This window comes from Solea senegalensis, linkage group LG6, assembly GCF_019176455.1.
Source record: "Solea senegalensis isolate Sse05_10M linkage group LG6, IFAPA_SoseM_1, whole genome shotgun sequence".
In the NCBI taxonomy this organism is placed as follows: domain Eukaryota; kingdom Metazoa; phylum Chordata; class Actinopteri; order Pleuronectiformes; family Soleidae; genus Solea; species Solea senegalensis.
Genome location: NC_058026.1, coordinates 26,605,009 through 26,866,643, shown reverse-complemented (window position 1 = coordinate 26,866,643; position 261,635 = coordinate 26,605,009). Strand labels below are relative to the sequence as shown.

At 40.1% G+C, this 261,635-nt stretch overlaps 1 protein-coding gene across 1 annotated transcript; it reads left to right on the top strand.

Moving 5' to 3' along the window:
• The first annotated feature begins 30,655 nt into the window (after positions 1–30,655).
• On the top strand, positions 30,656–217,295 carry LOC122771694 (VPS10 domain-containing receptor SorCS1-like). The gene is made up of 27 exons (XM_044029405.1): positions 30,656–31,429; positions 117,673–117,740; positions 135,213–135,312; positions 160,023–160,181; positions 166,340–166,413; positions 171,204–171,268; positions 172,694–172,812; positions 173,204–173,293; positions 175,526–175,705; positions 179,855–180,001; positions 181,638–181,740; positions 183,822–183,898; positions 185,649–185,740; positions 186,090–186,197; positions 189,856–189,973; positions 191,329–191,462; positions 193,445–193,558; positions 197,061–197,232; positions 198,527–198,713; positions 199,330–199,463; positions 202,671–202,794; positions 203,968–204,080; positions 206,004–206,138; positions 208,798–208,897; positions 211,291–211,396; positions 213,235–213,392; positions 217,015–217,295. Exons 1-27 carry the CDS (start codon positions 30,764–30,766, stop codon positions 217,074–217,076), a joined length of 3,705 nt encoding a protein of 1,234 aa, XP_043885340.1. The 5' UTR covers positions 30,656–30,763; the 3' UTR covers positions 217,077–217,295.
• The last annotated feature ends 44,340 nt before the right edge of the window (positions 217,296–261,635 follow it).

Genomic DNA, 261,635 nt, shown 5'->3' with positions numbered 1-261,635 from the left:
TGCTAAAACTTTTTCTGGATTTGAAGCGAGTGCTGTGGAGTGTCAGCACTGGTGCCACACAGCAAGACAAATGTAGGTTTGAATACCCGTGTCTGTGTGGAGTTTGTATGTTTGCAACCATTTTGGCTCATATACAGTATCTCCCAAAAAAGGAATCAATCACAAATGGGTTATTTCCCCCGACATCCAGCAGCTTTTGTGTCAACCGTCTCTTTTGTGTACATACCACACATCTTTTGATTTATGAGCGAATACTACAAGTGACCAACTACAACAAGCACATGTGTTGATGCTACTACTGGAACAAAATTCTACTGCCACGTTTTACAGATGCTAAACACATTTAATCCAGCTGCTCAACTTTTAACAAATACTGATTATAAGGTGACACCAGCCCATTATTTATCTTTCAGTTTGCTGATCACCTTTAAAACACTCCATTATTTAGCTCAGGAGTCTCTGCTATAATGTTCTCGTTTTAGTCCTTGGTGTTTTTGTACTTTTCTATTGGCCCTTTTTTTCTCTCTTGTTATCTCAGTATTAAACTGTGTTATTAGTGGATCAGCTATCTAATGACTCACTTGTCCTATAAATGCAATTCAATTTCCTGTAGTATTATTATAAACATACAGTATAATGGAACGCCCGGCAATGTGTCAACAATGTTTAATAAACCCAATGTGTTCAGCATTAGATTCTGTCTCACTAATGAGCGCTTCATTTGAGAGCCTATTTGAACAGAACATTAACACATATGTATACATGTGTATATATATATATATATATATATGTGTGTGTTTATATCCACATGTGTGTATATATATATATAGTCTGTGCTACAAGTATGAACAATCCAAGCAAAACAAGGCAAGACAAACTGGCAGAGAAGGAAAGGAGCACAGAGACGTTATACTGTGAGGGGAGGCAATTAGAAACAGGGGTGAGGCAGGAAGTGAAGACCCTAATCAGAGACATGAAGATACATCTTGAGAAACAGACTTACTGTTGACTTAAGTGGGCATAGATTTTATTTGGTATAACCTTTTGTTAAGTGGCTAAAATCAGTTTTTCCTTGTGTCTCTGCCGGAAGCCACGTTTTCACTGTGTCAGTAGCTCATAGGCTACATCCACACTCTCACATAATTCATAATTAAATAATTCAGCTGTACGTGAAATCAGTATCTGGCTTCAGCGAATCTGTGAATATCTGTTCCTTGTGAACAATTTTAAAGTATAAGATTCAGTAAATCTGTACTACTTTTTATATATTATAGCAGATGAAAGTCACATTAAAGACATGTCCCTAACACCTAGTGGCAAGGATGGATTACTGAATTGACCTACTGGGCCCCCTGAAGCCCAAGCCTCTGTATTTTAATGGGGCCCCTAAATCCAAATAACACTGGTTATCGTATGCAGGGCCCTTTTATCAGCCTAAGGGCCCCACTGGATCATAATCAGTTCCAGTCTGGTGGTGATCCTGTTTGGCAACCAATGGTTGATGTGGTGTGGAGAACCTTAAGTCACATTCACAACTATGATCTAAAGAAGTCATAAATACATAGCCATACCTGAGTGAAACCAGGAGAAGAAATTGCATAGTTTAAGTCATTTCCAAACCATCAGCCTGAGGACCCCCTGTGCACTGTTTAAAATGATGGACTGCAATGTTGTCCTCCATTATTCATGAAGGAATGGCTTGACTATCTTTTTTTTTCCTGCTCCATGCGCCTCCCCAAAGGTTATGACCCTCATTACAAGATGCAACAGAAGACATTTTCAGATACCTTACACTGAATTTTAATATGTTGTTTTTAACACTTTTCTTTTAACATGCTGGGAAAGTCGTCCATACTGACTTTGCCTCAGTGCGGCTAAATCTGTGCAGATAGAGCTTCTTGTTTTACCCATAGCACCAATTCACTATGTAATCACCCAGCTCATGAAAATTGCAGAGGTGGTGAATAATTTAAAGTGGCTGCATTAAAAATGATGTGTTGCACATTGTCATAACGATGGTGGTCCAGATGCATGAGATAGGTAGATGGTGAAGTAGATTAAAAAAGAGAAATCACAGTGAAACATTTTTCTTTGTCATGCATTTATGGGGTCCACATTACATATTCCTCCGTTTCCAATATTTCTTTATTGTTGCCTGGGGGCATGCTTAAATTGAGATGAGGACTGACTCGGTTGTTTCACTGTGGGAACATAAGATCCATTTAAATCTTGTGTATCTGAGCCCTTCTTCTCCACCAGGAATAAAATGCTAAACATAGTGTGGTTGACTCAAAGTGCAATAAACAGCGCGAGGTCAAAACATTTGGCCTCGCAAGCCGCACGAAAACCTCCGAACAACAGACATGATCCTAAAGTAAGCTGTTCAGCCACATGGGAACATGATGTTGATGTGACGTTGTTTAATCAAATACAACCATGAAAGCCGGCAGAGTGTGCTCCAATCAAACCTTTCATGAGAAAAATACTATGTATTAAACACACATTGCTTTAATCGAGGGGAGAATAGAGTTATTTGTGATGATGTGTTTTTGTCTGGATGTTGCTTTGCATGTTAACTGGGTGAATAATGAATGATTTTACAGCAGCTTATGTAATGACCACAATGAGCAGCGAGGCATCCAGACATTATGGGCTGATTAAAGGAAAATATATCTGTAGTGAGCCTGAGCAACATGGGTCAAAAATGACTCTGGCTTGTATCGTCTTTATACAGTCTGATGGGCCTGAAATGTTCTACTGAATCAAAATGTAAACCCATTAAAAAAATATGACTCTTCTATTGCCTGTGTAATGCTGCACATTATGTGCTTATGCATCATGTGGAAGTGGTTTTCTTTGCAGAAATCTTCTGCTAAATAAACTTCATAAAACAAGCATATGACAATGCAGGCGGACCACCTGGTATTTGATCACTTGCATTATGTGTATATACTGTATTTATTGTATTTATTTCCCTGTTTATTATCTAACCAGTGAAGCACCACCACTCAGTCATCACACTGCACATGACTGTTAGGATTTGTGTTTACCCACAATGCCCTGCGCTGTTCACTTGAACGCCTTTGATTTGTTGTTTCCCACCCTTGCTGTTGGTTTTTTTGTGGACTGACTCCTTAATTTTACTTTTTGAAACCGGAGGTTTTTTGATTGTTTTGTTCTTGTGTCTGCATTTGGGTTTCTGCTAACACCTAGCGGCGGCTCAACAGGCTTTATCTGTCATCGTTCTTTTAACCGTGTTTCCTATCTTTACTCTTTTTATTGTGTGACTTTGAAAGTGTCTGGAGAGTGTTGAATGTGTTGGATTTTATTGCTGCAGCCGTGTTAAAGAAAACATTTCTGTTAATTTATTTTGTGTGTTTGTCTGCTGCCCTATACAGTATACACCAAATCGATACCATTTATTGCTTTTTACAGATATAAAATGTATATTAAGTTGTATATAATAATTAATTAATAATATAATAGACTTCTGTTTCTCATATGGCGGTTTAGAGCTCTAAACTAACACACATGTTAGTTTAAGTAATTAACTTAACGTGCATTTACATGTTTATAGAATTCAACAAAGCCTGTTATTATTGTTAGTCAAGTCAAATGTTATTTATAGTGCACATTAGGACTGCACATTGTCTTGTTAAATAACAAGACGAATATTCATCCTCATGCAGTCGCATCATGTTTGGTTAGTTTTCAATAGATGTTTTGCAAAATACAGTTATGACGTTTTAGGTGTGGTGCATTGCAGTAGACCTTTGAAGGTAAACCTACAAATGATCCATTTTAATCCTGTACTGTATGGATGATAGAACTACAGTACATGCAGTGTTAAGGGACAGACCAAATAGAAAGAAGAAAGCTTAGTTCGCACAGGGACTTTTTAACATTTCTGGGTAGACGTACAACCAGTCAGACCAATGGATGACGTTTGCAGAGCGAAGGAAAATGTGCTTGTTGTAGTTTTCTAGGAGCAATGGCTATCTCTTAATGGCGTCTAATGACTTTGGCCCGGGGGGAGCTCTGTGGATCAAATCACTTACAATGGCAGCAACAGCCAAATCAAAAGACAGCTGCTCTTCAGTGGTTGTTGCTTCTCTGTCCTCATTGCGTTAAGCCCGCCTGTAGCACCAGGGAGATTCTATATTTTATCTAGTAAATCTAGTAAAAATAAATGTATTAAAGTTTTACTTTAATACTAAAGTTTAACTTTAATGAAATAAATATGCAGGTTATATATGCAGGTTATATGAAGGCAACTAACTTAGTATTTCTAACTGTAGTGTTTTCTTAAGTTGGTCTGTCTGTCTCTCTGATCTGAAATAACCCTTGAATAGTTCCAATTTGAGTCAAAGTGACACATTTTTGACAAATGCATAGATTTTTCGTTAAAATGTCCCTAGAATGTTACATTTGCTTTGGACTTTGACCTGTGACCATTGTACTCTCTCAATTCATGGATACATTTTCATTTGCAGGTTGTTAAAAATACATTTTGAGAGTGAATATGTGTCTCTCTGTGGCCTTGTGATGGACTAACAAGCTGTCCAGCGTGTACCCTGCCTTTCACCCTATGTTGCTGAGTCATCTGATGAACATATTTTTTTTTTTTTTTGTGCATCGTAGGAAGTTGTTGCTTTGGTAAGTCGCTTTGGGGAAAAGCCTCTGCTAAATGCTTAAATGTAAATGTTAAATGCGAATGTTGCTGGAGTTGCAGTCTTTCGGGACGTAAATGCAGAGTAGGTGTAGTAGAACAGCCAATAATATGCTCTCTGAACTGTCCTTTGAGACTGAATGCATGAATATTAAAACTACAAAGAAAATGATTCATTGCTTTATAGATGTAAAAAGATGTTGAATCATGTTTGTTCACAAAACACTGCAGGAAATGCAGGTTCCTGTGGTAAATGTGCTGCATTTATATTGCACTTTTCTAGTCTTGATGACCACTCAAAGTGCTTTGCCACTTCACCCCTTTCATGCTACTGTATATGGAGTCTTTTTTCATTCTTGCATTTACCCATTCACACGTTGCTGGCACAGCCATTGGGAATAACTTGGGTTGAGGTGTCTTGTCCATGATTAGTCTAGCTGGGGATTGAGCCCCAACCCCAACCTATTGTATTGAATGAAGCTGTGATCCCAGTGTATTATACAGTATATTGTATCCTTTGCACAGATAATATAATAAAATCAAAACTCACTAGTAGCGGTAACACTAGGCACATTTCCACCAGGAGAAACTGAATAAAATTTCACCTGGAGAATCAATCAAGACAGCGCCACTATTCCACAGAAAGAGCTGTGGTGTGTTTCAGCAAACTTACTGCTCCAGTGAAACTGCTCCGAGGCAGATAAAGCTGCAGATGAGGCAGTGGGCAGGCTCGTGTAGAAGTGTACTACTGTGTAGAATTAAATGTGAAAGCACAGCACTGCAAACAGAATACAGTCAGCAAAGAGTTTGACCAAACAAAACCTCAACGTCTTCTTTTAAGGGGTAGTTCTGGTTCTTTTCAAGTGTGGTTGTATGAGGTACTGACACATATTATGGGATATCCGAAACAGGAATATCCGAACAGGGTGTTCCTGAACTCGGATTACCAACGCGGAGCAACCTCACCAACTTTGACTTGGAATTCCAAGTTTGTTACACAGTAAATCAGTCGTACACATAGCAACTGCAGACATGTTGCTGCGCTGTGTGGGAAAAATACCAAATAGAGCATTGTTACCGAATGGAATTGCTAACAATGGCGAGCCCGAGATATTATATTATCTACTATATGATCAAAAGTATTTGGCCACGCCTGTTAAGTATTGAATTCAGGCTTTGGGCTCTAGGCCCCTTATTTTCAATGAAGGGCAATCTTACTTTGAATACAATGTTATGTCCCAGTGCACAAAGCAAGGACTATAAAGACATGGTTTGACAAGATTGGTGTGGAAGAGCTTGACTGGCCCAGAGCCCTGACCTCAACCCCATCAAGCACCTTTGGGAAGAACTGGATTGTGAGCCACATAATGAATAAGCACAACTTCCCATAGAAACAATTCAAAATCATGAGGAAAGTATTGTATATGTCATGGGGTCAGTTCCTGTCTTTTATTTTGTTAAATTCTTGATTTCCTGTGTTTTTCTGTTTCTGGGGGCTGGCTGGTTGGCGGGGCGGAGCTTCTGAGCCACTCAGCTGCAACTCATCTCCTCGTTTACTTCTGCTATTTAGACGCTAGTTTCTGGATCCACAGTCGCCTGTGCCAATAAAAAGCACTTTGTCTGCCACCTCACAGACTTTTACGACTGCTCCACTGAACTTCTGCCCGCTGCTACTCTTCCCACTCACAAACTGTACAATATCTCCCATCCCGAGAGAGAGGCCATGCAAAAATATCTTCCCATTTTTTCTTCCCAAACTCCCCTTTGCACTCTAAACAGCAGACCTCCTTACTACTCACATGTTCGGGTTGCATGGGATGCCAGAAGACATTGTCCCCGACAGAGGTCCACAGTTCTCCTCCCAGGTCTGGCAGGCATTTTGCAAGGCAGTCGGCGTAACTCCCAGTCTCACCTCTGCGTAGGGTTAGGAACCAGCGTCTGGCCGATAGACATCACTCTCCAGCCCAGACTTATCAGCCTAGATACAAGGTTTGGTTATCCTCCTGCGACCTCCCTCTCCAGGTGGATCCCTGGAAGCTGGCACCACGTTACATTGGCCCCTTTGAGGTGGATTGGGTCATTAACCCCGTGGCTGTGCAACTCAAGCTCCCTCCTTCCCTCAACACCCATCCCACTTTCCACGTCTCCCTCCAGAAACCAGTCACTACCAGCGAGCCTTTCTTTTGTGCAGCGACTAACCTGAGGACTTTAAACAATTAAAAGACTAATATCCAGTCATTATCTGGACCGTTTCACTGTCTCCTGCTATGTTGTGTTTTCCACACCACCGTGTCATTGAGAGGCTTAGCCAGAAACTTTAGCAGACACTATGCTTCTCGCACTGATCCAGTCACTGAGCCAGGAGTTGTAAATGCCATCACATTAATGATGCCCCCAGGGTAGAGACAGTCCACCACATCTCTGTGCAGCATGTTTGTTAAACACAGGATGGTCACAACAGAGCTGGCGCGGCCTCCTCGCTGCCCTCGCTGTGTCATATTCAGGCTGTTTAATGGCCTCATAGCCACAATATCACTTTAATTACTTTGCTGTATAATGAGTTCAACGAATGACTCCTCTTTATCAATTCACCTCCAAAGAAATCCTGCTTAGATGGTGGATTTTTCAGCACAGCGGCACACTGTGATTAATATGACTTTTATGGCCGCAAGACACCTGAGATATTGTATGTGACATATTCTATTTAAACAATGTCTCTTTTGTGATATATGACCCCTAATTTTTTTACGACACTCCCTTTCACATTGAATAAGGAGTGTGCGCGTGTGTGATGTTTTATCCAGTTTTAATACGTGTCATTGTAACTTTTCACTCCCAAATCAATTCAGAAATATATGAACCTGCAATGAAAACATGATATATGCAAATAGGGCTCAGTTGCCTGTATTTAACATTCCAATCCACAAAATATCAACATTATGTGGCAAACATCAATATGGAAGGTCTGCCAGCAATCTTTGTGAGAAAGCAACATTTTTTACACATTTACTTTTGTTTGTTTTTTTTGTTGTTTTTTTTACCCAAGGTCAATTATTTGTCTTAAGGTTTTAAAATATTAACGGTCTTGTTTAATGTTCCCTCCCCATCTGTCCTCTAGCATTCACATTCATCATCATACTGTACGTCAGCTCAAAAGGAACATTTTATGTATTACGTTTAGTTTAGTACAATGACAAATAAAATTGTTTATAAAATGTGTTGATAAAATATGGAAAATGTGAAACCATCATTTTATTAAATAAAATACTGCGAGCACTCGTGTGTCTTGGTTGAAGCTCAGTGAGAAATATTTACTGCACTCATCAACGGAGCATCTATCCATTTAACTGAAAATAATGATTAATTAATAATGATCACATTAATCAGTGGTGAAAGTACTCATTAGCTGTATCCCCTTGATTTTTATTGACTCATTTAAAATACTTGTGCAGTGTGAAATGAACTGAGCCTACAGTATGTGACTGAGCCTTCTTCAGCTGTTGTTTTAGTTTTCCAGCACATAAACTCTCGTTAAAAGTCAAGTCTTACCTCCATAATCTTGCCCTGATTATTATATGGGTTATGTATTGTATGTACAGTTTGGCTAAACGAGGAAAGTCTTTCTGGTTGCGGGCCCACCGCGGCAGCAGATTCTCCATCGCAGGAAATTGAGGTGTGCGATATGCACGGAGCTCAGCAGCTGGAGCGGAGTGAGCCTCTTTTCGCCAGCTCTCATCACCGGCTCAGCTCCCTCAGCAGCAGCTTGGGCATCATCTTCATTATTTTCAACTGCATGGAAAATCAGTAACGCGCACTTTTAAACAGCTGACTAATTCGACTAGTTTGTCCATTTGGGCTGCTGTAGAAGCACTGTGGCTCAAAATAGCAGAATCCAAAGTCAAGTCCCTATTATTTATATAGCCCATCATCACACACAATTTGCCTTGAAGGGCTTTACTGTCTATACAGCAAGTGACACCCTCTATCGAGTGAGGAAAAACATCCTTGTCTTATACATATGAAAGGCTTATTTAAAAACAAATAATTACTTTATTATTAAAATGATGAAAATTATCAAACATGGGGCAAAACCATCTGTTATTGTCTTCTTGGTGAGAACAAGCCTCTGTCTCAGTGCAGGGGTGCACGCACAGCACAGTCAGTGCTGACTATCATTAGCTCACACAACCACACTTCAAAAAAAACCTTTCTTCCAACACCAGAGTCAATACATGCTGTTTGGTGGCCTGAAAACCTCAAAATGATTGTTTCAATGCTGAATATTTATACTGTGTCTTTTCAGAACGTTGAAGTATTTTTATCAATGGACACTCCCTCAGCTCAGCTTCATTCTCAGTGTGACATTTGTTTTTTTTGAGCCCTTTCCCACAGAAACATGACATGTTGACCACACAGCCAGCCTGCTGATACCTCCTGCTCTAATAAGGATGACAGGTTTGACTGATTTGCTTGCTAAAGCCCTTTTATAAAGCCATAGATTGCCGTGCAGAGCCACCGTCGAAACCACAATTCTCCCCTATAAATCCAGGGGCCGACTGGGCGTCTATTCAGTCATAAATATGCATGGAGGACTCAATTACTCAGTGTGTTGCATGTACGGCCGTCCGGGCCATAGTTTACTGTGGACCCCTTTCAGAAACAACCCCGTTATTTATTTGACTCAGGTGAAGGAATCCGAACCACAAGGGTAATTGCTACCAGTTTTGATTTGTGTTTTCACAGTACAACATGCGACACAATGTGCGAAACAATGTGCACTTTCATTGTGTCTTGCTCCTGTTCTTTTCTTACTCCTTTTTCTCGATTAGTTAATCGAGAAAGGAACGCTGGTATAGAAATCAACTGAGCCTTGACAGAACAGATGTGTCCTAATATCCAGTCCAGCATGCTTCCAGTAATTATGGGCCATATATTTAACATAACTAATGTGGATAATGGAGAAGATATTTTTTCTGTCTTATCTTTCTGAGAAAATGTGGGGGCAGCCCATGGCCTAGTGGAAAGGGAAGTTTCCTGATTGCCATTACTCCCCATTGATTGGGTTGATTGGACACTCTAAATTGACCCCAGCTTCATCCAATGTACTCCTAGTGCTGGTCCCAAGCCAGGATAAATGGGAGGGTTGCATCAGGAAGGGCATCTGGTGTAAAAAAAATATATATATATATATATATATATATATATATATATATATATATATATATATATATATATCTACATCCCTGCCAAATCAAATATGAAGCAATCCCTGGAGAGGGGGAAGTCAAAAGAAAAAAGTTTCAAAAATGGTGGAATGGAGTGCTGCTGGTATCACGGTGTTCTTGGTGTTCTTGGAAGGGATACATTCTCTTAAACACTACATAAACACTTCATAAATAGCAAAACATTTTTCCTTTTTGCCGTTTCAGAAAACTTTTTTTTTTTCTGAGAAAATTTATTTTTAATTATGAACCAGGGAGTAAGATTTCAGATATGTAGCCAGTTTTTTTTAAAAATGTTCAAATACACTTGGACAATACTGTAACACGCACCTACTAATTTTAAAGGTGCCTTGCAGTTCAATGCTAGGATAGGAAACTTTCTGATACAGCTCAGCATTCCCCTCAAGGTCATGTCTCATGTTTCCTGTTTTATTGTGAAACTTACCTCTCCTCTCGTTGCAGATTGCTTCACTTCCTGTCCCTGTGTGTTTTCCCTCCAGTCTTGATTGTCTGCCCCGCCCTCATTAGATTCACCTGTGTCTCGTTGTCTCCCTCCCCCTCATGTGTATATAAGCTGTGTTCCCTTTCCCCTCTGTGCCAGTTGGTCTTTGTACCGCTGTGTCAAACGGTCCAGCTTTCTTGCTATTCATTGGGATTTTCCTGTTTTTTTGGACTATCGCCTGTTTACTGACTTCCGCTTTTGCCTTGCCCTTTTTGGATTAGTTTGCCTGAACTGATTGATCTTTGTCTACCAAGCCAGCCTTTTCAGGTAAGTAAAGTGATTTTGCTTTGAAATCGGAACTGTTTTTGGAGTCGTGCTTTTGTGGAGTACCACTCTTAACAATTTCCACTGCAGGGACATGTGTGCTCAACTTGTTATAAGAGCATCCTCTCTCGCTCTGTGAACTGCCCTGTGATTGGTCAGTTTCTCCCACAAGGCTTGAAAAAGAGGAGGTACAAAAGTCTTGTACTCTCTCCAAACATTTGATTTAAAAAACAGGCTGAAAGGGAAAAGCTGGCTACTGTCATTTTAATGTTACTGAGAGAATTATGTTGGTACTTGTTTAGTTTAGAACAATTATTTGTATCTACTTGCTAATTGACTATATGCACGGAGCATCAATTACAACTTCTGCTAAAATTGAAGCCAGCTCCTTAACTTGCAGTCAGTTAGCCCTGAGGGATTCAAAATGACCTACAATGAGAAAAGGTTTCAAATTCAGCGTTGTTATGGGACAACACAGTGCTGCTACTTCCCTCTGTGCACACTGCTAAATACCGACTGTTGAACTGTTGATCAAACCAGAAATAGTTGGGCTGGCTTATTGAAAACCTGCATATAGTCAATTCCCATCTGTATTGTATGCAGGCAGGTGAATTATCAAGTACCAATTTTTACTAAATCAGTCAGCACCAAATTTGGGTCCGTGAAGGTGCATGTGAAGAGAATATAGTGAACTTTGTGAACTGAGCACGAGAGAGCTGCTGTGGGTTCATGCACAACAAAGAATTGTGAACTGCTTTGCCTCTGACTGTGAGTTTGGGCAATTATAGAAAAGAACCGTGCGTAAAAAAGAATGCAGAAAAGGTGGGGTAAAGCCAGAGCAGGTTGCCGGTCCATCACAGGGCCAGCACACAAATATTCACACCTACCGTCAATTCAGAGTGTCCACTTGGTACATCCACCAAATCTGCATAGTTTTGAACTGTGTGATGAAAAGGGAGTACCTCGCAGACCCACAATGCATTTCAGTGATGCTTGAGATCACTCAAAGTGCATGAAAGACCATTTCAGTTAAAGCCTCCACTACCTATGTGTGAATCAGCCGTAAGGGGCCCAAACACACGCCTCACCTCAGCTGTGAAAATCTGACTGTGAAGAATACGGAACCAAAAAAAAAAATATATATAATATTGCTCAATATCACCAAATATAATGCTGCATAATTCAGATCATCATCATCATCATCTCAATTTTCCTAGAACACCATACATACAGCAGTTCATAAACGCAGTGTGTTTCTGCCGCCTCTCCTTGTCATTACTCAGCGATATCTCACATCAGGGAACAGATGCTAATAACGGTTGAGAAATACAGCAGACTGCTGTTGTACTGCTTATTAAGCATGCTCCAACTCAACCCAGAAACCACCCACTGTCCGGCAATTCTTCTGCGGCCTCTGCCTCAACTTATAGCTTAATTGAAGTTTTCACAGTCAAACATTGCAAACTATTCCTCAAGCCAAAGTTGACTGGGTGGTGAAGGGCACTGAAATTTACAGACATCATTAGCACGACTCTCCCATCATCACCTTCTATCATCTTATATTCAAACTTTTTTTTTTTTTGCCGGAGGTCCAGTGTTCATAACATCACATCACGAGTCATCATAGACTTTTTATTAGGTGGCTAAAATGTGATGTGAGTGATGTGACCTGGGAATTTCTTTGCACAAAAGCGAAACTTGGCTGCATACAGTGCAGATTATGAATTCCCTGCGACTTTCAATCGGATCTCTTGCACGTCATCACGACTGTACTCGATCCTCATCATAAAGATCATTACTTGGATGTGGGGATAAAGCAGTGTGTAGAGAAATGATCCAGGCTGCATGGATACAGAGAGCTCAATGGCACAGTATTGGCAGATTCATTTCTTGCGGTATTTCAGTTTTTGGCCAAGTATTACCTGGTTTGCGTCCACTCTTATTGATTTGCTGCACGCTCTGCATCTGGACAAGGGATTGTTGTTGAGATCAGTCTTTAATTTTCTTTGGTGAGACACAGATCCTGGAGTTTACATTTCCCAGGCATCGTTTCATTTGCTCTCGCTATCTTAATATCACTCACTCATTGCATGAATTATATCAAGCAATGCAGGACCCATGAAACAGTAGGTGGTGTTGTAAGAAACAAGGGGACATGGGCAGCCAGAGACATTTACCTAAATAGCTACTTTTTATTTCACAAAATTCAAGCCCTTTCAATGACAGTCTATTTACTTTCAAGAGCCTTGATTTTTTTTTTTTTCAAATTCATATTTAACAGCAAAGTCACAAAAGACTCTTGCCAGAGTTATCCGATCTCTCTCTGATTTAACACCCACTACAATCAGCAGCTCACTCCTGCCACCTCCAAGCTGTGATGTTGCATAATCTGTTACCAAGAGACCAACAATTACTCTTTTAAATTGGTTCTTGTTTTATATACAATCAATCCAAATATGACAACAGCTACTGTTTTGTGACTCTAAATATAGTCACAATACTGCTAATTGTTTGGCTTTGACTTCTTTGGGTTTCAGTGTGACACCTTGTATTTTCAAATAATATTTAGTACCTGTATTTCTGTCAGGTAATTGTGTTGTTTGGTCTATGTAGGATGAGCTGTATCATTTTATTGTTTTGCCCATTCAACAATGACAACTCGTATGTCACTGCATATCTGTGCTCTCATATTTGTCATATTAGGTGTAGATATTTTACAAATCTAACGTTCTCCTTATAGTTACAGTACACCTGTTTATTAGCTGTGGGTGCTGATTTGGCATTTCCAATTATTGTGGATTCTTTTATTTGGTATTATTATATTTCTATTCTGTTTTATTCCTTCCTTGTGTTACACCTGTACTCATAAATAGGCAACTGGAACATCACAATTTCACCCAGATGGATAATCTCACCCTTTGTACTGTAGAGCTGTACATAAACACGTATCACTGTATATAATATGACAAAAGTTGACAAACACAAAACAGATAGAAGTCATACTAACAAAGACAAGTTTTACCTCAGGGGCATCCCAATAGCAGGAAAGAGTCTGGGGAGTGACTGTTAAAGTCAGTGTACAGCAATGACGAAAAGAGGAAGTAAAAACAAACTGTGAAGTTAGAAACCCTCTAACAAGGTCCATGTCGATTACCTTGCTGGTAGGTTATACCAAGGGTTTCATTCGTACCAGGTTACAAATTTCAATTCTTGATTTGCTCTTATGGTTTTCTGGGGGGTTCTTGTTTGATGTAGGCAACTCAAAGTCCCTTGAAACTCCTCCAGTGAACTGACAGTGTTTTCTGTCAATTAAATATTTAACCCACAGATAAATGTTTCTTTTGTCTTCGATCCAGAACAGCAAAACCAATCTTCAGCTATCTGACCTTTAATATAATTATCAACATTGTTCAGTTTGATTGTACTTTAAATGTTGCTCTCAGTGTTTCACTGCAGGCGGCATGATTAATGATGCTTTACTGCCGCCTTCTTCCCTTCCCTTTGCCTCTTTGTTTTCTCGTGTTCATTTTCAGAGATAATCGTTTTGGTCTTCAGGTTAAAAATAGCTGCACGTTGTCTTAAAGAGCACTGAGAGTGAACTGCATGAAGTTGATGGGGATGGGGAGCCTGATTAAATAATAATAATCATTCAAACATAGAGATGTGGCACATTCACATCACACACTTGATATTGTCAATATAATATGTGCCCAGCCATTGGAAAACCGGGAACAAGTCTCCCGAAGGGGCATTATGAGTGTGATCGAACAGAAGTCTCGATGTGCATATCATTTGCATTTTGAAACAACAATACTGAGCTAGCTAATAACAATGTAGCCACATAACGTTCTGAAACGCACAGTGGATTATTAAAAGACGGCGTCCAGCATGAAAAAAATTTTTTTAATGCCTGTACGTGACTTTGAATTAACACTAACATAACGTTAATGAAAACTCACCCCATAAGAAGAAGATAGGAGGTTAATAAGAGGTTTGGGGTGCTTTATTTTCATCGCTGACGTCATGTCGTCATCATCTCAGACGTAACTACTGTACATCTGTTCACCTCAAGCTGTCCACTTGTTCTCATGTCCTGCCACTCTCTTTCGGCCACTAAAGAATCCATCTGTTTGTTGTGTATTGCGTTGTGTATACAGTTTGCTACACGTTGTGGCTTCTTCTTCCATAGCATCTCCTTAGCATGGCAGAAGTGAGATCGGCGTCAGAATGACCAGTAGCACCTGTCTTCATTCAGAAGTACAGCCACGGATTTGCGCTGTAACAGCCACGATTTAGTTCTTCTGCAATGCATTTTAACTCAACGGTGAAAACACACGCAGCTTCTCGAAGCAGCAGCCATGCGCTTCCTGCGTGCTGATTGGCTGGAAAAACAACAAAAGCACTGGAATGTGATATCACCACACCCTAACTAGAAATCGATTCACAGTGATCAAACAACCCGAACGGAAATACAAAGTCCCATAATACTGTGATTTGAAGCATGGAGGGGCTTCTTCAAAATTTCAGCTTGCATATTCTGTAAAGAACAAAAATCCACTCAGCAAACCACTGACACAAGGATAGATGAGAAACTGGCAAAGACAAAGACAGAGGGAGAAGCAGGTGTGATACATTAAGGCAGGTGCAGATAACCAAAGAGGCAGTAAACACAGGAGGGTATGAAGATGCAACTTTCAAAATAAAACAGGAAACACAAGAGTGAGCAAGTACTATAGGAAATAAAGGGGGAATACAACTAAATTGGTTTGCGACAAGTCCAACAAAGCCCTGGCAGCACATCACCCCCACACTCATCCATCTTCATTGGCTTCCAGTCAAGCTCCACATCACATACAAAATCCTTAGCCTGGCTCACGCCAGACTGCATCTCACTCTCATTTGAGTATGAGCCTGGAAAGGGTGTGGTCACCTCCCACTTTCAGGAGTTGTGACCAATGGACATAGATGTGCAACTGGATAAACCAATCAGACCAATGATTGGTTGATCGGTTGATGTCTGCAAAGCAACGGAAAAGGTGTGGGGACTCCATGGAGCAAGTCACTTAAAATGTAAGACAGCAGCTCTTGTAGCGACATACAGCGGGGCCTCAACCCAACAAGTACTATCCAGCCAGGCAAGATTAAAACTCTTGGGAAGGTCGTCAGTGTCTGTATCCATAGTCATACATGATACACATTCGCATATCTGCACACAGAGAAACACAGCAGTGTGAGAGACCTAAAGGCTGCACTATTTTGAGTTCTCCAAGCCTTGATAAAGGTGGTTCTCTGGCTAGATCACCACGGTAACTGAGACTGTGAATATTATGTTCAAAGCTTCAGCTTGAAATCGGCTATAAAAAGTGTGAGAACCAGTGGATTTACGTGTAGAAACGCCATCAGAGATACAAGGATGTGCATTTATCAACCACCTGAGCTGATCAGACCCACTTCTCCCTGACAGTGCATAAAAGTACACCAATATAGACCATCATCAACACATTTTTCATGTACATTAGGGTAACATTAATCAGTGACACTTCATCAAATTAAAATGATGAATTGCCCCCTTTTTCTCTGTACGAACTTGACCTGATGCTGAATGGATCCAACATGTCCTCTGTGGAGGTCCCAATGTTACAGCCGCATATTTGTATCGTAACAGCACTCCATGTGAGACTGTGCACTCCTGTCTCATCATCATCAACTTGGAACTTGTTCTTAACTGCCAAGCAGTTCTTTAAACAAGTTGCAGAATTTGGGATCATCTCTGATGAGTTTTTAAGCCTTTTTCATGTTTCTACTTTGAAGTAAAAGAGATGTTAAACCTTTCAGTCTGTAATGTTGATTATTCCTTGATTCACTCATCTCTCATGAGTCGTCTGTCAGACAGAACATTATGAATGCAATCAATTTAATTATAATGAATTGAAATAGGGTTGTAGTGCTCTGCTGATAATAACCTGAAGTAGGCAGCACGCGATCTGTCAGTTGTGTGCGGATATACTGTTGAGTCGTCACACAACTAAAGCAAAAGCATTTTGGCAGGAGGTTCTGGTCACACTCATGTCTGAAGATATGGCCATTATAAACGGCAGACCTTTGGTCCCTGTGTCTTCTGATCCAGAAGCGCACGCTGTCCTGTCACCTGCTGTGCTCTTGACACAGAAAATTGAGCCAGCGTCGCCACCACCAGGAGAGTATGACCTCAAAGACCTCTACAGCAAGCAGTGGAAGCAAGGCCAGACTATGACTTGTGCATTCTGAAACGTCAAGAGTTTTTGGTGTCAACCGAGGTGAAAGTGGCTTCTTAAAGATGCACAAGTCGAGTGAAATGAGTGGCTTGTTGGAGTGGTGGTGAACACGGTAGTAGTGTTATAACACATTATAACAGGCAGGGAGTCTGATGTTCAGTTTTTAGTTTAGTGCAGAGATTTTCTTGCAGACAGACAGACAGCAGGAAGAGTTAATCACACACTTTGGCCAGAAAATGTTTGCCTTTGAATAATGTTAATATTCAGAAGTTGTAATATTGCACACAGAGAATGTTTTGTTTAGTAATAGAGTTTAGTTGTACAGCATATCTATCTATTTATCATATCATATCTATGGACATTCCCATATAAATTAGCATTAAGCTAGATGACTAATTTTTATTGGTTTAAATGTTATATTTATGTTTGTATGTAAATGTATTTGGTTAAAAAGGAATGATAAGATAAATAACACATTTTGCGTGTCGGTTTAGTTTTACTGTGATTCCTAAGTGAAGATTTGAAAAGAACTTAAGCTTCTTTTTTGGGAAACTGTTTGCTATCTGGTGAGCTGTCGTAGCAGGCTAGACCAAACCCCCCATACACACACACAAGCGGGGTCAGAATATTAAATCTCTCTTAAATGGCCCCTTACCTGCTGACTAGTAAGCTATGAATCTGGATGCCTAATCCAGCCTCATTACAGATTCAAACACAAATTAGCATCAATATCTTGTTGAGTTTATGTGATTTCATTGTGATGTGTAAGTGTTCTCTGGAGTAGAATGGGGGACAGTTTGAAGATGTAATGCTGCAGGTCTGGAATAATGTCCACTCTGGTCGTTTTCATACTCGTGTAAAGCACACGGGATCAGTTTTGTATGGATCAGATACTATAAATTCAGTCTGTCAGCTTCTGTGATATACAACTCTGTAGATTTCAAGTGCACAGTGAACTCTGGAACTTGAAACTGACATTGATGCCATTCATTTTACTGAAGCCTTTCCTGCCAACATGGTGCTGTGAGCAAACTGAGACACGTGACATCTAGAGCTTTTAAAGAAAGTCTCACTTGACAAAGCAGCACTCATTATCACCGACTGAGCCTTTATGCTTTTGTCGAGCCACTCAAAGACAGCATGGCCCTGTTGAACACGCTCTCAGTCCAAGGTTTTGGAAGAAAGAACACTTACACACATCTGCATGCAATCAACCACCACAATGTGAATGCAATGTGAAGTTTTACTCTCTCTCTCCCTCCCACACACACACACACATTCACACAATCCTCCTGGTCTTCATCTTCTCTCTCTCTTTATAAATATGATATTTTGTTTGTAATCTGCTGAGCATGTTTCTGTACATGTGACACCTAAAGCATGTCTGTCCGACCTGGGAGAGGAAGCAATCCTCTGTGGCTCTTCCTCCCATTTTCCCCCTGTAGAAGGGTTTCTTCACTCGATGTGAAGGTCTAAGGACAGAGGGTCTAAGAACAGAGGGTGTCACTTGCTGTACAGACTGTAAAGCTCTTTGAGGCAAATTGTGTTTGTGATGTCGGGATGTATAAATAAAATTGACTTGGCTCCTACTGTTGTGTTCCGGTCCTTTATGGGGGGGTTTTCAACTCCTGTAAAGTGGCCTTGTATGCCTTTAAGTCTACATAAGTCTAAATTGTTATAATTACTATTAATATTATGATTATTATTACTATTATTATTATAGTAGTAGTAATAGAATCATAAATGTACATTTCACTTTCATCCACAGTGGTCACTGATGTGTAACAGCTTTACTATACAACAGAGGAACTGCTGTACTTGTGATATGTGTAACTTATGCCTAAAATAAAATACTGGTGCAGTTTTATAGCATTTGCTGTATGCTGCTTTTCATCTTCAAGGACCTCACATTTCATCAAAGACAGAGAAAGTGATGACAGGCTGTTACATGTTATGTCCTTGCCTGAGGCACTGATGGGTAAAAAAAAAAGAGCCTGATCAATCTATTGTTTTAAACTCATTGAGCTTTCTAGATTGATGGGGTTTTCCACATGTAAAGTAATCCAGAGCCCAAATCACCGAGATTAACAGATCAGCACAATGAGATCACACTGCAATTAGATAATTGTATCAGGTTGTATCTGCTGACTCTTGCTAAAATGCAACACTGGGTGGTTCTCAAAGTCAAAGAAGGATCCTCAAAGGAGATCCTCTGAGATCCTAAATTCCTTTCTGGAACCACATGACATTTGTCTGCTGGGAAAAGCTATCTAATGCTGCCAGGAATCAATGTGTTTGCTGCACTTGTAAATTCTGGTGGCCTACATACACTATATGGACAAACTATTGAATTCAGGTGTTTCAGTCAGGCTTTGGGCTAAGATTCTTATCTCCAGTGAAGGGCAATCTTATTGATCAGCATAACAAGACATTTTGGACAATGCTCCCAACTTTCTGGCAACAGTTTGAGGAAGGACCTTTTCTATTCCAGCATGATTGTGTCCCAGTGCACAAAGCAAGGTCTATAAAGACATGATTTGATGAGTTTGTGTGGAAGAACTTCCACACACAGAGCCCTGATCTCAACCCCATCAAGCACCATTGGGATAAGATTGCGAGCCAGGCCTTCTAGTCCAACATCAGTGTACACATTGTGTGACACACAACCACCTGCCAAAGAGGTGGTCCGGGGTCGAAAGAGAGCCTTGGATGGGGCTGCCTCAACTCACCCTCTCCCACCGTTTCGAGGCACTGTCTGTCACAAACACCGCTAGTGTGGACACTGCAGCTTTCTCTCTACCTGTGGGCAATGATGATACTTCCCACTCTGAAGTTATTACGGCTCTGTCTCATATGAGGGGCAGTGGTGCCAGGAGCTGCTCCAAGAGGTCAGATTGTCATCTGTCATCCACATAGCATCACAAGTTTCTAAAGGATGCTGGGTTCACATGCCGCCATTTCTTTGAAACAACCCAAAACCCCCTAACACCACTGCCTTGCAGCAACACTCACCTTTGGCAAGGTTCTTTAAAAACACACATTTTTATGTCAGAAGAGATACTTTTCATCACTTCACATGGACATTTTGTCGGCTATGTGTTGTGTAATGTTCATTTGCACACTCGTGTTTTGCCAGGCAGAACCTTCTCATGCCTGCATGTTCCCAGAATGCTCCTGGAGGAAGCATTACCTTGTCTTCTTAGGACTCGAATTGGAAGGACCCTCTCTACCAAGGAAGGATCCTTTACTATGAGAAAAAACAACTGTGATTTCCTTTCCCTTTGAAGGTTGAGGGCACAACATCCAGCACAGTCTGAAAATATTTATTAATAGTAATTGTTGCCTCAGTCCGAGGATACATTTTCCTGAGCAGCAAATGTTAATATTTCAGCCCTGGTGTGAAGGCTTTTCAAGCAGTCACTCATCTGGCCCTTCAAATAGATTAATATGAATCATGATCAGACTCTTACCTGCCTTTTCAAAACTCCCCCAATCCCCATTTATCTCCCTAAGCTCATGTGGTTCATGTTGATATGAGGACTCAAGAAGCGGCTTCTCAGAAAAAAAAAAAAGAATATATCAACAACTCTGAAGTTGAACCGAAGTTCAACAGAATCAAATGTTTTAATGTTACATTTTTGGCTAATTGTTTCATACTTTATGAGTCATATGGGCATTTCTAAAGTGACTCAGTTTTAGAAGTAGTGGAAGTATTAGAAGTAATATTCTCACCTGGAGCTGGACGGAGTGACCGAGATGAGAAAAGATGCAAGACATTTGCCAAGCAGAAGACCTCAGTCTCACGTCAACATGTCTGCATAACACCAAACTTCAAAAGCTGCATCTCCATGAGGATTTAAAGCAAAATTTACACCTGGAGGAAGTCTGCCTGGTCGAAACAAGGAATATCCTGGGTCATTTACCACAGTTTGCCCAGGGTTGACACCAAGACACCAAACATTCCAAGATTTGTCTTCACGAGCATTCAAAGCAAAATGCTCACCTGGAGGAGGGGATGGTTGAGGTGTGAAAAATTGTGTGACATCAACCAAGCAGTGGAAGAGAGTTTGAGACCAAGGTGGGCACATAATACCGACCGGTGTTATGCCCAAAACCTCATTCATAAAGTATATAATTTTGACGTGGACGAATAATAATAACATTGTAATGTTTCAGCATAATTTGAAGACACTGCTGTAACTCCTGGATGTCTCAGAATGTTATTTATTCAATTATGAATTTTATCATCAGGAAACGCCACGCAGACTGCAAGAGAACTCCTCTACTGGTTATGATGTTTTCAAAACTAGGAGCTCTTCATCCAGCTCGTCCAGCTCTGGTTTATATTAGTCACATACTTTTCAACTTTACATTTTCTGATTGCTGGGACAAATAGATGGAGCTCTGCTAGTTACTCCCAAACCTTAGTATGGGGTCAAAAAGAGAGCTCCGACACTCTGAATGATATGCATCCCTTCAGTACGTACGTAATTAACTCATAACAAATTAAACTCCACAGATGCACAGAGAAAATTATAGAACATTGTTAGAGTAGAAGAATGGACATCTGCATTAAAATGTATGAAACAAAACAAATGATGGGAAGTTCAAAACAAGATATTTTAAAACACCAGTCATTCAAAAAGTAAATACTGTATAATAATCAAATCACAGTAAGATGTACAAAATTAGTATTGGTCCAGAGTAAAGGAGATAACACTTCTTCTTGGATTACCCTGTCATTTACTATCCCTCTTAGCAAAGCATCTCTAGAGAATTTTGAGAATGACAGCAACCATTAAAATGGTTTGAAACTAATAGCACCTCATATGAAATCAATGAAATAGAACAATCACACAGGATAGGAAATCCAAATTATATTTTTGAGTTCAGAACAGGATCATGAACACTAAAATAAAGGAAAATCAGTAAAAAGATTAAAAAAAGATGAAAATTCTAAACAAGTTAAAACTTGTTTAAAAGAACCGAAATATAATTTGAGTTAATAAGCGGAGGCCAGACACTCTGGAACTCTCTTAGACAAAACCATTTCCATAGCTTCTTTTAAATCATGTCTTTAAACCTTATTGGTTTTATTCATATATATTCTTTTTTTTAATATTAGTGTTCCTTTTAGTCTGAAAAAAAAAACTGACCAATCACAGAGAGCACAGAGAGCAAGAGAGTGATCCTATTGGCTGTTCTACCAAGCAGATCCATCTCTACACTGAGATAGCTGAATAAAAACCAGGGACTAAACAGCAGGTGGACTGTTTCTGAGGATAATGTAAATAAAGTCATCAGCACTTGAAGAGTCGTTCTCTCCCGGCAGAAATTTCGAAGAAAAGCTGAACTCATGTGAGAAGAATCTGAAGGCTGCAGGTCAAAAAGAGGGCTTTGTGTGTAAAATATGCACATTCCCTTCACTGAATGAATGAAGTCACTGTGTGTTGTGACATGCTCCCTTCCAAGAGACACAGAAATCATTCCTTCTTCCTGTGTTGTACGCTGACAAACACAAGTTGCTTCATTGAGCTGTGTGTTCGGTAATATTGGAAGAAAATGTCAATTTGTGGCTTTTGCACTTCTTCTAGGTGAATTGAGAACAGTGTCACTGAGCTCTGGCTGAAAAAGTGCCATCAGAGACTGGACAGTGTGACACAAACTGCTCCAAGATAAAGTCCATGTGAGGGGAATACATAAGAGAACGTTTATTCTCTACACACAATACCAGTGAAACCTTGGAAGTAAGCGATGCAGTGGCATTTTCCCACCCAGTTTGAATTAAAACTACTACTTACTTAAGAAAGCCCTTATTGTAACGGAAAGGGATGCAAACCTACACACTTTTTACATTTTTTTTCCCCACAAAATTTTCAAGGAAGTCAGAAAGAACCTGTGTCCTTTTCATCTGTTCCAACATTAATGGGAAAAAACAGTGAAAAAAGTGAAACATGAAAAGTGTCTGACTTGCTGTGTTTACACTGGACGTGGCGGGTTTACATACAAAGTCAATGCACAGATGCAAATGTAGTAATGTTTATGTATTAGTTCATATCTGCTCTGTAAATATAAATGTACCCTCTTAATAGCTTATGTTATTCATTTATTGAAAAAGGCTTTCAAATAGGTATGTTTGCTATATGTTCTGGCTATTAAAAAAACTCTCTATAATATCTCTCTATCAGTGACAAGGCATCAATTACACTTCTCATGCTGCTGTCACACAATTCACTAGTTGAATGTTGTAATGTATTGCAAAGTGGGCTGAAGAAAAAGCACATTAATGTGTATTTCCATTGACTGCTATTCAGCAAATATTGGGGGGTTAGCTCAGAAAGAGTGGCACTAGGTGGCGCAAAACTCACAGAAGTCACCACAGAATAAGGATAAGAAGTAAAGTTAAAAGTTAAAAAGTAAACTTTTTTTCCAGCACAGTGAAGTCTGCGTCAGTTGGTTTAGTTTATGTGTATTCCTGGTTTTATTTTGGTGAAAGGTTCAAGGGTCTTCCTGTCTGCACTTCATCTGTCTTGTCTGGTCTCGTTGATTGCCTGATTGTCTGCACCTGGTGTTAATCGGTTTATGCTGCTTTAAATACGCCCTCCTCCCTTTGTCTCGTGCCAGTGTGTCTTGTGTGTATCCTCGTCCTGCACCTTTCCCTTTGGGCTCACCACGTCACATGTTTTCTTTGACCCGTCTTGTTCCCTGTGCCTGTCTCACCCTCGCCTGACCCTGTTGTGAAATGACTACCTAAACGAGAGTAAGACTTTGCTTTGTTTAAATAAACTCTTTTTTTTACGGCCTTGGCACATGCTCCTGTTTCATTAACTTTATATATTTTTAAACTTTTCCAACTACCAAAAGTCTAAAAAACACTTTCCTGCTTTTACTTTACTGAATTTATTGTGTTTTCATCCAGGAAATGTGTATTCAATAAACTGCAACGTGCAACTGGTTTGACATACCTGTAGCTCACAGTGAGTTTCTGAGTGTAAACTCCTCACTCACAGAACAAGTACACTGACGCTTACGTCAAACTTTAACCTGCAAGTGAGCATTTATCCACAAGGGGCGTCAAGTATCTTGCAAATGTGAATGATAATCAACCCTTCAGTCAAGACGACATTTCACTCTGAGCCACATACTATAGGTCAGCCTCATGGTTTTGATCGAGGGAAGTCAGAGTATCACCACAGTTAATAGGATTCACCCTCTGAGCAGCATGAGGGTCAGTTTAAAATGCTGTGGCAATCCATCAAAACAGACCATAACACTCATCGACATGCATGGCAAAACCCACTAGGTCACTTATTAACTAAAGGTGTTTCTGTGCCCACTAAAGACTTTCCCCTAATTCCCTCATTTTAACAAATTCTACACCTGCTTAAAATGACAACAGTAAAATGATTTTTCTTTACTGTGGAAGCAACAGACGGACAGAACAAGGACGGAGCAACGCAAACGGATTTGGTAGAAGATGACACTTGGACAGAAGTGGTGAGTGTCACTTCTAATGCCACGATGGAGACGCTTCCCGCCAGATATGAATTGAGCGGACACTTGGAAATCCTATCTGAGCGACCGAGACATTCAGATTGAAATGTAAATCCGATCAGAACGCCATTCGAAACCACCTTTGTATGTGGTTTGAATCAGCTATGGAGAAACTGGATCTATGTCTGTGTTTTTTAGCAGTCCAGACTGAAGTGTCACTGCCTCATACAACCACTTAAAATAGAATAGGATAGAATAGAATAGTCTTTATTACTGTCGAGATGATGAAAATGGCATACTTGAAAGATTAGCTCTGATTCATACGGTAGTTAGTATCTAACACAAGCCTCATATTGTTCTGGGGTGATGGTTTTGCAATTAATGGCAGACCGAGACACAAACATGCCGAAAAGAGTTGGAAATTAAAAGATGCTGATCCCAGATTTTGAACCTACTTTCATGAGCCCAAGGCAAACTGATTGCTCCTGACCTTATGTCTGCTCTCTGCTGTGAATGAATACAAATAAAGTCTAACATAAGGGAAACTTTTTTTTTTTTATCTGGAGTAACTTTTCATCTGAGAAGAACATTGGAATTTAAATAAAGCCATTGACTTAATCAACCTCCCCTTTTCCTTTGCTCTGGCGTTCTCTTTTCACCTCCTGCGTGTTCACATAGAACCCTTTTATGAGAAACTAGAACGTTTCAGCGCCGTACAAAAGTCTGTCACAGAGTCCAGACCCTGTTTGTGTTTGTGCTCTAAAGCTTTTACTGGACCAAGGGTAACCCTGGGACATGAGGAAAGGGACGGGGAAAAATGTTGTAAAAGTACATTTTTATGAGTCACAGGCCTGCTTTGATCCAAAGAATGAACTAATATAAGTGGGTGGCTTTGATAGAAAAACCACAAGGTCACACAAGGGTATTTTTTGCATACTGTTAATCCAAATAACTATAAACACACAGTAATGGCAGTGTCAATAAAAATGTGAACTAAAAGCCTTGTATTTATGCAGCATTCCATTTACATCAGAGCTCGAGTTCACAAACATATCTCGAGCTGGCCATTGTTTCCAATACCAGTTGATAACAACGCTCTACGTAGCATTTTGTACACAAACCGTGAAAAAAAAATTAAACCGTACTATATTTACAGCTGAATCCCATTTGTGGACGAGTTGATGAGTTTTTCCGAGTTGGAAATCGGCGTTGCGACTACAAATGGACTGTACCATGATATGCATTCTGAGTGATCTGATTAAAGTGATCAGCTCAAAATTCCGGTTTGAACGCAGCACAAATGAAGCCCTGTGTCTTAGCGAAGAGCTCACCTAGCTCCCCACTGTCAGGGGAGATTTGGGATTATCAGGTGACACGACCAATGATGGAACCTCCGGAGTCAGTGATGAGTGAAGTTTAAATATTTCACTGAAGACAGCTCAGTTCTGAGGAGGCATGTGAACATTTAGGCAAGCAGACCTGGCACGCTTATGACTTGAGATAGTGTATCTGGTCCAGATGCCTGGTTGCTTGGTATCTAGGGAGGGAACCTCGAAAAACCATCTAGTTCGTGTTTATAGTTGTTAATATTGAACACCAGGTCTGGTGAGTAATTAAACTTAAGCTATCCTGGTTGTGAGAGAACATTTTAATCTTCAACCATCTTTAAGAATAAGTTTAACCCTGAATTTCACCATTAGAAAGTCTTTTTCCCCCCCGTTCCACTCTCATCACCAATCATCACCAATCAGCCTCTTAAGTATAAACCTCGTCAGCCAAGTCATTCATTTCCAGATTGTTCACTGTCTATTGTCTCAGTCCTACTTGTTCCTGGGGCTGCTCAACGTGCTCTTGTCTTTGACTTAAATTCAGATTCAGAGAACTTTATTTATACCAGAGGGGCAATTCAAGGGCAAAGATCAGTACATTGATTGACACAAGGGCTGGTTTACCTGCCTGTTAGTGTGGGCTGACATATTCACCTGCTCGCTGTGTTGTTCTCTTCGGCCTAACCCTGCAGGAGGCCTATGAGACTCTGAACCTGTTTAGAGAAATTAAATTTGAGTCATTATCCTGGAGTCGCGTTAACTGAGAATTCTCCATCATTGACAGATTTTATTTCCCATCATGACGGGAAAATCTGAAGGCTATCCGTGATTTTCATAGACTGAAAACTGAGAGAGATCGACCATAACTTGCTAATTCGTATGAATATATGACACATATATGCACGTATTTTCTCTGCAAACAGATTTAAAGTTGCCTCTTTAAATTATCGTTGCCATTTCCAGCAGCAGATTCTAGTACACAAACCCTTAAACTACACACAGCAGCCAAACACAGAAGCCCCTCGAGGTGGTACACGGTTCCATCCACATTCAGTACAATGCCACTTATTAATACATTACTGCATAAGATCTAAGTAGACATTACTATAATAATTCAATAATTCTTACATTATTACTGAGGACATAAAAGTAATTAATCATTATTGCGTAAAAATTAGTAATCCATTCTACATGAATACTTAAAAACTTAAGTCATTAATACATTATTGCATAATAATGAGTTCATGCAGCATGCATAATAATGCATAATGGCAGCATGCACCGATGTATGGCACAAATACACTTGCTGTTAGAGCCATTTGTGCATCACTGCACAGCACTGATTACTATATTGTTACAACTGTGTAAACGTTTGGAACTGTATCGTAATCAGTGATGATGCAGCAACTGACAATAGACTCAACACTAGTGTGACGTAGTTCACTGCTACTGCTAGGTGTCACACACACACACACAGTGTAAACAATAGAGGGAGAACGCATGTGGTCAAATGAGCAGTGCTGGGCTACAAACACCACACAGATGGGTCATTATGAGTGTTTCTACACACTTGTTCGGACACACAATACACAGGAGCGGAAACAGAAAACCTTTTTGCTGGTATTTTAACACTAATTCCACTGTATACACCTTTACTCTTCGATCCTAATTTGTTGTTGCCTGTAATGTGAATCAGCCATAAGGCACAATCTGCCCATTGTATTCCCTCATGGCTGCATCCTCTGCTGTGAACTAGAAAGCAGCCAGCTGCTGTAGTAGTCTGTGACCATTTATCCATCCCTTTGTGCTGCTGAGAGCTCATCAGCAATCACCACATCCTCTGGTCATTACACTCGCAGAGTTGCAGGGCCAATATCAAAGAGAGTCACTTCCAGATCTGTTGTTTTTCACACTTATTCTTGTTATCAGAATCACTGAGACAAAATTATATGATTTCACTTTGAAATATGTATATTACGTGTGATACACGCATGCTACTGTGTCCCATTGTAGGTGATCCTTCTGCTCACCCTCAGTGGGTTTGGTGATGCAACCAATTCTCCTGGATCACCTGCTGCAAAAGATGTCACACAACCCAGGAAGCGTTTTCTGGCAGGAAACAACGCTGTTCACCTCTGTGGACGTATATACAACACATGTTCATACAAGACAACACATGTATATACAAGACAGCACATAAACCAGGCAACTTGTCTCTTCTCTGACTGTTTTTATCATAAAAGTGAAACCGTTGGAGACAGGGGAGCAGAACATTTTACTGGATCCCCACAGATCCAGGGAGACGGTGGATCGTGAATCACTGCGATGAAACGTGCTCACAGCGAGCAGAAGAAGATGGAGCGATGGAAACGAACACATGCAACAGATTTTGTGGTTAACTTTCGGTAAATCATGGACTCAGACTAGATTTATCAAGAGCTAATCTGCACAGCAACGTTAACACAGCATTACACTGCCCATTGCTAATGCTAATGTTGTGCTTACACACTTATTAACCTTCCAGTGACAACAACACTGTCTTTAGACCCCAAAGTTGTTTGTCACAAAGTCAGATTGTTTTTTTTGATTCATTTCGCATTGAATTTGTGAAATTTGGAAATATGTCACAGTTCAATGTTCACTTGGCTCATTTTTATGAACAAGAAGAAAAGAAAAAAGCTTGTTTTATAGTTTTCACTCTGCACAGTTATTGCTTTTTATTACGACTAAAAATGTGATATAAAATGAATCATAACTGACTCACCAACACAAAAGAACACAAAGAAAACATGAGCACTATCGGTTTAAGTAATTAGGAAATGGTGATGAAAACAAAGCATTGCATTGTTCATGGAATAGTTTGCTGGATAAAATCTACACTCGATATAGATATTTTAAGAACAATTTAAAAAAATGTTTGCTTTTCAAAGCCCTCTCCTGGACCAAAATCATCAGAGCAGCACAGAGGAGTGACTGATCCATCATCAAGTCTGAGTGTTTTTACTTTTATTTTATTTATATTGTAGCCTTAATCAAGCCTCTGTGTCTCAAGCTGCTTCTCAATTCCTCATCCAACAGCAGTAAAACACGCCGTGTGACAGTGATTAAACACATTAGGTGGACATGATAATCATTATGTTACTCACTGCCACCACTAACTCCACCACCTCCAAGTAACACTTTGTGTCTAAAATACAATTGCATCAGTATGCAACTGTTGACATGAACATGAAAAAACAACAACAAAAAAAGGTTAAGTGTTAATCCTGTACAGAATGTGCAAATGTAACATTTCTCACAGTTTGCAGAAATGTAAAATAGAGACATGGCATCATCATATCATTCTGCAGAGACGTGACATCAGCTGTGAAGTGAATGCAGATGAGGATGTGTTCAAATCTCATGTTCCCACGCAGGCTGATGAATTCTTTATTGCTCTTTAATAAGTTATAGAATCTGCTTTTTCCTGACACTGCACTAAATAGGAAACCTATACAGGACTGAAAGAGGTGAATGTAAATAGGTTCGCGATGGCCAGAGTATTTTAATAATCCAATTAATCCAATATGGATTTTTCTTTGACCGATGCCAATACTGATTTTTTTTTTCTCCATCTGATAAAATATAAAAGCTTATTCATTACAAATGAGAAACAAAGTCACTTAAATTAACATTTATTGATCCAAAAATGGTCAGTCTCAGTGGTTTCCAAAGACTGGGGCGGGACCCACACATGGGTCACCGGAGATTTTATTTGGGTCCCCAAACAAATTAGCAGAAATTTTCCAACCTTTTATTTGAGATTTATGTTTTCAACAGGATACATAAAATTATGTTTCAATTCTTTTTGGAAATCATTTCTTATCAAAATGATATAAAGCCGTTACAAAGCTACAAATGTAGCTGTAAACTCTTCACAGCGTTGTGAACAGATTTGCCCTCGTGATTTGAGTTGCGGCTGTTTGTTAAAAAAAACACTGGGTAACTGTTCCATCCTATAATAAATTGACAGCTTTGCTCTGTAATGTCACACTTATATCATGCATAAGATAAATACTGTCTTTTACTGTGTCTTCACACCAGAGGAATGCACTATAAATATGGAGTCATATATGGTCAGTCCTATTAAATGTCTGGTTCACAGAACCGGCACTTTTATTTGCATATCTGTCTGACTCATCGTTATAATCATTTATAATTATCCCAGATAGTCTAGTGTTTGTTGTCTAGAGTTTTTGTTTTTATTGATAAAGAAGAACAATATCTATTACACACATGTTCACTAATGTTTAGTTATGTTTACTTACAATTTGCCACATTTCTGTCCTGGAGGAAAATTTAAGGATAATCTAAATATACAAGCTGGCAAAATGTGTAAAATAAGTCCAGTTTTTTTGTTATTTTAATATGGACTAAATATTGAAATAAATACTCGTGAACACATACCAATATTTATATTGTAATATATTTTATTTACTGACTGATTTCATCATTTTGTGTTTAATGATTTAGTAATACAGTGCTGGCGCTTTTTTATTCCCACTTCACACACATTAAAACACACCAACATGCTTAACAATTAAAGTGAAACCGTGCGTGGACAGCGCAGCAGGAATAGTTGTGGCACGAGGAGAGAAAAAAAAAACACAGTTGAATTAAATTAAACAATATTTGTTTCCGTAAGTCCGTATCACGCTTATATTATGAGCAACAATATGGTGTAAATGGAGGAAAAAGAGTCGCAACATTATCCTCCATCCATCCCTCAGTCTGCAGCTCCTCCCCTCATCATGCGCGCGGGGCTTCATTTGATCAAATCCTTCAACTTGGACCACTTATGCTCAGCTGCACTTTTTTACAACACTGCATTTGGGCAACGCCACAACTTGCGCAGCAGTTACTCTTCCACAGCCCAGCGACAATTAAGATCCAGGACAAGCAGAGGAAGACGAGGACTGAAAACTAAAAAACAACAAGGCTTTCTTCTTGTTGTTGCCTCCGCAGCATCCTTTCCTTCTCCGCCGCCAGCGATGAAGACGCGCGTCACATTTTGCCCAAAGTGGCACCGCGCGCTTTGGGTTTGGCTCTTCACGATGTTCTGTGTTATCCACGCAGCCAAAGCTGAGATAACTTGCAGGTCGTGTCAGCCTGGAAATGCGTGGCGGACACAGGAATTACTGCTGAAATTTGACACGAGTGGATCCTCGGCAGGACAGAAAGGAGGAGAAGTTTTCAGCTGCGGTGACGGGGCAGGGAGAGCCGGGGCTGCAGGTGGCGAGGGTCGGCGGCTGCGCTGCGCGGGTGGTTCCCGTGATGCTGCACCTTCTGCTGCTGCTGCTCCAGATGAGGCGGAATACACGAAGGAGTCTTGGGTGGAAGGGAATACGCGCAGTAAGCCGCGCGCTCAAGGTGACATCGGTGAAAGCGAGTTAACAAAGGAAAAAGTTTCATGCAGTAGTCACAGATGTGACACCAGATACAAAAGGCGCACCAGGAGGAGCAGTGGAGTCCGCAGTCCGAAGCCGGGAGAGGGCGCAGGCTCCGCGGCTGAACGCAGAGTGACGCGCTCTGAAGTGCGCTCATGGAGCGGAGCTCCGAGGCAGGAGGAGCTAAAAGTCAACAGTTCCACGTTCGCTTTGACCGGGGATTCGTCTCACAACCAGGCTATGGTGCACTGGTCCGGCCAGAACAGCAGTGTGAGTCATTGATTATGTCCACTTTAATATTAGTATTATACTATATTATACATATATATTGTATGTGCTAACACACTCCGGACACATGGACACCACACAGGGGGGAGAGTTGCGCCTACACGCGGGGTCCTTCATGACAACCACAGATGTGTGTGTGTGTGTGTGTGCGCGCACAATCTACCACTTGTTTCATTTAATTAATTCCAAGCAGGGGCGTTTCAAGGGGCATGCAGAGGGTTCACGTGGGCCCCAAGATTGAACTGTTCTGTTTGACTCTTCATATCATATATATTCCATCAGTCTGGAAGAAGAGTCACAGAAATAATATCGGTAATAATAAAATCCCTTTTCCTTTTTTCTCTCTTTTTTTTCTATTTGGTTGCATTATAAAATAATACATTTCTATCTTAATTGGTTCATGAATTTGCAAAGAAAAAGTCACATTGCTAAGTAATTGTTTTATATTTTAATGGGCAATAACAATGGCATCAATTAATCAATAGCATTATTAATTATTTTATTAAACAATAATAATAATGGTGATAACAATAACAACGATAATAATAATAATAATAATGATGATAGAGAGATTGTTTGGAAACAATATGAGCAATAAAAAAGGGATATATAAAACATAACAACATGGGTTATTATGTAAGAATAAATCACAGTTTAATGTTCCTACATATCAAAAACAAAGGTTAAATATAGAATGTATACATTATTATAGTAAGAAATATGTTATTTAATTATTGTTTTTAAAACTCAGACATAAATGTTGGCCACAGTGTCCTGCCCTGAAGCAAATATATAATTAACATAACTATTTAAATAAATTGCTTTGTTTTTAGGGCCGCACTCTTCTGCTGATCATGTGTATTGTGTGTGTATTTAGACAAAAAGTTTCAGTTTCTATTTAAATAAAGGTGATTTAAGATGAAGCACTGAGATTATCTCAGATACATTTAATACATATGCAATGCATGGTTGGAGGTGTTTTAGATTTGTTGGATTTGTCTTCAGTCTTCATGTCGAGCTAAAGTGTTTCTGACCTTAACTGCTGCAGGTGAAGCAATTTCAGCTCTCCACCGCCCTTTCTGTGAAGCCATAATGCCCACAATGCATCCGCTAACTTTGGATCTGAATAGCCCTCTCTCTCTCTCTCTCTCTCTCTCCCTCTCTCCCCCTTTTCTCCCTCTCTTTCTCATGGTGTTTGTGTTGAGTTCAACAGGAGAGTGAATCACTGATGAGCAGCAGTTGCGGCAGCTTGGCTCTTTCACTCACGCTACACAAGACGTTTAATGTCTTTTAATGACTTTTAAAATGTGACAAATTGAAAAAGGTGTTTCAAAAATAACAACATGCTTCCATGTTACTCGAGGAAAGAACACATTTGCAAGTGACACACTGAAAAACAGAAATATTGAAGAAAGGATCAAATCATTACTTTTATGAAGCATTTTTTTTCTGTGATGCGATTGCTGATATTTATTATATGAACTAATTACATATGTACATAGGTGTATACGTACTGTATGTGCGTATACACCTATGCACATACAGCACGTGAACACATTCACTTACTCAAAATGACTGTATGTCATAAAATAGTGTAATTTTAAAGGATTTTTCATCCTTTTTTTTTACTGTAATGGACAGGGATCGCAAAATAAACCCTGGCTAGAAATCTTCTGTGCATTGCATTCGTTTCATGACACAATCTGTATTTGTTTGTTTGAACTGTTTCTGAATAACAGCTTAATATTCAAAAACATGTATCGTTTGTATGGTAGAATTTACTGGAACACACAAACACACACGTTCCGTTCTATGACGCATCGTTCATTTGTCAGAATAATGAGAATAAACACAGACACAGTGTTCCCGTGTGCACACATGCATTTTTCCACAATCCCTCCCTCGTAGTGTTTCGGCGTTATTACTCGATGCAGCTGTCCAGATGATGATGATGATGATGATGTCAAATGTGTCCTTCACCTGAGTTGAGCTCTGATGGACACTTTGTGAAAGAGAAATACGTTTGGTGTCCGTGTGACTTTGGGATTGCAGGAGTGGGGATTCGTTTCCCTTTAATTGTTGCAGAACTCTCTGGAAGTGGAAAACCCTGCAAAGCATATGCTCAACAACTGTGGTGATACTTTAGCAGTAAGTCATTCATCCAAATTTGCATGATTTCAAAAAATGGCTAAGAAAGAATTGTATTAAAAAGAACAGAATTCTTTGCTCTGTAATGCTGCGGACATGTCCACTGAAGGCTCTTGGACGTCTTTTAAACCTGCTGTTGTGTTTTATTGGGGGGACGTTTATCAGGACATTGATGTAATACTGCTGGTCTGGAATCATGCTCTTTCCATAAATGCAGTTATCAGATAGACTGTAGATATATTCAGTCTGTCAAGTTCTGCTGTATATCGCTCGATCTCTGTGGATTTAAAATGCATGAGTGGACTCTTAAAGCTTAAAACCGGCACTGGTGCCATTCATTTTTCAGAAGCTTTGCCAGAACAACATGGCACTGTGAGCAAAGTCAGTCACATGACGTCCAGATCTCTGTCGTTTAGCTTTGGTCGTAACGTCACACAGCAGCACACTGTGGACTGAAGCTAACCTGGTTCTGTCCACGTTTTATCAAAAAATACTAGCTTTATCTCATAAGCATGGAACAAATCTTAAATACACTTTCACCTGCGTATGTCACAGTAATCCAGCAAACCTAAATAAAAACGCCTTCACTGTGCACAAGCTAACGGTTTGGGAATGAAGACTGCTTGAGATTCATGCTAACAACATGCTACATGCTAACAACACAAGCTGTAGACCCCATTTTTGGTGAAAAGTCGACATCGCCACAGTGATCTATGTGCCACAACACAAGTGAAAACAAAGAATCAAGACACCACAGTTACATGCTTGGTGTCCAATGTGAACACCCATACTGTGACTCCCTAGTTTACAGTCTTTTCACAAATTTTCCCGAAATGTTTTAAGGTTTTGAAGCAAATCTCTGACTTTACATTTTCCTTGCTTAAGTAGACATGGCCACAGAGTTGTAGTGTCATCTACTGTAGCGAGTGCTCAAGTTCAGTCTTTACAAAAAAAGCCACTCGCTCAACACAGCATGGGTTGCCAGGCCAGCAGCACAATTGCCTACATAAACAGAGGACATGTGATCATAACTACCTTTCTAATGAAAATGATTGATATGTCCAACTTTTATTCATTAAAACAAATCCTGGTGCTTTTAGTGGGTATATTCCATTGCACATAATTGACTAAACCATTGGTCTGCCATCATGTTTATGGAAGACATGATCTCGAAGGTTGAATCGAGGATTTAACCGCTCCCCCAGTGTGATGTCACGTTAGCTCCTCCCGCTAACCTGAAACTGCTTTTTACACTTAGTTTTCAATTGACTGATTATTGTGACATTCATATAGTTAATGAGTTAGTTACATCTGAAAATGAGGCCTTTGTGTGTTACTTTGCAAATGAATGATGGACATGCTATCAGTCATGACACCATGTAGACAAAATCGAAATGGGAATCAAAAAATGATTGACATAAAACCAATGATCCTAGAATAAATTAGACAAGTCTAAAAATGTCAGTCCCATCTGCCGTAAAAAAACATTGACAATCAAATCGTGACCTGAAAATCTAATCGTGAGAATCGTGACAACCGTTTTTCCGTCTTCGAGGAATAACGAAACGTCCTGTTTTTAAATTTGAAGAAGCCATCAAAGCGTTTGTGAAAATAAATCATCATCATGACCAGAGGAGTGTCTATGAAACACCGTTAAAATCTCAGGCGATGTCAGCAGCCGCAGGTAAAACCACCAGCTAATCATGATGAAGTGTTGTTAGTGCTCTGGTGTCCCAAGTAATTGTGTAATTAAAACTGGGTTATATGACTTTTTATAAATTCATTATTTCCTTTTCAAACACAGGAACGTCTGCACCTTGTCCATAGACCACAGCCATGTTTGCTCGCTGTAAAGCTCTCGCTGCTTTTTAAAAATGCCAGCTTTGATTCTTGTGTTGGACATCGCGCTCATGACTCATCAGTGGCCGGCAGCCTGTTGACGTCGCATTTTAGGTTAAATTGCTTCTTGTCCAGTGTGAACACAAATCCTATAACTCCATAGTTTTTAAAGTTTTGAAGCAAGTCTCTGACTTTACATTTTGCCTGCTTATGCTGAATGTGAGCATGAAAGGAACAGCAAGTGAGGGTGAAAGCCTCTATATTCTTGTTTTAAACTTGAATTAACACTGAAAGGAGAAGCTTAACCAAAACAAACTCTTGCGAAACGGCTGCTGCTGCTTCTTCTTCGTCATAGCTGAAATGTGATTAGCAAGGACTGAGAATTGAAGACAATGGGAAAAAAAAAAAATGAACTGAGTTTGTCCACAGTCTGTGAGTGACTGTGTTACATCTGCCCCACTCAGCTCCATCTGTAACAAGCATGTGTCCTGTGCTGTGGATGTGATGAACGACTGTAACTCATGACCTAAAGTGACCAAAACAGAGGCTCATTCCTATTTATCAGCCCTGTTTCATTTTGCATAGGAAATACATTTTCCTTGTTCATCGTTTCATAAGGAAAACTTGTTTTGATTTTGGTTTCTCCCCCTCTGGGGGTCGCCACAGCAAACCCCTCGCTAGTTATCCACACATTTGATTTAGCAGAGATTTTTTATGCTGTAAACTTCTCCTCCCATTTATTCGGGCTTGGGACCGACACTTGGAGTACACTGAGGCCACGGCTTGGGTCAATTAAGTGTGTCCAATTAACCCTGGGGAGCAATGCGTATTGGGGACCTTGCTCTGGGGGACCCCAGCTCTTTTGTTTTAAGCCAAGTTCCCCCGGAGCTCCCACAAGGTCATGAGCTTGTTTAACTGTGATATAATGTGTCCATATTCTCTCAGCTGACACCCACAACCTATGTGAGTCATGTGAGAATAGAGGTTAAATATTAAATATTAAATATGTATCATTGCTGCTATAAGTGGGGACAGACGTCTTAGGTTTGGAACAGTCTTAGCTGCTGTATAAATAAGCACATGCATAAACAACATGGCATGGAGCTAAAGTGACAGAGGGTACAGATAAAGGCTGTGCTAATATTGAGCCTTTAGGGCATTTTACAAAGCTTGTCTTTCAAATCGTCACACAGAGCTGGAAGCCTGAATGTCAGTTTGGATTTGAGGTTATAATTAGGAGTCATGAAGCCTTGTAGGATGACATGCGTCATGGGTAAAAATATACACATGTGCCATTCAGTACTCAGTTTGTTAAGCTGACTGTAGATTTTATTAAAATAAAAAGCCGTCACAGTGAATTCATCGTGTTGAATCCTTTAACTTTGCTTCTTTAACTTTGCTGTCCACCTGACCACCTGTTTGTGAGGTGGACAGCTTAATGACTTAATGACTATTTGTTACACGTCGGCACAATTGTTAGTTGTGTTTGTTTTCGTTTTTGTCATTTCCTGTTTTATTTAGGGTTTAGGGTTTCCTGTTGGTCTGCACTCTGTCTACCTTGTCCTTGTCTTGTCTGATTACCTTGAGTGTTTGCACCTGGTGTCATTCCCTGATTGTCAGCACCTGGTCCCCTTTCCCCTTCTTAAGTCACTCATTTCCCTTTGTCCGTGCGTTTTTAGTCTCCATGTTCATCGTTACAATCAAAGTGGATCTAGTTTACGTTTTCTGGTCTTGCCATTCTTTTTTCTACATGTTTTTGAGAGAGCAATAAAGCCTGATTTTTGATTTCACGTATCGGACTCAGTCTCCATATGCATATTGGATACAGGCTCTGTGGTACGAACTGTGACACTATTGTGCCACCAGGGGGAGCTGGCATCGTTCAGTCATTCCAGTGAGTTTAAAACATGTTTCAACACTAATCATAATAAAATGTAACTGATGTATCGCAAACTTAGCCATCTGGTTTTTCTCAACCTTAGTAACAGGTATTTGTAATGTGTAAGTGATTTTTTTTTACATTAGTTAACTTGTTGCGAGAGTCCTTTTTACAAATGTAAAAAGTAACTTCTGTACTTCTTTCTTACCAAAATGGACCGTAATGAAATTGTGATTGGTTGTGTTGTAGAGACGTTTTAAGAGTTCAAAGCAGATTTTGAATTATTTTTGGGTAAGGGTTAGGGCTAATGTGCTGCTTTTATCAACTTCCTTTTAATAAAACCCTCACAGAGCAGAACTGAATATGAAATCAACCACACAGCCAGTTACACTCAAATAAGATTAGAATCTATATAATAAAATGCTTGCTCATGGAAATAAAGCAAAGTAAAATCTATTCACACGAGTTTTCACTCACAGCTGTTGGGGAGCCTCGTGTGACAGCATTTTTTATTGTAGTAAGCGCATTATTATGTATACATTATTATGCACTGATAAATGCAAAGTCAAGAACAATGATCATGCAGAGGAAGTCCACGATCTTTGAGGTTGTTTAGCTGTTTGACCTGAGCTCACAACTGACCACATGGCCCACAGATGATTGACAGACCGCGAGCATCACTGACCATCAAGATTCATTCACGAAACGTCATTAACTTCACCAAACGTCATTCTTACTTTGCTAAATGCCCCATCCTATAGTTTCAGTTGTAGGTGGATGTGCAGTTGATGAGCTCTTAGTCAGGCTCCACCCCTGTTCTTCCATATATCGTCATGTGGTTTAAAAAAACAGCATGGAAGTGGTCAGAAAGACCTAATTGTTCTCCACATGATTTTCCCACAGTCTAAGAAGGAACCTCTGACAGATCTGAGAGTCGTGTTGAACTTGTCGCGATAGATTGAAGCGAAGGAAAGAATGTGTCCTTCTGCAGTGGGTTAGGGTTCATTGTCTGAATGGCCACCTTTATTCATAATATACAATAGTCTCATTCTATTCCCAATGCACAGGCATGCTTTTATCATTCCTCAGTCATTTCTGGCAGGCTGCTGTTATAATTATAAATGTGTAATTTGGTCAGTCTATTGAATAATCTGTAATGATGTGTTTACTGACATTATTGATACAATTAAAAAGTATTTAATATATTTAATACATAATTCTTTTCAGCATTAATAATACTTCATAATACATAATTCTGCATTATTACAGTAATGCAATCCTTTCAACTTTGCAGAATATATAGAATAGCAATACAATTCTAATAATACATTTAAATGTAGGATAAAGTTTAAAAAAAAAAATGACTGAGCTGTTTTCTTTTTTTTATAGGGTTCTGGAAATGTTTAAGAGCAAAGTTTTGGGTTGAGCTACACGTGACTGTATTGATATCTTTCTGATTGCTAATTTTACATGTTTTAATAATCATTCAAGAGAGAATTACTATGCGACTAGGGAAAAACATCTGAGTCCACATGACAACATTTGATTTCATCTGTTTTCCATCACTGTGTCACAGGTTCTCATGACAACTGTTACCAGCCAACTCCCTTCTAGAATCATGGAAGCAGAGAAAGAGTGAAGTGAGCAAACAAGCACCTGCAGAGACTTTGGTGCTGGCAGAGCAGAGGAGCATTGAGATTCTGTGAAAAAGGTTAGATGCAAAGAGAAGCCTCTCTGTGGGACCTGTGGTATATCACACAGATGGATGTAAAACATGCACCGGGTCATCGTTATTTACATTTTCAAATGTCAGGCATTAAGTACTTTGGTCTGTCAGACCAAACGTTTCAGTTTCCAAAGTCGTATTGTCCTGCCAATGGAAAACGTCCAACAGACACAGAAGAAGGTATAAGACAGTAGTTTTCCTGTGCTGTATAAAATAAGTATTATATGAGGATGAAGGAAACCTGCTCAAAGATATGCTAGCTTAAAAGATAGCACAGCTGAGTCTGGTCATTGTGGATGCAAAACAGGGGCAGCTATCAGTAATGCATGGACTTTATATTGAAGTGGCAGCATGGCGTCACAAACATCTGACAAACACTGTAGGATTGTCACTTTTAACCCCAAACCTGGGACTTTCAAACTTGTCAGGCAACCTTTTTTTAATATCTCGATATTTTAATATATATCAATATATTTCTAAATGAGATATAACATGGGACAATGTCACTTGTATCGATATAGTTCATTTTGTGTTAAAATGACAATACATGGGCCGCAAGTTCGCACCTATTTCTACTCTCCTCCTCCCTGTGTCCCTACACACACACACACACAAACTTTCTGCTCCGCCTCCCTCACTCTGTGACAACAAGCCCTCCCCCTCCTCTCTCACCTACTCTCAGCGACAACATGGAGACAGAGTGCGCCGCAGAAGATGAGTTGGTCAGTAAACGAAAGAACAATGGCTCGATAATTTGGAGATGGTTTGGTTTTAAAGTGTGAGAAGACCAGCAGCAAACTGTTCTGTGTAAAGAATGTTGAAAACCTGTTGCAACTAAAGGTTCAAGCACGACAAATCTCTTCAACCACTGTATAAATATATGTATAAAAAATAATCTAATATGCCATATTGCTTTGGGGGAAACTCCAATTACTTCACAGAAAAAATATTGACATAAATATCAAGTATCACCATTCAGCTAAATAATATTGAGATATGACTTTTAGTCCATATCGCCCAGCCCTAACGTTTTTCATAATCGATTAATCTGTCGATCTTTTTTCCTCACTTCATTTATTATTTGTTTGGTCCATAGAACATTTAGAAACAGAATTTGTACAAAATTGTACAAAGTAACTAACCCAGTGCAACATAATTTCAATCTAAAAACCAATTTGAGTTCAAAATATACAGTCTACATGCACAGCAGACTGTCTGAATTAGTTACCATATGGCATAGTCCTGTTGGAGGTGCTGTGAGCTCAGCTTGACCTCAAAAAAGGAAGTTACCAAAGCGCCTGGAAAACAGAAGGAATCCAAAGCAATGAACGCATGTGCAGACTCATCAGTTAGCTTCGCTGTTAGGAATCGCAGACAGAGTTCAGCCTAACATGACTCTTGAGAGTGATATTCAGTCATTGTTGTGTTTGTTGGGCAGTCGGAATATCTTCAAAGGCGTAACGTGTCATGTAATATTCATTTGAACATCATTTCGGGAAAAAGTGACAGCTGGCCCACGTTGTCTCGCGCTTCCTCTCCGGGTGTTGGGGGGAATCTATTTCAGTTCATGCATGTGCTCCCATAGCCATAGCAACACCCTATTTACCAGCAGTCACATCTCTGCTGTGCACTGACATCTCCTCCACGCCGTGGATCCCTCATAAATTGTGGACATTTGAGGGCTGTTGTTTCCTTGTCTCCAACTTCATGCAGTGTGAACTCAATGACTGCACAGCGATCCTTCAAATGATTAGTGGTTAATTTCAGTCTCTAGTTTGACCAGTCACGTATGAGTAGGCTTTGGTCACTGGCAGGTAAACAGTCTTTGTGAAGAGCATAAGAGGTGTGCAACACATTTATCAAATCACAGCACTACCATGGCAGGAAAGGATGCCACAAAAAATAATGAGGCTGCTGCTGAATTCAACTGTCAGAGTTCACTGCACACTTCAAATGAACAGAGATTGACCGACATATTAGAAAACTTGATAGACTTCATATATCTCATCCTTATAATGCCCCTGGTGTGCTTTCTATGCATTTGGAAACAGCCTGAGATGACATTATTTCAGACCTACAGTTTTCTGACGTCTTTAACTTCCTGATTAACTTCCCTTCATGTTACTCCAGAGAGTCACTGAGAGTTTACAAGAGCCTGGAGGGAAACAGATGGACACAATCTGGCTTTGTGACAAATATTAAACTCTGGAGTCTCCCGGCTAAAGATAGCGCTGTTGTCACTGGAAGGCTAAGTGTCACATTAGCATAATGTAGCATAGATTTGGCATTAGCAATGGGCAGTATAATGTAAATAATTTCCGATTTAACGTTGCTGTGCAGACTTGTATGTCCATGCGTTACCAAGCACTAACCACGAAAACCCATTGCTTGTGCTCGGTCTTCTGATCTATAGGCCTTAAGTCTGACGAACACCACTTGCGATCGATTAATTATGCCTCGTTCTCAGCTGAACTGACACAAGAGTCGAGAAGCCGTGTTTGTTTACCTTTACCACACCGCAGTGAGCCATGGTTGCTGCGTGATTACTGCACATGGTACTGACGGCCTCTGTGCGAAGGTCCATGAAGACACATACAAACATTTGTTTTCAGTTTCTCTAAGAACTAAATCTTAAAAGACAGTTCTGAAATTGCTATTACAACCATAACTCCTGCACTTTGTTTATTTACTTGCACTTTTTGTATTTCAATGTATGTTTTGTAACTGTTATCTCCCTGGTTTTCATTAACTATGACGTGTGTTGCTGCCTTTCCTGGCCAGGTCACCCTTCTGAAAGAGGTCTTGATCTCAATGGGTCTTTTATCTGGTTCAATAAAGGTTAAATAAAGAATAAAATGAATACAATCAGTAGTGTCGTGTTGTGCATACGCCGCCACGCGTTGTTCATCACAGAGATGAAGTAATATGTTCCTGTGTAAAGCAGGTGATGAATAGAGACATGAGGACACGGCTCCTTCAATAAACATCAAGCATTATAACGGTCACAAAAGCACAACATATATCCTTTTATCCCATCAATTTCAAATCAATACTTCAGTCTCAACGATCGTCTCATCCTTTTGTTCTAATCCACACATACTCTTCATAATGTATGGCAATGAAAAAAAACAGAAAGAGCATGTAAACAAGGTGGAGAGAGGAAGCAGGGGCACAGTCTGGTGCTTGTTAAACCTGGGAACCAATGGTCAGCTCAACTGTGTATGTAACAGCTACTGTCCAAGGTACTTTACGCTCATAATGCTGCCTTTTATTCATGTTTGGGGTTGGTTTGCGACGTCCAGGAGAGATCATTGCCTGTGGTCATATGCTGCCTATGTGTGATTTATTTACATGTATTTATCAGAGACAGTCAACATGCATTTAACTTAGAGGAAAACAAGGAAAATCATTTACAGAAGAACAACAAAAGAAAGAAACATTTTTCTATAGCTTTACAAAACACCTCCTGGAAGGATTTCACAGTGCACCACCTCTAAATAAATAAATGAAATGATTTTTCATTTATGTGTGTGTGTGCTTTACACTAAGAAAAAAATGAGTAGAGTGGGAAAAATCAATAATGTATGTGTTTCTTTTGAAAGTGAAACGATCTTAAAAATATAAGAGTCTGCTGTAAACCCCACTGTGCTTCCAGCAAACACAGCAAACTTCACAATGTGGATGATGGGTTTTATTGCTAATTCATTTTGGTAAAGCTAAGTGTTGTTGAAACACATTTATACTTCTGAACATTATTAAAAAAATTTAATGCACCATACCGTCCAAAAAAGAAGAAACCATTTGGTGCCTTCGGTGTTGGCTATAGTGTTTGATGATTTTATGTTAATAATAAAGAATTCCACTAAACAAAATAAATAGTTTTATTTTTGCCTTTCACAACCAAAAAGGCCATTTTTGCAGTGGAAACCTAAATACCCAGGTTTTGGAATGGCTGCGTCGCGTCCCCAATCGGAGCTGATACACATCCGTTCTAGTCCATGTGTCAAAGTTCACTGGTTGTGAACGTCTCCCTCAAGGCTCCATGTTGGGTCCGTGTAGCATAAATTCAACAGGATTCAGCTTGAGCGGGAGAGAAAGTAGGACAATAAAACATCCAGTTTACTTTACAGAATAAAAGATACTGTTGACACCACACAGTATTTCACTGAACTACATCACCGAAAGAATCCTTGCAAGCTTAGCGAGCTCCTATTTATTCGGTCGGTGGAAATACTGCTCTACAGTGTTTATGTGTGAGAAGGAACGTGAGAAAACCTAGTCTCGTGACTCCAGTTGTGCAGCCATGTGCAAACACCAGCAGTGTGAGTTGTGCGAATCAGAGTGCAGCGCGTCCATTCTGCAACCAGTGTATTTACCCGGCAACAATAAATACTATTTTCTGATTGGCTGATAGGTTGCTAATTTAAGACAGCTGTATCTACTACGCAGAATCTGCCTTCGCGTCATCGATATATAGATAACTAATTCATGTGCGGTGACTTTTATCACTTATCATCAGCGTGAGAAATGTCATAAGGTAGTATTTAACAGGACTTGCTTATACATTGCACTTATGACTAGCACTTTATAGTTTGGCTTACTTGAAGCTCTTACTTACTTCTAGCTCAAATGTTTAAATGCACTTATTGTAATCAGCTTTGGATCAAAGCGTCTGCTAAATGACATGTAATGTAATGTAATGATGGTCTGATAAAAACCAATTCTCTGAGAGAAACTATTGTGTCATTAATACAGACATATGCACAGATTGTTTCTTTAATGTTTGCCGGTGGACGTTCCTGATGCTTGATTTTTGAGGTGGCTATAGTTAGTTAGCAGAGCCGTGTCTTCGTACCAAGAACTGCTCATGTCACCAAATTTATGCAGATTCTCATTTTTTAAATGTATATAAGTGCATATAGTGTGGAAATGCATACAACATGAATCTTTTGTTTAAACTTTGGGGCTACACAATAGTATTGGATCTGAAATATGCTTCTTTTGAGTTCATTGCACATGAATTCTTTGATTACACTTTTAAAGCTTCATTATCATACGTGCCGATATTAAGATGATCGATGTGCTCAAGCAGAATTAATCACAGCTGCCACTTCACATTTGAACGACGACTGTCGAATCCCAGGTTCAGTGCCGCGCGTTAGCAGTGATGCATGTGGTTGCACTGCTATAAGTATCAAATTGAATGTATGTTCCTTTGTGTTTAATAATTCTGTTGTGTCCTTGTTTTTATATAAATGTACGTCACTATGGTTGTTGTACAAATAAAGTTGGATTAGATAAATGGATCTTGCGTCTGGCAAAGAAACTGTACTGACTGATGAGTTGCTTGATGATTTGACTTTATTGTTACGTTTTATAGCAGCAGTCATAATTATTTGTATTATATTTGCACAGAGTTTTTGTCCACACGCACCTTGCGTCTTGCCCCCACAATGCCGCTCTCACAGTGTGTGTGTGTGTGTCTCCACGTCAGGTTGCACACAATCCCAATACAATGCAAGCAGAGTCTAATCTGTGTGTTTTCAGACCCGTTACTTACAGCACATTCTGCTGAGAGCAGAGAATCTGAAGACACATTGGAGCCACTGTGTGGGCTAAGCGATCCTCCGGGTTTGTGCCTGGGAGTGATCAGGCAGGAGGACGCTGTCACGCTCCACCGAGCAGCATTTTACTCGCCATCAGGCTGCATATACCCATAAACAAACTGTACTTTCCCAGCCCCTCTCCTCCATTTCTCTTTCATAAACACAAATCCCGTGTGAAACACTCACAAATAAGTCATCATTTCCTTTAGTTGGAAGTTATTGCCGTAAAACTCTCTCCAGAGCAGTCGTTCTTCCTGTGGGCAGACACAAAATATATACACTTGGTGGTTAATATGTTGGGGTTTCACAGTCCAACCTGTGAGGACTCAGGAATGCACTTTATTTCAGTCAGAACCCTCAGGTGCTCTGAGAATTTCATTTCGGTTGCTACCACTTTTTGGTTTCTCTCTCTTCAATTTCTTCTCAGTCATGCAATGTCATTGTGTCCTCTGGTGTTTTTACAGTCCACTCAATATCCACCTGCAAACCGTGCCTGCACTTGTGGAGTGGTGAATGTTTTTTTAGTTCTGCTGAAGGACCAGTCGAGTTTTATCTCAATATATTATGGCGATGGTTACACGTCTTATTGAATCACATCAACAGTTAAAAACTGTAAAAACATGTTTCAACCATCAAGGCCTTCATCTGTTGCTGCTGTTTTATACCTTGTGGTCATCACAGTGACAGTCACATGACCACTACAGCATGTTCAATACGAAAACTAAAACACTGAACCCTTCAGAAGCCCAAAGTAGAAAAAACAACGTTGTTGTTGATGGAGGCCTCTGACGCAGAGATGATTTTTACAGACTCTTCTACAGACTCTATGCCAGATTATTTTAGTGTATAGAATTGATAATCTGGTAGATATACTGCAGGTGCGTGTGTTGTTGATTGGCAATGACTGGCATCGTTTACTTCAAAGGATTAATAATCAGTCGTCCATTAATCAATAGCACTGAATTATAGAAACACACATAATTGTTTTCACTTTAAATTGACTTTTATAAAATAAAAGTAAGATGGGCTCTTCGTTGAAAAACTACCCATGTAGATTTTTTTTATGGTCAAAATTGTAAAAATACAAACAAAAAAAACATCAGACAGAGTTTCATACAAATCTGATCCAGGATTTAGCTGCAGTTTTAAATGAACATGGTTCAGATGTGTATACCTAAGTGACATGTTTATGTAAGAGGGTAACAGTTTCAGGTGTGCCAGTACATACAACACATCAGCCCAACTTCCCTGTGATAGTGATATGTTGAACAATGGCAATCAAGCTTATTGTTGTGTTGTAAAGAGAAGAAAGAGCGCCACTCACTGTTAAGGGAGTGAGTGAAACGTACTCAAGGTGGACCTCTCTCAGACCAGATTGCTCTGTGTTTGTGACAGTGAGAGAAGCAAATGTCATTTACACACAGAGGAGTTTAAAGTGACTTTGTATTATCGGGAAAAAGTCAGTTCATGGAGATACATCTGATGACCTCTTCTCGTTCTATAGTCTCAGTAAAAGGAGTTTACAATGAGTGGTCATGAAGGTTAGGGATGAAACAACCTTCATGAGTCTGATCAGGTGCCTCTGACCTGTTTGAATGTTGTATAACATTATACAAAAACTGTGTCACAAATATTCTGCTCCCCTAAAGAAGAACATAAAGTGTCACTACAAAAAATTGTTTTTCAAGTACAAAAAAAAAGCCTTGTTTCTGGGAAATAAGAAGTAATCTTTTGGCAAGCATATAAGAATATCTCACTTATATTGCAGGTCACTTGAAGCTTAAACAATGGTTTATATGAAATCCTAACTGCTCCTGCTCCTGATTAGAGTGTTCATTATGTATGTGTCATTTCTGATTTTAAGGACGTGCTTTGAAATCCACTGTTGCCGACTGGTGTGTGTTCAAATGTAAGACCAGGTTTACACGTTTAAAATCAGCTTAATCAATAAGGGAAGACTTGTGTATAAAAAAGAGTTTTAATACACATTCCACTCTGAAACTGCCAGTAATTTTACATTTTCTAGACAAACAAAATCTGCTAACCCCACAGGCAGATTCTTTTTCTTAAAACAAAAATAGATTTGTCTCATTTCTGTCAGGGCTGTTTTTGCAGTGGAGACAATAATAGATTATGTTTTTATGTAAGAATATACATGTTGTTATTGGAAAATTGATAAATGCTTTAGTCACAAAATCACCATTAAACCATTAAATCTAAAAGTTTATCTGACAAAGTTAAGTTTATGATGACCAGTTTCTTTAATATTTACAGTATATTTAGATTAAACATTATCTTAAGTGCAGATACACATAAGTGTTGTTCAGTGATTATTTATTCAAGTTAAGGTATTTTGTGCATCATTTATCATTATAAAAGCCTTTTTTCCCCATCCAGTGCTTTTGACCAGTCTTAGACTGATACCGAGGCAGATGAGACGAGATATACTCGTCAACGACTAATACGCGGCGGTGACAAGACTGAACCAACGTCCTGAAACACTCACTAAGACTATATTAACATGCGTTGTTGTTGCTGAAGAAAGACTAAAATCTTTTTGCAGTATGCTGCAGGTTTTTTGGCCCGAGGAAAGAAGGGTTTTAAGTTCATTTTGTAGCCACAAGGTGGTGCTCATTCTGTTTGTGTGTTATTGCCCCGGGTGTCCTGTGGGCGACCAACTTGTTTTTCCCTGACACTTTGATAGAGAGCACACGGGTGGCAAAGGCATCTACAGCCATCCTCTGTTGGACTTACTTTAAGAAGCATCGTCTGTAAGTACAGTGTTGATAAGATGCCTATGTTTGCTTTGGCGTTTGTATTTTGTGTATATACATATATATATATATATATATATATATATATATATATATATATATATATATATGTATATATATATATATATATATGTGTGTATATATATATATATATATATGTATATATATATATATATATATACATATATACATACATACACAGCCAAGCAAGTGACTTCACATGCTAATGGCTTTTCAGCTAGCTAAATGATTACGTAGAAATGGAGTTTATGAAGTCCAAGATTGAAAAACGTATATAATGAGCTTAATATGCTCAACATTGCTTTTATTTATTTCTTCATTTCAGTTTCAGTTGACTACAGTATGTGGAAGGAAGTTAAGGAGGGCAGAATAGTCTTTGACGAGGGCAGAATAGTAGGCCTTTTTGTGGGAAAACTTGAACTGCTTTAGTTCTGCTCAGAAGAGAATGAAATAATACAAATAAACAAATAAGTCAGAACATTGTTCATCACTTAAATCAGCAAATCAGATATTTTTGTAACAGTCTGGTAACTGTTCATCAATATTTGAGATGAAACTAATGTAATGTTTATTGTCTAACTAAGACTAATTAAGAATTATTTGAACTAATACACTAGAGGCCGCTCACAGCCTTGTGGAAAACTTAGGTTCTCACTTCCTTGGGTTAATTGGACACTGTACTGTATTGTACTGCACTGTCAGGAAGGAAATCCAGCGTAAAAAAAAATCTCTCAAAACATCACAAAATCTCTGCCAAATCAAATATGCAGCGAGCCCTGAAGAGAGAGAAGCTGAAAGGCAAAAAGAACTGACCAACACTCATCCCTGATGGCTTTTACATATGATCTGCTTCGTTTGAAACCTCTTTTCGTCTCAGAGCAATTCAGATTGACAAGGATGGTTCTCACAGCCAGTCTTCCTCTCTGGAGGCAGCGAGTCCCATCTGTGGTACATTCCTGTGGCACAAATTGAATCACTGGCAATCTGTAAAGCACAGGAACGTGTCCGTGAGTGAAGATGTGAGAGAAACTGTGTTTTTCATGAGCCGTGCACGTTTACCAAGAGCAGCAGATGAGATGGATCGTCAAGTTAATTGAGCGGGTCTGATACAACATGGATAAAACATGGATACTTAGAGTGGTGGAAATAGCTGAGAAAGATCCTGAATAACAGTCTTTCTTTTCAGCTCTTACTGTTTTGTTGCTTTTGATAGCAGTGAGTGTGTATTTTATTTTACCTTGTTGCTGAAGCTCTTGAAATGGACATGTGAGTGACACTTAAACACAAATAAACCCAATTAAACAAACCTGCTCACAATGCGTTTGATGACCCGGTTTCACAGCTCCAGTCATGATAATCAGTCTGTTTTATTTATATTTAGAAAAGCTGCTTTAATTCCGACTTTTCTTTTCTCTTGCAGTGTGTGTTTATATAAACACTGGCATGTCAGTGTCCCATTAGTCCTCATGGAGACCGAAACCTGGTCCTAAAGTGGCATAACCATATTTCTTAGGAACGTGTTTATGAGTTGTGGTTATGGTTAGGGTAAGACATTAACGATATGGTTAATGCTGTTGAAATGAATGGTAGTCAATGCAGCGTGTGTGTGTGTGTGTGTACCTGCCATCAGCCAAACACTTAACAATATTGTTCTCTTTTAGTAATCATTCATAGCTTGTATTATCACAATTGGAATGGGTACAAATAACTGGCTGCTTCAGAGTCTTTATGGTCGCTTGTAATTAAGCGTCGATGAGGGATGACTTTCATTAAGCATGAAGCATTTATTTTTAGTGTGCAACTATTACCTGATGAACACTTAGTGCACGGTGTCCCCGACGTCAGTGCTGCAAAACACCACAGTGGATTTGAACTGGACACAAAAGTCACGGAGGCGGTACCAGCATTTCCAGACACTTAAAGCGTGTTTGTTAATGGATGATGTGTTAAAGATAACGTGTGAAAGATAATCCCAGCAGACTGCAGAGATGCAAACATAGCTCCACCGCTCTGACGGTGCGTGGCTGTTTGATGGACAGTTAATCTGAAACAACTCTCTGATGATTAATGTGCAGCAGGAGTCACTAACACGCGGACAGCAGTTCAGAGCCGGACCCAAGACACCGTTTTATCTGGACCCACACCGATATCCACAGAGTGATGGTAGCTCAGTGGTTGAGTGAGTCCTCGTCTATCAACTGTGGGTTGTGGGTTCAATTCCCGGCTCTATTTGTCTACATATCTCTACGGGATGCTGCGTGAACGGGTGAATGGCAAAACTGTAGTGTTTAGCAGCTTTGAGCTCCACGTGAGGGTCAATCCCAGGTGACGTAGGGCAAAGGGGGGGGTACAGTACCGTGGACAGGTCACCAGTCCTTCACCTCAAGTCAGTTTAGTGGCCTATTATCCGTTGCATATTTTTGGACCACGCCCAAAGAACCAGGAGTCAAATCTATCTATCTATCTATCTATCTATCTATCTATCTATCTATCTATCTATCTATCTATCTATCTATCTATCTATCTATCTACCTACCTACCTACCTACCTACCTACCTACCTACCTACCTACCTACCTATCTATCTATCTATCTATCTATCTATCCATCATCCTGGGCACTTGGCCGTGTTTTCAGTCTTTCTGAATTAGATTGCCTACCTTGGCTTTGAGCCTTGGGAACATTTTTCTCTGTCTTAACTGTAGTTTGTAGATGAATCCTCCGACATTAACACCATCACTATTGCAAGTGCTGGTAAAACTAATGACGGTGAGCTGCCCGTGAGGTTTCCCGCTGCACGCTCTGCTTTTAGATAAGTGACGAGGACTGATTGACCAACGCGGGAGACGACAGGGAGGATTTATGAAGCAGGAACGTGTTCAACTGCTGCTGCAGTTCTGACCGAATGGAAACCATTTTTAATAAATGGTTCACACATAAAGGAAGACAGATGTGAATCCATACATTAGACACTATTACACTGCACGCACGGGGAAATCACACTCGCTCACCTACATCCTTGTAGACTTCTGTAGTGGTGAGCTTGAATTACATGAGAATAAAAAAAATGAAGAACACAGTATTACAGAGGTTCCTAAAGACTGGGTTGGGACCTATAGATGGGTCATGAGAGATTTTTTTTGGGTCCCCAAACAAATTTGCAGAATTGTTCTGACTTTCATTGTGTTTAAGTTTTAAATGAAATGCATAAAGTTTTAATTCATAATCAAAACAAGTCATTTGTTATTAAATATATTTAAAGCTGCAGTGCGGTGATTTTTGGTTATTATTCTGCCTCCATTTGGTCTTTGTGAATCTGGAAATGGGCTCTGTTATGCAACACTCAGACCTGATTGAGGGAGTGTTTGTGTGTATGCAGCGCAGGGTTGGGTGGGGACATCGGATCATTCAAACTGCTGAATGATCCGATTTTTGAGCTGTAGAATTGGCTTGTGGGCGCTTCTTTGTGTTGAGTCAAATCATAACCTGCCATCTCTCTTTGCTGTTGCCTCTGTTTGTGCAGCTCAGGAAATCCACAGGTGACGCGACAGTTGAATAATGAGAAGGAAAGAGACTACAGTTACTTCTGTAAGTGTTGTTTGTCTTTTACTGTAGTACAACTGTGCGCCTTTCTTGGCGTTTCCATCCATAGTGCTGCTGTAAGCAATAGTTTTGCTTTACTTGCGCTGTGTGCTACTTCTGTCTTACCTTCCACAAACATAAAAATGTGGAGTTGGACTCATTTGACAATGATTTGAATACAAGAGATTTGTTTTTTATTTATTAACAGTTACAAATACCTGTATTTCTGTAGGTCAAAACTATACTATCTGTAGGTATAAAATTATAAAGTCTAACACCAACATTGGAAATATTTCTTGTAAATATCCTTATTCATCACTGCATCTCACCTGTTTGTGATACCAGTTATAAATACATCGGTTCCAAAAATACTGGCAGCAACTTTGTTTTTCACTGCCATTAGAAATGTCGGCGTGTTTGAAGCAGCAAGGGTGTGAGTCCTTACGTCTCTGCAGACGCCATCTGTGAACAGAGTCATCCTTGAAAAGGCACACATGGGGACAGATGAAGACATATGGCGATACAGTAGCTGCCACATCTGCTCACGTCTAAACACATTTACCTCAACCCTGTCTGAACCACGTGAATTACCATGTAGCCCTGGCATGAAGCTTTTGATTGTTGTGTCTAAGCTCTTGATGCCAGCATTCAGCCATTAGACCACAGCTGACGCGAGCGGCTACAGAACCACGGCTGCTTGAGCTGCCCACAAACACTGACATTATGTGCAGCAGATTTTAGTTAGACTATCATTTTAGCTTTTGTTCATCCATCATCCACTGCAAGTGACATTGACGAGAATACAGTCGTTATTGTAGGTTGTAAATGGAATGTAAAGCAGTGGACTACAGATGATAGACTGGGTAAGTGAGTCTGACGACAGCGAGTGTCTCATTAGTAATTCAGCTCCTCCTGTTGGACATCGGCAGTACAAGGATCTAATGAATTCATCCACTCTGCACTCACTCACTGCAGGACTTTATAAAGAGGAAGTCGACGGTAGCTCAGTGGTGGAACGAGTCGTCTTTCAACTCAAAGTTTGTGGGTTAGATTCCTGGCTCTGGTAGTAGGTACATGCCGACGTGTCCTTGGGCAAGACACTGACAACTGTGCTGGCAGCTTTTGTGAATGGGTATGAAAAATGAGTGATAGATAGATGTGCTGTATGAAAGTGTAAGTGAATGGATGTATAGAATATAGAATATATACTGCATATATATATACATATATATGTATATATATATACACACACATATATTCATGTGTATATCTATATACATATCTGTATACATATATATATAGATATATATACATATACATATATATAGATATATATACCCACAAATCAGTTTACTCCAGGTTTTTTTTTTTATGTTTACAAAAAATGACTACACCCATTTCATTTTATTTATATTGACCTTTGTTCCATCCATCTATTAATGAAAGTTAATAATGAACTTTGTGACTATTACTCTAAATCTTCAACCTACAAACTAACTAAAAATTTATATTCACACTTTTTTTTAAGAAGAAAGGCAGTTGCTGCTGTAAACGCCACCACCAACCAGTCTAAAAAAAAGTCTAAAATAGCGTGGTTTTTGCTCCCAATTAAGCTCTATTATGCAAAAGCCCTCTCGCAGTGGAGGGAGTGCAAAGAGAGTCGAAGCAAAGCTTGAGTTCACTTGTGTGAAACAGTTGAATACAGTGTGAGCTTCACTTTGGACACTTCACTTCCTTGACTCACCACTTGCCTGAGTGGTGGAGGTGTGTGACAGTGGGAGGCAGGAGGAGGAGGAGTGCAACATTCAGGAAAAGCTATGGATTTAAAGGGCAAATGTTCCAATATAAAATTAATAAAAAGAAGTCGCAATTGTGTTGATTTAAAAGCTTAGATGTACTCTTATTTTAAGTCCTATACTCGTTTCTATGTTTGCACCATAGGGTAACAGTTTTATTTAAAGACAATTCTGATTTTGTAATGGTGACAAAACATATCCCAATCCGTGTTTATATAGCATTATTACTTTTCTACAGAATATTATCAGATAATCCTCAAAAGACTTTCGAACTGGGTTTTGTTGGTGATTTTGAAGTCCCCATTTCCTTCATGTGAGGAAGTTTCAGGCTGTTTGTGTGTGTGTGAGTGTGAGAAGCATGTGGAAGCTCCAGCAGAGCTGACTCTTGAACTTCCTCTGCTCCATTTGCTAACCTTCCAGCCAGAGAACCACCACGCCGAGTGGATCCACATCCAAATCAAAGCGGTATCTTTCCATACTTGGCAGACTGCCGAGGCCCTGCGTTGCCAGCTTTACCATGTGCCTGTGGCCCTGGTGTCAGAGCTGGAGTCAGGTAGTGCTCTTCAGACCAGATGGCTCTTCCATGGGGCTACATCACATAGCCTCCTCCCCCCCCTGAACCCATCAGCAGAACACTGGCCATGAAAAGTCATTTCTATAAAGGCAGACGTATAATACTGTAGCTGTACCTCTCTTACCATGCAACATTGACATCAGGTACATTGCTCGTCTGTAAAAATGGAAAATCAATATCAGATATATGGGAGTTTTCTGAACATATGCCCTTCTTTCAACCATATTTTAGGCCTGCAATAAAATGACAGCACTTCTACACACAGTATGCCTAATCAGGAGTCCATCAATGCACTCGACAGAGGCAGTGACCGTGCAGCAATCCACACCACCCTTCTCTGCCTGTGCTTGATTGCTGTAAACCAAAAAAAAGGGCTGATCAATGGTGAAATGACAGGCTGCACTGTAGCATGCTGAGGGAAGTTGGCACTTAAAGTGATGTGGTCACTCTGCCCAGCCACATGATACACTCTCCCCTGCAGGTCTGCACAAGGTCAAGGTTGTGTGTGTGTGTGTGTGTGTGTGTGTGAGAGAGAGAGAGAGCAGTCAGAGTACTGGTTCCTAGAGTGTCGCCAAGAACTGCGCTACGCACACATGAAAGTGAGGGATTCACCTAACAAGGAGGATCATTGACATCATTGACTCATCCATGATTATTAAAAAATAAACACTATTTATGTTTTACTATTCGAATATAAATGAATGTCAGTTACGTTCATGCTGATGAAGCTTATCCGCTCCACATGACTCCCTCTCTGTGTTTCTCTATAGTGGGGTTTTGTTTTCATGTCTGTGGAGACAGAGCGATTCACTTTACATCATGAGGCGGCTGCAAACTTTAGGTGAAGGAATTAACACCAGTTCTGTGAAACGTAAGTGAGGCAGAAAGAATGTTGAAAGAGAACTTTAGGCTAAGGAATCAACACTGGTTCTGTGACACATGAGACCAGCCTATCTATCTTATCCAAAGTGTTGTTTGACTTTTATTGTCTGACGTTACGCCTTCACCAAACCTGTGTGATGATACACAGTTGCATTATCATGAGCTGATATACATCTTTTTCACCTTGTAGTCACCTTGTAGACATTCATGTACAGTAGTAGATCATGGTGTCTCAGCATGAGCTAATAAAACACATGATTCAACTTAAGCCAGAACTGTTGTTTCCTCACATATAAGCAGTTAACGCACCAACTACAAAATGCTGGTGCCTTAATTAGAAGCCACAACATGGCACCATCACATCTCTCAGTGGCAGACGAGACAGCAGGAACACTCTTTGCTTTGTGTGTGGGGGTTCTCCTCACATCTCGCTCCCTCTCTTCGCTCCATAGGCTCTCTTTTTACCATCTCACTCTCCACTGTCAGATGTTGACTGAATCAGGTTAGAAATGGGAGGTGCAGCAACGGAAGCGTTGCTGATGAAATTGACAATTTATCCTCACACTGTTTGAATAGTGAAATGCACAAACTTGCCGTTGTCGCCAGGAGAAAACTAATCTTATGTAACCGGGGGGAGATGGGGGGGACCTGACAACATTTTGCAGGTGCAAGTTAATAAACTCACAAGAATCAACTGCTAAAATATTCACAAGAATTCTAAGTTAAATGTTTTCTGATTCTCAGGCAACACAAATGCAAACTGTCAAAAAAAAAGTAATAAAGTTCTTTGCAGATGGCAGCGTGTTGACGGAATGCTCAGCAGGATTATTGGATGCAACTGTGACATTTACTCATTTGTTATTCAAATAAAGTCCAACACAATGAACACAGATAGTCTTGACATCAAGGAGCTCCCTCTCTTTTGTGGCGTTGCCACAGCTGCACCCGCGTCTATTTCCTCATGGTGCGCTTGTTCTGCAGTGCACTGCTGATGTTATGAATGTCAATAGAATGCAAGTTATTTTTCAACTAAATTGGAATGAATCTATTGAAGCCGATCACATCCACCTTCTCCAGGTTCAAAATTGTGTGCAGAAATAATCCAGTGTAAATTGCTGTCAATTGAATCAGCTTTTTCACAATTAAAAAGCTTTTTTTTTATCACTCACACATGAAAGTAACTGATCCATAAACGCAATCAAAAGATCAATAACAAGAAATCTGAAAATGAAGTTACAGTACAGAAGGGCATTTCTTTTCAGCACCAAAAAAGTTGAACCTGGCCTAACTGAGGCTTCCATTTGCTGCAGCAGAGCGTTGACTCATCACAAGAGTACCTCCCTCTGCACGCAACCGAACAAAGTCTAGACGTGTTTTTTTGAAGCTATCTATTTTCATCTCAGGGAGCCGTTTTTTCCCCCCTTTTATCTTTGGGATTCAGTTTTTTTTCCCCGTGTGCCTCATATGTAAAAGAGCTTCCATTTTTCCCACCTGGGAATCCAAAGTATTGCTGGTTCAAGCACTTTTGCTTCCATCTCATGGCGGGAAATTTGCAGCCCGAGCTGGAAGTGTGTGTTTTGATGCCACCGAGGCACATTGAATCATGCAGACGGGATGTCTTTGTTTCTCCTGGTTGCTTCTTTCTTTTTTTTCCTCACTGTCCTTATACTTGACTGCTGGGATTCTGTAAGATCCCCATCGTGAAGGGGCAGTCGTGTTGCTAATGAGATTCCCCTGTACTTCTCCCCTCGCCTGGGGGCTTCCACAGCCTTGTTTAGTTCAAGTGAAGGTCTTATTACCGTATTCCTCAAATGGAGGACTCCTTCAGATTCACACCTCTAGCAAATTCCAGCCTGTTTGATCCATCTGCACTGCAATGACGAGTGGATCTGAGAGGGGGAAACTTTTTTTTAAGACTTATCTCTGATGATGAGAGAAGGAGACATGCTGTGTCTACCAGTGCTGTGCATGCTTTAATTGGTGGTGGAATCAAGGATGAGGTCGGAATGATGCAGGCATTGTGTCATTAGATGCCGTAAAGGATTTTCTGTCTTGTCGACAAGAATCCGTATGGAAATGATAATTACTGCAGCCTTAATTGGAATATCTCTCAGTGACAGATGGCAGCGTCTTGCTACGTTGATGACATCTAAAACTGTCTTTTTAGCTGTCCCCCAGTATTGGGTCTAATCTGACCGAGTTTAAAACTTTCCCTAAGTATAGATATTGTGTTTCTCATCTTATTGCCTCAAGAACTCATAATTTCTTTCAGTTCCATCCTCTTTTACTTGAAGGTCAGGGTGGCTTTTAGCACGATCCTCTTCCATTCCCTCCTATTCCCAGCTCTACGTGTGCATTCTGTTGTCCCATGGAATTTTTTTGATTGTCGTCCCCCGACCACCCACGTGGTTTACCACGGCTCCTTCTACCTCTAATGGTCCCTTGCAGGAAGTGTGTGAAAATGTCCCCTACCACAGTACTTGTCCACAGTACCCTCCTTTTTAGAACACTGACAATTATTCATTCTGCTTGAGGTAGCTTGCTGTAACAGTTCATCTGGAGGGCCTGAATCGTCTTGATGTCGCTGCCGTGAAGTTGTATACTTGGTGGTTTTCTTTAGGGTTAGGTTTCGCGAGACTCAAGCAATCCGCTGCCATGATAAATGTTTGGACTGTACGTCGTCAACAACACTCGTTCTGATTGGTTAGCTGTGAATCCGTCGACTGTACGTATCAACAACACTCTGATCGTGACATTAAAGAAAACAAGAATCGACAATAGGAACTCTTTTTTTAGGTCTAATCTCCTCCACATGGCCAATTATGCAAATTAGGTGATGACATCATTTACTAGCTGTAGACTTTAAGACTATATGAGGATTTATATTTATAAATGTATATTGCAGATAAAAAAACAATGCCATACTCGCATACACTCACTCATACAATATCTTTTCAGCTTATCTTTTATCTACAGTAGGTGCTTTATATCTTCCTGCAGATCACACGTGTACAAACAGTCAAATGAGACTGCACACACTGAGATAAGGGAGGATTCAGGGAATGTGAGAGAGACGTTAAAGCTTTCTACTTAACCTTCTCTGTTCCCTTTGTTGTGGAATAAAGTCTTGTTTGGTTTTCTGTCCTTGTCGCTGTGGGGATGTTTTCTCTGTTTTGCTGACATTATGCTGTTTACACATCTGCCCTGTAAATATTACCAAGTATAATTTGAGCTACAGTGAGATGATATGCTAATAACAACAGATATCGGCAGATATTGACTAATGGGATTCACAGGGATGGAATATTTATTATTATCAATGACAAAATTGTTAATTTCAGTTTATGGTTCCAACCAAGCAGTGAAACAGCAACAAGAAATGAAGGCTGTTTTTTCCCCACATTTGATTAATGAAGCTGAAATGAATGTGAAGGCTTAATTACCAGGAAGAGATTAAAGACTTAGTGACAAATAGAAAATAAATGTCACTATAAAAACAAAGGCCATTGTGTAGAATTTCCGGGGGATCTGTAACAATATATTGAATACAGTAAAAGTTTCCATTTATTTACTATCATCAGATCATTTTCATTTCATCACCTTCGTGTAAGACGGGAATTCTCCGGATTCTTCGGCTTCCTCCCACTGTTTGAAAACACAACTGTCTGTCTGTGTGTGCGTGCGTGTGTGTGTGTCTGTCTGTAATAACAAGCAATCCCGCTTTAAACTTGTTAAATGAAATGCAGCACCTCCTCAGAGAAGCACAGACGTGTGATTTGCGGCAACATTTTTGCGAGTGTGGGATAAATAAAGAAACTGGATGAAATGGAGCGCGGACTGTTTGCAGTTTAGTGGAAAGTGGACAGACATCTGTTTTCTTTCATATTGCACTGTTGCTGTGTGGGGGTGATAATCAGGCTCTCGGCTGTCATTTGAATAACACGTCTGCACGGATCCCTGCGGTGTGTGACTGTGTGATGCTTCTCTCTGATGTTCTCGTCAGAGAACGACAACTCTGTTCTGTCAGGGGCATTTTTTTTCATCCTGACTGTAGCCTGGCAGAGCCCAGAGGTGAGGACAGGTTGTGTATGTCCATCAGTCATTGTGCCGAGTCATCATATGTAGCAGGTGTTAAACAAGTAGGAGTTCCAGTACTCCTTTTCCACTATGGTCCCAGCTCAACTCACCTCGTCTTGCCACAGCACGGCACAGTTTAGGTTGTATTTCCGCTATAAAAATATTACCTACTCAAGGTGGGCGGAGTCATCACCTCACAGCTGCACGAAGCTGCGGTGACTTTGTTTTACACACACACACAAACGAGTGGCTAGTGACTTGTAAAGCAGTTGTTTTCTAACTGAATCATTAGAATCATTATCCGTCTGACACAGTCACTTGACTGAAATACAGCAGCCAGAATCCCCTGTTAAATATTGAGATTTTAGACATTTCCCTGGTAATTGTTGGAGATTAACCCCATGTTTTTAGGATTGTTAAGTCTTTTTAATTGATTTACAGTTCTGCACTGTTCGGCTTGATTCTTGTGCCTGACGTCTCTCTGGCCAGCAGTCTGTCAACGTCATGTATAGTATCACTTCAGCTTGCTTGGAACCTCGCCAGAGCAGGGACTAAAAAAGTTGCTGGTACTACTAACAAAAACTAAATATCATCCATTAACCAAATCCAATGGGGATGTGGCCATTTTGCATTTTTTTTCCATCTTACTGTAGCTTTTCCTTGTATGGAGTAAAACGAAATGCACCCTCAGTTTAAAACTTTTATTTTGTCACTGCAGAATGAGGAGTATCTTCATTAGAATTTTAAAAAAGCACATTTACTACATGTACTAGTCGTCACGGTCTGATACAGTTTCCTCAAGGCGTCTCTGGCTGTGAAATATTCAATTCAATATTCAATTCAATTATTGTTTTATTTGAAGTCGCGATAAAATTAAAGCTGTTTCAGTGATTCACTGCCGTCGAGATTTTTTTTTACGAGGAAACACTGTGCTAAAGCAGAATGTGATACTCTGGGTTCGGGAAGAGAAGGCAGTGTGATTCTTCTACAGGGCTTCACAGCATCTTAAGCATCTCGTTTCACACAGTTTACACCTCATTATGACATAAAAGTTACTCAGGCGTGTCTTTTTTAAGGCAGTGGGTGATGACAGCTCACACACACAACCGAGGAAATACACAGAGTCTGTATAGTTCAGGTTTTTTGGTCGTATGGAGCATTAAAATCTTTAGTGCTGACTGTGCTGTGAGGCCCCTTCGTATCCTCTGTTCTCACTCTCAATAAAACACGGCTGCCAACGAGGACGCAAGGAAAAACACATTTTTAGCCACTTAATAAAAAGCTTGCCTAATAAAATCCACACCTGCTTAAGTCTCCAATATCTCATGAATATGTTCACAGCTTTATCTCAGGCTTCTCTGTCTAGAGACTGACATTTGTAAACTGCTCACTTCCTGCACCAAAGTCCATCGAGAAAATCAGTTTATTTTATACCAGGGCTTGAGTTGTTGATCCAAAGCTGCATTCATCACAAGGTTCACATGTGTCATTGTGCATCTTTGGTGTTTGAAAGTCTCTGTTCATGTTTACTTCAGTCACCACAGGCTAAAAATGAGAGTGAGCACATTTCTTGTTGTAAAAGCTGGTCTTAAGATATCATAGTAAGTCTATGATGAAATGATGACATTTTTAGTCATTTTTGCACCTTTACACTTGAAGACAGTATATGCAGAGAGTCACTGTGACTTATTGCGACAGCACGAGGGGCAGAAAGCTCCACAAATCTGATGTAGCCAGATATTTGTTAGGGTCGGTGTTCATGCTGCTACATAAAATCCCTTATATAGATGTATGTGCAGTGTTTCTGATTCTGCAAACACTATTAATTCAAGCTTAACCACTGATCTGACTTCCACGAGGAACAGCTGACAAGACTTAGAAGCATGGGATTAAAGAAAAGCATGTTTATTATTTAATTGATAAAATTCAGGTTCACGTGTAATTCAAAATAGTTATAGTAATCACGAGTAATTTAAAATATTTAAAAAATGGAAACATTTTTAATTGGAGGGAGAAAAAACAGTCAGAATTTAACAATATTTGACTTTATTAGAAACTGGATAACTGTTGAACTGAACATCTAAATTAAAGAAACAACTTCATAATCAAACAATAAAGCTGTAACATAACATTAATACATATATTCATAAATCATAAGTCACAAGAAAAATGTCAGAAAAATAACTATTTAAATAAATATTTGTGACATTAATGAGAGGATAAAGATGACAGTAATTGAACATTCTAACCGATTTAAGAAGAAAGGCTTTGCTACATAAAGTGCAACTTCTTATGCGCTGTACGTGCTTGTTGAATAAGTGGAGTTAAAAATGGCTCATTGTCCACTGACTCATGAAGGTTTTAATAAACTTAGCGCTGAATATGCCTGAAAAACCCTCAATGATTATGTTCACTCAAGCTGGGTTGAGAACGCAGCACCTGCTCGACAAGGAGGATCCCAATGTCTAAGTCTGCATTACCAGAGGCCTACAACAATAAAAGAAAAGAAAAACAGGTGACATTACTCATAAATAAGTGGCAATAATTTAGCCAAGTAATGGAAGACCCAGACACACAATCAATGCTGTCATTGAATTCCTGCTTGAGGTTTTGCCCACAGTTCTGTTAAACTCCATGTACAATGACAGAAATGCTCCAGTATCACAACACCTGTGTTTTAGTGTTATTGTGAGACACAGTAAGCGTCATCATTAATGCAAGTTTACACTAAATATACATTTGATATACGATAAAGGGGTCACCTATAGCTCGTTAGCCACAGCATGATAACACCACTATCGATAAACTGACCCTTCGGTCTGTATACCTTCTGGTGACCGTTACCAGAAAAACACAGTTCACATTCGCCAGACCCTTGGGTTTAATTCATACAAAGCAGCTTAATGTGACGCTATAAACAGTAAACCGAGAAAAATACACTATGCTAATACTGTGCTAATACAGCAAACATGAATGCTCATGCTAGCTTTGCCCGACTTATAAACGAGCCCCGTTTTTTCCAGTTATAAAGTGTTTTATCAATAACCTGGTGTTATATATAAGAGTTTTTTGTTTTTTTTACTTTAGGACAGTGAGATATGAGACTTTCTGCTCACTCATTGAGCAAAAGCCTGACAGAACATGCTGTCGCTCTCCTCCATTTGATTTAGTAATGACAGTCGCTTCATAAAACACACAGGGTTAATTCATTCACTTAAAAAGTTCAATAGAACAAAATCAATCTGGGTTTAGAGTGTCGCGTAAATACAGACCATTTACCATTTATTGACTTTGTTAACAAGACAATCCTCATCTGAGAGATCAACACTGATCCGGACCAACACTCGTGATTGAGGTCGAGTCCGTTATTTGTTGACATCTTCGTTACATCCAGAAAGTCATCACTACATAAAGCTCATGAAGGAAACCAAGGGAATTATGCTGAGCAGCGTACATGAACAATACAGAATGGAGAATGTATATAATGACCCGAGAGCTGACAAGAAACAGGTGTAGCCAACACCACATAACACAGGTGAAGGTAATCTGATAAGGTAAACCTGATTTTACCTCATTTAAATATTATTGTTATTATTATTATATGACATTAAATACACATCCATTTATAGATACAAAAATGTATATACGCGAAATTAGAGCTGCAACTATTGTCATCAACTATTGTGATAATTGATTCATTTTTTATTTTCAGTTAATGTTTACATGAAATACCAAAGGCGTGAGGTCATTAACACACATCCACTCTATGATATTTATATGATCTTTGTGTGAGTGTTGCTCATTGTCTCAGTGACACATTTTAAATTCTCTCCATATACTTTTTGAGAGAGATCAACTCTTCAGTGAGAGCTTGTTATCCTGGTTAAACAGCTGGCTGACACACACACACACACACACACAGACAGACAGACAGACAGACAGACAGACGGCCTGCTGCTGCTGAACTGAGCCTCATTCTGCTCTGAGTTTGTTTTCCCCCCACTATCAAAAGGCTGCAGAGAATAGAGCTTCATAAGCGAATCACATTACTCTGCATAATTACAGCACATTATGCACCATCATTTGTCATCCCGTGCTAAAAAGCTCATCAGACAAATGTTTGCTCTCTCAGATGTTCCTTTATTTGTAATCACATCGAGTTGCTTTTCAGACGAGCAATAACGTCTGTCGAGTCATTTGTGACGATTTCGGTTGTGTTCACACAAAGAGAATGTTTCAAAAGTTGGAGCTACAGTAGGTTGGATTACTATTAGAACTGCACTGCAAGTGTTGGAATAGTGACCTTTCCACCAAAGCAAAGAGAACTTACAGCTACTTCACAGCCCTTTCACTCTGAACTGCCTTATGATTGGTCGCAGTTCAGATGATCAGAGAGTTCTTTCAACTTTTCCCTCTCTACATATTTGATGCAGCAGATCATTTTTTTGTTTTGCCTGGTGCAGATCCATATTTATGGATTAAAAATAACATACTTTATTTGTTAACTTCTATTTAATCAAGTAAATCATTGAGATTAAAAGTGTCAGTAATGGCGTATTTCCACTGGCATGATCACCGTAGCACAGATACAAAGACAGCAGCAACAAGTCGCATACGGATTTATAGACTTTATAAATATGGATATATAGACTAAATAAATATGGCTATATAGACTTTATAAATATGGATTTGTAGACTATATAAACATGGATTTATAGAGTATATACACATGAATATATAGACTATATAAATGTGGATTTATAGACTATATAAATGTGGACATATAGACTGTATAGATATGGATTTATAGACTATATAAAATAACAGTATCATGAGTATGTGATTTGCATGGATAACCAGGACTCCACAGTTTGGATTCATGTGGTTCCTCACATTTCCCCAGTGAGTGTGGGTGCAGCTAAATACAGCAGGAGTAGCTTTGGCTGCCATTGTTAAATGTGTTACTGTGTGCCCAGGAGAGGCAGCACTACAGGCCTCACTCTGTACAACTGAGGGCAAGTGGGAACAGAGAGTGACTCAACCAGGACTTTTCACATGGACTTTTCATAGCACAAACTACTTCACATGATTTATGTGGATTTTTCTTTCTGCATGTGTGAATAAAAACCAGTAACTCTTCCACACCAAACCAGCTATTTAACAACACAGCACACAGGAGTTGTTGATCCACTGTTGCCTCCATCACTGAAAACAAAGATTTTAACGTAACAAGTTCCCAAGTTGGACATTGAAGTTAAGCGGATAGAAGCATTGCCCTGTGACCTAGGAAATTCCAAGGTGCCACTCTAAATGGAATTCATCACAGTGTTGTGATTTCTGCACATTGCACTTGCACAAAATCATGCAATATGGGAGGAATGGTTCACAAAATATCCGGTTCAGTTCACATCACGGTTTTGGGGTCATGTTTTATTTATTCAATGTTTTTTACATTGTAGAAATACCATACATCAGCATCGGCTCTATAGCTTAATTATCCTCCATATATTCTAAAGGACAAAAACTGAAAGAATGGGTCAGCTTGATAAGGCACATCAAAGAATAGAAAGAAGGGAGACATTGTTGCATTTAAACATGCTTTTCATTTATTTGGCAACAACTGTTTTGCCTTCTAGGTAAGAATATAAACTCTTGGTTCTGTCAAATCTTAAAAGAATAGGGTTTTTGTTGCACAGTGCTTGCTTACAGTTGCTGTTTTATCCACTGTTTTCTTTTTACCACCATTATTATAGGTGTGGCCCTTGTTTAAAAAAATGTGAAGACCACTAAACTGAACATAACCGAGTGGGTAAAGAAATGCCTGTAACTGAAATACGTGGACAATCTGGTTATAATATAAGAGTAGTCATAAATAAAAATACATTTTCAAAAAGGTTTAGGGTATAAAGAAAAGGGAAATATGCCTTTAATCTTTGATATTGAGTTGCATTGGTTACCTGAGGTGTCAATCACAATCCCCTGAAGTAATTGGTTGCAAAAATGGAGGAGACCAGCAGAGGGCGGGCTTGGATAAGGAGAGACAAGAGAGAGAGAAAGAAAAAAGTGCGTAGTTTACGTGAAGTGAGACACAGGTGGATAAGTGGTAACGAATCTGCTACTTGTGAAAGAGTTTAAAGAAACGGGACAAGTTTATTTTTGTACCTGAGCACACAGTGTGAATGTAAAAAAGTTAGTGAGTGACGTGTGTCTGCGCTGAGGTGAAGTCCACGAAGAGCTGCTGACTGCCAGGAGGACGCTGTCGCTAAGCTAAGTGAGCTAGCATGGAGGGTGGACTGTTGGAGTTTTCTGGACGTTGCTTTCCTGCTGTCATCGTTTGGACCACCCGCTGTTGGGATCGAGACTGGAAGCTGTAAGTTAAACTGTCAATTTGCTGTTGGAGTTGAGTAGAAAGAAGAGTTTATCCTCTGCAACGCGAAAGGTTACTGTTAGCAATGTGAGGGGGATAGGATAGAATCGTACTATTTGTGTTTTGTTGTATTTAATGATAACCGTACAAGAACTGTTTTTGTTTAGGACAACCTAACTCTATATTTAAAACTGGGGCCGCACGATTCTGGAAAAAATGTGAATCATCTGGCAAGTTTTTTTTCACAAATCGAAATTTTTATTGCATTCATGAACAAAAGATTAGGCATTCAATTAAAGTGCCTGAACATGGCCCTGCATAATGGGCTTATTATTATTATTGTTGTTATTATTATTGTAGTGGCTTAAGTGACATGGCATTTCCACTTGTGACGGCATAACCAGGGAAAGTTGGTGATGTTGTCAGACTGCCCTGCACTGATTGGTCAGGGTGTCATCACAGGAAGAGGCGCAAGAATCAAAGCGAACAATGCTGAACTGTAGATCAGTTAAAAAGATTTAACAATCCTGAAAACAAGGGTTAATCTCCAACATGTGGCAAGGATATGTCTATAATCTCATCATTTAACTGAGTAGTCTGGTGTATTTAGAGACAGCACTGCTGAAAGCCTGCGATCGAGAGCGGTGAGCTGAATGCAAACCACCCGGGTTTTCATCAGCATCCATTTTGTATTTATTTCTCCTTAGCACACACTTTCTCCTATGTGCTGTGCTGCACTCTCTCAGCGCCGCTTGCTTGTAAACTCGGGCTTCACCTCCACTGAACCACATGATGTAAAGACTTCCATGTGCTGAGAGAGAAGGCAGCGACAAGGCTGCGTTTGGAGTGAGGAAAATTGAATCATTTATTTGTGATGCAGCTCATGAAATTAATCGTGATTTAGAACAGATCATATATGAATGTCTTTTCAAAGAAATCAAACGTCACTTTGTGCTGCTGTGATTGAACTAATTACGTTATAAATTGATGTAGAATAAGTGGTGGAAAAACTGGCCCAAAGCCTCATCCATGAAGTATTTAGCTAACACCCAGATCGCAAGCCGTACATTTTTCAGCAGCACTAATGACCACAGTTGCCTCCCTCCTCCCGTTCAGCTGTTGTCTTACCTGTAATAATGGATTGATTTGTGACTTTGAGGCAAAGCAACCATGTGTGAATGAGGGAAAGTTTGCATTAAACTCATTAAAGTTTGTATAATCCACTGTTTGGCACACTGATTATAGCAAAAGGAGCCATCTGCTTGTGGGATGTTGGCTCCCATCACAGCTCTGAGTAATTTACCAAACCAAGTTTGTCTCCCCCATTTAAAAAATCAGCGATCCGGAGGAGCAGAGCTAAGGTCTGCGTCACTCAGTGATCTAGAAAGTGTAGGTGTGTCTCTAGTGAATGAAAATTATGTAGAGGGTGTTTTCACAGGCTGCTCCGTACTGCTCTCCATATCAGTCAATTAATGGAGTTAGATATTAATCAGTTCTTTGAAATTGGATTGGCTTACCAAGAAATGAGATTGGCTTGTTGGCTCATTATAAGGGAATATTGTAGGCTTTGCTGGAGGTCAGTCCTTTGGACGATATTAGCATATTCCTCTTCGAACCCTGTTAGCAAGTGTACAGAATGCTAACAGGCTTGAAGAGTGTCCCCCATGTCTGCTGTATGATTAATAGATAATTGTCTACATTTACAGTAATTCATTTTCTCATGAAAACAAAAACAATCTGCAACGATCTTCTGTGTCAGAAATGTTCTCTGTAAATGTTATCACACCTACAAACGCGTATTACATGGTCATCCAGGTTGTAAATGCTGATGTAAACACTTATAGGAAATAGTAGGTGTGTTCCCAAAGTCTCAAAGTAGAGATGAAGTACTGAACTGATGAAATCATTTTATTGATTTATTTTTATCTTAGGCAAAATTTAGTACCTCAATCAAACTTTTTTGTTTTTTTGCCAGTGGGGTGCCACCATCTATAACTGATGATGTCACAGGAAAGGCTCTGTTGTTTCTTTGTTGGCAGGAAGAAGTTGCTGATGTAACTTTGTTGTGTGTGAGTAGAGAAAAGGCGACAAAGACAGTGAAGGAACCTGCTGAGTGTCCTTCTCGATTTCTCTCTGTTTAGGTGAGAAGTGACAATGTCACAGTATCTTGTCAGGCAGGGCTCCAGAGTGCACCAAATATTTTTTCTAGGTCGCACTGGTGCACCTGACGCTGTCCAGATGAAAATGTAAATTTCTTTTGTTGGCGCATCTTCTCTCTGTGTTCTTCTGGGACCAAACTCACACTCATGGTAGGATCATATTGTGGTCTAAACCAATAAGAGACAGAGCTAGGGCGGGTCTTTGCCTCTGATTGGCTGTGGTACTGTTCACTGCTCTAAGTTGTGTGTGTTTAAAAATTGGGAGCGAAACCAGTATTGCCAACTTGGTGACTTTGTCGCTAAATCTGGTGATTTTCCAAGTCCTCCTAGCGACTTTTCTCTGTCAAAAGCGACTTTTCTCTGTCAAAAGTGACTAGTGACTCATTTGCCAAGTTTTTTTGGTGTTTGGAGACTCTCACGTAGCAGTTACTGTGCTCAACAAGCAGTGGGCACTGCCGGGATCCCCTCCCAAAGCACTCATAGGCGGTCATTCTCACAGTAGCTTCCACCGCAGTCCCAACCTGCAGTCAGAGACCCTCATCACTCCGTGCCCAGGCTGCTAATGAATCGCGCATATATTATATGCGAATAAGCAGCTTAATAGGGCATTTGTCAGCAGGTCAACAACGTTTCGATTCGAAACTTTAAAAAAACACAACATGTCTACAAAACACACTATATGTTGACTTCGCTGATTTGTAAAAAGAACAGAGTTTGAGTGGAAGTCTATAGGGAAATGATCCAACTTGACACGACATGAGCAAAAAAAAAAAGCCTGTGTCCTCTTTGCACATCAGACGAAGACAACAGTGACATTTTGCTGTGACAATAGTGAACACAAACTCTCTCTGACCAGTCAGTGGCCAACAGTCTGTTGACGTCACATTTTAGTGTCGGCTCAGCTCACCTGGAACCTCGTCAGAACAGGTATAAAAAAAAAGGATTAATGATGAAACTGAGCTCAGTTTTTTACTTTACTCTGTGAAGTGAAGCCACTGTTGGTCTTAGATCACCCTGTTTTTGAGGCGTTGTGCATGAGCTGCACAGGGTAACACAATCATTGTTCACCTGCATGTCCAGATTTCTGGCAACAGGCTATAAAGACATTTCATTGTATTTCCAGCCATCTAAATTTATTTAGAAGTCAATTTTAGTGTCTGATTTAAGTGCCTGCTCTATTTGCTTCGGCTACTAATAGCCTGCAACTTCATGGGGGATAAAAAATGTTCATTACCTTTCAAAGTTCACTGTTTTTTTTTCTGTCCTGTTAAGAGGGTTTTAAGTGCCTTGTTAAGTTGCCCATTAATTCAGGCCATATTGATCTGACTTGGCTGCTGGAGGGCTGGTCTAACATAATATTTCTGAAAACTTCCTCTTGACTCTGAAAAATGCTTACATGCTAATTATTTTTGAAATGTTGAACCCTTCTGCACCTCCCCTAACCATAAGTGATCAATAGTGTTTGATATTACTCTGCATGTGATCATTATTTGTGTCACTGCTGCAATTACTGCATGGTGGGTATAGATGCAGAGCTTCCTCTTGTCTCTGGGGTTTTTACATTGTGTTAGTAAAACTTGTGGCAGAAGATTTAGCCCTCATCCTCTGCTAATTGTGCAAGTTTTCAGCAGCTCAACACTCTCCTTGCTCTCTTCATCTTGGATTTTTTTGGTCAATAGTTTGCTCTGGCAGGATTGGATCTTGCTATTCAGTGATTTTCTGTCGCCTGTGTCCACCCACAGCAGTGTAACAATCCAGGAAATGACTTAGAGCAGTGTGAGAGTTGTGTGCGAGACAAAACTTTTCCCATAGTACCCATGACAAGTCAGAGCAGATCTACACAGGCACAGCAGATTCACAAATAGTTTCTCTCCCTGTCTTCGTCACAAACAAGTTTTAGACACTTTTACAAATGCTGCAACTTTTTTCCTCCGTCTCCTCGTGCCTCGTTCTCACACATCAAAGTTTTACTCTTCCTCATCTTCCCCCTTCTTCTCCTCCATGTTTGCTGTCACATCACTGACCTGCCATAAATATACATATCTTTAGTATTTTCTCATGCTATTTGCAGTCAGCCCTATATATCCCTTTGCTTTGCTGTTGGACAATGTATTCAGAAATATTCACTCGGTTTTTCACACCCAATGATATAAAAGCATGTAGATAGCAACAGCATCAATATAATTGTCTTAGTGTATACATAACAAGTGAGTCTTTACTGTCAAAATAATAGTTATGGCTTAAATCTATCTTAGAGGTGTAAAGATGTATAGTCCTCATTATTAAATTAATGGTGATATTGTGATAGTATTCAACGTAAATGATATGATTATCATGTCATTGCTCAACCCTCATGGGTTTACAAAACACCAAGAGTGAAGTTACAGTGGTCCATCGACAAAACATCGCATTGCATCCTATTGATGAAATCATAAAAACAGTAATTAAACAGATAAATCAAAATAATGTATGCAGCCCTGGCAAATTAGGTCTGCTACAATGAAGCTTCCTTTACTAAAGCACTACTCTAATTTTTCATCCAACCAAAGGAATTCACCAAATTCAGTTCATATTATTTTAATGTTTGTGTACTTTTAGACACATAATTGTTAAATAAATGTTTTGCTTCAGATTTTGTTAATGTTTAACAAGCGTTATTGGTTTTTTTTCTGTCCCTAAAGATTTTATTTTTAAGAAGTAACTGTCAGGAGCACATTTTACTAATCATCAATATTGACTGGATGAATGAATTTGTGATCATATTTTTGGCCACATGGCTCAGCCCAAATTGAAGGTCTGTGTCACCTTTAGCTTTTGTGTCCTTGAAGCTAGCTTAGTATTGTATAATAGTGGCAATAGTGTTGTGACACTGTTATCAAAATATAGTGACTTCCTTTTGTGAGAAATGTTGTGTGACCATCTCTGAGTTGCCATCCATGCCAACACAAAACTATTACAGTCCAGACTGTCGTGTTTGTGGTTCTCTGATGATGGAAGAAGCTGCTCAGAGGAGGGACGTCCTCCTTAATCTTCTAGAACCTCTTCAAGACTCATCTGTTCTGAGAGCGGCTCCTCTAACACTGCTAACATTCTTACACGACTATGCAGCACTTCCTGAGCGATCCTTTACCTGATCCCTCTCACTTTGTCTCATTAAAATAGGCTAAGTATGAAGTAGAAGTTCTGAGCCTTTAATGCTGTCCCTTAAATGTAGAACTAAGCAGACAGCACAACTTTAACAATGCTGGCCACTGTCCCACTGTGTGCTCTCTGATTGTTATGACCAGCTCAGTGTCATTTTGTTTAGAGCTAAAAAAAAAACAACAACACATATCCAAACAATATATTGGAATAATGGAAGAGGGTAGGCTGTACTATTATAACTAATTGTTTTCTTGCTTCTCATTTGGTCTTATATTGACTTAAATCAGCCTTTACGTCAACATATAAACTTAGAGGCTGCATTGGTGACTGAGTCATATGTCAATGTTGCCGTCTTATTGGTCCAGAAAAAAACAGAATAGAATATTCAAATGATTCACTGGAATTATTTGAGAAATGTAAACATGATTGTGGTTTTCATCAAGAAAGAAAATGTGCCTCCCACATTTCTGTGTATTTGATTTTGTTCAGTACCATATAGCAGCAACAATAGGCCAGTGTGGCAACTATGTGTACAGTATATATTCTGTATGTTAACATTAGAGGATTGCTTCCTTTCTTTATTGATTGATGGCTACCAGTTATTCAGCTGTTATCTTCATGGTTTAACAACAGACTGTGATTTTTGTATGTACACTATCTTATTATTATTATTATTAGTATTATTACCATCATTATTATTATTATTGTTGTCATTAATCAAAATAATAATAGTAACAAAACAATTGTATTCATCCTCTGAATGTGTGTTGGATCTCAATCAAAAATCAGCACGTGGCAATTTAAGTTATAAAAAGAAGAAAAACATAATTTGCACGGCTGTATTTGTTCTCTGACACACGTGGGCTTCTAGTCTTAAATGTTATTTTTTTTACTAACAAATCAACTCAAGAGCTTCATGATTAAACCAGAGGAAGTGCAGCCACGGCCAGTGGCCAAGACTCCTGCCTGAAGCATGCGCCTTCCTCACTTTAGGGAGAGACCTCTGTCCTCTCAGAAGCCCCAAGAAGAACAATGACCTGTCCACAGTGACTGATCTCCCTCAACTGGCAGCTGGACAACATATTTCTAACCCCCCTCCTCCTGCTCTAGCCGAGTGCGCCGGGAGACTGGTGAAGGTCAGGCTGGCAGACATCATTCATGAGAGGCTGCCATGTGTATTCCACACACACACACAACTGTTAGCAACGTTTTTAGCTGTTATTGATGAGCAGCTATGTGTGTGTGTGTGTGTGTGTGTGTGTAGGATTCAATTGACTCAGAGTTCAGTCAGGACCACTGCACTTGAAATATGATTTATTTTAACATTCGCAATAAGTCATGTTTGTTGGCATGGCTCTGTTCTGGTAACACTTTGCCTTTATGTGTATACATGGATAGATTTTGTCCCATTTTGAAATATGCCAGGAAGTGGGCTGAGAGTTGAGTGACAGGGAAGGATGTGGGTCATGTAAATGTACTGAATGTCACAGTCTGGCTGCTCATTGGGCCAGTGGAATAATGTATTTATTACTGCAGTGTTTCCCAAAGTTTTGAGCCAGGGACCCATATTTCAAAGATGGCAACATTCGTGACCCAAATCACAATATAAATTGTGACGAGAGCAAATTGTACATAATGTGGCGACTAATTTACAGCCATATCTGTAACACCTAACAGAATTGGAATAGATAAACAGACATGTTTGGCAGAAGAATTACAGTTTCATTTTCTGCATATTATTGAAAGCGTATATCATAACATGATTTTAGTTGGAATGACTCAATTTTTTGTTAGTTATGTATGTGGTTATGTAAATGAACTTTGTTTGTCTTAGTCCGGCTGCTTATTGGGCTTGTGGAATATGGGATAGGTGGAATGATCATTCTCTTGTGTTCATGAATTGTTCATTGTATTCATAAGGGGGGTTAAAATGAGAGCCTTGCACTGCAGGTTAATAATTTTAGCACAAAAAACTTGCATAAATGCCACAAGGCTTTGAATGGAAAAAGAAAATGGAAAAACTTTAAAAATGTTTCTTCTTCTTGCCAGAAAAACATGCAGCAGCTGCCTCCAGACCTGTGAGGCTCATGGAGGAGAGAATGGCATTGATGCATCGTCTTCCCTTGGTGGAAATGATTGATACCACACATTGGAAGGACTAAATTGCCACAATTTGTTTAGATCCTTGGCAGAGAATATTTTGCATTAATAAAACATTATCAATCATTAGTATGAAAGTGTTTGCGACTCTCCCATTTTAGCTTGATATGATGCGAGATGTGCCTCTTTCTCAAAAACCAAAACACATATGTCTTGTCATTTGCGATCCGCCCAAGTCTGGAAATTTGAATAAGCCTAATAAAACATGTTGGTGTGTGTGAGGCTGAGTGCTCATCATGTTTGTGTGTGCTGACAGCGTGGTTAAACAAACTGTGACTGTCCTTGTTTTTCCACATTGTCTGTGATGAGACTGTTGAGTGATGAGGCTTCTGTGTGACTGTGTTATGACATATCAAAATTATTATTTTCTTTTTTTAAATCTAGTGACTCAGCTGCCAGGCTTTTAACTAGAACTATGAAATGTAATGACATAACTCTAATTTTGATTTATTTTTTTTAAAGCTTAAATAGTCACTTCTGTCATTACACCTTTAATAGTGATTGCACAGTGTAATGGGAATAGAAAAATGACACCACCATGTAGGGATGTCCTGATACAACTTTTTCACTTCCGATAGGATACCGATATTGCAGCCTTGAGTATTGGCCGATATCAGCATGAATCATACATATTTTAATTACTTATTTTGTTGTGTGGAATTTTAGAATAGGTTTGATCAAGGGATATTACTTAAACAGAGAACAATAGTCAGCAACAGTAGGTATGAGAAAAACTGACCCATTTATTATTATCCAATGGGTTACATAAATTTTAACCTTCAACATAAGAATATAAGAATTTTGCCATGTTAATTTCATATACTCTATGCTGAATATCATCAGGAGGAAAGTACCAAGTGCTAATGGGGGTGTTTTCAGGCAACCGTGTTTCACATGTAACACCACACAGGGTGAGTGACTCGTCCCGCAGGTAAACCTGGAGCCCGGGGACCGGCCCCGCAGACGTACTTAGCTCCGTGTGTGGAGCCTCAGGACACATTTAAAACACAGAAAGCTCTTGGCATGGCTGGTTTTTGCGGTATAATTAACAAATAGGGGCTGTTGAAAGTCAACAGGTGACGCTGGTTTATGAAATAATGTTGTTTTAGAAGCTCGCCTCAGGATGAGCTAGTGTGGTGCTAACGGCTAGCTCGCGCTTGCTGAGCATCTTCGTAGCCTCTGATGTCAGAAGTTAAAGAAAAATGTTTAACCTCTGAAATCGCAGTAGCACACACATGCTGTTGTGATCATGTGGGCTCTACATGCATCCAACACGCAGAGCCCACGTGATCACAACAGGCGCTGCTGGATAGAAGTGCTGGAGCGGAATGGGCTGCTTGTATCGGAGCGCTTATATCGGAGATTGTAGAGGCAGTCCGATATAATCCGATACTTGTTTTTTGGCTGATATTGGACAGATATCAATATCGGATCGGGACATCCCTACCACCATGTATATTATTTGTAAACTTTTGGCCACTGGAATTGAGTTTTTGAAGAAATACAGCAAATTGATTTATGTTAACATGGATTAACATCATTTGATATTTAAAACACTGGAGGAAATGACTTTCACCCACTTTCTATCAGCACACAGGAATGTTTATTATGAGACCGCAAAATATGAGGTTTGAGGAAAATGATCATGACCAAACACGAACTACTACAGGGGCAGCAAAGTTGTCTATTGCCACTTAAATTTCTGGTTCACTCTTTGTCTAATGCTTTATCCTCCGCATGAGGGTCAAGGGGCTGGAACCAATCCCAGCTGACATACAGTGAACGGTGGGGAAACACCCTGGACACGTCTCTACTCCATTGCACTTTCATTCTCACATTCACACCTACAGTCAGTTTAGAGTGTCCAGTAAACCTAATCTGTAATCAAACCAGGATTCAGACCGGAGATCTATTTGCTGTGAGACAACAGTGCTAGCCACTGTTCCACCATGAGATCGATTGTGTTTGAATTCTTGAACATTCATCTGTGAATTTTTGTATTTCTCTTTTGAGAATTTTCTGACTTGAGTTTTATTTTTTCTCTGCCCTGTAATCCACTGCTTGGGATATACTGTATGTGTGTTTCAGCTGCACGAAAAATAAACAAAACAAGATGCTGGCTAGTTTTTGTTTGGAACCAAAAGCATCCTTGCATGCACAGGGGTTGTATTTTATTATTCAGTGTTGGATTTCACCTGCTTGGTCTCTTCAAAAACTCGTAAAGTCTAACATTAGAAATCCAGTAGTTGATGCGTTTTGACTTTGTTACTAGAGCTAGTCTCTTTACATCTGCAGCACTGGAATCTCTTCATGATTACTGTTGCTGTCAGATTTATTGTGTGTTGTTGTTATTGTTTTTGTTCTTCCCTGTTTATGACCACTACTGCTGTGTTTCACTGTTTCATAGTGATCTGATCTGATCTGTTTTCATACCTACAAATAGTTTCATTACTTTAAGAAGTCTCTCTTAGCTCTGCTGTTAGCTGTTAAGAGGACAATGCAGTGATGACTCCGCCCACATTAAGTAGGTACTATTTTGTAGTCGCAAACCAAACTAAACTGTGCTGTGCTGAGGCGAGGCAAGGTGAGCTGGGACCATAGGTGGAAAAGGGGGTTTAGAAGTTCCTGGAACTATATGATGTAAATGCGCCTTTGTATTCAATTCAATACGCCAGAGTAAAGATAAACACACTGTAACTGGGTTACAAATTATTAAAAAGATTAAGATAAACTTAAACATTTCGTATAAATGACAAATGATGACTTAAATAATTTTACCATTTCCATAATTGTTCCTATATAATAGTGTAGTGCATTTGCTAATTTTTTTTTGTTATGTTGGCATCAAGAAATATAAATAAATGAAACTTTTAAGACCTAAAAACGGTGATCATGTAATTTTACACATTCATAGTGATGTGAAATCAATTTACGCAGAATAATCGCGATAATCGTAATATCGTGATTAATTGTCTGACAATAATCATACCAAGAATATATATAATCGTGATTATTTGATACAACAAAGCATCTATCGCTTCGTGTCAAACCCTTGACTGGGACTAGCTATTCAATCATCTGCATTATAATTGGATTTAACTAAATCTAATTTAACATTAGATAATTAACATTAGTTTATTAGCATCTCTATATAAACATCTCTTTCGACTCTACCTCAACTAAGACAACGACGACGATAAAAAACAAACACTTGTACATCGCACTTATGACCAGCACTTTATACCATGGCTTACTTGAAGCACTTACTTACTTCTAGCGCTTGTTTGTACCCAAATGTTGGAATGCACTGTAAGTCGCTTTGGATAAAAGTGTCTGCTAAATGACTTGTAATGTAATGTAATGTGTCTGTGGTTCTGCCTGATGCCATGATGCATCACTGACTTTGCACTTAATTTGTTTGGTCAATAATTTTGAATCATGTTCTGTGTCAATGCACAATAAGGCTACGGAACTTAAAGTGAACTCAGAAAATGCTCAAAGGGAAGATATGTAGAAATGTGAAAAAAAAGTGCTATGGATGTCTTACATTTTCCATGGACTGCCCCTCATATCCATAGTCCACTGATCCAATATACTGCCATTTTCACTCCTACATGCTGTAAAATAATTTTTCTAAATGGCCAGACATTTTTCTGTTCATTCTTGCTTCAAAGCTTGAATAATTCCTCCACCTACTGTTCTGCCCGATACTGTATCCTTTTATCATTTATTGATAATTGTATGGGTAGCGGAGCTCCCTTTGAAAACCATTGCATTTAACTATGCAGGATCCTAGAGCTGTAAAATAAATAGGCTGTTCTTTATGAATGGGTGATGCTGTTATTCACCGCTGCCTCCCTAGAAATTCGCATTATTCTCCCATCACACTCCAGCCAGCATGAGGAACGCTGCTGTCTGAGACCTGGCACTCACTGTGGTTCTGTCGCTTCCCACATGCAAATTTAACAGATAGCATGACATTTAAGTAAGTGAAATGCCTTTGCCTTTGACTTTACTCTCCCAAAGTCTCTCACGCTGTCTTATCATTGAGAACTGATGCATGCAGTCCTCACTATGATGGCTTTGGCAGTGGATCCTGCAGAGGAACACTCTGTACTGTTCACTTATGGTGACATGCCAGAATGGCAGAATATCCTGAAATTTGACCGGGTGTCAAAGAGAGATGGTCATGTCTGGTCAAAATTACTGGAAAAAGGGTTTCTTCCTGTGGTAAATCACCAGGTCTCTTGTTGTCTCTTTGAGTTTTGGGGGCTTTCAGATATAGATCCTGCTGAGTGGAAATGCTTCTGCACAATCTGTGGTCACAGGCGACTGAACCAAAGGCAGGCCCAGCCCCTGCACTGGGCACAATGGCTACACCAAGAACAAACTTGCTCTCACTGCAAATATGGGACACAATGGAAAAACAGATTCACAAAAGGCTCACCCGATAAAGCCAGCATATTTCTACAATATTATCAAATATCAATAATATAAGAGTATTCACAGACTTTTCTGTGGACAGACTTTTCTGACAATAAACTGACTTACTTTTGGGTTGTTTTGTAAACTGCTAACTCCCTCCACCAAAGTCATAGGGAAAATTTGTTGTTTATTATCACTGCTCACTGATGCCTGCATCACTCAGCTGTGTGTTATTCTGTGAGTTTGGTGTTTGAAATCTTTTGTGAGGATTTGCCTCACAGACCCAGTTTCTATTGCCTTTGGTGCAGAAGAGAGAGCAGTCAGAAAATGCTGTCTAATGGATAACGTGGCAAACATATTCTTTAATATGATAGTCTGTTGTCAGTTATGTTTGTTTTCTATGTGTCACCAAAAATGATGTGGTACACAAGCATTGAGGCAGACATTAAGCAAGCAGCAAGCATAATTAGAAAGACATTCCGGTAAATTTCACTGGGGTCTGCCAAGCCAGCAGACCATAATAGTTGGGGGGCATATGATATTTCCTAGCTCTAACTTGGTGCTTTTTGTGTGTAACCAACCCTAATTTCATCAAAATGCCACAAGCACCACAAATAAAGAAGTCCATAATGTAGGTCCAGAAAATATGTCCCACATGAAAAGTAATTGAGAATGCAGCTTTGTTGTGTGGAAATGTAATTTTCAGGAGAGACAAGCTTGCTCCACAATAACGCAGAGAACAGAAAGTGTGTTATATTGCTTCACTTTTTACATCATTTCTTTCGGCATCATTCTATATTTATAGAATTTGAGTCCTGTTCTTTTTGAAGGCAGGTTCACTGCAGCTTATTAAAAAATGTACAAGCCCCAACAGTGTAATCCGGCCTCACGTTGAGCGACCCACGGTCCTATCAGCTCCAGAGAGGCTTGTCTTATTGGAGCGCTACTGACAGCTTCCCACAAACTAGGACCTCCATTCACTTCACAGTATTTAAGATAAGGGCTGGATGAGATGGAGGGAGAGGGAGAGACCGACAAAACATTTTCTTTTGTTATCAACCCTGCCCTGTGGCTGTATTAGATTTCCCATGAGGCCCGGAGTGCAAACAAACCTTATGCTGAAGTGAGTGAACCAAACTCCTGCAGAACTAGTGGGGCGACTGGGCTCGGTATCATGGGACTTCAAACCAAACCTCGCCTGGACGTTGCTAGGCTAATCAGACCCTTGGAGAGCTTAATTCAATCGGCACATGTGGAGCATCCTCCTTTTTTAGAGCTCCATGGTGTTACATCTTGACTGAAGGATTTTTATTTGTGCATCATTTCCCTCAGGACCTCATCATCGCTTTAAAATCAAATCATCACGACAACCCAAATCCCTTGCTACAATGTGCTCAACGCACTTTCCAAACAGGATCAGAGATTCCAGTCATTCGTCGTGGTTCGGTGAGTCCTTGGCATATTGGAGACGGCCTAAACACACAGGTTACAGTTAAGACCTTGTCAGCAGTAAAGGATTCCTTTTAATCTATTTGATTTCATTAAAATGCTCTGCAGCATGCAGTCGTGCTTTAACCTGTGCTCTCTACATGATGTATCTGGTGCATGCGTACACCAGATTTTGAGTGAAGGGATACATTACATTTCAGTAGAAAAGTAAAAAGACCGTAGAAGTAGTAGAAGAAAAAAAGTTTGACTTCAGGAAGAGTGCTTTGTCATTGACTGGCCCTCGGTCATACCAGGATTCCAACTGGTGACCTTCTTGCTGTGGGGCAACAGTGCCAGCCACAACCTGGCATTGTGGCCTCACATCAGTCAATAACACATTATTTATTCAAATGTGGTGATATTGAAGGATTAAAGTGGTGACAGTAGGAGTGTCTTTCTTCTGTATTTTCTGGCTATTGTCACAAAAGAATAACAATGTCATTTATAATATCAGTGACTGTGGCCACTGCCTAATGTACAGTAACTCTCCAGACCTGTAGTAATGGTGGCTCTGGTAGATGGTAGAACACAGGAACTTCACACTGGAAGTCAAGATTTCACAAATTAGGAGGTTTCCATGCCTAATTGGCCACTGGTCCTTTGCCTGCCACCATAATGGTTCTCCAGGCCTGATGAGACGTCCCTAATTTAAGGTTTGTCCCTTCTTAGATTACTTTAAATGTGTTTTTGATTGATGTACTGTACATTTATGGCCCTTTTCCACTATGGTCCCAGCCCGCCTCGGCTCACCTCGCCACGGTACGGTTTAAGTTCAGTGTAACTGAATCATTAGAATTCGTTAATTAAAACTATTTGTTCAGTACATCCTCCATGACCGGAGCACAGATTCTGTCTGACACAGTCACTGGACTGAAATACAGCGGCAGGGTTTGTGATGCTGCTCGCCACTCTCGTATATACCAGACTCCTGTTAAATATTCAGATTTTAGGCATTTCCCTGGTAATTGTTGGAGATTAACCCAACAATTACCCCCCTTAGTGTAAGCATAGGCGATAAAACACTCGATGTTGAATTCCCTCCGCTTTTGACGGCAGCATGCGCATTTCACCGCGAGAGCTCCACCTTAGCTCCACCTTGTCCCTGCGAGAGTGCAGGCGAGGGAGGAAGAGCGGTGTTATGTCAACGTGGAGGGATAAGCGTGCTGTTCGTGGCTGCACAGTGGAGCACAGTGTTTTACACAAACTTCCAGCCTCAGAGGATTTTATATATGAAGCTAATGTGCCGGATAAAGTCAGCAAATGTGTGTTCGTGTGTTCGCACCACTTCACATCAGACTGCGGCAAGCGGTCGCCATATTTAGTCAGCGAACGTATTTCACCGACGTACAAACACACACATTGTTAAGAAAAGGTCACATAGAGCTCATAACTGACCATTCTGACACATCCTAATTAAAAATATTTGTTCAGTACGTCCTCCATGACCGGAGCACAGACTCAGTCTGATACAGTCACATACATCGGCAGTTTAGTCAGCTCGCCGCACAGCGCTGGCGATCAGTGGTGGCGACCAGCGGTGGCGATCAGCGGCGCTGTCCCCAAGTGTTTTTAACTGATTTACAGTTCGGCACTGTTTGGCTCGATCCTTATGTAGGACGTCTCTTCCTGTGACGGCACTCTCGTTGTTTTCGCACGTTGCCATGTTGATATTGTCAGAGAACTAGTGGAGGGAGGGGGAGAGGTATGGAGTGGAGAGAACAGAAGCTGAGCGAGTGAGCGCTGTAAAGAGGACAAATCAGAAACCCCCTGGAAGAAGTGGGTGTGTGTTTGCCTGTGTCTCATTTGCATATAAAGGGACCATGCACGGAAACCGAGCGTTCTGAAAGGGGTGGGTTTAGGAGGGTTATTGAACTGCTATGATGCTTCATCCTTATGGTATTTTGACCAAAGCATGTCACTGACATGTTCATTAGGACACCAGGGAACTATTTTAATGGGGGAAATAGGGTATAATATGTCCCCTTTAAGTCTTTAACTGATCTACATTTCGGCATTGTTCGGCTTGATTCTTGTGTCGGACGTCTCTTCCTGTGACAACACTCTGACCATACAGTGGCCGGCAGTCTGGCGACGTCACACGTAGTATCCCCAGTATCATCCTGCCAGTAGACCGCCTTCTTTGACTTTGTAAACTGAACACGATCCTGCAACAACTTCCATTCAGGACTTGCTGCTGCCTCATTTGCTAAGTTTGTGTCACTCAATTGAATCTGTACTAAGAATTCCAGGCAACACATTTAAAGGTAAAACATATTTGAACTTACTGATGGAGGCAACAGGGGATTAACAACTCCTGTTTGGTCTTTGGTGTGGGGAGTAAGCGATTTACAAAAGACCGTATCTAAACTATAATAGAGTGGAAGAGAGAGTTGTCTGGTTTGGTTTCCTGGCTGTGCAAGACGCTTAACCATAAGGTGCAGGTATACAGTACAGTACCTGCCCATCCTCCCACCCATATTCAGCCATATTCATTTTTTCTCTCCAACATCCAACTCACTGACAGCGAGACCTGTTCACTTGGCGTGTAATCTATATTGCAGACCTTGATGTGTATCCAAGATAATCAGTCTGTTAGAGGTCGTAATGTCTCGGCTCATTGGTTGTACATAGATAAGTGGCTTCCGTCTCGCCTTGCATGGCTGAAACCAGGAGTGAGGATGTGAAGTATCTTTAAGAGAGTATTCTAATAAAAATGTCCTTCAGGTAAGTTGCAGAGACAGCAGCTCGGTGCCTGTGTGAGAAAAAAAGAATGACTTTGGTGTCTGGCAGAAGTCCCGTCCCTACTCCCTCACCCCCAGTGGGACAGGACAGAATTTACATAACTAACATCTTGATTTGCTGTAAAGTGAAATTAGGGCCTGTGTAATGTTCAATTAACTCCACAGAGGTTCTTGTAATTAAAACTCAGCTATCCCCCACTGTTCAATAACACTGTGCCAGGAGAGAAAGAGAGACACAGAGAGAGAGAGAGGTAGATAGCTAAAAAGGCGAGAGAGGGACAGAAGGAGAGAAAGACGTGGAGAGATAAAGTGCTGCTTCATCATGTTTTCATCAGATATGACCTTGGCAGTCATACTGGCGGGGCAGGAGATATCACTGGAGAAGAGCCACACCATCCATAAGTTGAAAGTTAATGTGAGGAGCATCAGCCGTGGTGGCCTCTTTATCGTGCCCCTGCCAGCTGTTGTATGGAGATCAGCGGCTGTGTTTCTTGCCCCTAATGAGATGTTTTTTCCTTAAATTGATTACAAAGGGGAGGGATTTTGGTCTGCTGTATAATGCTAAGTACTTCGGCTTTTAGGCTAACTATTTGCCATTCCTTTACAAGTCCCTTGCTCTTTGGTAATTGCAGTTGCAGCATTAAAGAGGATGTGAGACCAAATACTTTTTTCGTTATTTCTTGTCCCTGAGGAAGGATTACAGAGACCGAGTACACTATTTCCACAATAATCACCTCTTTATCACCTCTTTAATTGCTGCTTTTGGATTGTCGGGGAGGATTTTCAGAATATTTTGTGGAAATTATGTAACAACACAAATGTTGAAATTAGATGACTAAGTAAGATTAGACTTTATTAATCCCACACCAGGAAAATTCACTCCTTAAAGCAGCAAAAGGGTTCAGAGGTAAGTGACAAATACAAAATATCAATAGCATAAGCAATACAGGAACCTTAAAAAAGTAAGAATACATAAATATAATTACAGGGAATAAATAAACAATTAAATTAGATTAAACTAAGAACCTGAAAATACAGTGTGAAAGAAAATATTGGTAACACTTCACAGTTCAATAAGAATACAGTATATGGTAATAGACTAATAGCCTCTGGGAAAACCTGATTGCAGTCTAAATGTGGTGACCCCGTCTTCCCAACTCCTCCCCCACAACAAAAAACATTTAACAAAGGATTTTATAGGTTTGTTAAAACAAGAATGAGATGTCTGCTGGCGGTCTGGCTGTAAGTGGTTCAAGGGAAGACCACTGCAGCTGGAATGATCAGGCTTCTCACACAGTCTGTGCTGGAACAGCCAGTGCCCAGGATTCACCTAAACTCCTCATAACATTAATCATAATCACCATCTTAATGGAACTGTTGAAGGGCTCTTAGGTGTCTGCTGTAGGTGGTCCATGACTCCGTTCCATACAGCAGGGTGGCAAGCACCCCAGCTTTGTTTGAGCCCTCAGACCTTGGTCATCAAAGACTATTTCCTGAGTTTGTCATAGGCTCCACTGGCAAAACTCAAGCAATGGTTTACTTCACCGTCTATGTCAGCTTTGAGTGGGCAGGGGAAATTGACCATGTTTTTCAGAGTGCTATTGTCCACTTTAATGGTGGGCAGTGATGTTTGTTTGGGCGGTGGTTGGTAAAGAACTGGAGCGTTTGCACATTCACCCACACCTGCAATTGTGCACCTATTGCGCAATAGCGCAGTCACACATTGTCCCAATGTCATTATGGTCTGTTTGACTCTAATGATTTACAAAATGAACATCATGTTCTACTGAAGAGGATCAGAAACCAGTGACTGAGACCATTAAAATGTTTTCTGTCGTTATAAATCAAGTGAGAGGTGGAAGCTTAATTTTCTCATCAACTTAAACAAACCAGTGGTTTCACTGTGTCAATTTTGCTTTTTCAGAGGTCAGACCAATGCAAAACAAATGTATGAATTACTTTGTTTTAACAATTTAGCAGTTTTAAAGAGGTTGAATGTTAATGACTGGCACAGGGATGTGGTAAATGTGTAAATCCACCGACAGCAAAGTATAAACCCTGGGTCATGTATACTGCACATCCTAAATTGCAGCCTTTGCGATTTGCTAATTGCGTTGTTTGAAATTGCGATTTTGATTTGAAAATGATTAATTGTCCAGCCCTATTGGAGAGTCATTATGAAGCATCGGGTCTAAGTGCTGCGGCGCAGGCTTGCGGCTGTGCTGCAATTTAGTGCCCACAGATAATAACACTTGTGTCATTATGATATGTTGTGATTCTAAAACTTGTATTTAAGCGCTCGTGCTTTTCTTTTATGTGAGACATTAATCTTTCTTATGCGTTTACCTGCAAATTGCAAAGTGACAGGAAGGCACCGTCTGCGGAGCCTCTCGTTTTGCCCATAGAGTGAATGTAAAGTGGCTGCTTTATGGGATCGGTTAGAGAATCTTAACTAAGCCATAATCCCTAAATTGATAAAATTACCTCCAAATGTATTGCAATGTTTAATTCATGAGAAATAATATGTAGGTAATAAATCTGAATATAAGAGGAAAAAAGGCCCAGCAACACAACACTGCCTGATTTGTACGACTGTTGATTATTATTCATGCCTGAAAATTATAATTTTTTTTTTAAATAAACTATTACTAAACTAACCTCAGTTAAGTGAACTGTATCACATTGCTGGAAACAAAACTAAAATCTGCTGTGGATCATGCAATTGAATGCATGTATGTTTCGTTCTCTTTATAGTTATTTTCCCTATAAGTTCATGAACTTATTGAATAAAGTGGAGGGAAATCTTGGCTGATTAGTACGGAGCTTAAAACCAGCTTGGCTGTGTTGAGTTTGTGCATTTTTCTGCTTACATGTGCAATTTCTGATCCAAGCCATTACCTAAAATCCCAGGCTCACAATAAAATGAGCATCATAAGGTGTCCTTTCTCTGAATTTCTATGTATAAAAATGCACACACAACTGATTGCTGTAAATATTTGATGTTTTAAAGTCCACCTGCAAATTGTGGTTGATATTATGTTTTATTTGATTGATGACAGTTTCAGGTTACTGATGTGTAACAGATGATAGATAGAGAAACCGTCAAAAGCTGTGGAAGCATGAGCAGCGGTGTTGCACCATCCGGACACTGAGGACTGTCAGTGTAAGCGGAGGCCTGCTGCGAGCGAAGCTCCGCTCATGGCTGTTATAGATTTGCTGACAGTAATAGGGCTGTGGGTGGTGGTGGTGGTGGGAGGGGAGGGGGAGGGCGACGATGACAAAATACAAAAAAAGAAGAAGAAGCCCTGTGATGCCTGCACTGAGAAAAGAAAGATTTTTTCTCTTAATCATGAAAAAAACTGAATCCCCAATTAATGCAAATGTAAAGCAGTTGCTTTCCTCTTCTGGCCACGGCACGCACAGACCGACAAAAAACAATTAGTTTTGTTTTTCATTTTTAACTCCCCCTGAAATGGTGGGATGGTGCAGCTATTAATGCCCCACATTTTCTGTAAATGGAGGCTGGTGAAGGCTATTAAGGCTGTGTTTTGTCTGCTACAGTAATGGAAGCACCCAGTGTGTGTGTGTGTGTGTGTGTGTGGGGGGGTGTAATATGGTCCTTTATTATTTTTTTCTCCCTGCATTTATATCCATTATTTTTTTTCACGCTTCCCAACGTGTTGCAGACATGCATATCAGTGTCATAGCGCTTTACTCGTCAACATACTGTAGGTATGTACAGGTTAAAAAGCACATTCATATTTAGGTTACAATACATTGCTCAAATGAATTAAAAATGTTTGTGGAGAAGGTCTGCAAAGTTAAAATGTCTCCACTTATAATCATTGCTTACTAGAGCTGAAACAATTACTCGAAACTAGTTGCCTATTTTGATAATCGATTTAAAGCTTTTTTCATATTATTTCAATTGTGGGGAATTTGCATCAAATATTTGAGAACTACATCAATTTACAGATGTGAATATATGTATGAAACAGCTTACTAAATCATCAGCTTCAAACTTTTTTCCCTCTATGTGGTTTCCCAAATGTGATGTTTCCCATAGTGTGCAGCAAATATAGCACTGTTCTTCTAGGAGACCAGCCTGGTATATATATTATTGAGGGGTTAACAATACATATTGGTATCAAGTGCATGAATTGAAAGGCTCTACTCGTCTCTTTTATTCCCTTTTATGTCTTAAAACGAGAGTTGTGCTTTGTTGTTGTTGTTGTAGCCACATTTTGTTGTGCTGACTTCTAAGTCATGAAAATGCACTGCAGCTTGTTATGGTAATTCTTTGTCAGCCAGCGTGTCAGACTTCGATAAGGAAAGTCAGGACGTGGTTCACTCTTGACTCTTTATGGCTCTCACTATAAGCAACTCTATTTACAGCAACAAAAGACCGGACATGAAAGGGAGCTGTGGTATAATGGGCATCATTAATTAAAGATGTATTTACTATACACTGCAGCTTAAACTCTCATATGTTTCATACATGGAGACCAATTTCAGTGTCAAATTAATAAATGAGCCCATTTCTCTGTTTGTTATGTGACTGGAAGCTAGAAAAGGGTTTAAATATAGGTTTAGCTGGGGTTCTCACTCTTTTTGGGGCCAGGGAGGAGGGTCCTCGTAATCCTCTATGGACACTGATTAAGCATTTGCTTGTGCTGCCATGAAAATATCCTCATTAGAGATCGGGAACATCATAATTTCTAATAGGTGCAATATATATTTACACTTTTGTATCAGTGCTTTTGTGCAGTTAATAACTGACTTTCATATAAAATAGATTATAATGAAATCACGTTTTTTGCCCCTTTGAGACTACGAATAATCACTATGATTAAAGAAAAACAACACAAAAAGTTATTTTCTCATGTCAGGTGAAACAGGCCAACATAACAAAAACATTGAAAAAACAAATTACTTTCGATGCACATTGGTTGAATCCTAATCTTGCAGGGCTGAAATTTAGAGAATTATATAAAAACAGGAAATGAATTAAGTTAATTAAAATACACAAATGAAGTTAACCTTTTATCATTTTATCAACCAAATGCTCTTATTTTGATGTGAAGTTACTTTTTCTGATTATCATGTTGTTCTCCCTTCTCTCATCTCTGCCTGCAAGCTAATACAAGCTAGCTCCTTTATTTCTGGTCAATTATCATTAATAGGGAACTAGTAGTTGTAGAGAAGTGTTGTGTAACAGCCCTATTCAATTGTGTACAGAGTCATTTTGATCTACACCTGGTCACACCTCTTGAAAGTGGGAGGTGACTCCACCCTTTCCAGAATCATATTCAATCTCAAATGAGACTCAAATGCAGTCTGTTGGCTATGAAAACATGGCAGTTATCAATAATTCATGGGAATAGGTCCAAGTGTGGATTCAGAAAGCAGTCTGCCTATTAGTGACCTCTTTCCTAGATGCTGAAAAAAACTGCACTGTCATGTTTTCCCTCTCGTTCATTTTAAAATGTCCCTCTGCATTACTCAAACGCTGCAAAACTTAACTACAAGAAAGTCATCAAACTTCAGAGTGATACAGCAGGGCCTCATGTCCAGCATCATCCGTCTGGAAAGTCTTTCCAAACAAACATGATTACAGTGTCCTTGACTTCAGTCACAGCTGTGCTGCAAACATAGTGAAGATTTGGTTTTCGGAGAATGACTGCTATAAGCTGCCAAATTTACATTCTGTCCCAGTGTCTGCCTACAAGAGTGGTGATTCATTTGTATCATGTGAACGCTCCTGGTTTTGACCACTATAAATCATGTCTGCTGCAGCTCCAAGAGAGGCTCAAAGCTAATACAGACCCCGCCCCCTCCCTCCCTGACACTGTCCTAATCAGATTCGCCACCTGTTTGTCTCGCTGCCGGGACATTTTTCACCGCAGAGACACCTAATCATGTGTCATCTGGCACTACTTTTTCTGACAACATTATGGAAATTGTTGGAGAGGCTTCAGGATTTGCATTAGATTTGGGGATGTGTGTGTGTGTGTGTCGCCGCTTGTGTGCTCACAGAATAATTCACTTCATTTGGACACAATGGACAGTTGTGTTTCTTATGCCACTGGACATGTTTAACCCTTTAAAGCGCCACTCTAAAAACCAAATGTTTGCACTTATGCTGGGTCTTGTAGGCCTGCACATATTATTAGGAGAAAATATTAAAACAACAAAACAAAACAATCTCACCACGTAAAAAGCTAACATTATTGGCAATTCAAAAGTCTTTGTGATATGTATTCTTCTTTTGCCATATAAGTCCTGCGCATGTTGATTTTGTTGATATTACTGACAATAATGTTTTGATAACTGTACAACCCTAAAAGCATGTGGCTGAAGTGTGCTGCACACTGGGGGGAAATTAGTCCTGGTCACCTGTGAAAACACAAACATACAAGTATTCTTGATGTTTTCCCTCAAAGCATTATAACATTAGATTATTTTTTTTCCAGAGGCAAACCCTTAAAAAAAAATAAACAAACAGTCCGTTTATAAGTTTAAGCCACATGTCAAATGTCACACAGGCACCTTTATTAACAGAGGTCACTGAAATAAAGTGACATACAGAATACATAAACAACACTGTTACCATGCCTATAACTGACACACATATACGTACACACGCACACGCACACATACACACATACACACAGTGTTTTACTGAGCATTTTGCCTGTCTTATTTCCATCAATTAATTCAATATTGCACTCACCAATGGCCAGATGAAGTCTGTGAACAAAACATTGCATCCTTGGCCACTTCAGTCAGTCGCAGCGCTTTGACAACATTACTCCCGTTGTCTGTCGGGTTGAGATTCCAGTTTTTTTGGGCCTCCTGCAGGGCTTTGGGTAATATGCTCCCCTATATAATCGTGCGGAAAGTAGCAGGTCTAAAGACAGGCACTTTTCATCGCCCAGTCCTCCACGAAGTGCACGGTTTCACTCATGTAAGTTACACAGGTCCTGCTGGACCACATGTCGGTGGTCAGCGCGTAGTGAGACACCTGGTATCGCTAATAATGGCTAGCACGAGATATATTTGTGTTTCCAACCTCTCAACAGGAACGTAGTCACTCCCACCTCAGGTCAGATGAAAAAGGAACGCAGCTTTCGTTTGACAGTAGTGGAGTCAAGTGAGTGAGAAACAGAATTTTGATAAATGCTGCAAAGTCACAAACTGTATTGTTTGATTCAAAAGTTTCATCCAAGGTTTTCTGAATACCGGTTTCATTAATCTAATATTTATTTATTGCACCTTGCTGTAGGCGACAGATTAGGTGCAGACCACTGTTATGTGGTGCCGTTCAACAAATGTTTAATTAACATGTTAAATGTGTTATATTTGTTTCAGATTGATGGAAAAAAAAAAGAATTGGCCAAACTATTAAGCATCATATATCGGGTATAGGCTGCACTGAATTGTAAAGATTGCCACTGGCTGTAGAAATACCCATATATTCTAATTGAAGATGGTCAGTCTATAAATGTATGTATTTCCACATACATTCAGCAAGGTGGGGGTAGAGGATGGTCTGGTTAAGGAGTGGGAAGAAGTTCCTTTCTCTTTAGATTTCCATTATTTATATATTTTGATTTGTAGTTGTTTGTCTCTCTCTTTCTGTAACTGTGTATTTACAATGTCTACGTCACCAAGGTGTTGCCAAAAGGACATCAGTTAAGAAAGCGGGTCACAAAATACTCTCCAGTTTCACTAAACGTCAGTATAAAAGCATTTCATTTTCCAAAAACGATCCTCCTGAAAAATGACATGCAATAATGAAAAATAGTGTTTGTAAAGATAAGATGTTTCGTTTAATAAATGTGAACATTAAGTCAGAAGTGAAGTCACATTTGATATCTCATATAAATATTTCACTTTAACGTGTTCAATGCTTTTGAGCTGCGGAGTCCTTGTCAATCCCAGGTGTGTCAGTCAAATCATGGAGGTGGAGAGAAAAGACAAGCAGGTTATAAATTGTTTTGGAAAAACAGCCTGTGAAATGCTTTGTCAGTGCCAGACCCGGGTGAAAATTGAGGCAGAGAGTGAATGTGTCTGACGTTAGACAGATGAGATATCAAATTGGCGGGCAGGAGTGTGATAATCAGGGAATTGGAGAGGGAAAATTGCATCAGAAGGGAATCATAAGCCTGGCCAGAAGTGAGGATTTGCTGATCCCTGACCCTCTGTTTCAGAGCTGAGGATTTTAAGTAATGAGATCTATGCAGTGAAACAACCTGGCGATCAGAGCAGGAAGACTCCGACACGCTGGGAGGAGGAGAAAGTGTCTGCCGCCACACAAAGCACAGCCAATGCATTTAAACACGTTTAGAAATTTGCCACAGCCGCAATGAAAAATACTCCGGCTTAAGCAGAAAGAGGAAAAAAGGTAAATTACATTTTATCGCAGTAAATAGACCTTGCATAAAGATGTGCTGCGTCAAGTAGGAGATCATTTTCCCATTGACTGTCATTCAAACTGACTTATTTTTGCAAACAGAGTTGCCCCCTGGTGGCTAGTCAATATATTGTTACTTCAGGGTTGGCATCGGGGAAGAAACTGGACATACGTAGATAGATTTTTTTTCTATGAATTGCAATGAAACTGCTCCGCCTTTTCTTCCAGAAAACAAGTTGGTTTACTTTTTTGTAAACCAGGGGAAACATTGAAACTGCATATTCAGGAGAGAAAAATAAGAAACCGAGACTGATTGCAGAGTGTCTGAACCTGCATATATATATACCAGATTTGGTTTTTGTTTACAGTTTTGCCCCTTATAGGAATTTAAATCATCTACATTACAACAATTCATATTGATCTGCCAAAAGCTGTAGACAGGAAGTTGCTAACAGAAGGACAAACTTACAGATGAACTCACGCCGAAGAAAAACATAATCTCCCTGCTGGAGCTAATAACCAATTAGTATTATGAGACCTTTCTCACTTATGTGTAATGGACTTTCTTTTATCCACTTTAACTGCATACATTGGCAAAAAGTGTATAAAGTCTATAGAGACCAATGCTGGATTCAACCTGAACGACGCACTTTAAGCTTGACCAACTTATCGCAAAACTTGACCGTGACATGAACTTAAAACAAACCCCCAAAAGCAGAAAACACAACGGTATTAACTGCTACAGACAAGGTAGATACATGCTGTCAAACAAGGATTGTCACTAATTGGACTTTTAACTGAGATAATGTTGTGTTTTCCTATTTGTTTTGGTGATGTGCACTTCAGGGCCACCATAATAATCAGCCGGTTGTGTGGTTTCATGTGAACTCCGCCTTCTTTTACCTTTTCGTTATGTCTCGTTTTATGGAAATTAAAAGGAGCTTAGCAACAACAACACACACATTATTGTGATAATACTCCAACTCTCAACCTCAAAGTTCACTCTAAAAAAAGTTCACACTAAAAAAAACAACAACTTTATTTAATATTATTATTCATTATTTAATAGTAAAAAGATATATCAGTGACATTGTGAGGATTGTTGCTTGTGATCGTCAGTCTGGAGCAAGTCAGAGACAACATTGTTTATTTAACCCAGGTCATTAATCCAACTAATTAACCTAGTTTGACTAATTTGGTTCATTATCTGTCGCTTGCACATTGTTTGTTGCTCAGTGGCACATGTTTTGACAGGCTTCTAACTGGTTCAAAGGTTTATTTAGACCCAATTTAACCACATAATAAAATGTGGATTCTTATATCTAAGCTTAATTCATACGGTACATTGATTTAATGATGTCTCATGATGATTTTATTGTAATCACAATTAAATATTATGTTTAATGACTCTAACTGGTTGCTTTAAAACCATTGACTATTATACGAATCACTGAGGAATGATACAGTTCTATATTTTAAATACAAAATCATATTGATGATCATATTTTAGTGTTATTTGCCCTGATATATTACACAACTTTTTGTTTGTATTCATATATTTATTTTGTAAACAATATTATATTATTATTTTCTTTTTAATTTGTTCTATTTTAATGTAATCATTTGTTCTAATTCTGATATTTTTGAGGTAATTCATTAAATCTAAGGTAAAACTTCAACTCATCAATCATCCTCATTCACTGATGCAGTCTGTTACATTTTCAGGCCTCTAGTGTAGTTTTTAGGCATTTGTAAACTCAATATATGTCTCTCTGCTTTGATCAAATGTTGTGCGCAAGCAGGAGGATGAAGATGATGTGTAATATTTAACACTATTGCACTCAAGTTTGTGTTTGTCATTTGTGCTTGCAGCTTTGTCGTGCATCTCTGCAAACAACGCGGCTTTTGAATTATTTAAGAAAGGAAATCAGCATTAAAATAACAGAAAAATAAATAAAATGTCATCTATGCTTGCAAGTACAAGCATTCGCACTTGGAATATGAGAAAGCACAGCAGCAGCTGGAGCCTGAAGGTTTTTTCCAGTGTTTGTGAGACACTTGTGACCCTCATTAAATAACAGACACAGACCTGCAGGTGATTAATACCCATCTGGTGTCAAACATAAACCAATTAAAGAGCATTTAAGACATTAAAAGAAATGTGGCACATTGTATAATTTCCACAGAGAGGATGTTGAACTGTAAGACATTGTGTCGGCACCGATTTAAACATCGTTATTATTGAGAAAAGACTGGCTATGCATCATCTTGTTCAGTGTTTATAGTCTTATTGTACACCTAATGTGCACAGTCATCTTAATGTGTTAATGTTGTGTTTTCTCAAAGATATCATTTAGGCTGGATTTTATTGGAATCAATTTAGGTTGATGGTCACGTTTACCTTGACACTCTACTAGTAATCAAGAGGTGTCCAGTGTTTAGTAATTCTTTATATGTACTGTTCTCAACTGCGTTTCACTTTAATTAGACAGTCCTGACAAGTGTTTCCTTACTGAACAGTCTGATGATTGTCAACTCCAAGATCATACTTGTGATCATATGTTGACATGATCCTGTTAACTTCATAAAGAAGTAGAAAGTTTGCTAATAAGATGCTGACACTACTCTACAGAGAAGTAAATGGTAAAATGTAAAAACTGATGATTTTCTAGTCTTGATGACCACCCAAAACTGCTTTAAACCACAGTTTTGCCATTCACAGCCATTCATACAGCACGTGATGCAGTGCATTTTCTGTCACACATCTTTCATACCCATCCACAGGCTGATGGCACAGCCGTCAGGAGCATCGTGGGGTTAAGTGTCTTTGCCCAAGGGCACCACCAATACCGATATCTGGTGGTTTAGAATAGGCCGATCCCGATCCGATACAGAAAAACATCGTGGAATTTTGATAACAGACGGAATGTCTCATTGTTTGGAAAAGACTGGGATCATTCTTTTGTGCAAGGCAACATCAGACTGGACTTGAACATTTATTTCCTGTTTAAAAAAAAACAGAAACAGAAATTTATGAAATGAATAATTTATTTATTTAATAAATGTGCACCAGTACAGCACATCTTAAATAAACCAAATAGATTCACAAGCTTGATAGACATTGAAAATTAACAGTCAGTTCTTTGTTAATGGTTTAGTTTAGTACTAAAATGATTTTAACATCCAACACAAAAGCAGCTGAATAAACCAATAGCTTCTAGATTGAAGTCCCTCATTCACAACGAGATGCATTATATGTGCAATACATCTCTGGATGTAACTCTCATCCAGCCAGCTGTTAAACTTAAAAGTGACATGGGGGCAACATCAGCACTCCAGATATCTAGTGAAATATCTAGTGAAACTCAGAGCTTTGACATCTTTTATCTTCTCTAATATGTGATTGTACACTTTACCATGCAGTACAGTACTTATCATGTCGTACCGTGGCTCCACCAGCAGTCAGAATCCCTAGTCCCCAACAACCGCCAGCGGTTGCACATCCATAATAATAGACTGCACCTCGGAACATTTACTGTGCAGGTTTTGCAAGTAGCTGTCGAGTTTGTTGGCTGAAGTCGTGTGAAAAAGTTTCAGATAATTGATCCTTTCACTTTCTTCATTTTGAAAACAATGTAGGCTTCCGCATGGCGTGTTGCTTGACGTCACTCACATGCGCAGCATAGAATTAGACTGAATAGATCGGCCGCTATGGATCGGCCCATTGTCACCGATACACGGTCTAGAATTTTCTTCAATGTCGGGACCGATACCTGATACAAATATCGGATCGGTACATCCCTAGACCAAACATCCACTTATGCTGCAAATAAATCTTCCAAATCTAAAAGGAAAAAGAGAGCTGTGTTGATATCAGCAAAGAATTTAAGAGATGGAGAGAAAGTCCTGAGTCATCTATTGCATATAAAATGAAACAAATCTGTCTATTCATCTGATGAAAGAAGCTGTGATCCCAAAACATGAGCATTTATATTAGCCTTGAGTGGAAACTCACCAAGGAAGTTAAGATTTTAAAATTCTCCATATGCAAAAAGGAAACGACACTTGCTTAACAAAAATCATTTCACAAATCTGAGGTAACACGTGTTACATACATATACATATATTCATAAACATCCGTTTGTTAATCGCATCACTCCAATTGTTTGCTCGACAGGCTTTAAACTTGGCCGGTGAATTACCAAGAGTACCAGTGTGAATTGTTGCCTGTTACTGTTCATATACCAGAAGAGCAAGTCAAGTCCTTTATAGCACCTTAAAGGCGACATAGACCGGAAGCTCCAATTAACGCTGCGTTTGTGTGTGTGTATCTGAGTCATTACCTCGTTTATGAAACCCTAAAGTTTCAGAACAAACAGTTCAGCCACTGCTGAGAAAATAGTGTTGTATTGTTTTCCTGGGCTCTGCGAAGCGGATCGGCACTTCCGTAGGTTGATGTCGTCATCAGTATACCTCACCACTCCTCTCACCAACGTAGCGCCTCTTGGTGCGGGCATTAGTCCTGGCACATCCGGTTGCGTACATTCAACCGCAGAAGAAGAAGAAGAAGAACTACTCTCGTTGTAGCTGCTGAGATGCAGAGCATCCACCGTGCCAGAGGGGGAGCTGTGTATCTGAGAGCTGGCCTACCAATTACGTCACTTCCAGGTACCTGGCCAATCACAACACAGTCCACGTTCTGGGGGTGTGATTTTGGTCTGAAACAGCGCGGCTGACGAGAGCGTCAGTGAGGAGATATTTTAATCGGCTCGTTTGCAGCGACTAGTAGGTTTATAACCATGAAAACAAGTTAATATATGTAAGTAGACCTCCATAACTAACATATATGTGCGGTACAAGCACTCAATGTCACTTTTAAAGCTGTGACAAATAACATATATTATACCTCAAATTCTTATTCCACTTTAAGTTGCAATCGGGGTGCTCTCCCCATGTGTGTGTGTGGGGGGGTTTTCCTTAGGTACTCATTTGACTGCTTATTTGCAGTGCCGCATCTAATAAGCAAATGACTGTGTCACATTAGGTATGTGATTATGAAAGGAATAATATTAGAATCTCAAGCATTTTCGAGGAATTCATCAAAAATCCAAGCACTTTTCAAACCTCGAAAACAAAACATTGTAATTTAAGCATTTTCTAGAATTTCAAGCACCTGTGGCAACCCGGTATGATGAGCATTAATAATAGCTGTTCATATTCATCATAATATACAAGCTCCTAGGATGAATCCGAGGCTCTTTTGAGACGTTTCCTCTCTTTGTCTCCTCCTGTGGCCTCACTGCCTCTTTTCCTAGCTACAAACATCGAGTTAAGTTTCTATCTCCAGGTTTCTTCTCATGTTACTCTTAATGCCAGCGAACCTTAATCTCACTCTCCTCTTCTGATAAGACTATCAATATAATAAAAACATAAAGGCCATTTAGGTGGGATTACTTTTTCTCTGTGTGAGGTGAAGTGATACTTTCCACTCTGATCATCGCACTGCAACTCGCAATTTGAAGAAGAAAACTCACTACAGGGAAGAAAGCAGAGAAAATGTTTTAAGTCTTTTACAAAGAGCTGCCTTTATAAGTCTGTCCCTCAAATGAAGTGATGGCTTTAGTGAGCTTCTCTGTCAGTCTTTCTCCGAGCAGTACTTTCTTTCGCTGTTGAAACTTTAGTCTGAGGCAAGTATAAAGTGATACTTCAGAGGTTTTTTCTTCTGTTTTTTGGATGAGTGGTTGGTGCTGTCGTCGGCTTGAGGCACAGAGGCTCCCTCAATGAAATTAAGGACACACAGAATAAACAGATTTTGGCCACTCAGTGGAAGGTTCACCCAGTAAAATCAATGCCTGCTTAAGTCTACCATAGCCTAAGCATGTGTTTGCTTATCTGGCAAAAGCGCTACACATAACAATGACTTCATTTTAGAACTAACCCAGTAGCCAGACATCCTCATCGATTTCCAGCCATGCTCTCACCGTCTTCACTTTGTCTGGTGGGAAAGTGCTGGTGTCGTACAGCTCAGGGCGTCTGCACACAGTGACAGTCAGGTTGTCCTCCATCTTCAGCAGCGTCTGGTCATCAGACAAGGATGTGACATCAACCAGAGAATGTTAACGCAGTGGTTTAAATCCTTAATTTGGATTTACTGAACAAACAGAAACCTGTTCTCCACGTATGTGCTAACTGTTCTACCTGAGTTATTCAAATTCTACCCACCTGCCAATCAATGCCAGTTGGAGAGGTGACTTGAAGAACCAGCTGATCTTCCAGAGCGCATTGGTGGGAGCAAGGAGGATTATAAAAGATGGCTGGTTTCGCTGGGCAGAAAGCTGCTCTGGAATTATGTGGATCGTGAGAGTTAACTTTATCTGTTTGGTAAGAGGCAGTCTTCTTCCCATTATAGTTCCAAAAACTAACCTCTTTCACCTGCACTTATTAGAGTTTTTGACGTCTAAACAGACAAGGCTTAGGAGTGCTTTTTTTGTATTTTTGGTATTGCATGCTGTGTAGAATAGTGAGGCTCTTCTTTCTCATTCTCTTTTAATCTGGTAGTATATGTTTTTGTTTGTAGAGACTTTTTGTATTTCATCGATTTGACTGCACCGCTGATCGCCAGCGGCGCGCTGCGAGCTGCATAACCTACACATTTTTTAACTGATTTTCACAGAGAGTGCAGCACCGCTGATCGCCAGCGGCGAGCTGCATAAACTGCCGCTCGCCGCTGTATATGTGACTGTATCAGACTGAGTCTGTGCTCCGGTCATGGAGGACGTACTGAACAAATATTTTTAATTAGGACGTGTCAGAATGGTCAGTTATGAGCTCCATGTGACCTTTTCTTAACAATGTGTGTGTTTGCACGTCGGTGAAATACGTTCGCTGACTAAATACGGCGACCGCTGGCCGCAGTCTGATGTGAAGTGGTGCGAACACACGAACACACGTTTGCTGACTTTATCCGGCACATTAGCTTCATATATAAAATCCTCTGTAAAACACTGTGCTCCACTGTGCAGCCACCAACAGCACACTTGTCCCTCCGTGTTGACATAATACCGCTCTTCCTCCCTCGCCTGCACTCTCGCAGGGACAAGGTGGTGCTAAGGTGGAGCTCTCGAAGTAAACTTACTGGTGGGCGGTAACATTCGCGGTGAAATGCGCATGCTGCCGTCATAAGCGCAGGGAATTCAACATCGAGTGTTTTATCGCCTATACTTACACTAAGCGGGACCACGAAAACATGACTGAGTATTCTTTTTCCACACTTTGACGACTGGCAGGGCCTCCAGAGTCCCAAATATAAGTATTAAAATGGTTAAAAAGTTGATTTTGCATAATATGTCCCCTTTAAGGGGTTTCTGAGAGTGAGCCTATGGCCCCCATTACACCTTTTTTCTGTGATCAGATTGTAATCAGACAGTGCCAGACCACTACGGATTGTTATCCGATCTGCCAAACCACTTTGGGAGGTGGTTGGAGACGCGTTGTGATCACATTGAACCGAAGTGTAAATGCAATGCATCTCCAGCACGTCTCTGCTCCACCCGCAACAACTACGTGAACAGATATAAATTGGTGTCTCCGAGCACAGCTAACTGCGCAGTCTCGTCTGCTTTCGTCTGTTTTACGCTTTTTGAAGACAACTTCTTCCCCTGCTTCGAAAAAGCAAAGAGGAGTCCATGTGTGAATGCATGTGGTGAAGCACTATCCGATCACTGTCCTATCTGATCACAGAAAACACATTCTTATGCCAGGTGAAAAGGTGGCCACATTGTCTCAAACTGGTTATTAGTGTGGGGTGCATTCACAATGCAGCCAGTGCCTCATACAACCATCAAACTATCCATTTAATGAAGATAGGTTTTCCTGTCTATCTCTTACATAGGGACAATAGTCTGCAATGAGTGAGATTTGATTTTTCTCCCACACGTGAACAGACTGATAATCTACTTGTCTCTGTTGTAAAAGTGCGCACACTCAAGATTCTCCTCAGTTGTTTACAATTCGTCACAAGGACGAGTAGAGTACAAAGAGCAAGTCATTGATTTGTATCGACACCACAAAAGAGAATAAAACAGAGTAAAACATTTTCCCATTGAGACTCGCTCAACAGAAGGCCCCCATTGTTCTTCCGGATTCAAGTGGTAATGCAAAGCCCTAAGGTATTGACGATTGGGTTTGTCCACCTGAAATTCCAATAGTACACAAAAACAAGTGTCATACATTTCATTACAGATTCACTTTGTTACAAAATAACACAGCTGAACTTCATAGAGGCCGCAGTAGATCAGCAACTCCTTAGTGCCATGATGTAAAGTAACTGATTTTCACTATGGACTTTGGTGAAAGACAGTGAGTGGTTTAGAGAGTAACGGAAATGTCAACGTTAAGTTGGACAAGGCTTTTAATGGTGAAGAAAACCAACAACAAACACATGCTGAAGATATCATGGACTAAAGCAGGTGTAGGTTTTATTAGGTGAGCCTTTAGTGAAGTGGCTAAAATCAGTTTTTCCTTGTGTCCCTGCTCGTACGCATACAATCACTCATCAAAATCCTCAACTATCCTTCGAATTGATTTTTCTTTTGTTTTGTTATAAAGTTATTAAAGTAACTGGTAGCAAAATTAAAAAGGAGCCTGCTTCTAAATCCATCAGATATGAAGCACATTTTCATTCATTTTGACTCCTGGCCATCTGATAAATGTCTAATGAAAGAGATAAGAAGATAACAGAAACATAACAATCAGTCACCTTTAGCTCATAAGAGAACGAAAAGTGTTTTTTTTTAAGGTGTACTTCCCCTGACACAGTTTTCAGTCAATGACAAATTTGTCATGCTGCCAACAAAAGCTTTTGAACGGCATTAATTCATGATTAATGAAGCGCTCAGACTCATTCCTCTGACACTGACTGATACAACATCAGCCAATCGGAGAGCAGGACCAAGTAACATCAAATGAACCCCAAACCAAACAGGGAAGAAACAAAGTTCAGCGGTTGGCCTAGGGATAAAAAATATCATAGCATGATAAACGGCTACAAAATGCATTCATGGAACCTTGCGATTTTCATTTTCTATGCACTCCACTAACCAGCTGCTTACTGCTGCTGGCACCTTTTGCTCATTGGATAATTATTGAAGTAGTAAATTTTTTATGAGTGTAAAGCTATGCTCAGTTTTATGTCTTTTTAATATTGTCATGAAAATCGATACTGTAAATTTCCATTTTATACCATGACAATGACTGACATTTTTTTTTTTTTTTACTTATGATGCCGCTTAATGAGTTACAGGCTTTTTCTTGTTATTATCTATCATTTTTCTATTTAAAAATCTACTATCTGTGGACCTCTTGTTAAAACTGCAGCCTCGCCTGAGATAGTGTTGACAGGCAGAATGTGCTTTCCTTCTCAGATACACAGTCAAGAGATAAGAAGGGGGGAGTGGCATAAGAGGAACATGGGAAGAGAGTGACTAATTACTGTATGTAATGATTTGATTTGAAGTGGAAATTCCCTGCCTCTTATTCATGTTATTCACATATTTTAATTGCATATGACAAACTTGTGAAGGAGTTGCTTTTAGGGTTAAGAGGATTTTCACCCTGAGCGTCTCCTGATCACTGCGTTGTAATTTTTTTCCGGAAAGTGGCAGCTCCATGGTGGATAAAGGAAGGCCCACACAAATTGGGTTGCAGAATGGGCTTCAAAATAAATTCATAGTGTGTGCAATATCTGCAAACTGGCAGAGTTGCTTTTTCCTCTGCACTTTTCAACATATCTGCCTCCACATAGATAGCGTGTCAATGTGAGCCCCACAAGGGTTATGTTCAGGCTGGCAATATGAGTCCATGGTTTCCATGTTGGGCTTTCCATCTGGGGCCCATGTAAGCTAAACCATATAGGACCTGCAATATTTGCCCACTTCAAGCTCATGCATGTTGTCTTGTTGTCTGTGTCGCGTTCAATGTCATTGTTTGTTGTCAGCAACACCGGTACACTGTCACGCTACATATCATGCTGACGCAAACATTGGGCACAGTGCCTGATATGTACAGGCAGTGTTTAAGTGAACCCAAGTCAGTGTCTAGAGAGCAAGCCTGGACAGACATATGGATATCTTGTGGCTTGAGGTCCTTAAAACAATCACACTGTGCCTTGTTGACATGCTCTGCTCTGCATGCTCCGGTGCACCCTTCCATGCCTCCAGCTGACCACAGAAGTCTGTCTTATTCCTAGCATTAGTTTCCAGAAACTGCTTAAAGAGATGGGTGTGATTGGATGGTGGAAGATGGTGGGATCTGTCCAAAACAACCAGATGGAGAACCGCTACCTTAAATGAAATTGGATGGGGAGAGAGAGAGAGAGCACGCAGCAACATGCTGTGAAGATTGACTGCAGATTGCAGAGCAGAGTGTGGACATGTTAGGAAGACGAGCTAAATGTGAACTACACACTGGCTAAAGTCACTATGGAGGATAGACCGCTATATGTTGCTTTGCACAACGGTGTTAAATTTCTGTTTGTTGCCAGAAAGCTAATGTAATTTATGTCGCTGATATGTGATACACATTTTCCATTACTTTATTTTCTGTTAATTCTCTAGTGAATGGGCTGTTTTTAGATTAATGCCACTTAATGTTTTCAGTTGAACACTCTGGACAGACATGGTGAGTGGAAGTAGTAGATGGAGTCATCTTTCAACTGGAAGGTAGAGGGTTTAATTCCCAGCTCTGCTCGTCTACATGCTAATGTGTCCTTGGGCAAGACAGTTAACCCCACACTGCTTCTGATGTCTGTGTCAGCAGTGTGTGACTGGGTATAGAAGATGTGTGATAGACTGAAGTGCTGTACATAGATGCATTTAGTGAATGGGTGTGAATGGAAAAACTGTAGTTTGAAGTTAGCACAAAAAGTAAGGAAATTTGTGTTTGGTTAATTTCTTTGTTGTAACAAGGTTTGTAGGCAATAAATCGTATACCCTTGGAAAGCCTGTTCATCACTTCACCCCACAGAGTGTGTGTGTGTCTGTGTTTCTGCACTTGATTGCAATATGAGCAACAGAGGTCGAAGAATTTTGGCCCTGACAGGATTTGAACACGCAATCTTCTAATTAACATTAAGTTAATAGTCAACTATTTTGATAATTGGTTTGGGTTTTTTTTTCATTATTAAAACAAGACTTCTGATTGTGTTTAGCTTCTTAAATGTGAATATTTTCTTCATTTATTAAAACTGAATAATTTTTGTTTGTGGACAAAATGAGACATTCAACTACATCACCATTTCACTGATGAATATTTTTCTACATTTTCTGACATTTTATGGACCAGATGATTACTTGATTAATCGAGAAAATACTCGACTGATTAATCGAGCATTCCAGAGTGTAGTTGATCCTTATTTGCATTGGTGTTAAACAGACTATTTCAGTGTTACTGTAAAATGTACTGTGAACTGTGCCTGCTGATTTCTTTCACAGAGGCAGTTGTTCTTTTACCCTGGCCAGTCAGCAGTGTCTAAAATATATGTCCAGTCTACGTTACCTTAATTTGACACAGATGGGAGTCGCTGATGAAATATGTTTGAAAAAGAACATGTAGCCGCATCGATCTCCATATTTATGGCCGTCTTTCAGATTGTGGCACAGGAGGATGATGATGATGATGTACCCATCCTTAACCTTCCCAACAGCGTTTGACTTAACCTTTTTCCCAGCAGTCACTGAAAACACAGCAGTTTGTTCCTATTCTGCAGGAACAGGTGGTTTAGCTTGTGTGGAGGGTACCTGTGGTGTGGAAGACAATTTGATGAAGATTGACATTGTCTACCTTTTGCCGTGGGGCACTGTCTGTGTACCATGTCAGGTTCATGACAAAACGTCCTCTTTCTGGCAGTTTCTTCAAGAATTCTGGACATTCCCTGCAGACACTGAAGCTATTACAAAATAAAAGCCTGAAGATTGAATGTTCAACAACCGCCTTCTGCAGGATGGTGCCAGTTTTTACCTATGAAGGTAAATTTGCAGACAGAAAACTGATCAGTCAAATTACATGAAAGGCAAATTTGGACAGAAAAGGAAAGTAGTAGAATAGAGTCATGCTCCCTCCTCCCTGTACTTGTTCACTCTGAGCGGATTACAACGTCTCCTGAATACACAACAGCAATTAGATTTGACTGAATACACACGGCATTCGAATTTCCTCAGCCACACAGAACCTTTGAACACGCTCTCAGCAGAAATATGTAGCTTAACAGAGGAGCGTGAAACTCCTGAATATATACGCGTGAATATATATATATATATATATATATATATATATATATATATAATTAATACAGTCGAGATTAACGCGATCAAATAATTTTAAAGCAGTTGATGCAAGTTTGTTTACTTCTGGTGTGCACTGACCTCTGACATGAAAGCAGTGAATTATCCGTGTGCAGTCAGTCAGATAGAGAGACAGAGATAGTAGCTGAAGATGGATAGAGGTGAGGGATTGTTGTGTGTAAGGTTTCATTTTAAGCAGCTGAGCGACGGAACCATCGATAAAACTGAAGTTACCTCGGTGTCACGGCACAGTTTGTTGACAATGAGTGGAAGTTCTGATCCTTTTGCCTTGACTGTCAAATTGTTGAGACCTGAGCAGAGGAATTTGAACACCTACTGACTCTCTCTCACATTATCATGACAAATGTGAATGTGTGAGTTAGGACAATCTAAGGGCATTCTCAGGTGGATTGCTTTTGTGGTGTTCTGTGTTTAAAAAGAAAGATACAATCAAATTGTATTGCACACTGTCTGATTACTCATTCATTTAGTCATTAGATTAACACATTTCAAAATGTGGGATAATAATTTTTGTTTAATCTATTGATAGCCCTAATATATATATATATATATTTTTAATGTTCATGTTAAATGCACTTTGACCTTCCGACTACAAATGTAGTGCAGCATTAATATAGTCAGGTTTTTTTGTTTTTTTTTGATAACCAGCATCAGCTGATTATTTAAATCATAATCTCATTGATGGGTTTTTGAATGACCTGTAACATGTATTTAATAGTGACTTCATGCATCATTTTCTATTTCAAATATATCATTCACAACATATACGGGGAGGGTTAGGAGGCAATGCAGGAAAAATGCAGAGTGAAGGGCCAGACCATGAGTTTTTTTTTCTTTCAACTTTTCCCTGTTTGGGCGTCGCCACAGTGGACAAACCACAGATTTAATTTGGCAGGGATTTTTACACTGTCCTTACTGATGCAATCCTCTGTCGCCTCTGGGCTTGGGGCCCGGCACCAGGTGTACATTTGATGTAGAGTGTCCAATTAACAATAAGATGAGTAATGTGATTGGGTACCTTCCTCCTTATCTATCTCTGGCTTCCGCCTGCTGCTTTTAGTTAGCTGACCAGACACCCACTGTCCTCATTTCACTAGAGAGTGGACATGAGCTGCGCTCTTGTTTTGTGGCCACAGGAAGCAACAGTGAGCCATCAGTACACTTACTGTATACACCATTGGAAGTAAGAATTAAGATGGACAAAATGTCAACAAGCAACAGTGCACAACATGTCTAACTGCCTGAGTAATGTTATGGTGAATTGTAATTAATATTTTAATATTTGTTTCATGCCTTTGTGTGTTCAAGAGCTGAGTTTCATATCAAAGAAAGAAGGAGATTAAGGGATTGTAAATATGATTTTAATAATATAATATAATAATATCATTTATATTGATGCTTTATATGTACTTGAACCGATGTGCTTAATTTTAATTTAGTGTGTTGTCCGTTTTCTTCTTTTTTTTATCAATTTCTTCTTCAATTTATTTATTCTGTTATGTTTTAAATAAAAAAAAATCATTAGAATATACAGAGGATACTTCATTTGTGATTTTGTCATATAATAATGCCACAATGATTTTTTGAAACCTATACCAAAATGGACATTGAATTGAATATTGACCTTTTAAAAAAAATGGCTCTGCAGATCAACTTGCAGAAAACTGTAGACTGGACTGCAGTCGCTAATCCTCCCAATTTAGGAAGTTATGTTTTCAGCGTGGCATGGGTTCATCTGTAAATACTTTCTTCTGTTAGAAACTTGCTCTCACCCGAGGACGGACTGTTATCCGATCTGTGAAACCACTTTAAGAGGTGGTTTGGAATGTAATGTTGGTGTATAAAACACAGGAGTATCTGTGCTCTCTGAGTGCTCTTGGTCTTCTCTGGTATACAGTGACCACATAATGGAAGGTTTACCAACATTCACCCCTGCAGTGTCAAGGCTGTAAATCCTTGTCTCTGCTCTCTATGCACTGCTTTGGTCTTCTATGGTCTCCACAGCCCCCTCCCAGTCAGCCACTTATTTATGTATGCATTAACTCAGGTCCATTTTGAAGTTTCCAAAGGCAACAGTTGTTGTGTGAGCTCAAATGTTACCACGGAGCGTAATTGGACAATTTTAGGAATACCATCAAAACCTGAGAAGCTGTTAGCAGAAGCAGGTCAACAATAAATCACTCCTGAACCCTGTCTCTGAACGTATCTTCCTGCACCAGAGACAGCCAATTACAAGCCCTGTTACATGTTGGTCAAACAGCATGATTATTGGCTCACCGACACTGATGAAAGTAACTCCTTAGGCACTGAAATTTGTAGAATGACAACATGTTTTTAACACTAAGAGAAACATTAACCCCTCAACTAATGATCAACCATGCTGCTATGTTGATTCAGTCATGACCACAATAGAGTCAAGTATCTATAAATAAGGGAATAACTGTTTTTCTACATTGGTATTTCCCAAACACATATGGATACCCACTTTTTAAAGATTACAAACTAGAGGAAAATGTTGTACCTGTAGCTGAGTTACCTGGTAACGACCACTGCTCTCTGAACAGCAGTTGCATTAATTGAAAATGACACATGTAGAAGCTGGTGGGGATGGCATACACTCCATGGAGAGCTGCTCTGTCACAAATGCAGCAGCAAAAGAACAAGAGTGACTTCATATGTATACATTAGAGTCAAAGAAACCTCAGGCTTTAGGGGATCACTGCTGACAGCTGTCATCTCTGTCACATCTTCACCTCATCATCCCACCTTTGAGATGTCTTCATCATTCCTTGTCACTTTGTTATTATATTATCCCACACTGAAGCTAACTTAGCTGTCTTTCATGTTACATGACATGCATTATATGCGTGCATTGGCTCTTGTCTTCCAGGTTCTTCTTAGTTTCATACCAGAAAATGAAGTTAAAGGTGTAAAAACTGTGAGTTATTGTGCAAATGACTGCTTGTGCTGGAAATTACCAGCCGCAAAAATAGGATGACAATAAGATTTACCACTATTAATATTGGCAGCTGAGGTGGAGTGTAAATGAGTAAAGTTCCTCAGCCATACTCATGGGTGTTCACATTGTTTAAACTAGCAGAAAGGCATTGATCATGTCTTCTACGTGAACCTGCTGCTCAAGGCTTGAACCAGTGGATGCACTGCAAATGGATTCTGTGGCTACACTGAGCTTCTTTCAAATGATACTTAGAAAGAGAAATGACTCAATTCCTGTGGTTTACATTCTTCCTCTTCACACTTGCTCCTCTGCCAGGAGTGCTCATTTGCTCACGATACAGCCAAGGCTGAGGTTGGCTCGACATCCTGGCCTTGAATGACTTCCTGTGTGGGTTGAATTCTTGGTCAGGGCTGCTGATATCATGAGGTGAGCTGGATCAAGTGCCAACAGTGACTCTACCCAAGTAAAGTCTAACAGTTTGGTGGGGGTCAACTCTTATTATGAGAAAATACACTGGTCTCTCCTCTCATGACCCTACTGTAGGGCTAATGTGTGTACCTGTCATTCAAGGTGTGTATGAGAATGCTGTCCGCCCATCACAACCACGTTCAACCCTCAGCTTCATGTTAAGCAAACATTAGCTTGAATTAATACAGCATGTTGGAACACAGGGAAAAACTGAGTGAAGCCAATTAACAAATAGCTCACCTTTTTTGTTAGGTCAGTTAAATGTTAAGAATAAGTTTGTTGATTTATTTGCTCTAAGACAGCCTTTTATGTCTGGGAACTGAAATGTGTAAACCACTGATTCTGACACACCGACATCTATAGATAGACAAAGAGCTGCAACTAACGATTATTTTTTAGAATCTAGTAATCTGTCGATTATTTTCTTGATTAATCAAGTTTCTGAAAAATCAGAAAGCTTGTATTAATTGTAATAAAAACCCTCCAAATCTGATTAATCGACTATCAAAATAGTTGACGAGTGATTTAGTCTTCGATTAACCATCGAATAATCGCGGCAGTCCTAGAGAGAAGAGTGTTTTTACCTCTTGGGGACACAGGAGCTGCTGGTCTACTGCTGCGTTGTTTTGTCAATTTGTGTCAGTTTGGTAATTTCATACAAAGCATCTCAAATACAGAAATGACAAAATAATCCTTTTTAACTTCCTGAGACTGAGACGGTGGTGCTTCAACAACTCCTTTATGATGTGATGTGAACATTTTCTCTGTGGGCTAATCGTAAAAGTACAATATCATACGTCTAAAAGGGGGAGGGGCATTCAAATGTCCTCATCTTGTAAAAACAGCCACGTGCAATACGGCAGGCAGCGAAGTCAACTCTGTGTCATTAGCTCGAGGAAAGAGTGGAGGCATAATATGTATTTAAAAATATGTCTTCTTCGAGTGGACATTGTAGTTACTCCGTATCACCTCCTGTGGTACAAACTGGTATTACCTTTGCAAATTCATCAAAACTTTTATTCCCTCAGATTCTTGCTCCATTTTTAGTTCTGTGTGCTACAACAATTCCATTTCCCTGTTTTTAGTGATAAAGACTCAATTAACTGACTAATCTCTTGAAATGAACAGCTGCAGTCACGCACATTGTGTGATCTGTTGATTACTTCGTGGGCAGCATACAGTCTGTCAGTGACGCGTCTGTCTATGCCTCCATGATCCCAGAGGGATCTTAGCCCTTGATCGTCTCATTATTGTGGTGTTGAGACAAAGTCATGACCTGCATGATTACTATTTGCATTCCCGTGTTCCGCCTCCACCTTCGCCGACACATTAACTCTCCCATCTGAAAAGTCTCTCTGTCTTTTGTTTCATCACCCATCTAATTTTCAATTTTCACTTTGAACGCTGTCAGTGTGTTCTCATGTAGTGAAAAAAAGGGCATTCACATCAATGAATAATGCAAGAGAAATGTGGAAAAGGAGAAGTAGTCACGTAACAAAAGAGGGTCAGTCTCAGCTCTGCATCTCTGTCTGTGTTGATTCTTCCCTTTTTCTCCCCAATCCTGTCTCATCTAACCTTTTAATCAAACGTTTGTCTTGAAATTATGAAATGAAAGAAAGCTGGGATAAACCCGTATCTTTGTATACATGAAGCTTAGTGTTAATAACTCTCATTAGAGTTCTCAACGGGCCTGAAAATGACAACCCGACCGACCTGGCCTGCGTGTATTTAAGCCCCCAAACCAGACGCAGCCCGACACACCAGCATGAATTGTCCGCCTGTATCAGCTCTGCCTTTCTGTCTGTGGTGATCAAGTTGTAGCAGAGGTTATGTGAAGCTCTGGCCAGTTTCTTTCTTTGTTTTTTTCCTGACCCTGGTTCATCTAATCGCCTTTAATCAAATGCAAATGATGAGGATAGGGAATCTTTAACTCCGAATAATAGGAACAAAGGGAGAGAAGGGAGGAAGCATAAGCACCGCTTGTTAGTTACCACCATCAGTTTGCTCTCCTGGCAGGTCCTGGGAGAACTTCTTTTAATCTAGCTCCATTTAAGGTGGCAGATACCCAATCCCCAAACATCTGAACTGCATGAAACTAAGCAAAAATCAATCAGGCGTGATTCTCTTTTGAGAAAGTTGACAAATTATTCCCACTGTTCCCACTCCATATTGCCTGGGGATGCAGCAATTGTAAATTACTTTATAGGCCTATTACACAATTACCCAACCACTGGTGCTCCTGACAATCCCAACATGAATAATTAATCTATATTGGTAGCCAGGTTCCTCCTGTTCAGTTCACTGTAATCCATCTGCATACATGGAGAGTTCATGAAGGAGGTCTTCCTGCTTTCCTGAACTCATTCTATACATCGCCACTGCCTCTTCACAGCATGTACGCTCACTTCAACTTAATCCAAACCCCTGATTCGACGTTATCCCAGGGATTATGGGGTCAAATGCATCTGTCACTGGGGTGGAGCACAGCAGACGTTCCCACAAACCTCAGGAAAGTTGATGGCACATGAATCTGTGATGGTCGTTGTTAACACTGGGAATGTACATGTGATTAAAATCCACATAGTCTACCAGTTTATCATTTACATGAGAGTCATTTGACGCAAGGTGAAAGGTGTTGTACACCCTGGACAACATACAGCGATGAACAGCCATTCAACCATTCACTTATTACACATTCACACCTCTCACTATGTTTTTGGAAACCCATGTGCACAAGAGGAGAACATGAGAAATCCATGCAGTTAGTCCAAGATGTTAGGAATAAGATGTTTCTGTGTAACATGAATAACTTTTACTCAGTGAATAACCTAGTTAACAATAACAAGGTTGTTGTTCAGCTTCTTATTCAGCATACCGAGTGCATCACACACTCAGAGTGATCTGAGTGTTATCTGAGGCACAGGTTGAGTGTTTATGCATTTCTTTTAAATAATTTTGCAAAGTTATCTCCCTTTCATGACAACGTGCTAGACAGTGATGAATTATTTGTACTTATATCACTCCTTAAAGTTTTGCAAGTTTACTGCAAGGGTGACTTTTGGATGTAGTTCATGTACCAAGTACACACACAAGTAGAGACATGAAATATGACTTTTTGTCTCTCTTTTTCAAAAAATTTATTATTATTTTAGTCTGACTAAAATCTTTTCAGGCTGAATCTATCCTTAATGGAATTTCCCAAAGTCGGATTATTAGCATCTGCAACTGTATCGAGATCAGCTCTGGCTTATCTGAGAGGATAGTATGAAATGAAGGCAGGTCAATGACTGTGTTCTTAACAAGACCTTCTTCGTAAAAGAAGGCCTTGTTGTTCCTGCAGGCTGGTGTGGTCTGTTTTTACAAGCAGAAGTAGAAGTGAAGTAAAAATAATATTTTTTTATTTCAGGTTTTTGGAAGTGTCTCAAGCTCACTTAAACTTTTCTTTTCCCCCATTGACTTTCAGCTGTGGCTATAAGGAGGTATAGATCAGGTTGTCTCCCTGCTCTAGCCAAAACGATTGATGATCGATCTTGCTGAACTGTGCCTGGCCAAGACACTGACCCTCAGAATTGCACCTGATGACTGTGCCAGCACTGTGAATGATACGTGATAGAAATAAAATGCTGTGTGAATGTAACTTGGAAGTGTGAAGTGGTTGGAATGACCACTAAGACACGAAAAGCACTGTTTAAATGTGCCCCATTTACGATTTTACACCCTTTCATCAGCTGTAGTATACCTCTTATCGCTTTAGGGGGAGAGGTGTGTGTGTTTGTGCGTGTGTGTGTGTGCTCACAACTTCAGGGAATGTGATGTCACCAGCTCACATAAACCCATAAACCTGTCCTTCAAAACCACGTTCAGATTCTAATGTGTGATGTCACAACTGGTTACCACTAATACAATAGGAGACTTCTATCTCATCAAATAATCTGTGAATTATTTTCATTGTCATTATTTTCATTTCATTATACACACACATATATATATAAAACATTTGAAAACTAACACTATTTAAAAAATATACAATTTGGTAAATATAAATCTGCGTAGGTCTTCATTCAGCCTTTCATATCTTGAAATGCATTAGTAGCTCCACACATAAAGATCACCTCCTTAATTGCCATAATTCTCACACACGCGCCATCCAAAATGTATGAGCAGCAAAGTGGGTTTCGAGCTGCAACAGACTTCAGTTCAATGAAATACTTGCTTTAAATTCTACCACCACCATCATCATCATCATCATCATCGTCATCATGGAGTAAAACAAACAAGACAAAGGTGACAGGTCTGTGTGGATCAAACAGCAAAAACAAGAAGAAGCAGGGAGTCAGTGTTCCCTGTTAAAAATAGATGTTTTGATGTAAAAACAGTCTCTCCACATTCAGAATTTAGTTTAAATGAGGCTGAATGAGGCCACAGAAGACTGATTATCTGCTGACGATTAGCAGCCCTCGTCTTTCAAGAACATAAGTGAGTCAGTAGATTTGTTGGTTTTCTTGCCAGCTATGGTGAAAAACCCAAAATACTTCCACACGCCATTGTCTAGATGCTCTGGTGTCGTGATTGTTGATAGAATTTGTTAGCATTTCCAAAGCAGAACAACATAACATCAACGTCTCATTTGGCATTTAAAGTGGATCTAAAGCCAAGTTGCGCTCAGAGCGCCCTCTGCTGAAACACACAGCAATGACTTTAGACGGTCTGAAGCTTTTCTAGGCTGTATATTTGGAACTCAAACAGGTTTGAGTTTGAATGGATATCTGAATTGCGGTTTAAAGATCGACTATGTTCAACCTCCCAGCGCATGATGCACCTGACAGAGCCTGATTAATTCTGATCCAGATGAAGATATATTATTTTTAGCTGAACAGCCAGCATCTCTGCCGTGTTTCACTTTTATATCAGCGATAGCTACAAGTGGTGAATCTTTCAAAGGAAGATGTGACAGCTTCACTCCGGAGAGGTGGAGCGTTCCTTGCTCAGTGATCTCTCCCACGAGCCACAGACACTGGGGGCTCTTTTGGAAATGTTGGCAGGTGAAGCCTATTTACATCCTCACACAATTGTGTGTGTGTTGTACTTGCCTCACTCTCTGACTCTTCATTACACAGTGAATTCATTGATTAACAGGAAACTGCAAAAGCAGTTTCATTTAATGCATCTGTGCACCAAGCAAGCACCTCTGTTCTTTCTTTTTTTTAGAATCTGCATTGTCTCTCTCTCTCTCCCCCTTCCCCTCCCTCTTTCTTTTTCTCCAGTAATAAAACAGTGCATAACAGACTTATCCCCCTAGAGAAATCTGGTCTCACATGATTACAAAAATGAGATGTGAGGAAAACAAATAGTTCAAAATGCCCTGCAGAACATCAACCTCACACTTTCCCCTGTTTTGGGAGCTTCAGAGTGTTTGCTAATATACTACTTGTTTATTCTGCCTTCTTCTGCCCCAGGGGATGGTAATTGTTGTTTGTCTATGCGTGTTTGGGAATGAAGATGATATTTTCTGTCCTCCATCCAAGGACAATTACAAAACGGTACAGGAGATAAGAGTGTGTGCTGGCAGCAAAGGCATATGTGTGACTGAGTGAGATAGTTTTAATGAAAAGCTATTGCTTTGTAATGACACAGTTATCCCTTTTCCTCACTCGCTGCTAAGGCTTCTCTAATAACACTGAATATTAGCTTGATACATTTACAAAACCTCCCGAGACACATCCATGTTTTTTTTCTTTGAACTCCTCTGCTCTGAAAGTTCTTCATCAGAAGTTGAGCATGAAGCAGAGCTTGTTGGTTTGATCATAGTCGGGAAAGTGAAAGGTAAAAGAACGTATGTCATGAGTAGAAACAGGGACTTCAAGGGGAAAAATATCACAGACACAAATTCCCAAGCATGCCAAGACGAACAACAGAAACCAAAAACTGTACCCACTGTTGAAACTGTGTGTCACTTTGCAAACCACCAACTCTAATGCACCAAATTCCATGCTTAAAGGCCGACATTGGCCCAAATCCATCCATCCATTATCTACTTGGGGAAGGGGGGTTAGGCGATAGGCAGGGTCACACCCTGGAAAGTGTGTTACAAACACACGGAGAGAACATGCAGAAAGGCCCTTCTACCAACTGGGTCTCAAACCCGGGTCTTCTTGCTGCGTAGGCAAGAGTGCTAACCAATACACCAACCGTGTGGCCTATTGGCCCAAATAATGAATGCAATGAAAGTGCTGAATACAGGCTGTCCCGCTGCAACCAGAAACCTAAAAAAACCCACAGGTTTTGAGAATGTTCACATAAGTAATAACAATAAAACAGAGCTGGGAATCCAAGCCACAACCCTTCAGTTGAAAGGTTACTTGCTCTGCCACTGAGCCACTGTCACTGGTTTTGTCTGTCTGTCTGTAAACAGCAAAAAAAGTGATGAATGGATTTATATGAAATGTTCTGGGGATGTAGGTTATGGCCCAAGAAACAAATTATAAGATTTTTGATCCACAGTTGAGTGACACTATGGCAAACTACGCAGCCTTGGCGGAGGTCCACACTGTTGAGGTCTTTCTCTACCTCTCAAATTTTAGTCAGAGAAACTCTGGTCATAATTCTAACACTTATTAACTAATGGAAATGCAGGTTAGACTCGGTGCTGATGGCTCCGCATGGCAATGACAATGACAATGAGCAGGAAACGCATGTTTATTATATATTATCACTTTTACTTCCTCCCAGAATCATTTTACACTACCACACATACTCTCTAAAAAAATCCTGCTGGGTTAAAAAGAAAAGTCCCAGGGGTGAGTGCAGCCACACACACACACAGGGAGATGAGAGAAATGTGCATCTTGTGTTTCCTGCAGACTTCACTTCAATTGTCATCAACACTTCAGTTTTCCCTAAATTTAATCTATTAAAAAAACATTTTTCTATTCCCTAAATTTGGGTTTGAGGGGTAAAGACACTCGATTGCCCCCTGTGAGTATTTGCCAATAGTATTCTGTCATATGTTAAATGCTACATCTCTCTTCTAAAACTGTCACACAAAACGACGAATGACAGTTGCTGCTCCTAACTGTCACGTGTGAGCATGCGCGTGTCTGAGCAGAGGTCATCTTTGGACAGGAAGCTGACCTCATGGCAGTGTTTACAGTAACAGAAGCCTACAGGCGTGATTGGCACCGTCAGTGGTGCAGCATATGCACTTTGCAGTGGGGGCCACTCACTGATGACTGCACGCATCTTCTCCATATGTGGCAGACAGAAGGGCTCCTGCACTCACACTGGCCTTCATCTAATCAAGCCAAGTCACGTGGCCTTTTACAAGACTTTATCCACATTGTGGAGCCAGGGAACTCCCACATGATTATATACACAGGCTGTATCAGGACAGTGACACACACACTCACTGTGTTATTAATAATATTATAATGTGTACATATATATATACAGCTTTAAGTGCTTTGACAGGAAAAAGAAGATAATCACTCAACAAAAATATGAATGAAAGCAAAAGAGAAATAAAACCTGTTAAAGTCAGTGACATTAAGCCTTAAATAACTCTAAATGTCTTTCATCATTGAAATGTAGTTTCCCATAACCGACACTTCATTTATGTATGATAGCACTAAATAATCATGACTTAACTATACCTTAACTTTACCAATATTAATGTTACCAATATTAATGTTTGTTAGTCTTATTGCATTGCTTAGCTATAAATAAGCATTTATTAAGATTATTGTAAAGTGGGTAAATGTTTAGTATCTGAGTGGTTGAATGTCAGGCTTATGTAACGTGCTCTGTGTGTTATTAAAGGTGACATAGAATGCTTTTCATGATTAAAAACCTCCTATTCACTGCAAACGAGCCGATCAAAACATCTCCTCACTGACGCTCTCGTCAGCCGCACTGTTTCAGACCAAAACCACACCCCCAGAATGTGGACTGTGTTGTGATTGGCCAGCCAACGAGAGCTTTCCCACTGTCCTGTGATTGGCCAGGTACCTGGAAGTGATGTAATTGGTAGGCCAGCTCTCAGATACACAGCTCCCCCTCTGGCACGGTGGATGCTCTGCATCTCAGCAGCTACAACGAGAGTAGTTCTTATTCTTCTGCGGTTGAATGTACGCAACCGGATGTGCCCGGACTAGTGCCCGCACCGGGAGGCGCTACGGTGGTGAGAGGAGTGGTGAGGATTTTTGATGACGACATCAAATTAAGGAAGTGCCGATCCACTTCGCAGAGTCCAGGAAAACAATACAACACTATTTTCTCAGCAGTGGCTGAACTGTTGTTCTGAAACTTTAGGGTTTCATAAACGAGGTTATGACGCAGATACACACACACAAACGCAGCGTTAATTGGAGCTTCCGGTCTATGTGGGCTTTAAGACTTGTGTATGTATATATGTTTTTTAATACTTTTTAATACTTTTTATGTAGACCTACTAGGGTAAATGTAGGAGAAATACAGCAGTATCAGTGTTTCTACATTGAAATATAGTTTTATTAATTTATCTTTCAACTCTCCTCTTTTATCATGGGTGAAATTGTCTGTCGATAAAATGTTTGTATGTATTCTGTGTGTCACAAAACCTAAAAAAAAGTTCTAAGAAAAGTTCACCTTTTTCTCATACGTGATGAGACAGAAAGAGGAAAAACAGCGACAGAGAGAAGCAGCATGGTGCAAGTGTGAAGCCTGCAGCTGGGCGGCTAAATGGACTTGGTCAGTCATTAGCATGCAAAGGTCCAGTCCGGACATTTAAGGTTATTCATTCCCTGGGTGAATTCTCCCCATGCTGGAAAATGCCCTGCCATCTCCTGAATCACTGCATTTTCAGCAGTTTGTTTAATTTTTCCACAACACGTCGTCAACAAAACTAGAGTGTGTCGTACGGTGTTCAGGGAGCTGCAGATGTTAGCGCATACTTAATAAGTCTGATCACAGGAGCCCCGACTTCACCACAGGTGCAGCTGTTCTACCTGTAATCACAGTAACCTCACGCTGGAGGAACTGTTTCACAAAGTCACACAAGTCGTACAGTGACACCACCGCTGCTTCACTGACAGTGGACACACCAAGTGTCACTGATGGGTTTCTTGACTCAGGGGAAACTGAGGTTGGGAAGCACATTTTTTCAAAACTACTAACCCTATTCTAGTAATACAAAGCTAAGTGCAAATTGGTGACGTATTCCTTTAACTAGACATTTTAACTGAAGTACTTTTAATTTCCAGTGTGTAAACCTTAGTTCAAACTAATTTGACTTTTGAGTTGTGATGCTAACTGAAGGCTACATAGGTTCTCCAACACACGTGGAAGTAAAGAGTCAGATGAGGGATAATAAACTGCAATCCCTTGTGGCACTTCTGGTGGAAACAACCTTTTCCAGGTTATGAATGTGATCCGGTTTAGGCACAGTTAGGTTAAAGTTCATCGAGAAAAAGACCATTCTTCCCCTCATGGTGTAATAGACATAGGCAAGAATCAACCATTCTGACAGTTTTAGGTTTTGCTCATAACTTTTGCCTTTTGTTCTGTTAGTGGCAATAACTGTTTACGAAGAATATTAAAGTTGCAGTAGGCAGGCTTGCTATTGGAACAACAGCTCTCTGTCCTGAGCTCCTCTCATCAGAAAAGAATAGACACAAACACACACTTGACCCAAGGCAATGTTTTCGAGGCAAGTTCCCTGTGTGATATTGACACATATTATTGTGTTTATTTTTTTAGGGGGGGGGGCCATGTAAAGAAAAAACAACACATAGCTAAATTGAGTCACTTCAAAAGCGTCAGGACAAAGGACAGCGACAGGCAGCTGTTATTCAGCAGCAGCAGTAATGAACAGTGACCGGTTCACTGCATCAGTACCACGTCTTACAGGGAAGGAATTAAATAGAGAATAGACACAGCAGTATCCGTTACAGCCACAAGGTAGACAACTAACATAAAGCACTCCTGTTTGTCATCACCAGCGACAGTTTAAGTACAAAAAGGTTCATTATGGACTCACTGATTGTTGTCCGTGCTCAGTCTGCAGTGCAATCTTCTCCAACATATGTACAAATGTTCCCATGGTTTGCAGAAGAGTAAAACAGCAACTTCTTTTTCAAAGAGCAAATACTCGGGTATTGACTTGACTTGACATCATATGGAGTGATGGCACTGGGAGAGGTCTGAGTGCAAAGCAATATTTCCCCTGGAGCAAAGTTAGAATTAAGGATGCACCAGCACATCAGAGGACATTATGTGAGTGAACATTTTATACATTGGCAGCATTTCTTGGCCCACGCCATGTCACCCAACCATTGTGCTGCAGAACGTACGGGGCCATAAGATACACTAACTGTCAACACTTCATTAAAGGAGAAAACTCTGGGGATTTTCACTCAGCATTATCAAAATGAAACACAACAAATGAGCAACTAAAGCAAGAGTTGACACTTTATGAAAGTGAAACGGCAGCACTCTCTGTGAAGACTTTCTTTCTTCAGAAATTCATCCATTTCAAATAAACCTCCAGTCGCAGAGTAAATAGATTGCGAGTTTCCGTGCTGCTTTGCTTCTTTTATGCTCGGAGCGAAATGTGATGTTTCTGCCTCTGCCTTTGTCCCCGAAGACTTTGGCTGACCCAATTTCCGTCATCCTGTGCACCTTGAGGGTGTTAACGGAACAGAGGATATTTACAGTGCTGTGTTTAGAATCAATCTGGTATGATTAAGTAATGAGTGTGGAATAATTACAGAGCCTCGCATTAAGTAATCCCAATGTGTGTGTGTGTGTCTGTGTGAGTATTCTTTATGTTGTGGGGACCTGAATTTGTTTACATAGTCATATAGTTATGAGGACTTGTCTTCCTTATGGGGACTAAAGTCAAGTCCCCAATAATGTGAATGACTACATTTTTAACATGTTTAAGAAATGTTTTAAAGTAAGGCTGAGTCAGGGTTAAATCAGGCTCAGGGTTCGGATTAGGTCAGTAGTAATTATGGTTAAGGATGTAAGTCAATTTAATGTCCTCTGAAGTTATGGAAACCTATATGTGTGTGTATGTGTGTGTGTGTGTGTGTATGTGTGCGCACAGATGAAACCTTGTTACAGCCTTCAGAAACTCACAGTATGGTATTGGTATATTTTGCTGGTGTTAAAATGAGCTGACTTTCATTTTGGTTGAGATACATCTCCATTTGAAAATGTTAAAATCTTGATCATTTGCAGCACAGGTGTCAAACTGTGCTGCACATCCGGCCCACCATGCAATATATTCGGCCCACATATATTCCCACACTTACCAACTTACTTCGCCAGTAAAATAAATAAACATATTAAATGTGGACTTTGAAAACACAGAGCCAGAGAGGGCGCACAGCAACTCATTTGTATTTGGCTCCTTCTCTTTTAGCTTTATACACATTCTAAATACAGCAGTGGAGATCAGGCGAGACAGATGGAAATGGACAAAATCATCTGTTGTGAAACTTTTGTTGACCTCATCTGGCCCTCGACTTAGACACAGTTTTTATGTATGACACCCCTGATTTACAGTCACCAGTGTTGGTACAGTACAGCCTCTGCGTGTTTGTGGACTATGGGAGAAACCCCATGCAAACTCTACAAAGAAAGGCTCCCGAAGCAACAATGCTAGCCTCTTCACCACCGGGTATTTCTATAATGCCAAAAATCACATTATTTCAAAGCACTTATAGTTGCCATCTTACAATATTATCCCAGAATATTGCATTAAATGCAAATGCACATTATTTCATTTTTTTTTTTCAAAAACATTAGTATCTCTGAAATACACATCCTGACTGTTTGCAAGACCAACGTTCTGTTTTTTACTGACTGTACAAATGTGTCCTGTGTCAGTCAGTGTATGAGAGAGGAAGTGAAATGCAATGGATGAGATTAGCTTGAGAGAATCAAAGGCTGACTCACACTGCTCTATGATGAAGTAAGTTGTAACCATCAGAAAAGAAAAAAGCAGTGGCTGCAAATAAATAGCTCATTAGTGTTAGAAAAAAAGAAAATGTGAAACAGCTGTGGATAACACAACATCAGCTCAGGAGACTGAATCTCTAACCCATGCTGAGGACAGACTAACACTTTCTCTGAATGTGGTTTCTCTGTGATCAGATCTGACACATTCAGGAAGGATTAGGGTGACGGTGGCTGAGCGGTACAGTGAGCCGTCGAGGGTTCAATTCCTGGCTCATAACCCCACGTTGGTCCTAATGGCTGTGCTGGCAGCGTGTGAATGTGTGAGTGAATGGGTGTGAATATTTACCAGTGGGAGCGTTTGGACCTGGACTTAGCACAACTGGGATTGCTAAGGACGGATGATAATACCAGGTTGGAATGGGGTCTTATTCAATTTGACTGTTGTCCTGCATCACGTCCCACATACTGTCGTGACTATAACATACACGTATGATTCCTGTAATCTGGTTTTATGTGACACACACTGTGTGGGATGAGTTTTTCCAAAGCTTCCACTTCACCTTTTTTCTTTCTTTCTCAGATGACAAACAAATATTTGACTCCGCCTGATTTAGCATTCATAGCGCTCACCTTGCTCAGCAGACATTTGATCAATAGGCCAGTGTATTGATCACAATGCTTGTTTTTGTTCTGCAGGTAATTCTGATGCTGACCAAACTGTTTGACTTCAACCTCAACAGTGTGACTGAGAGTTCATTATGGAGGTAAGCTTATCACACGGCATTAGCATTGGTCCAAAAGCCTGGAGCAGCTATGAGCATGTCACACTAAATTGGTCAGAGGGGATTGCTGGACTTACTTCTATACATTTCGGATGCTTTTAATCCTGTGGTTTGAAATGCTGTCAGATCTTCACTTAGGTCCAAAGAATACCAACACTCAACAAGACTTAATCACACAAATAAATCAAATATTCAAAGACTTGAAAAAGATATCAATCTCTCAAATGACACCCTAGAACTGACCTTGAATGTTTTTAATGTGTGGGCACCAACAAATCCTTCACATCAAAGTGTTTCAACAGCACCAGTGGAGCTGGAACAGTGTTGGAACGGTGTTATCCTGCACATTACCTTGACCAGCCTCAAATACAGTGCAACTTCGAGTGTTAGCCTTGTTTTTAAGACTCAGATGTGATGTCATTTTTGGTTGTTGTTGCCTGCCAGGAAGGAATTTGGCTCAGAAAGACGGAGAAAAATCAGCAAAACAAAGTCTATGTCTTATTATTACTACTGCCAATGAAACACAGCACCACAGGCATGAGCAGCTCTATCTAGTGAAAGGGCTCAGGGGGAAGATGGAGGATTTAAGAGATTAGTTGTGTAACAATAGTAAATGGAATGATGAGCTTAAGCTGAAAAGATGATTGTTGTTAGTCACGAAGGCCTGTGTAGATTTGACTTGCTGACTTACTTACTGCTTTACCCTCCTCATGAGGGTCACAGAGGAGCTGGAGCAATCCCAGCTGCCCGAGGGTGAAAGCCGGGGTCACACCAGGTCATCAAACAAATAAGAACAACCATTCCCTCGCACATTCACATCTATGGTCAATTTACAGTGTTCAGTTAACCTCATCTGCATGTTATTGGACTGTTGAAGGAGTCCCAGCGTTCACACAGGAGACCATGCAGAAAGGCCCTTGGTCAAAGTGGAATTTGAACTAGTAACCTTCTTGCTGTATGACAACATTGTTAGCCACTAAGTAGCCACTAACTGTGACCCCACAGATATTATCTCACTGTAACAAATGAGATAATTCTACAGCCTTTTCTAGATTTAAACACATTTCTGGCATGTTTGGTGGTTGAGTAATCAGCATGAATAATTGATTTTAATTACAAAAACCTTAAGATGTAGTTTAGGTTTTTTCAAGTGTGGTTGTATGAGGCATGGACACATTTTTATAAAATCTACACCTGCTTTAGACTGGAAACTGAACAAACTTAGTTTGTGTCACTTTGTAAACGGTTGATCCCCTACTGCCTCCTTCAGTTAGTTCAAATGTGAGGTTTGAAATCCTTTAATCAGATTTAGCTCAGGTTTTTATCAGGTTATCTTTGGTGCTGCAGTGTGAATGTATAGAGTTCTGTATTAGGACTAGGTTTTATAATCCCTTCCACTCCTAAGGTGTGAGGTGGGTTGGAGCAGGCATCCAAGGGGTTTCCGGGTAGGAGTCATTGTACTATTTATGGGACAGAAGGGTTCAGGGTCTTATGGGGGTGGGCACGCTACTTCTCTTGTGTTTCGATGACAGGCCCACGACACCTCCAGAGGGCTCATCAGCAACACCTGGTGTCCCAGATGTGCCCCCCTTTGTGCCACAGATGCTATTTTGGAGCCCAGGTGGCATCGCTCCTCTTCATCCAGAGCCATCGGCTCACCTGTTCAGCTGCATTTGAGAGGGCTTTGATGGCTTGGTGTTATGCTTGGCCTCAACTTTCCAAGTCCTTTAGCAGCCTGGTGTTTGTCCCACAAAGCCTCTGCAGCTGACTTCCACTGGGCAAACCATGGTTTTCCAGCCACGTTGCTCAGCATCCGCTGCCAGCTTGGCCTCCTCAATAGCATCCTCCCAGCTGACCAAGGTGCAATGTTGGCCTGGTCTTGATCTTGGTCGGATTTGCGTCCTCACAGACAAATTGCCTTGTTGGTGTAGGATGAGATGATGGAGGTAGGAGTTTGATGGTTGTTTGTCTGTTCTCCAGCGTAGCTGCAAGACACTTTAGCCCTTGGTTGTGCCGCCAGGTGTGACGACCTTGAGTCAGGCTGGTCTTGCAGCCCACCAACATGTGCTTGAGGTTTGCTGGAGATGGACGGAGTCAACATGTTATGTCTTCGCCGTACCATTGTTTAAGGTTACTCGGAGCTGTGAAATGTGTCTCTGACATTGATGAGCACATCAACAAGTTTACCATCTCTTTTCTATGACTTCTGCATCAATAGACACACACCTCTGCTCTCAATATGCCTGATATTTGCCCTGCGCTATATAACAGTAGTTAACGTCATGAAAATGATTTAGATTGTGGTACTGAGGAGTAACAACACACACACACACACACACACACAGAGCAGAAGGGCTGGTCAGGTGGTTAACAGCACCTGTGTAGCTGGAGGTGCTAGCTTGAGGCAGTTTTGCAGCCTCAGTAGAAAAATGATGACATCTTGTCCACACAGAATTTTCACTGCTTTCAGGCTTTGTAGGATCCTTGGGCATGCCTTTGGCATCTGGATTAAAACCTATAATATTCACAAACAGGAGTTGTAAGCACGCTAGCGTGATAGCATTATAGTTTGACAGAGTAGTTTGAGTTTGCTGGTTTATATTTAAACATCTTACATTTACTTACTCGTGTTTATAATGTGTCAGAACATGCAATTTCATCTTGGTAAGTTTAACTTTTGTTCTGCATTGTAGTTTTAACAATGAGTAAAGGCTGCTTTGAGCTAGCCATTGTTAGCAATAACAGTGGATATCAATGCTCTACATGGTATTCTGTGCACACACACAGTGTAGTAACAGATACAAAGTAAACAATACTGTGTGTATGAGTGTTTTATTGTGAAACAAATACAACACAAGTGCTGTTAACAGTACAATAAGCAGTTTTTGTATTGTGGCAGCCATCTTGGAATCCTTACTTCCATTTCATTACTATAAGCCTTCTGGCCATAATATCAACTCTAGTCAGCACTATGACCAAAAGGTTGACCTGGTGGTCAAGTGACAAGACACTATTCTTTACTACATATTTAGTGAAGTGATTACTGAGGATGTTCATTTATTCAGATTATGTGCTAAGTTTTTTTAAGAAGCAAAGGTGGCTCAGTGGAAGAGCAAGTCATTTTTCAATGAGAAGTTTGTGGGATTGATTCCCATCTCCACGATGGTCCTGATGGCTGTCCCGGCAGTGTGTGGATAGGTATGAAAGATGAGTGATAGAATAAATGCACTGCACATAATGTGCCATAAGAAAGTGTGAGTGAATGGGTGAATAGCAGAAACTGCAGCGTAAAGCAGCTTTGAGATATAAATACAGACCATTTATCTCTTTTTAAGTCAAGCGTCAATTCAGTATTTAATATTTTATACTATAGATTTAAAAGAAGATGAAGCATTCTTATATTCTTCCTTAGGCCCTTCACCCTTTACAAAGCATAGGTCATCAGCGGCACTGTTACGTCCCACCTGATTCTGGGCTATGTTGCCTTCCTCTGTGCAGCTGGTTCTCTGTCTTTTCTGCCTCAGTGTCTCATCTCCAGCTGTTCCTGGCTCAGTTCCCATGTGGGTTCCAGGTCAGAGCGTGGCAGGTGATGTTGGATGCTGGTTTCCTTAGGGTGTGTCCACTCCAGTCCCAATTTCCTCCTCAGGATCTGCTTGCCATCTGTCTCTTGTCTCACCCTCTGCCGCAGCTCAATGCTAGTGTTTTTGTCCAGTACCTGAATGTTTTGCAGTCACTGCTGTCGGTCAATTGTGTCGATTCCAATTGCAATTTTGATCTGAAAACAATCACTTGTTTATCCCCAACAAGAATACAAACATTACATATTACAAATAAAACAGAAGTAGATAATAGAAAGTAATTCAATCATTTGAAAAGAGCAACTGCTGTAAGTGGAACTAAACCCCCTTTTCTGAGGCTAAATGTGCACAATGCCTGATTTTGGAAAATACCAAGAAGTGGGCTCAGAGGGAGTGAGGGAGAGTGGGGAGCAGTGCTTGGGGCGTGATCTGGCAGTGAAATCTGACACAGAATTCATATCAAGTCAGTATAATTCATCATCATGAGGCTGTTAGTAAGTAGGGTTTAGTCTTTCAATTTTAGGAAGTTACCACAATTAGAACTGGAATAAACTTACAATGAGTCCAGAAGACCTGCTGTAGAAGGCCCAACAACATCACAACAATGGGGAAGTATTTAATTATAAATAGAGGCTCATCATCCCTTTGTTGAACAGATACACGGGCAGTTAAATCAAGTGGGCTATGTTGCGACAAGAAATGATTGTATCTAAATTGAATATGAAAAAATATTGTAGCATATTTCACAAAGTGCAATAACCTAGTGAAAATAAATTAAAACACCAAAACTCAACAAAGTTTCTTTAACTGCCAAGAAAACTTAATCATCAAATAAATGATTGACTTCAAATAAATGATTGGACTTTGGTTGGGATGCTTGATTTGTTGAATCACTTGAACCTCAATTTTACAGGTATAAGTACTACAAAAAAAAAAAGAATTGAGGTGTTTTCACTGATAATTCTTATTACATTGCTGCAACACATTCAGACAAATGGGACAAACAGGCATACAATTCTATAAGCCAAACATGAACTGTCCATGTGTGATGGTATGGGGCAGCATGAGTGGCAAAGGCATAGGTTACCTGCTTCCATCTGAAGGTACTATTGATGCATAAGCTCATATTGGTATTTTAGACAGACATGTGCTGCTGTCAAGACAGGAATTCTGCACAAGTTACAATAGTGTTGCTTCATAGTGGTAGAGAGTGTGTGCTGGACTGGCCCGTCTGCAGTCTAGATCTGTGAAAATGTGTGGTTCATAATGAAGAGGAGATTCACACAACAGATTTTAATGTGGAGACAGACAGTTTTCCGCAATAAAGTTGAACCCTCACCAGGATGGCAGGATCAGCCTTTAATATGTGGCATTGTAGTCTACTACTTTTAAATATACATGTGCCATATTTGTACATAGTTGCTTGGTGATGCAGTGCAGTCATTGTCACTGCATTCATGATGTTTCTTTCAGTTTATTTTTCACTGGTAAATAAGGGATGGGCAATATGACAATATTAGATCACGAAGGACTAGAATGTTTTGACAATCTGCCTAGGCAGAGAGATCGTGGTATTGTCTATAGGGACATTCATTGCTTTTCTATCTTTTTTTTCTCCTCCAAATGACACTATTTTAACTTCATGCCAGCTCTAGAGAAACAGTGATCGACCAGTCATAGCGAACTACAGGCAGTGCTGTTGGTTTCTTATTCACCACCCTGTTTGATTCAGAGTGTAGGAAACAAAAGTAAAAAAAACTCTGCCATTATGGAAGGGACAAGGGATTAAGCTATGTCAGTTATCCTGGCTTATTTTAGACTCAAGTCGGTTACACGACAGCAGTGGTGCATGAGTTACCATGGCATTTATTCTGTGTAGCTAGCCTGCAGAACAGGCTAAACACCAATGGTTTCTTAATCCTGTTGCTGAATCAGTCAGCTGATCAGAAATAAACATTATTGTATTACACGTTTGGGTACAAGCTTTGTACCCAAATGTTTAAATGCACTTTTGTAAGTCGCTTTGGATAAAAGCATCTCCTAAATGACATGTAATGTAATTTATAGCGATGCACCAAAAATTCGGCCACCGAAACATTTTGGCTTCCAGGCGAAAGACTTTTATCACCGAAACAAACCGTCTATTTCCGCTTTGAGTCTGTCCAAGATCAGTTTGGCACACCAATAAAAGTGTTCCAACGAGATGTGAGTACACGGCGGAATAGAATCCATTAAATGCTGGAAAGGCTCTTTGCACAAAAGCAAAACTTGGTGGCATACAGCGCAGATTATGAACTCCCCTCGACGTTCAGGCTGGTCTGTCTGCATCAGATGAAGGGCATGCGCCCGCGTTGTCTGATATGTTGGATGAGAGCCTCCTAAATATTTTCATAGATTCAAGGATGAACCAGACTTGTGCAAGTCCACAATTCTCTTCCTGATATCTTGGCTGATTTCTTTTGACTTTCCCATGATGCTACACAAAGAAGCAGTGTGTTTCAGGTGTGCCTTAAAATACATCCACAGGTGTGTCTCTAATTAACTCAAATGTCAATAAACCTATCAGAAGCTTCCAAAGACATGACATCTTCATTTGGGCTTTCCCAAATTGTTTAAAGGCATAATAATCTTAGTGTATATACACTTCTGACTTTGAAGAAAGTAATACAAAATTGTCTAAACAAACCCTTCTCTCATTATTCTGGCATTTAGCAAATAGAAATAATTTTGGTAATCCTAACAGACCTAAAACAGGAAAAGTGATTGTCTGATTTCATGTCATACAGTGAGAAAAAAAGCATATGTGTCTTTTTATATAGTGTATGTAAACTTCTGGTTTCAACTGTATTTTACCTCGGTTTTATTAAGTCCTAAGCCTATTTTGTAGGTCTCTGCTCATAATGAAATGAGTATATATCTGCAACCACAATGCCAATAGTAAAGGGAACACTTGTAAGATTTGTTAAGAAGTAAATGTCAGTATATGTGTTACTGGTGAAGAGTAAATGAAGTTGGCACACAACAAAAAAGCACTTTCAGGATGAGTATCTGTTGTTTGGAATGATGCAGCCGCAGCTCTGTTCTTCAAACTTTGCAAAGTTTGACTTTGATCAAGTGAAGAAAAACAAAATTAGAGAGGTTTTAGTGCAGAAAGTACAGGCAAGGTCTCATGTGGCACATTTTGGCACCATCTGTGCCATTTGTATTTTCTCATGTATAAAACTATTTATTTCATTTTTGTATCACTATTATGTATTATTAATTCAATCAGACTTCTGTATATTTCCCATTACACAAATTAACACCAGATGGCTCGATCCCAGTACCGAGGGTCTGGATCTCTGCGATGGATTAGGTTGATCTGAGTGAATGACACCTCATTTGATTTATTAGATTCAATAGAATGACGCTATCATCGCCATGAGATTGACAACACTGTCAGCCAATCAGAATCAGCAGAACACTGGCATGTGACACGGACATTCTGCTGCATATGGCGGTTGTAATGTTTCCCCCAGTGTCTTAATGTCCGTTAGAGACACCCGGAACGATTTAAGTGTAACAAATGATGTCTATCTGGTAGCATATAGCGTTGTTTTATCACAAAGAAACGTAAAAGGTAGGAGAAATTTTACAGCAGTCGCTTGGTGAAGTGATTTATGTTGTCTTTATTCTTTGGGGAGTGGATTGACACAGCGGTGCCGTACAGAGTTTGATGTACAGTAATTATTTTAGTTGTTATTTGAGCTGTGTTTAACATTCAAAAGGGGTTTATACAGTGTTTTATCCCAGATTCTGCTGTTTAATGTGGTGTGAAACATCACTATATTCTTTCATGTTTACTGCAGTGTTCTACTATTATTCACTAAGTGCTTCTCTGGGTTTGAAGGGTTAATCTGCATTTGAATATTACAGTCATTACATGTGGTTCAATGTTACTTTAATACTCATTATCTTATATGGATTGCATGGAGACTGCTATTGGATCAGAGAAGCTCTGATACTTTGACGAGCTTTCTGATGGGACAGGAGTGTTTCAGGACAAGTACCTGCATGAGATTATTAATCATCCGGTGATTGTATCCAAAATTTTAGGAATACTCTGTTTTATTAAACGGAATTCTGATGTAGTCAAAGGTAGAACAGTATAAATAGTATAACAGTATAAAAAAGCATGTATTTTGCTCAAATAAGCTCTGTAAGTATTTATACTAAGCTACTTATACATTTAGTCCGTCCACAGTTCAGCCAGGCTTTTTCTCTGATCTTATTAAAGGTGACTGTGTCGTCTTTTTTTCCATTATAAGCTGTTGTTCACTTGATGACACACGTCTTCTCCATTTCTGCATCAGTAAATCTGCGATCGACCTCACGGTCTACTTCAAAGAGACGTGAGCGCGCACTTACCAGGATTAATTACACCTGACTTGACCAAGCCACGTCTTCTCATCCTGGTTTACGGACTAAGAGTTGTATTTAATAGAGCTCCGTTATCTCTGATGGCTCTTCTTCTCCGCTCTTGAAACAGTTGCGCTGTGCTGTTTTAGAGGTGTGAAGAAGAACTGATCACCCGACACCTGTAGACAAGGAGCTAACGTTAGCTCATCATGTCGGCGGTTTGGCAGTATTTACCAGTTAGCTCCGTTAGCGTTGTTAGCTGCGCTAGCTCCGTTATTAAACGAAAATAGCAGCACTACAGCTAACCAGCGTACCTGTGTCCTGCGTATGTATGCCTCTGTTTTTAAAGTGTAGCATTACTTCAGAGACTCATTTTAACAATCTGGAGTCAAGTAAAAATGATGTCACGCGCGTCCTTTCCCGGTCAGTCGTCATGGAAACATGAAGCTCTGCCAGTGCCGCAGTGTTTGGACCAGAGTGAAAACAACCTGTCCCCATTACCCACAGAATACATATTTTCATCATACAATACATAATTTTTCTTTTTATTATGACATTTTGACAAAAACATGTTTCAGCATCAGGTAGCACTCAGAGATGCAGTCTAGCTCTAGACAGTCAATCAGACTCCATGTATGTCAGCTGTTGTTTGGTTACATTTGCTTCCACTGCCATATCCACATGGTGTCTACAGATTTCTGTCTCTGACCTTTGTCATACTTTCCTCCTGGGTCATTCTGTATCGATTAATGGTCATCTCTACATACTTCTTTTTAAATACACTCCGTTTTGCTGATGTTTTCATCTCCTCATCCAGATTATACCACTGTCTGACACCCGTGACTGATACGGTAAAGGATTTGGTGATGATAATATCACAGTCATTCAGGCGTAGTATGATATATATTTGATACTGGTATCGGTATCGGTTCTCGGTATTGGCCGTTACCCACAGCCCAAGTATCAGAATCGGTATCGGGAGGGAAAAAATTGTATCGGAACATCTCTAATAGCATACATTTAAGGGGAATTCCAGTATTTTTTCGACCTGGGCTGTTTTTAAATATTTACCGAAAGTTTAATAGATCACCTTGGGGCGGCGGCTGCGACACCGTGACAATAGCAATTCAGACTCAAGGGAAGTGTGGAAGTGGTCAAAGTGTAGAAGACCATTTTGACAGGTTCTTCCACCAGGCGTTCCCACCTGACCCTCACATGTTTGGGCCTACCAGAAGTCCTTTAGTTAGGGTTCAGATCAGGCAGTCCTCCAGTAGGACTATAGATACCCCAGCACCTGTCCCAGGGCCTCCAAAAAGGGTGGGTGGAGGTCGGGTGGCTGGAGCCAGTCCCAGCTGACACAGGGTGAAAACACCCTTGAGCCATATTTTAAGCCACGCCTAATAAAATTAGTTGCACTAGCTCTCATGTCCAAAAGAGTTGCTGCAGCAACCCTACTTTGGACAACCTGTCCTGCTCTGGGATAGGTTGTTTTGTGGCAGCTTCCTGGAGGCTACTTCCTGTAACTGTTCAGTCCGAGAATGCATGTAGAGGAAGACGGCAGCAGGTTCATAGAGCAAACAACACATGGGTATTACATTTAGGCTTCCTCACAGCTGTGGCAAATGTACCATTATATGACTGCATTTACCTCAGAGAGAATCTTGTGAGCCTTTTACCGTGTGTGTCTCTGATGGCACTGCATTACCTTTCTAATGGTGTATCGACCACTGACATGTTTTAAGTCTGATGCCAGAAGAAAACAGAGCTATACTAATCTCTTTCTAATGGATGGATGATTAAAAGGTGTTCGTGGATATCCAGACAGACTGACAGTAAGACGGATGAATGAACAGATGATAAGCATTTTTAGAGAGCAGAGGGGATAATGAGCGTGGAGAACATTAGTGGGGGATTTACAGCCGGGGAGATGGACAGAGCAGCAAAGTGACAGATGACTGTGTTTAAGACAGCCAGAGTCGCAGCACTCATCTGGCAGGGGAAGCAGGTAAACTGGCAACAAATACAAGCATGAGGTAACTTCTTGAAACTTTTATACAAACGGTTTATACCATATGACCCACATGAATCTGTCAACCGAATTCAAGCTCTGCACTGCTGACAGATTGATGCAAGCACTAATCTGCTTCAAACTGTCACTTTTCATTCCAAGTTTCATACACAAACTTATTATCATCTGAAAATTAGGAAAAGCTTCACTGATCAATGGCTCTATTCACTTCATGTGAGTCAGGACAGTGTTTCAGTCAAACAATCAATCAGACTTTATTTATATGGCACTTTTCATACAAATAAAAATTATAGCACAAAGTGCTTTACATAGGTAAAAGGAAATAATTTAAATAAGAAGGCCCAAGATAATTAAGAGCTTTAAAAAAACTGTAAAATTGACTCTGAAGCTCACAGGGAGCCAATGCAGACACGCTGTGACATGTGCTGACTTCCTGACTCCGCCCATGTTGAGTAGGTACTATTTTGTAGTGGAAAACCAACCTAAACTGTGCCGAGTCGAGGTGAGCTGGGACCCTAGGTGGAAGAGGGGCTTATGTGTCCCTGTGATGGACTGGTGATCTGTCCAATAAGTGACCCCGCCTTTCACCCTATGACAGCTGAGATTGGTACAGCACCACTGCTGAAATCCTATATTGTATTGCTTTAAAGGTATTGTAGATTTAAGCATGCATAGATTTTATTGCTTGAACCTTTTGTTGAGCTGCTAAATTATTATTTTTGTCCTTGTGTCTCAGCAAACAGCCACTTTTCTAATGAGAGTGATGTCTCAGGCATGTCTCAGACTTGTTCCCTGCACAGGCCATGCACACAGAGCACATTATGTGTCAGTACCTCAAACACTTCAAAAAACACGGACTTTCCCTTTAAGAAGGGAAGTTTGCCACAAAAGCTGTCTGGAATAAATTGATGGAAAGGGATTGTGGATATGGAGGGTGAGGGATGGAGGGAGCGAGGGTGGGGTGGGCATGATTTGGCCTGCATGCTATCAGAAGATATACGGTCAGAGAGAGTGAGCTGATGGATTCATACACTAAATTCATTATCCAATACATTTTGCAGTGTTTCAAGCAGTGCCGCTGGTGCGCTCTGTGTTAACTATCACAACGAGGCACACAGCCTCTCATCCTTCAAACTGCCATTAATCAGACTCAACTGCAATAATGTAAGACTTTGTAGTCGCTGCCTTTTAATATATGGGAACCTCTGGAAATGATAATTGAAACGCAATCTAAAAAAGAAGTTCAGACATTATTTAAGGCATTTCAGAAAGAGTAAAAAGGAATACGAGGCTATTGGTTGATTTGTGTGTGTGTGTGTGTGTGTGTGCGCGCGTTACCTTTTTAGGACATTTTCTGGCATAAACACTGACCTTGTCAGGACCAATTGTCCTCATGGAGAACAAATCTTTGTCCTGATGAGGCAGAACCTCATTTCTGTGGAACTGGTTACGTTTCGGATTAATTTTTAAATTGTGGTTAGGTTGTTAGGGTTATGCATTAACTGCTTAAAGTTAGTTAGGGATAACCAGGGGTTATCATTGCTAGACTTAGAGCTTTACTGGGTCACAGGAACCCACGACAACTCACATTAGTTTCTGGAAAGCCTGCTGCATGCAAACACAATATACTATACAAGCTATCATTATTTATGATATTTAACTTCATCATACTGTATATGAACACTTGACATGACATGATTTACAGCCCAAACACATAGACTGCTTATGCAAATGATACCTTTGAAAACGTCCTTATATTTGCATTCTAAAAAAAAAGGTGGTCCATCGCAGGGACAATTTAGAGTGACCAATTTACCTAATCCCATATTGCATGTTTTTGGACTGGACAAACTCCATGCAGAAAGACCCTTGTTCCAACTCGAATCCGGGTCTTCTTGCTTCAACGGCCAGAGTGCTAACCACTACACCAACCGTGTGGCCAATATTATAACCGTCTAAAGAGGTGTCAAACTCAATAACAGAGGGGGCTGATTTCCTCTTTAGTAGAACAGCACAAACAGTCCTGTAGTCACATCTATCTTAGCCAATAATTTGCTGCGCTCAATTTTTACTAGATGTATAAAGCTAAAAGAGAGGAAGCCAAATACACAATAACCCCCCTCTGGTTCTGGCTCTGTGTTTTCAAAGTCCACATTTAATTTGTTTATTTATTTTACTGGCAAGGTAACCTGGTACGAATCATTGAGTCAGTGGAAAAAAAACTGGAAATACGTAGCATTATTATCTCACAGGCCGAATACAATTGCATGGGGGGCCAGATTTGGCCCGTGGGCCTCGAGTTTTTGCAAACATCCCAACCATAATGTCCAAACTACATAAATACAGAATATTCTACAGTATAATGAAACAAAACAAAAACAACAATATAAGTCAACAGTGTATTATGATATTAATATCAATTCTCCAACAAAACTTCAGAGACAAGGACATCTTCAAGAAACCAAATAAAGCAGCACAAATGTATTTATTCTTTTTTCCCACCTGACATCAAAAAGTGTATAAAAAATAATCAGAGAACTTTGCCTGTAGAGAGTAGAAATGCTTTTTTCACTTTGAAATACTCAAATGTGAATTAATTAATAAATATCCAGAAAATATATCATGCTTTAAAACAAAACAACATGTGTTTGCTGTCTTTTTAATTGTATATTTGTACTATATTGTGTACTCAGGTTATTAATATATTCAATCATGAATCTTGAAGTTAATTAATTATATGTATTACATCATTTTTTTCATGTCATAAGATCAGGTCATGGTTAGTAATGTATGTACCTTTATAGTTTAGATTTTTAATTTGTAATGACAGGTTTTTAATGATCAAAAGGGGGTGGGAACTACATTTGTTTAATCGGCTCATTTATCAAGTCTTACCCGTGCGTGCGTGCGTGCGTGTGTGTATGTGATAAAAACCATGACCATGTCACGATCATTAGTACTCATGTGGTCCCAATGAAGCAGGACCTCAGTAATTAATGTTAGAGGTAAGATGCGAATTGTGGTCCAGTTAAGGTTAGGGTAAGGCATTAACTGGTTATGGCTAAGGTTATGCATAGTGATTTGTTTAGGCTGCCCAAATGTCTGCTGCACAAAGCTATGTTTGTGTGTAAGTGAACACGAGAATATCCACAATCAGTTTTCCCCATTTATCCATGTCGGTGAAATCGTAATGATATCATCCCCTGTGCTGTGAACATCCACATAACTGTTGAAATAACTGCAACGTGGTCCGAGTCACATTTTACTCTCACACATAATCACTGAATATATATATATATATATATATATATATATATATATGTATACACATATATATCTATATATATGTGTATGTATATATATATGTATATATATATATATATATATATACACTGGGATGTCCATTAAGAAACGCTTCCTCCTCCCTGTGAGTGAGCAACAGAAACGTCTGACTTAATCTTTGAGATTTATCTTTATGTGACTGTTGTGTGACATCATTTCTACCTTATCTACTGCTTTACTTTATTTGGAATGATTTGGCTGAAGCACTTAAGAAGAAAATGTGTGTTTTATTTTGATATTACATTACTTAATTAGCTTGCTCACTGATCTGACACAGAACTGTGTCCAAAATTATTTTTTTTGTACTACCGTACTTTCTTCTTTCTTTGGCTTTAATTTACACCATTAGTGACATTGCAATGTTGGGCTAAGAAAAAGTTAACCCTTCATATGTTCACATGTCATACATGTAGTGACATGTGTCAAATCCATACATAATAGACCTCAGGTTGTTTGTCTCACTGCCTAAATAAACACAATGCCAGGATCACCTGTCCCGTCTATCCAATCCAATCCAACTTAATTTATGAAGCACTTTAAAAACAACAGCTGAAACAAAGTGCTGTATATCAGAGATAAATAAAACAAATACAATATAGAAACATAAGACCTAAGAACAAACAATAAAACAATAAAATACTGTAGAAAGTATATCATCAACCCAAATAAACAAGTCATCTAATAAAACTAAAAAAAGATAAAAGCTGTGTAAAAGAAATAAAATAAAACCTAAAATCTTTAGCAACAACCATCTTTAGCATTTGCCAGAAAGAACAAGTTCCACTTAAACCTGATATTACATGGTGACCATGCACAAAGACACTGAGATCTGTTTCTTCTGTTTTACTGCTATAAACATTCAAATTGAAAGTGCAAGTGTATCTGCTGAGAACGATCACGTGACAGTAAAAACACTATAAATCTCACATATTCACATATAAAGTGAAAGAAAGAGAGCCGGTGTGGTCTGTCAGCAGATGTCTCTCCACTTTCAGTCATCTATATTTGAATGCATCTCCACTGCGGATGCTTGTTTTTCTTCAGTCTGCAAAAGATGTAGTCACCTCCCACTTTCAACAGACAGATGAAAATGCCTCTGTGTGCAATGTGGTTTGCCCACACCAGATGCATAATCATATTGTTCCATAATAAAAAAGGTGCTATGGTATGAATGGTATCATAGTCCATGTATCAGGGTTTATGGAATTGTCCTCCAAGTGAGACATGCACAGCCCCTAAGTGCAATGTTTCCCGTGCTTTACACAGAAGCAGAACACTAGGCTTGATTCTGAAGGACAAAGCTGCAAAATGACCATGAGTTTTTATGTAGTTTTTGTGGAAACTCACAACAAGTCTGGATTTAACAGCTACATTTGAAGAAGGTGGAGAGAGAGAGAACATTAAGTGAAGACAGTCTGCGGTGTCCTTGCTGAATTTTTAACATTTACACCGTTCCTCTCTGTTTGTGTTAAATTACTGTATAAGTTCCTTGATTGCGCATCAAAGCAAAGTTATCCTAACCTTTAGTAAAACAGTCTGAAAAGCTAGATTTCAGCACGACACAAATTTCACGAACGTTTGAATATTTCAACAGTCCTTTTCAATCAGTCTTTCAAATACAGTAGGCAGTCACTAACTGTAGCCTGGTTGAACCCAGTCAAGTCTGCCAGTGAAGTCTGGCTCTGCAGACACGTCTGACCAACTTCAGAATTTTCTAAAATAAAAGAAAACCAATCATAGAGAGATGGCGACAACATGGTGGCCACCGAAGAGACTAACAACTCGCCATTTAAAACTGGTCTTTTTGTAGTTGACTTTCTACCATTAGCCAGCACTGTATGTTCATGACTTGTTGCTTCGAAGAGGTTTACAGCTGCCAAAGCTCGGGTTTCTGTTTACTGCTTTATTGTTGTTTACATTTCATTTCAAACCAGCCATACAGAGCAGGAAGGGATAGAGGTTGTTTATAATGTTGTTCTGAAGCTTAAGTTTAAAAGCTAAATGCCTGGAAGCAATTTAAGATTTCACAGTTATTTCAATGTTTTTGTGGTGGACTGTAATCGTGTTAAATCAAGTAGATAATGGGATGAAATGAAAATGTAAAATGATATGACAATGTAAAAACACATTTTAGCTTTAAGCTGTTAAAATGTCCCTAAAACACAGTGAAATCTCGTTACATTGACATTTGAAACAATCATAGGTTGGATATGGATGTTTAAAAGTGACAAACATTTATCTTAATTGGGTTCATTATAAATCACAAGGTCATGGAATGACTGGCAAGGTGCAGGCACCCCCTTGCAGGCACATGGGATATTAAAAAATGTCCCCATTCATGATTATATTGATAATGGACATGAAGTGATTGTAAAATAAATGTGATAAAATCAAAAATTGTCCCATTTCTAGTTATGACCCTAATGGACACTAAGTTAATGCCAAGAACACTCTTGTATTACCTACCAGGGCTGTGATTGGTATTATTAAGAGCTCTGGACCTGACGTCACACAACATAACAGTGGCAGTTGCTGGTATTTGGTACTGGGGAAGCTCATTTCAAGCCATAAATTCTAGACAAGGAAATGCAATAATTATGTAAAACTGAAATGCTATAATAGTGTTTTTATTTACAGTGTATATGTGAAAATGAAAGTGGTCTATATCACCGACCAAATAACACACAATGAACAGCTACAGAGTTCATGTTTTTATGCGGAGGCTGCTACTGGAATATGAAAATCACGTAAAACAATCTGTCATCTGTGATAAACAGCTGATTCTGAACAAACTAGTGACACGTTCTAGTGCACGGTAAATGTTGAAATGTAAATAAAACAGTACATATTTGACGAGATTTTAGAGGAAGCTGAACTTCCCTTTGCTGTCTTAGAGCATTCGCCATGGCAACCAATGTAACACTGTTCACCTACAGATGTTTAAACTAGACAACACATAAAACACAATTTGTCAGACAACTTGTCTCTTTGCTGGCTGTTTTCGTCATAAAAAAGTGAAGATGGTGGATAGATGTTGTGTCTTGGGACGCCAAAACAGACGGCGACAGGCTACTGGGAGAACATTTTACTGGATCCCCACAGATCCAGAGAGATGGTCGAGATGAATCACTGCTATGAAACGTGCGCAGAAGACAGCAGTGGGAACAAACACAAGCAACAGATTTTGTGGTTAGCTTTTGGTAAATCATGGACTCTAGACTAGATTTACCAAGAGCTTGTCTGCACTGCAACAACTGTCCATCCATCTTGTACCACTTTATTCTTCACATGGGGTGGGGGTGGTGGCTGTGTCAGTCTCAGCTGACATAGGGCGATGGGCGGAGTCACACCCTGGACAGGTCGCCAGACACAGCAACATTAACACAATTATTTGCATTTCAGTGTCTGTTGCTATTACTAATATTATGCTACATTTAGCCTTCCAGGGACAACAACTGTATCTTTAGCCAGTAGATTCTGGAGTTAAATGTTTGTCTCATAGCCAGATTGTGTCCATTTGTTTCCCTCCAGGCTCTTGTAAACTTTCAGTGACTCTCTGGAGTGAAATGAAGGGAAGTTAATCAGAAATTTGAAGATGTCAGGATATTGCATGTCTGGAATAATATCCTCTCCACCTTTTTACAAACTCGTAAAAAGCATGCGGGGGCATCATAAGGATCAGATATATTCAGTTTCAAGTTTTTGCAATATTTTGGTTGATCTCTGTGGATTTACAGTGTGTAGTGAATTCAGCACTGGTCCTCTTAAGTTGCCATGAGGGTGGTTCATAGAAATCAAGTCATGTGACGTCTGGAGCTCTAGTGGACGTAAAAAAAAAGTGGTATAGACTAATATTTATATTAGTGCCCTTGCATGCAGGTGTGTGTAGCTGAAAGTAAACTTCTCTGTGACACCTGATATGTTAAGATGTAATGTGAAGCAGCCACACACACAAACACACACAGGTGACTGATGACATGGCCCCTATGCTTTGTTTTGCTTGGACTTAATTACATCAAAACTTTGTCTGAAACCCTCGAGGGGGGAGTTTTAATTATAATAACAACTTTGTCAAGCGTTCATCATACCTCTCTGATTACGTTTCAGGTCAACCGACTACGGAGCAACGTACCAGAAGCTGAACGACAAAGTCGGTGCAAAGACGATTCTCAGTTACTTGTATGTGAGCCCTAACAACAAGAGAAAGGTAAGCTTTCTCTTTTCCTTCAGATTTGATGATTGTCTTGAATGTGTGAGCTGCTATTGATACCGATTCTGCACTGCTGGTGTGATGCACAGTGTGCAAAGTGGAATGCAGACAGACATACTGATGCTGTCTGCCTCACTCTGTTCCCTGTTTGATTCCTGCCTCTGCCTCATTCTCCAATGTCAGCTAGGTGCATAGAAAACTAGTTTTTGCTGGCAGTAAACAAAACATCCTCCAGGGCCTGCAATGAATAGCTGGGCTAAAGTTTCTTTTTATTCAGTTCTGTTTTTCCAAAACTATATCAAATATGATGAGCAGTCCAAAGGAAAGAATGGCTTTATACCTCAAGCCCTTATTACAGATATTGTCTTTTTGTTTCAGCTAACAGGTTATAACTGTCTGTGTCCCTCTCTTTATGAACATGACTCCAATCACAATGTTTCTTTTTATCCTGGTTATTTCTTGAGTTGCTCTCCAAAGTGAAGAAGTTAGAGTATCTCAGGGTCTTGTTCACAAATGATGGGATGAGTGTAAGCAGTACTGCCGACATTGTACTGGTAGGGTTGTGTACCTGGAATTCGGTACCGGTACCAAACGGTACCTTAATTTGGTACTTTAAAATATTTTTCAGTTGTAAATCAAAGTCTACATTTCTCAGTTTTTTATTCAACGCTTCAGGGGTGTTGCTACTAGCAGGGCTAATAGTAGCACTGCTAGCGTTGGTAGGTGATGCAGCATATTCTTCAGCTTTTAAATAAATCCCGTGTCTGACCAGGTGCTTCATCAGGTTTGAGGTGTTTCCCTGGCCCGCCTTGCATTTCGTGTTGCAAATATTACATTGAGTGCTGTCTGCGTCTAATTGTGTGAAATGCAGCCACACTTTCGACCGCTTTCGGCTCGCCATTATTGCTGTCGTGCTCTCCTAGTCGTCGCAACGCGGCGTTGCTCTCACATTCTTGTGCACTCTCCCAGACATTTGCCGAAATTTGGCACCGATTCATTAAAAGTGAACCAATACGTGAATCTGTACCAAGTACAAAAAGTACCGGCTTTCGGTACCCAACCCTGTGTACTGGTCTGTTGTGGTAAAGGAGGAGCTGAGCTTGAAGTAGTCCATGTTCCAACCCTCACCTGTGGCCATGACAGAAATAATGCATTGCAGCTTCCTCTGTAGCAGGGATGTTAATGATTAACAGTTAGATTGAACTGATTAAGAATTCATGAGTTAATTAACCATAGATTTATACCAGCAGGAGGCAAATATTCACCAAAGCACATAATTAGCAGAAGAAGACGTTATAGGACACAGAAGCAAATATGGAGAGGTTTCTGTATGTCTGGGTCTGGCTAAAAAATTCAATTCAAATGCAAGTAAACAAGTTATTATTTTTATCTTTATTTACTATTTCAATGAAGCCTAGCAGATGTGTGAGGTGTGTGGAAAGAACATCAAGTTCATTTTAGAAATGTCAAGAGTCCACAAAGGAGGGATCACTTTTCAAGGACTGACAAATGGGCAATAGACAGTGTGTACAAAGCAAATCAACAAGAAAACACATTATTAACAATTCTGAAAAAAAGGAAAAGAAAAGATAAACACATTTCACTAAATTAAACTGCTGAAGATTTGCTTTGGTTCAACTAAAAAAGTCAATTTATTTTTTTCAGATGAAATACTGACTAACTCATGACATTTAGTTGACATTTCATAAATTGTTCTTTCATGTTGATGTAAATACGACAATGACTTCTTCATTTGGTACAGTGTATATAAGCTTTACGCTGTATCTACCACTGACAGTGCAAAGGGTTAGGTTAAGGTTTGGGTTTGGTCCTGGAGATCTGTTTAAAAGTGTTTCCTCACTCTAAGTCAGCTCTGCTTGTCCTCCACCCTTGTTTGTCTGCATAATTTCACTTTGCAACCTTTCCAACCAAAGTAGGCATATGCAGGTTTCAATCACTTCCTGTGTGCAGTACAGGAATGTCACTGGGGATCTAAACACCACTATACTATAAAACACATTTTGTTGACTGCCTCACGCTGTGAAGAACAGCTTGAATGCTCTTTAGAGATCCTGAGAGTGGAACAAGAAGAGGTCTTGTGAACCAGGTAATGGATGTTTTAAATGTAGTGATTAGGAAGCACTTATCTCTTAATCAGAGGTTATTCTCAGCTGGTTTGGAGCTGGATGAGGTTGGGAAGGCAAAGCTTGCGGGCTAAACACCAATTAAAAACAACACATCAGCAAATGGTGAGTGTTGATTTCCTGCACTCATGTCCATTTGGATCAGTTTGTTCATGTTCCATTAAAACTCAGGTCCATTAGGGACTCTGCAGTTTGTTTGGAAGTGTTTTTTTTCCTCTGTAAATTTCATGTATGGTCCAAATATTTTTGGATTTATTGTAGACTTTTGAAAAGTTGACACATTTGCATGCATTTCAAGTCCTGACTGGTTGTTAGTGGCCACACCTTTAGAATCAGCTGTGAACAAAAAGCCACTTCGTTTCAGGAAGACACATTTTTTATCGCGTGAACTCATTTGACGATGGTTTGAATGTAACAGAAATTAGTTTCTGCGCGACTGTTTAAATGTTTTCATGCCAATTGCATCTTTGAACACCAACTGAAGCATATGAATGGGCCTCAATAAAACTGGATTGAGTATAGTGTGGATACAGTCAAAGTAACATTTGGATTTTCCCTTTTTAGATTTCACAATTGAATTATTTAGCAGACACTTGGTTAAATCGTGTACAGTGTGATCTGTTCATAGTTTTGATTAACCAGCCATCTTATTTTTCAGGTTTACCCCAGGGGCGTATTATGCTTCTGCTGATTATCATGGAGCCTCTATTATGTTCTAATAAGTAGCTGCCAGTGAAGTGAATTACAGTGAGAAGGAGGCAGACTGAGGTACAAATGAACTTCTTAGCCACTGCATGTAGATGGGATTAACAGTGAATGTTCTGTGAGACCTTGGCAAAGCCCATGAAGAGATTCTGAGGTTTTTCTAATGAGGCAGCCCGGCATACAGGACAATAGGGAAGAGCATTAGCATTTGAGTGCAGGAGAAGCAGTTCACTGGAAAACACCGTGTCTCTGTTAAAGAGAGGAACACTTTAAAGCTACAGTGTAGTTCACAAGTCCCACAAGCAGCGTTTAATCACCTGAACACGTGATTAGCAGTGGGCAGTCCCTAAGTATGAAATATTTAAGGATGCAGCCTGTGAAGACCCGCCAGTGTCTCCCTGACACAGCAGAAACCCCAGTCTCATTTCCAACATGGCAGAAATCATAGTGGTTCATCAGAGAGAAGACTGAAAGGAAAAAGATAAATATATTGGTTTGTTGACGTGTGTGTGTGTGTGATAGAGCTGGGAAAAGTCGCGAGATGTATGTTGGAAGAACTCGGTATGAACTATTTTGAATATTTGAGATGTCATCACGTTGTAGGAATAGGATGACGTCACCGTCCCAGCTCTCTCTCTCTTTCTGCTGTCATTCAGTGTCTTGTGTTTGACAGTTTCACAAACTACTCTCAATGAAAAGTAACTAAAGTCAGTGTGAAAAGACGCTAGCTATCACTAGAACACGTCCTGTCTTTAGAGATTTCACACACGGGGCTGAAAAAAGTGTTGAATCATAAAATAAACAGAGGAGAAAACAAAACTTATTTTTACCTGAATAAACAAAAGAGATCAGTGATTGTTCCACAAAGAGTCCGCTGCACTGAACATCCACAGCTGTGTGTGTGTGTGTGTCAGTAAATACAGTTAGATGGATCTCACTCGTACGGCAGAATTGTGCATTCTCGTCAGGTATTTATGTATATGACAGATAGTCGTTTTTCAGAAATGTTTTAAAAAGTCACCATGGGTCTGTAAAGTCGCTAAATATTCACACTGAAACGGCACAAAACGTAAACAAACAGCCATTATTTCCCTTTCTTTCCTCTGGCTCGGTTCAGTCTCCATTTCTGTTATTAAATCTAATGTTTACTACGCCTTCTTCTATGTTTTTCTTCTCTGACAGCGCCACCTACAGTGCTGTCATATGCACTACAGCGTTTTGAGTCGTTTCACGGTGGTTCTGTGTGGACAGAGGTAATGGCAAAGAAAAAGATTGTTTATGTTTTTTGCAGTTTCCATGTAGATGTGGCCTTAGATGGTACCTTTCAATTTTATTCCAGTTTGCCAGATGAGTACATCCTGGACATAAGAATAATGTTGAACAGCCACCAGGGACTGAGTCCACTGGTGATTTTTAATGGAAGGCTGTGATAAAGTTTGTTTTTTTCGCTCATTTTCTACAAACATTTTCCTGAGGAGTTAAGGCTCCTGTGTTGACAGCTGGGATCGTCCAATAGGAGCCTGGTTGCAGGTGACTCTGTGTCCCTTTTGTGACTCGCAAAGCTATAAAATGGGAGTTCAGGTTTGTATGGGGCTCCACCCAGAAAAAGGGGAAGTCATTGTCTGTAGTGAAGCAATGAATTCTAGCTAGACTTTCTCTGCCATTGTTGGCATTGACTTCCATTCATATGGGCAACTTAATCCAGACTTCATCTCTAACCTTAACGATTGAATGTCTTAACTTAACCTAACCACAATTTAAATCATATATTTAAAGTTAGAAATTCAGTTCTGGCTCATTAGGACTAGGTTTTGGACTCACATACACATAATGTCTACCGGTGTCTTTCTCCTCTTTCTCTTCCTCTTGTCTATTTCACTAACACTTACACACAGGCTTGCATGCTAATTATCTCTGTCTCACACATATTCACAGCCTCTGTGGGCTTTTATTTCTCACTCAGACTCATGGTATCCTCTGGTGGCAAAACATGACATTTGTAATGATATAGACCATATGAGCAACCACCCCAGCAGCCCCTGAGCTTATATTAATCACAAAGAAGGAACAAAGAAGTAGAGACACAACATTTCTAGGTCATTATCAGATTCTGATGAAGTCTGTGAAGCTGAGTCCGATACTGTTTGGTTTTCAGAGTATGCAGTAATGGGATGTTAGAGTCTGGTCCTGTCACAGATTTCTTCCTGTTAATGGGGAATGGTTTTGTTTTTTTTCTCTCCACTGATGCCTGGTGCTTGCTCATTGTGTGAACTGTTGGATTTCTCCTCTCTATATAATATTGTAAGGTTTCTGACTTACTCTGCCCTGAGATAATGGATGGTGTGATTGGGTGAGTTATTGTAGGCTAATTGCCAGTTCCTGGTTTATACTCAAATAACTTAAATATGAATAGCTGTTTCCAGTTTTTATATTATTATTATTATTATTATATTATTATTGTTATTATCATCATCATCATTATTATTATCATAACACATATCAGTCAGTCATCAGTAGTAGTTTTGGAAATGGAGTAAATAGTGGAAATGGAGTAAATAGTGACCTGTCCAGGGTTTTCCCCCACCCTGTGACCCACATGTGGAGGATATATATCATTGATCCATCCATACATACATATAAACTAGTAATAACCAGCTGCCTCGTGCCAATATTTACTTACTTACCTGAAGAGAGAAGTTGAAAACACGAGAAATTATGTAAATATTTAAAAGAAAATCAAGCCAACAGAACACCTAGTGGCCAAGTCAGTCCACTCAACACAAAAAAGATGACATGAGAAGTAACACATATTTCTAAAAACACTCAACAGACAGCAATTTAAAATGTACATGGTGCTTGTTTTTCTTTTCTAAAAAATATGTAAAATTCTTATGAATGGACCATACAAGGGAATTAGTCAGATATTACACATTCCATATTATGTTACATTTTGCACAGTGGTAACAGCGGCATAGCACAGATGCCTCTCACAGATATTGCACATTTCTTGCGCCCACTGTGCAGGATGTAGTTTTGGGTCACCATGGAGTTTATGGTTATCCCAGAGATGTGTGTAAATTGAAACTTAAATGTTATGTTTTGAAGAATTGTTGCATTCTAAAGGCCATTTCATGATCATACATTTCTAGAGCAAAAATCCCAGACTGCTCCTTTGATTGCACACCACATGAGGCCGTCTCCAATTAACAACAATGGCAAATAACACACCATGCGAGGGACATCACAAATGAACAAATGCTGTTAACTGGCAGCATCACAAATAACGCAGCTATACCACAAAAACATCACTACATGTAGAAATATGTAGGGAGAAGAAATTACAAATTAGAGTCAGTTAATACAGACAATGGAGCAGTTAAAGCAGTTGTCACTGGAAGGGAAAGTGTTGCAATAGCATAACGTTAGGAATCGCAATAGGCAGTGGAATGTAAATAATTGCTGTGCTAACTCTTGGTAAATCTATTCTGAGTCCATGATTTACCAAGAGTGAACCACAAAAGCCATTGTTTGTAGGTTCCCATGGCTCCATCTTCCTCTGCTCACTTTGAGCATGTTTCGTAGAAGTGACTCACCTTCACAATCTCTCTGGATCTGTGGGAATCCACTATCTTCTTTATGATCTTTAATTATAAAAAAACAGCCGGCATAGATGTAAACAGCGTCATCTACCAGAGCTCTATGGAGAGAGGGAGGGAGCATTGCAGGGGTGGACTGGGACATGAATCATTATCCAGTAAACCTTGTCGAAGTTTTTGTTTGAGCAGTAGAATTCTTTTTATGGGCAACTCTTTGTATTTTCAGTCAGACTCGCTGTCTCAGTGTGTGTGTGTGGCAGGGAGGTTGGAGTGAAAGATGTGTGTCAGCCATCAGCAGATGGATCTGCCCAACTCTAACCTCTAACATTAATGGATGCTTAATAAGCATCCATTAATGTTTACAGTGTATGGAATGTTCAGTGCAAATTGAGAGCAAACCCTTGCAGAAGCTGTTTTTTTAAGCGTCTCAAGTGTAAGACGGACAGATGGCTACACAGGCCTCGCCGTCCATCCTGTTAACGTAGCTAAAATTAAATACAAGAATATGAAACACACAATAACACATTTTGGACACCAAAAGATGAAACACTTTCTCAAACTCCATTGTTGCTTCCCACGTGCAGTTATTTCCAGACACACTCTCACACACGGACCAGCAGAGACTGCATGTTCTGCTCTGACTTCAGCCAGCATGGTGCCATGTGACCACTGCTGGTCGCAGACAAAATACCCTCTCTTCACACACTGCTCGTCACTGCCTCTGTGGCTGTGGGGGTGAGAATGAGTGAAACACGAACAGAGCAGAGACAAAACAAGATAAATTGTACGGGAAATATTAGAGGGGGAGGGAATGGTAGAGTAGAGTGGTACATTAAAGGAAAAAATGGAAAGATGACCCCTGGTAGTCACCTATGGAGAAAGCTGAGTGACAACATAGCAATTACATCCATTTTCATATTTTGGCTCCATACTCAGCCTGTACATGAGAGAGTAAATAGAGTTTACATTAGGTTTTAAAATTGAGTTTAGGTTTTAGCTGGAGATTTAGTGTGAATGCACATTATTACAGTAAATAAATAAAAAAAACAGGCCTCACAGATTGATGTCTGGTACAAATCATTACTCTCTGTAATGGGTTGAAAAAAAAACAGAGGAATTTTCCAGAGGAATGTCTGAAGTGAACGTTGGATCCAGCCTGTGCTGCTTAATACTCTCAGTCTTTGACTTCACACAAAGGTATTGACTAAAGCAACAATCACAGGCTCAAGTGTTTTCACTGCGAAGGCCTCAATTGTGCTTGTGTGTGTGCCTCTGATTGCTTGTTTGTCTGTGTGTGCAAACACAAAGACACACACACACACACACAGTGTTCACAAACGATCTTGGCCTTGTGCGGCCCGAGCAACATCAACACTTGGACAGGTGGGTGGAATATGAATTTTCCTTAGATAAGACTTCTTGCATTGGCAAATTGTTTTGTGTTGATTCTCTCACTTTTAGAGACACACAAAAAAAAGAAGATTATAACATATCTTCAAAGTGTTTGCAAAGTGGCAAGGACAAAAGTTAAAGGGTTGGGCAGAGAGACAAATAGAAAACTGAAACTATCAGACAAGAAGAAAAGAAGACTGAAAGCATGAAACAAGAAGTATTTTTATTTTTTACTATTCTTAAAAAGGACGTAGAAGTAGGTCTTCAACTCCTGTGTGTCATTATGTACAAATGCTAATTGTATCTATGGTGTTTGGCGTGAGTAGTAGACTAATGTTGACTGATGAATGTGCAAAACATATTCTTAACTTATTTATGAGGTGAGACTTTTGTTAAGTCCCCACTGACAGCCATGTTTCTCCTTCAGCCTCCACATCAGTGCCCAGGTCAAGTTCAGCAGAGTCATCGTCTCATTTCAGAGCCACCAGTGTCTAAACGCTTGGGGGTTTAGTCTTTGCACTTTCTAACCCACTATATAAACTTACTCTAGATATTGATATCAGCAAAGGTCTAAGCACCAAAAGTCTTTAATATCACATCACTTTTCTGAGATGTGCATGACGATGACACTGGACTTAAATAGTGACACCTTACTGTTAAATTCAAATCATATTCATTATTATGCCTTTTTAAAGGAATACTTCATCAGTTTGCATTAAGCTTTGTATAACTAGTATTTTTGAATAATCACGCTTCCCTCCCTGTCAAGAAATGACTTCCTTCTTTGTTTTGTGAAATGATTGCAGGCTAACACTATCAGCTAACAGCTTGTTAGCAGCGCTCTGAATCTTTGAACTCACTCCTTGTTTTTATTACACAATTTAGCGCCATAGAAAACAACCTGAGTCATTCACAAGTCTGTAATCTAATTCCTCACAGGGATTCGTGTGTACCAGCGATCTTTCTGCTTCACTTGGTAAGAAGGGGGTGTGGCCTTACAGGGCAGTGAGCAGAGTGCATTCTGGGAGTTGTTGTCGCTCTACATGAGCCAAATAAATGTTCTACCTTTCGTGGACAAGAAGGCATTTACTTTTTTGCTACTTAGATGACCCAGTTTTAATAAACATTCGAATTTCCAGCGGCAAAATATTCCTTTAACTGAACATCTTGAAATCTAAATTGTCACATCATTGACTCTGTGTTAAAAATTCTAACTTCCATAATAAAGTCAAGCAAAGAAACACCTCAACTTTTTTAACTTAATTGGGAAAAAGTACTATGATAAAATGATTATTTTTAAACAACAGTAGTAGATTGGGGAGGTTAATAAAGTCGTGGATGACAAAACTAACTAGTAAAACGAACAAACTTTGATGGCAAGGGTGAATGGCAAAACTGTAGTGCAAAGCAGCTTTTATTATTTATTTTTTTTAGCCATGTAATGAACTCTTCAAACTCTGTGTAAACATCAAAAGTGTTGATCATGTGCGGGAACCAACCTGGGTTGTGGAAGAGCTAACGACATCACAACTGGGATTAGGTTGTCATCCAGCCATCAACCAAGCACATTTTAAAGGAGTCCTCAATTTGACATTCTGCTTGAGCAATATGATTTCGACACAACATTAGGGCATGGAAAAAAGAGAGTGGTGCAGCCTTTAGCCCACAGCTCTTCATCTAACAGGATTATGAGGGCTCCACCTCATGACTCCATCACTCCCTGCAACTTTAAAAAACGGATTCATCTTCAATAAATGTCAGAAAGTACAACGAAGGAAGCCACTGTCCCTCCAGTTAAATGCTGCTAACTGGAAGCAGCATGGATTGTTAGTTTCTGCATTAACATAATACGGTTCTGGTATCATTTTCTAGCATGAGATGGTGATGTAGCACATTCAGCAGAGGAAAATACTTTAAACTAAAATAGTTTGAATTATGACACAGCCCTGCCAACCTCTACTGGAAAGGATCATTTTAAAAAAGTTACGGAGTTAATCCATTTATGAATTCAGATACTGACAGGAATTAGTAATGAGTGGAATTCCATGCACACATTTCAGACTTAGGTGTGGAATTTGAATTGTTAGTGACTATGTATATATTAGCAGAGCAGCAAGGATTTTGAACTCAATGCTGCCCAAACTCCTTGCTAAATGTCACGGGTATTTATATGCTTTATCACACCTAGTGCATAAAGATTTTGGTTTCCATTTCTAGTTGTACTTTCAGAACTGGATATTGTGTGGGAGTTGGGATACAACTTTGATTTATGGCTTGAGTTTCCTTTAACAGTAAGAAGGAACAAAGAATTACTGTTACAGACTACATATAGGCAATTACACCAGTGTATCATTGTACTGCTATTGAGAAATGTAAGTGTTTACCTCACTCTTCCCTTCCCAATGTTTTTAGAGAGCAAAACTCAATGGCAGCCTATGTAGAAATGACCGGATCCCAGTATAAATATTTTAAAAAATGACTTTTTTAAATAAATAAAAGTTTATTTAAATTTAATATTTGACTATTTCCACTTTCCACATTATGGAGAAGCCTCTTGACCACACAGTCATTGATGGTGTTATCTTACAGCAGTGAGCTCACTTTTTAAATGTGGCTGATCCCAGCGTTGTTCCCAGTGTTTGGTGTTGGTGCCATTGCATTGCAAGGCCTTCCTGTAATACCCCGTCATCCTGGAACGACTTTGAATTTGTTACACTGGGTGAATTTTAAAGGAGAGAGAATATTGTTTTCTTGTTGGATGTAGCTGCTCAAATTGAGATCTAACTTGTGACCTGCTTGCTTGTGTTGTGGTGGTTGTTTTCTGTATTTTCACTTTGTTTTGATCCAACCTTTAAGTGTACTGATGGTTTATTTACCTGGTTAAATAAATGGTATAGATATGTACATATACTGTATATATGTTAGCCAAAAGTTCCTCTACCAACAGACAGAATTTGGAATAACCTAAGTTTGAAAGAGTGTTTATGTCTGCTGAGAATCTGTGATTATGGATTTCAAACTGTGGAGGGCTCATTAGCAACATTGGCTCTCAGTGTATTTTCTTTCTTTTTTTTAAAAAAAACTTCAGCTTAACAGAATAATAACTTGTGAACTTGCTTTGGTCTGTAAACAGCATAGATTTTAGACTCTTACTAGGATTGCTTTATTTGGGGCTTGCTTTAAATTCAAAATTTAAATTCACTCAAACAACAAAAAAACATTTTTATCATAACTTTATACACTTTTATAAGAATAAAAGACTACATATATTAGCTGATGGCAAGGTAACACTGCAGGGAAATGACGGACATTTGTTCTAATTACACAGGTCAGGTGTCTTTGTGACACATGCTCGCTTTTAGCAGAGTTACGTGCAGCATTAGCATCTGGTGGAAGAATGGCACACTGATGTCAGTGCGCCCTTTGAACTGCACCTTGCACAGGGACAAAAAGTGGACAAAGGGGCAGGGAAGTGTGTCTTTGTCCAGTGGCTTTTTTAGGGACACACTGCAAATCATCAGCTATGCTTTATCTAAGCACCATACACCCACACACACACACACACACATTAGTCTAACGGATGATTGTTTTTTTTGAGGAGGAGGCGGTGTGGGGTTTTGGTGGATGCTGTGGGAGATGCAACATCTGTCAGCCCTCAGGCACAAGCTGCAAATGGCTGTGATGAGCAGAGAGGCAAGCGAGATGGAGCCTGTGAGAAGACACACCAACAGAGTAGGAGAGACAGGCCCGGGATACAAATGGAGATGGACAGAGGGATGGAGACAGGTGACAGCGTTGGAGATGCAGGGAAGATGGGTTTGGTAAACCTCAGGGAGCTGTGGGAGTTCATCAACTTTCCTTTACCTAGGATATTGGTCTCTTTTTCAGCATGGCAGTGAAATCCATACCCTTGCCACTGCCTCGATATGGGACATTAATTCCCCTGCAAGGAGTCTACTAATTCTAAACTATTCTGAGTAAAAGGATCCACAACATGGCATATGTTGTTCTGTTATTTATTAATGATCACTATGAAGAATTCATTATCTCAGCAGCTCAAGATGGATGAGGACGTCTAAAGCAGAATTGCTGCTGGTTAATTATCTAAACATATCCTGTGAGTCTGTGTTCACTTGTACCTAATGAGTATAGGTTTTCACACATAGCCCCTACACCTTTCAACCTATGTACTGCCATGAGGTCCAGCTGAAGCCCTGGCCAAAGATGGAAAAGGCAATTACTGAAATGCAGAAACTGACATGTTACAGTTTGCTAGGCCTGGCAGCGGTCTGTGTGTGCTAAAATGTCAGGCTGTGTTTAATTAGCCTGAGTGTAAATGCCTCAGATCGAGAGGAAGCAACCCTCAAGAAGCCAGATCAAACAGTTGAGAGCACCTGGTCGATGCAGCAGGAGAGGAGAAGTCCTAATTATGAGCATGTGCAAGTCTTTCACTTAGAGCCACATACTGTACATGCATGGAGCGTGAGAGCTTGTGTTTACAATGAATATTCATAGAAGGAGATAGCAAGAGTGACGGGATTTCCTGGCTGCTGTCAGTGCACTCGGTCTGCTGAGTTAACACAGTTCCACATGAATAGATTGAGGCCCATCCACATGTTGATGGGTACAGTTCAATCATTAGCAGTACTTTCAATCTCCCCTTATGTCTGTTAGCATTAGCTTTGGGATCCTGAGTCATTTTATTTAGTGGCAGCTGACAGTGCCGGAGAGTGACACGACTCATGGTATTAAGGTGTCTCTGATGGAAGACATAAACAGACATGTCATACAAGCATCGATTGTGTCCCACAATTTGGAATCTCTGTCTTGGATGTGGTAGTGTGGCCTTGTAGGGGTATAGACATTCTAGCAGATGGCAGCAAGTTTGGAACCCTAAAACAATTGAGAGAACATTCTGACTTCCGAATCATGTCAACATATATGTTTTTTACAGAATCGTACATGACCATGCCTTAAGCATTAGTAGTTACTTTGAGTTTCCGAGATTAAAGAAAAAAACTGAAAAAAACACTGGTGCTTGAACTTCCTATAGCAAAATTTAAAATATTTTTTATTAATATTTTTTTTGACTGAAACTGTCAATCGATAAGTGCCTCCTTTAGTGCCTCCTGTTTAAGGTTATCTATCTGTCCTTTGCTATCTAAAGAAAGCCTTTGACAAAATCCCTAAAAAATGGTACATGCCAATTTTGGCAGTCAGGAAAAAAACATTCCCCCACCCCCGGTATTTATTGGCTCAGACACAGATGACTGATGTCATGTGGGAATTCCACTAAACTGAATGGTATTTACTGAGACACACAAAGTCTTCAAAGGTATTTGAGAGTTCCAGGCAGACGATTGATTAAACCTTCTTCAGATCACAGGAGTGGATGTTGAGTAATGCTAGCCCAGATATCTGGAGGACTCAAGTCAATGGGCAAAGGCAGGGAGCCGCACCCTGGTTGCATGGACTGAAAAACAGACAGGAGACAAAAAGGCAGGGCGCAGGAAGAAACCGCACATACTATTGTATGTATACCTTACATTCATTCATACATCATTAACATACCTGTTTCATAAATCATATTTCATCTGCAGTACCTGGCAGGTTATAACAACATGAACACTGTCAAACAGGCAGTGAATACACACAACATACAGAACATTAGACCAGAGAGTCATAAGAGTCAAAGTTAATAAAACAGCGACATACTCCAAATTAGATTAACGTTAGGTTGGGTGGGGTGCTCCATGTATGTGCTGCTCAGCAAGAAAAGGCTGACTGTGCAGAGGATGTTTTTCTGTATGGTATTTTGCAGCAGTAGCTCTTGTAGGTGTATTTTGACTTTACCAGTGGAGGGGGAGTAAAGTGTCAGCAAACTTGATCGTGTTTTCCCAATTTAAGAAGCCGTGTTTTGTTGAAAATGTTGGTGGTGATAAGCATGTACAATTTAGATGCTTCTGTTAAATTATTCCTTATATATCTAAAATTGGCTAAGTGGAACTTAACTTTGTTCACAACTTTTTTAACTTGATATTTGAGTGTGAGTTGTGAATCTATTACTATGCCTAGGTGTTTGTATTCATCCACAACTAATCATTTCCAGCAGATTCAGGATTTTTATTTGCAGACTTCAAAAAAACAACATACATACAGATTTACTAATATTGAGATGGCCAACCAGTTGGAAATATTGACTGTTGCAGCTTCTTTCTTATTTTTAGAATGTAAATTGTCATCAGCATACAGAAGTTGGACAAACTTCAGGAAGATCTTTCACGCACAATAAGGGGCCCAATGTAGAGCCTTGTAGAACACCAACACAATTACTGACTCTTTTGGAAGTTTTGACACCTATATAGACACATTGTTTTCACTCAGCAAGATGTGATTTGATTCATTTTGCAAACACTGGATGAAAAATTAAACATTGTCATATTATGTACTTAGAGGAATGCCTGCTCACTCTTGTCTTTTGGATGTTTCAAAGAGAACCATGGTTTCGAAAGGCACACGCCTGTGTAAATAAGGTCCTGAAGTCAGGAAACTCTGTAAGACTCTATGATTAAATGTTCTGGAGACACATGCATACTGATGATATCAACAAAAGACCAGGCAGGTAAAGAACCTATGGGCCAACCTTTACAGCACCTCATGAGTCTCATGAGCAGAGATGGGACAACATGTCAGAAGAAACACCATCACTTAGGGCATGTCCAAGTCCATATATGCAATATGCATGGGTGGGATTTTGGTGTACCATGAGGCCTGTCTTTCTTTCCCTTTTGCTTTGTATAAAGGTAAATTTGTTCCTCTGCAACAGAAGGTCTGTTCATGTGAGAAGTCAATGGTCTGAAAACATTGTTTGGTGGTTCGCTACTTTAGAAGTCGTGCTTCAGACTTTGCTGGTATCATCGCCAAAATGTTGTAACAAACTATACCATTTACCAACCGTAGGGCACCTCAAGAGCAACTTGAGATTTTCTTGCCTTGTGCCTGGTGCTGCTTTTCATCTGTTGTACGCTTGTGCTTTATGTCTGGCATTCACCAGTCACCGTTAATTCCCTAGTCTACTCTCACCCCTACAGTTGAGTGTGGTGTTAGCAGCGGCAGGATACGTACAGTATGTGTGTACTTCTCAACAGAAGGGACAGAGAGACTGGTCTGACCTGGGGGAAGGACAAATGCAGCTGAATACAGAGAGGTCCTTGAACAAAACCTGATTCAGAGAACACTCAGTCGGAGCCTAGGGTGAGTGCTCACCTTGCAATATGACAATGGCCTTTAGCCAGCTCTGAAAAAAACTCTGTGGAGGGACCTGACAAGAGCAGTTTATAGATTTCTACTATTTAACTTGACAAAGTTTGAGAGGATGAGCTGCCCAAATTAATGTGAATAAAGCTCCCTCAATACCTGACAAGTGTGTGTTGTGAGTGGGGAACAATTCTCAGCATGAAAGGTGGCTGTTATATTCTCTACAAGGTCTACAATTAAAGATTTGTTTGGTTCCTAAAGTGGAGAAAAATTGCCTGGTTAACAAGACACTGCATCTCTGTCTCATTTAAAAGAAAAATGCCACTGTACACAATTGGACAGATCAGAACATGTCAACAAACATGCCTGTTGTAATGGTTATGACATCTAATGACTTTCTGCTTAAAGCGACGACGGCAACTCACTGTTAGAGCGAGTTGTCTTTCAAGTTGGAAGAAGAGTGATAGAAAATGAAAAGTGCTATATAAATACAAACATTTATCATTTTACCATTTAAAATTGAAGCAACAGCTAAATTAAAAGACATCTGCATGCATAGAGAAGCTGCGTCTAGCACACAAGGGCTTTTTTATTGGGTCCCTCTGTGAGGAGATCCTGAAATCATCCTGAGCTGCGTCTTTGACACATGTGTCTGCAGAGTGAAATCACATTGCTTGCACACTTGGATGAGTTCACCCACACTTTTCCTCCAAACCTCAAAATGACGGAACCCTCAAACAAACTAGAGTTATTCAGTTAACTTCCACTTAACGAGCAATAAACAATCCATAAACCTGCTTGAGACTCTGCTTGCTCTCCTGCACCAAAGTCCATAGAGATAATGAATGATTTAAGCTCACAGGGACACACTGCAGCTCTGTGTCTGTGTCGCTGAGGTCAATCTGAACAAAGGATTTTAAACAATGATGTCACAAAAGAACTTATTTCAACTTCATGGAGGAGGCAACAGTGGATTTTACAGTTCCTATGTGCCATAACATTTCTGACTTGCTCTATGGATTTTGCTTCAGTAAAGTGAGGGTCACAAAAAAAAACAGAAAATAAATCAAATAAAATGCATTAATTAAGTTAATGTTACTGAATCAGCTGTTACCACTTTGCTATGAGCAGCTGTTCTATGAATGCAAAAAAAATATAACTTTATAAACAATGATCTGATTTAATAAGTGCAAGGAACCAATTTGTCTTTGTTGGTGATTTTATTTCAGTGTATTTAAAATGTTTGGTTTTCATAGCTTATTCTTTACGCAACTTGAATTTAAAATGGACATAGAGTTCTCACAGTTGCCAGATGAAGCTAATCGGAAAGAATATAATGAATAGCCACCAGGGGGAGACTCCACTGGATGCAAAAATAACTCAGTTTGAATGGAGGTCTTATTCCTCTATCTCGATTTATACAAGCAAAAAAAAACCTGAAATGTAATTTTATTTTACGCCTTACACTCAAAGGACTTTGTAAAACATAAAGTAGTAGCAGGATTTTCACAGCACAGTTTGCTTTAATTTGTATGTGTTGTGAGATATTAAACTTTACTATTAATCATATTTTTGTTATTCAGCCAGTGTTTGTGGATCTGGTGGAGCCACTGCATTTTTTAATAATTCACACAATCAAACAATCATTATGTTAAAATACTAAATTTTTACTTCATCCCAATTATAAGCAGTATATGCAGCATATGGTTAATATTTGCCCTTTACCTTTGTTAGATCACATTTATGAATTTAATTGCTACTGTTTTTTATTTATTTTTTTAATAAAATGTAATAAAAATCTAAAATCAATTATAATCAAGAGTGGAACAAACTACTCAAGCAACTATTCATTTTTATTTGTTTGAACTTCATTAGAAATGTAACCCATTCAGGGCCGTTTACACAACACAAGCTGACACACACACTAACTGTGTCAGTCTATACAACACATGAGGTGGTGGAGGTTTACTGTGTGTGTGTGTGTGTGTGTGTGTGTTGCATATGTAATTCTTGCACTTGATGCGTGTGTATGTTGTGTATTTCTGTGCATCTTTGTTTTCTGCAAAATCTCTGGATTTGAGGTCTGAGCAGTGCTTTTCACAGTTCCTCAACAAAGAGGTGTCTCCTCTGGAGCTTCCCTCTGCTCCACTCTGGATTCAGTGACATATTTATTGTATATACATATATAAAAATTCACAGGGGGACTCACCACACTCTAGTGCCCTACATACTCTGAATACTCTACATACACAACCTACATACGAAGAAAGAGGAGCCACGTTATCTAAAAGAATGTATGACAATGCTGAATGAATGCTTTGCTCTCGGGGGGAAAACAAATTAGGTTGATGACAGAAAAGAGGAAAGCGTTAAATGTCTTGATACAAATAAATGTTTAGCAGACTTTAGCACAATCCAACAAATTAACAAAACTAAAACAGCAGTGGAAATCTTAATCTACATTGAAAAACAGATTTAAAACATGAGCAGTCAGAGAGCACAGACCTCTACCAAAGCTTAAACACATCTGCATTTTACATACAACACCTGAAATGTTTACATTTTGATCTACTGGAACCACAAGACTTCACCTGCTTATAACTGTTAGCATCTCTCCTAAACATGACTCACATGAAGTCACTGAGATATACACGTCTGAACTAATGACTTCCATGTTAAATTTAAATTTAGAGTATCTTATACACGCACCACAGAGGGAGTTACAGAGGGAGATTTCTTAAAAAAAAAAAGAGAGAAACGATGGAAAGCAGTGGACCAAATGAGATTAATATAGTTTAAGCTATCTGATTAGCTTGGTGGGTTTGTTTGGTAGTCGATTTGTTGACTTTCTCTGTTAGCCGATTAGTCACAATTATTATAAGTAACGTTATAAACAAAAACAGGTAATTCACTGCACTTGACAAGTATGTGATGAACCCCTGATGAGTGCCCAATGTGAATTTACAAAAATAAATAAGATAAGATAGTCCTTTATTTGTCCCGCAGTGGGGACATTTACAATGCTATAGCATGCTAGCATGTTCACAGTTCAAACTCTCTGTAAGTTAGCTGACTATTTGTCTCTAAGCCATGAAATGAGCTGGATAACATGCAGTGAGGCCGTCATTGTAATATAAACCAACAGGTTATTTTAAATTAATTATTTTGCATTGGTTCAGAAAGCAGTTGGTGTGTACAATAGGAGAATTATGCTGCCCCCTCCATTTCCTGTAGTGTACTGCAGTTATCGAACATGGTTTGTTTTAATAATATGGTCGTGGGTGATTATTCCTGCTGCCTGCCGTCTCTGACCTGCTGCTTGTTTACCTCTCATACCAATGTACAGTATCTGTGACAAAAAGTTTGTGCCTCCCACTTAATATGTAGCCCTGACCTTTTTTGTGGTTCCAATTTAGCCGCGCTCTGTCATGTAAAATTGATTTAAAATCCAAGATGGAGCCTGGCTCCGGGCGTCCTGCTGCTTCTGTCAATCCCAGCGAACCTCAGGTGGAAAATGTTTTTTGTTGTCGTTGTTGTTGCTCAGATTTAATAAAAAAAGAAAAAGAAACATGCATTAACTTGTATTACATCATTTCCAACCTAGTGGCTGTCACTGTAAAGCTGGAACATTGACTCGCCTCAGAGAGAATAAATCAGAACCTTTTTTTTTTTCTGTGTTCGCTTTTCTCAACACTTTTCCAATATGTAGCTGCTTAGTCTGACAGTAACAACAAATAATGAAATAAAAACTATGGGATGCAAGGAACCTCGGGAAATGAGACATAGATTTATAGAGTGGAATCACAATCCAATTAATGGATGACAGTGTGAAATGGAAAATGTGAGGCTAATTTCATTAATATTCTATCTCAGAGTATTTACGGCGCTACAGCGGCCAAATGAACTCAAGAATTCCTTACACATATCTTAAATGTCCTCCAGGCAGCACATACACGCTTCATTAACCTTTGTCATTTTCAACCTTTTTACTCTCATAATTTACAGTCTCCCTCTGTCATGCTCTCTCACACACACACACACGACTTGATTGATTTACATTCAATACTTTCAGATACAGTACTCAGAGCTTAACCTTAACTACCACTGAACTAATCCTAATCTTAACCCTAGCCCTAAACCTTAACCTAACCATAACCTCAGCCTAAATTTAAAACATGCCTTTACCTTAAAATGTACTCATTTACAGTATGGGGACCTGATTAAGTCCCCATATTGTACCACACACACATAACTGTTACACAGAGCAAAACATCGGTGATTCACAAATATCATTTCAAATAATTCTAAAAATCTGCTTCATACCATTGTGGCACCTCAAATTAAATCACTTGGACGGTGTGTTGGTGAGCTAACCAGCCATTTATTTTCAAGGCACTCAATTTTTGAAGCATGGGTGTTTAAGGGACTAAGTGTGTGTGACGGCAGACAGGTTCAGTGTGTCTCTGTTTAGACAGAGAGATGGAAATGATTTTCTGTGAATCCAGAGAATTCATGTGGTACTAAATCCTTGATTCGAGTTTTGATTTTAAGGTCACAATTCGATATTCTCTCTCTTTTAGCATAGATGCGTGTGCCGTTTTTAGACTTCTCCAGTTTAGTCTAGGATCACTGGTTTTATGTCGCGATAACTCGTTTAATTTTTCGGTTATCACGACAATAATAGTTAATACTCCACCACTGAACAATTTCACATGTCTGATGCTACAAACAGGTGTATAGCTCTAGTTATCGCTTTAGTGCGAGTAGAGTTTTAAAGTAGTTGTGCTCCAAATGAGGACAGAAGAGTTGTCTGTGTTAATGGAATTGTTGGGGTTATGTCTACAGTCTTATGATGCCTGTGGAAAGGTCCTATAAGGGCCCTATAGTGTCTATGCTTTGTCCAACAGAGTCTGCTGGGTTTTGACCTTGCCATCGACCTTAGATTGCTCAGGATTTTGCTCTCTATGACTGCTCTTCTACTGTATGCAATGGTCTGCCTGTGTTGTTGCGTCAAAGGTTGTGAATTGTTTCAAGTCCTACATCTTGGCTCTCACCAAAGAAAAGAAAGTAAGGAACAAAAATAGATGCAGGGTGAATGAATTTGTCACTTAAGCTGTTGCAGACAGTCTTTATTAAAAGTACTGATTAGTTCAGCTTTAAATAATACTTAAAATGAGTAGGAATGATTCTTGTCTTTGGCCCTTTTCTTTTCTAAACCTATAAATCATTCAGATATAAAGGGGAAATACATCGGCCTTGTCACCAAGACAAAACAATTATAAAAGTTATACTAAAAGTTTGTTTTACACCGTGAGAGTAATTTTCACACCAGTTCAGATTAGAATCACATCCATCATGGAGTAGTGTTACATTCAACTCCTTCAGTATTAATGTAACAGTTACAGAGTTAAATACACTCTAAAATAGTTCTGAAATGTGTGGTAAAATGACACCAAAAGAGTCAAATTCATCTCCTGAAATTGGTGTTAAAACGACGATTGCAGTGTTACTTTACCTCTTACTTTGTGAATGTGACGCAGGCTTGTGAGTGGCTATACATACATATATTATATACTTGAGGAGAGTTGGTGAGTGGGAGGAAAGCTGTCGTTGCAGACAGGTGTAGAGATGAGCCGAGAAGCACAAGGATCAGAAGAGAAGTTTGTGGCCAGAGCTGCGAAAAAAAAGACCATATGTGCTCGTTTATAAAGCTTTAATCAACTGTGTTTTTTTGTTTGAGCTTGAAATGTCTCCTTCATTAAATTGTAATTTAAGCATATTAATGACACAGATCCGACTAACCTGGGGAAGGGTTGCTATGTACATCCAGAGGAGAGTGAAGGTGCAGAAATGACAAAAACACAAAAGGAAACAGATATGTTAGTTCACTTATTTAGATAAAAAAGTGACATTTGTAATCCAGACTCTACTCTTTGGTATCAGTCACGTCATTTTCAGTACTTGGGACCTCCTCAAAGTGGGCGGGGTCATCATAGCATGGCTGCACGAAACTGCCATGATGTCTATATGCAACACAAACACACACATTTATGACTGAATATTTAGAAACAGTTACTGAACTGATCTGAAATACAGCTGAATGGGTTGTGATGCGGCTCACGATCGCAGTGCTGTCGCTCAATACACCAGACTCGAATAATTTGTCGCCAAAATACTCTGGGTAACTTCTGCAGACAGCGACTGTAGAACACTGTAGAGCATCTCTGCATCTTTGGCTGACAGCTTACCAGACGTAGTTGGGCTGGCTTATTGAAAAGCAGGAAGTGACAGTGAATTTAGTCAAACACCAGTGGAGGCTCACATCGTCAACAACAAGAATCCCCAAATCTTCACCAAATAAAATCCAGATTATTTCACCCTTACCTGACTGCGTTCAGTTGAGAAGTGGAAAAACTCAAATGTATCTTGGGCTACTCATTGTTAGCAATGCCAGTCGATAACGTGGTTCTTCGTGTAGCATCCTGTCAAGGTTTAAAAACAGCACTAAATTTACTGTGAAATGGAGTTCCTGGGGGCGTTCCTAGGGGCGTTCCCCGTGTAGGAAATACCTCTTTACCTCTGGACGTCAGAGTTCCGACCACAAATGGAATGCACTATAAATATCAGTGCCTCATAGAGCCACACTTTAAAAAGCCTGAACGTAATGCAGTAGCAGGGACGCTTTGATCTCCATATTCTGGTGTGAAAAACATTTGAAACCGCAATTCAGCCAATTATAAAGTTGTCTTCTATTCCAGCTGTGCTGCACTTCCATGGAGTGAGCAAAACCGTAATTGGGATTTGTAGTTCAGAGAGTGTTTGAGAGCGTTTGATTGGGTTGGTCAGCATGTGGCTCACGTTTGTGGCATTACACCTGCCTCCAGTGATTGATGAACTGCTGTTGTGTGGGTCTGTGCGCCACGACTGCCGTTCGCCAGCTGAGTGCTGACAAATGACTCAGCGGCATGAGGGAGCAGAAACGCTTTGCCATACGGTGGCACACTGATAAGAATATTGACTGCAAGGGGCAGTGTGTATTCTCATTTACGCCGCTGTCTGCCGACACAATAAGCACACAGAGAATGTCATGCCAAAGGCCATCTCTGAAACAAATGTAAGTCCTGGTGTGCATCGCAGGGACTGTACTGTCTCTCCACTCGCAACAACTTTTATTGACTCACTGGCAACAGATGTGTCACAAAAAAACCCTCCAATAAATAAAGCATCATGAGGACTCCAGCACAGCTTCTACTGACCTGCAATTGACATATAAACAAAATGCCACTTTTACAACACCATCAACATAAATGCTATGTGTAATATGAGTCTGGGTCTAAGTTTTTTCTGTTCATTTAACGCAGGTTTATGCAAATTCTCTTTCACTCTGTTTGTCCTCTGTTGCAGTCTATCAGACTTCTTACTTTTACTTTACTGATTGTAAGTTTTTCATGTTGTCACATTATACTCATGCAGTTATAAGCAGTTACCAAAGCACCACTTTCCTGCCTGCCTCTCAACCACATTATCTCTCAAGTCACTACATCTATTTAATCTTGTTTGATTTAACATCCCGTACCTAAAAAAACATAAAAGTACAGAGTTTGGTACCAACTTAGTTTTGTGTTACCAACAGTTACTCTGTAAACTGTTGGACAGGCCAAAGCTCAGCAGTGAGGGAAACAGAGGCAACATCAGACATGAGCAGCTGGACGCTACCTCAGATTCTGACCAGGGCTGAGACTTATAGTCATCTGTTGATGACCCTAAAATATTTCATATAATATATTATATGTAATGTTATGTACCCGGCTTTACTAGTGTCCCTTCAATTAGAGCTTAGGAAATACGGTGTGAAACTTAGTGTGACTTTAAGCCTTTAACTTACATAGATAGATACACGGGTTGATCAGACTTTAATCAGACAGAGAGATGGATGAAGGTAAACACCAACTCCCCACTGTGCATTGAGAGGCTGTTCTTGGAGTTTGCTTCCTCAGCCTTCTCAGATAATACTGTCAGACACTTGCAGAGTTTTCCCACCAGTTTGAGCAGTCGCTGCGACTGTGGGTGTGATCCCTCAGGATGTCAACATGGAGGAAGAGGTGCTGACTGGACTTTTATTTGTTATGAGCTGACCAATAAATGTCCTATATTTCAGAACTATGCATCTTTAACAAGGGTTACACCAGTGGCAGTCTGTCTGCCAGTGATGGTACTCTGTGTGTATATATATATATATATATATATATATAGATAGATAGATAGATAGATAGATAGATATATATATATATAGATATGTACATATCTATATATATATACATATATATAGATATATATCTATATATACATATATTCTTTCTTCTTATTTTTTTAGCGACTATGCCAGAATTTGGGCATAACATATTGGATGTCTAAGAAAAGAAAGAAGCTCATGGGAAATCAGTGCTTTCAAGGCCTGACTGAGCTCAGGCAGTGAGCATGAAGGGAGACACAAGCAGCAGAAATCAAAATGATGAGACACAAACACACACATGTTCAACATTCATGACTTGAGGGGACATTGCCTTGACGACTTACATTCATTTCCTGGATACTTACTCTAACCTTAACCACAATTACTACTGGCCTAATCCTAACCCTGACCCTAACCTTACCCTAACCTCAACCTCAACCTCAACCTAACCTTAAAACATATCTTCATCTTAAAATGTAGTCATTCACGTTATGGGGACTTGCTTTTTGTCCCCACAAGGAAGACAAGTCCCCATAATGTGACTGTGTAAACAGGTTTAGGTCCCCACAACATTAGTAATACCTGGACACACATTACACTCACACACACTACAGTAATAATACACTTGCTGTTACACATGGTAATCAGGCTTGACTGATTCATCGTTGTGTTGTGCCTTTTTTTAGACTCTATACACACACACACACACACACACACACACAGGTTTGTACAGCTACTCTTCTTAGGACACTGCATTGACTTCCATTTCTAAACAAACCATTATCCTTCACTTTAACCATAACCACATAATGCACATTTGAAATCTTAGTGCTAAACTTGACCAGTTCATCAGAAACCATGTTCTGCCTCATGAGGACTCTGGTGGGCGTGTCCTCATGTCATTTCACGATTTGTTGTGGGAATGTGTGAAGTGTGGCGACTCCTTGTCGAAACAGTTTTACAGTGGGAAAACGTTTATACAATAATATTAAATGATGTTCTTAGTGGTTACTTTAATAACATAAATACACATTTTGATTTTACTTTCTATTTTAGTAGTTACAGGAAGAGGTCACACTTCGCACGTGTGCAGAACAAATTGTTTCAGGGTAACAGCTTGGCAATAAATATAGATCACATTGGTTATTCCTGACATAATAGACGTTATAATCTTTCATTGGTTTAGTGAAATTCAGGAGTAGTTGTACACTGCAGCAGTTTACAGCTCTATGTCTAATATTTTTTACATACACATTTCCCAGCACTGTAACTCCTGTTTATATTTTTATGTGCAGCCTGAAAATCAATGTGGCTTTGTTCTGTTAAGTGCTGAATTCCAGTTCCCAATGACCTCATTTGTCACCCTTCTGCTGTGTCCAGATCATGCTGCTGACTGATCCGGAGGTGGAGAGCAGCCTGCTGATCAGCTCTGATGAAGGAGCAACCTACCAGAAGTACCGACTCAACTTCTACATCCTCAGCCTGCTCTTCCATCCCGAGCAGGAGGACTGGATTCTGGCCTACAGCCACGACCAAAAGGTTAGAGAACAGGCAGGGCGAGAGTGCAGCGGCCCGTTATAGCAAGGCATCAAAAGGAGCTGAGTGTTAAGTCAGATGGAGCAGCAACAGCCTTGGGATGCAGTGCCTCAGAGCAAGATGGATAAATGTGAGATCCTGTTACACAAGAGTTTGGCTCGGAGCGCCGAGACAGAGTTCATGAAGTTCATGTGAAAGAAAGGTGGATAAGCATGGGTTGCATAACCACAGTCACTCACACAGAATAGGCCAATAATAAAAAGGAATAAATGCTTTGATTTTCAGAATTGAAAGCCCCGAGGAGCTGAATCTAAAGTTGGATTTTCTATTAGTATTCAAGTGAAGTGATTAATTATAAAGGGAGGTTAAATTTCAAAAAAATGACTTGGAAAAATGACTTGTTCATGAGGTGACAGCAAGTGTTATAGGTGTTAGCAGAACCTCAAATGGAGACACAAAAAGAGTCCAAAGTAAAATCAACAAAATCTTTAATTGTCTGTCCAAAAACAACAGCAAGACCTGGATAACAAAATCAAAGGAGGCTAGGACATAAAGTGAAAAGCAACAATGAGCGAGTGAGTGAGTGAGTGAGTGAGTGAATGAGTGAGTAATCTGCAGCAGGTGAGTTGGAGGGAAACCAGGTAAAGGGGTTTCTCCGGCCAGCCAGCAGGGAAAAAGACAAGCAGACACACCCATAAACACACCCACTCGTGCAGACAGGGGTAATCAGACAGATGTAGAACAGGAGGGGAAAGGAGAAGAAGAAACAGAAGTCAGTATTTTGACCTTTTTCTTCTCTCATGTCAAGATTACCCTGACCGAAGCAAATTGTGATTCACAATATTATTGAGATTTCTGCCAAACTTAAAATATAAATCACACACACTCTGTGATATTTGAGAGCGGTTGTGACCTTTAACCCACTGATGGGTTAATGGCTGTGTTAAAATCTTCTCCTGTCATAATTGGGGAGACAAATGGTGTCTTTATGGGTAAAAGAGAGTGAGGTTTTTGTGCTGTGGAGTTAAAATGGGATGGAGAAGACATGTTTGTTGTTTTTAATTCATGAGAATTTCACAAATGTTGTGTGTTTCTTGTAAAAGACAAACATCAGCCTGTTATTTATTTATGCGGTGGAAGACGTGGAGCCCCTTTGCCTGCGTACAATATGTGTGGATGTTTCATGTTGCAACTTTGAGTGGTTACATGATGACAGAGCGTGTTGTTCACTTGATCTGATGTGTGCTTTGTGTTTCAGTGTGGTTATGAAAGTCAGACGAAAGAGAAAGAGTCGAAAGAAACAACTTAGGGCAGGAATCAGAGAGGATGACAGAAGGAGGTTCAAAACATGAAAACACACAGCCTAAGACACATAAGCACGGTTTCCGCCCAGTCCAAAAACATTCGTTGAAGATTAATTGGACACTTGCTGACTTTTAGAGAATAGCATTTAGCATCACTGATGCCACAATCTCTTACTTTCATGGCAGTTGTCGCTGTTGTGTTCTATTTTAAAGCTGTGGTGCTATGAAGCCAGGACACTGACATTGTAGAAAAAGCTTTATTGACAATAAAACAAGGATTGGCACTGAAACGTGTTCCATTTAAAAAAATAAATAAATAAATCATTTATTTAGATATTTTTTAGTATTAAAGCGTGTTTTTCAATGTCAGTCTTCACATTTCTTCTTCATGTCCAGCATTGTCTAAGCCTTTATGGCTTGAATGAATTTATACATACTCACACCACTCCCATTGCTTCTCGCGGTTCTACTTGTATCAAACAGGTGTTATCAGTGCCGATGTGCAGTGTGTTATAATGTGAACATCACACAGAACATCTGATGTTTTCATTTTAGTTTTTATAAACGTTGGTTATAGTTATTGTCTTCACCAGCTGATTGTTTCTAGCAGTGGTTCCCAAAGACCAAAGACTGGGTCAGGACCCACAGATGGGTTTCACTGGGTTTAACCCTAACCCCCCGAAGATTTGCCCAATTTAACCAATCTTTAAGTTAAAATTGATGTTTTAAATGTCATAAAATCAAGTTGAAATTGATTAACCAAGCATCTTTTGGAACTGATTTACCAATTCCAAAGGATAGGTGTAAATGAGTTACTTCACTGTGAGTTAATGAGCTCTCGGCATGATTTCCATTGTGATTTGGGTCACAGTAGTTTGACAGATATTGTTTCTTTGCATTGTAGACAGTTATCGCTGGTGCTGTGGTAGCGGTCATTAAACTGAAGGGACCTGATCTCTGATTGGTCAAAGCCTCCTGTGACACAACAGATTCTTTCAAGCCTAGAGAAATGTGCAGAAATGGTGTTCTCTCTCAGATAACTTGATTAACATTATGTTATGCTTAAAGGCTATTGTGGGATTCTTGTATTTCTATCCATTTTAAGACTTCGGGCTTCAAGACAAACACGTTAACATTTACATAAAAAAAGCATGAATTAGATAGTATCACACTGATTGTGTGCACTAGAAGCAAACATGTAAATCCCTGATGTAACTGGATCTCAGTGGAATGACGCGTTGTAAACTACACTCTCAGCATTAGACAGTGCTATAAAGAGAAAGAATCATCTCATATAAGAAGGCCACGTGTGGGTGAGAAATCATTTTATGCGGGGGAACAGCCAGAAAGAAGAGAGAGGTGCAATTTATAGGCATTTTAAAATGACCGTTTGCATTAATAAAATGCTTCTCTTTCAGCTCGGCCCCATTTGGGTGTAATGTTTCAGTTGTGATGAATAATGAAGGTATTCGTCTTTGCTGTGTGGAAATGACAGACGGAGAGAGAGAGAGAGATGTTCCATTCTAGGAACATCCCACTTTGATAGTGCAGAGTTTATCATGGATGCACACCTTTACCACACATGTATCGGTGTGTGATGAGTTGAAGATAAGCCATAGTCAAAATCAGTCATTTGTTAATTAGAGAGACAGTTCAGTCTTTTAAAAATGTTTTTTTGTGTGAGGTACAGACACATATCAGTGCTAATAGAACCAGCCTGACACACTGATGCTGGTGATGTAGAGAAAACATAAACAGAAGCATCTATGCCCCATTAAATCTACGGTATCTTAATATCTTTGTTTGTTTTCCTCATCGTTAGACAAAATCAAAATTTTTAGCTGTTTGTCTACTGTTGCAAGTTTCTCACAGAGGTAAATTCCTGACACATTTGAAGTCACTGATGAGGCAGCAAATGGAATGCATCTAGTTTGTTTCTAGCAGGTATAGTGTCTGTATTTCACATGTCGGTGCTCTGAATCTGAACTTGGATTAATAGATTGATTCAGTCGTTTTTTTCAAGCCTTTCCTTCACCGACATGATGCACGGGGTTGGATTGTGCATCTCTAATTGTGTGAAATTTGGTCACCGGCCGTGAGTGCCAGGTGCCGTCTTGCTCGACCGCTCTCGTCCTCCTCACCCCTCCCTCCCTCCCTCCCTTCCCTCACCCCTGCCCTGACTCACACGCGTCACCTCCGCCAACAAAACTGCTTCTCTTTCAATTTCCTCGCCTCCCCCTTTGGCAGCACTGCTGCATTTGTTGATTGAGAGACCATTGCAGGCTGTAAAGGCTGCATCCACTGCACCCACCACCTCCTGCTCCTGCTCCTGCTCCTGCTCCTGCTCCTGCTCCTGCTCCTGCTCCTGCTCCTGCTCCTGCTCCTGCTCCCCACCTCTTCACTGTCACTTGCTTGGCTTCATGCTAAGTTGCAGTGGGAGCATAATTAGTCAAAGTGATTTTCTGCTGCCCTCTTCCCACCCTCCCTCCCCATCTTACCCCCCAACCAGCGTGTATCTGCCTAGCACAGCTTGGCATGGGAGTCATGGAAATCTCATCAGAATATGCACACATCAGGCAGTGTGAATACACACACGCGCACACTTGCACACAAACACACACATGGAACTAAATGGCAAGAACAATCAGAAACATGAAGTAACTAAAGAAGTTAGAGATAGAGAAGACGTTTTCAAACCCAACTGTTTTACAGTTTGTCTTTAAACACTGTAATATATGTAATTAAACTGTGACTTAAACAGATCAGCTCTGTTCTTATAAAAGTTTATTTTTTCTGGTCTGACAGGACTTTGAGAAACGTATTTCAGCTCGTCTGGACTATTGTAGTGTATTTTTTGTTGGGGTTAACCAAGCCTGCCTTTCTTGTGTACAACTTGTCCAAAATGCTGCTGCTTACCTTGTAACAAGAACGCACAGGTGTGAGGCCATCTCCCTCACTCTGACCTCCCTCCACTGGCTCTCACACAGTGAGATTTTATAATCTATAATAAGTGAGAGATAACTGCAAACAGGTTGGACCATGACTTAAAAAGCACCCATATATAGTTTGAGAAAATTCCACTCATTTAGCAGTTTGACAAGATACATGCTTCTTGTCCCCGCCCACCTCCGTGCTGCTGCTGTATACACACAAACGCTCCCTCAGTCAGGTCTGATGTTTTGACACAGTGTACAAATCCTTTCTGTTCATGAAGACCAAACAGAGGCAGAATAATAACACAGACAACAACAACAACAACAACAATGAACAAAAGTTACACACTGCAACTTTAAGCAGGCACACATGTATTTGTGGCTAAAATCCCTTTTGTTTAATCCCTGCTGGCAGCCATTTTCTCTCTGGCTCCGCCTCTGTGTGGTTGTACTATCCCTTTAAATTATGCTAATGCTCATTTTTCCAAAGAGAGGAGACACTGATTTGACAGCAGTGGTGATGATCTTTACAGGACACGTTTGAAAAGCAGGCTTACTCGACGTCCTTCAGGAGAGAGCGACTGCATACAATTAGAAAATAAATGAATATAAACAAACAGAGACACATTATTTTTCTTATCTGCTAATAAATGCTTGTTGACACACCACACATGATCGCCCATGTGTGAAATGGAAAAATGTTCGGGGAGAAACAGTAAAAATAAGTTTGACGCCTCATTAAATTCCAGTTTTAAGCTACAGAGTAAACGCATTTGTCATTGAGCAGCGTGAGAGAAGACAAAAGAGCTTCAGTGGGTGTTTCACTCTGCTAAAGGTGTTCACTAACACTCCGCATTTCGCTTGATTTATTGTATTTAGCACAGTGCACACAATACTTTTTGCCCCATTCTACAGAAGAGAGTGTAATTGCATTAATTTCATTCTGCTTGAATGACAGTGAACTGACCAGAAACTTCACCGGTGTAGGTGTAGAAAGGAGGCTCTGCTGATTATCTTATTTGACTTTATTATATTTGTTCAAATAAAAATATCCATGACTGTTATTGTAAAAAGCATAGCGTGAGCATTTAAATCAGTTATTTCAGTTATATACATATATAACTGAAATGTGTTTATATATTTATATGTATATGTATATATATATATATATATATATATAACTGAAATGTGTACATATATATATATATAAGTTATATATGTATATATAATTGTGTTAATTTAACTTGTTGAATTTACTTTGGACTACTTAATATACACCTCAATATTTACTTCCTGGTTGTTTCCTATTGGTCCTCAGGTCATCTGTGAACAAAAGGCAAACCCTCGCTGAAACTATAGAACAAATATGATTTCATAGACACAAATGAAAACATTGGATTCCACATGTGTTCACATAGAGACATATGTCCCGTAATACCTGAGGTATTAAATTATTCAGTATGAAAACAAATCATGACATCAGTCAACATATCATCATTAAAGGGGAAAAAAGGGGACTGCCTTCAACTCTTTATTTTCTGTATTTTCTTTTTATTTTGCTCTAATATTTATTAGGGTTTTTTTTTTTCGTTTTATTTTGCTATACCTGGCAATAAACCAGATTCTGATTCTGAATCTGAATGTTTAACTTAATTCACTTTGGATTATATGTCAGCACAGCGCCACCTTCAGTTATCATCACAAATCTACAGTAATATTCAGGTTTTCCAATGTGTGCCTCTCAACCACTCCATTTTATTTATTGAAGCTCAAATCTTTAAATCATTAAATGAAAGTTGACCTAAAAACAATGAAAAACTCACAGGACGTATAGTTGTTTACACTGCACAGCTTTAGTATGGAGTGTCTTGTGGTGATTGTTATTGTCTGTTAAGATGAATTATGTCCGTCTATCTGTCTGCAGCTCTACAGCTCCGTGGAGTTTGGGAGGAGGTGGCAGCTGGTGCACGAGAGAGTGGCTCCCAACCGTTTCTACTGGTGAGTACAGTCATGTTTTTCTTGCCTCTCTGATAAATAATTGAATATCTTCATATATTTATCCATCTCTTGATGAAAGGAGCGTCTCTTTGTCCATTAATTGCTTGACTGTCCAACAGTTCACTCGACAGGCTTCAGACTTGGCAGGTGACTCCCTAAGAGCACCAGTGTGTGCGGTGCTGACTTTGACTGAATGAGAAATTTAAGAGCTATCAGTCGAAGAACAGACACACACTCTGAAGGTTCTGCACTGGTATAAATATAAAACTACTCCTACTATTATTAACTGCTCAGCTGGAACACGGTAAACTCTGGAGTGACCTCACTCCCACTTCTGACTCCAGAGCTGTGATGTCAGCACAAATACCTGTCCCGTCATTGTGTGTCATTACCCCCCATGTGTGAAAGTGTGACTACTTCCTGTTACTGTATTACAACATGTATTTTATTTTATAAAATGAATTAATACATTGAAAGATACAACAAAAATGTGTATTATATTTTTAACAATCAATAATGTAAACTATATTTATTTTATTTATTATTTGATTTGTTCTGCACAAACTGTGACGACTTTGTGTTACTGCCAACGACTCTAAATGTTAAAATAAAACATAAACATTTTATTTTACAGCGTTAGTTCTGATACTGATTGTAAGCTATTTATATTGTTCAGCGTTTGTGGCAAAGGTTTTATATAAGAAGTGGTAAAGTCAGTGGCTCTTATTTTGAAAGCCAGGTTGAAAGGAAGTGGTGCTATGTAAGATTGAAGAATGACTATTGTGTTTGAAGAAGAAAAAATGGTGCTGGTAACTGGTTCATGCAAGGATCCTCCGCAGTGTACAGTGTATTTGTTTTATAGAATATATCAAAGTTATAAGAACATAATATAACATTATTTTATTTAAAATCCCTGAACTTACCATACTCTGCGCATGTGCGAAACCTTTTTACATTACATTACATTACATTACATGTCATTTAGCAGACGCTTTTATCCAAAGCGACTTACAATGGAATTGAGTACAATCAGCCAGGGGTGGAGTCGAACTTGCAACCATTGCGACCATGATGTCTTTCGCAAACAGGGTACCGGTCTTAACCACTGAGCCACTCCACCCCCTTTTAGGTGCAAATCGAGCAAAGACAACGTGAAACACTCAGTTTCACAGCTTCACGAGTTATACAGAGTCTGAGTAACTGAGCTGTGTCAAAACAAGTCAAATGTGCTAAAGTAAGTTATATAACAATATCAGAGTTGGTAAATCAAAGCAACAGCTGCTCTGACTCAGACACTTACCTTATATGACAGTGTTGCATCCAAATTATTTATAGCTGTAATATATGCAGCTTCATTTGATCATGTCTTAACTAGGAAGTTAATGATTTCTTCGAAACATGGTGGGAGGTTTGGTGGGTGGAAGCAGCCGCAGCAGCAGCAGCCTGTGAGTGACAGAGCTCTGTAACACAGTCACAGCTATAGACCGTCATCTATAGCAGGTGTGGGAAACATTTAGTTTTATTTTCAGGGCCACACTGACATAAATGAAGAAGCAAATGGCCACAAATAAAAGGTGTTAAAGAGATCATTTCCATGAACCATCTTATACGCAATATGCAAAATATAAAATATGAAAATCAAGAAACACTTGACCGAAAACCGAAACACAAAAAAATGACTATGCCAATTTTGTACCATTGTTTTTTTTTTTTTTTATCTTTTTGTTGTTATGGCTGGGACTGTGTGTACTTGCCTCACTAATGTCAAGGCATTGCAATTATATATATTAATATTCATGCGAAAGAGAGAGATAGAGAGGGAGAGAATGTTCTCTGGTTTGAAGTGGATGTCCATTCACTGTGGACCATGTCCAAGTGAATGAACCATTTCATTGGTGTTCCAAACTGATCTTAGACAGACTCTAAGCGGGAATAGACAGGTGCGTGCTGCAGTTGGTACATGCGTCATCGCGACATCCTGTTTCAGTGGTTTTGTTTCGGTGATAAAAGTCTTTCAGCCGAAAACCGAAAATGCCTTTTTTGGCCATTTTTGGCCAATAAGGTTGGCCCAGTTTTTGCTGCATCTCTATAAAAAAGTATTGTAAAAGTAAAGATGCTTTAAAAATGCTGTGACATATAACCTCAGGGATACGTTTCTTTTTCTGTAATTATTTCAAAGTAAAAGTCTGGCTGTATTTCACTAGTTAAATGCTTTTAATGTGAAGATGCAGAACTGAATTGTTTGGTCTGTATTTGCAGTCACTTCATGTCGTCCTCCACAGACCCTGAGCATTGTCTCCTCATTTGTCTTACATTAATATTTTGATGTTAACTCACATTCCTCCTTCAAAAAAATAAAATCAGGTTTGTGGCCCCGGGGCAGTATATGTATAGAGTGGATGTGCTCTTGGAGCCTGTACACTGTTTTATTTGCAACCTGTCAGGCCCATACGTATCTTCACTTATCACATTCAGCATCTCTGTTACCTGGTCTTCCATATTTTGCTCGAGCTAAATGATTTTTACCAGCACGCAGGTGCTGTCCAATCCAACCGGCTTTTACCTCCGCAAACTGTGGAGGAACTGTCAGTGTAGTAACAAGCTGGGCAGCTGGGACTGTAGACAGCCTGGAGGGCTGGTGCTGCAGAAGCTGTCAGAGTTCTATTTTGGGATGCACGCTGTGCAGTAGGTGTGGTGGTAGCCCCGGTAATGAGGCTGCAGAGGGAGCTCGTGTCTGCTGCACATGTGGCCGTCCAACATGTGAGGAAAGTGACGAGTGTTGGCTTATTATTTGTGAACCGGTTGGGCTGCTGAGTGCTGCTCGTCCGCGCGGGGCCACTCGCACTTTACATTTTTATATTCAGTCACAATCAGCTCGGGAGCTCAGTGCGTTTGCAGGAAACATCAAAACATTGCAAACAGGGCTCATTCACAATATGTAAGTACCTGTTTGTCACTGCTGTCAGGTAAAGTTTACAAACTGACTCCATGTTCCAAAGTTCCCAAATATGCTGTATTCCCTTTACATGGGAAGTCTGAACTGGGAGTCACGTCACCTTCCAGTTCCAGAGAAGTGGAAGTTGGAACATGGATGCAAACATATCTTGAGCTAGCCCATGTTAGCAATACCAGTCAAAATGAAGCCAGACACATGCGACTAATTCACTGTGAGGCAAATAAGACAGACGTGCTGCAGCGCTTGAATCCTTTGTCAGGGTTGGTGAGGTTGCATCGACTTTCTCAGTTTGAAATCTGAGTTGGAGGTGTTCGTGTTGAAGAAAGCTGGGAATTTTCAGTTCCACACACTCTTTTGAGAACACTAGTGCTGGGCGGGATACGATGAACAGAAAGTGAATTACACGTATAACAGGGAATATTCTGGCATCTATTTTGTCAGTATCGCGTAAATATTCAATTTCCTTTCAAATAAATTGACTCTGTCTCTCAAGATGTAAGGGCAGGTTTCCCATGACAAAGATTTCTCCTTACCTGAGGAGTTAAGATTAAGCGATTTCTTAGTAATGGGTTTCTTACTTCAGTCAGACGTAATAGTATTCAGTGATGCAGTGATCTCAATTCACTGATATGATTGGCTAAGTGTCGTCACATGGTCATTTACAGCACTTTTCCTGGACCTCTGGCACCACAAAGGTTGGAAAAGCTGTGTTTGTTGAAATAGGTTTGGGGCTGGATAGGACAGCATCTGGGTCCAGATCTGGACCATGCCTATTAGTGCCTATTCTGGTCTGCCTATTAGTGACCACTACTTACAGCTCTAGCGCCACCTGTTGCCTTGTCATGCTTTTGAAAGTAAGTTTTAATGAGCTTTAGTGGGATATAATATTTTATATATATATATATATATATATATTTTTTTTAAATAGTAGCCATCAACATGTGAGCTGGGCCTAAGTGCAGCTCTTTTCCCACTTTGGACAGCACAAAGAGCACAGGGCTGTCCAACAGACACACACATGCTGAGACTAAAAAGCAGACTTTTCCCTCCAAAGTTTCAACAAACCACGCGGCGCTAGCCACTAACTCAAAGACTTTTTTCTCTCCACTGCCTGCCTCACACTGCCTGTTCCCGAGCACCTGGATGGATTATTCAGATAAAAATGGAAATGTGAGGCTTACATAAGTAGGCCGTCATATTCACAGTTGTGTTTCATCTGGGAAATCACCAATACTACCAATAATGATATGATTAGAAGCTATGGTGGTCTCTCTCTCTCTCTCTCTCTCTCTGTGCTTCTCATTCTCTTCACACATTCCCCTCACTCTTTTTATTTCCCTCTCCATTTATGTGTGTGTGCTACCTGTCGACACATTCTCTCACCCCTTCCCCCACCACCACACACACACACACACACACACACACATACCCTCCATGTGTGTTCTGCCTTTGCTTCTCCTCTGATCCCCCAGTCTTTTTAATACATATTTAATGTGGTAATGATTATATGCTATTCCATCTGTGGGCATCCCAACTGTAGTGAGAAAGTCAATGGCTTTTCCTCTCTAATGATGTCAGGAAACATCCTCCTCCATCTTTCTGTTGGGAGGGTTAAACCCGAGGTCTGCCTCTCCTTGCACTTCAAAATGCCTCCGACATTAAAGACACACAGACGTGGTAATGCCTGCTGATGTGTACAATGACTCTCTCTCACTCGTGGTCAGTGCCGCTTCCAGACTCTCAGGTCAGGCAGCATCCACGCAGTAGGTGGCATCTGCCCAGAGGCACAAAGACCAGCAGTTGTGTCCCTGAAACACATTTGTCTGCCTTTCAGGTCCAAAATGGGTTTGGACAAAGAGTCGGGCCTGATTCACCTGGAGACCAGCATCTCTGAAGGACGTGAGTAATTGAATTCCGAGTTCAGCTCTCCATTTTCTGGTGTCTTTGTACTGTACTGTGAACACTGCTCCCCGAGTAGAGAGGATTCAGGAGTCGCGTGGACAATTCTGCTGACGCGTAATGCAAGTGGACAACTTAAATGGCCAAGTCTGGGGACACACACAATGACAAAGGAGAGAGAAGTAATGCATATATTACAATGCTTTTAAAAGCAAGTGATTTCGCTCAGTGGCAGGTTTTTGCTTGCAGGTAAAAAAAAGAAATGTCACTTATTCTCCTGAATGACAATGAACGCTACGATGTAGTGTATGTGGTGAGACAATATATAGAAATGACCTTGATTCAAAGCAAAAGGTTGTCAATTATTTTTCCCACTCAAGTTTTTAATTATTAAAAGTGTGTAATTTGGGGAGTGCTAATCAGCCTGAAAAGACAAGTGAAATATATTGTGGAGCACCAAGCAGTGACTGGTGTGAAGGTCCTGAGGGTTTTTTTTTTTTTTTAGATTATCATTTTTTTGAAACTTCTTGAAAATCTTTTGAACATGCAGGAAACGTCAAAACCAAAACTTTGCCCAATAATCACAAACCCAATTCCATTCGTTCCATTCAACTTTGTGTCTATTTACTCACACAGGGTTCCACATTCATTTAAAGATAACGATAAAGAAACTTCCACACCACAGTAGCTATGGCAACCAAGGCAGCATACGTCCTCCTAATGTGAGGACCCATTCGATGCAGCTTCAGTCTGATCTTCATCAGGTGCATTATGACAAATTCCGGACGCAGTGTTTTTAAAGTTGGACGCACATCAAGGACTGAAAATCTATACGTTCTAGCGACTCCAACCTTTCTTCTTTCCATCCGTCTCCTGTGAGACTCCTAACAACAACAACAACAACAACAATAAGTTGATGGAGTGCCCCTTTAATACTTAATAAATACTGCATCAGTTTGATTTGGCTGCTTTTTCAGAAAAGCCCTCAGAAAAGCGTCGGTGCCATCTTTCTGTCAGAGGTCCCTCTTTCAGACGGACACAACAGAGAGGAGGCAGTCGTGCAAACACACACGCAGCAAACATCACTCGTGGCGGATGTTACAGTTACAGAGCCAGAGACTATCACTATTGATCATGTGCACACGGAGGAGGCCGACACTTTTTTGGCAGAGGCTAATGCACGGGGACAGCTCTCTTCCAGCTCTGCGATTGAAAGCAAAGAAAGCAATTGGCCTCTGTGGTCGTCTGTCTTCACTGCTGCTCGGCTCCTCCCTTATACTGGAATCACTTTATTGACGCGAGTAATGCAGGAAGCCTGAAAGTGGCTGCTTAGCTGTGGGTGAAGGCCGTCTTTCTTCATTGGCCTGACGTGTGTGTGTGTGTGTGTGTGTGTGTGTGTGTACGTGCGTGCGTGTGTGTGAGCAGAAGCGCTCTATGTCACCTGCAAGCTGCAGAACTGCACAGACGCCAACAAGGGCAAACCATTCCCTGGCTTCATTGACCCCAATTCTCTGGTGGTGCAGGATGAGTATGTGTTTGTCCAGGTGGGTAATTCATTCATTCATTCATTCACTCATTCATTCATTGACCAGTTTGCTGAGTGAAAATCACCAGAACAAGGAAGTTCTTCAAGGTCATTCTTAGAAATGACTTTAAACACCTCACCCAATGGGGATTTAATAGATTCTCAACATTCACCCTCAGATAAATGATTGCAAGTAGTAACGCAGAAGCCCTGTAACAAACTTAAAAGTGTTATAATAATTATTATGACCTAAAGCACACAGTGGTCGGCTTTAACTGGGACCATCTGTGTGATTCCTTACATGACAACTAGAGCATGTACTGTAGGTGCTTTGTGTTTCCCTGTTGTGTAGAAAAAGCTTCATGTGCTTACTCCGCGTGAGTCTCACTCAAATTCTCCATCACCTCAAGGTGTCAACTGCGGGAAAACCAATCTACTACGTGTCGGCTAAAAGAGACATCTTTACTCCAATGAAGCTGCCGAAGTACACCCTTCCCCAGGTAAGTAATATACCTGCGTTCAGCTTAAACACACCTCTAAATGACTGAAGGAGAATGAATTGTAGTCATTAAAGCTACACGAGGGTTGGGTGAACGTGTATTTGAGTTGCAGTAAAGCTCCGACAGCACTTCCTGTTATTTATGGGCTAACTCGAGGCCAAAGGTAACTCTTCATGGTGTTCCCGGAGTTGTTATTCCGTGCCGCTCTGCGTGCGCACGACTGTGCCTGTCACGCAGCTCCGTTGACAATTAAAACATGTTTTATTCAATCAAGCCCCCGCCCCTCTCTCCCCCTCTCTTCCCCCTCACTCTGAGGTGCTGTTGGCACAGCAAGAGGCAGATGAAGCACAGAACCGAGCAGCATGTTCTCTGCTGCATAATCTCTGCCTGCCTGGAAAGCCTGGTGTACTTTTAATGACTGCTGTATCCTCTTGGTTAAAATACGATGTTCTCCTGATTATTTAATGTGATTAAGCTCAGTAGGTGCTGAAGAGCAGTACACAATATGGAAGTTAAAGTCCTTATCACCACATAAAGAGAGCATTTAGACAGATAAAAGCTTTTCACAAATGCTAATTACTGATGATAATAACAATAATATCAGGGGGTGTTCATGTTAAATGCCAATTCATTTAAAACTGCTGTGGTTTTTGTATGTTTTGTCTGTTGAATATGAACCAAAATCCATTTGTCCGTTTGTCATTATCCTCCAACATGTGCTTGAGAAGCTTTTGTTCACAAACTACTGAGCATTGCTGCCAAATAAATTAGTGTTAGTATCTCAAAACTCCCAACAAGGTACAACAATGTTAATGTTTTAAAGTAGATTTCGCCTCCAAGTGGACATAAAACACTCCAGCAGCTCGTTGTTTACCATGTCCGACACCGAGGCTCCGGTCTCCTGTCTCTGGGTTTCTGTTGTACACTCCAGACGCCGGGTTTCAGCTATCAGCTGTTTCAGCTCTCAGTTGAGCAGCCAACCGGTGAGCTAGCGAGAAGTTGAGATTCAAGATTCAAGATTTCTTTATTGTCATTCCAACACACATTAAGACATGAGGTCAGAAAGAGACTCCAAAAGCTCCACAAACTCCAAAAGTTTAAAACATTTTAATCTTGTTTGAAGTTGTTTCCCTGTACCCATTATGCTTTTATGGTTATGAAGCCACAATAAATGTCATATTCAAAATTGTAATTGCTCACTTTGTTTAAATACTTTTACTTTTACTTCTAATACTGAAGTACATTGTATTTCAGAAAATGACTTTTGATACTTAAGTACAGTAAATGTCAGGTACTTTAAAACTTTTCACTCAAGTAATATTCTGAAAGGTGACTTTAACTTCTACCAAAGTCATTTTCTGGTAGGATACTCAAGTATCGCTTTCAAGTACTTCATACAAGACAGCATGTATGTGGCACTGTTGTGCTGCTACAGAAGTACACCAAAACCAGAGAACAAGACAATGAGCATCTACGCATGAGCATGTGCGCTTAACTTAACTTAACTTAAAAATGGATAAACATGCATTACAACGTCTACAGTCACAGAAACAGAGAGAGAATGAAGAAAATAACAGTTATAACGCAAACAGAACAAACAACGACAATAAGGATTAGCAACACTGAACTGAATACAAGCGCAATAGAGAGATGGGATTATGACTTCATTATGACTTCCACATTTTCCCACAGTAATATAGGTGGTGTTTTGAGATTCTCTCACTCTGGGACCTGTTGTTCCTAACATGTGTTTTCTGTGTTAGTGAGGTCTTGATGACAACATAGTTATTCATTTTTATCTTCATAACAATGTTTCCTTTTGAATTGAAACAAGACATTTTTCATTTTATCATGACATTTTTCTGTATTTTTCACTGCAAATACAAACCCTTGTGTCTTCTAATATGAAACGCTGTCACTTTTTCATTATGAATCTCAGATTATCTTATTAAAATGTTGTAACAAATTGATATTCTGCTTAACTGAGGCAGTTACTGATATTAAGTGTTTCCTGAAAATGTAGCACGAACAGCAGCGTAAATATTTAATTCATATTCATTTCCTTTATTATTTGTTACTTTGTTTTCCACTGGAACCAAACAGGACCAGGTTACTGTCACTAGGCACAGTTAAGAAGTTGCTAAAGAGGATTACACTCATTACATTAGCCAGAATCTGATCTTAAAAGGACTTTCTTTGGAATAACCAGCTTTGCCTTTATGTCCCTGCCAGAACCTGCATGTGATCAGCACAGATGAGAACCGTGTGGTGGCAGCCGTGCAGGAGTGGAACCAGAATGAAACGTACAACCTGTATGTGTCGGACACCACGGGCGTCTTCTACACCCTGGCCCTGGAGAACGTGGTCAGCAGCATGGGCCCCGAGGGCAACGTGATGGTCGATCTTTATGAGGTAAACAAACAATGCATTCAATTATTATAAATAAATGATAAATTCTTATTGTTTTAATTACTATCAATACAAACACTTTACAAAAGGTAATGCCATGGCTTTGTTTTATTCCTCACAAGTAATTCTGATGTACATATTTAGCAGCAATATAATTATGAATTACAAAACTGAAAATTAAAAACATACTTATTTATACTTAATGACCTTTAACGGGTCACCTACTGTACCATCACAGCCCACTTTGGTCCACACTTCAGTGCCATATAGTACTGTGGTTTAGAAGTAGTATCTCATTTGCTTGTCTTGTAAATGACATTGATTTAGTTGTATTTTACTGTAATATCACAGTTCAGGTGCATTAGATGCATTAGTTACATATACCTGTAATTGTTGTTTTCACTTTAAAATGTGTCATATTACTTTGATTCCAATGTAATGCAATCCACTTTATTCTTAATGCACTTTTAAAAAACAATATGGTCAGCCACAACAAGTGTCAGTAAGAAGTACAAAAAAGACAATAAAAAAATATCACACTAAAAGTACAAAAGACAACAATAAGACAAATATGCAACATGAAAGCAACATTTAACTGGACTTGACTGTACTGAGAAAAAGAAAAGGGATTGAAAGCAGTGAATGAGCAAACTTCTCCCAAAGTAATCAACTAAGTATGCAGTAACATGTGCTCTATGCATTAAGTCATTACAAAAATATACACAAAAATATTAAATTAGTAAGAACAGTTCATGTTGTTTGGTTCCCTGTGTGTTTGGGCTTCAGTGGCAAAACATACAGCAGAAGGCATGAAAGTCATGAGTGACAAATACATAATAAAATAAAACATAAGGGGCAACACGGGCTAACAGTGGCTCCAAGTATACACTTCTAGCACGACTGTCTACCTACAAGCTAACAAAACAAGAAAGATAATATGCTTAAGAGTTAGAAGGATCAACGATCCCGCGATATGCATATTTCTAATTCTATTTAAGTGGCTCTGTGTTGTAGTATGGATGGATCATTCTGTTGCTTAATGAGCTGAATGATGATGATGTGCTAACTCTCAGCTAGTTGCTAAATCATTAGCATCACAGTCAATACACATTCACACATTATTCAAGCACAAGAGGTTGGTTTGTTGTTCATATTAATAGCAGATGCTCACACGCTCCCGTCACAGCTTATAATACGATCATCTAATCCAACACAAGTTTCCATGTGCGTAACATTTGCATTTTAACATGACAATACTTGCTAGCTAATAGCAATATAGCCACATCACGTTCTGAAACGCAGAGTGGATTATTAAAAGACGGCGTCTAGCATGAAAAAACTTTTTTTTAATCCCTGTATGTGACTCTGCATGAACACTAACGTAACGTAGATTAACGACGATAATGAAAACTCACCCCATAAGAAGATAGAAGGTTAATGAGCGGTTTGAGGTGCTTTATTTTCATCGCTGGCGGACAGACTCACCGTTGTTACTCCGTGGTCCATCTCAACCTCTGTGCAGAAGACGCTTTAGTGCTGCAATTAAGGGAATAACATCTGCCACAGGTGCGTCAGATGAGCTAATCTCTTTAGTTAGCTGCTCAAAGGGGGCAAGAAGAGAGATGCAGGGAGTTCATAATCTGCGCTGTATGCAGATTGTTTGTATGACTACAATACAAAATCAAGCAGTGCAAAAAGTGTCAGTTTGATTGAAAAGACTGAAATGACATGTGAACAAAGTGACAAACATGGTGTAGATTAAAACCTTCTTACTACTTGAATGCTCTGTTAGAGAACAGGTATGTGGGCTAAGTACATAGAATAATGATACACACTGATGCACTTCAACTTATTTCATTACAGAAATGAAATGTCACTGATATTCTCTTAAAATAAGAAATAAAATCAAATCTGCATTCATTGTTTTGGCCACATCATTTTTCGTCTTTTAATAACAGCATCAAATAAAGGAGCTGCTTGATGAGAGATATTCTCAGCCCTGACTGATCAATATTTCAGAGATGATGAAAAATACTTCTTTTGTTATTTTGGAAACAAACCCCCACTGCTGTATGACTACTGTCTCTACAGTTTCTACAGCACAGCGTGTGAATACGCAAGCAGCTTCAAAGTGCTGACATCCACAAAGGCGAGGTGGGGATTGTGCCAGGGATATAGATTATTATTATTTTATTTTTTTTGGAGGCTGAGATTATTTTTTTTTCTTTGATGAATAAATGCAGATATTACCTCACAAAATGCATCCAATTCAAAAAGAAAAATAAGTAAATCAATAACTAAACATGTGCTAAAAGGATAAGATGAAGCTGCTGTGTATATATGATGTGTATATGTTATATTATTATATACCCTGTAGTGCAATCAAAGTATTCCACAGTATGTCATGCATTGCACTTATGCTGTAAAATGAAAATGAAAATAATTAAGACAAATACTTATTTATTTTAAGTCTATGTCAACAGATATCTGTTTGAAATTGCTATAAATGTACGTATGACAAATGAATAGAATATAAAGCAAAGTTTAAGAGAATAATATGAACATTCTCAGGTGTGAGTTAAAGGTACAGTGGGTAGGATTTGCTTGTTATTTGGGATCAGTAATACCATAAAAACCTGAAAACCTGACGTTTTTATCGGAGGTTCTGCTGCACATAACACGAGTGCATGTTCAGCCGTGTAGTTCAAGCCTCCACACTGCGGTCAGTTTTTGTGTTTATGAATCAAATAGCATTTGTTTTCATCACCAATGATGTGACATGTTTTCGTTTTGTGAAATCTGGTGCAGACATCTTTTTCTCAAGCTCACGTTCAAATCCTCTACAAATAAATCCGTAGACACAGAGTGGGGAGGAGGGACTGTGTGAGTGATTCCAGACACAAGCTGCTGTATATCTCACTCTAAATCACTTGGTGATGCTGCTAGTGTCTCGCCGTGGCCTCAGTGGTGGAATCAAATCCACTGTCTTGATTGGGGTCACCACCCAAAAAATGTGGGATATGCTAAAATTGCTCCTCCAAGGAAGATTGAAGTATCTGTCAATGACTAAAGTGGAGTTACTTTGCTTGATGCAGCCGTCACTAAGTCAGTTCAGCTTCCCTGAGCTCTTCTGTTCTGTACGAGCCGCCAGCGACGAGTCACAATCATTTAAGACGCTCATTGATTACTCACAAGTTCCCAGAAAGTAGATCATTTCTCACTCGGGGTTTGTGACTGTGTGTAGATTTGTTGGGAATACAGACGAGGGTAGCACGCAGGCTCCTATTTCCCCAAGGGCATGTATGTGATTCTCTTAGCGGTGCATTGAATTTTTTTTTATTTCATTTTTTTTTCTGCAAAGCAACTTGAAAATACTCTGGACATGTGGTGTCTGCTTCTGTTTTATATTTTAAAGCTGTCAAAATATTAGAATTGTTGGATTTCAACCTTCAAGTCATGTCTTCAATATCAACTTAAAACAGTGTGAAATGGCACCTCTGTCAGAGTCTGAGCATGGAACTTCTGGTTTCTAGTCCATGCTACAAAATTCTGCTTTAAGGCATTTGTTTCGAGTTTCGGTTAATTTTAGTCTCTAATATGAAATATTAGGATGTTGTGAGGGAGGACATGAGGACTGTTGGTGAAACAGAAGAGGACACCCCTCGTGTCAGGGCAAGATAGAGGCAGAACCCTAACTGCTGTGGCAAATTTGGCAAAAAAAGAACAATCCAATGTCATCATATTTGTATGAAATGCTATGACATGTGCTGCTGTATATGGTGTGAAGACATGGTTGTTTTCTGTTCTGTTGTCTGCAAATCCACATGTAATATAAAGTTCTGTACAGTTGTAACAAACAATACTGTTCACCAACTGTAGGGGGACCCAGACAGCAAATCCTACTTTGTGTTACTTCATACTTAAAACACTGATGCCCAAAAAAATACTCAATAATTCATATGTTTTTGATGCCACGAAGATTGAGGAAAGACAAAAAATCATGACAATGACCGTCATGATGTCACCCAACATTTCTGAGGATGACTCTATTGCAGTGTTAACTGCAAATGTAACACTTTTAGTATTGATTAGTGTCTGCAAATCAGTTTTTGACAACTGTAGCTAAAAGCTTTACTTTTCCTCATATCCCAGGTGGCAGGAATTAAAGGGATGTTCTTAGCCAACAAAAAGATGGACAACCAAGTGAAGACACACATCACCTACAACAGAGGCAGAGACTGGAGGCTGCTGCAGGCCCCGAGCAGAGACCTGAGGGGCAACAGCATTCACTGTGTGCTAGTAAGTGTCTCAGCTCATGCTTGTTTGCCGTTTTTTTTTTCTTACTTTTGTAAATGTGCGCTTTCATCAGAGAGGCCTTGACAAGAGCTGACTGATCCATGCAGCAATGAGAGGCCGCAGCTCAAAAAGAGCAGCGCCCGTCAAAGCTGAGTGCTCTGAGGCTGCCAAGCTGAAAGGTCAACCATTGTGATTCGGTCCAACAAGCTGACCTCTCATTTAAGAAACATGGAGAGGAAGATGTGACATGCGGAAAAGACGATGCTCCTTTTTATCATCTGTCTCTCTCTGTGAAAGTCTCACTTAAGTCTGTGAGATTCTCACAAGGAATCTTAAGTGTGTAAACGTCTAACAACATATGAAACACACAAAAAGCAGCCCGACTTAGATGAAAGCATAGATGTGTGGTTGTGTCACTGCTGTTGTGTCGCTGCTGTTGTGTCACTGCTGTGTGGTTGTGTCACTGCTGTGTGGTGTGTCACTGCTGTTTGGTGTGGTTTCACTGCTGTGCGGTTGTGTCACTTCTGTGTGTTGAGTCGCTGCTGTGTGTTTGTGTCACTGCTGTGTGGTTGTGTCGCTGCTGTTGTGTCACTGCTGTGCGCTGCTGTTGTGTCACTGCTGTGGTTGTGTCGCTGCTGTTGTGTCACTGCTGTGTTGTGTCGCTGCTGTTGTGTCACTGCTGTGTGGTTGTGTGCTGCTGTTGTGTCACTGCTGTGTGGTTGTGTCGCTGCTGTTGTGTCACTGCTGTGTGTTTCACTGCTGTGTGTCACTGCTGTGTGTTTGTGTCACTGCTGTGTGGTTGTGTCACTGCTGTTGTGTCACTGCTGTGTGGTTGTGTGGCACAAAGTGGAAACACGAGGAAAAACATTCTTAGCCTAATAGAATCTACTCAAGCTGAAGTCTTTAGTATGTTCAGAATATGCTCATCACGTTATCTCTCAGTCTTTTCCAGCAGGTAATTGCATTGCTGTGTAAAGCTCTCACTCTCCCACAGTTTTACATCCCTGCAGTTGTTGATCCACTGCTGCCTCCATCGCTAAGTTCAGATGTGTTGTTTAGGGAATTGTGTGTTCGAAACCCTTTAACCTCAGCAGGAGCTCCTGTGTTAAAACACTGAAAACACTAAAACACTGTGGATTCGGGTGCAAGAGAGTCAGTGTATAAATTCTTTGTGTATTGAATATGAATGTGCACTGTCACACAGTTTACATACATTTTATTTGTGGGAAAGACATTGAAGCTAATTGGGTAGAATGGCCCATATATAAAAATAATCAAGCAATAATCAACCTATTTTGATAAACCAATTAGTCATTCACTGGCATGGCTCGCCTTCCACCCATATTACACAGTCATTTGTCAAGAAATGTCAGAGACTTAATAAACCCCTAAACAGCCTGCACATCACGGCCTGCACCACTGACATTTTGCCGGCTTGTAATGAGAATTTGTGTCGGTAAAGGTTAACCCAATCAAAATTAATGGTGAGCCCAGCCAATGGGGGGAATGCTGTCTGTGATAAAACTTATGACTTGGGAGGGTTGTGGATCCAAGTCGATGCCACAGCGGTTTTTGTTCAGAAGTGTTGTGCTCAGTTTGATAGTTTGGATAATTGAGTGCTGTGATTTCTCTCCTGCAGCCGTACTGCTCGTTGCATCTCCATCTGCACGTGTCTGCCAATCCCTACACATCTGGAAACATCGCCAGCAGGGACTCTGCGCCGGGGATCATTGTCGCATCAGGTGGGTGAAAGGCGTGACATGTCTCTCTACTTTCTTTCTTTCTTCTTGTTCTTCTGAACTTTTCGTGTGTGTTTTTTAACGACCCCTTTTTTTATTTTACACTAATCGAAAGGAGTATCATGTGACCATAGGACTGGGCAATAGATCACAATTATATCAATAGTGTGGAGGGTGATATCGTAGATAGTTTTTGGATATCACTGTCATCATATCCTCAATATTATCATGATATTGATATGAAATTACAGATTTTAAAATACCTGGAATTGACATGAAATTATACAAGAAAACTAATTGAATAATGTTTGTGTGTGTTATAGCAGAATTTCACAATAATATATATTTTTTTCAGTAATTACGATCTATTGTCACTGACCTGTGAGGAAGCACAGACGTCTGACATGAAAACAGCTTGTGTCCAGATTTATATCAAGATATGTCACACATATCAAGACCTAGCCCTAAAGAAATAGCCATATTATTGAAACGTCATGTTGCCCAGCCATAGATAGCCACATATATGAATGCAATTGATTAAGATGACTAAAAGAATTCAGAATTGTATGGACTGTTAAAACGTTGTTCATCACAAGCAAACAGTAGAGACAATGAAAAGACCCGGCTCCTGTTCTCCTGGTCATTCTTTCAAAAACTGGCCCTCACAATCCAGTGTATCTCTTTTGTGTCGGCGCTCCTCATTCATGGCTGCGTTAGATAATGTTATGCTAACTCAAAGAGACAAAGACCATGAAAATCACTTAGACTGACAAAGAAGAAAAGAAATCTGCCTCTTTGAGTTAGCTGGAGATCTTGGCACTCAACATATTCGGGTGCTGCAGCTCTCTCAAAGTCTGTAGTAGCCAATGCACATGCATCTTTTTCTTTTTTTTGTCCCCAAGTCTTGCAAGTCTTGTCCTCAGTTGTTGTTTGTCCCTGGTCTGCATCAGTACACAACTCCCACAGGCGTCTGACAATATCCGTGTGTCACCTCACCTTCAAACAAGGCGGACTGACAGGACAGCACAAAGTCAGGGCAACAAAATCTATATTTAGTCCTTATGGTTGAGTCCTCAGTCTATCAGTGCTCCTGTGTAGTTACAGGCTGATATACAGAGCACTCACAATATGTAATTCTGATTGCAGTGAATGAAACATACATCCTGCACACTAGAGGCGGGGTTTACGTGTCGATGACATCTAGCAGTTTTCGTTTTTCATTAGCACTGGCGATTTTCCATATAGCTGCAACTCAGTGCCAGATTTGACTACCAGACCACGCCCCCTGCACTGTTCCCTCCTCTCCTTCACTTAGCAGAAGAAATGAGCTGCTCCATTGTCGTCGTGTCGTTCGTTGTGTTATAGTAACTGTATCTGCCAGTTGTCATTTGCACTGCACACAATTAGCAGGTACAGTATGTATTGGACAGGATAGGCCTTACCCCCTCTGTACTGTGTTTACGAGAAGAGTTCATACGGACACACCTTCTTTTTGACGTCACAATCTCGGAGCTCCCGGTTTTTCTGAAAGCTCCGATTTCTCAACCGGTTGCATGTTTTCTAGAAATGGACAACGCCCCTGCCTCCTCCACGTTGTTGTTGCCTAGCAGCCGTGTTCTCATGACTTACTCTGACTACGGTTTCAAAAAGTGTTCACAGACAATAAAACCGAGAAACGCAACCTGTGATAAATACAGGCAAAGTGCCAGAAAAGGAGCGGATATCAGCAGTATACACAGCATTCAGAAAGTCTGTGTTAAGGTAGTCAGAAACAGTGAAAGATGAATATAGCCGTCTGGATTTATTGGTTAATTTAGGAGTGTGGGCAAATGTCACTGCACTGTAGATCTTTCGGAGCTTTGAATTACAGCCACAGTCTGCAGCTGCGGCCTGGAGCCCCCCTGCTGTATGTTTCACCACTACCTGTCTAAAGGCTCTTTATAAACATTTGCGTTTCATTTGCTGTCAAACATTTCTCATTTCCCGTGTCCCACATTTTGAAGCTTCCCTATATCTTCAAAAAGGGGGGATATAAAACCTCACTGCAGTTTGTCACCTGTCTGTTCTCTCTGTCGCACCTCCAGGCTCATTTGGCTCAGAGTTGACAAGCAGCAATGTCAGTGTGTACATCACCTCGGATGCTGGGAACACATGGAGACAGGTGAGCAAACTCCTCTTTGACTGCAGTAACTTTCCATAAGAGGATTTCAAAGGGTTTTCCGAAAGCAACACACCTTCATGGGGTCAAAACGGTCAGTCAGTGCAAACCCAAGTGGAAAAAAACAAAACATTGTAGATTGTTGTTGGCCACAGAAAGTTTCCAAAACAATGGAAAAAAGGAGTTGCATTTATACCTGGTGTTACACTGTGTCCACACACATGCACAACAACAGGCTGAGCTATAAAGTGACAGTGTCTCTGCTCTGTGTCGCGGCAGAGTCACAGCGGTGGAGAAATATCACATGATGAGAGGAGGTATAAAAACATATATATATCCTGTGACCTGCCAGACACGAGGGATGGATGTCCTCATTTCTGTCTGCCACTGGCAGACAGAATGTGTCTGCCAGTAATTCTGGTCCGTATTTCAATTTTTGCTTATTAATTCTGGTTCTAATTCTTGATTCTAATATGGTGAAAAAGTTCATTGTCATGTTGTCGGTGAAGGTTTTCAGTCATCATCGTTCACCCCACTGGCCCAGTTTTAGCTTGCTGGTTTCACCTGAGACAAGGTGTGATGGGGTTGTTAGGGGGGTCACCTGAGAGACAGTTTCTACTATTGTGTGGGTGTTGGACTTCACAAGTCACTGTGTGTTCTGAACTTGACCCAGGTGTCGCACCACATATCTGAACCAGTGTGTAGTCCAGCGCTCTGTTGTGTTTTTTTTGGAAAGAGCTTAGGACAAGATTGTAGGTGGCTGATAGTTGGTGTCCTCGTCCACCTCCTCTGTTGAGTGATGGTTTCTCCAGGTAAACGTACAGATGGTTTCCATCACTCCTCTCTCAAACCATCTGTCTTCCCCTGGCCAGAATGTGAACATTCTCATCCTCAAAAGAGTGTCCCTTGTTCTTCAGATGTAAGAAGACAGCTGAGTCCTGTCCAGATGAGCTGGCTCTACTGTGCTGTGACATGCGTTTATGCAGAGGCTGTAGAGGTCGGGACACTTCTCATTACATCACACTGCTTAAACCACATTGTTTGTGTCTGCGGATTTTGTCCTTAGGATGAGCCAGTTTCTGTTTTAAAGTGTTGCCGGGTGTGAGGTGTACCGGGATGTGGTATTTGTTCCTGAGTTTCTCAGAAACTCCAGCAATCTATCTATTGCTGTCTTCTTTGTCAGATGTTTTCCTTTTGGAGGTCTTGAAGAAGGTCCAGTTTGGGTAGCCGCAGGTTTTGAATGCTCCCCTGATGTGTGTCTGTTCCTTTGTCTTTCACTCCTTTGTTGTGGCCAAACCTCAATTTTTCTTGTGTTTCAGCCTGTGATGTGTTGTTGGCCACCTTTCTACAGTTCAATTCATTGGTGTGACAGAAATTATTACCTCTATGTTGGAGAAAGAATAAATTGTGCTAGATGGTTGTTGCTAGCAATGTGTTCACCGTTTTTTACCGTGTTTGTCTTTCGCTACCCTTCACAATAAAGTGAATTCACCTGCATGCACCGGTACATGGATGATCCTACAATGTGATCTGAGAGTCACACAATTAAAAATGACAGATTATGATCATTAACTCTCCCTCATTTAGTCATGCAGCCTTGGTGTTATTGTTTTTATTTTTTTTGTCATTTTGATGATGAAATGACATCATAACACATCTGCCATTGACAGCTTTACAGGGCTTGTTTCTAATTAAATACAACCGTGTGTGCACACAGGTGGAGTGAGTGTTCCCTTTGTTTCTGTCCTTGCAGATCTTTGATGAGGAGTATGCAGTGCTCTATCTCAACAAGGGAGGCGCCTTGGTTGCAATAAGACACACTCCACTTCCCATCCGACACCTGTGGTGAGTCATTATAATGGAGGCGCAATTTGTCACAGCATGATTAATTGCCCTGGGAGGAAGCTAAGTCAGTCAGACAAAGGTTCTTCTTCGAGCTGGTGTTATAATATTACTTTGGTTACAAACACACAATGACCCGTGGGTAAAACTGTGCTTGTCACGACTGTCATTCCGTTTCACCTCTTTGAGTTTGAAGCAGTAATGAGGGGAGATGAGTGCTCCATTCCTGCACTGAATATGAAATAAAGTTGTTAAACAACTCTCAGGGTCATTAGCTTGTGCCCACAGTCGGGAGGGGAGGGGGGGGGGATTAGCGCTGGCTCCCCTGTGCAACCGCTGTTTGTGTTCCCAGGTTGAGCTTCGATGAAGGTCGGCAGTGGAACAAGTACAGCTTCACGAGCACGCCTCTGTTTGTGGACGGCGTGCTGGGAGAGCCGGGAGAAGAGACTCTCATCATGACGTGAGTGGCAAACGTGTGTCGGCATGGAAATCGATCAGGCACACTAACTATCTTGACATGGACACAAGTAATGAGAATAAAAGCCTGAATCGAATGAAAATGACATGTAAACATGCCAATCCAAAACTTCCTTGGTTAGGTGCTATCACCCGTCTGAGAGTGACAGTATATCCGTTATGTTACTGCTGTATTTCCATTCCAAAAAGAAAAATGAACACACACAAATGTCACAGATGCAGAAGTGGAGGAGCATGAGAGTGGACAGTGAAGGGACGAGCATGTCAAAATTGTCCATTCTGACTCAACGCTTAATTTTGCATCCACGTAAATGATAGTATTGTAAATTTCAATCAGAACAAAGGCATTTGGCACATGTGTACAGTAGCTACTGACAGATGGGGGTCTGTGAGTGTGTGCGTGTGTGTGTCTGTGCTGCTTACATCTCCATCTCAGTTCAGCACTCCCGACTGCCTGTTTTCCTTTTCATGAATAAAAAAATAAGGATGTAACCAACAACAAAACTGTGTATCTCCACATTAGAACTACAGGACACCAGTGCTCTGGCAGCTGGCAACAACAGAACTGTCCATGAAGGAGAATGATAAAAAAAGAAAGAAAGAAAGAAACTTTGAGAAAGTTTAAACAGCATCAGAAAGTGCAAGAGGAGCAATGAGTGCGATTTGGCACGTCCTCACATATCTGAGGATTCTGAAGATTCCTTTTTTTTGTGTCCTTCACTTATTTTTAGAAGAGCTCCCAAAGCTGGAGTGTGCGCATGAGGGTATGACTCGGCATCGCGTCCTAATTGCAGGAGAGACTGTAGCACTGTACCAAAGGGTTTCCAAAAGCCATTACATCAATGTTTGATGACATAAATGACAGACTGACTGACAGTCGGCTGTGTAGCTTTACATGAGAGTGAGCGGACACAGCTGGATCAGACAGGGAAAAACACACACAGCGGCGCTCTCAGCGAGCAGGAAGGGAGCGGGGCGGTGCAAAGGCGACAGTGGCAGGTCTCTCAGCTGGCAGACACGCCATTAGTTTTCATAAGACAATCATGCACTGTTTTCGTATCAATTTGTACTCATTTTTACTGTAAGTGCCTGTCATAGTCCAGTGCCTCTGCAGCTAATTGGCAGATTGATTGTGATAAATATATTGTTTGAATGGTGGCGGTGTGTGTGTGTGTGGTGCTCAGTGCAGAACAACACACCCACTCAATTTAGCTGGCGATGGAATATTTATCTGTTTTGTCTCATAACCTCGGCCGGTCTTTTCTCTGACCATTGCAAACGTTCAAATATTGACATTGAATCTTATTGGTTTTATTAGAGGAAATGCGTTTTTCAATAACATCAGTTCAGGTCAACTACACACACAAAAAATAAGGGAAGTTTAGATTTGAACGGACAGTTCATTTTGTGGTTCCACGAGGTACTGACGCAAAAGTCTAAAAGATCAAAATAAACAAGAATTTCTCTCTGGGGACTTTGGTGTGGATGTGTGAGCTGTGTACAAACTTGGCTTTCCCAGCTGGAAAAGGCAGCCGTGTTCTCTTTCTCAGGCTGCTTCTTCATGCGGGGTCCACACACAAAGCCATAATAATGGGGTAGACAAACTAGGCAGGAAAAGGGGCTACAGCCTCACAGCAATGACACCAGATCATTACCACCAGGAGCCTAGAAACAGCTTTGTCCACAAAGCAGAGTCAGTGCTGATTATGTGTTAAAAAACTATCCCTTTTAAAAAACGAGTATGTGTTAATTCTCTGGTTTTGAATGTGCCAAAAAAATAGATATGGAAAAGATAAATACCTTAAGCAACAATGTGTTCTCTGCAGACTTCTGTCACATTCATCACTCTCTCATCTGTAATCTGACTCCGTCTCTGAGCTGCGATTGGTCAGCTGTCTGCAGGTGACAAAGTAAAGTGAGCAAAAGCAAGCAAATATTTGTCACCCTCCCCCTCTGTAAAAGCCCCTCCTCTGCATTTCAAACAACACTGTCATGATCAGGCAGCTTATTATCTCTAAACGACTCCGTCTGTGGCTATTTTAGTGTAAAACTCTAATTTTCAGCATACAAACAAATCAAAAATAATAATAATTGTTCACATTTAAAAGTTTATGATTCTGGAATAATGACAGCAGCAAATTAGACGAGATGTAAGCCTAGTATTCTCTCATTATTAATGAATTGTGAAAAAAATGTGTTGCCTACTCCAGCTGTGATATGTGTGATATGTGTGTTTCGTGCAGTTTTGTTCGTATGAAACCTTCAGACATGGTTGCCTGACATGAAGAAAAGAGCAGAGGCTCATTATAAGGCCACAGCGGCAGTGGGACCATTTACAGCCACTGTATGTCTGGCTTTTACAGAGAGGGAGGAACTGGACTGCAACACCACGTTCCACACTGTCACTGTCAGAGCTGCGCAGCCATCACACGCTGGAACAAATGAGACTCACTGACCAAACAGTTAGCAGCCCGGAAATAACACAGAACCAGCAATCAGCTCCTTCCTTCTGACAGACAGACACATTTTATAACAGCACCGAGATTCCATGTTCATCAAAATCACCGGTATCTACAGTGCTGGTACTATACTACACTATACTATACTATACCATACCCCAATATACAATACTATACTATACTATACTATACTATACTATACCATACCCTACCCCAATATACAATACTATACTATACCATACCATACCCTACCCCAATATACAATACTATACTATACCATACTATACTATACCCTACCCTACCCTACGATACAATACGATACGATGCGATACGATACGATACCCTACCCTACTATACAATATGATACTATACTATCCATACCATACTGTACCATACCATAACATACCCTACCCTACTATACGATAGTATACTATACCATACCACCGTATACGATAGTATAACATACTATTGTATACTATTCTATAGTGTATGATACTTTACTGTACTTAATTATACTAAAGTATACTATACTATAGTATAGTATACAATACTATACTGTACTATATTGTACTATAGTATAGTTCTGAAAAGTAGAGTTTGTATAGTTTGTAGTTTTGCTTAGTATAGACTCGTATAGTATAGCATAGTATACTATCGTATACTATATGATACTATACTATGCTATGCTATACTACACAGCACTGTTCTGTACTTTAATATACTATAGTTTTTTCTATATTATACTAGTAGAGTAAAATATAGAAAAACAATAGTATACTATATATAATATATATAGTATTATATATATACTAATATTATACCATATAGTATACAATATTGTACAATATTACTATACTACTACACTACACTACATTGTACTGTGCTAAACAATAACAAATTATAATTTACATTATAATATTTCTATTATTAATTATAAAAATTATACTAGTATACTGTACTAAACTATATTTTATTATTCTGTGCACACTATACTATACTGTACCGTGTTTTACTGTACTGTACTGCATTATGATACTCTTGCTTCTCAAATGGGGGTCCAATTATTTTTATAAAATAGTCATTTATTATAATGATGTATTGTACCCTACTCTGTGGAGGGAATTACTGGTCTTTTGTGTGCCTGGTCTTTATATCGTGTTTTGTGTTTATGCTATTTCCCAGGATATTCGGCCACGTCAGTCATCGCTCAGAGTGGCAGCTGGTGAAAATAGACTTCAGGTCCATATTCAACAGGAGATGCACGGATGCAGATTATCAGACGTGGCACCTGCACAACCAGGTACACTAATAAACATTGGTCTGTATGTTTTTTTCATTTGTTATAAAAACTACAGTATACATAAGCTGTATTTTAAATTAATGCAATGATATATTGGTCAAATCACCATCGATGCCACTAATGAATCACGTTTTTAAATGTCACTTTTGTTTATGTTAATTGGTGCAAATGTTGTTGTACAAACACATGACTGCCTCACTCACCACAATACATATACATGATGCCTGCACTGCTACGTGGAAAGTTGAACATATATCAATTTTGAATGCCGCTCGCGCCAAGTGAAGCAACAGATCCACAATGTGTGACGCCGCGACTGTATATGTGTGAGCGCAGCATTATAAATAACTGTCAAACTCTGTGCGTATAAATGTGCACTGGTTTCCACATAAATCAGCAACAGCCCTCACAGAAGATGAACAGAGGGAAGTGTAGCACGCACTGTACATGGTGATGTCAGCGCTGCTCATGGGCGCCACCTTCATCATGAACACTTTCAACCTAATGAGCTGTTGTTCCATAATGAGATGGGAATAATGATATAATCTACCGTCTGTCTTCTCTGCAGTGCTGCTTCATAAAGTTTGGAGGTTAGCGTTAGTTGACGATAAACGTGGTCAGGCCTGATGCTAGAGTGTGCCTTTATTCAAGGACCAGTCCTGTAATTGGTTTAGATGACCGTATGGTCAGAGCAGGCTGATGATTAAAATCTATACGGCATGTAAGACGACAAGAGTCCAAGCCAATTACAGGCCTAACCTGGTCAAACGTTCCTGAAAACCATCTGCAGACGGAGTACAGGCTTCTTTCCTTAAGCCACTGGAAAAATTAAGGGCATTTTATGGAGTTTATTTCTGGTCACAGGCAGATTTAGTTTAAAGCATCTCTCTACTGACACCTAATGTACAAAGAGAGAATGTTCAGAGCCAGCAGCGTTAACTGGAGGATGGAGTGAAACAGGGTGGTGTCTTTCTCTACTGCAGCTGATTTGATATGCACTTCCTATACTCAATAGATTATAGATTCAAGGCTAAAAATGGATTTTGTGATGGCAGCGTTCTGACTGAAGCTCCTTCTTAAGCATTCATCCCAGTATTACACACAGACACAGAAGAACTCAAGCAGCACATCCTCCAGTGTAACGAACAGTTGTTGGGTTTAGCTCACCACAAAGTGAAGGAGGAATAATGCATATAGCGAGCGGAAGAAAAGCGCGGCAGCAGTGCTTTTCTCACACAACATGGCTGGCTGCGCGGTGTAAATTATTTATACCGGCAAGTGAAACAGAAACCGCTCCCTAAAATAAAAAAAAAATACATAAAAAAATAAAATGTGACTTTCCTCTGTGCTCACAGGGCGAGCCGTGCCTCATGGGAGTGAAGAGAATCTACCGGAAACTGAAGCCCATATCCAGGTGCGTCATGGGAAAGATCTTCTCGGTGTCGATGACGTCGGGCGCCTGTGAATGCACAGAGGCCGACTTTGAGTGGTGAGTGTACTTTTGAAAACTTTTTTTAAAGGCATAGTTTCATGTTTTTATTCTGATAAGAGTGATGAAGTTGTGATGATCCACAGGAGAAGGTCCACAATAATTACATCAACACACACGTGTGTCAGTGCCTGTGTGTATTCACCTTCACCCTTCAGCTGACTTTCATTTCAGAGAAATTATGATGTTATATACATATCGCATTGATTATAGAAAATAAAAGCTCTTTTCTCATGAGTAAGATTTCAACATAAAGCACTTTAGATTACATTTATTAAATCCTAAAATAAACTGCTTAATTTTAAAGTAAATGAAATGATATAGTTTTATTTTTATTGTATTTATTTTTATTTCATTTTATTTATATATCATATTTGCTCTTGTTATAATGAAAATGCTCTGCTTCCTACGTCTGCTCTTTCCTATAAATGCTCATCACAGTTCACTGATATATTTGGCTGAGTGGTGTAACATGACATGAGAAGTTAAAAGACTTTGGAAATGGGTCACAAGGAAAAAGCAGTCGAAATGTGTTATTTTGTGACTTGTGTGTTTGAAATTGAAAGCAAACAACTTCTTTAGATGTCATAGATTTAAACAGGTGTACATGTTATTAATTGGCTGAAGAACCCAAACTATCACGTTAACATTGAGCATCAGAGAATCAGCTCTTCACTGATGTAGAAAGTACACTCCTGAGCACGCACAACAATAAAGGAAATACGACATTTCACTGAAATTAAACTGGTTATAAATTCAGTTTTGTCATCACACAGATAACAAGACAAGACATTTTTCATTATGGATCTGACATTGAGCCACATGACTTCATTACTGAAGAAATACTTTTGACAGAAGTGCCAGGATTTACAAGACCTGGGTTTAAGTGAGGGATTATAGGATGTGTGTGTGTGTGTCCATCACTGATCAAAATAGATGTTTATGGCTTAAGATTTTTTTTTTTTTAGTGTCAGTATTATGGATAGGTTTAGGGTTAGGGTTATGCATTTAGTTGTGATGGTTAAGGGTTAGGGTGTCCAAACCTTTTATTAACGAGGGTCATATTTGATAATGTGAAGATTTCTGGGGGCCAATGGTTCTTTTTTTTAACAGAAACATTTACACACAAATGCACTGTTTCATAAAAATGACATTGTCATTGTCACAATTATCATTTTTAAATGGGAATATAAGAAAATGAAAAGAAAAATTTCCTTTCTTTCCACATCTGGAGTCAAATATCATAACAAATCAGAGACTCTGGTTTTAATGCACAACTCCTCACCAGCTGAGTGAATGGGCGTGACACATGACGACACATAAATAATACATTATAAAACTGAAGCTGCAGGCTCTCACCGAGGGCTGCGATTGGCCCCGCGGGCCGTAGTTTGGACGCTCCTGGTTAACAGCTTGAAGAAAACCATTTTATTATTTCGACATTTTTACATCTTCACAAACCCATCTCTTCGAATTATCTCAGCATTTTTCCCTCCTGTTTGGTCCCAAGTCTACAGGTCTCTTGAGTGAGGCAGTTCTTGGAATAAGCACCATCACAATCATAAATCACCAGGCCTAATAGCTTTCATTAACAATCACAACAGTTTTGCATCTGTGTGCATGTCGCACTAATTGGGGCAATTTGTCCCGATCATTTTGGGGACACAGCGCTGCTCTGCTTTTTAATTTGTAGGACAAACAACTCGTGGGCTGCGTTTCCAAAAAAAAAGAAAGAAAAAGAGGCACGGAGCAGTTGTTTTTTTTTTTTTATATATGAGATCCTGTTCGTGGGATTTTATCATTAACTATGTCCAGTCACCTCAACCTATTCTATTATCCTTTGATGGATTTGTCTGTGAGACAAATCAGTGCAAGGCCATGTGTGAAGAATTGAATTTTCCAAGCACAGCCTCAGGGACATTTGCATCAGTCGTCTCTGATTGAATGATAGTTTCTTTATCTGTCTGCTCGGATCATTACAGTGATTACGGCTACGAGAGGCGGACCGACGGCAAGTGCACGCCTGCCTTTTGGTTCCATCCGTCATCGATGTCCAGGAGCTGCACCACGGGGATGACTTTCCTTAACCGCACTGGGTAAACACAGGCCTGAGCAACAGCACACACCAATCAGTCCCAATAGTCTCTCAAATGAATAGTGTGGTGGGGCCGAATAGCTCAGACTTCATCAGGCTGATGAATCCAACAAACAGGCCTAAAGCAGCAGGAATCATGTGATCTGTCATAGGGGAAGTGGAGGTAGGAAAAAAGCAGTCCATTTTAGCTGCTTTGAACTATGTTCTGCCATCTTGCTTTTTACTACAACTGCATGGTCTGTTTCTATTGTGTGTGTGTGTGTGTTCCATTTATAGTTAGAAGTCAGAATTCCTTACACGGGGACCCCTCTAAACTCGGAAACTCTAAAACAACCTCACCAACAGGAACGTGGGTTTCTAAATGGCTGCCATCATACAAGCACTTTTATCCTTCATAGCACATAAACATGTGTATTAGTGACTGCTATTGCTCACAATGACTGCACTAAGCTATGTTTTTGTCTGACTTTTCAACCACGAGGAACTTGTGGATGATGTCACTCCCAGTCCCGACTTCTGAGTTTGGCTGTAAATGCAATGCAGTTGAGTTCAGATTCTTTACTCTTAATAATGAATGAAAGAAAACGTCCATCAACAACACAGTAAACAGTACTTTCTGTGCATACTAAGCAGCTCATTACTTTTGCTGATTATTGCTGGGTTCAAGCGTGAACTCGTAATTATAACTTGGGAAGTTGTACAGTCTCCAGGGTTGGGGTTGGGGCCTGAAGGTGGCTCGGATGAATTTGATTTTTATGGTGTTCTCTGGTGACATTGAATAAAAAAAATGTCACGCATTAACTATCTCGATTCTCAAGCTGAATCAGCAGCAGAGGAAGAGACGGAACGACAGAGCAACATTTATTTATTTATTGTTGCAGTAGGTCACAGCAACACAGGAAGCGTGATTAGGGGTTTAATAACTTTTAGGTTCTGAGTCTCCAGCTCCATTATTGTAGTTGTCAAGGGCTAAAAAATAAGGGACACCAACAAACTGCAGTAAAACACAGAAGAAGAAGAATCCTGAGTTTAAGTATCACTTAACTTACTAGTGAAGATTAGGGATGGGCATTCGGTTGCGTGGCGGGTGGATTATTGATATTTAGTAGCGGGTGCGGATTCCATTACAGCTCATCCGTGTATCTCTACTCTGGGGTCAGAAGCGACCACAGCCTGGTGACTCGGTCTAGCCGCCGAAAACACCTGCTCTGAAGGGACTGACATTGCGGTGACGCATAGGTACCTGTGTCAGAGTTTTGTCATAGCAGAGACCTGGTACTGGGAGGCTGCGACTCCAGTGTTTGCGCTCCCCTCGTCCGTGTCAGACATCGCAGGCTCCTTGTCTCCCCTAGCCTCTGGAATAGCCGCCCTACGGATCTCTACTGATACGTAACAGAAGCTGCACTGAGCACCTCAAGCTGTCAGATTTCTATACCAGCCCACGCCCCCTGCACTGTGCCCCACTCTCCCTCCCTCCCTCCCTCCTCCTCTCCCTCACTCAGCTCAAAGCCCACTTCTTGGCATGTTTCAAAATCAGGTTTTGGGCAGAGTTAGCCTCAGAAGACGGAGTTTAGGGGAAAAAAAGGCTATAAGGAAGTGGTAAAATGTGCTTGTCTTGTGAACCTGATAAACGGCCCCATTTGAATGGAGCATAATTATAATTATACACAGGCTCTGGCACAGCAGTATCTACCCTGTATGACACAACTCCCCGCAAATAACAACAAGTACGGCTTGCAGGTGAGAAGCATCACTGAGTCACGGATGCTTGTGAGTTTTGTAAAGTCCACAAACACCAAACCGTTATTGTTTAGTTCATCAAATCATGCAAAATGAATGTCACACATTATTTTGCTGAAGGCTGTTTCGTTCAGAAACAAACAAACAAAAAAAAAAAGGTACCTTTCTGTGGTTGAATATATTGCCCGTCGTGTGGAAGCTGCCACACTCTGGCCCTTTGTTTCACACACATTGACATTCTCTTCACATTTTAGTTTCCCTGTCAAAGAGCCCACTGTTACACAGTCCCACACACACACACAGCATCCCCGACACTTAGAGAAAAGCACAGTTGTCTTTTCTCATGTGTGAGAATGCAGAAATATGGCTTCAGCTTGTTCACAAAGAAAAAATGTGTGATTCAGACACAGTGCACAGTGATTCCGTGCATCGACAGACAGCAAATATTCACTTGTCTCTTCTTAAAAGCCCCAGAATTCTGAGAATTCACCAATGTTTATCTTGGATTCATTCTTATATAAAGACAGAATGCACGCACATTCAAGAGCGACCTTTAACCTCTGACTCATCTGTGAAAAAGCTAATGAATTCAAAGCTGTTGTCTCATGTGCACCTGTGTACCTTTGGTATGTGATAGAGTAAACCAACAGTGTGAAAATAAATGTGTTTTATACGTATATACTATATATGTGTATATATATATATGTATATATGTTTGTATATATATATATATATATATATATATATATGTATGGCAATATATATATATATATATATATATATATATATATATATACTGTATATATAAATAATATATTCTGAAACTGCCTGGACCATTAAAAAAGATTAGAAATTGTATTATAGTCATGTTTTAAACCATTTATTTAATCTTAATTAGCATCAGGTGTAGTCAGTCTTTTTTTTAATGTAAAATAAGGAAACGTACCAGTCTGTCGTTTGTCATAGTAATTAAAGTAGATGGAGAGGAAGAAAATATATACAATAATGTTCGAGGTAAAGGCTATACAGCCAGCTCTCAGCAATTTCATGTTCATGTAACGACATTTACAAATATTAGAAGTTATGTGGGACCATAGATGGGGTTTAAGAGCTAATGCCAGGGAGAACGTACAGACCCTGAACACCAAGATCACCATATCGCTGTGTAATCACACCGTCTGTCGCCAATTGGGCTCTTTGCAAGAGAACCCAGGAGGACTCCACTGTTGATAGTAAAACATTAAAATGTCAGATTTAGATCTGATAAAAATGTTAACATGCTGCACAACTGGAGACAAAAGTGGAGCATTTTAGCTGCGTCACACCAGCTCTGTGTTCATGGACTGAAAAATGAAGCTCTTAAAGAAAACAAACGTCATACATGAACCATGACGGGCACAAGAGCACAATAACATCTCCCTCCCTACTGTCCAACAGGATAGAAAACCAAACACACCTGGCTCAGAAAAACATTTTTGTTCCTGCCACATTCATTTGTATAATTAAGTAAAATATTCAGTCTGATTGTGTTTAAGTGGAATATACAATGATGGGGATCATGTCCAGGTAAATGTGATTAATGAGCATCCATGTATGTTTATTCTGAGAGTGGTAATGAGTCTTCACCATTTATTCATCAGGGTTAGCTTGAACAGGTGCAGGCTGCTGTTATGACATATTAATTATTGTATTCCACACAGGATTCAATGCGTGCAATTGTACCAGGCTCACTAAGAGTGTGTGCTTGTTTTGCTCACCTGCAGCTACAGGAAAGTGGTCTCTAATAACTGCACGGCTGGAGTCGGTGTGGAGTACACAGCCAGGAGGCAGCAGTGTCCCGTCCAAGCACCCAAAGGTCTTCATCTGGTCACCAGTGAGGGCGCGCTGACAGCCACGTTAGGCAACAATGTCACCTTCCTCGTTTTCCTGGAGGAGGTAAGATGTTGTGCTAAATGGAAATGTCACACCAAGCAAACGTCATCATATTCACAACATAAACAAGGGTTTCAAACCTCGACTTAGAGCGTTATCAAGTGAATGATACAACGCTTTTCAGATCACCTGTTCTCACCTGGTTTCTCTGCACTGTTGTTTCCGTTATTCTTCAATTCCTGACTGATGATGTGTTGACTGTTGTCACTCTAAGAGCACAAAGTCCATGATGCGCCTGTGTTTCGGTTCACTCCACCCATGCTGTAAGCAAACCCAATCACAGCAGCAGGACAAATAACATAGATGGAAATGGAACATGACCAGTGACCACAAACTGCTCTGTCTGACGGATTTAGACAGAGAAACACACCTGACAAATTGAAACTGTTTGTGCAGAAATTAAAAAGAACACAGCACTGTGCCAAAGTCTGAAAAACAATGGTGTAAAGTAAGAATGCTTTCATAAATATCAATTCTAATCAAAATAATCAAACAAATGTTTGGTCGGGATTATTAATGGTGTCCTTAATGCTGAATAATACAAGCAGATGCTTAAATCCATCATGCGGGACCATCAGGGAGGCGCCTGATTGGCTCGACGTGTTCTGCAGCACGACAGTGACTCCAAATATACAGCCGGTGTCAATAAGAACTATCTTCAGCAGAAAGAAGAGCAAGGAGTGCACAGATCCCTGATCGCAACATCATTGAGTGTGTCTGAGGTTACGCGAAGAGACAGAAGGATTTGGGTCAGACCACAAAAGATCTGTGGTTAGTTCTCCAAGATGTCAACAACGACCTACCTCGTGAGTTGTTTCAAAAACTGTGCGCAGGTGAACCCTAGAAGAAGTGAAAGTAAAGGGTGGTCACAACAAAAATGTATTTTTGATGTGACCAAAACGACCATAAAGAACAACATGTTTCCTTATGCAGTGGAATTGTGGCTGGCACAGTTACCTCACTGCAAAAAAAACGGTTCAAATCCTGGCTCGAACAAGGGCCTTTCTGTGTTTACATGTTCTTACATGCCTGCGTGGGTTCTCTGTTTCCCCCCCACAAAACATGCAGAGCTTAAGAGGACACTCAAAGTTGATCATATGTGAGTATGTGAGAGTGAATGGTGGTTTGCCCTGCAATGGACTGCCTCATGTGGAGGATAAAGTGGTGAGAAGGAGTGAGGGATCCACACAAACTAACCCACCGCTTACAGTCTGTACCGTTGTAACTTTTAAATTCTGAATCAACCGTCAAAAGGCCCCCAAACTTGCAGAGCTCCTCAAAGTGTTTGTGTGCACAGGGCGACGGAGCAAGGACAAGCATCACTCTGGACTTTGGAGACGGACACGCTCTGACATACTCCAACGTGAGCTCCATCGAGGATGGCATCAAACACATCTACAGAGCGGTGGGAATCTACCGCGTGACCGCCACCGGGGAGAACAGTCTCGGCTCAGAGACCGCCATGCTCTACTTGCATGTAACATGTAAGATTATTTTTGAAGATAGGATTTCTCCGCACTGCTACGTTTACCTCTCCCTCTCCTCCAGTCTTGTATCACATTCGCTGGCCTATTTTGTGCACAATTTGCTATTCTGTGCTTTATCTCCTTGCACAACATGCCTCCCTCCCATAACCAAACAAACAAGTGAGGCGGAACAAATCCCATTACACTTCCACTCAAGTCAGCGTACGCTCTGCAGCCACTGCTGCAGCCGCACATGTAACAGTGGCTGACCACCTCTAGTGTATTCACGGGGGTGACAGATGCAAAAGAGCTAACTTATTGATCAGGGAACACTGTTGCCCCCACAATCTGTCAATCCTATGTGCCAACTGTACAAATAGAGCCACCACAGGCTCAGGAGTGCCACAAATGAAAAATAACACACAGATGGCAGACAATGGTCCCAGAGCAGGAGCAAATTCTCAACAAACTCTCTAACACCCCCCAACACCCCCTCTCTCTCTCTTTCTCTGTCGCACTCTCACACTGTTTTTTTTTTCCATTTGAAATGGTGAAAGTTGTTGTGTCCTCTTCTTGGTTTTGCATGGTGCATTGATGTCAGCCTGTGATGGATACTGTGTGTGTGCCTGAGTAGGTCAGCTGGAGTATATCCATCTCTCCGCTCCCTTTGTGGCGGTGAAGAACAAGGAAGTGAATCTGACTGCTGTTCTATGGCCCAGCCAAGTGGGAACGGTCACCTACATCTGGTGGATCGGAAATAACACTGAGGTACTGTACACTCAGGACTTTTCCCACTTCTCTGTTGCCGGGTGGCTAGTAAGTAGGTTGCTGAAGCTTTTTTGTTCAGCTATATTTGTGTGTCCAGGCTGCAAAAAAGAAGGTAATCTCGTTAATCAGCTTTAATAAAACCTGCGGGGCCATTCTGGCCGATAAACCAACAGACTTAATTACTGACCAGAATGCACCCTGCCTTTCCCCCCCCTTTGTCCACTGGATAATCAAGTTAAAACGTTTTATATTCATGCAGGAACACCTGGGTCTCACTTTGCCCCACAAAGAGCAAATTGGCATCCATTCACCCATCCATCCGCCCTGCTTGCAGCTCTCCACTGATTTTGTTGGCAGCCACGCTTGCCTCTGAAATCCACTTCACTTCCTGTCCGAACACATCTTTGGATTTGCCAGTGCGATCGAAGCTGCTTGTCAGCAAAGCTGTTACAGCCAGACTCCACAAGACAGTGTGTGTTTTAACAAGCAGCCATCGGATGCTGGGCTGGTTTTTACCAATAAGGGATTGTGATAGAAACCAGTCACTGAGAGTGATTCATTTACAATATTGTTGTCATCTACAAAGCAAAACAAGGCATATATTAAAGACTTCCAAGTTGATTTATACAATTATTACACTAATATTTTAGTTGCGTTGGTCTGGCTGACTGCTTTTTTCTCTTGTGTGTTGCCCAGGTCATTATAGGGTCAGCTGCTTGAAGCTAACTTGGTTCTAGATCCTCAGTTGATCATAGGGCAGAGACGGCCAGTAAAAAGACGATTTGTCTTCTCCTCAGCCAAGGAGAGCTTAAAGAGAGGAGTCCGTCATCCATGCAGGACAGGGGAAAGAAAAGAGAGGAGGGGAACCTAGCTTTGTATTCTTTATGACATGTGAGGTCACATGTCACACAGTGACCCCTGAGGTGGTTTCCACTGCTAAGTGGGGACTGAATTTTATGGCCGGGTTCAGGAGAATATTTTCTTTTATCGAATTGGCTTTTTATCCACATGGAACTGGCGTATTTATGGAAAACAGGTCTAAAACTGTAAAGATGCCACCCTTTGCGTTTTCATGTAGACGACCAATAATGACGTCATAATCTTCCTTGTCGTTGTCTCCTTCTTGTGTTTGGAGATTGTTTGCTCTGTTGGCAGAGACACAGAGCGAATGTCATTGTCTTCACTGTGGCAGCGTTACAGCGCCACATACAGGCCTGGCATATGCTAGTACACCGTTTAGAGTTGTTCTGGGGGTTTGATGTAGATGAAACTCTACTGTGTTTATTGAAAAAAAAAATGTAAAAAGATCATACAGGGAAAGTTCTGCCTGAAGAGACTCACCTTAAATACATTCTATGCCTATTACCAACAACAGTTAGCGCTGCAGCTAATACAGCCTGACCCATGTTAATGTCTACTGCAGCTCTCTCTTATTGTTCTAATGTTTTTATAACACTATCAGTGTTGGATAACTAGATTTAATGTTTAGTATCACCATTGTGTCTGCATTAGAGTCATTGTTACTGCCCTTGTTCAAATAACTGGTCCTCTATCCTTCAAATGTGATGTAGCTCAGTAACTTTTACATCCAATACACAGCCATTTTATGATATTACTATGTCTACATAACTGCGACGTGAAAGTGCAATCTGTGACTGAAGATATTTCTCAGTCTTTCTGAGGTCAGAAAACTGTATCTATTCAAGATGAGGTGGTTTATTTCTACAACAGAGACTTGAGTACAAACTCACCTTCTAACACAACAGTGACATTATTTTACAAATGCTCCATGGACTCTGTCGTCACTTTCAACATTGCAATCTGAAGCGTTAATCATCCCAACTTAACAGAATCATAAAACACGACAACGACTCTTACAAATAAAGATAGCTCTCTTTCAGGACTAAGAGAGCCCTTTCAATGTTTGCATTCAAATATAATGTTGTATATGTTGTTTGAGTAGTGCACCAGATTAGCCAGATTGTTTCTATTTCGTCTTGGTCACCTTTTGATGACAACATCCTCTTGTGTTATCGCTCGTTTCTTCATGTTATTGTATGTGTTCCTCACTTGTGTATTACCAGCACCGATGAGTGTTTGTGACTTTGAAATCTGCATTTAACACATCCTTTTTTACACACCAAGAGTGAACTCACACAAACCACAGCAGTGAGAATCAATTATAGGTGCTAGAGTTTAAATTGTGACCAAAAAGCCTGGCTGACCCGACCCATTAACTGTAATTATGTAATTATTTTTTTTAATAAGTGTGCATCTATAACCAAGGGCGTATGTTTGTGTATAATATTTGGAGAAAGCCATTTAGAGACAGGACAAGTGTATATGTGTGTGTGTGATGCTGTGAGAGGAGACGAGAGCAAGAGTGATTTTACGAGCGTCAGTGAACGCATCATAGCTGAGGAGACGAGAGAGGGGGAGAGAGAGATGTGCTGTTTTCTTACAACACAGCAGTAACTTTTTAGGGCTGTCAGTCCAGACCTTAAACACACGGACAAATCTGTTTGGCCAAAATGATCACGAGCCCACCTCAGGGGTGTAAGTGTGAGAGAGTAAGTGCTATAATAGAATATCTAAAAAAAAAAAAAGGGTTAATGTCCGGAGACTTAGATTTTGGATTTTCTCCTTTTATATATTCTTACATGAGCTCACTTCATTATCCTTATCTACACGACATTACCTGAATCTGGTCCAGCCGAACATGTGCATGCAGTTATAATTCAGTTCCCAGTCAAATTATCTGGGGATTTAATGTGACTGAGAAATTTGATTTTATACAATATCAGTTTAGCAGCAACGGGGGCTTTCACATATGTTGACATGGTAATAAGATGCAACAGTATTAGCATTTTGTAGCTAATAGAAGAACAATAATGTAATGACAGGAAGAAGCTGCTGGTTTTGCACAGGGAAGTCTCCACAGGCTGAAAGCAGCACAGTGTGTGTGTGTGTGTGTGTGTGTGTGTGTGTGTGTGTGCGCATGTAGGCTGAGTAGGCTGACACTTCTGTAGTGTAAATAATAGCAGTGTGAGATGTTAACCAGTAGCTGATAAGGCTCTCTCTCGGGAAGCCCAGAGACTTTGACTCTCTCTATCTCATCCTTTCTAACCTCCACCATTTCTCTCTCTCCCTCCCTCTCTCTCTCTCTCTCCCCTCTCCCCCTCTCATTCTCTCTCGCTCTCCCAGCAGCCAGTAATCACCCTAGAGGGAAGTGTGGCTTGCACGTTCTCCCGGGAAGGCATCAGTAGTGTCACTGTGCAGGTGTCTGCAGGGAATACTATCCTGCAGGACAGAAAAAGCATCGCTGTCCACGGTGAGCCGCCTCTGTGACTGCATCTCCACCGGGATTGTGTAGCTGTGTAAACACAATATTGGGATGTGTCACCACAGCCTATCCACTCATACATGCAGGGATCTTTACCTTAAGTCTTGTTTTCTTTGGCCATCTCTGCCGATGCTCCACACACAAGGTCAGACTTCATTGACCAAACAGGTTTGAGTGAAATTGCTGAATTACTGAACAGTACAGTTTTTCAAAATAAGGTGCTCATGCAAAAGGTTTGGGCGATAGAAAAGACTTTACAAAAAAATATAAAAAAACATAAATAGTAACAGATAAAAGACATAGATAAGTAAAAGTAAGTCAGCAAGGAAGGATAAGATAAACTGTGATAAAATAACAGTTAAAGGAGAATCAAATAATTTGTGTCAAGTCTTTAAAAAGAAAAGAAAGGGTTCAGGTAAATATTAAATGTCAGGTCAATGCCAGGTTAAATATGTGGCTCTTAGGTTTCAACACTTATTTTTGGTAAACACCAACATTTTTAAGCATTTTCTGACATTTCACATACTCCATTAATGATTTATAAAAATAATCCGTAGTTGCAGCCCTTGTACTGAATAAACATTGCTTGATTATAATTTATCAACCACTGTTAACCTTTATTAATGCTCCTTGTGACCCGTGTTATAAAGTGGGTCATGTGTATAACTTAATAAAGACTTCACAAATACATCAGCATGCTAACTAAGTAATAAACAACCACACATATACTAATTATTGTAAAGTGTGCAAATAAATGCTAATAGTGGTCAATAAACGCTTAAATATAGTTAAGCTATGATTATTCTGACTCTTATTGTAAAGTGAAGCATTAATAAAGGTAAAGTAGAAGCATTGATAAAGGTGAAGAATGCTTAAGTAAAGATTATTTAGTGTTACTTTACATATTTGAAGTGGCACTTAAGGGAAGCAAATGTACAACTTTACAGACACAAAAAAAGGAAAGACGTGCGTTAACATCAACTGTAGCTTTACTAATATATTTTAATGAACTCCTAGTATGTGCTTATATGAGCACTTAAATAAATACAGACAGAAGCTCACAGTTGTAACAAAGCAAACATAAAAGCAGATGCTAATAGATGCTGAATGTCATGACTGATAGAAAATAAAAGCATTTATCATGTATTCTCCTCCCGGCAGAATATTTCCGATCTCATCTGCTCGCCTTTTCATCAAACCTCGATGACCACAACCCTGATGTCGCAGAGTGGAGGCTGGACGTGAGCCGAGTCATCAAGAACTCTCTGATCCAGGTAAAGCTCTCCCTTACCCTCTCTCTCTCTGGGGTCCTTTCATGGAAACCGTTGCTTTACTGTGGTAAATACTGTCAGTGCTTGACTGGACCTCAGAGTGCATCATGACCTCCCTCGAGAGGCCTCCAGACATAAATCAGACTTTTATGATGATAGATGACGAGGCAAGAGGGAGAAGGGGAGAAAGTATAGTTCCTGTTAATTGCGCTGGCCTGAACCACAGTCTGTGAGTTCAGGGCCATACAGTCGAATAAATGTCAGAATGTGTCTAATATGTGTTCCACACTCATCTGAAGCTGACCTGCTCATAATTCCAACCCACACAGGACATGCCAGGTAAACTTATAACCAATAACTTCCTCTTTTTTTCCTTTTTTTTTTTTAACGACATCTTTAGTACGTCAACACTTTTCCAACCCCCGCCACGAAGCAGTCTGCGCCTCTTTGATCTGCCAAACCAAAAATATAAAGCCGAGAGTATACGCCCACCTCCTTGTCGCTTTTGTTGTTTGTTATTGTCACCGTTTTCTCGTGACAATCCTTACCTTAGAAAAAAGAACGGGGGAAACTTTTAGATGTAAATCTGATAAATCTGATACGAGAAGACATTTGCAGGATTCAAGACAACAAAGCCACACAAGAGCAGGGGGAGGAGGAGGGAAAAAAAAGAACCAGTTGAAATATTCAGTTAATGACATCCTCTGTGTTTATCTTTTAATCCTTACAAAGTAGAACAGCAACATACGGTGTTTGCATCCAAATCTGCTGCATGATGGTACAAGAAATGTTGAAATAATACATGCAGCTGTCATTTTGACACATAAAAAAGCCTCAATGATATACTGTATGTATATATATATGTATATATATATATAACTGAAATATTGCAGCCAAACTAGTGTATACTCTATTATGAGAGCCTTGTTTTTTAGCCACAGGGCAGGTGTGACTTACCTCTAATTATAATAGTTCACATGATAAACAAAGTCTAAGCTAAGCAAGGCAGTTTTATGTATAAAGCACTTTCCATATGATTCAAGGTGCTGACAGAGACAATAAAACACAGAGACATAATAAAAAAAAATATTGCATAAAATCAAAGTGTAAGATTTAGGAGAGTACAAAATGAAAGAGAGCAAAAGTGTCCATCTTAAAAAATGTCATTACAATGAATAATACAAATACAAAAGTAATGAAATAGATAAAATGATGGGTTGTAGGATTCTTTATTTAAAAGCACTAGTATAAAACAACATTTTCCATTAAGATGTAGAAATGGCAAAGAAGAAACTGTTCCTGGTGCTTTCATGTGCGATGATAACATTTGTGTTGTCATGAAATAATAGGGAAAACTACCACAGTATGAAAAATGAAAGATAGCACAAAAATATGTATTTTGTCCTATAAGTATAACAACTCGTAGCTTTTGTTTATTGCATTATGGCAAATGGTTTACACAGGAAGTGTGGTCAGCTGCTTAATGTGAGGAAACTGCTTCTCTTTTGTTTTTAGCTGCACAGTTTAGGTGGAATTGAGACGTCTCACTTCCCTATCAATGACAAATCTTTCTACTCCTGGGACAAACATTTATTATCACAAAGTGGCAGCGGCAGCAAACATTTAATTAGTGGACTTTAAGTGATGAAATTTACGAGATTTCTTGAACGCATCTCGTTAGCTGCTCCCTGCTTTACTTTCACAAGCTCTCATGTGCTGAAGTGTAGAATATTCATTCTATATGCAGCATTTTTGCTGGAAATCCATAGAATCTAATGGAGCAAATGTTCAGCATCTTCTCTACATCGTTTGTGCTTTAGCTACTAACACATGTCAATGTTCTAGTTCCTAGTACCCAGCTGGGACCCGAGGATTGGGTTTATTTCAAGCTCCCTTTAACATTCCCTTCCTTTTGTTCCCCTCCAGGCTACAAGCATCAGAGAGGATCAGCTTCTGGTCACCGTCCTCCCGGGTTTACCCACCACTGCCGAGTTTTTCCTGCTGCCTGACAAACAGTTAACGGAGGGGAAGCCAGAGAAGAGCTCTGCTCATTTAGATCAGGTACAGGAACAACAGCTGCTGCTTTGTCTGCTAATGTGAGCGTGTGACATTTGTTTCCTTTTGGACAACATATGTGTAGGTGGATGATTTTCACCTTGTTATCGTCGCTGTCATTTTAACCATGGCAGCGTTTCTTTGTTTTGTTTTTTTTGTGGCATTTTCTTTTTATAGCACTAAAGCTTGAGCAGTAATTGCTCCCAGAAAACGTCCTCCTTCCTCCAGCAGATGTCAGCATTGATCCACTGAAGAATTTTCTAGGTTTCTTTGTTTTTGTCTTTTTTTCCATGAGGCTAATTCTAGAACACGCCTGAGGAACCTCTGCGATAGACTCATCAATAAGACCTGACAAGTATTAACAAGTTATCAGGGGGAATGACTTTTTAAACTCGCGTAAGTCCCATACCTAGTGTGTGGTACTGACTGTGTGTTTGGGGGGGGTTGGTCAGTGTGGGCCTCAAAAGGAACCGGAAAAAAAAATCTCCAGACGAAGAAGTTGTCACGGCCGATCAGCTCACTGAATCATCAGCGTACCAAGATGGAACGAATTAGCTCGGAACCTCAAATAATAGATAATGTCTGATAATAATGTTGGATCTACCGCCCGTGGGAAGAAATGCAGCAGAGTGTAGAGTGAGAAAGAGAGAGAGAGACAGAGGGAGAGAGAGATAGAGAGAAGAGGCAGGAAATCAAGCTTGATCGCCTCGAAAGACCCTCTCACCCACAAGCCAGTAATAAATCTTAATTCAAGGTTGACATCTTAGCAGTGCAGAGCGCGCTCTACTTGTTAGGATGTATAATAGATTTATTGACGCTGGTATATGTTAGGAAAAAAGTAATTAGTCCTAGCATGGTTTAAAATGAGACTCCTTGTACAAGGAAGGCTTGAAGGACGACAGAAATGACTCTGATCGCTATTAATTTACAAATGAAGCTGTGCAGATGAATGAGGCCTCTGTACGGCGACACACGCGTTTAATCTGCCGAGAGAAAACTGAGGCCTTTTGTTTGGTTTTTACAATCCAGCTGCACATATGCATGTTTGATGTGTGCAGATTAAAACAGGATTTTATTTGTATCACTTTCATTTTTTGATTGTGTATAAGGATTAAAGCATGAGTCTGTGTAGGGGAAATAGACTTAGAGCGACTGAGATTGGATCTTGGATTATTTTTTATAGTAAAGTTAGATGTTCCCGGTGCACAGAGTCAGTCTGGAAAGCAGAAATCAAGTGAGACTAAATTGAATGTATTATGCATCAGCGTAAAAAAACAAACAAACACCGACCCGTAGACAAAGAGTCTGACATAAACAGCTCAGAGAGCTCAGGTGGGGAAGTTGGTTAAGGAAAGGGATTTTTTGTGGGGCCATGGTCACTTTTAAAATAAAGAACTGCAATAAAAATCATCAAACTGTCGGCCACTGATTGGTCAGAGTGCCATCACAGGAAGAGACGTCCGGCACAAGCTTCAATCCGAACAATGCCGAACTGTAGATCAGTTAAAAAGACTTAACAATCCTAAAAATCTGGGGTTAATCTCCAACAATTACCAGGGAAATAAAAGTCGAAAAAAGGGTGTCTAAATAAAGCAGCAGACATATTGTGAAGATATTAGACTGGTCCTTTGAAAATGTGCCTGGGACCTCACAGTCCTTAGTTAGTCACTAGCCAGTCAACAAAATAGATTAAGATGAGTAAATATTGGCAGACCAATATGCCAAGCTAAAAATATCATTACACCCTGGCAGACGCCTCTTCACTCTGGAGGGAGATTTCAGTTTGTTGAGCCTTGTATCTCCAGATTCTTGAAAAAAACAGGTTTTAGGACTGAGCCCCATATTTGTGCTGACAATGTAGGTCCCAAGCAGGTTTGTCTGTGGTTTCCATGGTGGCCTCACCCATGTTTTCCCACTTCGAGCCCATGATCACTTAAGTAAGCATTCCGGGCTACAAGTGGCTCGTTCTTGAAGTTTCAGTAATTACTTAGTAGTCGTTATCAGACATGAAAACGTGAAAAAGAATATAAATGTTCAGGTGTGTCAGTGTGGATTTACTCTGATTTAAAGGTGATGAGTCACTGTTAATTTAGTTTCTCTTGCGACACAAGACTCCTAATGTCAGCTCACTGAAGTGAGTCCAGAGGGAGAACGTGTCCAACTTGAAGACACCTTTTTGTTGTCATCTATCTTTATATACAGTCTGTGAACCATGACTGAATGAACGAATGAATAGTAATGTTGTTTGCAAACACTGGCAGTTTCACCTAAAGTTACCATCTCGTGATCTCTTGATTTATCCTGCAGCGGATTGGAGGCGTCCCAGCTACCAGACTCTAAATCATCTGTGTCAATTTATATTTTTTTATTCATTTATGTACTTGTCTCTGTTTTTTTCTCTGGTCCACCCTGTGAATATTGGCATCATTCACACACTGACAATGCAGACAGCTGATGTTTCATCCTCAATTATTTCTCCAGTCAGATAAATTGGACAATCATACGCAGGGATTGATCAGGACTCTGAAATGTCACTCAACAAATGACGAACGACAAACGACGTCAGAAGCAAAGACGGATGAGACAGTCTGAGATGTGCCTTAATCTTGGTGTTGATCGTTTTCAGCAGTTGTGTTTTTGTTTTTGTGTTTTTTCATCTCAACAGCTGTCTGAGGTTTTACTGAGCGCCTTGAATCAGAACCTCGTCCAGTTCACGTTGCGGCCGGGAGTCCAAGTCACTGTATATGCAGCTCACCTCTCAGCAGGTAAACGGTTACCATTGCTTGTGTTTCGTACGCACAAAAAGACGGCGTACGCTTGCTTTCACGCACCACGGCAGCATGTACAAAGACGTACTTGGCGTGAAACTTTGCAGATCACAGCACAAACTCTCGAGCTGCCGTGAGAATTCTCTTGTCAGACACCGGCACACTGGTGTCTGACAACATCTTCATCACAGCCTCCCTCTTCCTCACTCTTCCGCTTCCACAACACAATCAGTGACAGTAATGAATGGTTACTTGCAGTAACTCAGTGAGCTTGGTCTGCTTATTCTGTGCATAATGCGTGTGTAACTGGATCCACTGACGTGTGACACTGACACGTTTGTAGATTGTTGAAATGATCTGTAAATTCAGCTCACACGGATAAGTCATGTCTAAACATACAGGCTCAACAATCAATGCACAGACAGTTTTTTAAGCATCAATATTCATGTAAGAGCAGTAGCACCCTGACATTTAGTTCCTTCATTTATCACTAATTCCAAAAATCAAACAACCAAAATAATGTATTTTTTCCAGATGAATCCAGAATTTCTTTGCATATGTACTTTTCAAATTGTGTGAGTACGTCATCTTTCAGTATGAAAGCTGCGCACTCATTTGATGAACAAGTTTGTAGTGGGTGGGGCTTTTATTGTCTGTCGAACACGAGACCCTCATGAGGACAGAGAACTGCTCTTCATTGGAAATCTGAGATAGTGGAGAACTTTGTCTAGAGTAGTGAGAGCCGCGAGAACATTGAAGTGTTTAACTACAGTAAATCACTGGCAGCAGCTTGCATTACAAAACAGTTGCATTTTAAGGTATGGGTTCAGACTAGGGCTGAACGATATATCGTTATCGTATCGATATCTAGATATGAACATTCAAGATATTCATATCGAAAAAGCAACGATATAAACAAAATAGATTTTCCCCCGCGCTCGCCCTGCATGTACAGCTCTGGCGGTCACAATAAACTTCATTTTTACGATTGCCCTTGAATGCACCACTACGGCCAGCCAACCACAAACCTTATTTCATGCTTGCTGTGGAACGACAGCTGAAGCCAACCAATGACAAACATAGGAGGGCGGGAGGGAGACGGAGACTGAGACACGCACATACACACACACATACACACACACACACGACATACACAGCGGGAAAGAAAAGTGACAGAAGATAATGCGGCCGGTGGCGATTTTGTGCCAAAACATAAATCATCCTCCATTATTTGGAGGTATTTTGGATTTTAAAAAGGATGTCAACCCGAGCGAGGTGTTGTGCAGGTCGTGCTTGGCGAAAATTGCAACGAACCAAGGTAGCACAACAAACATGTTTCACCACCTGAAACAACACCATCGCGTGCTGCACGAAGAGTGTATTACAATGAGAGAAACACCGGGGACTTCTCAGGTATCCCAAAAGAAGCCCAAGTTAAGTGTGTTTACTGATGCGTTCAGTAGTGTTACACCATATGAGTCGACGTCCACCAGACATAAAGGCGTTACAGACGCTATAACATGCCACATTGCAAAAGACATGGTACCCGTGTACACAGTCTCACAGTGAGTTCTCATCAATAAAACACTTTCCATGTGGAAAGTTTCCACAGTCTTTTGTATTATGATGTTTTTATTTTTCTGAAAAATGCTTGCTTTTCACCGAACCCGTAGTCATATCGTATCATATCGATATCGAGATATCTGGCATGAATATCGAGATATGAAATTTTGTCCATATCGTTCAGCCCTAGTTCAGACCAAGGGTGTCAAACTCATTTTAGTTCCGGGGCCACATACAGTGCAATTTGATCTCAAGATCAAAATATAGCATGTCACAAATTCATCCTGCGGGCCGGATTAGACACACCGGTGGGCCGTTTCTGGCTCACGGGCCGTATGTTTGACACCCCTGGTTTAGACCATACTGACTTACAGTATATGTGCTGTGCATTGTTTTTGAAATTGAGGAGATTATAGTGCATGTTTCTGGTATGTGGACTTCTCACAAAAATAACACACAGCCATTTTCAGTTTGTTAGCTGTTTTCTGACCTGCACCAAAACCCATAGAGAAAATCCAAACAAAGGATTTCAAAAATGACATATTTGGACTTACTGATGGACACAGCAGTGGAACAGTATTATCTGCTGCGTGCTGTGGTGTAGAATCGCTAATTTTCTCGATGGACTTTGGCGAGGGAGAGTGAGTGCTTCACAAAGGTCAGTGCTCAGGTTCAGAAACCTGCTAAAGATGCTTATAAGTTAAAAGGTACGACAAATGTTTTATCTCTAATCAAAACGATCATCCTTGTCACTTCTTATTGCCTGATTCGACTCGCGGTTGTTGTCTGGATTGTGCAGTTTTTAGCCCTCCTGTCTCTGTTTGCAGCACCCCTAGTGGACACCAGCGAGAACCACAGCGGCTCTGCCATGCTAATGCTGCTGTCGGTGGTCGTCGTGGGTTTAGCCGTGTTTGTCATCTACAAATTCAAGAGGTAAAGTGTTCATGAAATGTCACGTCTGTTGTACAGAGGCGTCGCGCCGTACGTGACAGCGAGCTCGTGAAAGGCGTCGGAAGCGTCCTGACAGCTCTGTAAACAAAAGTGGCAGAGGATTCTGATAGCTGTCTGTCAAATGTTCTCCCCTGAGACACACACACACACTCAGCGGGGATACTGTGGAGATTGGTTTGTCAGGTCATTCTATGAAGGAAATGCCAGTCAAACCTTCAGTCTGATATCAATATGACGTCCTTTGAACAAAGCCACTTGACCTTTCTGAAATGTTAAAATATGTCTCCTCACCAAGGTGCAGTTTCAAAAGAACAAGGCACAAAGGGCTGTGAAGACTTACTGACAAGATGAGACGTCATAAAAAAACCTGCGCTAATTTCAGATGGAGTGTGACTGAAGAGAGAAAGTGGAGAGTTTTAGTTTAAATTATAAAACTGGTTCAAAAAGTCGGAAAATGGTTGGTACACAGACAAGAGGTATCAAAAATGTCACGCTCAGGCAAAGGTCTGAAAACATGAAAAAGGACATGAAGAGATAAGATGAACTGGCAAAGGTGAGCTGTGAGGCTAATGGTGAGGTGAGTAAATAAACACAGCTGGCGCTAATGAGGCGGGAACACGTAATTAATGTGGTGGGAAAACACAGAAAGTGGAGTAATCCGACATAAGAGAGAATGTAATGCCTGCCCCACATTAGAGGATGATTGGGCTGATTTCAGTCTCCTTCTGGCTCTTCCGACAATCGTCTTCCCCGTTTCAAATCATAAGTATTAAACATGTTTGATATTTACGACTGAGCAGCGATGGGGGCATGACCAGAACCCCACAATAACCAATCGGAGCGAGTTGACCGGGAAATGGATCTTGTCAGCCATGACTTCATCCACAGTTTTTTTGTGTTTCGCAGCACAAAACATCAGCAACAGATATTAAAATAACGACACTGGCAGTCCGCCTCCATGTCTTTATATTTATAATCTGAAGACACATTAAACAATATTGAGTTTCTGTGAGATTCCATATCCCGGTGTCTTGGCTGAATCTGCTCTCTCAAGATTAAAACATTGAATATCACTTACAAAGTTCACTACGTCTGTGGTCTCCCATGTTATTAAAATCAAGTCAGATTTAAAAATCCTCGAGTGTGGGGCAGGTTTAAGTTACCTAAATCAAACAGGTAATGATCATAAATGGTAAAAAAAAAAACAATGGAAACTGTTTTTCATTGTAAATTCTTCACCTATTAACTGTCCAGCATGCAACATTTAAGAAGCTCTATTGGCATACATTTAATATATTAAATATAAATATAAATAAGTATATAATCGCTTTAAAATAAAAACAGTTTAGTTCATGCAGCTTTAGAATGAGCCTTGTCTATGATGTCACCAGTTTCTATTGCAGCTCAAATCCAATCAGCCAGAGTGTGTTTTGTATTTTAAAGTGTGTGTAAAGCATCTCCAACACTGTATTCTCTACAAATACTAACAAACAGTGATGTTCACCTGCTTTGGTCCTCACTAAAGAGTGTATACAAGTGTTTATGTGTGTGTGCTCGGCTCCTCCTCAATGACTGCATCATTGAATTGATTGAATGACTTTATTCCTCTCCCAGGTGGGAAACACACATTCACAACAGCTCAGTTAAGACATGAGAATGCAAATTAAAATAAAATAAAATAAAATAAAATAAAATAAAATAAAGTAAAGTAAAATAAAATAAAGGTTACAGAGAATTTCAGCCGTCATCTCTCTGGGCTCTGTTTTAGTTAGGCTCTCCTGTCTTTTATCCCTTTGCCTCACTGTAAATCTTTTCTCAAGGAAGATCCCAGGCCTCAACGTCTATGCGCAGATGCAGAATGAAAAAGAGCAAGAAATGATGAGTCCAGCCAATCCAACAGAGACCACGCCCAGCTCACAGCGGGACCTGGTGCATTCTTTGGAGATTCTGGACACAGAGTTCAACTCGCGGCCCATCGGTAAACGCCCACTCACTGGTTCTGACTGTGGTATCGGTGGCATTCCATTTCTCCATTGTTCATTTCATACCGATGTGTTCAAGTGTGTTTGTTTCCATGAGGCTCATCCTGTGCTTTGTTGTGTTTCTCAGAGCTGGTCCGGTCAGGGGCTGAACCAGAGCTAAACAAAAAATAAGCACAACGGAAAGTACGCTGACTTCTAATTAGTGCAATTTCCTCCGTAATGTTGCTCTTTAATCGCCTGAGAATACAGATGAGTGACTCAGTGCACACCATCATACAGTATTCATGTCTACAGATGGGACAGGAATACTGCAATTAAATTATATTTAGAAATATAAAAATATAAAAATCAGATCTGCAAAACTTAGACCAAACTTTCAGGTTAAGTGATTTCAATGAGTTTTACAGACTTTTTAGGAGTTTAAAGCACATATTTTTTATCAATATCTTGATTTTGTTCAGGGTGATGAAGTATTTATATCAGTCCATATCATTTCCGTATACTGCGACACGTATATTCTCATCTCATGTGTATTCTCATTTCACAGCAATGATCTAACACACTGGCTGTACCCGCTGTTCATGGAAATGCAAAGCAAACTTTTTTACTTGCTTGTGGGTAACACAAAGGAAGTGCAACCTTAAAAGAGGAGGAGTTTCAATGCTGATTGGCTTTTGTGAAACGTGTGTCGACTCGAGCAAATGAAGTGAAAGCTACAGATCACTTCTTAACATGATTTAGAATATATTTAGGATTTTGACTGTAATCCTATTGTTCATCCTATTGTGTAAAAGATTTGCTTTGGTTTTGGTGTGAACTTTAGGGACAAGATGCTACTAACACTGCTCCAATTTCTTGGTTTGCGATGGTTTGAGAGGGATCTTATTCTTAAATTTAGTGTGGAAAATGTGATAGATTAGGTTAGTCGTATGAGGATTTACTGTTCTGTATGCCAGTGATTCCCAAACACTAGGTTGGGACCCAGAGATGTGCCGTGGAACAATTGTTTTTGGGTCCCCAAATAAATTAGCAGAAATACCTTTTATTTGAATTGGTTGTAAATAATATGCATACAAAGCGTTATTTTTATTTGTTTACCAATACAAAATAATATTAGGTTTGATCGATATGGCTGTAAATGATCATAATTTGTGAGCCTTTTTTTAAGTGGGCAGTTTTTATTTTGTCCCTTATGGCAGCTACGTTTTCAGTGACAGTTTGAACTTCTTCTCAAAAAATCTGAACTGTCCCTTAAGAGCAGGCGTTTCATTCATGATTAATGGATTATTTGGTTGATTATGAAAAGTCAGTCAGTTAATCTCACTGTTCATATTAAGTTAAAAAAAGATTTTATATAAACACATCTTTCTGCTTCAGTGACTTCTTTATTAGTGATGCATCTACTGTACTATCACAAGGTAACAGTGGGAGCAATCGTTTAGTTTGTGGACTTTGTAAATGTGATGAAATTTACGAGGTTTCTTGAATGCATCTTGAAGCTGCCCCTCTAAGCTCAACCTGCTGCAGAAGGAATGAAATTCACCAAGGTCTGTGAACGCATGTTTCCACCACCACCTATCCCCGTAAAAGATTCAACATGGGTCTGCTCAAGAATTAACACATCCATCGTTTCAAACTCAGCCTTTCCAACAGGTTACAACCACTACAGGAACTCTTTAAAGTGGAGGATACAGAGATTGAGAACCAGTGGCATCAAGCCAAGAAAGGTTGGCTTGACACATGTGAAGATGTCCTGGGCAGGAAGAAACCACAACACAAAGAGTGGATCTCGTTTAACACGCTGCTGGAGTTGGAAACAAGGAAACAAAAGAAAGCTGCACTGAACACAAGCCAGACAAGGTCAGAGAAGGCAAAGGCACACAAGGCATATAAAGCTGCTGACAAGGAAGTTAAAAAGAGCATCAAAAAGGACAAAAGAGACCACTGTGAGCCCCTAGCAATACATTCAATGTAATAGCTATAGGAGGATTACGCTTCTACAAAAAAGCCTTTTGATTGTATAAACAGAGCCACCTTGTGGAAGATGCTAAGACACTACGGTATACCAGAGAAGTTCATATCCCTAATCTGGAGTCAGACAAGGACATGAAATGTAGGGTAGCCCATGCAGGACAGCTAACAGAGCTTTTATGTGAAGACAGGAGTACGTCAGGGTACTGTACTGTCTCATTCTTTTCCTCCTGGTTATGATTGGATTATGAGGACATCTACTACAGGAAGGAGCAATGGGATCCAGTGGACGCTTTGGACTCAGAGGATCTAGATTTTGCCGACGATCTGGCACTCGCACAACCACAAACAGATGCAAGATAAAACAACCTATCTGGACTCAAAATCAGCAAAAAGAAGATGACTCAAGTGCCAATAGTACACTAGCCACAAGTGGAGGGGAAGAATTACACAAAGGACTCCGCCTTGTTTACTTCTTGGGAGTAAACATTTGGGAAGTGTGGTAGACTGTCAGGGGGCCACTGATAGGGATGTAACAGCCAGTATAGGGAAAGAAGGAGCAGCCTTCATCATGCTAAAGAACGTCTGGGCCTCCAGAGTGATACGCATAGCCACCAAACTTCGGATCTTCCACTCTAATGAGAACAACAAAAGCAACACAGCACCGGGTACAAACCTTCATAAACACCTGTCTGAGAAGAATATTTAAAATCAAGTGGTCAGACAAGATCAGCAACCTTGAGCTGTGGGACAGAGCAGGACATAACCCACTTGGAAGCCATATCATCAAGAGGAAATGGTTCTGGATAGGACACACACTTAGGAAGCCGCCATCCAGTATTACACATCAGGTCCTGACCTGACGAAACAGAGGAATGCCTAAAAACAGCTGGAGAAGGGACACGGAAAAGGAGATGAGGAGTATAAGCAACAACTGGCACAACCTAAGAAGAAGGCCCAGAGACGAGTCCAACGGAGGAATATCATCGGTGGGCATGACTACCTAACTGTGAATGCATCTTGTTAGCTGGTACTGTTAGCTCAACACGCTGTACACCCTGCAATGCTGTCACTAGTTCTCATGCACTGGAGTTCAGAACCTTTGAATATGCGAGGAATAATTCTCATTAATATTCACACTGTCCATCCCCAGTGTAAAGTGAGCTCCGTTTCTAAATTGAGAACAGACTTCCTTTACTTTGTCAGACACTACTTAGGTCTTTTTATCCACACAGGTAATTACACCATTGTCACATAATCAACATCTGAAGGTGGACCTGTAATTAAATGCTTGTGTTAGTGTGAAGCTTCCACTTCTTTTAATTCAAGGTTTTTCTGTGTGCACTGGCTTTCATTAAGTCACATCTGAGAATATGCATTCATTTGTTATTCACATGTTAACATCTCATTACACTTCAGTTCATAACAAACTGTAACTTTGAATTCTTCCTTAATGTCCTCCTCCTCCTGTCTGTCAGACCTTTCTATTTGCAATGCATGATTACTGTCCTGCTTGAACCATCCCACTTGGAGCTCTGTTGTATATATATATATATATGTATATATATATATATATATATATATTTAATGTCAGAATGCTGTCTTTTTTTAATCTGACACCTCTGTCTCTCCTGTGTTTTCCCTCAGGATGTATGAAACCTCATGTACATGTGAAATTCTCCACAGAACTCCCCACATATGTTGTCTGAACTCTGGACTGGATGTGACCACTCCAGCTGCATCATGGATTTATCATTTTATTTTTGAATATTGGGTTTTTTTCTCTCTCTTTTTTTTTTTTTTAACCATCTGGGACACAAAGGTTTTGAGCTTTATACGTACCTGTGCATGTTGGACCCTGCTGACACAAACTGTGCTCTGTTCAAACCAGAAAAAAACTGTCTACAGGTTTTAATTTTATACATACATTTACACATATATATATATATATATATATATATATATATATATATATACATATACTGTATATATGTGTGTATATGTATATATGTATATGTATATATGTGTATATATATATATATATATATATATATATATACATGTATTTTAACATTACACATCAAACACATAAAATGCCAATTATTTATATAAGTTGGATACAAGCTCGTGAGAGAGCGGCAGCATGAACCAGCGAGGAGGGGAAAATGTCTGATTGTGCTTATAGACTGTGTCTGAGACTGGTTTGCTGTTCTTTGAAGCCAACAGCAGTGGTTTATTATTTATTCATACACAATACACTTTAATGAAATATGTTATTGAGGTGAACAACGCATTTATTTTGTAAATCATGAATGTCTATGTTAGAAATGTAAGTATTTTAATTACAAATGTCATACTAAACAAATGCTATTATCAAATGTGAATAGGGTACTTTATATAGCTTTTGCTCCTCTGTCCCTTGAAAAAGTAATTTATGGCACAATATACATTTTCTACTGAACACCCCCCCTGATATTCATTTATTTATATTATTTTAACAGTCAAGGTTCTATTTATGATACATACTAGATTGTAAATTCAGAAACGGAGACCATGTGATGGAAAATAATCACAGCACCTTTAATCCACAACTGTTCCCCAAATATCAACAGACTATGAAACTCTGAGAGACTGGAGGACTGTCCCGCAACGTCCCTCCTCCACGCAGAGCTCCATTTATCACGGCAAACATTTACGGCAACTTTGCGAGAGAATCCAAAGAGCACAGCAGCGAGACACACAGAGACAGAGGGAGGTTAGGAGAGATGGAAGAGTGGTCTGGGGGCGACATGTCGTGTTAAGAGTGTTGTATCAGATGGAATAAGAAGAGGTGGACTTGTTGAATACCTAATGTGGCCAGTCAATCTGAAGGGTAGTGACACATTTAGGCTAATGTCTCAGCGCACTCTGGAACAGCAGCCGCCGCCTTCATCCCAGCTCATTATGCGGTGCTGGAGGAGCAGGAGAACTAGAGCGCAGATGCTAGCGGGCTACACAGATGGTTCATTTGTTCAGCGGACTGTCAAAGCCCTGTGCTACTCTGTGTGCAAGATGAGAAGGATGTACATTTGAGGATTGGATGCCTTTCTGAGGGTTTTCTTTGTCTTTAGAGTAGCTTTTGTCTGATAATCTATAATAATCTGAATCTCTGTCAAACCTGGCTGCATCTCATGATTGAGTCTGGAAAGGGTGGAGTCACCTCCCACTGTCATGAAGCGTGAATAGTGGACCTAGATGGAAATACCCCTTAGACAGACCTACAGCGTCTATGTGACCAGTGATCCAGATGAAACAGTGATGGTTATCTAGTGATGGTTGCTAACGCTGAGTTAGTCACAACGGCCAAATCAGAAAACAGCTGCTTCGGTGGCCGCCGTGTTGGACGTATACAAAAGCTGCTGAAGTCACCGCTCTGTCGTCATCACATTAAGCCTCGCCTGCACCAGGGGTTTGTGACTGGTTCTCTTATTCCGACATGTCTGCAGAATGAACCCTGCTGCAGACTGGGCTGAGTTCACCCGGGCTAAACCTGACCTCTTCCAGCCTTTTCTCTGGAGACAAACACACTCCATGGCTCACCTGACCTGACGTGACGTGACGAGTACAATCGAATTGCTCGCAGATTCGGCTGAGTGCACCCGGATGTCCGCACATTTTTGCCCACATTTTTGGGGCGATGATTTCTTCTCACCGTCAATCACAGTTGAAGTGGGATTGGAAGTAGAAGTAGACGTGTCCCAGAGCTCTGGGAGGCTACATACTATCATTTGTTTAACAACATGATGACATCAGTGACATTAATCCAATCTGGATATTTAGTACGTATCCTAAACATTTGACGTGCAAATTCCAATTTTTGCGACAATGCCTTTGCATCTCTCTCATGACTTTTATTGTGATTTGGTGACGTTCAGTGTGAACGCACAATTACAACTTCACAAGAGGAGGTGAGGCGACTACATGTAACACACACACACAAGTAGTTATATTGCACATTTACACTCCAGGTCTTGATGTCTATAACAGATATTTTTTTGGATGACCTGCTTTGTCTAATTCCGCTTTAACTAAGTAACCCATATATGAAATCAGTGTCAAATGACACCAAATCCATTGTTTATGTGAACACTGATCTGAATGACATATATCAGACCTTTTCCAAATGGCCTGTATCAGATTACAGTTTTCAGATTTACATATTTGTATTACTTGTATTCAAGTAAACATAGATAGTGTTGGCAGTTAACAGTTTCAGTTTGAGGGTCAACGGTGCTTTAACTTTTTCATCTGAGTGTAAACATTGTACAGACAGAGCGAAAGGAAATGAAATATTAGACAGACGCACACAGGAGCTGTGCGATGACGTTCTTTGTGTGGATCAGTCTTGAGCTCCTGCGGACCCGTCATTGCACTCTGACAACAAATCTCTCACAACAGTCCTTCATAATTGCAAATTTGTGAGTGCATTTCCTTAATCAATCGGTAAAACCATCGTAGATTAACTGCTGAACAGCAACTGTTGCTCGAATTCCTTTTCATTTCATAAAAGTAAATTTTTTATGGGAATTACAAGTCGTTATTTCCAAACGTCAGTGTCATAGATGGATATTGGCTTTTTGATTCAGTTCAATTTTATTTTATTTGTATAGCGCCAAATCACAACATACATGATATTCAAGACACTACATAGACAACGTGATGGAAAGCAGAGAAACCCAACACTTCACACAGTGAGTAAACACTAGGCATCAGTGGAGAAGAAGCCAGATCATCAGCATCTGCCTCGACCGGTTGGGGTGAAAGGAAAAATGGGGTAAACCGGAGAGATGGCAATAACTGTATATAATTGTACGACACCGCACTTGTCGTATTGTATAGCACTAAAAAAATAATAATAACTCATTTAAATCAGAAGAAACCTCAGTGAGAACCAAACTGAGTTGCTGTGAATAAAAACAGAATGAGATTAAATGCCTGTAGGTGTGAATGTGAGAGTGATGGTTGTTTGTCTTTGACCCCGCCTTTCACCCTAAGAGACAGATGAGACAGATCTTTACATTACATTTAGTCACACGGCAGACACTTCTAAACCTAGAGAGACTTACATGTAACGTGTGCTGCCGCTGCAGCCGTCACGTCAGGGGTTACTTGGGATCAAGTGTCTTGTCAAGTGACACATCATCATGTAGACTCGCTGACAGACTGTCAAAACCAGGACCTTCAGTTACAAGAGGACATGTTTTACCACCGAGACACTGCTGCCCACATCCAGAGAGACAGAGAGAGGAACTGTGAGGGGACTTTTTTTAGCCCCATAAATATTTTTTATTCTAAACATGGAGTCATTTCTAGTTGTGAGGACAACGTGTTACTGAGCTTAAAGCTGTCATGTCATGGCGGAGCCTGCTGTAAACAAACATACAGATTGTGAGCAGATTATTTCAGAGAGAGTTCATGTCTTCCTGATGCTAATGAAACATGTTCAGGGTCATTAGACAGAGATTATGTGTGTCCTCTTGAGGACTGATCTTCAGAACTGCGGGACATGTACATGTCTCCTGATACTGAGACTCTAAATTGTCCAACGTGTCTGAAAGGTTCTTCATTTTCTTTGTGTTTGGCCTGTGACGCACCGGCGACGTGTCCACGGTGTGAGCTCATGACCCTCGTGTGGAGAAACTTAATGCTTTTCAACTTAACTAATCCTTCACGTCAGGTCCTGCTTCACTGTTCTCTTAAACCTTGCCAGCAGAACTCCATGGACATGTAATGACTAGAGGAGAAGTAGAGGAAGGGCAACAGTGCAACATGGTCACTGAGCTCCGTGATGTTGTTTTCTGTGTGTGAAGAGAAAAAGACCACAGCGCAGAAGAACCTCTGGCGAAGGGAGTCGTGTTAATCGTCTTTTTTATGGGGCTCACAAATCCTGGGGATACCCACTAATTTGAGTGTGAAATGGGCTTTTCAACGGCCTGTGACAAAGCCAGTTATCTCTTCCTGTCTGTGTGCTTCACTTTCAGAATCAGAACTAGTGAGACTGCTTGTCTGCTGAATTTAGCATCCCCTTGAGTGACCGGGTCCACCTGAGTTTTGAGTGGTAGTGGGCTGACAGGAATCCAGATGTCAAGAGGGCACCGGGGTGCGGGCTTGTGTGATTTGTTTCCGGCTGTATGTATCCTCGCGTTCATCTTAGCTGTGTTTCTCCCATCTGAGGCTGCAGGACGTGCACAAGGGGATTTCTCGTATTGCCTGGTTTACAGAGGGGGTCGTGACATGTCAGTGGTTGGGATTAGCATCAGTCAAATGTCTCGGAAATGTAGCAATATAATCCAGATTGAGTCCATGGCACTTTTTAGAGGGTGTTCTGCATTCCAGAAAAATGCAGACGTGCAGTCACCACACAGACGAGTGCTAATCCTAATGTTAAGCCCAGGGAGCAGGAAATGACCAGAGCCACACAAGATCACAATGTCTGTGACAATAATAGCATCACTGGCCAAGGGGGAGGGGCTTATTAACGCACAGGAAGTCCTACAAAGAGGTTTCTCCGGCTTCCTGATGTGGTCTAACTGCAAAGTAAAAGCACCCGAGGACGTGGGGAACAGAAACTCTCTCTCTCTCTGTTACTCATCATCCCTCTATCTCCTCCTCCACACAGGATTAGCAAGATTATTATTTTTCTAGAGAAATATGAATAATGACTCAAAAAAAAGGGAGACGTTTTATTACTGTACAGCTTTTGTATGAGAACAGACGCTAAAGGTGTTCCAGTCGTTTCTGTTTGACCTCAACTGTGCCGTGTGTCATTGTTTTAATGCATTTACAATCATATTTATTCAATGGAAAGAAGTCTGTAATTAACTGTGTTCTCATTTTCTTACAATATTTGTATAGAAATATGTATTTGCGTAAGTAATATTCAATCTATAAAGAAACAGGAAAACAAGCATGTGTTGGCATTTTCTTCCGCACACTTCAAACAGATGGTGACATGATGTGAGGTCACAGAACGAAATGTTTAAAAGAGCCTTAATGTATATGTGTGAATAACAATTTCAGTATTACATTGTGTAAAGTCCATTCGGCCTAAACTATAACAACAACAATCATAGATAGTTTCTATATAAATGACTTATATAGATAAAGTCTTATAAAAGTGAATATGAATATATTAAATTATCATTATATATATATTACTGATATAAAAATTATATTAACGCTGCCTTTATGGAGATAGTTTCGAAAACGGCAAAGGAAAAGATTGTTTACGCTTCGTGGCATTTCCGTGTATTCAGCGATTTTAACATATACCTTGTAACTTGGTTTCTTTAAACAATATAAAAACATTTTTAGCAATCATTTTATGCCCACGCACAAGATGCAAACAACGTGCAGAAAGGCCTTCCCTTCTTGCTGCAAGGCAAGAGTTCTAACCACTGCACCCGCGCTACCCAACCTGCAGCTCATAATTGTGCGGCGCGCCCGCTTATTGTCACCAATCAATACAAATTTTACAACTTTCAATCATGACGTATAGTTTCTGACATGCTACCACCAGAGGGCGATCATGCACATTGTGCTGTGGACAACAAGGGATGAGCGTTACAGAGGATATACCAGTGGGTGGCGATAATGCACCACGCACATGCCGTCTGCCAACCGCTAATAAAACTTAGAAGAAGTACAAAGTGTCATGGCTGTCATGTGACGAGCACAGGACAGTTGAGCAGTCACGGGAGGAAGAGTTTGCTTCTGTGGAGGTAAATAAGAGGCCAGTGTGTCTCCTTTACCAGAAACAGGCAAATCTCCAGCGTCACCACGACAGCTGTCACAAAGACTTCAAAGACTCGCCAGCAGCAATATAAGAAAAGACAGGATCTGAAATCTGATTGCAAATCTTCGCGGTGAACAAACTCTTTTGAGATGTCTCTGTAAAGAAAGAGACAGAATCACTGAGGCGTCGCTCAAAGATGCATGGAATGTAGCGAGGGGTCGTCGGCCGTTCACCGACGGAGAGCTGATCAAAAAGTCTTTGTTTACTTTGTTTTCTGATGTCCTTTAGTGAAAAACATTTGTAAGTGTTGGAAATACGATCTATTTGTTCTGTTACAAAAGAAGACACGTGCTAATATGCAGAGTGAGTGGTTTGCTTTACAGTGCATAAAGCATGATTTTGTAGTTTGATTTCTTTGACAATTCATTTGTCCAATCGTGTTTGTTCTTATGCTTATTTTACTGTCAATGAGGGAGAATAGATCTGTAAGAGCATAAGACTAATATTTAATGAAATTGTCCTCGTACTACAGTGCATTTAAAATACTTTGTTATTGAATATTACCTTGATAATTTAGATGTGTTTTATTAAATCGACACCAGCCATGTGGCCCAAGTATCATGATGGAATATTGTGTTAGAAGCTCTTAATATGAGTTCATATTGTCCACGCTGGATGCTCATTGGCTCACAGGAAATGAGACCATGCATTTTATTGAATAATTATGTTTGGTCTCTGGAGTGACAAGAAACGTTTTAAAATAAACAGTGTTCCATCTCTAGACATTTCTTCCATTCTCTTTTATTTGAATAAAATATAATTTGGATATAATTTGTGTTGAATAAAATCAGTGTGTGATAATAATCTAATTTCTGGTCCATTTGTGGATCTTCGACTGAGGCGCGATGTTTCTTTGTGCTTTTGTTTTTTCTAAGATCTAAGGTCTGTTGTTCCTTATCACTTGTTTTGCTGTGTTGTGTTTCATCTTCAGTGATCTGGTTCTGTTCATTCAACTGTGTCTTGTTCTGTCCTTTCCTGTTTGTTCATGTTCTCTTGTCATTTTGTATTTTTGTTCCATAAAGATTATTTCAGTTAGTAACCTCTCTGGACAGGGTGACACCTTGGAATGTTTTTGCTCTTCTTTGTCTGATAGAATGGGATGGACAGCCTCTCCACTGTGTGTGTGTGTGTTAACTTTTTAATTTTTTTTTATAAATACATTGAATTAGTTTGGATGAACAGAAATTTGGTGTTAAAAAAAAAAAAAAAAGTTCCTCTGCCTCTTCTCTTCTGAGAGTTTAGACCAAGTTTGTCACCGGCTGCTCTCATGAATAAGGATGAGCAAGTGAGATGGATTCATTAAAGATGCTAATTCCAGCATGGATATAACCTTTTAAGTTTCTCTTCACAATCTAATGATACTGAAGTGAGTGATAGTGCATAAAGGAAAGAAGCAATTACAGCCGAGCTCTTCCGCGCTTATTCATGCGCCTCTTAAAATAGCCGAGGTCAGAGCAGCAGCGGTGATGATGATGATGGCGACGGCAACAGCAAAAACTAACACAGACTGATTCACATCCATGCTGGACAGTGTATGCTACATATTTCAGCTCATGCACTTAAGGAACATATATCTATATCGATATATATATATGAATGAATACTCAGAGGAACATACGGACATTGGCTGAATAAAAGAGAAGAGAGACATCATCATTTCTGATGTTTGCTGCTGCTGCACCGTAATCAATAATAATTCAACTCTGAATTGCATTATCTGGGTGAATTAGTCCGATTTTGAGAAATGTAATTTATTCAAATTTAAGTCAGACTAAGTTTAGTTGGATAATAATTTGATTTCTTTTCACGTGCTGACTGAGGAAAACCAGTGTATATTGGAATCTATAAATAGTTAGATATACTGTAGATACAGATAGAAAAAAAACACTCATATCAAAAGTTACAGGCCACACGGTTGTAGTCACATGTTCTCTGTGTGTGCGTGGGTTGTCTCCGGGTTCTCCGGGTTCTCCGGTTTCCTCCCACAGTCCAGAAACATGCAATATGGGGATTCGGTGAAATTGGACACACCGAATTGACCGCAGGTGTGAGAGGATGGTTGTGTCCAGGATGTACCCCACCTTTCACCCTGAGATAGACATGGATGGAGGTACAGTCATGTTAATGCTGTGTACATGAGGAGGGGATGTCAAAGTGGAGAGAAGATAAAATGAAAGGATTGATTTATCAAAACGAGTACAGAACAGCAAATGTTCTACAAAACTAGCATATGTATCTGTAACATGGTGTATGTGCTGTGTTGCTAGGTGACCCTATTTTTTTGCACTATTTGTCCATAGGTCACAGGGAATGTTGCTCCTATAAATGACATTGCAATTTTTTGGAAATTGATAGATAGATAGATAAATGGATAGACAGATGGATAGATAGATAGATAGATAGATAGATAGATAGATAGATAGATAGATAGATAGATAGATAGATGGATAGATCATTTAAGGTAGGATAATATAATTCATATGACACCAGCTGTAACAAAGTGAGCAGTAAGCTCATCCTGGAGTTCAAAGGAGACTTCAGTAAAATGTTGCATTCTCAAGGTTTTACATGAAGACAAGTTGAAGGATTTTATGCTTTAAAGTTATGGAGTAAGAGACTTTGTGAGCCATGGCTGCAGCCTGGAGCAGATCCAGAAAAATCTGCAGGAGCTCGGAACGTGCGAACCTGAGCAGCAGGGACTCTGCTGTAGAAGCCAGCAACTCAGAGAGAATAAAGGAAAGTGATGATAAATGTCTTTAAAATATGGCAGTGGATGACTGTGGGTTGGGCTGTGACTTGGTCCATGAAACAGAGAAGAAATGTGGCCTAAAGAATCAGAACTAACTCACTACTTCCTATCAGAAAATAAAATAAAATGGGATACAAGGATACTGATGTCTTTTATTTTTATATTTTTATATATATATATGTATGTATATATACACATATACATATTAATATATGTATGTATCAGCTCTTCTGTGTGTGTGTGTGTGTGTGTGTGTGTGTGTGTGTGCTCTGCCCAGTGCAGCGGTCTGTGTGTGTGGAACAATCGCTGATCTGTTTGGTTTATTCAAGTAACAATTTTGTTTTGTCTTTATTTCAGTAGTCAGCACTTTTTTCAGCCCCATGTGTGAGATCTCTAAGAACAGGACGTGTTCTAGTGATAGCTCGTGTCTTTTCACGCTGACTTCAGTTACTTTCTCTTAAACAATCTCCAAACACAAGACAGTGAATGAGAGAGAGAGAGCTGGGAATATGATGTCATCGTTTTCATAAAGTATCGTAGTCTCTGTCTCCACAGAAACACGAGGCCGTTGTTTTGAGATGTTCACACTCTGGGAGGCGTTTTCTAAAAATACCCTTTCAGGTCCTAAAACTCGTCTCCGTGTGGGCGGCAAAGAAAGTATGAGTATTCACCTAAACCTGTTTCTGTGTGGACGGCCTCTTATCCGGATGGACCAATGATAAAAAATGGTGAATAAAACTGTGCAATTGTGATAACTGACAGCATAAGGAGCAAAGAGTCGGGTTGTTCTGTTTTTCAGTGACAAAAATATATATGCTTTTAGGATTTGACAGAACACATAGTTTATATTCTTACTTCGGAGACAAACGGTTGTTGCCAAATAAATGAAAAACACATTTAAATGCAGCAATGTCTGCCTTCATTAACATCTGTACATCACTTTGATTTAAGGTTGTTACAATGCCGTGCCTCATCAAGCCGCCCCATTCTTTCAGCTTGTACATGATTGCATGACATGTCCTTTATGGTATTTGACACAGATAATGGATTAATAAACTATAGATCTAATGCTGATGTATGGTATGTCCAGAGTGTAAAAATAATATTTTAAAACAAAACGGGACCGAATCAGAAAACTATGATATGTGCCAAACCATGGATTTTGTGAACCATATTTGTTAATGTAGTGAAATTAAAAGCAATGATATAACTGCACAGTCATTGTTTCTCCAACAATTTAATGCTATATACTGCATACACTCCAAACCATTCCAAATTAAATTACATTTATTTTACTTTTTTTACTACTGTTTGTTTGCTACTGGCAAAACCAAAAACTATCCTAACCACAATGTGGTCAATATACTCTCCATAAAAAGTCACCATGTTGCACAGCTCACACCAGAATGTGCTCCTATACAATAACACTATCAAACCCTTATGGGAGTGGTTTGCAGTAAACTGACGTACAGTACTCTGCTGCTCTGCTGATTGATCGTTCAGCTTGTAATGAACACCAGGCCGGTTTCATTTCCCATTCCATTGCTTAGGCCACCTCTGATAATGTCACATTCAATGGGCCGTGACGTCACGTTCAATTAAAAGCTGAGCTTAATGACGAGGACACGAGCTCTGCAGGAAATACACCTAATCACTTGAAGAGGGAAAACGCAGCAAGAAAAGGGGCAAGTGTGTGTGTGTGTGTGTGTTTGTCACCTCTACCTTTTCTGGCATGAACACTGACCTTGTCAAGACCAGTAGTCCTCATGGAGACCAAAACCTTGTCCTAATGAGGCAGAACCGCATTTATGAGGAGCTGCTTATGTTTAAGGGCTAATATTAGAATTGTGGTTAGATTACGGTTACGGTGAGTCATTAACAAGTTATCGTTATGGCTTTGTTTAGGCTTTTGAATGGAAGTCAATGGAGAGAGTCCTTAAAAGGATACCTCTGTGTGTATGTGTGTGTGAGAGCAGCTGAATGCTTGGGGCCAATTCCTCGTCTCTACACCATTTACACTAAACCTGCTGATGTTGAGTTAAAAGTGAATCAAACTGGTGCCTGCTGTGTTTGTCCTGTGCTTGAATCCGGCACAAAACCCATCTCCTTATCTAAATCTATCTTTTGAGGGTGGCAGGGGGAACTGGACCGAATCCCAGCTTACAGTGAGCCTAAATCATAACAGACCATTGTTCTTTTTTCTTGATAGAAAGCACAGTAATGTTTGTCTTTTTCAAACAATGGCATTAGTTACAGTGTGTTTTATATATATAACTTCCATATCAACGCAATCACTTTCATGGTGGAAATAATTCATTGTCATAAGGATTTGTAAAAAGATGAGCAAACACCAATCCAAATGTAGTTTAATAATAATATATAGGCCTATTTAGTTGGAGCACTTCTGTATCTCTGCACTGCATTACTGCAAACTTATATTCCTAATGTATATTAGCGATAACAACTCTTTAAATGCTTTTTAACTAGTACATTCAGTACATGTGATTCTGTGCTGTTTGCTCTGTGTGTCCTGTGTTCCACTCCCACTCGAGGCAGTCATGTACAGTATACTACTATGTTACTGTTGATGGGATGCTTGTATTCTTCTTTTTTTAATGGTTATATCCCTCCTTTATGCCTGGTGTTGTTCCAATGTCGGTGGAAATTTTCTATAAAAACACTTCTGTCATATTTGTTTCACAGTGAATTCAACAAGCAGAACTATTTCATTTTTAGCCGTAGACATGCCGCTGCGCTGTTTGTGTGCGATAAGACCATGTAGACTGTAGGCTAGCTGCTAACAGTGGCTATCCTGAGATACGCTGGGGTCCATATTTTTAGCCTCTCAACTGGAACGCGATGAACTCAGGATTGATGTTACTCCCAGTTCTGACTTCTGACTTTGGCTGTAAATGAAACGCAGCATTTATACTGCGGTCATGTGGTAGCTTTGCTGAAACAGCAAATGTAATATTGGGCTATGCTACATGTCTGCTACGTGTCAGTGTTAGCTGTCAACATGATTGTGTTTGTCACACATGGTTGAGCTTTCAGCATCTGTATTTTGCCAGTATGACAATGATGTCATTATCGTTTAAATATTTATGATTTAAAGACTCAATTTAAGGCTTTGTTTGCTCAAATGATTGGAGTGTGTTTCCATCTTTGTCGGCTAACGAGCTGATATTTTCTCCACATGCATCAGACAGACAAATAAAACACTGCTGGCTGTTAACGACGCTCCATGATATGCAAATCAGCCATTTTGCTCATACATGTTCACGTGCTTTCTAACGTCCACTATCTCCCAGCGCTTTATTTATTTATTTATTTATTTATTTATTTCGGTCATGACATTTAGATCACTCATCACATAACAGACCGCAGCGATGCTTCCATGTCCACTTTACAAACGTGCCAATCGCCCTCAGATAGATGCCTGACCTGACCTCCACCTCTCGCTCATGAAATGAACGATAACGAACGCACGGCGTTGGTTTCCTCACACTGGAGCCACAGCAGCTGGAGGAACCTGCGGAGGACATTATTTATCCACTTATTGTATACTTATGGTCTCTGCTTCTCATTATGCACATGCAGTGTTTCATTATGTATATGGGGTTCACACTGACACACACCTTGCTACATTACATTACATTACATGTCATTTAGCAGACGCTTTACAATCAGCCTGGGGTGGAGGCGAACTCGGGATCATTGCGACCCTGAGGTCTTTCGCAAACAGGGTATCGGTCTTAACCACTGAGCCACTCCACCCCTTGCTGTATTTCCTTAGCGTTTCATTTCCAGCACAACACTGTGACATCTTCTGTCAGTCGGTAACAAATGTTACTTCAACAGCTTGGGACAGCGCTTAATTTTTAAAAAACAAAAACATTTTTAACCATCATTCAGACTGAAAGAGGGTTACAGAGATTTTGATGATCAGGTGAGACGACCTGTGACAGAACCTCTGGAGTCAGAGATCAATGCCAAACATGAGCAACCAGATGTTAACAATTGAAGCGTTAAGGTATATCTATGGTTTGGAGGGGAGGAGAGAGACATCAGGTCCAGAAATCCGGCACTTTCCTCTGCTGATACCTAGAGTGGACCTTGGGCAGGACATGCCTCTGCAAAAACATACCTGCAATGACACTGATGCACACTGAAGCCCATATGTTAACTAAATTACATACATTATAAATGTATCCACTGAACTCCATTACTATTTGCAGTGGATTGAAATATCGAATGTAGGATTCAGACAAGGGTAAATAATTGATCCCAGATATGGAAATGCAGAATAGGCACTCGCTCTGTCAGCCACTAATGTGCATTTCCCTGATCACAGCTTAAAGGGATAGTTCAGTGTTTTTTTTCTTTTCGTTGTTGTATGATATGCATACTTATGCGCTGAGATCAGCTTGAGAAACTGAGGCTCAAAAAACTTGCTTTGAGCCACTTGTTTGGAGTATCTCACAGTAAACTGCCTGAAAATGAAGTTTGTGATCAGTTCACTCGACTGCACCAATGTCCATTTAAAAAACGGGGGGTTTAATCCACTGCTGCCTTCAACTTTACTTTTTTACTTTATAGGCACAGGAGGGTGAGCTAATGGCGCCCCAAAAAAAACTGAACTATCCCTTTAATTCATAACGCAGGCTTTGTGTCCATGTTTTGTTGCCTTAATGCACCAGGCAACGCAAAGGGATCTTTTGTTTAGACCAGAGGTCTTCAGCAGGGGTTTCTGCAGGGGGGGTCGTGACCTTTCTGGTTGATTAGATAATTTCTTCATTTTTTAATCTACCAAATTTAAATGTCCTTAATTGCACATGAACATGGATCCAACATATTGTAACAGGTATGGCACTAATAGGCCATCACTCATTTTCATTTCCACATTTATGTTTCAATTAAAATCGTGTATGGATGATTGACAGACATTGTTGATATTGACATTTTCTTTATATAGAGTAGCACGTTTCACGGATAACTTTACAATAAATGTGCATTAAACAAACATAATAGACACAACATTGCATACAGTAAATAAACAATTAAAACAGATCAAATAAAATAGAAAATTGAATAAAAATATAAGTGATACAGAACAAGTGAGTCTTCAATTGCCTTTTAAAACAGATCTAATGTCAAATCTCTTTAGGTGTTGGTGCATAGGACAGACAGCAGGTTTTGATTGTTTAACCCATGTTAAATAATCAAAACAATGATATAAAAAAACTATTGTATACATTTTATATTGTGGGCGGTCCCTGCTCGATCAATTTGGGGGTGTAGACTGCAACAGCTGCATGTGTCTATAGGCCTGAGGATAAATAGACTATAGAATACAGTGTATAGGACGATTTAGCAGTGGCTGCGTTGTTTACTATTGTATCAGCACAGTTTTGTGACAGATTTATATGTGCATGTGCTCCTGACGTGCTCAGGGTTGCTGTTTAACTTCAGACCCTGGACGGGAGAAGAAAAGTTTCATTAACGTCAGTGATTGCATACATTATCCAAACGCTGCCTTTACGTCTCGTAGGTCTTGACCTCTGACCCGGAACATTAGCATACAGCACAGTGGAAACCAGCCGTGTTATCTGAACGCTCCTCACAGGCGCCGAGCTGAAGCTTGGAGAGTTCACTGGACTTACAACCAGGCAGATTACCGTCCTGCACCGAACACCAGCTGATGAATTTAGAATTCCCTGCAGGCTTCCTCCATTAATTCTTGTTATAACAGCAAAACATAAGCAGACGCAGTCTTTCATTTGAAACCGATTGTTTTCTCTGTGCAGACGTGACTGCTGAAGCAAACAATGCAAAGACACTCAGAGACAGACGGGGTTTCATTAAGCCCCATCAGATGTGCACAGAGACTTATCTGGATTTGAGAACATCATCTCTGATTTATTCTTACAGGGGACACTGTTACTTTGAGGAGTTCTCCGTGGATGTTTAAAGGAATAATTCACGATTTTTAAGTGTGCTCGTATGAGGGAAGCAACATAAACGCCGAATGGAAATAGATGGCTAAATTGAACGTTTAGTAATTGGTAAATAATACCAAATATATGGAGGATCTGGGTTTTTATTAATTAAAACCAGCCTCGGACCAAAGGATCCAGTCTGGGTACTGGACACAGAATGCAGACTGGAGGCCACAGGAGCAGTAACAGGTACTGACACAGAGTTGATGGTTGATGGCATTGACTGTGTTGTGAATGCTCCGGCACTGGTAACATGGCAGATTTCAGCCAAAAGGATCACCTGATCAAATCTACTGCTTTAATGTGCAATATCCTCAGAATGCATGTGCTGCTCATCTTCATCATTACACAGGTGATGACTGTGATGTTTTCTGACAGGAAACTGAAGTTTGTAAACTGTCAAATCAGAATAAAAGTTTCAAAAAATAACATATTTGAACTTGCTGGTGGAGGCAGCGTTGGATCAACAACTCCTGTCTCTGTAGACTTTGGTGCAGGGTGTGAGCAGTTTACAAATCAAGTGAAACTTCAGATTCCTGTCAGAGAAAAGGCTGTTTAACAGCAAGATACTGCAGTCAACATACTATGAAATGTTGGAGATTTAATATACCAATATTAGGTGCACCTCTTGTTATGTGGTTATATTCAGCCTCTATGTCCCAATACCAAGAGTTATAGGGTCATATATGTCAACTATACCAGTAGTTATACTGCTATCACATATATTCATCCTCTCAATATATAAAAATATAACATATATGATCATACATGTTTTAAACGTACACTGTATCTCATTATGTCACATGTTTTTACCTCATAATTATGTCCATATACTGTATATCAGTATATTTTATTTTCACATGGGTACTGAAGTCAAACAAGTGTATCCATCGAGGCAGCAATGGACCAACAACTCCAGTGTAAATATAAAAATAAAGAATATTACTAAAACTCTTGCAGCTCTTACAACTCAGCACGTCATGATTTTTCATCCCTCTACATATGCACCACGTAGCTTGGATGTAGCGTCACACGTGTAATGTGTGCACAAGCCTTTCAGTCTCACCTGCTTCTGCTGAAGCCTGGAGGCGTCACATGCAGAGAGTTGACACCAGTACACTTTTCCCTCAACAGGGGGCGATGTGGTTCTGCCACGTCAGGCTCACTCCTGTGTCAGTGAAGGCAGCACCTTGCTGAGACCGCCTCAGTTCCCTGTCTCACAAACCCAAACTTGCTGTTTGTGCGGTGTGTGTGTGTGTGTTATTTAACAGGATTTTCATAGCAATGTGTCACTCCCTGTCTGCAGACAGTCACTTCTACACACTGAGTGCATTCATACGCTGGAAGCTGGAGAAGAATTCATCATGGCTGTCTAAACGGGTGGGACTCTGTGGGACTCCTTAAAGCTTAAAGATGCTGCGTATAAGGTGGTCAGCATCGGGCGGAGAAGTCAAACACGACGTGCAAGGGATTGAAATAAATGCCCGGGTCACAGATTAGAAGAGGACTTGGCCATTTTGCAAGAAGTCTTAAAGTGATCACTCATTATTTTTAAGTGTGGTTGTAGGAGTACCTGACAACACTCCAGGCCCCCTCTGTACCAGCTTTCACTCTCAGTGAAAACATTGCTGCACAGCCACTTGACAAACGGCTCGTCTAATAAAATCTACACCGGCTAGAGTTTATCATATATAAAATATGCTCACTGGCTTTATCTCGCCAAGTTGAAACAGAACTTTGTAAACTGCTTACTCTCCCACACCAAAGTCCAAAGAGGAAAACAGTGTGTTTAGTGATAAGGCAGCAGAGGGGGAGCAACTCCTGTACAGCATGATGTAAAACAGCTGGTTTTTCACATGGACGTTGGTGTAAATAGTCGGATATTATATAGCACTACATATATGTATATATATATATATATATATATATACAAGGATGCACACACAGCACATTTTATATATTTTACAATCACACTGAACAAACATTGTCAATGACAAATTGAAGTTTGGGGCAAAAGCTTTAAAATTTACCATGTGTTCTTCACTTGGAGAATTAGGGGGTTACAGAAAATACATTCATTGCTGTATTTTTTTTATTTTTTTTTAAATATAGAAAGCCCTACATGCATGTTTGTCACCACTACAGCAGTGACCTTTCCTCTGCGTGCTGCCCTGCAGCATGGGTTCTACCATTTGGGATCCAGCCAGCGTTCTTCTGCCACAATAAAGCCGAGGCACATTTGTCTGCTTGTGCATCTACACACGCAGCCCTACAAACACTATAACCGGATTATAGCTGCAGAGCACAGAGATGCAATATTTACCACGTCGAGCACAATTTAGTGCCTTGTGTATTCAGTTTACACGGCGATATGAAAAACGGCTCCACCACCACCACCAACCCCTCTTATGGGCTTTCGGATGGAATGGTTACGTGTGTAGGGGGAGAAAAAGGCAGAGCAGAGAAGCAGAGACACAATATCACTTCGCTGATGTTTGAAGCTTTCGCATGTCTTCTGTGTAGAAGTCAGGCAGAGGGTGATTCAGAGCGAGAGTAAACCCTGTGATGCCATAGCACTAGATGGCACTGTTTACATGGGTGTGCGAGGCTCCACTTAAATAATAAGGTTGGGATCAAAGCACATAAACATCATTTTTGATCAGTTATTGACACCGTGTTTTGTATTTAGCCTTCAGCCTCCATCACATCAGCTTTGTTGCCGTGGGAACAGATCAGAAAACCGGCTGCACCAAATCCACAGGGTGTAATTGACTCGATATTCAATGTTTCTGAGGTTAGGCACTGAGGAAGCACACAGCAGCCGAGAGCAAGTCAGCAAAGGTCGCTGAGGATGACTCTACAGCGTGAGAGCATATTAGCGAGGGGCCACTGCTGGAGCCAGGTGCTGAGCTGTTAGCACTCGTTGGCTTACAGCCAGGCAGTAAAAGTCAAGTCCTGGACAGTGACGTTGTGTAAAGGAGTCTTACTTGAACATTGTGGTGGTCAGGGAAGCCGGCAGCTGAATGAAAGGTCAGGTTCGCTGCCTGGACATGGTCAGCACACGTCTGAAACCTCTGGTTCCTCTGTCTGACACGGCACCAAGTTCAGCCCAACTACACTTTCTCTTGTTCACCTTCATTGTATTACTGAGCCAAACTGCTGCCTACAGGCGACATTACTACACTGTATACTTTCTGGATGAAAAATTATGTTTAAACAATGTGGGGAAAACATTAAATTGGGATTAATCTGAAAAATGCCGCAACGTGCAATGCATTTCAAAAGGGATGCGTCAGCATCTTTAGATGCTCTGCGACCAGCTCCACCCATCCACTGCACAGTGGTCATAAATGTTTTTGTCATTACTCTTCACAACACTTCCCATTAATGACTTATAAGAGAGAGAGAGCGAGAGCTTAACCTTCTGCTGTGCACGATAGTTTTGTTTCCACGGTTATGTGTGCTACATGTCGTGTGAGTGACAGTGAGACAGGTGGTTCAGTGAAGATGCAGGGAGTAGAGGTAGAGAAAGTGGATTAGTTTAAATTCCTGGGGTCAACCATCCAATGAAATGGACGAGTAATGGAGACGAGTGTCAGAGGGATAGGAAAGGGAAGCTCGACGAGATCATAGGGACATCTGCCATGATATATGGCTAGGAGACAGTGGCGCTGTCTTAAAGACAGGAAACGGAGCTGAAGATGCTTGTTGGGAGTGACCAGGATGGACAGGATTTAGAGAAAGCATGATTCGAGGGACAGCTCAGGGTGAACGGTTTGGAGATAAAGTAAGAGAGTCAAGTTTGAGATGGTTTGGTCACGTGCAGAGGGGGGACAGGGATTATATTGGACAAGGGATGTTGAAGATGGAGTTGCCGGGCGGGGGGAAAAGAGGAAGACCACAGAGAATGTTCATGGATGTTGGTGTAACAGAAGAGGACACAAGAGATAGGGCAAGATGGAGGCAGATGATCCACTGTGGCGACCCCAACAAGGAGAAGCCAAAAGAAGAAGAAGATCTGACAATTGTGAGTGCTTCCAATTTTAGGCTGATTTGAACAGATTAATTATCCTGCAGTGTGAGGGATTAACAGACACCATTATAGATTTAGATTTAAAGAAAGAGCCACAAGTGTTGTGTTAGCATAATAACTGTAGTAAGAAACACTGCTACCACATGTTATGCCATAATATTTTGAATGGACAACTGGCAGTGGTGTCTGTAGCCCAGCAGCATGTATTATTTTATCATTAAATATAGTTTTCAGGGTTTCTTCTTTTACTTTATTGTTTCCGTGTCAGTGTGAACATAGTCCTGTTAGGTTTTTTTTTTTTGTCACCTGTCTGCTCTGCAATTATGAAGTAGAAGGGATAATCAAGAGGAAGCACAGTTGGAAAACTGACAACTCAGTGTCCCAGGGTCAGACATATGTTTGTGCAAAACCACAGATACACAAGAGCTCACATTTCTCAACTAAAATGCTGTTTCTTATTTTTTGCCAGCAGCCTGTGGTCATTTTGGAATAAATGAGAAAATCAGGGTGACAATGCTCTGGTTATAAATGTGGCCGAGGGATTAAGACACAAAACAACCATTATAAATTGACACCACCTGCAACCAGCAAAAGTGGGAAAAGAGAAAGACAAAAGGGAAAATTCTAGAATCCCATTTTTTACAGAAAATCTCTACTAGCTCACTCTGGTGTCTCCTCTAACATCAGCTGACAGGAAGGTCAACCTCCACCGGCTTCACTGACACTGTTATTGATGAAGATTGTCGCAGTTATTCCCCATGGCAGTGATGATGTTGCTGGGGAGGATGATTAACAAACTCACTTCCACACAGTATACAAGTATTATTATCGTTATTATTATTATGAAAGTTATAAGCCATGAGATAATGTGCTATAATAATTAGTATTCTCTATATTGTTGTAAAGGGAAAACTTTAATTGTAGGAATTCCATTATGCAGGTAAAAACAAAAATTAACATTTTACATTATAATTCTAAAAAAAAAACAAAAAACAGCTAACGTGTCACCAGCTAAACTTTAGCAGCTAACGTGTCACCAGCTAAACTTTAGCAGCTAACGTGTCACCAGCTAAACTTTGGCAGCTAACGTGTCACCTGCTAAACTTTAGCAGCTAACATGTCACCAGCTAAACTTTAGCAGCTAACGTGTCACCAGCTAAACTGTCGCAGCTAACGTGTCACCTGCTAAACTTTAGCAGCTTACATGTCACCAGCTAAACTTTAGCAGCTAACGTGTCACAAGCTAAACTTTAGCAGCTAATGTGTTACGGCGATATACAACACTGGTATCATTTGTAATCAAACAGTAAATTTCATTTCTGCTAATAATAATAATAACCCCAAAAATGCTACTGTAGACTTTAACTTTAAAGTGTTGGAATATTTGCATAGCGTGATATGATTGCTGCTTCAAAAGTTGAACCTTGCAGTCAAAGGACCAGCTAGGTAAACGTACCTGCCTAATTCAACACGCTTGTGCATTGAGCCTACTGAAAAAATACACCATGAACAAGTGTCACTGAAAAAAGAGGTATGTTTATTTGTAATGTAAGCAAATACAAGGCTGATAAATCCATGTCAAATTACAGAGGAAGAACAAATCATCAGTCAGTGGATGCCCCTACTGCATATTAAATAAAAATATCATGAGAATCACGCAAATCGTGCACACCATGGTCTTCATTGTTTTTATGAACAAGCTCTGTCAAGTAGCCAGTGCCTGTGATTGCAATCTCATGAATAAAGATGGAAAACGGAACAAAACAAAGCTCTCGCTCTTCATTCAGATGTGTTTTCCTTCTCAAGTAGGTAAAACAAAATGAACATTTCAAAAGGAAGAAGACAGGTGGTGAGAGTTCAATGATGCCGTTCAACACTTGTCATGGGGACAATAAAGAAGTGATGAATCTGTAATATGGCTCCATAACTCATATGTTCAATACGAGGGGTTCATCCACATGTCAGTGGCTCCATCTGTCTGTGCCACAGCTACACACACACACACAACAGGTTTGCACAGCTACCAGTGTTAAGCTTCTGCTGCTCTATCAATTAAAAATGTTTGATATGCTATCAATATCTACAATACAGTACATTTATTTTATTCAGTCCATTTCAACAGATAAATACCTTACACATTGCAAAAGATTTTTGTTATTTTCTTTCAAACACAGAGAAACCTTCTGCTCACATTTGGTGCACCTTTACTGAGGCTCCGTACAGTCAGCTTTGGAATTCTTTTTGAACAAACTTTTGCATTCCAGTTGCCACTCAGTGTAGCCTGTGGGGGCTCCTGGAAGTAGCTATGTGCTAACAACCCTTAATGTTCAGGTTCTGGCTTTTGCGTTGATTGTTGAGGTTGCATCATTTAAATTGGTTATTTACAGGGTTATTCTGTTACCCTAAGAGTTATTTTATTATTTAAAGGGAAAAGTATGGTACACTCATTTATATTTGTTCCGACAAAATAGAAAATTACATCTCAAAACGAAATTGGATTTTCAGTCGAAACAGGAGGTATTAGTGAGAGGAAGACCAACTCCGGTGCTGAAAGATCTGCTTCAAACAAGTGGGAGAAACATAACCCGCTCTTTTCAACCGGAGTGGTACACCCGAAAAGACTGGTTGTGTATGGAATTGATTAAAGCATAATTAAAGGCTTTTTTAAAACAACTAAATGTTTTAATGAAATATAAGCTTGTATATTTGTACATCCGACTCCAGAGGAGGCAGTGCCTCACCAGTCGTGAACCTCACTGCACGTCACCGTTCTCATCATACCTTCATCTATTAAACAGTGTCAGCCTGACAGAACACAACACACAGGGACAAGCTGTAATTTATGGCTCCATCTTTCTGTTATGTTTTGCAGATGCTTCTTTGTTTTTGTGTTCTGTGTTCTTGTCTTGTGCAGTTGTTGTGTCAAGTCGCTATGTGTGAGCGTTGATATTCTTTGCTAAAACGAGTTCACACTTTTTCTTAAATGTGGCCAGAATCAGACCCCAGTGACAGAAGGTCCTGGACTGAAATGAAGGCGTCCAGTTCAGATTCGTATTTAACATCCAATAAATACAAAGCCAAAGGTTGATTTATCTCCCTGCTGTTACTGTAAATGCTGTCAGGGCTTAATGTGCTCCACTTAATTAGCATGTGAACTCTTCCATCTGCTGCTTGTGTAGTATTGTTATGCAATATTTGTCTAATTCAGGATGTAGAAAAAGGCACAAGCGAAGATGAATTATTTGGAATGCATTGCCATTAGACGTTATACAGTATCTCTATATGCTGTTTCCGCTTTTGTCTTAACAACATTCATTCACTTTATGTGCACACAGACTGGTGGGTGCTCATTTTATATGAATGCAAGAAAAATCAAAGCTTTAAAAAGAGAAGTGTGTAATAGAGCCTGACATCGTCTGCAAATATTTGTAGTTTTACAGCAAAGATGTCCGTCAGCTTAAAATGAAAACACTCACCTGTAGTATGTTTTTATTTTTAACTTATGATATTTTTAGTGTCCACAACAATCACATAGTCTTTATTGATTTCTTCTTTTTATGTCATAATTCTGCCTCTGTTTGTAAACAGAAACAAGTTAACACTATTTGTGTGCCGCTATCAGACCTGACTGAGGGAGCGTTTGTGTGTATACAGTGGCAGCGCAAGGGACAATAAGCATTTATCCCATAAAACCGTTGAACCACAGGGGTTGTTTTGAGCAGCAGAATTCAGTTCTAAACTTTTTCATGGTCCCCTCTCTGTGTTTTCGGTCATAGTCCAAACATGTTTGGAGCACACTGATGCTGTTTACTCCATCTGTCCTTACATACTTTGATATGACAAGTTCAGCTGGTAGGAGTTGGTGAAGTATAGACTTGAGGGTAGAGGCCTGATCGGTGCAGCCTTTCAAGTTTTAGTTTAAGAAGTGGTCCATGCAAAAAGTAACAAAATAACATTTAACTTACCTTTAAGGGAACAAAGGCCAAATCATATTAAATCACATTAACATATTGGGTGTGCTTTATGACCACAGATTGGTGACATTCCCCCTAATAGTCAAAAAGCCTCAGTTTATATACGTAGCTGTCTCTATCAGGTGGACTATACCATGAATTTCGTCCTTGGAAACAAGCAAGTCCAATTTAGTTACACTGATTTCTCGTATACCTTTGATAACGGTCAACACAGAGCATACTGTACAGTACATTCACCATTACTCATTCCCTCATGAAACTCCACATCCCACTTTATCTCCACGCCTATTTGGTGTCTCCCTCAGACATAACTGCTGATGTCACTCAGGCTAAATGGAGGAAGGTTCAGGCACCTTCTCCTTGGACAGCAAACGCCTCATCAAAGTGACAGTGGGGGGAATTATTAGAAGAAGGAGGACTGGTGAGAAGAGGGTGGAGGGATGGGGCGGAGGAGATGACATCGCCCTTGAGAAAGAGGAACAACCCAGAAGGATTAAGGAATGAGGATGAGGATAGAAAGAAAGGACTTCAAACTGTGATAAAGTGACTGAGGTGGCAAGAAAGCATTAGCGTGGACAACTGTGAACTGTGATAAAGAAGTCTGAACTGCATGTAACAGCACTGAACTGTGATGAGATGAGGATGAGAAGAACTGTGTTCAAAACTTCTCAGTGTACAACCTGCAGGAAAAGAAGGAAGAAATTCTCCTTTAGTCCTTGAAACTCATGGCTCTTCCTTCCTTCACTGCTTCTTTTTCCAACTTCTACTAATGGAGACCATTTCCCTGAAAACGTCACCAGTTAAATATGGCAACACACGAACAATAAACGCAATTTGAGAAAAACAGCGTTAGATTGCGCTAAATCTTCTTAAAAAGAACATAAAGTCAAGTTGTTCAGTCCTTCATCCCCTTTAAAACGTCATCTCCGCTGAAAAGAAATGCTGCCATAGCAACTGGGACTAATAGATATTTCCTACAATGAGAAACTGTGAGTAATTATCTCTCACTTATGCAATTTATTCCATATCATGGAGGGTTTCCATTTGCTCCCTTTGTTAGAATTGAGGATAAGGACGGTCACGCTACTGCTAATGTGACCGCCCTGCCCTGAAATCAGACCCTCCTCTGAACCTCTGTGCTGTGCTGATGACAGACAGGCTGCAACTACACCAAGGGCGCATTCACACCAGCCTCATTACATATGGTTGAATCGAACCGTGCTGCGTTTACCTCCTTAGTACAGTTCGTTTCAGTGTGAGTGTAGTGCAAGATGTGGACCAAACAACAACCAAGCTCTGGTACACTTGAAAGAGTGTACTCTGGAGCAGTTCCTCACAGGTGTGAACTCTATCTGCACCTTAGAAACATAGTATTTAGGGCTCAGTTTTCTCCTCCGCGTTATGTAAGCGAGAAGAAGGGAGAACTGGGACGAGAGCCGGTGATAGACAGAAATGAGAGCGGCACATCCAGCCTCCATGTCTGGCAGGTCCCATCTCTTCCTCCTCCACAGGCAAACTAGTGCATTTAGCCAAGCAGTCGTCACTTAAAAAATGCTGCAAAACCGCCGACTCAGTATAAGGGTAACACTTTGGGCCCAGCACCATAACTGCCTGCAGGCAAGAAACAGCAACGAGTGGGCAGTTTTGCATACCAACTATACCAGCGAGGAAGAGTTTGGGCTTCTCTCATCCTGGTTCCCTCAGCTCCTCACTGGGGAATGTGAATGAGAAAAACTGAGGCTATATTCAACACACCTGTTCACCTGCTGATGATCCGTGATGTAGAAATTGTGCGCTAATTGTCTTTTACCAGCCGACCAATAGCTCAGCAACACCCTGATCACATGATTCTCATTTACAATCTATAGTGCATTTGAGATTTGCCTTTGTCAGCATGAACAATTAAATATAATCATGTAAGTGCACTATTAAGTGTTTTTCTTTTGTGGTTTTTGCATTCGCATGTTTGAGAATTTTCGTAGATAATGATTTCCTGTTGTTTGCACTGTGGTGTTCTTTTTGGGGCTTTTGATATTTAGTTCTAGATTATGAGTCAGTATCTCCAGTTTGTTTGATATTGCTTCGACGTATTGTTCAGTGATTTAGTAATCCTGTTTTGCAGATTTTGTCCTGTTGTGTTAATTCCTGTTGAACTTCGTATTCTTATTCCTTTTTTTTATTCTTTTCATCTACCTGCTCTGATTACTCACCCTTCTTTTAAACAAACACAGGTGAGATTATTACTGAAGCTGATGATTCGTTTCCCAATTATGAGCACGGAAGTTCGCATTTATGTGTTTTTGCTCCTCCTGTGACTCATGTTTGACGTCAAAAATGTGTCGTTACCAAACCGACGTTCAAGACACAAGTGAAGTAAGCACCGTGGAGAGCACTGAAAATGTCATGGTGATTGCTTTTATATCTTTCACTTCAGCCCCTCTTTTCAAATGCTGTGGCGACTAAACAGCTTAGTTGAGCAATGTAGATAGGACGAGAAACAAACTAGTACAGCATTCACCCAGATGTCAGTACTGCTAATCAGTAGCAAATATACATATGCATTTTCTTTATTTGGACTAATTGATTGTATCTAGTCCCACAGCTGAAAAAAAGGCAGATGTACAGTTTGACAAAGACACACAAAATGTTGCAGGAAGACTGCCAGAAAGAGAGCATCTGAGTACTTTTAATGGTCCAATGTGTAACATTTAGGGGGGTTTATTGGCAGAAATTGAATATTACTGCCCACATATACGTTTGTCTAAGTGTATAATCACTTTCATATAAAAAAACACTCAGTTTTCATAGCCTTATAAATGGAATTTAAGCAAACACTTTGCTTTATGGACGTTGCAATTTTGTGTCGTCATATTTCAGCAGCAGCAAGAAAGCATAAAACAGCCAGAGCTTACATTCTGCTTTTTAAGAAGAAGCTTACTACTCAAACAAAGACCAACATACTTTCTGGTCTGTGGTGGCCACCATAGTTACCTGAATTCCTTAGGAATGGGAAGGGTGCTTGTTATAATATGCATCTATTAGATGTCACTAATTCTTACATGCTGGAACTTTCAGATATGCTGGTGGTGGTGGTGTCCTCATCAGTGGTGGACTGTGGTCACCCACGAATGGGAGCCGTCTCCACCAATGTCTGACCACACTTGAGCTGATGATGCCAGAGCTTGACTATGACATATGACGGGGCGTCCTCCCCATAAATCTCTTTCATCTCACTGAATGTCTCCTGTGTTGTGCGGCCTCCAGGAAGTACAGGAACCTGATGACCACTCTGCATTCAGCTCCATTATCACACCTAACTCCACCTTACAAAAGAGAAACCGTTAGGAGTTCAGAGATGCAAATGACCATGTGAACTACAGAGATACTGTTGTTTTATTACACAATATCAGCGTCCTACAATAACGAGAAGTGGGTCAGGGAAAATATTTAATGAACAGCACTGAGGACAAAATAACTAAAAATACCCACTTCCTCATGTCGTCCTTCCACCCCATAATATTAAACAGATGTGGAACTGACCTGCCATTTCCATTAGTTATCAAGAGTTTTGTTAACAACATAAGAGTGTTTCCATGACATTAAGCAAACCTGCTCTTTTCACAGATACATGCAGGAAAAGAATAGTGGAATACTTATAGACCTATGAGTGTACTTCAAGCTTCAAGATCCCTTTTATTTGTCACACGAGATTGTACAATGCAGAGTGGATGGTGGGGAGAGTGCGTGCGTGAGGTGGGTGGTATGAATGCACATATGAAGGCACTGCCTTGTACGGCGCCATGCCGCCGGAGGTTGAACATGTGACATGTTGACTGATATAACCTTCCAGGGCAGTTAGAAGGGGCAACAGAGAATTGCAAGGTGCTTCAGATGTGGCGAGGAGGAATTCGACAAGACAAAAACATACCTTGGGTCACACCAGTTGTTCTCTGCTGGACGAAAGGCGAGGTCTGGCACTGTGGGTCAGCCATGTCTCTGTGAAATGTTACTGTCTCGAATATCTCGACCAACTTGTTGTCCAGAGATTGGACATCGGTCAGCAGGATTCTGGGCAGTGGTGGTTGGTGTTCACTCTTACAAAGACTGTTGCAGATTCTAGTCCCTGCGTTGTTTCCCGGTCATTGTCCGTAATGCCAGAGAATAGCTATGTATATATGCAGTGGCCCATGATATGTGCAAAAGTGTACTACTAACCCACCTGCGCCATCTAAATTCACAAATAGCACAGGCTACAGTTTTGTTGATGTAATTGAGAGAAGGTGGGAAAGGAGATGGAACAGTTTATGGTGTGGGATTTTTACAGTTTCACCACACAACTGAAGAGGCTGTGAAAAGTGACAGAAACTGTACTGAAGGCTTTAAATCACAGTGTGTGCATTTCCTGCCTGTAATCTGTAAGGATGCAGATCTGTGTCAGTAAATTATGAATATCAAGTTAACCTCATTAGGCACTCGGACTACAGTAGAAGCTCCAGACTGAAGCTGTGAAATCCCCTCGCTGTGCTTTCCGATTACTTATTACGCATTAGAAAGTAGCCAGAATAAAGATGTGTGGATTAGTTCAGCAAGAAGCAGACTGGGAATTACACTGTGTGTAGATATAGAGCCAATACTAAATGTGGCGTCTACAGACTTTTGGCCAACAATGCCGAACTGTAGATCAGTTAAAAAGACTTAAACTTCCCAAAAACATGCATTAATCTTCAACATTTAGCAAGAAAATGTCAAAAATATCAACATTTTACAGTCTGGTGAAAATCTGTTCAGCCATGGAGTCTGTGCTGCGGTCATACAGGAAGCACTGAACTCATCTTTTGAACTCGTCTTTTTTATTAACTGATTCTAATGATTCAGTACACCAAAAGTCAATAGTTTATGTGTTTGTATAAAACAACATCACAGCAGTTTCGCGCAGCTGTGCTATGACAACCCCGGCAACATTGAGGAGGTACTGAAGTAATGGAAAATGATGTGACTGATACCAAGCGAGTCAAGTAGTGCTGGAAGGGTTTCATGAAAAAGCACCATTATTTCCTGTTTTCTATACAGTGATTAGGACAAGAAAGGACAAGAGGAAGATGAAGTAGAGACAGAAGAAAGAGAGCAGGAGCAGATATGTCTGACAGATATGACAAACTATCAAGTTATAAGTTTAGACAGGACAGTTCTGAGTCAGTGATGAGTATATCTCTGCAACCACAAGGTCTATTTGAATACTTTGGGTGTCACAGTAAATGGGAGATGGCAAATGAAGATGGCACACACAAAAAAAAATATGAAAATAATTCAGGTTTGCCTGAAAGAATAAACAATTTCAGGATGAGAATCTCTTTGGAATGATGCAGCTGCAGCTCTAAACTCAATCAAATTAAAGCATAACATGTGAACATCATCTCTGCCAAGTTTGACTTTGATCAAGTGAAGCAGAACAAAATTAGAGAGGTTTTAGTACAGAAAGTACAGGCAAGGACTAATTTGGCACATCTTAGAAACATCTGTGCCATTTGTATTTTTTCATGTATTCAACTATTTTTTCACTTTTATGTCACTATTAGTGTTAAATAAAACAGTTTATGACCTTGTATCAAAGTTCCTGCAGACTTTAATATTTAATATTTCATATTTTCCATTCCAGATGGTTCAATTGAGCCATGTCTCTCTTTGCTGGTCTATATGAATGAACAACATCTCATTGGCTTCCTAATAGCCAATAGAAGGATGCTGTTGTCTCAATTTGATTGACAGCTGTGTTAGCCAATGAGAAGCAGCAGAACGGTAATGCTTCACCTAGGGTCCTTAAGTCAGCTAGAGACGCCAGGAGTGTTTTGAGTGTAACACAGGAAGTCCGTCTGACCAGACAGAGCTTTGTTTGCGCTGAGAAATCTACTTTTCATGGATAAACATCAAAGGTTAGAGCAACTTCACAGTTGTCGTTTCTGCAAACTGATTTCTGTTGTCTTCATTCTTTGTTCTCCGTAATGCTTTGTCGTAGACTGCTTTGTGAGAGAGTGAGTGTGAGTGCACCACAGGAATTTCCCCAGTGGTCTAGGTCTAGGTCTAAAGCAGCCTAACTAAGAGATGGTTCAGGTTTTCCTGAGCCATCTCTAACTATAAGCTTCATCAAAAAGGAAGATTTTACGTCTAATGGGTCTCAGCTCTCAGCTAAAACAGTGTGTCTAGAGCAGTGGTTTTCTATTATTTTCTGTCATTCTGTCATCCAAATTACTTTTGATACTTAAGTACAGTAAATGTCAGGTACTTTTACTCAATTAATATTGTAAAAGGTGAATTTAACTTCTACCAAAGTCATTTTCTGGCAAGATACTTGTACTTTTACTCAAATGTCGCTTTCAAATACTTGTATATACAAGACTGCCTGTGGTTTATTATATTTCTCTGTTTTCTATAGATAACTGTGAAGCTGTAGGCCTGTTTTTGTTTACATTTGTTGTTATTTGCATTATGCCTATAAGTGTAGGTTATTACTATAGATTTTCTTTTCAAACAGGTAACACTATTGTTTATATCTGTTGCACAGCTGTGCATATAACTGTTGAGCAAAAAAACTAAACTAAACCTTAAAAGTACACACTTTAACCGTTTTGTTCAAAATATCGTTATAATATCGCATATCGCCATTCGAACAAAAATATCGAGATATGAGTTTTGGTCCATATCACCCAGCCCTAACCAAGAGGTATGATTTTCACTAGTATTCGTATTTCTGCTTACACAGTATACAATTGGATATATTTGTCAGCAGTAAAGCAGCAGAGTTATCAAAGTTACATTTGATAGACAATTACAAGTTAAAGCTGTTAGAAAAAAGGCCTTGTTTTCCCTTTAGAATCATTTCAATGTTATTTAAATGTTGTCAAATATTTGTTGTTTTTTTTGACATTATTCATGTTTGCTCAAGTTTGTTTTGAGAAAAAAAGTTTTCACATGATGACCATTTACAGTGTGTTTGTTTGTGTGTGACATGCCAGGTTTCCGTGCACAACCTTTATGTCAGATGACACAAAGGAGAAACTCCGCACAGAACTGGTGCAGAGAAAATCTAAAAAGCAGCAGAATAATAATGGAAAATTGTGTGTAAGTAATTATCAAACTTGACTCTTTAGGCTACAGAGGCCACCAGCTTTGTAACGATGGAACCAATCACTGAAATTATGGACCGGGGCCTTGGTGTGGAGTTGATGACCACGGACCACTCCACCATTTCCTAAAACATGAGTTTGACATCTCGCACACAACCAAAGGTATGTATTTTTGTACGCAAACAAACACAATCCTCCTCATTTGCACCTCATGGTCTCTAAACAAACAAAATGTATTAAACATCTATATCTAAAGGTAAATACTTGTGTACCTTGGGCCTCCCTGGTTGGGAACTTTAGATTTGAACCACCACAACAACATCTATAGCACACAGTGGCCAGGTGGATCTTTGATTATTTTATCCACTGTGGCAAAGGTCACCAGAGTCTCTATAAAGAGCCAACATAGAATGTCTTCACCCCGGCAACAATTCAGCTCCAGTTCTTCAGATGATAACCAGCACTGTCCAGCTTGGAACCCGATGTCCATGAACTGTCCAGTGCTTTGTCCAATTAGTATAACAACAACTAAAGTAATACACAGTAGTGTTTGGTTTCCTGTGCTTCGAGTTTGAGCTGCTGAACTCTTCCTCGCCCTCAGCTGACAAGGTGAACTTTGCACACAGCAATGGAAAATTGCATTTCAAAGAAATCGCTTCAAAATTATTATTTGCATTAACTAAATCGCGACATGTTTCATACAGTTTTAAAATAACTGAAGTAACAAACATAACAATATCGCAATATTCCAACTTTATCAAAGTGGCCCAAATGCTCGTAATGTTCAGATTTTTCTCTCTTACTATTCTGACTTTTTCTCATAATATTATGACTTTATTCTTGTAATATTACTACGACTTTATTAAGTGCAACTAAAGCCTTTCATCTGTATTCTCTCTGCCCAGTGCCTGATTTGAAAAAGCTCTAAGAAGTGGGCTGAGCCCTGAGAGGAGGAGGGAGAGTGCAGAGCAGGTTAGGTGGTTGGTCTGCTAGTGAAATCTGGTGTCTAACAAGGTGCTGAGCCCAAATGTTCTATATTTCTTTCTTGCCATTTTTATTTAACTGTTTTAACAGTTGTTTACAGTGAGTTTATGTTCTCTCATGAATCGACTAATCAGCTGCCAGAAACAACACAGCGTCACCAACCAAGTGTTGGTCGTCAGCTGCTCCATAACAAACCATCACATTTGAGTTGTGAGCTCCTCATTATCACTGCTGCTCAAACCTGCTACACGAACTGTATGTAGGTCACTTTGTTGGTGAGGAGACTCCTCTATTCTTTTATCCAAGCACAAGGAAAAAACAAATGCCTGAGAAGATTCCGCTTGTGCACAGACTACAAGCGTTGTGATGTATGACCTTTGTTGTTATGAGGAGAGAAACACATTTCCTTATCTGATGCATTTTACTCTGATCAGCCACAACACTGGTTATAATGTCACGCTTCTGTGTGTGTGTGTCTCTCTCTCTCTCTCTCCCTCTCCCTCTCTCTCTCTCTCTCGGGCAAAGCTGTGAGATGGTTTTGTCTTGGAACTGGATCTCCTTGGTTATTCATCATGAAAGAAAAAAAAACCCCTGTCATCTAGGCTCCTTTATTGCACAATAAATCTGCTTTTATCACCACAATACTGTGCCCTCACATGTTTACCACCACTTTTAGAGCAATTTCCCCAGAGAGAAGTCAAATGCAGAAAACACTTGTCATGATGCACAAATCAATGGCTGGTTAAAAGGCTTTGATTTTCAATGAATTTCAACGTGTTTAACATGTTGTCACGCTTGTGATGGGTGGACATAAATATCGCTCATATTTTTCTGTCCAAACCTGACCCATCACATGTAGGGCCGCAAGTAGTCCACGGGTCGTTAGTGACATCATCGCGTGTATCCCACAGCATACAATGCTGTGCTAAATCATGTGCAGGGCACATCACATTTAGTTATAATAGCAGTATTAGGTGTTGTTGATCAGATGCAGAGCAGAGGTTCACAGGTTTTGAGACTTTTTATTAATGAAGATTTGCAGGAGGTTTGGAGCAGCTAAGATTCTTATTTCAATCAAAGAGTTCCTATAAACTCTGCAGTTCTGGGGTGAGGCTGGGATGTGGGCAGGGCTCTGAAAAGCAAATGTCCAGAATAAAATGTCTCTGTCTTTGTTCAAGATGACTCACAAAAGGTCTTAGAAGATTTGGCCAGACTCTACCACTTTGAAAGCAGATTAATGTCCAGTTACTGGAGGGGTGGACCACTCTTTAGTACTGGGGGTGAGTGGAAATGAAAATCCAGTGTGTAGCCCTGACCGCTGCCCAGGCATCTCTGCAATAAAATACACTAATGCAAAGAGATGTAAGCACATTTTTATAGATCTCAAAAACCACTAAAAGACTTCTTCATATTATTTCAACAGGAATTGCAGGAAGAATATTGAAAAGGTTTATAAGTCCCCGCGCTAACAGTTAATATAGTCGGCAGAAGATGTTTACACTTAACAAAGCGAGAACATAAAGACACACAGTGTCGTTCCCCAGTGTTTTAACAGATTTTCCCAGTAAACACAAACTAAAACATTGACAATAAAGGACTACTTTAAATCAGTTCAAAGGACCTAAAATTCTTAAAAACATTTCTAAAATCTCTCTTTTAGCAGCGGGGGTTTGGTGTATTTAGCGACAGCACTGACGAGAGCTGGAAGTACTGAACTGAATCACAACCCGTTCTCTCAGACACTCTCCAGTCACACCGGACTGAACTGAACGATTCGCTGAATGAATCTTTTCATTGAACAGATTCTAAAGATTCATTACACCGAAAATAACTTTTGTTCCCATCACTACCAAGAATAAAGATTAGGATCCATTTGTATTGAGACATCAAAGATAACAACAGTTTTACAATGAAGGACCTTTGTAATTTCACACATGACCAAAGACGATGAACTTAGGCCCGTTTCCACTAGCGCTTCACGCTCTAGTACCTGCTCTGGCAAGGTTCCAAGCCAGCTGAGCTGATACTATGCATGACGTCCCCAGACTGCCGGCCACTGATTGGTCAGAGTGCCGTCACAGAAAGAGACGTCCGACACAAGAATCAAGCCGAACAATGTTGAACTGTAGATCCGTTAAAGAGACTTAACAATCCAAAAAAAGTGGGCTTAATCTCCAACAATTACCAGGGAAATGTCTAACATCTCAATATTTAACAGACGAGTCACAAATCACAAACTCTGCCACTCTTTTTCAGTCCAGTGACTGTGTCAGATGGAGTCTGTAGTTTTAATTAACTGATTCTAATGATTCAGTTACACTGAAAACGACTGCTTTACAAGTCACTAGTTTGTGTGTGTCGTGTGTAAAACTGAGTCACAGCAGTTTCATGCAGCCATGCAGTGATGACTCCACCCACGTTGAGGAGGTACTATATTGTAATGGGACACAACCAAGCCGTGTAGTGGTGAGGCGAGCAGGTGTTATGACATCCAGTTTTCAAAATAAAACACTCAGATCATCGTCTCTGTGTACACGTTTGAAAGCATATCTCCTCGCTGCTATATTTCAGAGAGCTGATCATTAAAACTGCAGGGTTACAGGAGGATAACCTCTTAATAAAGGTCTTTTAAATAAATTAAGAATTAAGTAGTCTCCGAGTATCGTAACTTCCGTTATTGAATATGCTGGTGTTTTCTGCCCTGCGTATGTTTTGGGGTTTGTGTGTGTTTTGCGTTGTTTTGTTTCATGCAGTGGGTTTCTGTTGATGCATGAGCTTTGTGTCTTTCTGCAGATCTTTTCTCTTTTGTGGCACGATTCTCCCTTTGCACTTGTTTTTGTTTTCGTTTGTGTTTTTGAATCTGCAGCGTTTGTGAATATGCAGCTCGTTTCTCCCTCTGCGTGTGTTCTGGGTTGTTGCAGTGCGTTTGCCCCTGTCGGCCATCGTATATAACAGTCTGGAAAGAATGTTCATTTTAAAAAGGGCAACCCTACTTAGCCATGAAAGCTGGAGAGGGGCACATTTAGAGTGGAGGGAAGTTTGATTCTCACCAAATGTAGATGTTCAAATGCACTCCTAGGTGGACCTTTAATTAATCATGAAGTCAGGCATGAAATGCCATTAATACATATGAATTACTGACGGTTCATCAGGTAATTAATGAATTCATTCGTGATTTTAAACGTACCCTTAATGTTAAGCATTACTGCACTATCTTAATAAAATCTTAATCTTAATAAAAAAGACAGGCTGTATCATGGTGAGATTATATGAACATATTAAGATAGTAGACACTTAAGCAGAGGTAGATTTTATTAGGTGAACATGGCGTAAAATATTTACATAGTGGTCAAACATATAGCGTGCTGTGAATAAAATATTGCATGTTCATGTGGTGCTGGGTGTTTTCAAATGTGCTCACATAGAACTATGTGAATAATATATAATAATAACTGTTTGTATAAAAGCTTTAACTCCATGACAAGTGTTCCTGCCTGCACTAAACAACAGCGAGTTTTGTTCCCACACTTAAAGGGAATTCTAATTATCTCTGCAGCACACCAAATTACCTGAAACAAGACTCCACTGCAATTTAACTGAGTAATTACTGACAATATATGTGACATAAATCAGCAGGTATGCTGCATTTTCGCCATACATGACTGAGCAGAGTGTGTTTTTGCTTGGGCTAACACCTCATTAGTTTGACGCCACCAGCAGGCAGTATCCGTGGAAGTAACACGTGTGATGATTACATATGTGCTTTCATTTCTGACACAACTGTAAAAAGGCAAAATGAGTACACCTTGCATCATGTGTTAACATAAAATATATAAAATAGCTTTTCAAGCATCAGAATACACTCAATTGGCTCCGCTCCACCGGTCCATTCTAACCTCATATGTTACAAAAGATGCTCCTGCTGTTACAGTTGTGATGTGATAATTCACATGCGAGTGCAGATAGAAATATCCAAAGTTTAATGTGAAAACACAGACAGCAAAAATAATACCAGAACAAAGCAAAGTCAAAAAGTAAAGTAACAAAAAACAAACAAAAACACTTTCAAGGACACAAGGAGCAACCATGAAAAAACATCTGACAGAGAACAAAGAGAAAAGGTGACTATTTATACACACTAGGAATGGAGACTAGGTGAAATTAGGGAGGGGCAGGTCATCTAAAAGAGTGATTGAACTCATTGTCTACTGCTTTATACTCCATAATTCCTGCTGACAGAGGCGTTCACTGTCCAACCATCCACTCTCATACTCACTAGGGATGCACCAAAACAAGAATTGTTGGCCGAAAACCAAAACTGAAACAACGAAAGAAATTATTATGCCAATTCTGTACCATTGTTTTTGTTAATCTAATGTTGTTATGGCTGGGACTGTGTGTACTTACCTCACTTAAGTCAAGGCAATGCAATTGTACAGGTTAATATTCATGCTTCAAAGAATAAATCAATTAAGAATCTATGAAAATAGGAGGATCTCATCGCACTTATCGGACAACATGGGTTCATGCCCCTCATCTGCAGACGGAGCAGCCTTTTTTTCCTGCGCTTCTCCGTCTCCTAGCGGGAAGACCAGCGGGCTCTCCGTATCCACATGACGAGGATCGAGTACAGTCGTAATAAAATGCAGGGGATTCGAGTGAATGTCGCGGGGAGTTCATAATCTACGCTGTATGCAGCCAAGAGACTTTCCAGTATTTAATCGGTGCTGTTCCACCGAGTACTCACATCTTGTTGGAACCGTTTTATTGGTGTTCCAAACTGATTTTGGACAGACTCTTAAGTGGAGACGGACGCGTGCTAGCCATAGTTTGCATATGTCATTACAACATCCTGTTTAGGTGATAAAAGTTTTTTCCAGACGAAAATTGGCTGAATTTTCGGTGCATCTCTAATACTCACACCTAAGCTCTTCTGTATGTTTTAGGACTGGGAGAGAACTGGACGACCTGGAGAAAACAAGGCATCGGCACTAGCCACTACACTACCGTGTGACACAAATAAAACTGAAGAAATCAGGAAAATCAAATAATTCCAAAGCACGAGAGATAAAGCAAAGATCCGGCAACTCCCAACTTTTCCAGCAAAGTTCCAGTCTCATCAATCTTCAGAAGTGTTTTTGCTTTAACAGCTGTTTTTTTGTCTGTAGATACTCAACAGGAAAATCAACAGGGCTTTTTTTTTGTCATGTAGCCTACAGAAACAGGCTGGAGGCATATGCTCTGAAGTGTTTGAGCACTCACACTTTAATTCTCAGCCTTTCATCACAGAATGAATTGTGCTGTGGGAATGAAGCATAATTCATCACACAAGTATGGGCTAAATGAGCTTGTTAGCTTATTCATTTATTTCATTTTTATATACATTTAAAAGAAACCCATCGTACGCATGCACAACTTCCACAAAAACAGAAAAACACAAATGATGCATCTGCCCAGTGTTGCCACCTTGGTCTAGCTTGACATCACGAATATGCATATTAGCGTACTATGTGCTCTGGTGACTTTCCATTGAAAGTAGTTGGCAAACAATGAACAAAAATCACTTCACATCCAGTGTGAATGCAACATTTTGCCATTTTTACCTTTGGACAATGTCTAGAGATTTGGCCTTGAGGATGCAACACAAGCAACTGCTCCATGGAACGACTGTGGCCTGCAGCCTGGAGCTGATCTCCTGTGAGAATGTCTTCAACCTTCACTGGGTGTTTCGACCCTTGACGGCAGAGGTAGCCACCACTGGCCATCAGCTCCAGGCCTCCTCTCATTTATGCCAGAGCTAATAGGAGGCTCTCTCTGCTGCTTTATCAATGCTGTGCACAGCTGGATGTGCAGTGAGTGCTGTCCACACAGACTGCCATGGGAACCTTCGACACCCCACTTCTACAGGAAACAGCCGTGTTTGCCACCCTTTCTCTCCGCACTCCGGAGAAGGCCTTGGTATTTAAGGCTTTTCCTCCCATGGGTCTCGTCACAACCTTTTGCCCCTGGCGCAGTCAGTTCCACAAGGACGACCTTATTGGCCTGCTCGGACCAGACGACTACATCCAGGTCTGCTCTCATCACCCGCCCTTCCACCTTCTGGATGATGTCGGGCCTTGTTTTTCTTGCAGTAAATGTCTGTTCCCCTGCCCAGATGAACTGCAATGGTGGCACTTGTGGCTTGTGTGGTTGTTGTGGCTTCTTCCTGCTCTAAGACGTCCACAATCACAGTGAGCATCTTCTCGTGTACACCTGTACTACTTCCACTGAATGAGGACTGTGGGACATGCAGCCATGATGTGGGAAAGTGTGTCTCTCTTTCTTCAGGCATCAACTCGCTAGGTTTTTTGTCAGACACATGACAATAGTAGGAGAATCTTCAGAGCATCCAGGCAAGGGGGTGGAGCCTGATTCACACATGCAGCACACTGAGCACTTGCCTATTTCCTGCTGTGTTCTTACATGAAGTCACTCGCATGTTATTTGGACATTAACTAAAGCACATTGACACATTATATTATAGTAACTCACATTTTCAGGAACATGTTAGGACTTCAGTGTCTTAAAGCAGCTTTAGTTCATAGACTAGTATCCTGAACATAAACTTTCTCTGTAATTCTAGTTCCTGCCCACGCTTTGTGTCCTGGCCTGGCCTGACTTGCATGCATCGGCTGTACCTGCCAGTTCATCCACTTATAAATACGCACACGCACGTTCTCCCCTTTGAAGCACATACATTGTTTCCCTGTGCAGTGTTCGGTGTGTTTGTGGCTTTGCTTTGTTACTTAGGTTTCGGATGTTTTGCCTGTTCCCTGCCTGTTTGTCATTGGCTGCATCAGACTCACTGTCTGTGTTATGACCTGTTTTTGGCAGAAAAGACTTTGCTCTTTTGAACTTTTCACAGACTCCTGCGAGATGCTTTGCTTTGGAGTCTCGGTTAATTCCGAAAGCTATTTCGGCTGAACTTGTATGCGTTTGATGAGAAAAAAAAAATGATAGAGGAGTGAAGAAAACAAAACAGACTACACAGTTTCTAAGAATATCCCGTATGAGCCATGCATAAATCCAGGGAAATAAGTCAAGTACTGACGTGAATACAAATGTTTGCTGTGACAAAGGGATGTAGATACACGGAAAATAACAAGCACAATCCACACTCTTACTAGAAAAAAATAAATAAATAAATTAAAGAAGAAAGGTTTCGAGCAAGTATGAACCAATAAGGAATTATACAGTAAATACATCGGAGCAGCTATTAAGGCAGGTTGATCTGCCCAGATATTATTAGAATTCATACAAATTAAAGCATAGATACCCGGCCTGAGCCCAGTGGGAGCAGACAGAACCAGATGGGTTGAGCTGGGTGATATTTACTTGACATACCTCTAAATCAAGCTGTAACCATGGTGACCGATGGTTCACTGTTCACAGCAAATTCTGATTTACAATAGACTTTTTTTTTTATTATTGTTATTATTGCTACCTCCATGAGTGAGCTATTGTCAAATGTGTTATTTATTGGTTTTCAGCGTTTACTAAAGTGAAAATAATTTTACCAAACAGGGCTCAATTAACTTTGATGTAGGAGATTGAGCAGATTACAAACTTCAGCTTCCAGTCAGAAATGCTCTCCAAGTAGCAAAATTATTATTACAATATCACAGATTTAACTCTTTAAACCCAAAGGTCAGACCAAGAGAAGCACTCAGTGAATAATAGTGCACTAAACATGAAATAAAGTGATGTTGCGCATCAAATTAAACAGCAGCATATGGATTACAAGACTGTCACATTTAAAATAGGTTTATATAAACAGCTCAAATAACAACTAAATGAATTACTGCATATCAAACTCAATGTCAACCCACTGGTGACAATTCTGGAGCTTGCTTCAATTGATCAAAGTCAAGAGACTTTGCAGAGCTGATGTTCACATATTGTACATCATTGTACTACTGATAATAGTTTAGAGCTGCAGCAGCATCATTCCAAAGATATACTCATCCTGAATGTGCTTTTTTGTTGTGTGCCATCTTCATTTACGCTTCACCAGTAACACATGTACTGAGATTTATTTGCAAACAAATAACAAATCTCACAAGTGTTCCCTTTACTAGGACACCCAATTTATTCAAATAGACCTTGTGGTTGCAGAGATATACTTATTTTATTATAAGTGTGCAATTTTTGAGCAGAGACCTACAAAATAGGCTTAGGTGAATCTTTTTGGTTAAGTGGCTAAAATCAGTTTTTCCATTGCCATGTTTTTAGGTTATTAAACTGGTTGTCAGGAGAAAGTTGGGCTTGTGCCAGCACCAAGTAGGAAGTGGTTATGATATCAAGATATGAGACACCTGCACTGGTTACCAGCTGTCAATCACATCAGTGTTCACTTCCCTCTAAATGGGAATATACGGCACTGCACAATAGCACTGATGTCACGCTCTATTAAAGAAGAGCTGAAACTAATGATTGAGACCATTAACTCCTCAGGAAATTTCTAAATGAAGCGAAAAGTAGTCTAATGTTCCCATATACAGTATGTAATAGGAACCAGAAAGAACAACAGAAAGCTTTAATAGTTTTTTTTTTTAGGAAGCAGACGAAGCAGGTGAATCAGAGACCGTCAGGGTCGGTACCGGGAAGACAGAATAATGCTGGAAAGGACAATCTGGTAAAAGACTGTGACTGTGGAGCTGGTGATTATATGCTGCACTGATTGCAGGGGATGACGAGCAGGTGAGTTCACAGGTGAACGGAGTTGCCTAATGAGGTGGGAGTGGCTAAGTGACGCAGAGGTGGAGAGAATGGAAAAGTACTGAGAGGGAACAGGGTGACTGAACTGTCACCGTAGACATCCTTTCAAAGTGACTTCTTTTTGGGAACCAGCACAGTCACCCCCTGGTGGCTATTCAGTATATTCTTGCTTCCTTGTGTGCCTCAACCAGCAAACTGGAATACCATGTATACTTTGGTATATACATTCTATGGTCAGGACAAAAAGAGCTGGCTATGTGTATGCATCCATACTTCACCATGAAGACCTAAACCTGGTCCTAATGAGGCACAACCTCATTTCTGAGGAACTGTTTAAGTTTAGGGCTAAACTTTTTAGGCTATTGTATTGTAAGGTTAACCACTAACTGGTAATGGTTAATGTTTGGGATCAGGCTTTGTTTATGATTTTTATGTGTGTCTTTAGTACTTCTTCTGTAATCCTTTCATATTTTACTGCAGAATACAGCGAGCTAAGAGTGTAATCTCGAAATCTGGATATGGAATCCAAATGTTTTCACCTCTCAACTTCTTGGCACATTATAGGCCTTTGTGATTTGAAATGCAAATACTGTACAGGAAGGACACACCCCCTGCACCTCTTAGCCAAATCAATCTATCTCAGATTGGCAGAAGTAGCAGATAATCATTGGAGGTGTCATCCGGACGCCGTGATTTAAAGACCCAACTTCATTTTCTTGAGGGTCAGACGTCATTGAAGCATGGCGGCAGCCCAACACATTCAAACTACTCAAATTCACGAGCGCAACTCTGAAAGACACCTTTGAGAAAAGGCTGTCTTTTCATTTTAATAGTACTAATAGTATCATATATTGTGTTTAAAATCTAATTACACCATGAACTCACAAGATCATATATCATATGTACCGTATATGAAAAGCAAAGGAAGGAGTGAGTCCATTTGTCAAACAAAGGACATTTTTCGTGCAAATGAAAGCAAGAACACTAGAAATGAACCGTCACCATGTCTAATGCAATATTACACCCGCCCCAAAACCACACAGGCTCTCATACTGACACGCTTGGTTTTTACTCATTTTCAATACAAATTTCAATTCACCACGGCCGACAATAAAAAACACACAATGCAAATAAATTAGAAAAAAATACACTCCAGTAATTTTGGCTTAATGAGTCAGTTGTTTTATAATGCACATCTTAATTTGTTTTTATTATAAAAAACAAATACATATTTTGTTGCCACCCAAATTTAGTTCATTTTCACTCATGCCCAAAACTGTGAATTCATTATGAATATTTTTATAAAAATCAAGATTTCAAAAATCAAAGGTTTGAAGAACATAAAAAAATAATGATCAACAACGTATTCACAAAAAAAAACGTGGCTTTACTTGAATCTTATGTGGCGACAAATCAGAGGCAACTTGGAGCTTCTGTGTAACTAGTATCACTTTGAATTCAATTCCATTTTATTTGTATAGCACCAATTCATAAATTGCATTATCTCAAGGCACTTTACATTGAAAGGTCAAGACTTAAAAATGATTACAGAGAAAACTAACAGGAACACAATGAGCACTTTATAAAATGGAAGACAAATGAAGGAGAGGTTGTTCCTGCATTGTGGCTATGTGTACGTTGTTCACTTAAAACATAAAAACATGCTCCCTGCTGAGCCTGCTGTAACTGAGTGCCAGTGTGTCAATCAGAGACTGAATTAACTGACATTTTGCTCGGTGGGGCGTCTGCGCTGCCGAACACAAGGCGTGTATGAATTCATCACGGAGGAACTTATTTTCAGAGAACACTACAGATGGTGTTGAAAACTTTGTTAGTTAAAAGTGACACAGTTGAATGGATCTGGATTGAGCGAGTGTTGGTGAAGAATGAAAAAAAAAGAAGATATGCGTATCTATATGGATGTGTGTGTGTGTGTGTGGTTCACAAGTATTTGAGGAATAAAACCCTGTTCAGACCTGGTATTACCATCCGTCCTGTGTAGGGATGCACTGATGCTGATACTGATACTGATACTGATATTGAGTCAAATGCTGCCCTTGTGTATTCATAAAACTACTCCGATACTGACAAGATAAAACATCCAAAGGACCAACACGACACACAGCAAAGCATTTGCCAATAAATATTAAGAAACATTCATAATTTCACTCACCGCTACAATCATTATATGATTGATTTCTCCGATGGTTAAGGTCATGTAACAGCAGCATGAGTAAGGCTTTGATTCAATATTTATTTTAGTGTTTATTTACTAAGGACTGACACAGTAACACAACAAAGTTTGATATAGTTGTTTGACCTTTGAAAGTTCAGACGGACCATCCAGGTCAAACAACACAATGTAAGCATACATACAATACTGTACACATACATCTGGAACAGGTTTATGCTATGACGTGTGCTGCTGCCTTTCTTGGCCAGTTCAGATCTCAATGGGTCTTTTATCTGGTTAAATAACTAACTAAATAAATAAAAGGCTTCTTTCATTCCCCCTGAAAACACAAAAGGACAATGTGTTCAAATCTGCAGACTTCATGCTCCAGGAACACAGCTCACACTTATGTAGTTATGGAAGAGTTGGTCTGGCAGCTGGTATTCATATCTATTTATACATGTGTGTGTGTATATATATATATATATATATATATATATATACATATACATATATATATGCACACACATATGTGACCACTGGAGTAGATAGGATGTAACAAACCATCACCTACACCAATAGAACGTCAATTAAACTACCAATGTAATGCAAATTATAACTAAAAAAAACAACAACCCTCAAACACATGTAAACTTGAGTAGGCACAGTGCTATGGCCACGTCCCATATATGTGTCACTTCCCACAACTCACCTTTAACATGTTTATTGTAGCAGGAGAGCATATATGTGTGGTTTGATCTCATCACTCCCTGTAGAACACTGGTCACAAACTTAAATGACTTGGGAGCCACTGAGCATCTACTCTGGTCAGGAATGGGTTAATTTTGAAAGTAAAAGCAGGCCGTGTGTAACTTTTCTTGATTTTTGTTTGTGGTTTGAGTCCATCATCTGAAAACAGTCAAGCAATGTTATTAGACATGACTGAGGGAGCATTTGTGTGTATACAGCAGCAGTGTAGGGGCAGGTGGGGGCAAACAGCTGAACCGTCAGCTTTTCCATGCAGTAGAATGCACTTGTGAAACGAGTTTCTTGGTATGTGATTTTTTGTGTTTCTGTGACGCAGCAGGGCAACGTCTGCGGGGGAAACTGATTCATAGAGAGCTGACAGTCTAATTTGCTCCTTTTGTTTAAAAATCTACAACTTTGTTTTAAAGCAGGCATGTCCAAAGTCTGACCCACGGGCCAATCACAGTCCTCAGTCAGGTTTTCTATGGCCTGCAGCTTCTGTTTTATAAAGTCTTATTTATGACCAGGGACGGACTGGGACATAAACCTGAGTCGTCCCCGTTAGCTCAGCTGATAAGGAGTTGTGCTTTGAAATTAGCACATGGTAGCGTATCAACCCGCTACGCTATGATTTGCAGCCGACACGCACAATTTTGACTGTATGACTGTAATGTGAAAAATATTGTTTTGGGACGGAATCAGGAAGGCCAAGATACAATGGCGTGGGACGGAGTCTCTTGTCTCAAATAATAATAAAAAAAATCGAAGTAAAATAGAAAATCTTTTAAATAGTGGTCAGAGGTTGGAGCTGTCTGTCTGCAGGTGGAGTAACAGGAGATATTAATGCAAAGATTAGTGGTGATTAACGACCTGTGAATCAATCTAATGTTTACAGCTGTTTATGCTGATGTGTCAAAACGTTTTTTTCCAAAGCATTTTGGGAAAAAAAGAAGTTTAATACAATATCACATTATTTTTCATGTCAAAGTTTCCCCGAGACGATTCTTCAACAGTGATACAAGTGCGGCATTTATGACTTTGAAGAAAAATGATATATGGCAGGTGATGCATCAAACATCTTATGATAGACCACATAAATATCAAACAACCTTTTTTTTGTTTTTTCCCAGAGTCTGACAGTGGATCATCTTTATGTTGCGATTACAAAAGGGGTTGCAAAACACAACACGACGCTGCTCGTGCTGTAAGGAACAAAAGAAAGGAGTGAAATTAAAGATTTGGAGTTCCATCCTCCTATGTGTGGTGATGAATGGGAGCGAGGGAGCTAAAGCTGAGGTCATCTATCATGAGCTGCGGTGTTAATTAATGTTGTAGGAGGCGAGCCAACAAGGCCTGTCCCACATCAGCAAAAATACAAAAGCTACTGTTTTGCTTTCAGCGACGCAGAAACACTGAAGATTATTAAAACTGTAGCTCTTTACAGTGAGAGTCACTCAGAACAAGATACATGACACACACACAAATCTAAGTCCTAAACCATTCATCCATCCATTGTCTGCCGCTGTATCCTCCACACATGTGTTTATGTCTTTTATTTCATTTATTCATCTGTTTGTTTTTATGTTTCTTTATTTACTTAATTACTACTGTACAGCACTGGTCGACTGCTGTTGTTGTGCCTTATTGGATTATGTGCTCTAATTTTATTCTTTTGGAGTATTCTTACTGTTCCCATTAGGATGGTTGTTTGTCTCTGTGTGTTGGCCCCTGCCTTTTGCCCCCTGTCAGCTGGGCTTCAGCTCCCCCCGTGACCCTCAAGAGGAGGATAAAGCAGTAGAAAATGGATGGATCGATTCAATGGATGTTGTTGCTATTAGTATGCTTGCACAGAATCTGAGGAGAGCACCCCCTGCATTTTGAATTCCTCGGTGCAGGT

Bases quoted from the DNA above. Each gene is read 5' to 3' on its own strand.
- LOC122771694 (XM_044029405.1), top strand. From the start codon at position 30,764: ATGAAGACGCGCGTCACATTTTGCCCAAAGTGGCACCGCGCGCTTTGG. The intron at 206,139-208,797 runs GTACAGGAACAA...TCATCTCAACAG, and splicing joins GCTCTGCTCATTTAGATCAG to CTGTCTGAGGTTTTACTGAG. The intron at 208,898-211,290 runs GTAAACGGTTAC...CTCTGTTTGCAG, and splicing joins TGCAGCTCACCTCTCAGCAG to CACCCCTAGTGGACACCAGC.